Source organism: Xyrauchen texanus, chromosome 41, assembly GCF_025860055.1.
Source record: "Xyrauchen texanus isolate HMW12.3.18 chromosome 41, RBS_HiC_50CHRs, whole genome shotgun sequence".
NCBI classification, from domain to species: Eukaryota; Metazoa; Chordata; class Actinopteri; order Cypriniformes; family Catostomidae; genus Xyrauchen; species Xyrauchen texanus.
This window is the reverse complement of record NC_068316.1, coordinates 8,896,266-9,099,886: the sequence shown is the minus strand read 5'-3', so window position 1 is coordinate 9,099,886 and position 203,621 is coordinate 8,896,266. Positions and strand designations below refer to the sequence as shown.

Here is a 203,621-nt window from a genome sequence, read left to right as displayed (position 1 = left end):
GTGCGAATATGCGAATATAAAACCAACTTTACCTAAGTAATTCTGTGATCTTCGCCCGGGATAAGTGGCTCAGACCCGGTGGCCTTATATTACCATGCAAAGCGGATCTCTACATCGCTCCCATAAACGATCTAGTAGTGGAGGGCAGGTTGGATTTTTGGAGCACCGTTAAAGGACAATACGGCGTGGACATGTCATGTATGACCGATTTTGCCAGAAAGTGCATCATGAACAAAGACATCACTGTGAATCCGGTCACGGTGGAGGACGTGCTCTCTCATCCGTGCAAGTTTGCCGAGCTGGATTTGCACACGGTCACACTCGAGCAGCTCAAAGATGTTCGGGGTGTGTTCAGCTGTAAGTGTTTCGGGTCGTCTTCCATCCACGCGTTGTGCGTGTGGTTCACAGTCACTTTCCCGGCAGAGGAGAAGGCCCTGGTGCTCTCCACATCTCCCTTTAAACCGGAGACGCACTGGAAACAAGCGGTGTTGTATCTAGATGATGCTGTGGATGTGATGCAGGACACTAAACTTGAAGGAGAGATTAGTTTGTACCCCTCTGAAGAGAACTCGAGACACATATGTATCCGGGTCGACTATGTGATAGGGGAACAGAAAAAGCACTCCAAGATATTTTCTATTCCTGATCAATATTTAGAAGTTTAACAGACATTTGGACTTTTTTTTTTTATTTCACAGAATAACTTCCTTTTTGCCATGAATGGTACTGTGTGTGAAACTGTAAATGTTAAGTGTCTGGAAAAAAAAGTTCAGGTTTGAATTTTGGACAACACACAAAGTTAAATAAATAAACAGTGCCTGCCAAGCTCTCTAACTTTGTCTTTCTATACTACAGGTTCCTTTTAAACAGTTTACATCCTGTGTTTAGCAAATGTTACTCAATAGTTTAAAATCCAAACCACCTTTGCAAACATATACACCCTGCTTGCGAAGAACACAAACTCAATGTGCAAACCATTCATCCTATATTGGCCCAGTTAGCATAAGACATCAGCTACAAACATGGTAATAATCTACTCACTCGTGAAGTGACGATCTCCTCTCAGAAGGCCACTTGCAGTTTATGAATGAGGATTAGGTCCTAGGGCATTGCAGCCGTAGGGGACGTGAGGGGGTACGTCCCCCACGTTCTTTAAAAAGGTGATTTTGTCCCCCGCACTATTCCAAGCTAACCCCATAACAAGTCCAAATGGTGGATTTGTATACAGTATTCTTTCCGTTTTGTTTCTTTGGGTTGATTGAGCAACCATTCAGCCAATCATAGGTGAGCTTCATGAGCCGAAACATCCTTTACGTAATAGACCATCAGTCAGACAGTCTAATCAACGTGGCTCCTTTAATTTCTAGAAAGTTGCTTTCAATAATGTTCAATTATCCATGTTTTTTATCGGCATTGGTGTTGATTTAAATTAATAATCTATAGAGGAGGAACACACAAATGAGCGTTATCTATTGGCATATCGTTCTTGATTGGCTGGATTACATGAAATGCACTGCAGAAAAAAAACAAAGGACAATCCTTCTTTTAAGCACACATTGTAAGTGGCATTTATATCGGCGCTTGAGTCTTCATTAAGTTATGCTTTTTACATTATGTTTGGAAGGTGAAAGTTTGGATGGTGTTTTATTGGCAACTTAAACAGATTTTTAAATTTGTGTTAAATATGTAAAGCTATATATAATATCAGCTCCTGTTTCTTCCTCTTCTGTGCAGTCAACAATTTGTAGGAAAAAAAGATAGATCTGCGGTGCTCTTAGAACACATGCATTTTAATTAAGTGAATAGATGTGTAGGCACACTTTTTATACATGAAAATATACAGATGTTATTGAAACTCATAATTTTTAAGACTATTATTGTTGTCTTTTGATAAAAGTCATGCTCAGCACCTCTCAAACTGCAGGGAAATGATAGATTTTCTTTGTTCTTATAATGCTAAAAACCTCTAACAAAGCCTCTTTGTAGGTCTGTAGTAGGCCTGTCACGATTACTGAATAACCATCTGATCACATTTTAATGCCCAAATATGGGAATTTTAAGCTACTGGTAATGTACTGTATAAATGACATGAACTGTGCATTTGTGTGTCATTCAGTTGAACTGTGTGTTCGTGCATCACTGAGCCGTACCAGGAGGTCAACCAGCTCCTGTCCTGAAGAGTGCATGAAGCGCTCTGATGCGTGCTTTCAGCAGAGGCACCAAACTCCCACAAAAATATAAATTAACTTTGAAATTAGAAAGTAGAAACTTTGATAGTGAATGTAAAACGCTCCAGTTTCACTTTAAATTGTCGTGGAATGGCAAATGTTCCTGGTTCATGCATGTTAATGACACACAGTGACAAAGAGGAGGAGACGCATGCCAACTTCTGTGGAGTGATAAAATTATGAAACAAAATCTCTAATGTTTTTCTTTATGACAAATAGCGGCTTGTGGGTTTAATCAGAGCATTAAAATAATGTGCAATGGTGAAGAAATAAGGAAACAAATATTTTAGCGTTGCATAATATAATAAAAAAAACAATATAAATTGAATATATATATATATATATATATATATATATATATATATATATATATATATATATATATTATAATAAAATATGAGTTCAAAAGACATGTAAATTTAAAGTTGACCAAAAAGAGACATTTTAATTCGAACACATCATAGTCTGTAGACATAAACATTTTAAAGCATTGAAATTTTCTTTTGACCTTTGATTCAGTGACTAGAATATAATTTCACACGAGACTCATTTGTCACCTTTTGGCATCACCAGAAATGGTCACTGAATCATTAAATGGATCTGAACAAATTTTGGTGAATGTTGTCAAAACACTTGTGCCATTTGGATACATTAAAATCCCACAATGCATAAGCATAGAGAAAAAGATTTAATTTTGCACAATTGTTATTAATGTAATTGATTAAATAATGTATTGAGGACCAGCTTGTGCTCATGTGTGAAACAGAAGCAAGTGCTCCACAAGATGCTCTTAATTTATTCAGCTAATTCTGCAAAATATTGCAATTAATTTGCAATACTTGAAATTTAAAAAAAAACTACAAATATTAAAGTAAAAAAAACATATATATATATTAATATAATACTTATATCATGCTTATAAGTATATATTAGTATATACTGTAATATATTAATTCTGCACTGCAAGTGTTGGGTCTGTGCGAGCCACCTTCTGACAGCTGTGTTCCCCCCACATTTAAAATGACTGCCTACGCCCCTGGCTTTAGTACAAAGAATATACTGTATATATACTTTAACATATAAACAAGATATTTTCAATAATGTCTCTTGACAATGTAACATAATGGCTGGTTGTTTTGGACCTTTGAGGTTTCAGTCCGTTCTTAAAGGCTGATACATTTGTGGTGGTAAGTAGTAAATTGTTTGATGAGCATCCTTTTACATCTCAAGGTCTCTGAAATTCAACTGTTCAGAGCTCATTCCTCATTGTCCTTTTAGTATCTTAAGATCAATTACCTATTGACCCAATCATCACTGCTCTGTTTTATTAGCGATGATTTGGATTACCATTGAATGCAGTTGGGATACAAGAAGTTACTCATCCTCAAAAAAGGTAATTTTTCATATTTATGCAACCTAATGTTGCTATGTCATAATTAATTGGAACGATTTGTCATTAGCATGCTTTCAGAGTCACAATTATTTAAATGTATTCCATTTAATACCAGTAGATCTATGTATCTCACTATATTTAAGAATTAGTTGTGCCTAATTGAATCCTGCTATTAATAACTGTGTAGACAGTAAAGAGCAAATTAAATCAGAGCTGTGTCTCTGTCTCCTAGACAGCCCCAATAAGTTTTATTCACAAAGGCATATCATTTTATCCAATACATCCCACGGTATGCTAATGATGTTACAGTAAATATACAGAGAAAAATCATTTGCTGTTTTCCAGTTACAGTAACCAATATTTATTTTACATCTTCTGAGAAGACAAATTGGAAGCTTGTTATTGACAAATCCTAATTTAGAAGATTCCAAGGCACTAGGCGGATCTCCGTGGCCAAGTGACAATATGTCATCATTATCATTAGCAGGCCAGTTTGCTTTCAACAACAGTAAAATAAGCCACAACCCTTCCACATGGGCAATGGATTTTAATGAACAGCATCTAAAAAAACAAAAAGGGTGTTTTTATTTTGAAGTGTTATTTTACTAGAAGAGTGGAGGTTTTGATGTATTTGAGGAGATCAGAGTTTGAGGAACATCATCTGCTGCTGTGAATATTACCTTCTCATCCCAGTAAGCCTCAGTAAAGGTGAGAGCTGGCTGGAATATAATAATTCATGACTAAAGTGCTCAATAAAAAACATGTTGAAAAAGTGGCAGGCTTTGTCTTACAATGCATGTGAATCGATATTGGTCACAAAATTGTACTATTTTAGTAATTGAAATTCACTTGTGACAAATTTTGACAGTGCTCATCTTTACTTTGAAAAAAATGTATGATTATTAAATGTCTTGTTTTGCTTAAAAGTTCAAGACATTCAGAATTGATTAAATTAAAGGGATAGTTCACCCAGCAATTAAACTTTTTCATAATTTGCTTATGTTCTAAACCCACATGGCTGTCTTTCTCCCATGAAACACAAAGGCATAATGTCAATGACTGCCTCAGTAACCTTTACTTTCATTATATGAAAAAAGAGCAGTGTCAACATTCTTTAAAATGTATCCAGGTTTGTTCCACGGAACAAAGTCATATGGATTTGGAATGACAAAATATTAAGTTAATATTATAATTATTATATATTTATATTTATATAGCCATGATGCAAATCCTAAATAACTGCATTTAAGTCAAAATCATAAGACAAGGCACTAAATTTGTCCTTAACCTTGTTGGGGAAATTTCTGCCTACAAATCTTACTTTGAATCTTTTTCAATCATGTTTTTTGTTTTTTTTGGGGGGACGGACTATGGCCCCATGTATTAAACTGAACAGATGACCACCATGCTGGAAATCTGTTTTTAACTTTTGATGGTCTATGTTTTAATGTGCAAAATACATCTACCACAGTAAAGTCTTTTATAGATCAGAAGAAATTAAGCTTTAACATGACATTTGAAAATTAGACCAAATATTGGGATGTTATTGGTGTCTATAAAATAGTTAAACCATCTGTGGAAGCACCTCTCTTCACAGTGATCTCTCTTCATATTTCTTAGCATGTGACAGATATGCACTGGATGAAACAGATGAAACTCAATACTCACTTCAGTTCTGAGAGACAGTGATGAGCCACATGATAGTCAGTCATCAATTCTCAGATAACTGAAAGCTATGACAGTACGGAAGGAAACTCATCTCCGACTGGCCAATGGAGTCACATGATTGTCCAAATCAGTTGCACTGCAAGCAAGCAATTGAAGTTTCTGATAGATTTTAATATGCATGACTATGCAGGATATGAAATAGTACGCACAGAGAAAGCAATTTAAGTCAGAAGTTTACATACACTTTGTTAGCATTTTGTATCGTTGCCTTTATATTATTTAAATTGGGTCAAAACGTTTTGGGCAGCCTTTCACAAGATCCTCACAATAAGTTGCTGGGATTTTGGCCCATTCCTCCAGACAGAACTGGTGTTACTGAATCAGGTTTGTAGGCCTCCTTGCTCGCACATGCTTTTTCAGTTCTGCCCACAAATTTACTGTCAGATTGAGGTCAGAGCTTTGTGTTGGCCACTCCAATACCTTGACTTTCCTTAAGCCATTTTGTCACAACTTTGAAGGAATTCTTGGGTAATTGTCCATTTGGGAGGCCAATTTGCAACCAAACTTTAACTTCCTGGCTGACATCTTGAGAAATTGCTTCAATATATAGACATATTTTTCCTTCCTCATGATGCCATCTATTTTGTGAAGTGCACCAGTCCCTCGTGCAGCAAAGCACCCCTGCAACATGATCCTGCCACCCCCATGCTTCATGGCTGGGATGGTGTTCTTCAGCTTGCAAGCCTCACCCTTTTACCTTTAAATATAACAATGGTTGTTCTGGCCAAACAGTTACATTTTTGTTTCATTAGACCAGAGGATGTTTCTCCAAAAAGTAAGATCTTTGTCCCCATGTGCACATGCAAACTGTAGTCTGGCTTTTGTATGGCAGTTTTGGAGCATTTTCCTTGCTGACAGACTTTCATGTTATGTCGATATAGGACTCATTTTACTGTGGATATAGATACTTGTCTACCTGTTTCTCCAGCAACTTCACAAGGCCCTTTGCTGTTGTTCTGGGATTGTTTTGCACTTTTTGCATCAAACTAAATTCATCCTGAGCAGAAATTGGAATTTGGAAATTGCTCCCAATGATGAACCAGACTTGTGGGGGTCCACAATTTTTTTCTGAGGTCTTGGCTGATCTGTTGATTTCATCCACAGGTACACCTCCAATTCAGTACACCTCCTATCAAAAGCTAATTGTCTAAATGCTTGACATCATTTTCTGGAATTTTCCAAGCTGTTTAAAGGCACAGTTAACTTAGTGTATGTACATTTCTGACCCACTGGAATTGTTAAATAGTCAATTGAAAGGGAAACAATCTGTCTGTAAGCAGTTGTTGGAAAAATTACTCATATCATGCTCAAAGTAGATGTCCTAAACGACTTAGTCAAAACTATAGTTTGCTAATATTATATCTGTGTAGTCTTTAAAAAATTAGTTTTAATGACTTCAAGCTAAGTGTATGTACACTTCTGACTTCAACTGTATAAAGGATATCTATTGATTTTTTGAAAGTGTGTATATTTATGAGGCCTACAACAACTGATATGCAATGCAATATGTATTTGCATGTATAGATGGCCTATAATTTAAAATAATGTATTTTGCTCACAAAGGTCCAATATTTGTCGTAATGTACAGCTGAAAAAGACTTGTCAGTTGTTGACTTGCAGAGTGATGGTGAGCTGAACTGATTTTTTTTCACCCCAAAGGCTGTTTATTCCATACCCCATTCAGAATTCAAAGCAGTGGCCTTTAAACGAATATAGGATTCAATACAAGTCAAGCTCAATCAACAGCATTTTTGGCATAATGTTGATTACCACAAAAATACATTCCAACTTGTTGATTACAACGAGGCACTTACAATGGAACTGAATGGGGCACATTTTTAGAGGGTTTAAATACAGAAATATGAAGCTTATAATTTTATAAAAGCATATATTAATTCTTAATTAATTCTGTTAAAGATTGTTTTATTTATGGTGTAAGGTTGTTTATTTTGTTGTTTTTGCGGCAGACTACTCTTATAGGTAGATTAACTTAAGTTATAATTTTAAACAGAAAAGGTTAGTACCCAATTTTATAACACTAAAACGTTATTAACATGCACATTGTTTACATCTTGTGGTTAAACTTTTAAAACAGTGAAACTGTAATGCATGGATTTGCCCCATTCACGTCCATAGGTGCCTCACTGTAACCCAGATTTTTGCTATTTTTAAAGAAAAATAAACTGTGGAAAATTACATTATGCCAGAAATCCTGTCAACTGAGTTTAACTTGTTTTAAACATTGAATATGTATTTAATTTCTCTTGATGTACATTAAAGTGTTATGCAGTTTTCATATCAACCACTGAACTGATGACTAGTCACTTGTAGGTTAAATGGACCATGACAGAAATGTTTTTTCCTTCTTTGTCACTAATTTAGTTGCAGATGTGAATCAGAGCCAGAAAATATTGCCCATGTGCTGAAATTTCACTCATGCAAGGAAGCACTGCTGTTTTGAATTCACCATCCACGTCCTTTTTAGTCTGCGGTGTTGTACTCTATAGTTTTCAGCTTTCAGGACAACTTTAGAGGACAGACAACAGATAGGGAGAGAGAGAGTTCTTGCATCTCTGAAAGTAGAGTTTAATATGAAATTATCCACTTTTAATGAGGCTACTGGAGTAGAAAGTCTCGCTATGAGCAATGGTCTACAATCCTCAACGATGTGCATTCAGACATTTTTAGTTTTTACGTCTCAATGCACTCAAATGAATTCAAGTCTCACTGTCTTTTGGGTTCTTTTGAGTGATCATGGAACTAATCATATCAAACACTTCCGCGTTACACGGGTCATCACACCACTTTATATTAAAGGTTTGTGTATTACATAACTTAAACTGTAGAGAAAGAAGCATATTAGCATAGATCATTAGTTGTTGCGAAATGATCTTACGATAGCATTGACATAATGCAATAAAAGTAGCCTAAATTCTAAGTAAAACCAATGAACATTATGTGGTTATAGCAACTTGTATATACATTTTGATAGTTTTGATATTGTAACTATATGCTATACAACTTTTCTAGTCAAGTTGCACCCATAACCGTTCGCCACACAGAATACAATAATCCCACCTTCCAAAATCCTTTTACCTGTCACATCCATCCAAAATAAATTAGGCTTCAACAAAACGTAACACTAAGCTGGAAACGTGTTTTCCCGCCGTCGCATTTGTTTGCCGAAGTGCCATTTGTGCCTTAGATTAAACCACCATTCTCCCGGAGCCGAGGGCAGGAGTGGTCGCCTCTGAGCTCAGCTCCGCACCGCACCTGCGCGTCTCCAAGATGTCCCGATACAAACCCATCAGATTTCGGCGTGCAACATGAAATTACATCGCGCTGTTGGAGCTGAAGCTTTGGAGTGAGCCTTTGAGTGAAGGTGAGATCAGTGAGTACTTTTTATTTGAATGCATGCATGTGTACTCATGAGTACGTCTAGCCCAAACTTTTTATGCGCGTTTGGTCATTTTGATGGGTATACAAGAGCAATTTGAATTAATTATGAATTGTCGGCTTTCTTTAGGCATAATTTGCATATCATTTACTTAATACGCTTATGTAATAAGAGTCCTTAATGTTTTACTGATCTGGTTATCTAGCTATAATCTCCATTGCCTGCAGTGCGTAAATTCTTCAATCCGCCTTTTGCGCACTTGTGACTCTCTTTTCACTTGCGGACCTTTAGAGAAACGTTCTGGCTATACCATTGGACCTGGCTGGTGTGAAACTCTTTGTAGAATGTAAAATTAAAATTTTTCTCTTTAGATATTACCAGTAGGTTGAACGAGAGAACACAGTCATGTGCGCAGGATGTCACGGCTTTGGCAATAATCAAGATTATTGGTTGTTCATTAAAATTAATTTGAACTAGCAACTACATAAATGAGCAGAGCTTGAACTGTTTCTCTTTTTATGAGGTGAATAAATATCACCAGCTGTTACTTCATTAGTACCATACCTATTGAGTTGCAACATGGAATTTATTGACCATTAATAAGACATCTATTGGATATTGTATAGCCTAAGTCTACGTTTAAAAATTAAATTAGCTAATTGTATGCTTATAGGGTACCATGAACTTTTATTGGCAGAAATAAAGCTGTTGCTTGCAACAAAGAAAATAACCTTTGCTGTTTTACACCAGTTCACAGAATGGAACATCAACCTGAACAGGATGACAGGGTATATAACAATGAATCATTGCGTTATAAGCTATTCAATATAAATACATAAACAATGATGGCAGAGCCTTATCATTTCAAATAATGAAGTCATTATTTTGTAACCTCTTAATGGACTTTCTTTTTACTTGGCATACTGTGGCTTTCTTTTAACCTTATTACTACACCAGCCTCATTTATAGACACAATTCACAACCTTTCACAGCCATTTCTTGGCGTTTTTGGAAATGGAGCCATATGTCATGTTTATCCAAGCAGAGTTTTTTTTAATTATTATTTATTTAGTGTGAGATAAGACAAATTATTTATCTTTACTCACTATTCCTCGGTCTTTCAGCTCCATTCGTGTGACTAGAGTTGTATTGCTTTTTATTGGGTGAACATCATTCATAAGTAAATTAATTTCACATTAAGCAACTATCTGTTTTTATTTTTTTACATGAAATGGCTGCTCCATATTTAGATTTAAATATAATATTAGATTAGATTCTTTCAGATAATGTAAGTTTTCATTATAGCATGTATTGTGCAGTAGATAAAATACCTAATGATATCCAATACTGTTTCTAGACACCAAAGAAAGAAACTCTTTATTTGACGTAATCTTTGTATATTCAATAAGTTAAATGCTACCTTTAGGACCCAGCGGATGGCATAGCCTATTTAGTATTTTAGATATCGTTATCGAAACAAAAATCTGTTACCCAGCTTCCTCGCACCTTTGTTAAACTGCCAAAAATGGGGAACGTAGGCTATTGTTGTCCCTTTTGTGTATAAGTCCCATCTGAGTTTTAAACTACTGTAAAAGAGATAGGGGGAGAGGATGAGCAGAAAACAGTGAGGGTTGAGTGAATGTGTAAAAGCCTAGAGTGTGTGTGGACTCCTGTGGAGTGTCCAAGCGCGTAATCTTCACCAGCCATCATTTCCCGCCGAACACTCGCGGTATAAGCGCGTAAGGGAATGTGCGTGAGTAATGATCGCGTGAGCATATTCACAAAGCGCGACGGCTAATTGGTGTGATTCATGTCTCGCTCGACTGACTGACTGAAACGTCGAAGCAATTGTGAAAATACTGCAAAAGAGCTGTTTTCCCCCCTTCTTTATTCCCGCATCAAGAAGGGAGTCTTGTTTTGTTTTTTGTTTTTTTTGGATATAGGGCGTTTGAAAAAAAAAAAAAAAAAAGCCGTCAGGAGGAACACTTGACTATTTAAAGTTTTGTGAGGACGGTTTTTTGTTCGGAGGTGATTTGTCATGTCACTCGCAAAAGAAAGGACTATGAAAAGGGAGATATTGCAGGATTTATGACTTTATACTGTCTGGGACATACTCTGAGGTTGGAGTGATGCTCCTTTCGTTGGTGCTGAAAACGCTCTTTGGATAATAATCAGTTGTTTTTCATTTGAAGTTTACCTCAGAAATTCCCGCTTTGGTAACGTCTCGCGCTTGAGAGATTTGGCACGCGACTTAAGAAAAGACTGACGTGCAGCAAAACGTCTTTGTAGTCGCTGTGTTTAGTCAGCCCTTTTAGTTCGGTTGGAAGTGGGGGGGGATTCCATTTTCCTCCTAACTCATCACATTAAGATTAACACGGGCATCTTTAAGAGGATCTCTCTTTGGTCATTCATGAACTTGTTGAACACCCAGCCCTCTGCGGGACTACTGACATCGAGAGTGAATCTCAATAGCGTGAGTATTCTGCTTCCTTTCTAAATGTTGGTGGGTTTATGTGAATATCTGAGCTGCTCGGCGACCACACATTAGTTATTTATTTAATTATGGGGTCTAACAGTGTTGTTTCGGTACAGCTTTAGTAACTTTCCTCAGGATTTATTCAAATTTATTCACTATAGTTTGTGGACTATTGCCTGTCGTAACTTTCTTTTTCATTTAAAACAATTATTTACAGGCTCACTTATAACCCTAAAGACATTATATTTGTGATGTAAAAATCAAAATGTTAAGCGAACCGAAATAAGATTTCAGTACTTGGATAGTGGAAAGCAGTTAAACGGTATAGCGTTATTCCAAGGAGATAATGCGAATGGAAGCGCCCCCTTGTGGCAGTAATGCGTTTTTTGCAGGCTATGTGCAGGTTGCTTCCTTCCATGTACTGTAAACTATTTCCTACTATGCCCTAATTTGTCGTAGGGGTAAAACCTTTCCACCACCACAGGCAGCTCTCACTTGACCTGCCACTGTCACAAGACTGAATTCGGCTACTTAACCTCTCACCATCACAGGCAGCTCTCATCGCTCCATCTTTGTTATTTGCGCTCTTTAAGCCTAGTTATATCAATCCAAAATGAATGTGAAAAAATAAGGAGGAAGAGCAATCAAAATACATTTTAAAATGCTTTAGCGCACGATTTACTGGTTTATTATAGATGGAAACTTTTTATTTTGTTATTAACAAAATGTTGTTATACACTGTTCTCCAGGCTTTGTGTAAACTCAAATCTCCAAACATTTACATTTATGCATTTGGCAGATACTTTTATCCAAAGCGACTTACAGAGCCCTTATTACAGGGACAATCCCCCCGCAGCAACCTGGAGATAAGTGCCTTGCTCAAGGACACAATGGTGGTGGCTGTGGGGATCGAACCAGCAACCTTCTGATTAACAGATTATCAGTTATGTGCTTTAGACCACTACACCACCACCACCACTCAAACACAATGTGTCTTTAATGGAATTAGGTGAGTGCTGCGTTTTGTGTTGACGGATCTAGGTGAGAGCTGCCTGTGGCATTTACAGATCTAGGGGAGAGCTGCGTTTTGCGTTGGCGGATCTAGGTGAGAGCTGTGTTTTGCGTTGATGGATCTAGGTGAGAGCTGCGTTTTGTGTTGACGGATCTAGGTGAGAGCTGTGTTTTGCGTTGATGGATCTAGGTGAGAGCTGCGTTTTGCGTTGATGGATCTAGGTGAGAGCTGTGTTTTACGTTGATGGATCTAGGTGAGAGCTGCGTTTTGCGTTGATGGATCTAGGTGAGAGCTGCGTTTTACGTTGATGGATCTAGGTGAGAGCTGCATTTTGCGTTGATGGATCTAGGTGAGAGCTGCGTTTTGCGTTGATGGATCTAGGTGAGAGCTGCGTTTTGCGTTGATGGATCTAGGTGAGAGCTGCGTTTTGCGTTGACGGATCTAGGTGAGTGCTGCGTTTTGCGTTGACGGATCTAGGTGAGTGCTGCGTTTTGCGTTGACGGATCTAGGTGAGTGCTGCGTTTTGCGTTGACGGATCTAGGTGAGTGCTGCGTTTTGCGTTGACGGATCTAGGTGAGTGCTGCGTTTTGCATTGAGGGATCTAGGTGAGAGCTGCGTTTTGCATTGACGGATCTAGGTGAGAGCTGCTATTTGTGTTGACGGGCCTAGGTGAGAGCTGCGTTTTGCATTGATGGATCTAGGTGATTGCTGCGTTTTGCGTTGCCGGATCTAGGTGAGAGCTGCATTTTGCATTGATGGATCTAGGTGAGAGCTGCGTTTTGCGTTGACAGATCTAGGTGAGTGCTGCGTTTTGCATTGAGGGATCTAGGTGAGAGCTGCGTTTTGCATTGACGGATCTAGGTGAGAGCTGCTATTTGTGTTGACGGGCCTAGGTGAGAGCTGCGTTTTGCATTGATGGATCTAGGTGATTGCTGCGTTTTGCGTTGCCGGATCTAGGTGAGAGCTGCATTTTGCATTGATGGATCTAGGTGAGAGCTGCGTTTTGCGTTGACAGATCTAGGTGAGAGCTGCGTTTTGCGTTGACAGATCTAGGTGAGAGCTGCGTTTTGCGTTGATGGACTAGGTGTAGGGCTGGGATAAACGATTATTTTTTAAACGATTAATCTAGCGATTATTTTTTCGATACATCGATTAATCTAAGGATTCATTTTTTCAGTCCGATTCGATTTCGATTCGATTAATCGACTTGTGACAACGACAAAGTAGTCAGGAGAGAGAAGATTAACGTCGGTGGATTTGAATTTGAATAATGGATTGTAGGCTACTGTACTGACGTCTTTCCGCGGTTAAAACAACAGTCCTTCTGATGTAGGCTACATTCATGTTTAGCCTATTTGATGCTATAAATTAACCAAGGAAAAGATGATTGGTTCACGAGCAGCTTTAACTGAGGCAATCTGTCACGACACATTAAAGAGCCACAAAATAGTAGGCTTATTTATGGTTTAATTTTCTTTGAATGACCAAATTTGAAAGTTGAGACTTTATTAAATGTTACCTGCTTGGTCCTGTCTGTCAGCGCGTTGTCAGTGTCCTCTATGTATTTTTCACGACATTCATTGCTATAAGCGCATTATTAATAGCTATAAGCGAAAACTTTAGGTGTCGACAACGTATTATAGCTTACTCCAACATCGAGTGCAAAGTGGGGAGTTGAAAAAAAACTTACGGTGCTCTGTCATCTGCGGCTGCTCCCGGGTGGCGCTAGAATGGAAGGCCATCTCCATTTTGCAAAGATGACATATCACGGAATTTTTTCCTTTTAAATTAAATAATTCCCATACTTTAGAGGAACGAGTGCATGCCGCCTTGCACTTCTGATAGTCTGAGGAGCCACTCGTGTTGGCGCCGGCACCGCCATCTTTGTTTTGGGTCTGACAATTCGACACGCGCATATTTTGCGTCGACGTATTTTTTGAGTCGACGTCATCCCAGCCCTAGTGCTGGTGCATTGCTGTGGTGCTAGAATGGAAAGCCATCTCCATTTTGCAAAGACGACATATCACATAATTTTTTCCTTTTAAATTAAAGAATTCCCACACTTTAGATGAACGAGTGCGTGCCGCCTTGCACTTCTGGTAGTCTGAGGAGCCACTCGTTTTGCTTCTACTCTCCGGCGCCGCCATCTTTGTTTTGGTCTGATGAATCGACACGCATATTTTGCGTCGACGTATTTTTTGCGTCGACGTCATCGATTACGTCGATGCGTCGTCCCAGCCCTAACTAGGTGAGAGCTGCCTGTGGCGTTGACAGATGGTGTGTGTGAGCTGCCTGTGGCGTTGACGGATCTAGGTGAGAGCTTCCTGTGGCATTTATAGATCGCGCGTGAAAGCTGCAAGTGGCGTTTACAGATCTAGGTGAGAGCTGCATTTTGTATTGACAGATCGCATGTAAGAGCCGCTTTTTTATTGACAGATCGCGCTTGAGAGCTGCCTGTGCCATTTACAGATCGCGCGTGAGAGCTGCCTGTGGTGTTTACAGACCGCGTGTGAGAGCTGCATGTGGTTTTTAAGGATTTAGGTGAGAGTGGCATTTTGTGTTGACGGATCTAGGGGAGAGCTGCATTTTGGCAATTATGGATCTCGTGTGAGAGCTGCATGTGGCGTTGACAGATTGCTGGTGAGAGCTGCATGTGTTGTTTATGGATCTAGGTGAGAGCTGCATTTTGCGTTGACGGGCCTAGGTGAGAGCTGCCTGTGCCATTTACAGATCGCGCGTGAGAGCTGCCTGTGCCATTTACAGATCTCGCGTGAGAGATTCCTGTGGTGTTTACGGACAGTGTGTGAGAGCTGCATGTGACATTGATGGATTGCATGTGAGAGCTGCATGTGGTGTTGACGGATAGCGTGTGAGAGCTGCCTGTGGCATTTACAGATCGCATGTGAGAGCTGCATGTGGCGTTGACGGATCGCGTGTGAGAGCTGCATGTGCCGTTTTTGGATCTAGGTGAGAGCTGTGTTTTGCATTGAAGGATCTAGGTGAGAGCTGCTATTTGTGTTGACGGGCCTAGGTGAGAGCTGTGTTTTGCGTTGATGGATCTAGGTGAGAGCAGTGTTGACAGACTGTGTGTGAGAGCTGCATGTGGCTTTGACGGATCGCATGTGAGAGCTGCGTATGGCGTTGACAGATCGCGTGTGAGAGCTGCACGTGGCGTTGACGGATCGCGTGTGAGAGCTGCATGTGGCGTTGAAGGATCGTGTGAGAGAGCTGCACGTGGCGTCGACAGATTGTGTGTGAGAGTTGCATGTGGCGTTGTCAGATCGCATGTGAGAGCTGCCTGTGCCATTTACAGATCGCGCCTGAGAGATGCCTGTGGTGTTTATGGACCGTGTGTGAGAGCTGCATGTGACATTGATGGATTGCATGTGAGAGCTGTATGTGGTGTTGACGGATAGCATGTGAGAGATGCCTGTGGCGTTTACAGATCGCATGTGAGAGCTGCATGTGGCGTTGACGGATCACGAGTGAGAGCTGCATGTGGCGTTTACGGATCTAGGTGAGACCTGCGTTTTGCATTGACGGATCTAGGTGAGAGCTGTATTTTGCATTGATGGATCTAGGTGAGAGCAGTGTTGACGGATCGTCTGTGAGAACTGCATGTGACATTGAGGGATTGCATGTGAGAGCTGCATGTGGCGTATACGGATCTAGGTGAGAGCTGCGTTTTGCATTGACGGATCTAGGCGAGAGCTGCTATTTGTGTTGACGGGCCTAGGTGAGAGCTGTGTTTTGCGTTGATGGATCTAGGTGAGAGCAGTGTTGACGGATCGTGTGTGAGAGCTGCCTGTGGTGTTTACAGATTGCATGTGAGAGCTGCATGCGGCGTTTATGGATGGTGTGAGAGAGCTGCATGTGGCGTCGACAGATCGTGCGTGAGAGTTGCATGTGGCGTTGTCGGATCGCGCGTGAGAGCTGCCTATACCATTTATAGATCGCGCGTAAGAGATGCCTGTGGCATTGACGGACCGCGTGTGAGAGCTGCCTGTGGCGTTTACGGATCTAGGTGAGAGCTGCGTTTTAGGTTGACGGATCTAGGTGAGAGCTGCTATTTGTGTTGACGGGCCAAGGTGAGAGCTGTGTTTTTGATGGATCTAGGTGAGAGCAGTGTTAACGGATCATGTGTGAGAGCTGCCTGTTGTTTTTTCTGATTTCGTGTGAGCTGCATGTGACATTGATGGATTGCATGTGAGAGCTGCATGTGGCGTTGACGGATTGTGTGTGAGAGCTGCATGTAGCGTTGACGGATCGTGTGAGAGAGCTGCATGTGGCGTCAACAGATTGTGTGTGAGAGTTGCATGTGGCGTTGTCGGATCGCATGTGACAGCTGCATGTGTCATCGACAGATTGTGTTTGAGAGTTGCATGTGGCATTGTCGGATCGCGCGTGAGAGCTGCATGTGGCATTTACTGATCTAGGTGAGAGCTGCGTTTTGCGTTGACGGATCTAGCTGAGAGCTGCGTTGACTGATCGCGTGTGAGAGCTGCCTGTGGAATTTTCTGATTATGTGTGAGAGCTGCATGGGGCATGACGGATCACGTGTGAGAGCTGCATGTGGCGTTTACGGATTGCGTGAGCGCTGCATGTTGCGTTGACGGATTGTGTGAGAGAGCGGCATGTGGCGTTGACAGATTGTGTGTGAGAGCTGCATGTGGCATTTACGGATTGCGTGTGAGCACTGCATGTTGCGTTGACGGATTGTGTGAGAGAGCGGCATGTGGCGTTGACAGATTGTGTGTGAGAGCTGCATGTGGCATTTACGGATTGCGTGTGAGCACTGCATGTGGCGTTGACAGATTGTGTGCGAGAGCTACATGTGGCGTTGTCGGATCGCATGTGAGAGCTGCATGTGGCATCGACAGATTGTGTTTGAGAGTTGCATGTGGCATTGTCGGATCGTGCGTGAGAGCAGTGTGTTGCGTTGACGGAACGCATGTGAGAGCTTCCTGTGGTGTAGTCGAATCTAGGTGAGAGCTGCGTTTTGCTTTGACAGATTGTGTGTGAGAGCTGCCTGTGGTGTTTACGGATCTATGTGAAAGCTGCGTTTTGCTTTGACAGAATGCAAACGCAAGTTTCCCGGCTTGTATAACCAGTGTTGGGGAGTGTCGTGTCCTTTTTTGAGGAGACGAAGTCAAGTTTTCAAAGTAAAAATGGTATTTATTAACAAGAAAGAATAAGTACAAAAATCATTCAGCCAGCTGGGGATCTAGTCTGCTTCACCCGTAAGCTCCGCTCAAAAAGACCCCGTTTCTCCAGTATTCCCTTCTTTTCTACATTTCCAACCCAGGATGTATTCCTTTGTTCTCAGGTTTTTACTCTTTTGATTGGCTTATTTTTGCCGCCGGGGCATCTCCAATATTCTAAGAGATAAGTTTCAATCATTCCGTTGGTTCGTTTTTGCCGCGGATTACTAGTTTTGCCTCCTATTGGTTCTCTCTTATCAGATCCTTGCTTAAAGAGTTTACAACGTGTAAACTGTTTCTAGGCTCCCCCTGCCTAAAGAATTTCCAATGTAGAAACTGTTTCCAGGTTCCCCTGCCTTTAAAAGATTTCCTGTGTCAGAAATGCAGCTGCAGTTTATCACATCTTCACATTCACTTATCCTTTTAGCGTTTCTGGTTTTAACATATTTTTCAAGTTAGTTACACACATCATTCATCATTTGTTAGCAGGCATACATTGTTTAAAATTTGTCACACACATATATACTGATTAAGATTGTAACACATAACAGGAGTAACGAAAAACATGTAACAGGATTACGTATTTAAAATACAAAATACAAGTAACAGTATTCCACTACAGTTACAATTTAAATAATTGGTAATTAGAATACAGTTACATTAAAATAGTATTTTGATTTCTGAAGACACTACTTTGCATTTTATTGTCATTTGTTTCATAAAATATTTAGTCCTTTCAGATGGAAAACATTTATACATATATATGATGCTATCTGAAGTGCATTTGAATAGTGGTGAAACATTTTCTTATGATGTGTTACATTCATACGAGCAGACAGAGAAGTAAGTTTGAAGTAAGTTTGGAGCAGAAGAAATATAAATAATCCTTGTGTAAATTGTTAGCTTTACGCTAAGCTAAAATGCTATTTCTAGCCATTTTACATACACGTTATCAGGCACGATTATATATTTTTAATCAGGAAAATTCACGTTGATCATAATTTCTATTTTTCTAGTAAGGCCTTTGATATTAGGACAAAAATCATGTTCTTCTTAATAATCTTTGTATTGTATTCCTGTAAAAATATCTGAAAATCCTTAAAACAACATCACTTTGATTTAGCTTGTTTTAGAAACAACACTTGCATAAGATATTTAGGTTTTTCATGGAATGTATTTTTAACATGTGTGTTTTGTCTTACTGTACTGGCAGAGTTTTATAGTCAAAACAATCTACCAGCACTGAAGAAGTAATCCAAAGTATTTAGAATATGTTACTGACCTTGAGTAATCTAATGGAATATGTTACGAATTACATTTTACAGCATGTATTCAAAAGTAACCCTCCCTACCCTTTGTATAACTAATGCGCATGCGCATTCTAGAGTTGACTGACAGGTAATTTCTGTATCTAAAAGGAGATTGGCTGGTTTAACTGTCAGGCAGGACTTTCTTTTTACATCCGTTGACTGTTATAATGATAATACATTTAATTTATGTATTGCCTTTCCAGAGCTCAAGAACACTACAATAATAACACAATAATACACAAACAAAGAACAGTCACAAAAACACAGTTTAGATAGTACAGTCATTGAGAGTGAATACATAACACATTAAGATAAATAACACTGAGAAAACAACGTTTTAATTTGAGATTTAAACTCAGAGATAGAAGAGATGCTGCCAATAGTCAGGCGGAGTATATTCCATATATTGTGTGCTATTAAACTGAATGATCTGCAACCCATATAAGAGAGGCGAGATCTAGGGACAGAAAGCGAGCAGATCGGGTTGTATGGGAGAAGCAAACCACCAAGTTAGTGAGGTGCCAGACCATAAAATGATTTAAAAGTAAGCAGGATTGGTTTATATTTAGAATTTTGAATATATTGCAACCTAGCAATGGAGTTAGCAGGTAAACCAATGAAGAGGGCATTGCTATAGTCAAGACGAGATTATATAAATGCATGAACCAGTGTTTCTGCATCTTTGAGACTGATAAAGGGAGGAAGGCGAGCAATGCTTCAAAGGTGAAAGAAGGCAATTTTAGATATAGATTTAATATGAGCTTCAAAAGTGAGGGAGGGATCAAAGATGATAACTACAGTTTTTACAGTGTTGGATGGTTTAATGAAAGTGCCATCAATATCACAACCAAAGTCACAAGGAATTGTTTACATTATATTCATGATGTTAGCCAGAGGGGAACTGGCCCCCACAGTGAGTCTGGTTTCTCCCAAGGTTATTTTTCTCCATTAATCAACATCTTCTGGAGTTTTGTGTTCCTTGCCACAGTCGCCTTCAGCTTGCTCACTGGGGTTATTAATACAATTATTATTTAATTACTTAATTTTAACAATAACAATCGTATTTTATCTAATTACACAATGATGATTTATCGACATTATAGACATTACAGTTTTATCTTCTGTTAATGCCTGATCTTCTGTAAAGCTGCTTTGAAATGATGTGTGTTGTGAAAGGCGCTATACAATTAAAATGGACTGACTTGACTTCATAAGTGTTGGTGTTCCAATTATAATGATCTCAGTTTTATTCATGTTCAATTTTAGGAAGTTGGAGTTAAGCCATTTTTTTTATTTCATTAACCCGTGTTGATAGTGGGCCGGTCTGGAGAGAGGGAGCAGATCAACAACCTGTACATATGTTAATGTCACAGTGGTAACTGAAACTGTGGCAGTGAATGAGTTGACCCAAAGTCAATATATATATATATATATATATATATATATATATATATATATATATATATATATATATTGAATAGAACCAATCCCTGAGTGACACCTAATTTCAGGGAAACAGTAGGTGACTGATAATTTTGCATTGAAATGTAAAACTGTCTTTCCGTGATGTCTGAAGAAAGCCAGGAGAGAGCAGCACAAGTGACACCAACATCAGAGAGGCAGGAGAGAAGTAATTCATGGCAAACAGTATCAAAAGCAGAACTAAGATCATGTAATAGAAGAATGGAGAGATAATCAAGAGTCACCAGTGAGTAGTAGGTCATTGACAAGGGCAGTTTCAGTACACTGAAGTGGGCAAAAGCCAGACTGAAAGGGGTCAAATATATCATTTTGAACAAGGAAAGATTGTAATTGGGAGGCAACAACTCTTTCCAGTATTTTGGAAATTAATGGTAAGTTAGAGATAGGGTGAAAATTAGAAAGAACAGTAGGGTCCAAGTTAGGGGTTTTAAGTACTGAGATACTGTTGCAGTTTTAAGTGGTAAAGGGAGAGAAGCTGAAGCTAGAGAACTGTTTATGAAATATGAGACAGGTGCAGAGATGACAGAATGACAGTTTGAGGAGGGATGTGGGAGCAGGATCAAGTTGGCAAGATGAAGAATTGGACTTCAGTATTAAGTCACTGATAGAGGAGGGGTTTGTAGGTTTGTCTGTTGAGTGCTCAGAGCTTGGTTGAGCATTCCAATTCCTCCCATTCATTTAAAAAGAAGTGGCCCATCTCTGCTAAATAATCTCTGACAGAACAAACATTCTGAGGGACAATGACCCAAATTAGGGAAAACAAATTTAGTATATTTAAATATATACCTTATTTTGTTCATTAATGTTTTTAAGATTATGAATTCATTTTGATATACATTTTAATTTAGATTTTATAATATAATGTTTAGAATATATATTTTTGAGTGCAGAGTCTGAGTCCTATTTAGTATTGTAGGTAGCACTTTTGTTTGCAGTGATTGCCTTGATTGACACTTGATTGTAAAGTTACACTAATTTAAAACATGAACAGTAGCATACATTACATGACAATAGTTATATTTTTTCCTCCTGTAAAGTTAGGGCTATTTTGCTAAAAGCAGTTAACAACATTGAATACATTAATATTTTAAAATTCGGTTTGTATAACACATATTTATGGAATGTGGAGCTTTTTTTTTTTTTTTTTACACAAGACCCTATCTTATTTGATGTCATATTTGATTGAAATATTGAACTAATGTCAATGCTGCTTATTTGTGTGTGTTTTTTGTGTGTGTGTGTGTGTGTGTGTGAACAGTCTCTCTCTCACTCTCTCTCCCTCTCTCACACACACACACACACACACACACACACACACACACACACACACACACACACGCACACACACACATGTTGTGTTTCCATGTTTTATGGGGACTTTCCATAGACATAATGTTTTTTTATACTGTACAAACTTTATATTCTATCCCCTAAACCTAACCCTACCCCTAAACCTAACCCTCACAGAAAACGTTCTGCATTTTTACATTTTCAAAAAACATAATTTAGTATGATTTATAAGCTGTTTTCCTCATGGGGACTGACAAAATGTCCCCACAAGGTCAAAAATTTCGGGTTTTACTATCCTTATGGGGACATTTGGTCCCCACAAAGTGATAAATACACGCTCACAGACACACACTCTCTCTTAGTTCAATTCAATTTCGATAAAAATACTTTGTTGGCATCATTGTGTTTGCATACAATATTACCAAAGTGTTAATGCACAAAATAATTACAGACAAGAAAATTAAATATAATAAATAATGGCCATGATAAAATGGTAATAATAATAAAATAGGACAGAACAACAGTAAATAAAGATTAATATATATATATATATATATATATATATATATATATATATATATATATATATATATATTGTAATTCTGAAATAGTCTATCTTTTTAATAAAAAATTAACAGACACAGACATCGTGGACGCATATCATTTTCGCTGGATGATAGAGTTTTATTATACTGTAAAAAAGTTAGGCTGTACTGTCTCCCCTGAAGTGCATTTATGATCTTTTCTCTCCTGTGTGGCAGGGGATGAAACGAAGCACAGTGTCTTTTGAAACACAATTAGGCCTAACATATGACATACATGACCAGTAGAAGGATGTATTAGTACAAATAACAAGAGAACACTCCACAGAAAAACAGTACAGACAATACATACAGACGATTTTCAATTCACAGTGAGCAAGATCTATGCTAAATGTAAACTACATATATTTTACTATTTACTATTTACTGTTGTGTAAGTTGCACATCTGCATATATTGAAGCGATGTAAGCTGTACATTGTGAGGTTGGATACAGTTTTCTTGTGCAAAAGAAAAAGGCAGGATTGTAGAGGCAACAGAATATGCATATTAATGTTTAAAATATCCTAGTGTATGGAAACAGTACATACACATATGTGTATATGGTGGTGGATCGCAAGAGAGGCGCAAGTAACGGTGAAGGTAAGAGTTGGAGCTGTCTGTGACGCTGATGGATGGAGAGGGAAGAGCAGGTAACATTAATGGATAGAAGAGGAAGACACCTAAAACAGTGACAGAGCCAGTGAAATCTGGCTGCAGCAGTGGCAGAATGAGTGATAGCCGAGTGAGAGCTGCCGTTGGCAGTGCCAGGTCAAGTAAGAGCTGCCAGTGGCAGTGGCAGGTCTCTGCCACTGTAAGATTTTACCCCCTCTACTAATTTGTTTTAATCTGTCAAAGTAGGCCACTTTATCGAATAGGAAAAACTCTGAATGGTTGAATACACTCTCTAAGACTGAATTAACCAATTGTTGTTTTAGTTGTGGCTACCAAATTCTGCTGGAATCCGATGTCTATTTTTTTTTAATTCCATCTGTTACTGTAAACACAGCTGATTTTAAAATTATATAATTTGTTGATTAATTACTAATTAATAATTATAATCTTGACTCTGTTTGCGCAATTAAAATGTTTAGGCTTATTTAAGTTTCCATTCAGATTTACACTGGCGGCCAAAAGTTTGGAATAATGTACAATATTATAATAATGTACAATCTTAAAATAATATAATGTATAATGTACTCTTATGGAAAGAAATTGGTACTTTTATTCACCAAAGGTGCATTCAAATGATCACAATGTATAGTCAGGACATTAATACGTGAAAAATTACTATTACAATAAAAAAAATATTTTTTTAAATACTTCAAAGGGTTCTCATCAAATATCCTCCACATGTAGCAATGAAAGTTTTGCAGATCCTTGGCATTCTAGCTGTCAGTTTGTCCAGATACTCAAGTGATATTTCACCCCACACTTCCTGTAGCACTTGCCAAAGATGTGGCTGTCTTGTCGGGCACTTCTCACGCACCTTATAGTCTAGATGATCTCACAAAAGCTCAATGGGGTTAAGATCCATAACAGTCTTTTCCAATTATCTGTTGTCCAATGTTTTTTCATTGCCCACTCTAACATTTTCTTTTTGTTTTTGTGTTTCAAAAGTGCCATTTTCTTTGCAATTCTTCCCATAAGGCCTGCACCCCTGAGTCTTCTCTTTACTGTTGTACATGAAACTATTGTTGAGCGGGTAGAATTCAATGTAGCTGTCAGCTGAGGACATGTCAGGCGTCTATTTCTCAAACTAGAGACTATGATGTACTTATACTCTTGTTTAGTTGTACATCTTGTCTTCCACATCTCTTTCTGTTATTGTTAGAGCCAGTTGTCCTTTGTCTTTGAAGACTTTAGTATACACCTTTGTATGAAATCTTCATTGTATGGCCTTTGTTCCTCAAAACAATGATTGACTGACAAGTTTCTTTTTTTGCCATTTTTGACCTAATATTGACCTTAAGACATGCCAGTCTATTGCATACTGTGGCAACTAAAAAACAAACACAAAGACAATGCATCATTTAACAACCCAAATAACTTTCAGCAGTGTTTGATATTATGGAAATTGATTTTCTAGTACCAAATTAGCTATTTAGCATGATTACTCAAGGATAAGGTGTTGGAGTGATGGCTGCTGGCCATATATATATATATATATATATATATATATATATATATATATATATATATCAAATAGTGATGGTGCTACGTTTTTTGTAACATCAGTAATGTCCTGACTGTACTTTGTGATCAGTTTAATGTCACTTTGGTGAATTAAAGTACCAATTCCCTTTCGAAATAGCAAAATCTGTAAATTATTCAAAACTTTTGGCTGCCAGCGTAAACCAAATAAACCAGAATAACCAAATACATTTTTTAAACCACATATAGATATTAACTGATTCTGATACCAGGTAATTAGATTCTGTAATGAAACATACAGTAAATTATTTTGTAGAAACATCTTTGCAGGATGTGCAAGCTAATTTGTTTTAATAAAAAAAAAAAAACTATGTTTATAATGCATTAATTTAACTTAAAAAGAACATCTAAAGACATTCAATAGGTAGAATCTTCATTTGAATCATGTTATGTCTCGAAATGTACTTTTGGTCAGTGGAGAACTGTTCATATTGTCAGTGGGGAAATTGTGAGGTATCAATCATAATCAGGATTTTATCATAGACATAATGTCTCAAATTAAGCCTCAGCATTCATTTCAGTCTAGTAAAAGAAAAATAACATGCGGTTGAGCTGTGGGCTGTAGTTCAGTGCAAAATATTTCTCAAGATCCCAAGATAATGATTTCAAGCTTCGTTCTCCTGTGGTATATTTTGAGCAGTCTGACATATTGCGATGAAAACTGAATGCGACAGCAGTCTTTTAGGAAAAGTATATTTAATAATGCATAACATGTTCCGATGTCGCAGCAAAGTGTGTGCTTTGAGTGGAGGGAGAGAAGGTCTTTGACAACACTGTTTTTATAGGGGCTTTTGTGTGTGGAGATTGACAAAAGAACCCCTGAAACTAAGCTGCATAACACAAATGGCATTGCTAGAGTCAAGAGTAGTGTTGGGTAAGTTTCTCTAAAAAAGTTATTAATTACTAACTACTAATAACATCTTCTACAGTTTAATTTGATTAATGTACTAATTACTCTATCTGAAAACTAATTGCATTACTTATTACTACTTTCTAAAACCCTTATCAACTTGGACCAGATGAAAAATACAAGGATAGACATTAAACTGTTCTTTTAATTCTTTCAAATAAATCATATAAAATCAATTAAATTATTAATGAAATGGCTAAAGAATTTAAGGGGGCAGCTTTAAATTAGAAAATATATATTTTAACATTAGACGCTAAATTTCGATTTTAAATTCACTATTGTTTTATATAATGCAATTACATGAGATGTAACTATAATTAAATTACAAAAAAAATAAGAGTAATGCCTTACCTTACTTTTTAAATAAAAAATAATTTAAATACAGTCATTCATTACTTAGTAATGCATTACACCCATCACTGGTCAAGAGTTACCCTGTCAAGCAGCCTGTGCTTTCACACATGAACAGAAAGTGATAGAACATGCAGAGGAGAGAGAAAGGAAGTGAAAGAGAGAGTGAGGTAGAGAGAGAATATAGAGCAATGGAGGGAGAAGTCAGACTTGTCTTTGAATCTGCGCTTAGGGAGATTCTTTCTTTCTGAGGCCAGGGACCTGTCTGCTGACAACAATCAGATTGCATCATGGGTCTGCCGGGTTGAGTTGCACTCATGGAGTGTAGACAAACCTGGGCTTTGATTTTGCGGTCTACTGACAGGCTTAATTATAAGCAGGCACGCTATTGCCCAACATATCGACAAAAGAAAATCTCACACACTATTAGAAGAGGCAACAACTTGAAGTGGATGGTTCTGCCATGGATAAGTCTGGATTAGAGCAGAGATCATCAGACTCTGTGGGTTTATGTGTTTGGCTGTCATGTTTAGGGAAAACGTGCTCACTCCCTGCTGCACTGAATGTTTATTTATGAGACCTGTCATATTGGCAGGCTGTTTATGTTAGAATCACTGATCCCGTGCAGGCAGTCGCAGAAATCTTGAGATGCTGCAAGAGCACATATCTCATCGAGCTTTGCACCTCTCTCTCTATCACAGACTGAGACATGAATGACAGAGATTAAAATGTGGCAATGAGACTAGGAATAGACAGGAGATGATGAGCAAAAAAAGAGAAAAAAGTAGACATATACAGTATCTGCTCTAGCAAGTCTAGTTTTATGCCAGAGCTTTAGATACGCAGACATGCTTCAGTGGCCCAGGGGACGAGATCGAAGTGGACACTTAAGGAAAGGATGGGTGTGCTTCACAGCAAACGAGGGACAATAAAATCCAAGCACTCCCTGGTCCCCTCAAGGTCATTTGGAAACAGTTAAATATTTTTCCGTTTAAATAATAAAATATAGTGCTAGCAGCAATCATTAGGGTCCAAGCATGAATGGCCTGGACATGGCCAAAATAATGTAATATGACACAATAGATCCTGTGGAAGCTGTGAACAGGAGCATGTATTTTATTAGAGTGACAACATAATGACAATAGAAGATGAAGAAGAATTAAAAGATAAAAGAATAGATTTTGGATTGCTAGACAACAGCACATTACAAGAGCAAAAAGCTAAGTCAAAGAGGATTTTTAAGGATTTTTAGACTTGGCCCTCCATCTAGTGGAAAAAATCGGCAAAACATCCATGATTTACCATGCATAATTAGATTTTGGATTGCAGGACAATTAAATCAGGAAAAACTTGAGGAAAACTTAAACAGATTTCATTGGGCTATTCATTTGTTGGATTGTTGTTGCTATTTGTTACTGCACATATATTAAATTGCAAGAGTTTCAATTCAGAGGATTTAATGGAATTTCTTAACTTGCTGCTCCATCTAGTGGAAAAAAAAAAGTACAATTAAAAGAAGTAATATTTTTATTTGCTGTTGACAAGAGGAAATTGATCAAATTTAGCACATGTCCTCTGACTATCCTGGTTTGTGTATTTTTTTAATTTTGTCATGCTTGTGCACACAAATAAAGGCATAGTAGTAACAGTTCAAACCAAATGAATCATTGGCTTATATCTTCTAAACGATTTGACATATATACAAAAAAAATGTTGTCTGGACAGTCTCTATATGAAACGTATAAATGTTCGAGCCATTCGGGCAAACGGCCCGAATGGGTTTTCAGAAAATTCTAATTGCCGTAATATTTTTCGGGGCAGAAATAAAATCGAACATATACGTTTTGTTTGTCTTAACTCAAGGAATCAGTGGAAATAAGATTGATTTTGATTCTAGCCCTTAAAGATAAGAAGTTATTAACAAAAATGTAAATTAAATAATTATAGCGCCACCTTGTGGACGATTTTCACAAAATTTGGTATACAGCTTAATTTTGGTGACCTGTAATTGCACCATATTTTGTTACAATCAAGCATTTGCAATTGAAGTTATTAGCTGCTGAAATTTATTGGCTGCTGGCAGCCATTTTTGTCGATTTGTCTAACAGTTTTTGTAATGATATGTTAAAAATCAAATCAAATCACTTTATTGTCACAGGACCATATACACAAGTGCAACAGTAGGTGAAAGTCTTGTGTGCAGTTCCGAGCAACACAGTTTCTGTCAGCTTGAACCAGTCTAACCAATCTTTGTTGAACTCTCTCATCAACAAGGTGTTTCCATCCGCAGAACTGCAGCTCACTGGATGTTTTTTTTTGTTTTTGGCAGTAAACTCTAGAGACTCTAGTTTTGTGTGAAAATCCCAGGAGATCAGCAGTTACAAAAATACTCAAACCAGCCAGCCTGGCAACAACTATCATGCCATGGTCGAAATCACTGAGATCAGATTTTTTTCCCCATTCTGATGGTTGATGTTAACATTAACTGAAACTCGTGACATGATTTTATGCATTGCACTGCTGACACAGGTGTACAGGTGCACCTAATAAACTGCTCAGTGAGATTAACTTTACATTTAAAAGTTTAGTTCGTGATTTTATCACACTGAAATCATGTGAACCAATGCACAAATTTGGTTTGAACTTTTTTTTTTGGGAGGGGGGTTATAGTATGAAGAATGTATATGTTTCCATTGATCATGGTATAAATATTGAAGGGGTTGTACATGCTTGTTTTGATTATTGTGGGGGATCTACACCCCTGATGTTAACTGGTATTGAACCTGCAATATTCCTTTAAATATAACATATGCTAGATAAGGTAATCAGACTCTTGCCCAGCTCTGTTAAATGTATCCTGCACGCTGTGCCAGCCACCCCCCACTCACCGGAGGCAGCAGAATAATTAGAGGACTCGTATATGGATCATGGAAAGTGATAACAAGCAAGCTTGTGTGATCTTTAATGTGCCCTAGACACATATCCTCACTGTATCTTTAATGGCTCATTACACTGTCCTCTTTTCCTCCTTCTTTCCCCTGTCTGTTACTTTTCTATTCGCTATCTGTTTTTCATGCCATCCTCAGTTGCTCTTTTACTGGACCTGCCTGGTGAAGCCCTGTAGTTTACTGTGTGTCTGTCAGGAGCTGAAGTCTGCATGATAAAAGTTACCCAATTTTTACCATTTCTGATTCCCTCCACCCTTGACATTACAGCCGGTAAAAAGGGCACACCCACCATAACCCCACGCTCACTCTTCCTGTCTTACTACTCTCGCCTTATGTCTTCTTTTCTCCCTCACTGTCTCCTCACTCAGTCCTTATTACATCTGGAGGATCTAATCAGGCCCTCCATCCATAGCACTGGATAATGGTCATTGTGATGGATGTGATGAGTTTTAATAGGTAATGGTCACACTTTATGATTCATAAAAAACGGACCTTTTCTAATTCTTCCTGTATTCATTTTGATTAAGCTATATGTTAAATTTGTAAGCCAAGCAGTGCAAAAAAAAAGGCTGCATGATAAATTATGTTTTTCCATTTATTTTTTGGCATTCCTTATTGCTTTTTTAAAGGTAGAATTCAGGGTTTAATTCCAGCTAATCTGCACTTTCAATGTTTAAATACATCTCTGTTATCCCACAATATTTGGACAGATTCAATTACAAAGAACGCTTTTTGTAATATTTGCACAAAAAACTCTTTTATTATTCTTTTAAATTGGCAGTTTTGGTCAACTCACCACATTCAGAAGCTCTTTTTTTAATGGAAATTATGCTCTATTTATACACGACCCCATTCAATTACCTTATTGGTTATTTCACAGCAATTGTGCAAATTATTCCATATCCACAAAATATTGTGTGAGTTTTACAAGTCCAGGTAAAAGGAGGCCAGTCACTGAGAGACACTGCTGTGATCTGACTCACCACCCTGCTCCTTTTAGGCCACACAAGGTTAATTGATCACTGTGGTGCTTGTGACTGGATGAGTGTGGGGTCAGCGGTTGTATTGACTAGAAAGACTGATTAACAAGCACTAAAATGCTCCACACCCCCACTTTCAGAACATTTGGTAAGTCGTCGTCAATTATCTCCCTGCCAGCCTCTATCAGGAAAAACTGGCAACCTTTGCTCTCCTCATTTTGTAGCTGTGCTGTGCGGAAAACGTGCTTTTGCCAAACGCACATGGACGAATCTAACTGCTCTGTATTGATTTCTCTTGGTGGACAGCCAAAGGGTTATGAAGCGAGTAAAAAGAACAAACATTTCATAGTAGAGAAATGATCACACATTGTGTGACAGGTATATTGATTGTCTGGAAAGCTAAATCTTCTGATAGCATAACACTGACTGCTTTTACATGTACAGCAAAACACTGATAACTCAAAAATCAGCTCATTATAAAACATTTACATACAAGCTCACACTGAATAAGCTGACAGAACGGCAATAACATTTTTACATTGAAATTACATACAAATTGAAATTGGTATGACATCTATGGGCTGAAATATGTGCCACTGAATTTGAACCATTTATATTTGAATTTGAATGGCTAAACTTGAATAATTGCATTGAAAAACTGAATTTGAATCACATAATTTGACATAATTTTCACATAGTTTAATTAAAATTGAATTTATTCAAAATCTGAATCTGAATTGTATCATTTGAAGTTGAATTTATTCGTTTGGAACTGAAGTCCAATAAAATTTGATCCTCACTGAAAATTAAACTCTCTATATAGCTTCACATTCACTTCTCACAATTCAGATTCAGTTCTCAAATTCAATTTCAAGTTACTGAGACAGACATCCGGGTAGTTGGAGGATGAAGGAAGAGCAATCGAGCGCAGATCGATAGATAGCGTTCATTGGCGCACAGGACTCCTCTTGGGCCAATCAGCACCAATGTTTTGGAGCACAGTACGTTACCCGCCATGAAACTATGGAATTACGATTGTGTCAATAATAATGAATGTAACTTTATAAAACTGAACGTGACTTTATAAAACTGAACGTAACTTTTTCAGAAACTATCAAAAATATTCCATTACAAAAGAAGAAAAACACAATTAAAATGAAAAAAAAAATGAACTCAGTTGCACGAATTTAACAGGCTCTTCAAATATGCTTCATTTTTTGTTAATGTTTTTCAAAGATTCGTTTTCGCAAATCGTGGATTCTGAATACATTGCCACAGATTTCGCTTACGCTTCGCAGTTTTTCGTTTGCTGTTTTGAGACAAACCTCTCGTGGGGGTGGGCTTAACAGTGATCTACTCTGATTGGATAGTGAGCTTTTGATGGACAGGTGCTCTCTGACCCGGATGTACAGACGTCACTCAGTGGCGCGCATATTGGAAAGCTCTTGCGGTGATTTGTAGTTATGCAATACGTCGTGCTTTGTTGTATTACTTACTAACAATATGTAAATAATATTTGACCTATAATTATATAATTTAATATTATATGAGACCTTCGATCATCTAATAATCGTCTTCGATCAGTCTGTAAAGATGAGCTCTCAGGAGAGACACGGAGAGGCATCATCTTCCTCCTCTTGTTTTTTATTTTTTGTAATTTTTTTTTTGTATTATTTTTTTTAATGCAAAGAACAGGAACATACAAAAGAGAAAGCATACGTACATCACATAATATCAACCAAAACAATAAAGAAGACAAAAATAAATAGAAAAAAATAATAATAATTAAAAAAAAAAAGATAATAATAATAATAATGTATATAACAATAAAAGAAGAGGTAGGGCCATTACATCACACAAAAATGTTCACATGAAGAGATCAAATGCAGTGCAGATTCTAACAGTCCTTATGGCTTTCTTATTAATAGATACTGAAATCAAATTTAGATAATTTTCTATTTCTTTTAAGAAGACAGAGAAGATAGGTTTACAGTTTAAAAATGTGCATTTGTGAATATAGAATTTGCTTAGGAAAATAATTAAATTAATAACAAAACAGACATTTTCGTTTGTGGGGTCTGAATCAAAATACCCAAATATAATGTTTCTCATATGTATTGAGAAGCCTGGCAAAATCTTACACTTGATAAAAACATCAATATCATTCCAGAGCTTCTGAGTGTAATGACACGACCAAAATAAATGAACCACTGTTTCATCAGAATTCACACAAAAAGAGCATGTTAGCTCAATGTCAGATTTAAATCTTTGTATAAATTTCTTAACAGGATAGAACCTGTGTATCAACTTAAAGGAAATTTCTTTCACTTTATTTGTGAGAATGAATTTCTGATGTAAAGACCACATTTTTTTCCAATTAAGGTTACCAAACAAATTATTCCAAAAGGAAATAACAGGTGGAACAGAAATCAAATCCTAAAGAAATAAAGATCTTATAGTTTTTAGCTTTCGACTCTGAAAAACAGATTTGACCAACAGAAGTATCACAAGGTTTAGGAAAGGATGCAGTAGATACTGGTGTGAAGTAATTACGGTTTTTAAAAAGCATACATAAACCAGAGGGAATAGCACCCATTACTGTAGCAAATTCTTTTGGGGTTACTGGTATTTGGTATTCAGAAAGAAATTCTGAATATCGGAATAAAAGACCTTGCTTATTAAACAAATGCTCCACTCCTCCTCTTGTCCTTCAAGGCAGCTTGAAGTAAGTTCGTGTTACTGAAGTAACCAATAACATCGATAAAAGTTTTATTCATTTAACGTTACAGTGTGCAACAGTTCTGGCTTTATTTTGCACATTTATTGTTTAACCACTTCAGCTCTGCAGGATATTTTGAATTTTTTAGAGAATTAGGCATATCTGAATTTAAAAGAGCATCCTGCCCACATACATTGGAGTAAATGGATAGAAATTGTCTAATTTTACAGAAAACACTCTAAATTTCAACACAGTGGTGGAATATTGCATATATTTTATTATATTTATTCACAATGTTTTGATAAACACATATAAAATATCATATTTTTATATATTTTTTAATAATTATTTTATTGTCATTCACAAGTTTGCAATGCACTGATGTCATGTCATGATGTTATGTAGTTTGATTGTTTGCTCTTTTGCACAGTTATTATATTCAAGGACGTGTCAATGTAGACAGAGCAGATATCAAACTGGTCTTTATTCTACAGCAAGGCAGAAATCTTGGTGCAGATGCTGCATCTGCTGCTGTACATAACAACCTTGAAATTCTTAACCAGTCACTCGGGAATACCAGCACAAGGCAGGGTCAGCAGCAGTCCGTTCAGCAGTCGGGGCAGAGTCACACAGTGGACCAAGATATGGCCAGGTTTCAGTTTTGCAGTCATGACAATGACAAAACAGCAACATTTTATTTAGCATGCATTTACAATACAACAATAAATTTGCAAAATAAAGCCAGAACTGTTGCACACTGTAACGTTACATGAATAAAACTTTTATCAATGTTATTGGTTACTTCAGTAACACGAACTTACTTCAAGCTGCCTTGAAGGACAAGAGGAGGAGGAAGATGATGCCTCTCCGTGTCTCTCCTGAGAGCTCATCTTTACAGACTGATCGAAGACAATTATTAGACGATCGAAGGTCTCATATAATATTAAATTATATCATTATAGGTCAAATATTATTAACATATTGTTATTAAGTAATACAACAAAGCGCAACGTATTGCATAACTACAAATCACCGCAAGAGCTTTCCAATATGCGCGCCACTGAGTGACGTCTGTCCATCCGGGTCAGAGAGCACCTGTCCATCAAAAGCTCACTATCCAATCAGAGTAGATCACTGTTAAGCCCACCCCCACGAGAGGTTTGTCTCAAAACAGCAAACGAAAAACTGCGAAGCGTAAGCGAAATCTGTGGCAATGTATTCAGAATCCACGATTTGCGAAAACGAATCTTTGAAAAACATTAACAAAAAATGAAGCATATTTGAAGAGCCTGTTAAATTCGTGCAACTGAGTTCATTTTTTTCATTTTAATTGTGTTTTTCTTCTTTTGTAATGGAATATTTTTGATAGTTTCTGAAAAAGTTACGTTCAGTTTTATAAAGTCACGTTCAGTTTTATAAAGTTACATTCATTATTATTGACACAATCGTAATTCCATAGTTTCATGGCGGGTAACGTACTGTGCTCCAAAACATTGGTGCTGATTGGCCCAAGAGGAGTCCTGTGCGCCAATGAACGCTATCTATCGATCTGCGCTCGATTGCTCTTCCTTCATCCTCCAACTACCCGGATGTCTGTCTCAGTAACTTGAAATTGAATTTGAGAACTGAATCTGAATTGTGAGAAGTGAATGTGAAGATATATAGAGAGTTTAATTTTCAGTGAGGATCAAATTTTATTGGACTTCAGTTCCAAACGAATAAATTCAATTTCAAATGATACAATTCAGATTCAGTTTTTGAATAAATTCAAATTATGTGATTCAAATTCAGTTTTTCAATGCAATTATTCAAGTTTAGCCATTCAAATTCAAATATAAATGGTTCAAATTCAGTTTCTGGTGGCACATATTTCAGCCCATAGACATCTAGGTCTGCCAATCGGGTTTGGCTTAAAGGAATATTCTGTGTTTAATACAGGTTAAGCTCAATCAACAGCATTTGTGGGATAATATTTATTGCCACAAAGATTTATTTCAATTCATCCCTATTCTTAATAAAAAAAAAAGCTAAATCAGGATTACAGTGTGGTACTTACAATGGAAGTGAATGAGGCCTATTTGTAGACGTTAAAATACTCACTGTTTCAAAAGTATAGTCACAAGATGTAAACTATATGTGTGTCAACATGAGTGTGATAAAATTGCTCAGTAACCATTTCTGTGTAAAGTTATAGCCAATTTTACAACTTTATTGCCATGACGATGTAATGTCAACAAACTCTATAATTACTGTAAATATGACGATTTGAACAAATGAAAGTTTTCTACAAATTTCTTTACTTGTTGAAGCTTTGTATTTTCAGATTTATCTGTCAATACACCTACAAATCCCTGAGATAATGAATTGCAGGACAATTGTCAATGAATAGAGAATTTATATATGTAGTCATTACAATAGGATTACAAAAATGAAAATAACTCAAATGAAGACCTTGAGGGGATGAATTTTCCTCAAGTGTGCTTGTCACTTTAGGGATCCATCAATAATTTTATCTCCAGACCAGGTCAACTAAAAGTGAAATATTCTATCAGTCTGAAGTCAGAGAAAAGTATCACTTACTTGCTGTTGTAAAAAGTATTTTCCTGGCAGTTAATTTCTGCTTCCTTGACTATAAGTGAAATTAGTAATGTCTGTCAAAACTGTATGAATTCATGAGGTGTTTGTGATATCTATGCACAATGCATGCTGTGAAATATTTAGATGGTGAGCCTCTTGTTCATGATAACAGGGGATAAGCATTATATTGTGCAAAAGAGGTATATGACATTATGTTTAATCTCCTTACACAACCAGTACACTAGCCTCTTTTAAGGGCTCCAGAGTTACTTTAGCTTGCTGCTGAGCAGCAGATAACATTTGTTTCTATAGTAACTTTTGTGAGAGTAACCTCGTGAGTTTGCTTCCTTTTCAATCATCAGCTTTGCACTCATGCTCTGAATTCTAACCTGAACTCTATATCTCCTGTAATTTAATTTAGTGTCATACATAGCCGTCAGAATATTCAGTATCAAAAGAGTGTTTTTAGAGGAAGGTGTGGCGGAAGAAAATGGAGCCGCAGGGGAGTATGGATAATGTTAGGAGATGAATGCATAAAATCATTTAAGATCACATTTTCTTTTATGGCCTTTTAGATATCTGATCTTTCTCTGTGACACAAACCAGACACCTGACTGGCACCACCTCAGAGGAGTTGGACTTATCACATAGCGTCTGCTAATTTCCCTGTGCTGTCAAAATCTACCCCCTAGCTGATATTCACCATCACCTCTCTCATTTTTCTTTGCAGAGTGCAAATGCCAAGCTGCAACAGAGGATGACTGACAGAAGGCAAAGCTGAGACGGCTGTCAGTCAACATCCAGCCAGAGAGGCGATTCTTCAGTGTGTTAGAAGCCTTGCTCTCTCTTCAGTCTGACCGTTCACTTTGTCTTCTCTGCCACTGCTTTCCTTATCTCTGCCGGCACCATCAACTCTGCCAGCAGCCCTGCCCCTTCCCAACGGACACAATAAAGACCAGAGGGCTGAGATAGAAGCATCAAGTCTCACTCTCAGCCCTGCCATCTTTAAACTCACCAACAGGAAGCTGGCATGCTGATGTACCTCTTTTGGCCCACACTCAGTAAAAGTTGGATTATTTTGTAAAATAGCCCAGATCTTGCACTCCTTCTCCCTCTATCTCTATCGCTCCCTGTTGTGTGCTATCTCTAGCATCTTTGAGAGGAAGAGAGCAGACAGATCCTTTACATCATAGTGAATAGTCTATTAGAGGGGCGGCCCACATAAAGGAGGAAGCCATGCGTTTCCCGTTGCTGTTGACACTGCAGGCATCATGGCTGACTGTGTGTCAGACCACGCAACACTATCCCACAACTTGGGGACACTACGACTTGTGCAAATCACAGGGATACACAGACGAGGGCCTGACCTGGTATTACATGGCCTGCCAGCCCGAAGCTGCTGACATGACCAAGTATCTAAAAGTGACCCTTGACCCACCTAATATCACCTGTGGAGACCCACCTGAGACCTACTGCACCCTGGTGAGTGAATCAATAATATCAATTATTTCATCTATACTTCCCTGCAAAGGCAAAATGCAGAATTAGGGCTGATTCTACATTCTGTCCTGTGACATATGGCTTTGGCTCAACTGTGCTCAGGTTCAGAAAGCTGTGTCAGACTGCATTTTGGCCTTTCAGGGGCCATTTCATCAAATTAACTAGTTGTTTGTCCTCTAATTTAATTTCTCCAGCTTCTCACAATGGAGTTGTATCACCTGCTTGTGTACATATGCTTCCTTTTTGTACAAACACTAGCTCAGTGTGGATTTACATTTGATGTGCAAATATATTTATAATCCCACATGCACATTTTTACTGAGGTTTAATAGTTTTGAGTTTGTGGGATGGATCTGTGTTCAATCAAAAACCAAGAAGGACAGAGATGCTCACAAGCACCTGACAAAGTCAATTTAATTCAGTTATTTTCCACACATCACTTCTGACCTGTCTTCAGCATTTATGCCATTAGAAAAATTAATAAGGAATATTAAAGCTGAAATCTCTGTTAACGTCAAATTTAACCTAAATTGTGTCTACTTCCTGTGCTGGGTCACTGATGGTTTCAATTTATATGGTTATTAATTATCTTATTTCAGCTTTGGTGGAAGCCTTCATTAGATGAACAAAATGCTGTCTGTCATTAGCGGTGAAAATAGAAGTGAATAAAGTGTAAGAGATAGAGGGAAAGGGGGAGATAGGAGGAGCCATAGAGAAAGATATTGATGAAAGGAGCACTCAAAAATTAGGCTTTCTTTGAAGAGGAGAGCTGTGCATCTTTAAGAGCAATTCTAAGTGTTTAATAATAATAATTAAAAAAAAAAAACGGCATTTATGTACTGTTCCTTTGAAACTCACAGATTAGTTTATGGTTATCCATGTCACTGGATTTAGAGATGTGTGTTGTTAAAGACTCATCCATGCTTCCTCTTTTAGTACAGGTTCAGAGAGAGAGAGAGAGAGAGAGAGAGAGAGAGAGAGAGAGAGAGAGAGCAGGCCTGCTTATAGTATTTAAGGGGTAAAAATAACAAGGGGAGGGTGGCAGGCCAATAAGAGTCTGTTGAGTGACAGAGGACCTAATATCTGGCGTGCGGGGAGTAAAAAGTGAATTATTCAGTGTGTTTTGTCGCTAATGTGTTTTATTCATAGGATACATTATTCAGAGCCATATCTGGGAGGCACTTTTGAAAATGCTGACTCCCTTTGATAGATTCCCAAGGTTAGAGCAAGGGCTGTTATCCATTTTAGAGGGTCACTGTCACAATACGGCTCTGCATTCTGGTTTCCCAAGGGCCCTGAGTGCAAACATCTACACATAATTTCACCCCAGCCCATCAGTCCCATTATTATTGCAGTACTGCAGACTGACCAACAGCATTCGAGCCTTCACCGTATTCATGCCTGCCTTCATTCCAGGCTTCGTAATTGGCCTGTGGTTGTAAAATCTGGCTGCGGTGGTCATGAGAGAAATACAGTTTGCAGTTGCGACAAACTCGATTTTACAGTTGAGTACACTCTTAGGCCATGTTTACATCAAATATTTATTGTAAAAATACTTCTCTTATCATTATGTCATCTGGCCTCCACATTGTTTAGCCCCAGAAATTGCCTGTCCAGCCTTGAAACTGGCTCGGTTTTCATCCAGTGCATCGAGGCAGATCAATTTCTGAGCTGTTAGCCATGAATTGGCAGTAGGCATTACAGAGACAATGCCAATAACAGTTTTTATGATGTCTGTAATCATTCTTTTATTTCTGGCTATTGCCATTAGAGTGCTTTATGCAAAAGCTCAATCTTTGGTAATTGATTTCTACTCAGGCTGGCCATGGGCTTCTCTCTTTCCTTCTCTTCTCCTCTCACTTGCTGAGACTGCTGGGCTGTTTCCTCTGAATAGACCTGTAACAGAGGCAGACAGAGATCCTGCTTCAGGCTGGAGAGAGCCAAGCACCTGAGAGGCCTATCCCTCTCGAAATGCTTTACCATGCAATCTTAATTGCAGGGCGCTGGACAGATCCATTTGTGAAAAGCGTTTATTCTGCCATGGGGGATGACCATCTCTATGGCGAAAGCTTGACCCTCAGAAGCCTACAACACATACTGTAATAATGCCCCCTCAGCCTGGCTGACTGAAGCTTGTACCGCAGACAATGTTTTTTGTCGATTAATGTTTTGTGACTTCGGTGTCAGTATTGATGTTGGCCAATAAATGCCACTGATCGTTCTAAATTACCCTCCAATCATGTCATTAGCATACTTTATCTGCAGGGCACAATAAAACTATTATGCTTACCTGCATTGAATGCTACAATTGCAGCCTGATTTCATGAAAATTTTGTGACTGTGGCATAATATTTGCAAAATGAAAATGCATGATTTGTTACACGTGTCATGGCAGTTCAGAGGTGAAATGTCCACTTTGTGACCCCAAAAGCGAGATAAATTATCTCCCAAACATATGAGGTTTTTAAGGTTAATGCTCTATCTAGTTTTAAATCAACATAACTTACCTCCCTACTAAGACTGAACGATTTAGACAAAAACATCTAATTGCGATTATTTTGAAAAAATGTGCAATTGCGATATGATAAACATAAAACAAAAAACATGTGTGATTCCTTTTAACCAATATTAAACCATATTTTGCCATGCTTTATTGCCTTAATTAAGGGTGTTCACACTTGAGTCCTCTTAAAAAAATAATTAAAAAAATAAATAAATAAAACAGTGAAATATTTTTTTTTAGAATAATATTAAGTTAAGAAATTGTTATAGAAATGTATTATTGTATAATAATAATGATCATTATCACTATAATAATGTATTATTATTATTATGATTTAATATTAATGAATTTATTTAATAATTTCTTAACTTACTATGCAGTTCTGGTAAACCCTCAAGCCTTTATTTTGGTGGAAGCTTTTATTTAGAAAACTGAAGGGACGTTTATGTTGTTTAAAGTTGAGTTGACAACAGCCTTTTAATGCAGTGAAATACTCTCATCTGCCTTGTTGTCAATGTAAACCAGCTCTCATTGGGTTATTTTTTTATGTATATAGTAAATTGTAGCAGCCAAACATAGAGGTATGGGAAATTATGCAAATGTGCAATTAATGTAAGTCTTGGGAACTTAAAATAATGTGCTCAGTGCACTTTAGCACACCTAACTGAACTCAGAGCACATCTGTCACTCAGGGTACCAGATAGATAGAGTTTGTGTGTATGGAGCACAGAACCACTCTAAGACCACATGTGTAATACAATGATCCCATTTATATGTATTTAAGAAAGCACTAAAGAGACAAAACAGCCATGCACATAGGTGAAACTATCTATTTATTTAATTAAATCTCAGCCATCACAGATTGAGAATCGCACTGGGTCATATCGTGATTTCTATTTTATTTTGGTTAATCGTTCAGCTGTACTCCCTACCCTAAACCTAAAAAACAAGCCAGATATGTCTTATGCCATTTTCACACCTAGTTCGTTTGAGCACTCCAAGCACTCTCAGAGCAGTATAATGTGTATATGTGTACAACCCAAGTGGTCTCAGACCCCCCTAAAAGGACCCAAAAGTGAATCAGATCACCTCAGGAGGTTGTGCAGGATGCAGGCTTGATGGTTCCTCGAGTTGATGGTTTTCAAGTTGCAATCAATTTCTTCCATGTTGAATGAAGAAATTAGAATGAACTGGGGTGTTCACTGACTCTATGGTCGAGGTAGTTGCACATGGCTTGAGGTGTTGAGGCCTGCCGGCCTCGGACCGGATGGTCCCAGTCACACACGAACAGCAGCAGAGGGTCAGGGGAAAGAGCCAGGGGAAAGAGAGAGATTAAGAGGCGGGACATGTCTTCTGCTGGATGTTCCTCCTCTCGAGTCTGGCTTGACCAATGAGTAAGGTGCAATTTCCAGGCGGGAAATGTTCCTTTGTTTGGAAGCTGACTCATTTGCATGATTGGGGTTAGTTCAAGCCCCTTTATGCTCTGATTAATATAGCAAGCATTTGATGCCTGCTGTCAGAATTATATATATACCATTGTGCAGGATGTCACACAAGGATTAATTTGGTAGGAAACATGATACTATATAATTTTACATTAGCTGGTAGTCCTGTCATAAGTCATGCATAAAACAGTATACAGTACAAAAACTCGACTCTACTTTAAAAGACAGTAATGATCGAATGTCCTGGGGATACACATGTGAATTTATAGACAGTTTGTCTATAATTTAATGAAGAAAAGTCTGTTGTTCTGGGCTTTGAGTACATTTCTTAGTGGGGGAAAGATTGCCCTGGCATGCATCTGTGTCTGTGGAGTGGAATGCATGGCTGGACTGGGAAGAGAAATCGGCCCTGGATTTTACATAGCATCTTCACTGTCCTTTTCTGCAAATCGCGGTGCCGTTTTGTGGTCACTTTGGCATAACGCAGCAGCTCATTCTTTTATCGCGGCACTTTCGGCCCGTTTTGCGGCAGACTCACCGGCCCGCTCGGTTCTCCCGATGGCCAGTCGGCCCCTGATCAGCCCCAAAGTGCGTCGACCAACCGGAAAAATGCCCAGTATGCCAGTTTACCAGTCCAGCCCTGGCTCCCTCTTTGAACGATCACTGTGACTGCAAGAAAAAATTATTTCCGGTGCTATGCAACTATTTGCTCTTATAATTCTTTTTTTTCACTTTGAAGCTTATGAGATAAATAATAAGATCACTAGTTAAAAAAAAAACTTCAGAATCAATATTTTTAAGTGAATGAAATATTCTTGTCAATATTCTTGTTACCACATCAGTATCGGAAGTATCGATACTTTAGTATCAATCCTCCCATCCCTACGACCAGCCCAACGGGAAATATTGCAGTGCTCCCTATGGCGGTCCATCCATGCTTTTGGCTCACATGTCAATTTGCATGTTCGTCTGTACTCGTACCTTGGTCTATTGCATCGCAAGTGCAAGTTGGGCTACTTGATCGCACTGAAATAAGCTTGTAGATGTAGTTGCGCTATAGTAACGTTTTTTTGATGTCACAAGATAGCATTGTGTAAGGAACGAAGCGAAAAGTAATTATCGGTTTATGAACCGATAATCTGCCATTTTACCTGTGATTTGAGTGAAAGGGATTATAAATCGTTGTTGTAGTACCTCTAGTGTTTTTTCCACAATGAAACTGTCACGATACGTACAACGAGCCACGTAAAAATCATCTTGCAAAAACACTTTACCATCTTACCAGCATCTGCCATCTCCTTGAGCATATCAAAAAAGTTGGCCTTGTATTTAACCTCTTGAAATTCTCTCATGTTATACCTCAGGTCTCTACACTGACTGTCAGTAATTGCTCAAATTAATTTAAGACACTTTCAGGCATACAATTCTGCAGTGGTATTGGCCGCCACCACCTTCAGTCTTTAATCAAATCGTATATACTAGCTTTGCCACTGCTTTCAGCCATTTCTGTCACCTTGCACCCCCATCTTTCCTTGTAGGTTCACACTAATCAAAGTCTGGAATTTTTTTTCACACTTGTTCCTCATTGGTGGAATGAACTCTACCAATAGCTACTAGAACAGGCAGTTTCGAACTAAATTTTTTTTAAAGATACACAAAAGTAGTAGTGGTTTTAATAGCTTAAAATGTATATAATTGAAACGGCATATTTGCATATTCATCAGTCATGTGGCATCATAGACAGTTCAGAGAGAAGCTCTTCAGAAATATAATATCCTTTCAAGACATCTCCTTTCACCATGTAATGTAATTTGGCCAGGAATAAAATAATAGAATGAGAGACCAACTGTGTAACCATCTGGTAGCTGTGCAGTGTGTAAAGAGGCGCACTAGCGACTGGTGCAAGAAGCTGTAGAGTTTAGCCTTCTTGTTAGCATGCCCGCCTCCCATGCAGAAGATCCCGGTTCAAATTCCGCTTGGAGCAGGTCGGGCAGGACCAGTTACAGTGGTGCCATGACCCTGATGAGAGTGAGGTTTAGGGGGGTGAGTGTAACGGGCTGTGCTGTGTGTAATCATCACTCCCCTAACCTCACAAGGTAGGCTAGTGACTGATGCTAGAGACTGTAGCCTTTAGCCTCCTTGTTAGCGCAACTGCCACCCATGCTGGAGATATCGGTTCAAATCCTGCTTGGAGTGGGCCAGGCAGGACCGGTTACACTTTCTTACAAGGAGAATTCAGCAATTACACATTTGATAAATGAAAACTAGATTGTGTTTTAAACATGATAATGGCTTTAAGCTAAATATTGTCCCACTGTGGCATTACTCAAACGTTCATTATTCTATAAAGTGGTGAAGCTTTATTTGTATTTTGATATATAATTCTGACCTTTTCCTGCATATTTCTGCATGATATTGCAGAGCTCAGGGAGTGATGGAAGACATTTTGGTTCATCAGCCTTCTCTCAGAGTGGTGCCATTCCTCAAGTGGCTTTGCATTGACATTTCAGTGAGATTTGAGTGTGCTGTCAGCTACAATATGCCTCCTCTCATATTTAAATGTGCGTCTCAATGAAACCCAAGGGGAAAAGACTCCTGCCAATACAGTGTAGACTCAGACAAATGGTGACATTCGACTTTAATCAAATAGTTTATTAATGCCAAATTCATGCTGAGAGAGTGAACAAAACCAGGAAAAAGCAGCTTTTTCAAAAGTGCTGACTTTCATGAATGGACAGTGGCAAATATATTCATTTTAACACTATTGAAATATAATTACTTTTTCAGTAGAGCTGTTAAACATCTGAGGTGTTCTGCTGCATGGTTGATATATACATTATATACATTAGGGCTGTCAATCGATTAAAATATTGAAAAATATAAAATTAATTACATGGTGTCCCGATTAATTAATCACGATTAATTGCATTTAATCTCATATACAAATATTTGCTGAGAAAGCCCCACATATAACAATAATTCAATACATAATGATGAAATAATTATACATAGTTATCTTTAAATATTACACAAATTATATATATATATATATATATATATATATATATATATATATATATATATATATATATAAAAACTAGATATTCCCACATGTTTTACAAACTAATGATGCATCCAGTGTTATACACACACCAAAACATCATTTGTTAAGGATGATTGGTGATGATCAGACATTTCATATTTGAATGAGTGGTTCTTGGCAGAATAACATGATAAAATAGGCAGAAGATTAAAGCATTATAGTTTTTCACCGCTCTCAGTCAAACCTCTGCTGGTCCGGAGCTGGATCTGGCAAGCTCTGATAACCTAAGGATATGTATCCCGAGGATGAGACTAGATATGTTACTAGAATAATATTAGCATATATGCAATTCACTTTAAAGCAGAGTTACAGAATATGTGAAGTGTTTCTGGATCCGACATACCTGACTAAACAGCATAACTATGGATTAAGGGGATAAATTAGGTGTATGACTGGCTGAAGAGGTGAGTCTAAACTGAGAGAGTGTGTCTGTGTCCTGAACAATGTTAGGAAGGCTATTCAATAGTTGAGGAGCCAAATAAGAAAAATATCATATATACAGCTCAGGTCTACCACAAAAACTTATCCAATTGTCTTTAAATCCTATGCTATTCTCCGGACATCACTCAGACTCAGAAAATCATCAACTATCTATTCTACATTAAGCATTATCCAGCACTTTTAAATTTGCTCTGATGTTAGGTGCTCAGCGGCTATACTACTGAATTGGTAACCTTTTTGTGTGCTGCGGGGTCTCTATTGACAGAACCATGGAGTGCACATGGCTCGCTGCATTGGCCACAACTGAAACAGTATCTAATGGCTTCTCTTTCACTCTGACCTCCATTAGTGTTCGGATGCTTGTTTCTAACTCAGCAATCATCTCCGTCACCCTAACTAATTCCTTACATTTATCAAATGTGAATTCTTTTACAGCTGACAGTTAAAGCTATGCAAAACACGTGGCATGCAGTGCAGGTGACGATTACATGTGATATTGCTATGACTTATCACACTTTATGTTTAGTATGTGGGTTGCATGCACATTAGTCACCTTATTAATATTTATTATGTAAAATAATCTGTCAGTCTAAAGTCTTTCACATGGAAATGCCCAGGCATTTGTCCTTGTTACAGAACACACAAGATCACTTTACCCATGACTTTAAAATATGGTGAAACAATTTTTTTTTTTTTCATATTCACCTCCGACGGTCAGTCGGTGATATCTCTCCAGGTCTACATCTGCTGTTACAGGAATTAATATTTCCTTCAGTAGATTCTTCCTGTTCTATCTAAACTCCATCAGGACATGGATTAAGTGCCCACATGCTGTTACACCATGATAAAGGAAGTATTTCCCAATGATGCCATCCCATGATGTATTCTGACAACTTTTCAACAGTTTTTTTTATACCTGCCAAAAAAAGGACTAGAATGAAGAGTATAACAGAACAAGTCAGTGTAAATGTCACATTATATTATACATTAAAACTAAAGCCAATGTCACACCAACACACACAGATATTGGATCATTCTCTTTTTGTCCTGTGAATGTTGGAGGATGTTCAGGGTGTGTACGCTGGCACCTCAATGATTTTAACGTTTATCCTGATGTTTACCATCACAGAACGGCACAGAGAAAAGATGACTAGCAAAAGCTGTTCTACTCAAAAAGCATAACCTTAACCGTAGCTCAGCGAGTATTGATGCTGACTACAACCCCTGGAGTCTGGGTGTGCTGAGTGACTCCAGCAAGGTCTCCTAAGCAACCAAATTGGCCCAGTTGCTAGGGAGGGCAGAGTCACATGAGGTAAACTCTCGTGGTCGTGATTAGTATTTCTCACTCTCAGTGGGGTGCATGTTAAGTTGTGTATTTATCGCGGAGAGTAGCATGAGCCTGAACATGTGGAGTCTCCGTGGTGTCATGCACAACGAGTCACATGATAAGATTGGTGGTCTCAGAAGTGGAGGCAACAGAGACTTATTCACCACCACTGAGAATGAGGTGAGTTAATGTGCCACCACAAGGACCTACTAAATTAGTGGGAATTGGGCATTCCAAATTGGGAGAAAAGGGGATTAAAAAAAAATACATTACCTTAAATAATGGCAACATTTCGGAGGATGTCATTTTCCAATATTCTAATGCAGAATTAGAATATTGGAAAATCATATTGTCTGGTCTGTAATTTACTCTGTGAATACATCCCACTAGAGCTCTTGGTTTGCAAATAATGAGAGCACAGTCATTTGGATTCCAGTTTATATTTCTATTACACAGATAATTTTCTTTAATGTATTCTAGAGCCTGACTGATATGGGATTTTTGAGGCCGATACAATACCGATTTTAGAGGGGGGCATTTACAGATACCGATATCGTGGCCGATATAGTTCATTTTTGAGCTGGAATGAAAACAGACTTTTCTATGTGGATTTTGCACCAATATGACTATGCTAAACTTCTCAGAAGGCTGTTGAAAACCAGACTTTTAAATATATCATTTTGTAAATTCAACGACAGTTCAGTTGATGGGGGTACCAAACTGCAAATCCTGAATAAAACAGTTTGGCGAATACATGTTTACACATTTGCTTCCACTCAGCTGACAAGCAATGAAAGTAGCTATGTGATTAGCTAGTTAGCTATAAGCTCGTTGTCATGGAGAGTAAAAGATGGACGTTGTTTATTTACATTTCAGCATTGCGTCTCACCAACTAGGTAACAACGAAGTTTGAAATCAACACTCAGCAGACACAATCCACCACCGCACCGTTTTTCTGATGAGCTGCGCATATCGTAAAACATATACGCCGATACCGATATGTGTGAAGGCTAATATATATGCATGTAGGCTAATATCGGCCAACTAAAAATCGGTAGGGCACTAATGTATTCCATTTGACTAAGGGCTTCTTGACTAAGAACTAACAGCTTCTTCTAATAGCTTCTTTTCTCTCTGCCTCTCTAAAGCAAGACCAGACTAAATCACTCTCCTGGTAATGGGACTGTGGAGAGCAGGGTTGGCCGCTCGGCCCGCCCCGCTCTCCACAGGGGCTTTTGTTGGTTTCCACAGTTCACGCATGGAAAACTCTAAACCTTCTCTGTAGACGCCTTCTAAGATTAGGCAGAATTCTGTAGTAACCTATCTGAAACGGGGTTCTGGATCCATTTCTTTTTAATTGCTGCCTCTGCCTTTAGGTTACAGATCCTTCCCCTCCCTTTTTATTCATCCCTCTCGTACACCCTTTCTATCTTTCTGTATTTATTGTCAATCTCACTCTCTGTGTTAATAGCACCAGTATGCTCTCATTGGCTGCATGGACATGGTGACTTACGCAATTTGTAGAGCATCAGAAAACTGAAAACGTTGCAAAAAGGAAATTATTTAGTAAGAGCCAGCCAATAACATCTAAAGACACGTTAAATAAAGACACATGGATAAAACAGACACAAACACAAACATACACAGCAGCAAAGATACCACTGATGATTTACCAACAGTATGAATCATCCTGTGTGGAGTAGGAGGGCTTATGGCATTGCAGAATTAGATCCATGAAGGCCGGTATCATTAGTGATTTTGCACTGGTACACTGGGGTTTACAGAACCTGATACGCTACTCCACCTCTCTAGCACACGGGCCACCAATTCCAGCCACATTAACGGCCCTTTGTACTGTATGTGTTTGTGTGTGAGTGTGAAGGCATAGAGAGATTAATGAGTATGTGCAGTTTCTAGATGTCAAAGCCATTTACTTATTGGAGAAAGACAGAAAAAGCTGAGTAAATTAAGGACCTTATTGATAATTTTTATTTTATTTCATACGGTTACACTTTCTGACAGAGGTGAAAGGGATTTATTAAAAAATAAAAAGAGAAAGCACAATTTAAGTAATCGCTCTCATTTTCACTCTCTTTCATAAGGGTTGTGCAGGATGGATTAATAGGGCTATTCATTTTCAAGAAGAGGAAAGAAAAGGAAAAAGCTGTCTTTTCAAGGGATAGTGGGTGATGAGGAAAGGGCTGAGGAGGCTTTTTGCAGGCCTTGAGGGCTGGATCTCTCTTACTGAGGGCTGTTTTAAGACAGAAAGAATGAGAGAGAGGCTCTGGCCCCCAGACAAGCCTCCTCATTTCAGTGATTGACAGATCAAAAATGCAATGATCTGTTATGTCTGTCCCAGGCAGTGCCAAGAAAATTCTAAATCAATAACAATGAAATCAGAACTGGAAATCAAATGCTTAATATTTCCCTAGAGATTCTGTGCAAAATGACATTTGCTTTTTTTGATAAACTGCTAATGTGCTTCTGAGCTTATTGCTAGTAGCCTTCGGTTTACATTCAAGTGTGACACTACCACTCTGGAAGGGTACATTATTGCATATTGTGTCATTTGCACTTTATTTTAATCATATGTAATGGATATTTTCTGGCTGTAAAATACTGATTGTAAAACTAATTCTAAATTCAGTCTAAGCTCCAAATTCTAAATCTGGGTCATTTTTGAAGCCATTGTACAAGAGCTGTTATAAAAACACCTATGACCACACACTAGTTCAATAATTGTATATCAGTGCAGGAGTGGTGGTGGTGTAGTGGTCTAAGCACATAACTGGTAATCTGGTAATCAGAAGGATGCTGGTTCGAGCCCCACAGCCACCACCATTGTGTCCTTGAGCAAGGCACTTAACTCCAGATTGCTCCGGGGGGATTGTCCCTGTAATAAGTGCTCTGTAAGTCGCTTTGGATAAAAGCGTCTACCAAATGCATAAATATAAATATAAATATAATGCAGCAAGTTGCTATGTTGCATGGCAACCATAATTAGGTTACAGTTAGGCCAGACATTAACTTGGCCAAGTCAAAAAGTTACTTGTCCAGAGAGAAAAAAGGATATTTTGGTAATAGTTAAGTGCTCAAGTAAGACAATGTTTCTGTTGTATGTTTTCTAAAAATGATTTAAGATTCCCAACCTAATAGTATATCTATGTACATTAACTCAATTCTCTGCAGCATACATTTAAACTGCACTGATAAGAAGAGGAGGCTATTGTCATATGGTAATTATATTATGTTAAGTACGGTAGTTAAATAAAGAACAGACTCCTTCGCCATCATTCACATCAGGGGTGCTCACAGCAACTATGGAATGAGAGCTACTTTTTTATCATGCTGTTGCAGCTAGATTTACCAAGAAAAATGTATACAATGTCACAATACCAAAATTTCAGTAGTCAGTTGTGAAATTCATGGATTCTCGTTACCAGCTCCTGTACCACAACAAATAATAAAACAAACTGATTTGTTATTTATGTAATAATTGTTTCAAGTACTCAAGTAATTATTCAAGACTAGTAAACAGTTAGTAACAAAATAACAATAAAACAGCAATGAATAGAAATAAATGAAAAAGTCAAAAACATTGCTTTTTAACAGCTTTAAAAGTTTTCAACATCAGAGTCAAGTATTCAAGAAAACATTCAGAATGAAATGTGACATAAAACTACTGCTGGTCTTCACTGTATAATTGTAAATCATTAATACTTTAAAATCTCTAAAGTTATCCAGCCAAGAGCAGTGATTTTGTTCTCATTTTCTTGTTATGTTTGTTTGATTAATATTAAAGGGTAACTAAACACCTGCTCAGAGTCTGACTCCACCCACTAGAAATATTTGAAAATGCAAGAAAAGTGGGCAGACCCCGGCGGGGATAGAGGGAACGAACCGAGTGCGGGGCTGAGCGGAGGGGGCACCTGAGACTCGTAGTGACGGATTAATTGACAGCTGCTGTCAGACTCTATATTATTATTATTCCTCACACGGTCGCAAGACGACATGTACATGAATCTGGCGTGGTGAGCTGGAACCTGCTTACGTCAGCTGTCACCGCTTACGTCACGAAGTACCGCAACAGCCAATAGGAAAATTCAACTGCAGTAGCCACCGTTCAACCTGAAGAGGGCAGCACTCAGACGTTTTTACACCATATATTGTAGAATTAAAACACTTTATACACAAATGTCAAAAAAATTACTTGAATCAATGACCAGTACTAATAAAGCCCCATGCTTACAGATCATTAACTAAAAAAAGTTGGTTTAGGGTTTAGTTACCCTTTAACGACATTAACATTATTAGGTTAGGTTACATTTACACTAACAAGTCTGAAGTTTTTTAATACAAATCTCCTTTTTCTCCACTGTTTATGTTCACTTTAGACATAACTTACTGTGTTTTCAGGAATACCTCACCAAGACGGGCATTTTGATGGAATTTTAAAATGTATTTAAAAGTTTAGGCATGTACCTTCACCAGTAGCGTTCTCGGACAACAAGCGCATGCTCAGCGCACACATATAAGCTGCCTGTCAGTCAAAAAGAGCACAGCTATTACTAGATCGCTAGCTGGATTATTTTTCAACGGCAGATTATGAACTTCGTAAAAAAGTGAAATATAACCGGCTATATTCAAAAATGTTATTATTATTGACATTTTAATCAAGCTACTTGTCCAGTCGGGCAAGTAAAATTTACTTGCCCCTTCAAAAATCCACTTGTTCTGGACAAGTGTTAATGCTGAGTAGGGCTGCAACTAATGATTATTTTGATAATCGACTAATCTAACGATTATTAGAACAATTATTTGGCGATTACTGCAACGATTAATCATTAGCTCTTAACAGACTATTCAGCTTATGTCTAAACTTAAAAGGTTGTTAAACGTGCTTACACAAAATCATCTTTTAAAAATATGTCTAAATGACATTTACTGAATTCCAAGGAAAACATTTTTTTCATTAAGTTCAATTCAGTAAAAAATATCTGCAAAAGAAAAATCAAGAGTTTTTGTCTTGTTTTCCATTGTTTTCCACATATTCTCTAAAAGTGTAAATATCTTATATGCTGCTTTCAGGTAAATGTATCTTGTTTTAAGTTGGCTGTTTTTAGATATTTTAAACTATTTAAATATTAAATATTGTATTAAACGTTCTCCAATATTTTTTTTCTTTTCTGCAGTATAGCTACTAGTTTAAATGTATGTTGTTTTAATGGAGTTTTAGATATTATTTTTGGAAAAAAAGCCAAAAAAATACTGATTAAAAACTTTGTTGCAGTGTATAATGGGCTAAGACTACACTCTCTCACCTATATTTTCACTTCAATCCATCTTTAACTCACAGAAACAAACGCTATATTCTTAATAGAGCTGCATATCGCCGATTTATTTCACATTAAGTTACACACGTGACACATAGGCTACAATATATTAAGATTCAATACAGAAGGCATGAGCCGCTGTGCTCCTCTCTCGCATCATCATTAGAGTTTCATATGATCTCATGTTACGTGAAATGAGATCAAACGACTATTCGACAATGAAGAATTTTGTCTACAATTTTTAATTGTCGACGTTGTCGATAATAATCATTTCAGCCCTAATGTTGAGCCCTGTATTATAAGTAGTCAATTGAAAAATGTATTAAGTATTTAAATATTTATTATTTAATCAGTGTATTTTATTATATTGCTTATTATATAGACTGGGCATTGCAGGACTTTTACATGATTAAAGGGTGTAAATGTGGCTTATTGTTTCATAAGTTACACCATTAGATCTTTTAAAACTTTTTGTCCTGTTTCCACCTGGTATTAAGATGCGTCTCGGGTGATCTGATCACATGTGATCAGATGAGACACATCGCTGTTTACACCTGGTCACATAAATGCATCTCCTGTGACCACTTGTGCTCGTATTTGAAGGGGAGGGTCTCTGTTTCATGATGACATACATGTCAGTGTGTTACTGCATGATATTAAAGCACAACAAAGTCAGAAAAGAAAAAGAAAGCGTGAAAACAAAACCGGAGCGCTGTTTCTCTCAGTGATTGTGCACTGTATGTATCCACTTTTTAAAATTTTCCAGTCAGACAGTTATTTCCTTTTAAAGCCACTCGTAAACAGCAAAGTTGAAACTGTTGTTTTAGCACAGCAGTTGATTGGCAGGTGAGGGGTGGTGCTTCACTGCTGCCGAGATGCATACAGATCGAATTACTGTTTACACCTCAAATGTGATGTGGACACATGCACTTTTAACACATTTGTATGTGGTTTCTCTGACTCGATCACAAAACGTTTTAGTCCTCTGTATTAAAGCTCAGCACATGTGGTCGGATCACCACAAATGCATCTTAATACCAGGTGGAAATGGACCTTTGACATTTCATAAGCTCAGAACTCAACCCAATCATGAATAACAATCCATTTAAGACAACATCAGCAAGAAAAGATGTGTTTTTTTAATTAAGGAGACAAAACATGCAATTCTCACAAACTATATTTGATATAAATCAATATTTGCTGCACAATGAGATTGTCCTAGGTTCAATTTAGGAGAGGCCCAAGAGCTTTCATTTAATTAGTGAGACCCTGATCAGAAATAAATAAATAACAGTGTTAAATTACAGTTTCATGGAAGGGAGAGGATAGGAAGAGAAATGGACGTGCCAGTGAGCAGTTACAGAAGTGCTGTCTAGGTAGTGAGATTGTTAGCTCTTTATTGCTGCTCTCCAATCTGTAAATTGAGTCTGTTGGTGGATGGACTGCAGTGTCTGCAAGTCTGTTTCCCGCAGGCAGCCAGCACATGTCTGGCATTTAAACCTCTCCCTCTCCACTCTTTTCTCAGATTGACATCTCGTCTCACCTAAACCCCTCCCATCTGCCCACTCTTTGCTTTTTCTTAAAGGGGCATTCTGTAACTTTTGTCTTTGTGTCATCTTGGACTTACACTGACACTTAGCTGCTTGGCTACTGCATCATTTAAAATCACTTGTTTCCAGTTTCAGATGCCATTGTAGAAATTTTGTATACACAGTCAGCCATAATTTCTTTATCAATGAGTGAAAGTGTTAAAAAATATGTAATCGACTTCATTTAAGGTTGACAAACCTTGGTGTAGTTCACAATGATGTTATGAGGACAGGCCAATTTTCTGAAAACTGAATAGGTGTTGATATGAACATTCTCAAAACCACAGTATTTTTTTGTTGTTGTTGTTTTTTTGTTTTTGTTTTTAACAAGCCATTTTTGCAGCTTAGTTTTCATAAATATTCTCTATGGACTGTGATGGGAGCTGAGCTCCTTTCCTTCTTTTCCTCCTCTTTCTCATCTCTGTCTCTCCTCAATTGCCTTAACCGCAAACTACTCAGCTTTTCTACAGTGGCATCACCTTTTATTATATGCTTTTCTTTCTTGTTAATTGTTTTACAGAGGAAACTGAGTGGATTGTTCAGTGTTTTCAGTGGCTATTCACTTATATTCTACAGGGAGATGTGTCTTTTTCTATAGTGAGAGAAGACAATGTAAGGTGAGACTCTCATAACTTCTGGGGGTCGTTTTTTCAAAAGCCTTGGCTTAAAATGTATCACGTATCCTCTCACTGCACATTAGAGAGTAGAAATGAAGTGATTTAGTGACACACATTGAGCTTCAGATGTTGCTCTGGGAGTAACGGCTCATCTTGGGGCGTGTTAAGAGGCTCTTTAATGGTGTTTAATGTGTTCGTTCTCTCCCTCCTCACCAAACTTCATAGCTCAAAACGACAGCCGCCATACTACCGTGCTATTTTCTCTGATGTATGCCGGAATTTGTTGAAATCTCATTAGGGCCTGTTCTCATAGCTCCCATTGTTTCAAACTTCTCTCTTTCACGGTGAAAGCAGACTAAGAAATAGAAAAGAACAAAACCTTGCATGCATGAAGAAGAACCTCTGAGAATGTTAATCCGTATTTAGGACTAAAATGCTTAGGGAAAACTGCAGTCAGAATAGTCTTCTCTCATCCAGAAAAGATGATTACAAATTAGCATTTTTTTTTTATTCTGGTTCTCTTTCAGACATTTTCACAGTCCTCAAAGTTTTGTGCCTTTTTCTCATTTTCTCCCCCCCCCCCCCAAATCAGATCTCCATTTGATGATTATGGACGTTTTATTTTTATTTGATAATTCAGATGGGATCCAGTAGAAAAGTAAAGATGGCTCCATAAAAATCACAGGTCAGCGTTTACAGTATCTGACACAATATGTCTGGAACCTGCAGCATTCTGCGCTCATTAAGAGCTTTGGTGGCGACACCATACCCTCTTCATTAAAAATGTCTCTATTCATTGTGCCATTAATTTTTTTATAAATTTTCAGTTTAGCTTAGAAACGCCTCAGCAATTTGTTTTATTCCCTCTTGAGCAAATTACATCCTGCTAATAATCCTAATTAGTCCTCCTAATGTATTTCCCTGCAAACATTTCCTCAAGAGTGAGTCTTGAGAGCAGGAACCATTATGGCTGCCTAAAGCTGTCAGTGTAGTTTACACTTAACTGAAGGCCCTTTCCCACTGCAGGAACTAACTCCTGTATTAAAGTCTTTTTGAGGAACTACTCAATTTTCATTGCTTTTACGAAAGGAGCTACAATACCTCTTTTTTTAGCTCAATCTGGGGTATGTACATTTTGAGAGAAGAGGAACTGTGGGAGGTGCTGCAGCCTGTGATGGTCAAAAACGTATGATGTACAAGAAACGCAAAAATTCAAAAGCTGCCATGTGTAAACCGATTTGTAGCTGTTAGTTTGTTATTCATAGGATCAGCTCATGTGCCCATTATAACCTGCTCACACAATTTGTGTAAAACTGTCCTAACAAAAGCATATCCCCTGTCCTGGCGTCCTGTATCGCTGGTGTTGTTTTTCTTGTTGTTGCTATTGTATCTAACGTGAAAACAACGTCAAAAGAAAATCAGTCCACACTACATATTGTCATCACAGGGGTATTTTGTAGCTGCGAATGCAAGAGGGAATAGTCTCTTCCGGAATGTAGTTCCTCTAAAAATTTGTCCATCCTGCAATTCCCTCTTGGGGAGTACCAGAACTCTAGGTGGGAAAGGAGCTTACAACCAGCTAAATTATAAACGTTACGCTACAGAGTCTTGCAATAGGCAAACATGGTTATTTAAATGATTCACTATGAATTCTTTAGCCTAGACACTTTTATAAGAGCCTTCTACCAATTAATAGCACCATATCTTGGGTGTCAGTATAATCAGATATATTTAGAATGCCATCGTATGTGAGCCCTAAAGATCTCTAGCAGTGATTTATACTGGCAGTGAATTGCGCAGAACTTTGTTCTGCTTTCAGAGAATAGATGAAAGCAAAGGTGTGTGTCAGCATGCCATGTGTCATGGCGTCTGGGTTTATTCTGCTCGTAGATAAGAACACAGCATAAGCCGCTCTTCTCCCCAGTTGACAGGCCTTTCCACAGAATTATCTCTGTCCAAAGTTGTTTCTGCTGTCTATTTTTAATCTGGCAATTTGGAAGTCTGGGCATGTTGTCTGACATAATCATTTTGTATAAACTATTTTCAAAACAGAAATGGCTCCTATGTTTTGCACAGCATAGGCAATTGTTATTTTTTTATATTACATAAATAAAAAAAAGGATTTATTAAGGTTCATTTTAACTTAATTTGACACTTTTTAGAATTGATAGTGCATAGAAATGTGATACATTGAATGCTTTGTTTGCAATAAAAGCAATCTAAGTTGTTGTTTTAGTTTTAATGCTTGTGTTTTTGGGATCAGGGATAGGGTTGGTTTAGTAGAAATTAAATGTAGATTTTGTTTCAGTCTTCAACCATCAGTTTGGTTGTGTTGCTTTGCAAATCCAGGCTTAAACTGGAACAGGAACAGCATGGCTGTTTGAACTGGGTATGAAGTGATTTCACAAACAAAGGGATTTTTGGAGGTGGGGGAACTCTAAAATCGGGTTATGTCGCAAAATTATGACAAAATTATCTGTCTATTTGGTTAGAACCAGGTGTGGGCGGGGCTTAAACCAGAAGTGTGTCAAAACTAAATAAAACGCCCATTTTTAAGTGTTACATATGCCTTGTATTTGCCTTTTCATAATAATAACATAATAATAAGAATAATAATAATTATTATTATACAATTATTATTTTAAAGAATATTCTTTAATTTGTTTTTTTTCTTACCAGATGAAGCTGATTTTGAGGGCTACATGAACTGTGGAATATGTTGTTGTTGTGGTTTCTCCTGGCATTTCTGATTTTAACATCTGCATGAAACAGAATTTTAGTTTGACTGTGCATGTATAACAAACAGAGCTGAATACAGTGGAAACTTGCCTACAATCAACTGCTGTCTTTTGAGAGGTAACTTTGAGGAACTTCAGCAAGTGCTGTTTCATGTTAACAAAGAGCTGTTCAAGCTGAACATATTTTTGCGTCTGCTTGCATTGTTTTTCAATTGTTTTCTATGCAAACATTCACTAGATGTACAGTATGTGTTTTGACAACTGTGTCACGTTTCACTGAATACTCGAGTATTCGTTCTGCAATAATTATTTTAATAGTAAAAATAATATATTCTAATTTTGCAAAGTTTTGCTTTGCTGGCCATATATATATACAGTGAGATGCATGTTAAATCTTGACGACACAAACTAAAACTGGCAGTTATAACAGAATGCACTGGGTGGCTCTGTTAAGTGTGGACACAAGTTGATCACATTTGATAAGCAAACTGTTCTGTCAGTATGTTCAGATGGATGCCTAAAAAAACGGGTTATAGTGAGAATGTGGCTTACTGCGAGAAAGCTGGGTTCCTGTTTAAATGTACTGGATAAGCAGTGTACTCTTTACTCTCGTATATGTGCAGCTCTTCAGAAAGCAGCGGCCCTGTAACAACCTAATCCCAGTGACACTTCTGTAAACAATAAACATGGCATCCGAGAAAGACTTTGCTAGCTGAGGTAAGGGACATTCCATCATTTAAACTGGTGTGTATAAATGAGTATAGTTTACTGAGCATGTGGATATGCTTGTTTTTCTCAACAAAAAAAAACATGACACGAGATACAATATAAACATGATATCTATGTCAAGTGTTTATACTCATCCTGTATGTTAACTGCGTCAGTCTACTTCATTAGCTGTTTATTTTTCTTCGCTTTGCATGAGCATTAATGATTTCATTCTATACTTTTTTGTTTTCATGCAATGCTTGTTTAAATATTTTCAACTACAACTACACAAAAAATAAATAAACACAGGACTTGATATAAGCTTGTTTTAGATATAATTAATAGCTTGTTTTTTTAATGGTTACACGAACTTTATGACTAAAAAATATAGTTTACAAAGTCTCTTTCTCATTAATTACCTTCATTTAAATAATAGAATATTCAAATATTCTTTTTTTATGATCTTAAATATTCAAATACCAAATTATTGATGAATGCCCATCTCTAGTTTATAACATCTCTCACAGGAGTGCGCCTTTTCATTCATAAGGTTTACACTTTAAAAATATTGGCTTTACAGACTCATATGTTGTCATTTTGGATATGTTTATTTAAAATGTCGCTTTATCCTCTTGCTTTTTGGATAATCAGTCATGCAAATATGTTTTATATTATTCGGATGAATCCGTTATTAATTGTGAAGTCATTATTCATGCATTTCCGAATAAGGTATTCGGCTTCCAGCACATCCCTACATAATTACAAGGAAAATTTGGTTTAGTATTGACAACAAAAATTAAGAATGATATCATATGTACAGTATATAATTTTTTTTCTAAAAATCAGATGACTGCTAGGACAAGTTACCTTCTAAATTTATATCTAATTTAGGTCAATGTAAAGGAGGAGGTGAGAACCGGCTTGACGATAGAAATAATATTTTAATGAGAAACTTAAAAGACACAAACACACTCATGACGGACGTCCGTAAACGATCTCTCAATATGCAAAACAGTGAAATAATTTGCCGTGTGTTGGTAGAGTGGTCTTTTGTTCTCAAGTTGTAGGCCTATGATATTTTGATCTGATGACCCTTTGGGAATTCAGCTTTTTAACAAAACTAAGCAAATCACTACTGCATATCAGTGGATCTAAGAAATGTGAATTCCATAATGATTCCATATTATGCAATTTCTATGAATCAGAGATCGGACCATGGTGCATTTCAGAAGCGGAATGCACGTCTATGCATGGGCGCGTGTTCTGGTGCCTATCTTGAATATGCTGCCTGTATCAGTGTCCACAATTGACTAAGGTGAAGCATAATGAACTTTAAAAGTACACTTGCTAAAAAGAGACGGATTGTGTCAAGGAGATCAAACAAAAACCGCATCGGAGAATACAATACATGGGATGAATTGACAAACAAGCATTTTTATTTCATTTTTTTCAATCGAAGGTGCTGGAACGCCATTCCAGACAGTACCGGCTTAATTTAACCACTGGATAATGCACACCAAAGACCCTTTCTGTGCCTACAAACCCATTCCATTCTACTTTTGAACGCTGTTCTCTCTTGAATTTTTCATGGTAGTGATATTAGCTATGTTCCCCGACCTCCATCCATCCTGTGTTTCAGAGAAGAGGGCTGTTTATATGTATTATATTTCCATGAAGCTCTTGAAAGAAAAAAGTAATAGATACAGCTTTGTAATGTGTTTTGAGCAATCGCTTTGTATCATGAACACTAAACCATATGTATTATACTGTATAAATACACTATACAAATGCTGGGTTTAAACCAACCCAGATTGAGTGTTTTTTTGCCCAGGCACTGTTTAAATATGGGACAGAACACACTTTGGGCTAATCTAGTCCAAAACGATGGGTTGTTCATTTTAACCTGGCAAAATAGGTTATTTATTTAACCTTAATGCTGGTTCATTTTTACAGGAATGCTGGGCTATTTTGTCTCAAAAGTGGGTTAGTATTTTCAGGTTGTTTTAACCCTTAAAAATATTGTAAAATAAACCACACTGATAACAACTGTCTTTACAGGGGTAAAGGGGTACCTCCTTTATTTTTTATTAATAATAATACATGCAATAATTATAAATTTAAACTGATTTTACACACATTTTAAATAAAGAGCTTTTAGAACAATAAACATTTCAAATAATTTAAGAACAAACTTGTTTTAAGTTTGAATCATTCTAATAAATTTGTTCTTTCTATCCGAATTACTATTATTATAATTTTTTAAATTTTATAAAGTCGTCACTCCAATGTGCTCCCAGAGGTTCTGTGTTGAATTTTAAAATTTTAGCTTGAAAGAAGACATGTTTAAAGGGATAGTTCATCCAAGAATTATAATTCTCTCATCATTTACTCACCATCATGCGATCTCAAATTAAAAAGTTGAAGCATAAAAATAATCCATACGACTCAATTGATGTAATCTATATCTTCATAAGCGATATGATTGCTTGGGTGAGAAACAGACCAAAATTTTAATCCTTATTCACTATTAATCTTGACATCCACAACTGTTTATCAAGCGTGACAGAAGTGTGAACAGAAGAGATGGCGGATGTCAAAATTAATAGTGAAAAGAACTTTTTGGACTTTTTTCCATAATTTACAACAAAAAAGAAATGTTTCAATGTGTATCACCCAAAGTTATAGTATCACTTCAGAAGACATGGATTAAACCACTCAAGTCATATGGATAACTTTTATGCTTCCTTAATGTTCTTTTTGGAGCTTGGAAATTTTGGACCGCATTGATGTAGATTGTACAGACAAAAACATATTCTTCCTTAAAAATATCTTCATTTTTGTCACGCAGAAGAAAGAACGTCGTGAGTTTGATATGGCATGAGAGTCAGTACATGATGAGAGATATATCATTTTTGTGAGAGCTATCACTTTGAGAAGTGCTTATCAATATGTTTTCTGCTATTTTTAGTTTATGTTCACCTGATGATTTTCAAACATTTCTGTGTGATAGCACAGAACATCAGAATTTATCAATGTCATAATGCATAATTCAGAAAGCCTTCTGTCTCTCTCATGTTACATCACATTCAAATTACTGAGCTCTAATCAAAATGCATAGACAGGCTACTACTATCAAAGGAGGTCAGAAAAGAACAGCAATGCTCATTAACTTATACACAGCTAATGTTTCTGCAGCTTTTATTATGAAGCAACCCTTGGCAGACTTTTGTTTCCAGTGAGCTAAAGCTAATGAATATTCAGTGGATCATTTTGGAAGGCAGATATTTCTCTGAATGTCAGTGCCAAAACATCTTCAATTGCTTCCTTTCAGCCGTGAACCGCCCGTTGCATGACAATTACAAACTCACTCAATAATACCACTGACAGCTGTCACAAACTCAGACACCTTTAATTTATTTACTTTGTACTTTCCTTTTTTTCGATAAGTGCATCTGAATTTTATTTCATGCGTTTATTTTTCTCAGTGTGTCTTTTGGGATTGCGTGACTCATCAGAGTGTCTTGTTTACAGTTTCATGAGCAGATTGTTTTGGCTCCACTGGATTCAAAACTGTCCATCTTTGCCATCACTATGAAAACACTTTGCCCATTATTCATAACCGGTTGACAGTAATCATTTTTTAGCACCACGTTGAATAAACAAATACATTAGAACTCATTATCTCAGCATGCTCATTTCATTACCTAACATCTACATTATGACATTGCACACGGTTTAGAGACTAATGTGCTACTTGTCCATGTCATTGACAGCACTATGCTCTAATCTGAGAAAATCTGAAAAATGTGTTTTAATATCCTTAGCCAGTCAAGTGGATCCCAGGAGGTGTGTAGGGGCAGACAGGAGGCCGACTCATAGTGTCAACACATGCTGTCCCATGGTAGGTGCAAAGGACAGCCAGTTAACCATGGTCACAACCTTAGAACATTGGTCTCTCAGTGCTGACAAAGAGCTGAGAGAAGTCTGGCTCACACCAGACAGCTAAGGGGATAAATGACATTCAACCTGGGAAGTAATCAGCCCTGGAGACAAGAGGGAAAGAGAGAGAAGGCAAATGTGTGGGGGTTAATTTAGATGTGGTAGTGGCAGTAACAGGAAGTTAAGATGTGTCTAAATAGAATCCAGTCCAAATAATAAATAAAGTTTTTTAGAAACTGTGGCATGGGGTACTCTCTCTCTCTCTCTCTCTCTCTGTGCGTGCACATGCGTTGAGTGAGTGTGGAGCGTGGATGAAGAGTGTTTGAAATCTTTTTTCTTCCTTTTTCTATCTCTGTTTATTGTGTTTAGTGGTGTTTTCTTTGTTGTTTTTTTGGTAGTATCAGTAAGAGAAAAGTAGTTGTTTAAGGGTGGTTTTTTTAACTCCCAGACTGTGTACTGGGATTATGGCCGCTCCAGGTGCGGAGAGTTTAGTATTTTTGACAAGACGCCATGGGGTGAAAATGTATACTACTGCAAACGTAGAGGAGTGTGTTTTAGCGGTAAGTATAGTTTTTGAACATGAAAATGTTCTGTCAGTATCGCGGATTTAACGAACGTGCTAGTTGAGAGTGGTGTTATTTTTACATCAGTACTCCCTCTTTCTACTCTTTCAAAAGAGTAACATTGTCTAATGTGCTTCCATATATTAAGAATGAGGTTCTTGTCAGAATGCTTTCTAGGTATGGAAAAATGGTCTCTTCAATAAAGATTATTCCAATTGGAAGCAGGTCATCTTTATTAAAACATGTGGTGTCTTTCAGACGATATGTATGTATGGTCTTGAAAGAAAATGTGGACAAACTTGATCTGACCCTTAATTTCATTCATGAAGGTTTCAATTAAGTGATCTATGCTACAACAAACAATGAAATGTTTTGGATGTGGTGAAAATGGACATCTTGTTTGTGCTTGTCCAAGGAGTGCAAATAGTCAAAATAAAACTGCATTAAATGTTAATTCTGAAAATGTGGCTGAAGTGCGAAACAACATTGCCGCAAATGATGAAGAGATGCCAGGCCCAAGCAGGGTGCTGGTTGTTTAAAAAAAATTTGAAGATTAGTTCTGAGCTTCCAACAGGAAAAATGGTTGAAAAAGAAGGAAAAGTTGCGGTTGGAGTGGAAGAATTCAGAAGTGCTTTGAGAACAGAAAAAGAAGCATGTGAGTCAGGTGAGTCAGGTGAGTCAGATGAGTCAGAGAGTAGTAACAGTGAAGATGAGGCTGTGAAAAATGAGATGACGAAACCAGAAGTTGAGGGTTCTGAGTTGGGAGATAAAGAATGTTTTCTTAAAACTCCCCCAAAAAAGAAATTGATGGGATGTCACGCTGACAAACAAGCAAAAAGAATGGATGGTAATTGTTAGAACCAGATTGACATAGAGAGTGAAAATGATATGTCAGGATGCAGCATTAATGCTAGTTCACCCCAAAGTGGTTTCTCTAGCTGAACATATACTGTTGAAGAAATACAATCCTTCTTAGTGACAAACAATATGAGGAAGGTAAAAGTAGAGGAATATTTCCCTGACATAATGCAGTTTATTGAAAAGGTAAAGGTTTTCAGAAATGAAAACTGTTTCACTGATCAGGAGGATTACCGTCTTAAGAAAATTCTTACGAAGTTAAGTAATTAGTCAAGAGTTTTCTGCGATATCAACAAGAATGTATAACATAGTATATCCTTTTTGGCTTTATTGCCTCTGGTGCTCTTTAATTTTGTTTTTATTGGGGGAAATAAATCATGCTTCTTTAAATGTTAATGGAGCGAGGGATTATAAGAAGAGAGCTCAAGTATTTCAGACAATAAAGTGTACGTAAATTTGATGTGTTGTTTGTGTAGGAGACCCTTAGTGAAATATCAAATGCTACAGAATGGGCTAAAGAAATTGATGGTTTAGTAATTTTAAGTCATCATACTTCATTAAGTGGTGGAGTTGGAGTTTATTTTCTAAGAATTGTATTCCATTCTCCTAAAATATAGAAGAAGTAATTAAAGGAAGGGTATTGAAGATAAAAGCTTCATTTGAAAATAGCTATTTTGTGTTTGTCTGTGTATATGCTCCAACTATGACATTAGAAAGAATACTTTTTTGGAATACTTTGGATAATGTTTTAAATGATTGCACTGCTGATGAGTTTTTATTTGTGGGAGGGGTTTTTAATTGTACTGAAAATGGCATAGACAAAAATCATGTCAAGCCACACATGCAATCAAGAAAGAAGTTAATTCAATTGATGAAGTCTCAAAGTATTTTTGAAGAATATTTGTATTTAGAAAAAGTATCACTTTTGACTTGTCCATGTTGATTGGTAATACCCAGTTACTACAGCATTTGTTTTTTTTTTAATTTAGAGGTTTTCACAAAATTGATCTCTTAAGTAGGTGAGAGCAAAAGCAGGTCATCTGCGTTTAGAAGACATTTGAGTTCTCTGTCCTCTAGAATGAGTCCAGGGCTAGAAGATTTTTTAAGCATTTTGGCCAATTAATTGATATAAATATTAAATAAAGTTGGGCTTAGGCTGCAGCCTTGACAAACTCCCTTATTTTTGGTGAAATATTCAGTTCTTTTGTTGAGTATTTTAATGCAGCATTTGTTGTCTTTGCACATGTCCTTAATTAAATCAAAAACCTTTCATCCTATTCCACTCTGAATCAGTTTTAGGAGCAATCCATCATACCAAACTGAATCAAAGGCGTTTTTGAAATCAATAAAGCGGCCAAATATTTTTTTAATTGTTTTTTTTTGGTGGACTTGTTTGTGTATACGTGTGTCCGGCATGAATCCAATTTGACAGTTGTGTAAAGTTTTGTTTTCTTGGAAATATTGGGTTTATCTGTAATTTATAATGCAACAGAATATTTTCGTTTTTCTCTCTCTCCCGCTCTCTCTCAGTTTCAAGGTGCTTTATTGGCATGACAAATATTTGTAAATTTGTATTGCCAAAGCATTTACGGCTGAGCTGCATATACAAATAAGACTGCAAAAGAAAGACAGTGCAAAACAATGTACATTATATAATAATTATAAGATAAAAGAAAAAAGAAATATCCAATGTATACTTGACAATAAGGTAAAATGACAATTTTAATGAATAAAAACAATATACAGTACTGTGCAAAAGTGTTTCACAAAAACTTTTGTCTTAGGATGGTTTATGTTTATGATTTATATTTCAGCTTTAGTGTGTAAATAGGAAATATACATTTATACATACAGACTCCAAAACCTTCATTTTACAAATATAGAAGAACAGAAAAGAAGAACTGGGAACACTGCAACAGATGGCATGACCCAAACGGAGCCCCCCACTGAACATCGAGTCAGTCTTGTTAAGTTTACTGTACTTTGTATGACATTAATTGTTAAATTACAATTATTTATGGCATTATTTTTGAAGACATCCACACTATGCAACAGTTTTCACAAGTGCCTACAACTTTTGCACAGTACTGTATATATAAAGGAGGAAGAAAAAAAACAAAAAACTAATAAGAATAAGAAAAAGCCATAGTAAAAAATGGAGACACAGACTAAAGTCATTTCACTCACTGTTCCTCATATTGTAGGGATGGGTGATACCACTTATTTTCTTTTCGATCCGATACCAATAATTTCAAGTCCAATATCGCCAATACCAATACCGACACCGATTCTCCAGTTAATTTTTTTTTTTTTGCGATTACTTGGGATTAAATGGGTAACTAAAAATAATATTTTGTCATTACAGAAAATTATTAGACTTCTGTTTTGTTTACCCTTTCAAAAATTAACCATTTCACTACAGTAACTAAAGTTTAACAATGGAATTTAGTTAAACTATAGTTACCACACAATTAATCATGGTTACTACTAAAATATTACTTTAGTAAACAAGTGGGTTGAGCCCAAAAAAAAAAAAGAAAACGGATACTACAATATTACTTTAGCACAGATCAAGTTTTTCTGTCAAAATTATACCTCTCAAAATACAGCAAAGGCAATTGAACAAAGCTAAAAGACACTGAGTGTTTGGAAAGAGATATTTTAAATAAGAAGAGGGAAAACAGTGATCTTTTGAATAAGAAAAAAAAGACCTTGGATCTTTTTACAAGAGAAAGTGAAAAGGGCACTAATAAGGGCTAGGATTTTTACATTTGTACAAGACATGTATGCCCCAACATCGTATTTTTTTTTTATTTAAAAAAAAAAACACTGTTCAGCAAAAGCAGATGCATCACCTTCACCTTCCAAATGGAAAAGTAACTGCTGATCCTGTTGAAATGCAGGAGCTGACAGTGGATTTTTATTCTAAATTATAAAGTGCTGAGAACTGTGATTCTGAGAGTGCTAAATACTTGCTTCATGATTTAGCAAAGTTGGGGTCCGTGCAGCAAAAAACCCTCGACAAAGAATTTATATTCCAAGAGTTAACCTGTTGATACGCACCCCCTTTTTGAGCACAAACAATGAAAATGACATACCTGAACTTAAACGGTTGTATTGTCTGAACCCTTTGGAGTATGGATTCATTTGTAGTATCTTTTGAAAGAAGACACTTTGGGCATTCAGAATTAATATTTATTGTTATTTTATAAAGTTAGAGAAGCTGAAGTTTATATTAATGGAAATATTTGGTGCTGAACATGTTTTTATAATCTAAAAAAACAATAATAAAAGTGTCAAGACAACCCAGAAATACAATGTTCTCAAAGCCACAAGTCTAAAGAAATTACGTTTCAAATTTGAAGATGATCTAATAAAAAATTAGGTTCCTGCAAGCTTTTTTCTCTGAAAATCGCTTCCGGAATACAGAGTAAAATTAAGGCTCCACCTTTCAAGATGACACAAAATCGGACTGCACTGCTTGGCTATTATGAATAAAACTATGCCACATTTTTAAAAATAGACTTTGGAGACAGGCTCATTTTGTTTACAGGACTCTTAAGTTTTACAACATGAATGCTGCTCAGATTGCATAGTTTGTTGAAGAACGATGACAAAGGGAAATTCTTTCAGGCAAGATCGCATGTAAACAATGGAGAATATATAAATATTTCCCATATTGATCACTTTTATGGACAAAAAGTGCTATTGGATGTTTTTCAAAGAACGCTTGTCATGGAAAATTGACCCAATTGTGGCGAACTGGATTCACCTGGCGATCACGATTTCATAACAAAGGTATGAAGTCCCGTTTTGATATTGCATGTTTTCATTTGTACTCCTGGCACAAATAACTAAATTGGTGTTTCTGGAGCATTGCTACCATGAAACCCTTAGACCTTTGAAAAGATGTATAATTTGTTAACATTAATTACATTTATAGACTGTAAATTATATTGTCAATGTAAGCAGAGTGAAATTGCGTATCAACAGGTTAACAGATGAAGTCCACCAGTTGTTGACTGGATGTTCTCCAGGAATAGATGGACTAACATCTGAGTTCTATCAGAACTTTTGGGGAATAGTGGGAGAAGGTTTCTATGAAGTTTTATCAGAATTTTTTTTAAGATGAAATCACTTCCTATTAGTTGTCGATGTGCTGTTCTCTCCCTGTTACCAAAAAAGGGGGATTTAGGACTCTTAAAAAACTGGAGACCAATTTCTTTACTTTGTGTGGACTACAAGATATTCTCAAAATGTTTGTCAAATAGGCTTAAATGCTGTTTGGGTTTATTGATGCAGAAGGATCCTATATATAGCCTATTGTGTTCCCTTAATCAAGGATAGTACATTTTTATTTAGGTATAAATTGATTTTAGTTGTCTAACTGAATCCAATATAGCTGTAAGAAAAAGCATTTGACAGAGTAGACCATGCATATCTTTTTAAAGTCATAAAGAATTTTGGAACTGGGGACCAATGTATATCTTATATTAGATTGTTATACCATGATGCATCTGATAAGATTAAGGTTGGTGGGGGAATTAAGTGTTCCAGTACCTGTTCTAAGAGGCATTAGACAGGGTTGTCCTATTTCTGGATAATTGTATTGTCTTGTTTTTGTGTAGCTCAAGAGAGATCTTAATAGATTTACAATTCAAAATAAAGACATTTAAAACAATTCAAAACATATAAAAGTATATCTATCAGCTTATACTGATGATATAACTATTTTAATTTCTGGGTAGAAAGACATTGCAACTCTTAATTCAAGTATACATTTATGTGAGAGATCTTCCACAGCCAAAGTGAAATTAGAGAAATATGAGGGACTTATTATTGGGCAGTGGGGAAACACTGGACCTCTAAAACATACAATAATGTTGAAATGGACAAAGGAGGGCATAAATGTGCTAGGTTTATTCTTGGGAACTGAACAGATTCAAAAGAAATATTGTGAGGAAATACTTAAGAAGTTATCAGCCCGATTGTATAAATGGAAATGGCTATTACCACATGTGTCCTATAGATTGAGAGTTCTGGTAGTGAATAATATTGCAGCCTCTACATTGTGGCATAAAATAATTGTTATGGAACCACCCAGTATTGATTTGTAATAAACAAAAGTTATTTTGTTTTTTTCTGGAGTGGGTAGCATTAGACTCTGGCTGCAGGACTTTATCTATCAGTGCATGAAGGAGGTCAATGTCTGGTGGACATAAGGAGTCGTGTCTGTGCAGAAGCAGATGATATAGCATAGAAATTCCTTTATCATCATAATTTGGTATGGACACAGACTGTATGTGCGATTCTGCAGATGACAGACAGTCTTGGACAAGACAAGCATGTTGTCATCCCTAACCCTAACCTTTTTACTTAGACAGAAAGAGGTGAATCTGTCTGCACTCACCCCTTTTATCAGTCAACAATACAGACCTGGAGGAGTGTTTTAAGAGTGGACAGGGATGAGAATGAACTTGGGCCCTGGGCTCCTGAGGAACCTCTTCTGTTCAATTCATTGAGGCATGGTGTCAATAAATTGGGCAATCTTTTAGATGAGGTTAGATTGAGATTTGTTGATATCCTCAAAGACATGTGTGGTTTGCGGTCAGAAAGACTTGTTTAAAAATGACTAGATGTGATTTTAGCTGTTCTACCGAGCTGTTACAGAAAAAGCACAAGATCAGAGGGATGAACAGCAATTCCGTAAATTAAAAATTCATCCTGCCATAGGTGTAGAACAAGAAGATTAATTTTTTGGCTCTATCTTATCCTTCAAGACTCAACATCAAAGAAGGCGTTGTACTGTATTGCAATGAAAGTAATTTATATGAACTCAATTAGCAGACAGAGAGCCTCAAAGTGTCCTGAGCTATTGGAACAAGACTTGCTTGTGTGGGACAGGTGGAGGACCTTGTCTAAGCCTCCCATAGACAAGCAAACAGCTGATCTACAGTGGAGGATTATTTACAGGCAATAGCTACAGAAAGACATGTGGCACACCTGAACCTGGGTGGGCAGTATATATATATATATATATATATATATATATATATATATATATATATATATATATATATATATAATTAGTTAATTTAGTTAAGTAAATTTTTCAAAGAGCCACTTTTTCCCACGTTCATTGCAATAAAGAATACATCTTGGTTACTGTCGTAGCCTACATTCCCTGATGGAGGGACTGAGACAGTGTGTCAATGTCCATTTACCATTTACCATCTTTGAGAAAAGGCCAATAGCAATTGGCGAACAGAATTTGCATGCCCCTCTCCCGGACATACAGGTATAAAAGGAGGGAAGCGTGCATCTGTTCAGACAGGTTTTGAGCTGAGGAGCAGAGAGTAAGGTCCCGGCCATTTCAGCGGCTTAGTACAGTGTTGTGGCAATAGGGAAACAACATCTCATTCCGTCCATCAGGGAACGGAGGTCACGATAGTAACCGAGACATTCACCTTCTCTCACTCACTCGACATTGTGTCAATGTAGTGACACTAGGGGTCCCTATCTAATAATGCCACAATACTGAACTGCAAACAAGCAGCTGCATGCAAAAATTTCAGGTGCATCAGACTACACGGAACCTTCCCCAACAACCCAAAACACGTCATATAGTTCCCCACATCCCTGAGGGAGGGAAGAGATGTAACTAGCATGGGAGCAGGCAGCCCAGCTGCGGCCTTTTCTCTCTCTATGTTTTCTCTCCATAGAGTGTTAGATGCGGCTGGGGCCATATAGCGATATATCATGCATCCTGGAAGGTGTTCTTTTCCAATCCTATTCATTCAGTGGGAAAAGACCCCGCGGAGACCACATCCTTCCCACCCAGAGGGAACCTGTGGAGCACCTGTTCAAGTACAAGCAAGTCGGTGCCTGAGTTGGGTCTGGCTGTGAACTTCCTCCGCTGAATTCTGAGCCAGAGGGCTAGGGAGGATGGACACCCAGGGTCCATGACTTGTGGACTTGACTGGGGGAGTAGAGCGCATGTCTTCGCCTCAGGGGAGGGGAAAGGCACTATGCGCAAGCAATACACCCAGCCAGCTGTACTGTATCACAGAATTCTACATGTTCGGACCTGTCAAAACACGGAACGAGACCGGCTCAACCCGGAAATTGTTAAAATCTCGTGAAGGTATTGGGTGTTGCCCAGCCTGCCACTCTGCAGATGTCTGCTAGAGAGGTGCTATTGGCCAGATCCCACGAGGATGCCACACTCCATGTAGGGTGTGCTCGAACCCGCAAGGGGGCGGGCACAGCCTGGGTCTGGTAGGCCAACGCAATGGCATCCACGATCCAGTGGGCAAGTCTCTGTTTGGAGACAGCGTTCCCTTTCCGCTGTCCACCAAAGCAGAAAAGAGCTGCACAGAGTGTCTTAAGCTTTGCGTGTGATCCAAATAGGTCAAGATCCAAATCGCCTCCAGCGCCAGCCACGTCGGCCCTATACCAGTGGGTAGAAGGTGCAACGTGGGGGGCAGCTAGAGTGGCTTTCCCCCGGAAAAAGGAAAGCTGTGACTACAACGTTGTCATGATCATATTCTCGCAGTGAGCCTCAGTTACCTTCTCTTTGAGAAAAGGCCAATGACAATTGACGAACAGAATTTGACACACCGTCGAGTGAGTGACAGAAGGCGAACAGATATGATCAGTTCTGTTGTCACTGTCAAAGACACTGTCAAATTGTAAGTCCATCAGTGTTCAACATCACACTCACCTGAGATATTACATTCCAAAATAAGAGAGATATATCCACTTTTATGTCAAAAACTGCTCCAGTGAGTAGTCATAAAGATTTGTTCACCCTCTTTAGTGTTATGCGGTGAATTAACGTATATCACTAATTAGCGTTTGCGTGAAGGCATCTCAACTCCGTTATTGCAGGATAAACTATTATTTTTTCCTGTTATTACTGTTTTCATGACAAACAAAAATCTATTTTAAGCTATTCAAATGAGTTTGACAGATTCTCAGGTGAGACTGAGATTGAGCATTCTTGATTGACAGGCCACGTGTTTGCGCACATACTGTTTCTATGAACGCGCCCTCTGACGGACCACCACTCTAATTTAACATCAGCTGTGTTCAAATAATCGTTGTTGTTTATTTCATTCGTTACATCCTTTTGCAGTTTATTTCCCTCTCTAACTGAGCTGTGCTTCAGCCATTCAGAGAGCTACCATAAACCCTCTGATAAAGGAACACCTCAATTGAATTTATGCACATTTGATAGGCTATTGATAAATCTTTTTTTATGCTGAAATCATTACACGGGCCTCAAAAGATGGCATTGAGTAACGCATACAACACTATATAAAGAGACCTTGTCCAAAAAGAATGATTCATAGAATTTATGGATTATTGTGACTGGACCGCTAATAATTAACATCAGAGAAATGCAGCCTCAGCATTTAAGTTTGTATACGCAAACCTGGAGAAATTAACATGATTCGACAATAAAGATCACTGTTGCCCCAAACATCGCAATTGTAAAGTTCTGTCCTTCTAATTGGTAATTTGTACTCATGACAGAAAAGATCTCGTGACCCAGCAGACAATGACCCGCAAACCATATTTGTGTCATGACCCAATGGTTGAGAAAACCTGATGTAGGGGACTGACATCTTCAGTCATCATTAACTTTCATTGCAGTATTATGTCATACTTTTGAAAGTGGACTGATGCTGTCATTCTCCTTAAAATCTCCTTTTGTGAGAAATACATAAAGAAAAAAAAAAAGGAAGAAAGGTCGGTTTGGAACTACTTGAGTGTGAGTGCATGATAACGAAATGTAATTTTTCATTAAACATTCCTAATGAGACTAATCAATTGTCACTATCAAAATGTAGGGATTCCCTTCCTTGTACTTACTTCCCATCCTCTAGCCTCTATCTGTCTATCTCTTTTCTCTGAGACTCATATGTAAAAACAGATTTAAAATGCAGCCAATAAAGTGAGCTCTGATTCAAATCTCATTCTATTCCATTTGATGTTTTTCACATTGGTACATTAGGACTATTGATTTCTGTAGATCAATTTAGGGGGCTTTCACACTAGCACTTTTGGTGCGCACCCCGGTTCGAATGACGTCAGAGTTCGGTTCGTTTGGATGATGTGAACGCTGTCTTCCGAACTCGGGTGTGCACCCGCGAACCGTACTCGGGTCCGCTTAAAAAGGTGGTCTGGGGTACGGTTCATGTGAACTCCAGTACGGTTCGCTGCTGATATGAACACAATCGAACCAAACTGCGGAAGTGAACCGCTATTGATGACGTATAATGTGGTCGTCAGTCTCACACGCGTCACTTTCAAAATGAGCGGAAAGAGTTTACTTTCGTGCGTGTGTGCGTGTGTGTGTGTATACACTTACCTTGACGAAAAGCGGGATTGACGCACATGCACACGCACTGCAAGCAGAGAGATGATTTCTGCTTGCCTTCGCAAAAATTGTCTTCGGCGGACAGCCCGCTGTCTTTTGAACGATTTCAGTATTTTTGCGGCAGACAGACGCAAGTGTGTTTCTGTATCTTAATGTTGAAAACAAAACCAAAGGTTAAAAAAAAGAAGAACAAATGTGAACCGAGCAAGTCTAGTCATTTAATTTTGACGCCTTTTCATTTCGCGGTTATCAAGCAACACGATTACGCACCAGCTGCAGCTTGATGACGCAAGCGTACCGCGGTTCGGATACAAATATATAATGCGAACACAGTCCATCGGGGGCAGGGGGGGGGAGCAATCGAACTCGGGTTCGGAACAGGCAATCGAACCAAGTGTGAAAGCCCCCTTAGATGATCACAAAGCCTTAGCAAGCACTTTTCTTTTTTTTTTTTGTATAATGTGCAGAATAGTTTTGTGTGCTCAGTCACTTGGGAGAAACATGAAGCATGTTTCAGGTAGAGGCTATCAGCAGAAATTAGGAAACAAGTACAATCTCCATTCAAAGAATAACCTTTTCCACAAAGTGAAGAAAGATTTTGCTTTAGAGAAAATAAAAACCTGGCGAGCCAAGGAGCCTTGAGTTACATTTGTTGGAATTATTTATCTCTTACTTACTAGCAGACACTCAGGAGACAAATTAAACGTAGCACAGTGATGCATTATCTTGTGAAATCAATCAGATCAGCAAGTAATAAAAAATGTATAAGCAAACAATCATCCTTTCATTTGACTATCACAGTGGCCACATTGCGTTTTATTTTAGTGTGTTGTTGTTTGTTAGCTTGATAAAAGACAATAGAGCCTTTTAACTTCCCCAAGGGGATATTTCATTTACTTATGAAAATGTACTTATTATGTAGTTTATTATACTACATATTCTTGCTGTTATTAAGAATGGAAATTGTACTTGGTGAGGCTTTATTTCAACAGATATATTTTTTTCCATTCTATTGTGGTGGTTTATTTATTATTTAAATATGTGCAGTATATTTTTTGGATAGTTAATGGACAAAGGGTTATTGGTGATTGTACAGTCCTGATAAATGAGGTGAGTCCAAAAGGGTGTTGGTGTTATTGCCCAATCTGGCCCTGTTCATTCAACATGATCACACACAAACTCAGCATGTTGCTATCAAATGTTTCAGTACCCTGATATCGACCCCATTCTGCTGAGTTACTGACAAGCACCATCTTTACTTGGATATCTTTGCATCAATTCAAAAGTGGTTACCGTTTCCTGTGGTGCTACTCAACATTTCAAAGACACTGGCTCTGTTTCTGTGGAAACCAGGTAGTAAACACATTCAAATAAACAATAATGAGTGTGATTCAGAGGTTACATTTTCCTTTTAAGATAATTTTTTACTCCACTGATGGTTAGGTTTAGAATTGGGGTTTGGGTTAATAACATATGCATTCCTGTTGACTCTATTGTTAACTTACAACCAAAAACAACTCAACTTTTGGTGCCACTCTTTAGGCATTTCACCTGGAAAATGGGGCTCACACTTGCCCTTATGTTTAACAACATTTCCAGTTTCGACCATTGGGGCAGTGCTTTGAATTTCAGTAAGCACAGACCGACTTCAGCTAAAGAACTTTTGACCTTCTGTCGCTGAATTCACAGTGAGATAAGTCTAGTTCTGTGCATTTCCACCCAAAAAAAATGTCTGGGTTGAAGAAACTAGTCCCTTAAACTTTTCTAATGGTCTCTAATAACATTGTAACAAAGTTACAATCGGACAAAAATCCAATAGTGTTTTCTTTTCAGCAACACACACCCAGACTATGCTGCATGCATCTCTCTCTCTCTCCTCTGGTGGTTCGGACAGCCCTTTAATCCCTCCCAGGTCTTACTACAAACACAAACAGCTGTTAGACCATGAACAAAGTGAAAGCCCAGATATCGTACTTCCACAAGCCCAATTGTGCATTACTTTGGGTTTGCCTTGAGTCCCTCTTGTCTCATTGACCTCAGGTCAGCCCTCGATGCTGCAGGTGCCGCTGCCAAACATTACTGTAAATAATTATATCATCCAGATAGGCAGTGGTGTAAGCAGCGTGTGGTCTGATGAGTTTGTCCATGAACCACTGATATGTAGCTGGGGCCCTGAACAAACCGAACAGAAGCGTCAGAGATTGGTGTAATCTGAACGGTGTGGAAAATGGCATCTTTTCATGGGAGATGGAAGTTAAGGGCGAGCCGCCTCTAACCGATCGAGCAGTTCATCAATTCAAAGTATCAGATATGTATCAAATTTAGACAGTGCATTGACTTTTCTATAATCCACACAGAACTGGACTGAGCCGTCACTCTTTGGAACCAACACCACCAAGCTGGCCTAGTCACTGTGGGTTTTTCTATTAGCCCATATCCAGCATGGCCTTTAATTCTTACCGAACCACTTTTTTTGTGTTCGGGTAGTTAGCAGGGAGGACTGCATACCACTACCTCTGGGGTTGTTTCGATATGACACTATGAGATTCGTACAACCAGTAAAAGGCGAGAACATGCCGGAGAACGTGTTTCCCCAGAAACAGGAACAGGACGAGGTGAAGAGAGGGCAAGAGAGAGAGATCGAGAGAAGAAGAGGTCTCACTGGCCCCTGATTATGCCACTATATTGTCCTCAGCCAGCTGGACAACCTCATTCAGTGACGCTGGGCAGTTGCACTGGACCCACTCCACCATTCCTTTCAGTAGCCAGGCAACGAACTGTTCCAGTTTCACCAGATCGAGTATTTCCTCAGCGCCACATTCTTCAGCCAGCAGCCACCTTTGGCAGGTGTCATGGCACTGTTGGATGAAAGCAAATGGGTGGCCATGCTCGCCAAGTGTCCATGAAAGGAAGTGTTGTACTGACCTGCGGCTGACCTGTTGCAGTCAGGCTGAAGTTGAAGTCCTTGTACACCAGGAGGTTGGCCGCAGGAAGTTGTTGAGCCACGAGCTTCCTCAAACAACAGCGGCAGTGGGCGGACTGCCCACTGGGTTCTCAGCCACTTCCACACTTCAGCCATTTGCTTGAAGAGCTAGATAAAAGCCCCCAGGTAGTCCTGCGGTTCCATCTTTGTCAGCGTGATGGGCATGGCTATGGGTGTGTCCAGGGTCACGGCTGAAGACCCCTCCTGGTGTACGAAACTCCATAGCACCTGCTGGTCCTCAAGCCTGATGTCGGGCTTGGTGGATGCTGGCAAAGGTCTTGATTACTTCAGCCAGTGGCAAGGACTCCATGATGGCGATTCTTCCTCCTAATTCCCAGGTTTCTGCACCACTGTGATACATTTCTGTAACTCTCTCTGAATGAAGAAGCAGGAGCCGGAAAAAAAATCTAAGGAATTCTCTTTATTTTCACAATACTTTGCAGTATCACTCACTGTTTGCTTTTCAGCAACACACACCCCAGACTCTCTCTCGCTCTCCTCCGGTGGTTTGGACAGGCCTCTTATCCTTCTCAGCTCTCACTACAAACAGCTATTAGAGATAATTTCCCACAGGTGTCAATCCTTACCATTCTTCATCTCTTGGCCTCGCTCTCCACAGACTCGGCCACATCACCACAGTCAGTAGCCAGGAAAAGTTAGTGTCCTATAATGTAAACATTTCACTCAAAACAAGTCAGTCTGACTACAAAACAAAACTGGATCGCACCAATTTTATTAAAAAAAGCTGCTCCAGCCACTTCTTAATTATTTATTATAATAACTTCTGACTATTAAATCAAAAGACACTAAAGAAGTCAATTAAGGCATCATTCGTGTCTCAAGTCAGTGGAAACATTTGCCGGTTCTGACATAGATCTGCAGATCCTCCGGCTGAGCTTCGGCTCTCCCACCAGCACCAGAAACATTTTACTTGAAATGGGCTATGTGTGTGCACGCTATCTGCATCCTTTCTTCCCCTGGACCTGTTTTTGCTTCTTGATAAATGTGTTCTGTAGTGTTGTCTGACAGTGGACAGTTAAAACCACCCTGCAGTCTACATACAGGTCAAGCATTCTCACTTCCTTTCCTCTTGTCTGCCAGCATTAAATGAAGTATCACTTTCACTGTGTGTCAGCTAAACACAATTTAAGTAGAGAACCCAATGCATGATAAGGCCAATAATTTCTGTTTCATGAGCCATAAATGCAATTTTTTTTTTTTTTTACTTTACAAGACCAGAAGAAAAACCTAAGCAAAAGTGGCAATGGTCAGAGAAATACAACCATTCACTGTGATGTCTTGGACTCTGAGCTCTGTCATGGACCAGTCACGATCAAGACAAACACAAAATCTCTGCGTCCTCTGCAGCTGATCTTGCTAAATTATTACATTTGCCAACTTTTCTAGCTTTCCTTACACTCGTCTTATTTTGTGCAATGTTTTTTAGTTCAGTAAGTGGATTTTTGTCCAGCTACTTTGTAAGGACGTTTGCAGCTATCTGTTAAGTAAACTGTAGAATTCTCAATCAAGATGTAAACCTATATTTTAGGCTATGGGAAAAATCCAAATAGAACCTGCAAGACCAATGTAAATAACAATGTTACTGTTACAGTTTGTGGTACTTAGCTAGTCAAGCCACATTAAAAAGCATTTTCAAAATAATGTGTTGTCTCTGGCAATCTGTTAATTAATGTAATAACTTTGGATTACATTTCTCTGAATGTTTAAATACTTTTATATCCTCAAAAACAGGAGTAAAAGTTATATACAAACACTGTGATGCACCTTTTTTTTGTGGGTAGGTTAGGTAGTCACATAAAACCACCATGTAGCGATGTGACCTGTTACATAACCGTTTGGATCTCAAATCAGTGGAAAAGCGAGCCGGTTTGTGATTGGCTTCAGATTCCCCAGGCCAAGAACCAGCCAACCACAGGCTCTAGCATGAGAACTAGCACCATTTTGTGGGAAAACAGCTAAATGTGAATCTTCTGATCATACCTTTACACTGTCATTCTTGTAATTTGGGCAGTTATGCAGCTGAATGTCATCTGATTTAATTACTTTTAGCAAGCTAAATATTCCCATCAGAGGACGGAGTTAGAGAGGTGAATTGGCAAGAATATACCTCCCTCTGCCACTGGCTGGTCCCACACAGATGCTCTGCTGGAGAGAAGTGTTAATAACAGTAATTTTAATGCCTTCAGAGATTTCTACTCACATATATGTTATGTGATCGTATAAAGCTATATAAATCACATACACACACACACACACACACACACACACACACACACACACACACACACACACACACAAAACATTTTACAAAACATTATTTCAAGCTCAGTGTCTTTACAGAAAATCATTGGATTGTTTTCAGGATTTTGGGTATATTTTTTGTGGCTGTACCTGTCTGAACATGTCATTGTAGAGTGAGATGTTGTTTAGAACACCCCTAAAAATAATGGTTGATGATGTTTCCACTCAAAGGATGTTGTGTGTTGTGTAAAGACCCATTTAGACCTCACCTTGAGTCATGTAAGATGCTGCTGAGTCTGACCTTTTACCTCAGAGATATAATGTCAAGGCTTGCCATGAGCAATTTTCAAGATTCTTCTATTCCTTGACTTGCTTATTGACAACACATGTGTTGAGTTTCCTGACAGAAATGCTATACAGTTTTGATCTAGATGATATCATTTCAAGTAAATGCATTTGCCATATGATCACTATCGAGAACAGCAGATATGTCTCTTGTCACAATCTAGTTAATTTACTTAAAAAAATAATAATAAATTTAGATGATCACTGATAAGGATTTTTTGGTACTACCTTGATTTCCCAGTTGAAAAGATCAGCTTAGACCAGCATGAATTATTTTCATGTTATTCTTGCTGATTGACCAGTATAGGATACTTGCCTGGTGGGGACACAAACAAACCAGCTTCCCAAGCTTCAAAATTATCACACAGAAAGTTGTGATCATGTTTCCGAGAGTTCCAGTACCCTAGGATCGACTCACTGACAAGTGCCATCTCCTGTCTGACATTTTTTCTTGACACCAGTTCAGATCACATGTTAAAACCAGGATATAATTGCGTTCGCATAATTAGTGAAGAGTGTGATTTGGAGGTTGACTTTTCCCTTCTAACATTACATTTTTAAATTTTTACTTGAGGGTTAGGTTTAGGTTTGGGGTTTGGGTTGAAGGGTACAATGATATTCCTCTTCACTTTATTACAGCCTGTACTGCAAAAAACCAACTCGCTTTTGGCACCCCTCTGTGGACATTACAACCGGAGCTCACGTGTGCCCATATGCCGAACAACACTTATGGCTTTGGCCACTGAGGGCAGTGTTTCGAATTTTGGTAATCACAGACAGATTTTAGCTAATAAAATGTCAACCTACTGTTTCCGATTTCACTGTGAGGTCATCCTGCATGCTTGCTGGCCCATCCAAACATACAGTATGCTGGAGATCAGCTATGCAGGACATCTTTAGCAGGGTGGATATCTGATATGCATGCCAAATAAAATAAGTGTGGCCAAAAGAATTTGAAGTTTATTTTATTTCTCCCAGTTTGTTTCAAGTTTTCAGTTGCGTGTTCCAAAAGTCTTCTTTAGAATCTGGGGCATAGACATGAAATATACTGTGGCTGATAGCACAGACAGGTGATGAAGGAAAGATCACTCCATTGTATTTATGCATGTGTTTGCATGCATGTTTGTGAATAGATGCATAAGAAGCTGGTCTAGCTCACTCTTTGCCAGGCTATTACACAAGACACATGTGCATCCCTTCCATTTCTGGCCTCCAGCTCTGAGTCATCTCTAATGAAATAATTCACATACAAACCAAAGGAAACACATTTTATCTTTTTACTCTCTTTCTCAATCTCGCTCTCTCTCTCTCTCTCTCTCTCTCTCTCTCTCTCTCTCACTCTCTCTCACTCTCTTAGAAAAAGTAACATAAAGAGAGAGTGAGAGGGAAAGAAATAAAAGAGAAAGATCTTTCAATGGAGGATAGGGAGGTTTTTTTGTTGTTGTTTTTTTTGTGCCGTTTCACATCTAAAAATCACAAGCCCCCGCGCTGATTTTAAGTAGGTGCTGTCAGCTGCATCGAACTCAGGGAGAGATGTGTCAGACAGAGCTGAGAGAAGTGGCTGAGAGTCGGTGCTAAGGGGCCTGCTGCAGAAACAGATGGAATAGCAGAAAAGCAGATAGAAATAGTTTGACAATAAACATCAATAATGAAAAAAAGTTTGACAATAAACATCAGAGAAAGAGAGGGGCTGAGACACAAGAAGGAGGATAAGGTGTAACTTTAAGTCTGTAACAGAGATTTAGAAAGTAAAAAGTAAAATACACATGGACTGGGAGTGCATATAATATTTATCATGGGTTTATAAAGTAATTCATTTATCACAGATACAAAACTTAAGTTACGGTTCCAGTTCTTTCTTTTTTTAATCAAAATTCTAGTTTATTTGGGAAGCATTCTATGTAGAGCTACCTATTTAAGCAATATATCTAATTATATATATAAATATAATAATTTACACCAATCAGCCACAACATTAAAACCACCTGCCTAATATTGTGTAGGTCCCCCTCGTTCTGCCAAAACAGCACCAACCCGGATCTCAGAATAGCATTCTGAGTTTATATTCTTCTCACCACAATTGTACAGAGCGGTTATCTGAGGCTATGTTCAGACTGCAGGCAAATCTGATTTTTTTCTCAAATCTTTTTCAGAAAGACTGTCTGGACTATTAATTGCAAGTGATCAAATCAAATTTGCATGTTCAGATATTTACATTTACATTTATGCATTTGGCAGACGCTTTTATCCAAAGGGACTTACAGTGCACTTATTACAGGGACAAACCCCCCGGAGCAACCTGGAGTTAAGTGCCTTGCTCAAGGACACAATGGTGGTGGCTGTGGGGATCGAACCAGTGACTTTCTGATTACCAGATTACCAGTAATGTGCTTTAGACCACTACACCATCACCACACCACACAGATATAACTAACCTATCTGCATGAGTTGCTTTGGTAACGACGTAGGCGTACCCACATGATGATGCTTTCAAAACAGATACGGGAAAAATGGAGGTCCATCATCTCGCTCTCCAAATAAGCACCGTGTCCAGTCGAGGTGCAGAACTCATTCGTCGCACAAGAAAAACTCAGTGATGGAGGAGACTGGTAAATATTGTGATGTTCCATGCTGCAGTCACCAATTTTTGACGTCATCGCTGTGTTTTGCTTTAGGAGTGATGCAAAAGTCCATTTGAAATCCGAATTGACCAGAGCATCTGAATAAATCTGATTTAAATCACATTTGAAACCAGCTCCCAATGTGCTTTGAATCAATTTCGTAAAAATCTGATATCATGTGTTTTTTCTTTATCATCTGGATACAATCTGGATATGCAAAAAATCTGATTTTTATTGGCAGTCTGAACAAGGCCTGAGTTTCCGTAGACTTTGTCAGTTCAATCCAGTCTGGCCATTCTCTGTTGACTTCTCTCATCAACAAGGCGTTTCCATCCACAGAACTGCTGCTCACTGGATGTTTTTGTTTTTGGCACCATTTTAATTAAATTCTGTAGACTGTTGTGTGTGAAAGTGCCAGGAAATCAGCATTTACAGAAATACTCAAACCTTCCCGTCTCGCACCAACAAACATCCATGCAATTGTCTAATCAGCCAATTGTGTGGCAGCAGTGTAGTGTATAAAATCATTCAGATACTTGTCAGGAGCTTCCGTTAATGTTCACATCAACTATCTGGATGAGTAAAAAATTTGGTCTAAGTGATTTGGACCATGGCATAATCGTTGATACCAGATGGGCTGGTTTGAGTATTTCTGTAACTGCTGATCTCCTGAGATTTTCAAATAAATTGCACAGAACGTCTTGTAAAGGTGTAAATCAAGTTGCAAGCATAAGAAACAAAAATTTGCAATACTTTAATGCTTTGCATAAGTGTAATTTATGTGTTTAATATAATTAAATAAACTATAATTGGGTATTAACACAAAGTAAATTTGGTGTGCATTCTTCGGACTTACACTTTTGGCACTGTTTTTGCACCTAAACATGGCCAAAAACATAAAAAAATATGCAATTAGCGATATGCAAGCAAAGAAAGGGAGTCATGAACAGCTAAATGGATTGACCGCATAGAATCAGTCTATACGTGTTCAATAAACTACTCCAAACATGTAAATGACTTGTGTTTGTGGCATAAATATTTTCTAGAAACAATCCAATATACACTGTTCCATTTTCCATTTATTGCGTTCACACTTTTGACACAAATTTCTCACTGAATAGAGTTTTGCAAGTGGGAGAGGGAAGGTGGGTCTACCTGCTTCTAGTAACCAATCAAATGAGGTTTTCCTTGACCAGTTTACTCTGACCTGATTGGTTTAATAAGTTCTGTGATACCAGCTAATACAATCTATTGACCAAAATGCCTTGTTAAGTTGTGAATGTATTAATATTTCAGTTTAATATTTAAGAGTGGAGAGATACCCAGAGGAATGGAAATAGCCATATGAAGAAGAAGCTGTCTGTCACGTTATTAAACAGGTCAGAGTAGGGATGAAACGGTTACTGATTTCACTGTAAACCACAATAAAATTCCCAGATGGTTAGTATTACCGTGTCACATTTAATTATCATTAAAACCACGCACGAATATTGTGATTTGTAAAACTCACGGTAAATGCTGTCCACATACACCCAGCATGAGTCTGACGCATGGGCACAGCAGGTGTTATTGTTGTTTTTTTTAGCGTGAAAACATGGAAGGCAATGACAGCGCTCAGGAGAATTTCCAACCTTCCAAGAAGACCAAATCAGAAGTGTGGTCATATTTTGGATTTTATAAGAATGCTGAGGGGAAATTAGTAGAAGATGGTAACTCTGTCTGCAGAGTTTGCCAGAGGAAATTCGCTGCAAAACGGGGCAACGCGTCCAATCTGGCGAGTCATCATCATGACAACCATGCATCACTTTATAGTGCATGCAAGTAAGTTCACTTTTAGCTCAGTGCATGACTTTGGGAAAAGTATGAGGAAAAGTAAATAGTTGGACATAATAATTAATTGGGTTGAAATCATTTCTTATCTCACTTGTAATAAATGCAAGCTTCCGCAAAGAAAAAGTTCCTAGCAAGTGCATCGCTTTGAGCCAAGACAAACAACAAGAAAACAAGACAGTAATACAATTCATACCACTAATACATGGGTTTCCAAATAATTATGGAAACATGAAATAGTGATTTGAGATGAATGTTTTAAAATGTTACCTATACTTGATTTTATAATCCGTTGCAGTCTACAAAACAATCGTCCAATAGAAATACTGAAGTCCTCTGATTTCATTTTCAATACAATCGATAAGACGCATGATGGCACTAGTTGTGTTTGTAAGTAAAAGAGAGAGTGAGAAAGAAGCAGGAGTTTCAGGATGAGCGAACAGAATCAAGAAATTCAGAGAGCTATGTAATAACATGTTGTGTAGTTTAGTCACCCAACCAACATATTTTAAAATGTGTGTGTAAGTTAATAATGATAATAATAATGTAACTACACCTACAATAATAATAATAATAATAATTTAATTGCATTTGCTATTCCCTTGTTTACTAAGTTTATTTGTTGTTTGTTGATTTTCACATATAAAACCTGTTTAAATGATTTCAGTGTGTGTATCAGTACCTGTAGTACATTTTCATCACATTTTAACAATACCGTGATAATACTGATAACCAAGATAGTTTTGGTCACAATAATCGTGATATAAAATTTTCATACCATTACATCACTAGGTCAGAGTAAACTGCTCAAGGAAAACCTAATTTGATTGGTTACTAGAAGCAGGTAGACCCGCCTTCCCCCTTGCTTTTGCAAAACTCTATTCAGTGATAAATTCAGGCCAAAAGTGTGAGCGCAATAAAGGGAACACAGAACAGTGTATATCTAATTATTTCTTGAAAATATTTATACCACAAACACAAGTCATTTACGCGTTTGCCGTAGTTTATTTTACCAATCATTTTAGCTGTTCATGACACCCTTTCTTTGCTCGCATATCGCTGATTGCAGATTTGCAATGTTTTTGCCATGTTTAGGTGAAAAACAGTGCCAAAAGTGAAAGCGCAAAAAAGAAAAGGATGTCAGAAGAATACACAACAAATTTACTTCGTGTTAATACGCAATTACAGATTCACAACACATTAATTATACTTATGCAAAGCATGAAAGTATTGCTAAAATGTGTTTCTTACGATTGCATCTTGATTTACACTTTTACAAATAGTTCTGTGCATACGTACGCGATTCATTTTTATGCTTGCAATTTTGATTTACGCTTTCACAAATCTTACTATGTGCATCCAAATAATTTAGGGACTATCATACCTTCCTTATTGATGAGAGAGCTCAACAGAGAATGGCCAGACTGGTTCAAAATGATAATGTCTACGGTATCTCAGATGACCGCTCTCTATAATTGTGGTGAGAAGAAAAGCATCTTAGAATGCTACAAAACATTAGGCAGGTGGTTTTGATGTTGTGGCTGATCGGTGTATATGTTTATTCAGATTGAGAAATTCTAGACCGTCTTATTTTCCAAAAAGAACTTTCACAGAAACTCATTCAGTGGGTGGTGCTCTTCAAACAAAATCACTGAGAAAAACAACAGTCTTAAAAAGTATCTAACTGCATCCTTTAGAAGAAAATAACTATAAAAATAACTATTTCTTCATACTGTAGTTCTTTGTACTGAACTGTGAAAAAACAACCTCCAAAATGAATATTATTGGAATTACACATGTGGTTCTTAGTGTTCTAAATTGTATGTCATTATCTCTGTGAAATCATATGATTAGGAGTCTATCCTATCTGTCTAACACTTTGAACCCCCCACATACTTGATTTTACCCCTACATATCCCATGCTGAGACCTGATATGTGTGGAATGAGTTTTAGGGCTTTTCCTGCTATTTTCTGGATTGTCTCATTGGATTAGCCTCTAGACTTAATTAGTCACTTTAAAAGTGTTATTAGCAGTTTGTTTGGAGGCAAAGGAGTCAGTCTTGACTGAATGACCTGCTGGTCTAATTACACATTGGTCTAATCAGCATTTACAATTGTAACAGAGTAACAAGGCTGTGCTCTTTCTCCACTAACTTTGTGTCTCACCTTCTGTCTTTTTCTCTTTGCAAACACAATGGATGTTTGTGTGTGTATGTGTGCACACATGAATAAGTCTCTTAGAGTACAGAGAATTGCGATCTGGTCTCTAAAGTCATCTGTCAATCATATTTCATATTCACCGGTAAAAAGAGAAATAATCCCTGGTGGATAGGCCAAAGAGGCTTCAGTGATATGCAGGGGTGGTAGGAGCAGAATATAAAGACCACTAAAGCAGCCTTCCTCACACAAAATACATTCACAGTCATATTGAGTTTAATTCAGCCCTCAGACAAATGTGCAAAATACAGGCACAAAAACTTGTTACATCCAAGAATGGAGAGGGTGACAAACAGGAACATTAAACTGAATTATTTTGACATCCTCAACAGTCAAACCTCTATTGCATTCCTAAGATTGTCAGACTTGCTAAATGTAATACAAATTGAACACAAAGGGAGAACTTGCACAGCCAACAGTAATTAATATAAGATTCAATGTCTGCACAGTGAATCCTAATTAAGTGGAATGGAAATGACACAAAACATTTAAACTACATCATGCAGCCTAGTTGGACGGCATGAGATTTCACGGGAAGTTTTCTTGTGCCAGGGAACAACTTCCCTGTCAGATAGATACAAACACCACAATGTTGTTATGAAATTATTCTGAATTAAACCCTCAGGCTGCTATTTACAGAGATTTACCAACAACATGGCTGAGAAATGACTTTGAAAATGCTATTTTCAAAGCGATTTCAAAAGTTATAGCTGGCAGGGACAAAACAGGACCACATCTCTGAATTTTACAAGGCATTATGAATTGCATCAATGTGATGTGCAGATCTTAAAGCTGAATCTTGTCATTACATTGTTATGGATGGATGGATGGATGGATGGATAGATAGATCGATTTTTTTATTCTTTTTAAATGCAGCAAAATTGAACACTTTGCTATAGAAATCTGAGGGAATTATTTTTCAGAGGGTGTGGTCAGTACTGAGATGCTTGTTCATTCAGCTGTACAGCTTTTGCTCTAAAGCATATGTACAGAATATATTTCTGACTGTAGGTGGAAGATAAAGAGGGTAAAAGAATGAGACAAAGGCTGGATTATCAGGGCTAAGGCACTGAGGATAGCCTCAGCCTCCATAACTTTTGCTGCCATAGTAACCCGCACAGTGGGCCTGGTCAAAAAATGTGTGACTGATGCTTCGTTAAGAGCCGAGAGACTCATGATGTGGATAATCCCAGTGGGTGGTTAGATGAGAGAGTGTGTAAATAATTATATAAATTCAAGTAAATTCACTTAATTTCCCTTCTCAACTATTCCAGTCCTGTTACCTTTTCTATTAAATGTTTATTAAATATTATATATCATATAATATAAAAAAAGTATGTTTGTAAAAATCTTTTTACGTCCATTAACAATATTAGTCAAGTTTCTTAGACTATATAATAGGATGAATTTGATTAATTTTATATGCCAATTTTTCCACCTTTTTGCTACTGTACCTTTAAGAGTTCTATATGTAATGTAAACAATTATTTGCTAACCTCCTGTGTTACACAAAAGTTAGTTGTGTTGAGGATATAAAGTCTGTTTTAATTCAACGACACTTCGTGTAATAAGACACAAAGCAAATTCCAGCGAAATCACACAATCAAGTATTATTATCATTATGACTACCATCGAGAATATTTACAATAACTTCGACTGAGCTTGGGAATATACATTCATTCATCTGGTTTAAGGTATAATTTTCACTTTAAACTTTAGTCTCATCACATTACATTGCAATCTTCAAAACACATAAACTATCTCTCAAGCTTTAGCTTAAAAGCCACAATCATCTTATTTGCCATTAAAAAATAAACATATTCTATTGTGCAAAAACAGCATGCAAGGTATAACCATTCATATTTTATTTGAAAGATATTCATGAAAATAATGCAGCAAACATAATTCGGGTAACAACAAATGTTAGATGTACTGTAGATAAACTATATAATTATATGAAATATTAAAGAAATATAAAATGTAACCTAATTCCCTTACACTTGCATGTGAAATTAGTAACAATGCTTACTTGAGAATTCTGAGACTACTAGTGACAATATATTTCGCTTTATTTCATTTTCATTTTTCCCAAAACAATTTGAGTGAAAAGATTTATTTAACATTTTTAATAAATTGCAGATTGTTATTATTATTAATGTAATTGACTATTTGGTATGTGTCCCCATTGCTTTAATGACAGTGTGCTTGCTCTGAAGCTGACATGAACTCCACAAGTTTGTGCAAAACCTGATGATCCATGATATTCACATTGTGATTTGAGAATATACAAAAGAGCATCTTGTGTGCTTTCAATGGAAGCAAGAAAATCTGACCTTTTGTAAAAGGAACAGGTTCATGGACATTGCTAACATGGTCAATGTCACAAATTTGCTTATTTGATTCGTGACCTAGACATAGTGCAGATTAATTGTGCGTCATAACGTTGCTTTGTTAAACGTGGATGGTCAAATGTTAATATGCTCATGATTGTGAAGTCAATACCCTGATATTTTCTAAACAAACAATTTTTGCAGCTTAGTTACATAAATGGTCTGGGAGGACTGATGAGAGTACCCTGTATTATGGCCATTAGAGTATGTTTAAAAAAATCCATTTTCCATTATATGACCAATTTTTATAGCTTTTTTTTTTTTCTTATTTCTTTTTTCTTTTTTTTGTGTGTGTGCCAAAGTTTAGTGTTAGGTATTTTTGATTTTTTTTGGACTGTAGAAGGGGAAAGTGTGTGCATGTGTGGTAAGTCGCTGTGTTCTGTGGTAATATCACTGATTAGTTCAGGCAGATCAAAAGAAGCAATAACTGTGTGAGGCGGGTCATCAGACTACTTTGTGTGGTTATTTTCTGATCTTTTGTCATTTCTAATGAGATCAGCTAAGAGTGCTTCCCTGCATGTAATGGCTGCTTCATTTTATGATGAAAAGAAAGGGAGACTCTCTATGTCATTGAAAAAGGAAATAATTACCACCACTTGAATTTCTCTGTATCTTCACTCAGAAGATTAGGGGTGGAGTGTCTAATTTTGTCCTAACTTCATTTCTATGTTTCAAGCAATCAAAGCAGGTCTGAAGCTCTGGCCCTCATAATGCTGACCCGTCACAACAAACAGACACATCTGAAGACTGGGGAGAGTTCTCATTTCACAACTCATCAGCTTAAGATCTGATATGTAATCTCTCTACACGCTAAATATTAGCAGAAAGCTATCGATAAATACAGCTGTGTTTAGCCTTTGATAAACAGCTGATGTAAAAATGAGGATTCATCTTCAAAGCTCCACTCTCATAACTGGAGTCATTCTTCAAGTCCATTGTGTAAAGGTACAAGCAGTCCATTCGCTCCTCATCCCTTAAGTATTCACCTTGACACATTGGAAGTTAATGGGTGTGATCTGCATCTGTGAATACAGCCTTTTAAGTGGTGTTTTTGAATTGTGACCTTTTGTCCCATTCTCACCATGTGTCCATTGGGAAGTTGTCCAGGGCACCTAAAATGAAATTATGTTGTTGTGACTTTTTTTACAAAACACAGACGGCTATAACATATTTGCAACAGATGTTTTAGTCTATTGATGAAACTCATTTCATTTTCATTCACCTCTTGAGTTAGAGCAATGGTCACCATTGTATATACTATTTGGCATACAGTTACTATGGTAACATACAAAGTAACAGATATGTTAATTTGTAAAGCATTAGTTTATAGTCAATTGGCAAATGATTTATTGTTGTTTAATTACAGTAGTTCATGTATAGGCAGTTTGATAATTTTTTTTAACATAAACAATACATTAGTTCATAGTAAATAAAGAAATTCTATATGTAATTCATTGGATTTACATTTAAACATAATTAATGCATTTGTTACTGTTTAGTAACAGATACTATTAAAGCAATTATTACTTAATATATAGGTCATAATAAAGCATTGACTAATTGCTAACTAAGCATTTTGCGTGACCTAATCTGTGAGAACAGTTTATGCCTAATTATACATTTGTTAATTATCCATTACTCTGAAAACTTGGCCCTGAAATAACCATCTCCACAGCATCTTAATCAAAAAGGCTCAAAATAGACACTAAAGCTTTAAAAACAAAAAACAGATACAACACAAAAGTGCAGAAATTATTGTGAGAGAGGAAATTCCACAGTTTATTAAAAGAGATCCTCTAATTACTCAAAAGGCACTTTAGCATTTTCCATCCTATTAAGCTTTATGAGCAGAATTGGTCTCATTATTGCCAATTAAAATGACTGTTTAATTCAGTTTCACCAGTGGACCTACTATAAATATTTCATAAAATTTTGTCCGATTCCAGAAGGAAAGCTACATTCTGTGTGCCTGCACTGGAAACAGCCAGCACGTCATCACGGTCACATGTGAAAACAAAAACAAAATTGAAATAGGAAAGAGCATGTATCATTATATTATTGACTTTATTATATTTAATTTTCATTATTTCATTTATTATATTAAACTTCATTAGTGAAAATGTCCTTATGACTTAAAGCTTCCTTTATGCTTCTGAAGTGTACAAGCGACGTTGTCATGCAATACATGTTACTTTTCTCAGCACTGGGCCGGATGGAACAATAACATTATTTTGTGGTTACTGAATAGGGCATTTGAAATTTTGAAATTGCGCATAAGAAATCCTTAATGGAAATGCTTGATATGCGAATAAACTTTCTAAATTCATTTAAAATTGAATGCGCTAGGAGGAGGTGGATTTTCTAGATTTTCGCGTTAGGTGATGGAAATGGTTTATTCGCAAAATGATGACAAGTTTTGATCATCCGTGCATGTGTTATGAGTGTGCGAAAAGCTTGATGTGACCGAAAGGTCTGACCTTGGCACACCATTCTTTGAACATAGAGCTTGTCATTCGGAAGTGTTTAACCCACAGCTGGTCGATAAAGTGTGTCCTCACAATCTGCCAGAACAGATTTGAGAGCGGGTGCTCCCAGGTATTCTGAGACTGTCGTTGTGTATGCATTGCAGCTATTTTAGCCGCCATTATATCAGATATTACGTTTATTCTGCGGTGTCTCGTGAATGCATTTAATAAAATGAGATACTTTCTCCAATCTTTCAAATAAAACTTTCCCTAAAGCAGGGAGAGGTCATTCAGCTGCTCCATCATGACGAGGCAGCTCCCTCATGATAATGCGCATTATAGTGGATGGAAATGTACAACTATTCGTATTTTCATGTGCTTAAAAATTCTAAACATTATGGATGGAAACCCAGCAACAGAAAGCAATATTCAGCCAAATCACCGCTTTGATGACAAGTTTCAATGAGCAAAATGAGATATTCAACACATAAACAATGTTTATTACTTTAAAGAAAGTGCAAATGATTAAGTTTGCAAGGCATAAAAAAATAGGACCCGATGAAATATATGTTTGTTTGTTTTTCACATTTTGCTTTGTTTTCCCAAATTCTGTTTTCTATCTATTGAAATCTATTGAAACATACATTTTCTAAAATAAAATTATTCCTGATGTAATAGTAATAATAATTATTATTATTAGTCTGGAATGTGCTGCACGCTTCGCATTAAATTAGCATCTCGCTTTTTGTAATCTAATACACAGATTACAGAAGTCATAATGTGATGTTTTTCAACGCCTTCACTTTGAAGCATGCAACACAAGAGAACTGGATATTAAATGAAATCGAAGGTTGCTGAGGTTTAGAAATTAGACTCGGATGCATGTGACAATGCAGTACTGGCCCGAAAGGGTGAAACTCTCACACTGGCCTGGGGCCAGCTGGCCATACATACTGTTGAACCATATTAATAAATGTTTATTTAGGCATATATAGTTCTCACTTTAGATTATGTCATGCAAAATGCTTAGCTAGCCATTAGTAAGTGCTTTATTACAACCTTTATTTAGCATTAATTGTTTTAATAGTAAGTGATCCTAAAACATTAATATACAAATGAATTAAGCCAAAATGAGTGTCAAAGTCATTACATTTTTAATATATTTACTAACTATGAATTCATGCTTTCTTAATGTTGCAACAGCTATAATGCACCAGTTAGGTATGATTAACAAGTTGTTTACTAAGGATAAAAAAACATTATCAATCTGCCTATATATTAACTTATTAAACAATAATAAATAATTTGCTAAAGTGAATAGAAACAAATAACATACTATTTATATATAGCATATTATTGTATTAATAATGTAGAAATAATAATTTATATATGATCAATTAACTACAAACTAATGCTTTACAAATACTTTATACCGTGTAGTTATTTTAAAGTGTTACTGTCTGTTCTTAAGCCCTGGGGTATGGCAGTATGGGTACAATGTATGTGCATAAGTGTGCTGATGGTGTCTAGGGAATCCAATGAATTTGGCAGGTGGGGATCAGGCTGGCTTCCCATTTTTGTCTGCTATCTCGTCCCATTGACCTCTGGTTTGAAAATGCGACTGTAATTCTTGCCGGGATTTATCCCTGGGTCTATTACACATAGTAATCTGCTCTTCCTGTATTCAAGCAGCGTGGAGGTGAACCCAAGTATTTTTGCGTGTGTTCAGCAGGCAAGCTCAAAGGGGCTTGTGAGAGCAAAAAAGGCAGATTGAAAAGGAGTGGGAGCTTCAATCAAGCCAAGGGCCTTGGAGAAATCTATCCCTCCACCAAGGTCTCATTTATGCACAAGTGATGATTTATTTGCAGTCTGGAGAAAGAGAGGGAGAGATAAACAGAAAGAGGGTGAGAGAGAGTGGGAAATTATATGCCCAAATTCTTATGTTTGTTTGTAACACCTACTACAATCGCTTGCAAAATCAAATTTGCTCCTTTGTAATTTAATGGCTAATCTTGTGTCTTACGAACATGTTTGATTAAAATTGTATGTATGCACCAGGAAAAGACAGATGCAATTAGCTTGACCTAAAGTTGCACGTGATCTGGCAAAACTGAACAAAATTAACATTTGAAATGATCGAGGAGAAATCACTCTTCACAATTCACACTGCTCTCCTTTAGCTGAGACAATTATACAGTAGATTTTACAATGTGAGCACTAATCTCAGTGTTGCCTGTGCATAGTATTTTCATTTTCAATGAATAGATATTGATCTATTTGTCATTTCTGAAGTGCTCAAAACAGCCACAATTGAATATGTGAAGCGCATTGCAAGAGAGTGATGGAATAGACAATAAACTAGCTAAGTTATGATGTATATGTCTGTGTGGGAATGTTTGAGAGTGTGAGTGTGTTTGTGTGTGCACATATGATAGAGAGAGAGAGATGCAACATGAAGGCCTTAAAACCAGTCCCCTTTGTCAGCTGGTTCTGAAACTCACAAACCCACTAACAACTAACAAACTCATGAACTCATAAAAGAAAGCAAAAATTCACATTTGGACCAAAGCAAATTGGAATATAATCGGATCCTAAACAGAAAGTATAATATGGCAGATTATCTCCACTCTGTAAGAGATCCAAAACAGAGATGGATCCTCACCAAATACAGGCTCAGCAATCACAGTCTGTCCATAGAAAAAGGCAGACACAGACAAACATGTCTTCCAAAGGAAGAACGAGTCTGTGCTCACTGCGACACTGGTGAGATCGAGACAGAGACACACTTTCTCCTTCACTGTGAGAAATTTACAGAGGTGAAAGAGAAATACTTTGACAAACTCTCAAATCTCATGCCACAGTTTTCCAGTTCAGCAGAAACAGATCAAATGCAGGTGTTACTGGGGGAGGACAATCATGCATCAGTTGCAGCAAAATTCATTTTTGAAGTGCACACCCTCAGAAACCATCCATCCATCCATCCATCCATCGTCAACTGCTTATCCTGTGTACAGGGTCGCGGGGGGCTGGAGCCTATCCCAGCTAACATTGGGCGAAAGGCGGGGGACACCCTGGACAGGTCGCCAGTCCATCGCAGGGCCCCTCAGAAACCAATTACTTTAAAATTTTAAATTGAAGAATTGAGAGAGAGAGAGAGACAGAAAGAGAGAGAGAGAGCAATCTGTGATCTGGGTTACGTGTCACAAACATCTGTCACACAAAAAGGATTTGTTTGATTTGTTGGTCCTATATATCTCAGTCTGTAGTATCTCAGACAGTAAATTTGTTCTCTGTCACATTGGGGATCTGGTAATCTGAAGCCTTGCCTGCCAGTGGGACAGTCATATCTCATTCACGTCTGCCCTCGACATGAAATTCCCACCTGCGTAATACGTTTTGATGTGGCTTGGTCAGGTTGGGTCTCTTTTATATTTTATATAGTGTATCTTTTCTGCTTTTAAGGCCCTTTTACATGTGCCAGGGCTTCAGCACACCTCTCTACCCAATCATCATGCAACACTTTGTCTTTGACAGGAAAAGTGTTTCACGTGTACAGAGTCACAGAAGGGAGATTTCTACGCTAGATTTCTTGCTAGAAGGCAATAAATCGGGAAGTGTAAATATTAAATTCAAACTAGGAACAAAGAAAAAGGTAATATGTGACCTTCAGCAATGTATCTCCTTTTTCCCTGAAAGTCATAATATTCCCTTGACATTTGATTTTTGTGATCCAAGGGCAGATTCCCTTTTGTTTGTTTGATTACAGATTTTGCAGATTGTTAGAGATTATCGGCTAGAAAATAATAGTCATTACATAGTGTAAGTAAATATACTATATTCTAGCTGTGAAGAACTCATAGCATAACATTTATTTGCTCTCTTCAGATCAAGACAAATTATTGCATTGATAATATATCTTTATTCCAAAGCTGTGTGCAATCAGCCGTGAGAAAAACGCTCAGACTGGAGCTGAGCAAACAAACAGAATTTTTTTAGGACAGATGGTTGGTGAGGCTGCGTTTTGGAAGCAGGTGAGAGGTGATTCATAACGACTATGTGTGTTTGTGTGTGTGTGTGTGTGTGTGTGTGTGTGTGTGTGTGTGTGTGTGTGTGTGTGTGTGTGTGTGTGTGTGTTTGTTGGTGTGAAATTACCCAGAACACATTTAATGGGGACAACAAGCTCGGATTAGAACCAAGTAGCGGACTGCATGCACAGCATATCTCTTTTTCTATTTTTCTTTCTTTCTTTCTCTCTCTCTCTCTTTCTCTCTCTCTCTCTCTCTCTCTCTCGCTCTTTCTCTAAATCTCTGGCCCTTTTTCTTGTTCATCAGACCTCATCAAGCTCTATGTTGAAGGGATTTACCTTACATGGTTTGGAGACTCACACTGTCATTAGCACCAATTCACAGAAAGCTGAGAAACCTCGCATTTCCACATATACCTAGCCATCAAAATCCACAACGCTGGTCCAGGTGTCCTGATCAGATTAGGATTAAAAGAAACATCTTTAGTAATTACAGATTTTGTCTGTGTGGCTGCTATGTCAAACCATGTCACCTATTGTGAGTCAAACTATTAATCCTTACATAAGGCTCTCAGTGGCATGAAATTACTAGAAACGTTTGTAATTGATTTTCGTTGGCTGCATTTCAAGGTGATATCTCTCTCCTTCAATATATGGGAGGTTTGCAGTGACTTTTTTTACATGATTAATTTTTATAAGTTTTGTAGCCTAATACTTTTTGATAGAAATCTAAGGCTGGTTTCTTAAAATACATTACAATGCAGTTTGTCTTTGTCTGACTCTCTCTTAGAAATTACTTTTTCTTAGAACAATCTTCGGAACTATGTCCTAAGCAGATGCAAATTGATAATGCAACAATCACATCTCTTCCATGGTAATTTATTTTGTTATTTTTGACCTAACAAGCCTTGATATCTTATTGTCATTTTATAGTACTTTATGTTGGCCTTGTATTTTAATCTATTTGCCAGTGGGTTAAGAAAAATAAACTACATTTAAAGGGAATTCGAGGGAAGGAACGAGACGTTGTGTCGAATGAAGTGACACAAGGGCTCTTCCTGGGAAGCCAAACGTACCTCTGAACCTGAGAAAAGGCCAATGTCAAATTGGCAAACAGAATTTGCATACCCCACCCCGGACATACAGGTTTAAAGGGAATGAGTAGTGAGTGCCAGTCAGGATTTTGCACTGAGGAGCCGAAAATAAGGTACGGACGTTTACAGTGGTAGGTCTAGTGCTTTGGCAGGAGGGACACAACGTGTCATTGCTTCCCACGGGGAACGGAGGTTACAACAGTAACCATGACGTTCCCCTTCTGTCACTCACTCGACGTTTTGTCGAATTAAGTGACACAAGGGGTCCCGTCTAAAAACGCCACGCACTGACCATGTTACGTGAACTGTCGAGACAGGTGCAAGCAGGCTACTGCATGCTAGAGACAACTGTGTCGGCTGCACGTAGCCCTCCCCAACGCCCCGAAAGAGATGCTACATACACATCTTAGGTTCCCCGCACCCCTGAGGGGGGGAACAGGTGCTACATGACTAGCATGGGAGCAAGCCCGGCAGCCGCGGCCTTCTCTCTCACTATGTCTCTCACATAGGACGTGAAGAATCTTAACGCTATAAAATGCGTCAGGGAAGGCGGTCTTTTTCCCGGTCCTATTCTTTCAGGGGGAAAAGACCCTGCGGAGGCCATAACCTGCCCAGTCTAGGGGGAGTTAACATGTTGTTGTGAAGCCGTACGTGGGAAATAGCGTGGTTGTAGGTCCAGCCTAATTAGGGGGGGCAAGATTGGTCGCAACACGCCACCTTTTTGGTTACAATGAAGTAAGGGCGGTAGAGACCCTTCTTCATCTCGGCTGGAGGGACAGGCTCTATTGCGTCCTTGAGAACAGAGTCGTGATCTCTGCCCATAAAGCGCTGGCTTTTTCGCCGCGTACGGAAGTGGGAGACGCGTAGCCTAGTCAGATGGTCCTGGCCAACCAGCACGATGGGTTGGGCAGCGAAAGCTGGGCGTCCAAACTCCGCATGAGGGGCACTAATAGGACGATCGCTTTTGACGTACCGGGCGGGGCTTCACGGCGGCGAGGTTGCAGTTAATAGCGCGTCAGGAGGCAGAAGAGTGTCCCAATTCCGGGGGCTCAAGGGAGAATGCCGGCTGGCCGCGAGGCGAGCTGCACTGATCCCGAGCTCGGACTTTTCTCTTTTGCCATGAGAAAAGAAAGCCATGACCGCAATGTTGCCATGGCTATGTTCTCGCACTGAGAACATGAACCATTCACAAAACACTGCCTACGTGTAATCGCAGCCCAGGCACGCGAGGCAGCTTTTATGACCGTCAGAAGTGGAGAGAAATCAACCACATCCAGGAACTACACAGAGGTGGAAAGACATCTTTAAAAAGACGCGCCCTGAAAAGGACGTTCAACGCCTGCTGTGTATTGCTGTTTTATGAATGGAAACCCAAACTCTTTTAGAGGAAATAAACTCTTTTTAGGAGGAGAAACACTCTTTCAGGCAATGAATGCGCTGTCGAAGTGCCCAGGGGCATGGTCTGCACAGCGTGCAGAGAGAGAGAACGCCAGCTGGAAATGCGCCGTAGATCCAACAGCAGTGCTTCTTGCCAACAGAGGTGAGTGAAATAGTGGTGAACTCAGCTTTGCTGTTGCACAACCGTTCGGCTCCGAAGAAAAATTCTGACTGGCACTCGCTGCCCCGCTTCCCTTTATACCCGTATGTCCGGGGCGGGGCATGCAAATTCTGTCTGCCAACTTGACATTGGCTTTTTCTCAGGATCAGAGGTACGTTTGGCATCCCAGGAAGTCCCCTTGTGTCACTTAATTCGACACAACTTCAAGTGAGTGACAGAAGGGGAACTAGACAGAAATACTGATTAAGAAAATAAATTTAGCAGTGTGCTTAGGGTTGTTTTTTTATTTATTCTTAATAATAATAATACTTATTATTATTATTATAACTTTTATTTGTATAGCACTGTTTAGCAATTTAGCACAAAGTGGTTCACAATATAAAATAAAATAAAATACATGAAATACATCATAATAAAACACATTCACATAGTAGGATTACAAGCAAGTTTTTACAAATGTTTTTTAAATGAACCTTAAAGACAGACACATAATCAGCAGATTTAATAACACGGGCAGGCTGTTCCATAATCGTGGGAGCTTCACTACAAATGCTCTATCACCTTTAGTTTTACATCTGGATTTTGGAACAGCCAACAGTTCACAACAGGAAGAAGCACATATAAGATTCCCTGTATCCCAAAAACTCAAGACATGTCTCATCTTGGAAATGTTCCTTATAAAAGGATAAAAACAAGGCTGAACTTACTGCTTGACATGGTATTTGAATTTTACATTTGTGTAAAAATAGACACTCACATTTCTGACCACCTGCTGAATATTTGGAACAACCTAAATAGGTGCTGACTCAATCTGAATGTTTTATAACCATGACCAATTATCACAACCTCTGTTTTAACAGCATTTAGCTGAAGAAAATGTTGTGCCAACCAGTCTTTTACTATATACATGCTTAAAGAAAATGTTAATTACTCAGCTAATTGGGATTTAAAGAGAAATACAATTGTAGATCATCTGCATAGCAATGAAAATTAATGTTGTGTTGTTTAATAACATAACCAAGACGTATAATATAAAGAGAAAATAAAACTGGCCCTAACAGGCAACCTTGCGGAACTCCACAATTAATTGTAGAAGCTTATTTAATACATTTAATAAACAATCTTCATTGTAAATAAATGTGAGCAATAGTAATTTTGATGCGTTCCTTAGGCAAGTACCACTAAATATAGACACCAATCAATTATTCTTCACCAAGAGGTGCTAGTGACTAAAGCACACACTCCTTATCATGCTGAGATAGAATATCATGAATGAATAGCACTGGCCGGTCCATGCTTGTGGACTCTACTATCAGGCCTGATCATTTTCCAAGTTTACTTTCATGGCTGTAGAATATTGGCTATAGAGCATACTGTGTTTATACCCCTTTGTCAGTATTAAGATGTTAAATGACTGTCAGGGCTTCATTGTCACGTCATCTGGAGTACAAGCAAAGAGGAAAAGCCTATTAGCAAAAAACACTCCATTTTCTCTCCTCTATTCTTCTCTGCCACTATCGTTCATTTTCTTCTCGGCAGTCTTCTTATATGGGTAGAGACCCATGCTTTATCACTGCACACTTCCCCCAGTGTCCAGGCCTGCGGATTCCTGCAGCGAGACAGACATCTTCCACTTAATCAGCTCCTGTGTTTCTTGTTCAGATAAATTGGAGCTTGTTCCTCCTGAGAGTTCTTTCCTGGAGGACGCAACTGCCACCTGACAGTGTCGCATCCCTGTGAGCCCCATCTCAGCGTACGTCTCTGTGTGGCACAACAGAACATACTGGTGCACTGATTAGTGTGAATGTTTGAGAGAAAGCTATGGGGTAAGGTAGGGTGGTTGACATTAAGTGACACTCCTCCATTAGTGTGAGGAACTTCGTGGACAGCCAGTGGAAGAAGATGGCACTCTCATTACTGACTTTGAATTGCAGAACCCTGGTACATTTTTCACCTGTCAGCGATGGATGTAACAAAAGTGCACCTCTGGGTGTCCTTACCTCAGGGTGCAGATCAAGGTAGCCGTTATACAAAAGAATGACTGGTGGAGAGTGTATTATTCACAATTTGGCAGTCTGACCTTCATTTTTTTTTTCTCTTTTTTAATGATTATTTAAACATGTATCTCTGTACTTTCTTAACACTTCAGAGACTCTTGTTCTTTATAATCATGGAGTGGCAGAACTTTAAAAGGGGAATTATCTTCTCATAAATTATGTGCTGATTAAGACTTGTTTTACTTGTTGTCTGTGTGTGGGAACTTAACTTAAATTACTATAAAATATATAAGTCTTTGGGCATTTAATGGCCAGGTCTTATCGGGATTCATCCAACAGCTAAAGAACAGATCCGGCCACTGCTTCAATTACACTCCCTTAGCACATTATTAGGGACAAAATGGTCCTAATAAAATGCCAGACATGGTCTTCTGCTGTCGTGGCCCATCCACCTTAAGGTTTGATGTGTTGTGCATTCTGAGATACTGTTCTGCTCACTACAATATTACAAAGGTGTTATCTGAGTTACCATAGCCTTTCTTTCAGCTTGAAATTGTCTGGCCATTCTCCGTTGATCTCTCTCATCAACAAGGCGTTTTCGTCAGCAGAACTGAAACTCACTGGATGTTTTTTTGTATTTGGCACCATTCTGAGCAAACTCTAAAGACTGTTGTGTGTGAAAATTCCAGGAGATCAGCAGTTTCAGAAATACTCAAACCACACCATCTAGCACCAACAATCATGCTGGAGTAAAAATCAATGAGATCAAATTGGTTTTCCCCATTCTGATGGTTGAGGTGAACATTAACTGAAGCTCCTGACCTGTATATATGCATGATTTAATGCACAACACTGCTGCCACAATGATTAGATAATTGCATGAATAAGTAGGTGTACAGGTGTTCCTAATAAAGTGCTCTATCCATAATAACACTGATGTAGCCATAAAATGTCCTGCTTGTCCATTTGAATAAACTCATTGTCATTAGCCTACATCACAGATAACCCTCACATGCACACATATTACAGCTAATCCTTATAAAAAATTTTTTAAAAATGCCACCTTTCTTGTTCTGATTTAACTATTGTTTTTTGCTTTACCTTTCTGTTTAGGAAAATCCCTACATGTGCAACAATGAGTGTGATGCAGCCACAGATGAGCTGGCTCACCCCCCTGAGCTCATGTTTGATTTTGAGGGTCGCAACCCCACCACCTTTTGGCAATCCACCTCCTGGAAGAAATACCCCAAACCTCTGGCAGTAAATTTAACCCTATCTTGGAACAAGACCATTGAGCTAACCGACGACATCGTCATCACCTTTGAGTCAGGCCGACCTGAGCAGATGGTTCTGGAGAAGTCTCTGGACTATGGACGTACCTGGCAACCTTACCAGTTCTACGCTACTGACTGCCTTGATGCTTTCACTATGGAGCCCAAGACAATGAGGGACATTACCCAACACACACTGTTGGACATTATCTGCACCGAGGAATATTCCAGAGGTTATGTGTGGAAGAATGACAAGACTGTACGCTTCGAAATCAAAGACCGTTTTGCACTATTTGCTGGGCCCAAGCTGCACAATATGGCCTCATTGTATGGACAATTAGACACCACCAAGAACCTAAGAGACTTTTTCACCATTACTGACCTGCGTATACGTCTTCTCAGACCTGCCACGGGTGCCACTATGGTGGATGAGAACAACCTTTCCAGATACTTCTACGCCATCTCTGACATTAAAGTACATGGCAGGTAAGCCATTATACTTCTTTCCATTTCCCATTTACAGCTGAAGTCAGATTTTGGCTGAGGATTCTTGCCCTGGGCTCTTTTTCTTTCCTTTTTCCTAACAAATCATATCTCATTCTGCAGTTCTGCGTATTGGGAGGCAGGGTAGATGCACTTCCCTTTATATTTTTAGGGGTATATTTTATGCATATGCTTGATTTATTTAAACAATTGACAGAACTGCAGTGTATCACACTTTTCTGTCTTACAGTTATTTTTGTAACACTAAATAAAAAATAAAAAAGGATTAACACATCTTGGAGAAAACAATTAATGGCAGTGAAAATGTGTAGCCAGAGCTCTTGAACTAGCAAACTCAACATTGTAAACTACCATCTTCATAACTCATCACAATGTGTGTTTTAATGTCAGAATGAAAACCTTTTTGAACCCAAATTTTCTGCAGCTTTAAAATAAAAATCCATCCTAATTTGATGCCCTGTGATCAATCTCAAATCTGTGAAATTCACTGTTCTGACCCTGTCTATAAACAGGAGTTCATTTCTAGTTAAACAAATCTGCAACATCTCACCTCTTACCTTTTACATGCTCATCTTTTCTGGTCTTAACAGAGATATGAGATGAAGTTCACCATCTGTCCATCTCATTAGTGTCTGAGGTAAAAAAAAAAAAAAAAGCGAATTCATTCAAAGAAATTATTAATTGTTAAGCATCTAATGAAGGCGAAAAGTTCGACAAACAAGCACGATGCTATGTTACCCCCACAAATTATGTTCACATGCAAATAAGCTTTGCGGAAAATTGTCCATTGTTACCAAAGGCTTACCGGAGGTTCAGAACTACCGGTGAGGAACTGCAAACTTCTGGCAAACATTTGCGGCGAATCACTAAACAAGCAGCAAATTTGCGGTGAGTTTAGTTTTTGTAAGGGTGAGAATCTTCACATTGGTGTTATAGAGGAATTATAAAACCACAATTTTTTGTTTTTATAAACTTAATCCAATATTTTAGATCTAAGGGCACTTTCAAAGTACAGTAGAGCTTTTAGTGCAGATCTGAGTCTGTTGAAGTGGTGGTCTGGGATATGCTCATGTGGACTCCAGAACTGTTCACAACTGGTTAGAACATAATCCAGTATACCTTGCAGAAGTGAACAGTATAATTTGTTTAATTTGCAGATTATATTAGACCTCTTATGCATTTTGTATTCCTCCTTGTATAAACAGAAATTGCCTTTTAGCTGCTTTTATTCTTTGCATCTCTTGCAATACATCCATGGCAGACAGACAAAAGTGCCATTTTGTGTGTGTTATGGTTTGGTAGTAAAACCAAAGGGACAAACTCATGAATAAAACAATGAGCAATCGAACAACATGTCAAAAAAGTCTAAAAGGGGAATTTGAATCCAGTTTATCTACAGAAAATAGGGAGAGAAAGACAAATCTGAGGCAGTGTGTGTGTGTGTGTGTGTGAGCGTGTATTTATCACTTTGTGGGGACCAAATGTCCCCATAAGGATAGTAAAACCCGAAATTTTTGACCTTGTGGGGACATTTTGTCGGTCCCCATGAGGAAAACAGCTTATAAATCATACTAAATTATGTTTTTTGAAAATGTAAAAATGCAGAAAGTTTTCTGTGAGGGTTAGGTTTAGGGGTAGGGTTAGGTTTAGGGGATAGAATATAAAGTTTGTACAGTATAAAAACCATTATGTCTATGGAAAGTCCCCATAAAACATGGAAACACAACATGTGTGTGTGTGAGTGTGTGTGTGTTGCTCTTACTGGGTGTAGCTTTTGTGTTGAGAGAATGACATATCTGATGATGACGGCTTATCACAGTAGGTTGTAAATTTTAAAACTCCCTCAAGGCTGTGTTCTCATTAATAGGACATGCCGATGATTGGAGAGTGTCATCTCTGACGGATATTTATGAGAGCAGTGACTTGGCGTCTTGTTTCTAAAAAGGTAATCCAGAGTTCAGATGTGGGTTTTTCTCTGAGCCTCCCTGTCATGGAGAATCATCTCCCTCCACATCATCACAGGAAGTGTACGCTTCTGCACCCCCTGAAATGTGTTTCTGCCTGATGGTGCATGAGCCACTAGACTCTGGCAGGAGGCAGATGACCCCAAGCACAGGACTTTCTGATCTCGGAAGAGATTAGTTCTATATTGGTATGAAACAAAGGAGCCGAGATGCAGTGCTAGAGCTAAGAAGGTCATCCAAATGAAAAAAAAATAAATAAAAAAATGAGCGGAGAACATACACCTTGACCTGCGTTGCATGCTTAAAGTTTGTTGTGTGGAAATGCTATAGACTATTAATAGTCATTCCATTATATTGAACCTTTTCATGAGTACAGTCTAAATTCTTCTGCAGTGCCCCCTGGAGTGAGTTATTTTTGCAGGTGACACTGTACATGAGGGGGGCAGAGTGTAAATGAGTATTTTTTTTTTTTTTATAATTGACATTTTTGATTTCTTGTCATAAAAAAATACTGTATATAATATAGTATACTTATGAACAAATTGATTACATCTGCTGTATTGTTTTGTTTTATTTTTTTAGCGTTAAAAAACGAATGAACAAATGATATCAGCAGTCTGGTTTGCCTATGCAGTGTGTGTGTGTGTGTGTGTGTGTGTGTGTGTGTACATGTTTAAGCTACACTGTGGGGACCAAATGGATAGTAAAACCTGAGATCACCTACATTGTGGGGCCCAGCCAGGGAAATGGATTATTAAGCATACTAAACAATGGGGTTTTTTTTATGTAAAAATGCAAAAAGGTTTCTGTGAGGGTTAGGTTTAGGGGTAGGGTTAAGGAATATAAATTATTGTCAGATCTGTATAAAATCCATAAAATGCATGGTCATCTATGAAGCTATAAAAACAAGTTTGTGTGTGTGTTTGTTGCCTGAAAACCACATCTGCACCTAAGCAAACGTGACTGTGTGCATGGGAAGATAGTATTTAGATATTGCGGGTGTGCATATACAAGCTGTGAACTGTTATCATGGTACTTTGGTGACAATTTGGCTGTTTGATACATAAAATGAACATATTATGTGCTTGAAAAACTCTTTGAGTAGCTGTTTGTTTGACGAATTATAACCGCTACTAATATAAACTAATGGCTGCATGCAGCATTTGAGCTAATATAACAAACAGACGCTTGACCAGTGCAGCCTGGGTGAATCTCACTACTCTGCGGGGCCCAGTTATTAACAATCACATACAGTACGTGTGACAGTACGTATGAAAGGGTTGATTATGAATTTAAAATAAGACAAAAGCATTAGAAAAGTGGATCGATATCTGACATTGTGGATAAAAAATTGAGCAATGGCATATTGATTGTGTGGGTTGAAACTGTTGAAATAGAAAAATGGGCTTGTGCCTTTTTTATCTCAAGTGGCTCAGTAGTGTGGAAAAGTCCTCATGGTGCCAATCTGAATCACATCATATTATATAATTGTCTATCTGTTTCTCTCCCTTTCTCTCCCTCTCAGTCTGAAAACTTCACACAGCACACAACATTTATTTCTCTCTCGTTCTTGTCTTTCTTTTTCATTCTTTCTCTCCATCCCTCATTCCCCCCTCCATCTGTGTTTGATCAATATAGTGTAATTAAAGGAGGGATGAAGCAGGCTCCTTGAGGAACAGCGTGAGTCTGACTCTGTCTCCTCTGACACACTGCTGGCCCTCACTCATTCTGATGCATGATGTAAAGAGTATGCATAATTCAAAGAGTGTAAATATTTGATTGAACAGCCATGTGTGATAGACAATCTTAATTAATTAATCATATCTGTCATGCTGATTTTTAGATGATTGATGATTCTTTGTCTACTAGATGATAAACAATATAGGACATAAATCTAACAGATCAGCATTAACTTATTTGTTACAGTAAATTAATTATAGGCCTACACTGCAAAATAAATTAATTAGTATTTAAGAATATCTAATTATTCTTTAACCCTCTGGGGTCTGAGGGTGTTTGGGCCCTGGAGAAGTTTTGACATACCTTGACATTTGTGCTTTTTTCAGTTGCTTAAAAACACATTAATGGCTTAAGTCTGATAACACTGTATTCAGCACAAACTGGGCTACAATAATATGTGAGCAACATGTGTGTACATGTTTGTAATTTTGAGAAAATAATGTTTATGCATGCTTTTTGAAAAAAACAAACTTTTAAAGTAATTACAGTAAAAACAGTGATATTTTGAAATATTTTTACAAATTAAAAGAACAGTTTTCTATTTAAATATATTGTAAAAATGCTATTTGTGATCAAAGCTGAATTTTCAGCATCATTACTGCAGTCTTCAGTATCACATGATCCTTCAGAAATCAAAATAATATGCTGATTTTCTAATATGGGCATATTTAAAGTGCGTTTTACTCATTTAACTTGAACACATATTTGCAAGTACAAACATGGTTGATGATAACGAGGCAGCATAAACACTAGTTAAAATATAATCTAAACATTCATATTATTTTTATATCATATTGATATCATACAGCATACAATTTAAATACCTGCTTTAGCCGAAACAGCATTTAAATGTAACTAAAACTTGCTTATTAGGAGTTATATTTCAAATTTCAATACTCTGAATCCTGGCTGGCAAGTCTGGAAACATTCCCACTAGTAACATATGTACATGTTTATATAAAATAGCATGTCAACTAATTAAAACTAAATGACTTACTCGTCCGAAATTGTATCTTCGGCTGGATAAAATCTCTCTTCAAAATACAAACGTTCAACGGAGTTCCACTCTTCTTCTGAGGAAAATTGTAACTCTTTGTCACTATCCAGGAGTTTTCTCACTTGTGTATCGTGCTGTCTTCCAAACGTGCAGATAAGTGAATGAACTTTATGTTTTCAAGGCACAGTTGGGGGCGTTTACCATTTGATTTGATCATCTCAGCACATTACCGTATGAATAGCGCCCTCTGCCCGTGGGTGTGATCACATTAGAGATAATTAGCTGAGCCAGGAGAATATGTACAGTGCTTTGTTTCATATACACTCACCTAAAGGATTATTAGGAACACCTGTTCAATTTCTCATTAATGCAATTATCTAATCAACCAATCACATGGCAGTTGCTTCAATGCATTTAGGGGTGTGGTCCTGGTCAAGACAATCTCCTGAACTCCAAACTGAATGTCAGAATGGGAAAGAAAGGTGATTTAAGCAATTTTGAGCGTGGCATGGTTGTTGGTGCCAGACGGGCCGGTCTGAGTATTTCACAATCTGCTCAGTTACTGGGATGTTCACGCACAACCATTTCTAGGGTTTACAAAGAATGGTGTGAAAAGGGAAAAACATCCAGTATCGCGGCAGTCCTGTGGGCTGAAAATGCCATGTTGATGCTAGAGGTCAGAGGAGAATGGGCCGACTGATTCAAGCTGATAGAAGAGCAACTTTGCCTGAAATAATCACTCGTTACAACCGAGGTATGCAGCAAAGCATTTGTGAAGCCACAACACGCACAACCTTGAGGCGGATGGGCTACAACAGCAGAAGACCCCACCGGGTACCACTCATCTCCACTACAAATAGGAAAAAGAGGCTACAATTTGCAAGAGCTCACCAAAATTGGACAGTTGAAGACTGGAAAAATGTTGCCTGGTCTGATGAGTCTCGATTTCTGTTGAGACATTCAGGTGGTAGAGTCAGAATTTGGCGTAAACAGAATGAGAACATGGATCCATCATGCCTTGTTACCACTGTGCAGGCTGGTGGTGGTGGTGTAATGGTGTGGGGGATGTTTTCTTGGCACACTTTAGGCCCCTTAGTGCCAATTGGTCATCGTTTAAATGCCACGGCCTACCTGAGCATTGTTTCTGACCATGTCCATCCCTTTATGGCCACCATGTAGCCATCCTCTGTTGGCTACTTCCAGCAGGATAATGCACCATGTCACAAAGCTCGAATCATTTCAAATTGGTTTCTTGAACATGACAATGAGTTCACTGTACTAAAATGGCCCCCACAGTCACAAGATCTCAACCCAATAGAGCATCTTTGGGATGTGGTGGAGCAGAGCTTAGTGCCCTGGATGTGCATCCCACAAATCTCCATCAACTGCAAGATGCTATCCTAGCAATATGGGCCAACATTTCTAAAGAATGCTTTCAGCACCTTGTTGAATCAATGCCACGTAGAATTAAGGCAGTTCTGAAGGCGAAAGGGGGTCAAACACAGTATTAGTATGGCGTTCCTAATAATCCTTTAGGTGAGTGTAGATTACATTGCAGGAGAATATTTGTTTTAAATTTGAATTGTTTTATTTAAAAGTACACATTTTAAACTTCTTTAGACATATGTTTCATGTTTGTGTGATAAGTATCCACGGAGTTTCAGTTCATTTTAGTGACGTGTTTCTGAAATATGCTCGTGAACACAGAGACTGCTGACAGCTCACCCTTTTGATTTTCTTTATTTTACAAAAGCACAAGGTTTTTTTGTTAATGAGAGTGTACACAAATAAAAGTAGACCCTTTATAGTCTCTAATGATGCCTTACACTTATCTGTATGCCCCAAAATGACAGAGAATTTTATGTTGTTTCCGCCTTAATGACGAAAAAATCCAGCAGGACGCACCGGCGCGTCCGTCGACCCCAGAGGGTTAAACAAGATATATTTACTAGCAAAATGGCATAAGATATTATGTCTTAGTTTTAGGGAAATCTGACAAGATGTAGTAATCTTTATGCTTAAAACAAGAAGAAAAAAAAAATCCTATAAAAATAAAGCCATTTCCTTTTGAAATAGTAATTTTTTCTTACCCTATTACAAATAGTTATTTTTTAAAGCATAAACCTCACAAAATTTTGTTTGATTTCTGTGAAAATAAGAATATCTGTAACCTTATGCCATTTTTCTTGTCTAATACTAATTAAGAAAAATATTTTTTTGCAGTGTACAGATAGGGGGTCAAAGCCGTGAGTATCTTTAATGGAGTGACTAATTGCACAAGGTGATAATAGCACCTGCCACACAGCATGGCTGTTTGGACTCCAATAGTCGAAGCATCACCTTGTGTAGCTGAAATGGTGTTGTGGGAAATGTTGGAATAACTTTTTTTTTTCTGTGTGGATGACCTGGGTTCTAAAGCTGGAATGCCCACTCTCATTCAGAATTTTTCTTCTGAGCCGAGCGGTTGTGTATCCCACTGCTGTTCCATTCACCTCTAAAAGAAGCATATGCTGTTGGTTATATTGCGCATTCCACCGACTTTCTCTCCTTCTGCATAATTAGTGCAGATTACACCCCTGGGCACTTCTACAGCGCTACTAAAAGAGTATATATTTTCATCTTCGGGTCTGCCTGCCCAGTCTGAGGCTGATACAGAGCTGACCGTTATGTTTTCCCAGGCCGCCGCGAGTTTCGTGTTGGACTGGAACCCTCCGTCCTCGCTTGAGCCCTCGCGGCTAGATGATTAGTTCCTGGCCTGCTCCCCCTGCCACGAGGCCCCACCCCCAGGTACATCAGATGCAATTGTCCCCTTAGTGCCACTCGTCTGGAGCTTGGACGAGTGGCTAGCGCTTTCCAACCCGTCGCAGTGGCAGGCCAGGACAATCTGACTTGTCTAAGTGATTAAATTTGCCTGGCGCCCACCCCGGTGTCCACTTCACCTCGGTGCAGGGTGAAAATGCTGCCACTGCGTCTCGTTCCCTCCATCAGGGAACGGAGGTTACTATAGTAACCAAGACGTTTTTATTAAATTAACCATGGTGTTCCTAAAGTTATATAGTGTTAATGTACAGTATTAACCACCTTTAATGTTGTGGTTACTATGATTTTACTACAGAATAGAGTACCATGGTGATACTATGGTAACTGAAGGAAAACCATGGTTAATTTTTATAAGAGAAAGTAAGGTTTAGGGGTAGGGTTTGGTATAGGGTGTCTGTGGGATTCTAAATAAACACAATAAACACACTGCAGTGATCCCCCTATACCGTTTGTTAGTATTTAATTAGGAATGTAAATAGCATCTAACACTAGAAGAAGATGCTTTTTGTTGCTATTTACACTAAGATTAAAGTCTGTTTAGTCTTTTTTTCTATTGAATGTAACAGGGTCACTGCACATGGACCTAATCACAAATAATAACCCATTTATAAGTTATGTTTGAATATATTGGCCTTTGCCATTGTATAGATTGTGAAAGTTAAGACATGACAGGGTATTATGGGAGAACAGGTTTAGGTCACCTGGACGGGAACCCTGTCTCAATATGTTTAGAGCACATCTGCTAACTGGTAGGCCACAGCTCCTACGAGACAATTCTTTTTCAGAATTAGTTAAATGAAGAACTATCTTTGGATAAAACCTTTACCTTATTTCCATCATTTCAAAGACCGTTTCCTTACATTATATTCAGAAAATACACAATCATTTTAAGAATACTAACCAATTTTTAAAAGATGAAGTAGTCATATTAAAACACATTTATCTCCTTATCAAATGCTTTTCTGTTATCCGTGCAGCACAGTTGCATTTTTAGTTAGGCCCGGATACAGTTGTCTCCTTCCAGGATCGATGATATGGTGATTGATCGTTTAATTGCGGTCCTCCTTGTCTGCTTGTACAGGCAGTCTTGCGCTGAGAAGTCAATGTGTTTTTCTCTTTTTCTTTTTTCCGGCCTGCTTGGCCTGTGCTGAGGCCAGGAACCGTAGACAGATAATCTATTTGTTCTAATTTCAAGATTCACCCCACACCCATCCCTCCCCTTCCTGAATAAGTCATTCTGCTCTGTATCTTCTTCTTGCCATCTCATGTGCTGTGCTCGGCACTTCAGCTCTTCCACATCAGCACATTTCATTGGTCCGGTCATCTGATGTTTCAGCAGTCTTCTGTTCTACATGCTCTTTCACCACAAAATTTAATCTAATCGTGTTATAACCTTCCGGCCTCAGATGATTGCAATCCAATTTGCATTTATGTGATATGATTTCAAGCATTTGATTGTATGGTATTATAACAAAGAAGGAATCATTCCAGTGCATGTTTTCAGGAGTTGATATGGACACCGATTTCTGTGTATTCTATTTGACCTCTCCATACCATTGACAATCTGCAGGATGCAGCTCATCTGAGATGGTGTGTGTGTGTGTGTGTGTGTGTGTGTGTGTGTGTGTGTGTGTGTGTGTGCGTGTGTGTGTGTGTGTGTGTGTGTGTGTGTGTGTGTATGTGTGTGTGAAGTGCTGATGAGGGGCAGTGGTCTGGCAGAACACAGGCCCAACTCCAGGTTAGCATTTGGGCAGATGTGGACACAGATAAGCAGACGCAGAGAACAGATCAACTAAATGTGCTCATCAATCATTGAGAGAGAAGCGTTTCTCCCAGGAGTTGCAGGAATTAACACTTTACCTGCATTCAGTTTAATTCAAAAGTCTTTTGGGGAGGCAAATCAGCTAATGTATACTTCGGAATGAGTGGGACATGAAGAAAGCAAACGTGTTATTGGGGTGAAATGAAAGAGACAACTCCTAATTTTGCTGGTGGATTCTGGGATGGCAAGAACATGAGCTGGCAATTTTCTCGATTTGGATCAAGACATCGTGCAGTAACAATAGCTATGTTTCTGTTTGGTCAAGCATGTATTTTTACACATTACATTGTTTTCTTAGCTAAGCTGACTCCTGGAAACTGCATTTATTACTAACATGATGACTGGATGATGAACGAGGTGCCAGAAACAATTGGGTGTGTAATTACACTTCATCATTTGGATCTCTGTGCTCTGATTCTGTTTCTCAAAGTAGAAACGCACACACACACACACACACACACACACACACACACACACACACACACACATTTACTATACTAAGGGTTTTCATTTAAGTGTTATAGCTTATTGTTGCTAGGAATATTTTTCTGAATAAGCTTTTACATTTTCCTAATGATAAATTATATAATATACATAAGTTTATGTTTAGGTAAATTTTGAGTCAGAAATTGTTTATTTGACTAATTTAAATAGTTTCTATTTTTCTCTTAAACATTAAATAGTGGTTGTTGTTGTTTTGTTTTTTAATTCAAGACAAGATGACAGATATATATGGTTTAGAAATGGTTTAAAATAAGCATAGATATGGTTATAGAATATGTTTATTCTTGTTAGATTTGTAAATAATGATGATGATGATGATGATGATATTAAGATAATAATACTGTTACGTCTGAATAATGAGGCTGACGAAGAGATGCGGATCCAAACGCAGTTAGAGTTTATTTGATAACAAAACACTAAATGAGCAAAAGAACAACCCACGATGGGGAAAAGAAACATAAACTAGATAAGGTAATCACGGAAGAGACAAACAGGGAACAAGGGAGCGACGCAAACATCAGGCAAACATCAACCGACGATCGACGAAGACTGAACAGAGACACAGGGTATAAATACACAGACAGGGAAAAAAGGGACCAATGAAAGAACAGAACTCAAACAAGATAACAATGTGATTAACAGAAACCAAAGGCAAATTAACAAGGGCAGGTGAAAACAATGAACAGAGGAAAACACGAACGCTAACAAAGAGACTATGGAATTACATAAGGGACTAAAGTGAAAACTAAGAAATGCAAAAGTGACAACAAATGATAAACAATAGGGCAACAGAGAAACAAGACAGGGTAATCGTTACATAGCCCCCCCTTTAAAGATCGGATTCCAGACGATCCTAAAAAACACACAACAAAAGACAAAAGTCCATAAGAACAACATGAGGGCACCAGGGGCAAACAGACAGTACAAGTGGGCACATAGGTAGACAGGCAGACCAGGGGGAACACTGGGCAGGCAGGAAATCTGGGGCAGACAGGCAGACCAGGGGGGCACGAGAACAAGGAGGCAGTCCAAGGGGCACAGAGGGCAGGCAGGAAGTCTGGGGGCCACGAGGGGAAATGAGACAGTCCACGGGGCGAAAGGGAGATGCGACAGTCCACGGGGGCACAAAGGGAGATGAGACAGTCCACGGGGCACAAGGGACAACCAGGCAGTCCATGGGGGCACAAAGGGACAGGTTTGGGAGGCCGGGGTGGTATCGACCGGGTGGGGACAGGTTTCAGTGGTCTGGGAGCTGGCCACAGGGCAAGGACAGGTTTGGGGGACCAGGGAGGAGGCCAATGGACAGGGACTGGGTCAGGAGGCCTGGGGGAAGGCCTCAGGACGGGAACAGGGTCAGGAGGCCTGGGTGGAGGCCACCGGACAGGGACTGGGTCAGGGGGCCTGGGAGGAGGCCACGGGACTGAGGCTGGCAGAGCCGTGTGAGGCGGAGCCATAGAAGACTTAGGAGGTGGAGCCAAAGGAGGCTTAGGCAGGGCCATGGCAGACTCAGGTGGTAAGGCCTTGGGCAGGTCAGGAGGCGGAACAGTGTTGGGCGGAGCCAAGGGAGGCGATGGTGTAGAAGGCTCAAAAGGCGGAGCCACTGGAGGTGGAGCCGAAGGTGGCGAGGGCGAAGAAAGCTCTGAAGAAGGAGCCAATGGAGGCTTCGGAGGCGGGGCCGGGAGAGGCTCGGGAGGCCCCGGAGGAGGAATTGAAGGAGGTTCAGGAGGCGGAGCCGAGGAGGCGGGGGCCGATGAAGGCTCTGAAGAAGGAGCCAATGGAGGCTTCGGAGGCGGAGCCGGGAGAGGCTCGGGAGGCTCAGGAGGTGGAGCTGAAAGAGGCTCAGGAGGCGGAGCCGAGGTAGGCGGCAACGTGGGAGGCTCTAGGAGCGGAGACCAGGAAGACTCTGGAGTCTCTGGGGGTAGAGATGTAGGAGGCTCTGAGGGTGGAGTCGCCAAAGGCTTGAGTGGCAGTACCGGAGGAGGCTCGGGAGGCGGAGCCATAGGAGGCTCTGAGGGCGGAGCCGTCGAAGGCTTGAGTGGCTCGAGCGGCGGAGCCGTAGGAGGCTCGGGAGGCGGTGCCATCGAAGGCTTGAGTGGCTCGAGAGACGAAGCCGGAGGAGTCTCGGGAGGCGGAGCCATAGGAGGCTCGGGAGGCTCTGAGGGCGGAGCCGTCGAAGGCTTGAGTGGCTCGAGAGGCGGAGCCGTAGGAGGCTCAAGAGGCTCTGGGGGCGGAGCCGTCAAAGGCTTGAGTGGATCGAGAGGCGGAGCAATCGGAGGCTCTGGAGGCGGAGCCGTAGGAGGCCCCGTAGGCGGAGCTGCAGGAGGCTCGAGAGGCTCTGGGGGCGGAGCCGTAGGAGGCTCAAGAGGCTCTGGGGGCGGAGCCGTAGGAGACTCGGGGGCGGAGCCCTGGAAGGCTCGAGAGGTTCAGGAGGCGGAGCCCTGGGAGGCTTGCGGGGCGGAGCCCTGGCAGGCTCGAGAGGCGGAGTTCTGGAAAGCTTGGGAGGCTTGAGAGAAGGAGTCCTGGAAGACTCGAGAGACTTGAGGGGCGGAGCCCTGGTAGGCTCAAGAGGGTTGAGAGGCGGAGCCCTGGAAGGCTCGAAAGGCTCGAGAGGCGGGGCTCTGGGAAGCTCGGAGGGCGGAGCTCTGGAAAGCTCAGGAGGCTTGAGAGGCGGAGCTCTGGAAAGCTCGGGAGGCGGAGCTCTGGAAAGCTCGGGAGGCGGAGCTCTGGAAAGCTCGGGAGGCGGAGCTCTGGAAAGCTCGGGAGGCGGAGCTCTGGAGAGCTCGGGAAACTCGGAAGGCGGAGCTCTGGAAAGCTCGGGAAACTCGGAAGGCGGAGCTCTGGAAAGCTCGGAAAACTCGGAAGGCGGAGCTCTGGAAAGCTCGGAAAACTCGGAAGGCGGAGCTCTGGAATGCTCGGGAAACTCGGATGGCTGAGCTCTGGAAAGCTCGGGAAACTCGGATGGCTGAGCTCTGGAAAGCTCGGGAAACTCGGATGGCTGAGCTCTGGAAAGCTCGGGAGGAGGAGCCCTAGAAGGCTCGAGAGGTGCTGGCTCTAAGATGGGCACGACCACTGGCGTTGGCTCTTGGACGGTCATGGCTACTGGCGTTGGCTCTTGGACAGTCATGGCTACTGGCGTTGGCTCTTGGACAGTCATGGCTACTGGCACTGGCTCAGGGACGGTCGAGGCTACAGGCGCTGGCTCAGGGACGGTCGAGGCTACAGGCGCTGGCTCAGGGACGGTCGAGGCTACAGGCGCTGGCTCAGGGACGGTCGAGGCTACAGGCGCTGGCTCAGGGACGGTCGAGGCTACAGGCGCTGGCTCAGGGACGGTCCGAGGCTACAGGCGCTGGCTCAGGGACGGTCGAGGCTACAGGCGCTGGCTCAGGGACGGTCGAGGCTACAGGCGCTGGCTCAGGGACGGTCGAGGCTACAGGCGCTGGCTCAGGGACGGTCGAGGCTACAGGCGCTGGCTCAGGGACGGTCGAGGCTACAGGCGCTGGCTCGGGGACGGTCGAGGGCTCAGGCTCGCTCACAGTGACATGCGTGGGCTTTAGCTCGCTCACCGTGACATATGTGGGCTCTGGCTCGCAGACCGGGGCTGGCGCGGGCCGGGAGGCGGAAGCCCGTCTTCTCTCCCTCCTCCAGGCAGACGCAGTGGGCCGCGCTGGCTCATGGAAGGCGACTGGCGTGGGGACGGGCTCGCTGACAGGTGGGGCTGGTGCGACAGGAAGCGCCAAGGACGATTGGGGAGTCACCACAGTGGGAGGAGAGGTGGAATCCTCCTCGGCGAAGACCACGGTGTAGGGTGAGCCGCAGACCAGTAAGGTCGCCTCCAGGAAGTCGTGGAGAGTCCAACCCAGCGCTGCCGGGCGCAAACGCCCCTGAGCTGAACCGTGTAAAGTGTCCCTGAAGAAGACCACCAGGGCTGAGTCCGAGAAGTCTGTGAACTTCGCCAGCGCGAGGAAGTCGCTGATGTGGTCTTCAACAGGGCGGCCCTCTTGTTTGAGGTTGAGCAACCGGCAGTTGGCCCGTATAACTGCTGGATCCATAGTGGTTCGATCGTTCTGTTACGTCTGAATAATGAGGCTGACGAAGAGATGCGGATCCAAACGCAGTTAGAGTTTATTTGATAACAAAACACTAAATGAGCAAAAGAACAACCCACGATGGGGAAAAGAAACATAAACTAGATAAGGTAATCACGGAAGAGACAAACAGGGAACAAGGGAGCGACGCAAACATCAGGCAAACATCAGGCAAACATCAGGCAAACATCAGGCAAACATCAGGCAAACATCAGGCAAACATCAGGCAAACATCAGGCAAACATCAGGCAAACATCAGGCAAACATCAGGCAAACATCAGGCAAACATCAGGCAAACATCAGGCAAACATCAGGCAAACATCAGGCAAACATCAACCGACGATCGACGAAGACTGAACAGAGACACAGGGTATAAATACACAGACAGGGAAAAAAGGGACCAATGAAAGAACAGAACTCAAACAAGATAACAATGTGATTAACAGAAACCAAAGGCAAATTAACAAGGGCAGGTGAAAACAATGAACAGAGGAAAACACGAACGCTAACAAAGAGACTATGGAATTACATAAGGGACTAAAGTGAAAACTAAGAAATGCAAAAGTGACAACAAATGGTAAACAAAAGGGCAACAGAGAAACAAGACAGGGTAATCGTTACAAATACATTCAATACAGCTCAAATAAAGATTGAAAAATAAAGTGCTGCATAGGTCAGAATATAAAAAATAAAAAAAAAGAAAGAATAAAAAATACTTGAAACTTATTTTTTAATATATTTTTTATTTTAATTTTTTGGGCAAATTGAGAGTTTTAAAAGCAGGAAAAAATGTTACTTCCTATGAGGTCTTCTTTTGTAATGGATTCTGTCATCTTTTTAAATTCATGTGGTTTTTGATTTTGTTATTTTCATGCTTTATTGTGTTCTTTTCTTGTATTTTAGTTCTTGTAAGTCATAGACATGATAGACTTGAGGATGAGCCATGATTTAACATGCAGTACTCATCAAGAAGGAGCATAGAACATATTCAATACATGACAATGAACAGAGCAAACAAGAGGGCTTAAAATATGCAGCGACTAAAGATTGAAAACTAACAAGACAAGAGACACATCAATGGGATAATAAAATACAGGACATCAATATGATCAATATAAAATCATCAACAAAACAACACATGAAATTATGTACCACAAACATGTAACATTCAAAAAAGCCATTACACATTAGTAAATACTGTCGCTTGACAAAAAGTATTTCATCAACATTCCGTAACTGTTTTACATAAGATATAATATATATAATAAATATGACCTCTCTCATCAACAAGGCATTTCCCTCCACAGAACTGTCCCTCACTGGATGTTTTTTATTTTTTGTACTATTCTAAATTCTAGAGACTGTTGTGTGTGAAAATGGACCGTGGCATGATTGTTGGTGCCAGATCGGCTGGTTTGAGTATTTCTGTAACTGCTGATCTTCTGGGATTTTCACACACAACCGTTTCTAGAATTCTCTCAGAATGATGCCAAAAACAAAAAACATTCAGTGACCAGCAGTTGTGTGAATGAAAATGCCTTGTTGATAAGAGAGGTCAGCAGAGAATGGCCTGACTGGTTTTAACTGACAAAGTCTACAGTAACTCTGTACAATTGTGGTGAGAAGAAAATAATCTCAGAATGCTATTCTGAAATGTGGGTTGGCGCTGTTTGGTGGCATGAGGGGGACCTACACAATATTATGCTGGTGGTTTTAATGTTGTGGCTGATCAGTATATATGTGTATATATATGTATATATTTAAACAATATCGCATGAGCAAGAGTGCGATATGGCCCTACCTCAGCACTGCTGTGATTCTGCCGCAGGTAGATAAACACAGCAGTGCTGATTTAGGGCCATACAACACGATTGTGAGTGTGATATTGCTTATATACATTAAGTAAATTTGAAGAAAATTTGAAAAACTAAGTACGGATAATAAAAAAAAAATGTCACTTCAGAAATAGTTTCACGGCTTGGGCTGTTTCGAACAAGTATTGGATAAACAAGGATGAATTAACGTGTGTGTGTAAGAGAGAGAGAGAGAGAGAAAGAGAGAGATGGAGCGTGTGCGATCATCTGTCACCACACCCAAGCAAAGATTTTGTCAGCTTTCTGAAGATCAGCTTTCTCAGCGGTAAAATAGCCATACAAGCGGGGGTATTCCTCACTATTTCGCAGTAGCTGGTGCACTAGAGTCATTCCCTATAGAAACCGTAATGTCCTCTGCCATTTTAAACAGTATGTATCCAATGTGGAAACTTTGGTAAGAGGTGAGCAGCTTGAGTTTATGTAATCAATCAGTCTGTTGTGCCTCTCGGCTGTGATGAGCCTTAATGTTGAAGTTGTTAGTTTTAAGTGGTTTAAAGCTATTTCCTAGCTTTAGTAGTAGTAATACAAGTGATCACGGAGCACTGTTCTATGTTAACAATGACTAATGGATTCACTTTACGTCATCAACTGGCTCTTATTACACACAAAATTTCTCTTTTGCCACCACCTGCTGGCTAACATATGTAATGTAAAAAATAATAGATGTAAAAATAGACACATAGCCTACAGTAGATCTTAACACATATGCACTTCTCTTACACTTTAGTTAAAGATACCGAACACAAGCGGAGTGATACACACAGTGAAGTGTCCGAGTGATGATGGTGTCAGACCATCAGTGCTCATGGAACGTCTCTCGTCCAATCAGATTTGATGACCGGAACTAACTGTTGAATATATATACTTTACTGTATATATCCTGTTTCATCGAGTCACAATTCCGGTAGAGTGAATGCTGGCGTGTTTGTCTGCCGCTGCTCTCCGGGTTCTTTTCATTGTTTTTAATTACTTTTCTTTTAGTGGCTTTTTGTATGAGCGACCTCAGAAAATCGAGTTTTCACATATTTTTTATGGACAATCTTCTGGAGTAGTGACTATACGTTTGTTTGAAATCTATGCTTTACCTCACATCTGATTGGATTACTTCAAAGAAATTAACATCACTGCACTCACCGACTGCTACGTGCAGTCTTATATAGGCTGCTTGATTCCTGGTCCATCATCGATGTACAGTGGGGCTAGCACATGGAGTTTATTTCAAGTCGTGTTGGATGCATTGAAGATGTTCTACCTTTTGTTGCACATCTTGGCCTACTGGAGTTTTACTGTTTGCCCTCTCCAGTTTCAGCAGATAGCTCACTGCTTGTATGCAAGTCCATCCAATCATCTTTCTTCTGATATGGTCAACCAAAAGTTTTGTTCAAAACTATTTATTCTGTTTTGAACCCAACTAAAAATGCTTTTCTGGATGCCACTCAAGAGAACTGTGAAACATTTTTACACTTCTTTACTCACAAAAGCAGATTAAAGGTGCGATTTCACCTTCACAATTTGATCAGCCACTAATACCTTCCCCGTCCAGCTCCCTGACTAACTTTCAACCAGTTACATCAGCACAGTTAGCAGATGTAGTCTCCAAAATGAAGTGTGCCAGTTACAAGCTGGATATTATTTCTCCACACCTTCTTAAATAAGTTTTCATGACTATCAGTTCCAGTATGACAGCTATAATTAACAGCTCATTAGCAAGTGGAGTTGTTCCAAGTAGTTTTAAACATGCAATTCTACATTTTTATTGCCACATCCAACTTTTTTGGATATGGCAATACACAACAATTACAGACCAATCTCCAAACTGCCTTTTGGTTCCAAGCTTTTGGAGAGAGTTGTTTATTCGCAGCTCTACTCCTATCTAAATACATTTAACATTTTAGATAAATTTCAGTCTAGTTTCAGACCCTTGCACAGCACTGAATCTGCATTGTTGAATGTCACTAATTATATTTTACTCTCCATGGATTCAGGTTCAACTGTTGTCTTAGTTTTATTAGATCTCGGTGCCGCGTTCGACACAATCGACCATAATATTCTCCTCAATCATCTAGAATGTATGGTTGGCATCCAGGGATTGACCCTCCAGTGGTTTTCCTCCTACTTAAAAGAAAGGACGTTCTCTGTGAATTTAGGTATTTTTTCTTCTACCTCAGCTCAAATACAGTGTGGTGTCCCTCAAGGGTCAATCTTAGGACCCTTGTTATTTTCACAGTATATGCTTCCTCTGAGCTCTTTTTTTTTTGAGAAGTGCAACATATCTTATCACTGTTATACTGACGATTCCCAATTTTATTTCCCAGAGAGTGTAGACAAGAATTGTTCATCTGAGAAAACCCTAAATTGCTTCAAAGATATTAAAAATTGGCTGGCAAGCGTTTCCTTACAATTAAATTAAAGCAAATCCGAAGTTCTGATTTTAGGTTCCTCCATATCCTCCTTACCTGGCCTTGTTGCCCAGTTAGGTACTCAGTCGTCGAATGTACAAGATCATGTGAGGAGTCTTGGAGTAATTTTAGATTCATCATTACTTTTCAATAAGCAGATCAGTGCTGTTGTCAAGGATAGCTTTTTCCACCTTAGATCTATCGCTAAAATAAAAAAATGTATTTCCCATAAAGACTTGGAAATTGTGACCACTCACTTATTTCATCAAGGTTAGACTATTGCAACTCATTGTACATTGGTCTGCCCCAAACTGCTTTTAACTGCTTTAGGCTTTTAACTGGGTCAAGAAAGATGGATAACATTTCCCTGGTTTTATCATCTCTACAGTGGCTACCAGTGAAATTGAGGGCTGATTATAAAATTCTGATTTTTGTCAACAAGGCACTATCTGGTCTTGCGCCCCAATATATCAGTGAATATAATAATATAAAATAATATAATATAAATATAATATCAGCCCATATAATAATTCATATAATAATAATGGAGTAGAATAGTGACGTCACGGCTGGATAATCGTAATTATCCATGTGCACACACCTCACCTTCACCCGATTATTTGTATTCAGTGCCCCATTTTGAACCAAGCATTGATGAATAGAGGTTTGGTTGCAACCTGAATCCACAAAGGCTTGGTATGTACTCTGATATATATATATAAATATATATAGTGTATATATATATATATATATATATATATATATATATATATATATATATATATATATATATATATTATATCAGAGCCAAGTTGATAATGGGTAATTTTGGTTTGCACAAACATACTTAAAGAGTATCTTTTTCTGACTCATCTTCTCTGTTGTTCTCGAGCATGCAGAAGTAGTTCTCAGAATTAATGAACGGAAGACAAATAGCATCACTCAAAGAAATGGAAGGTGACACCTGCCTAGTCAGCCTTGTTACCATTAGACTTGCAGAAGTTCGTTTAAAGCATCTTAAGTCACCAACAGAGACACGGACACTCCCGCAGTCCAGAATATTTCTTGATGCATCTATTTATCTTTCTTTGTAATTTCTTTTTCCCTGTCTCTGCCCGACTTGTGCACTCTATTTAACTTATTTACAGATAACAGATTTGCTTGTTATTGTTTCAATGCCTGTGATATTCACCAACTTTAATACAAAAAACTTCATATATATCCCAGCACTTCCTATCTGAGCTCATGGGGCTCACTTTTCTGTCTCTCCCTACAATCAGCTCTCCATAATAAGATAGCCACTGCTTTGAGAGATCCTAATGCATTGCACCTGCACACTGTGGAGGTAGAAAAATTAATAAAGGGGAGAGAGAGAAAGAGTGAGGGTCATGCTGCAAAACAGAAGCGGAATGCTCTGTATCTGGGTAGCCCACCTGCCAGGTCCCAGATGCTTGTGTGTGTGTGTGTGTGTGTGTGTGTATCCTGCTGGGCTGATGCGAGACTGCCATGCTTGGTCAGGATTAAAAGGGGGAGGGCTAATATCTCTCTGTTCCATGTGAATCATTCTGCAGTTCATGTTTAATTGGCTCTCGTTAGACAAAAATAAGCTGGTGTGCTGTTTGTTTGATAAGGGAATTGATTTGAGAAATTATAAAGGAGCAATTTATGATTGCAAAATGCAGACGTTTCCTTCCACCCTGAAGGAAATGTCCATCAAGTACATAACACTATATAGATGCAAAATGTAAGAACTTCAAAGAGCAGTCATCTGAAATTTTACATGAATTTATAAAATGTATTTATGTAATGTGAAACATTCTCCCAACATCTAAGGCCACATTCACACTAATTTGTTTCCCCTTGAAAATGTATTTATTGTTTCCAAAGTATGCTGTAATAGAGAGTTCTTTCGAAACACTCCATATTCTGTGAAGGAAACAGTTCTATTGTGGATGAGAGGCTTAAACGTAGAGAAATTAATGTGTTTTCAAACAAAAATCTATTAGTGTTGACATGGTCTGTGTTCTGTTCTAAACCAATTTTGAACATATTCACTGTCCAACCAGATCTCATGACAGCTCGTACATATTGAAAGGACATGCTTATTAATATTATGCCCTTACCAAACCCCTAATCTAAACCTTATCAATCAGTAGAGTGTGTAAACATGATAGGAAGCTGTTGTGTGTGTGACAGAACCAAGTAATTGTCACGTACCAAGTAAACTCACTGGCTCACTGCCCTGGGTGAAGGGGTTGAGGCTCGAGGCTTGACCTGAGTGCAAATTCCACCACCCCCCAAACGGGACAGCAAGCTGTTGTCTATGGACCCTTGTATTTGAGATGAGACAAATTATTTATGACACCTCTTGTACCCCCAAAAGTAGCTTGGAGCGTTGAATTTAGTTTGGGGATGGGGGAGCTTGCTGAGCCCTGTGAGAGGTGGGCTGAGGTGCCAAAGTATGAACGAATGAGTGGGAGCTAGTGGAGGCAGCTTCACACTAGTGTCTGCTCAGGGGTTAAGAAGATAGGAGGTAAGAATAGGTAAAGATGGAGAATGAAAATTAGGCAGTAACACTGAAGAGACAGTGGCCGTTACAGCCACATATAAATGAGCTCCACGAGAGCTGAAAAGTGCTGGAGGGATCGTTACGCCCGGACAGAGGCGAGAATCCTAGCCGCCTGGACCAACCTTAAGTCTCCCTCCAAGCTAGGTGAGTTTGACAGATGGGCCCATGCCATGAACGGGTGAAACCTAAGATAAGGGGCCCTGTGGCCGCTGGAGCATGCTGGCCCAACCTGGCCCAACCTGCAATCAAACAGGGGCTCTCACTGCATTCGACCGGGAGAGTCCTCCGAGCTTCGAATAGGAATGCCCACGATACAAATAAACATGAATAGCTCACTCAGCATTCAGAACGGGAGAACCCTCCCTGCAGTTTGGATGGGAGAGCACTTGTGGAATGAGCTGGGGGAATCAGGCCTGCCCGAGCGGAGTCATGAATCCTAGCCGCTAGGGCAGGTCACCCAGAGTATAGTAGTGGATCCTAGGTGCTCAGGACGACCTGGGGCCAAGGTTCTGAATTCTGAATGAGAAAATGAGAGAGGGAGTCATTCATCTGTTTTGTTTTTATTTTATTTATATATTTTGAGCCTGGAATGTGCTTGGTTTTAATAATAAATTGGTTATGGATGGAAATCTAGGTTAGGTGCCTAAGAAGGGATGACAATTCTGGAGAATTGGATCTGCCTATATTAATCCACTGGAGAGTGGCTTAGTTATTGCAGTAGACTAGGATGCTTTTAAGCGTACATTCTGATCTGCTACCACTATGGGATTTTTTGTTTGGCTAATGCAGGAATCATGACAGGAGTACTAAGGTATTTTCTAAGTTTTTTTGTTTATTGATTATTTTTTGATGGGGCAAATGGATTGCAGATGTGCAGGAAGTAGCATAGTGATGTGTGGCATCCAAAGTCATTTAAATGAATACATATTTGTTTACCTGCTGAATATCTTACTGATCTGCCATGGTAGTCTTTGATGGAAGAATTTAACGGGTTGCTGCTGGGTTGGGGAACATAGTTAGTGGATTTAATGTCCGTGGTGGTGGGTTGATGGGGTGTAATTGAAGAGCAAGGTGTTTTGGTGTTCAGTTGACCTACAGAGAGTCATGAGATTCTCTTGCATCCCAGGAACACTCTCTTAAGTAAGTCTAAATCTAGCACTCCCCTATACTGACACTAGTTCCATTGTGCTACTCTAGTTGCACATTTAGCTGAAAATAGTTAGTGGTGTATGAAGAAGTGACTGCCTCCTGATAGTCCAGTGATGATAGATAATCGTTGAGGTCACACTCTCACTATTAGAACGTGGAGAATATAACTTCTGTATAACATGCATGTGGTATAAGGCATATAAAGGTGAGCATGTGGGAAACGCTGCAGGAGGGATTTTTAAGGTTAACAGAGAACTTTCCGCAGAGAAGAGGTCTCTGAGCGTGAGGTATAATTTGTCGTTGGAGGGGAACAGGTTGAGTTCCTGAGACATCTTCAAGTATGGGTGGTAATGCCGGAAAACTTGACGCCATGTAGAGGTAAGCGGCTGTTTATATACGCTCACTCAGGCGATGTGATTTATCGGATTAAATTACCTTGCTCCTTCCAAAACTTGTTTATATAACTCCAACTAATGGTGCAATACTCAAAAAAGTTGGTGATAAAATAATGTATCTCAGTGAATTAGATTATTTAGATGTAAAGTATTTTTGATTCTTGACAGTATTGAATAAAAGGTACAGTAAGTGCCTGTGTGCAGTGTTTATAGTTGAGTATTTCTCGTTTTATTTTCTTTGAGCGTGTTGCTGTGCATTCTGTAATTGTCATGGAATTTAGCCAAAAAAGGATTATTTCAGAAGGCAGTGTAATGTTACTGTCTGTGGAGGGTGCCTGTGTGCCTCAAAATTCTGTTTAGGTAAAAATGCTGTTTCATTATGTTTTTGAACAGAGCTGTAATCTAATTTAATTATCTTTAACCCTCTGGGGTCTGAGGGTGTTTTGGGCCCTGGAGAAGTTTTGAAATGCCTTGACATTTGTGCTTTTTTCAGTTGCTTAAAAACACATTAATGGCTTAAGTCTGATAACACTGTATTCAGCACAAACTGGGCTACAATTATATGTGAGCAACATGTGTGTACATGTTTGTATTTTTGAGAAAATAACGTTTATGCATGGTTTTTGAAAACAAAATTGAAATACGGCCATATAACACATACTAAACGTTTGTCCACAAGCCTTTTGAGATTTGGATCTTGTAGCCTAGAGTTTTTGCTACAAAATGATGTGAAAACCATCCTGATCACTCATTCATACAAAACAATATAGTAATTGAACTTTTGTAAGACACTTTTAGTGTTAGAAAAGTCATATGCGAGGAGGCGTAAACTATAATGAATATTGATTGTAATTCACACCTGAGGAGACAAAAGACCCCTGCCCTGATCCTATCAATGAGGAATGTGACAGAAAGAGAATGAATGTGAGGATTTAAGTTAAAAGAAGTAATCTGAGTTTACATAAAGACTTTACTTAATTTTAGACCTATATTACCGTTTAAAATAAGTCTCTTCTGCTCACCAAGACTGCATATATTTGATCCAAAATACAGTAAAAACAGTGATATTTAGATTTTTTTTTACAATTTTAAAGAAAAGTTTTCTATTTGAACATATTGTAAAATGCAATTTGTTATCAAATCTCAAGCATATTTCAAATTTCAATACTCTGAATCCTGGCTGGCAAGTCTGGAAACATTCCCACTAGTAAAATATGTACATTTTTATATAAAATAGCATGTCAACTAATTAAAACTAAATGACTTACTCGTCCGAAATTGTTTCCTCGGCTGGATAAAGTCTATCTTCAAAATATAAACGTTCATCGGAGTTCCACTCTTCTTCTGAGGAAAATTGTAACTCTTTGTCACTATCCAGGAGTTTTCTCACTTGTGTATCGTGCTGTCTTCCAAACGTGCAGATAAGTGAATGAACTATATATTTTCAAGGCACAGTTGGGGGCGTTTACCATTTGATTTGATCGTCTCAACACATATTGTAATTTTATTTTATTTATTATCACAGCTATAGTAAGGGGGGGCCCATCCACCTCAATCTCTATGAAATGTCATATGTCTTCATTCGTTTAGTAGCTTTGCACAGCGATTGTTGTGGTTTTTGAGTAAATCAAGTCATTGGTTTGCTTGGAAACAAATCGAGTTCTTCAAATACAGTATTCATGGAAATGCTGAATTTGATCATTAAAAACAAATCTGATCATTCCTTTACCATGAAATTCTGTATCTAGCGATTGTTGAGGTTATTGTTGCGCTAAGCAGTTCTCTAATAAAGGTAATTTAGAAACAACATGAAATGTAGACAGTCTCAGGAAAGATTGTTGATATGAGAGACAATATTAATCTGTCCTTAACTCTAGAAGTCTGTTCGCTTGAATTCTGACATTTGTTTTTAGTAAAGCAGTAATAATATAGTAGTAGTAATAAATAACTTTAGAAATAACGTCTTTCTAGAGAACTGCTGAATGCCCCTTTAAATCTTTGCTGTATTTGTGGTGTGTGTGTGTGCGTGGGCAGGTTTAAGTGGTTTACGCAGACTTTTTTTTAAGGTTACAAACTGGTAATTACAAGTGTATTATGCTATAAATGTGGTTTATGAGGACATTTCTAGTGTCCCCATAATTTAAATAGTTTAATCATTATGTTGGGTATGTTTAGAGGATATAATCTATAGTTCATACAGTATAAAAATCATTATGTCTATGGAGAGTCCTCATAATGATAGCTGCACCAACGTGTGTGTGTGTGTGTGTGTGCGTGCATGTGCATGTGGTTTACGTGGACAATTATTTAGGTTACAAACTTGTAATTACAAGTGTATTATGCTATAAATGTGGTTTATGATCCATTTCTAGTGTCCCAATAATTTAAATAGCTTAAAAAACATATTAAACAATGTTTTATTTAAAAAGTAAAAATGCAGAAAGTTTTTTGTGAGGGTTAGGTTTAGGGGTAGGGTTAGGTTTAGGGGATAGAATCTATAGTTTGTACAGTATAAAAATCATTATGTCTATGGAAAGTCCTCATAATGATAGGTAGTGTGTGTGTGTGTGTGTGTGTGTGTGTGTGTGTGTGTGTGTGTGTGTGTGTGTGTGTGTGTGTGTTGTGTTGTGTTTCTCCTTCACTTGTCTAACAGGAGGTGAGTTTATGTGTGAGTAAACAGACAAGCACACACATAGCTTTAAAATATTTCATTTAAATCTGCCAATAAAGAAACCAAGCTCAAGAGGCTAAACGTTCTCCTCATTAAAACATGAAAATGCTATTTCTTCCACTCCACAATATCTCATGGTTGCATTCCTGTAACAACATTTTACGAAAAACAAACTTCTCCAGTTGTGTCAGAGTAATCAGCGAGCTAAGTAAACATTGCTGATAATTATTTCACCTGTTTGACAAGGAGAATGGTCGAACCACTCAGATTTATCAATAATGTAGCAGTCAAGCAGAGACTGGTAAGTGCAGTGCTTTTCTGTGAACAGAATGTGGTGTCTTTTGGGACTTTGCTGACTGTCTGAGCACTGTGTTAATGATAACATGCTGAACGTTTGGATGCCTCGAGACACCCATACTGATTACCAGAAGACTGCCTGATCCAGCACATTCAGTCACAGAAGAGACAGACATGAGGGTGTGAGCAAACCACTCTGCCTGTATTGCTAAAAAATCTTTGACCCTTCAGAGGCATTATACCTTGAAGACTGAAGACAGCAAATTATTTTAAAGAGTCCATTTCATGGAATGTGTCTTGCTAATTAGAAATAAAATAGTACTATCTAGATATAATGTTGAACACAAAGCTCTCTTCTCAGTCCACCCAGATCCTTTATGGAAGCTATTATAAGTAGCAAAAAATGTGTCATTCATGATTCACCACAGTGTTGACATCAAAACTATGAGCATATTATTAACATGACTACCAAGTTTTATTTGTCAAATCCATATTTAAATATTTGGTATTAAAGGGATAGTTCACCCAAAAATTAAAATTCTCTCATCATTTACTCACCATCATGCCATCCCAGATGTGTATGACTTTCTTTCTTCTGCTGAACACGAATAAAGATTTAGAATATGATTTCAGCTCTGTAGATCCACACAATGCAAGTGAATGGGTACCAACATTTTGAATCTCCAAAAGAACATTAAGGCAGCATAAAACTAATCCATATGACTCCAGAAGCAATATGATATGAATCCAGAAGCAATATGATAAGTGTGGGTGAAAAACAGATCAATATTTAAGTAAGTTTTTACTATAAATTGCCACTTTCACATTCTTCTTCTTTTGTTTTTGGCGATTCGCATCATTCATCATATCACCACCTATTGGGCAGGGAGGAGAATCTATGGTAAAAAAGGTCTTAAAATGTCTCACCCACACCTGTCATATCGCTTCTAAAGATTTGGATTTAACCACGGAGTCTCATGAATTACTTTTTCCTGCGTCTATATGCATTTTGGAGCTTGGAGCTTTTGGTACCCATACACTTACTTTGTATGGACCTACAATGCTGAAATATTCTTCAAAAAATCTTTGTTTGTGTTCAGCAGCAAAAATGAATGCACAGATGGGATGGCATTAGGGTGAGTAAATGATGAGAGAATAAAATGTGTGGGGGGAACTATCCCTTTAAGCAACTTGGCCCAATCTAAAGAACAACAGATTTAATCTGGTAAATCTGAATATAGGCTGTTTTCCAAACAATTCCAAAAACGTCATGGCAAGGACATTGTCATTCATTTGACAATGTCACAATCAAAGAGGTTAACTAATCATAACAGAGGCCATTCTGTACAATAGCAACAACAGCATGTTTAATGTCAAAGAGAGGGTGGGAAATGGTTATTTAAATCTCCATTGTTACTGTTTTGTGCATGAAACCTTGACTAAAGTTATAAGAGGACTTCAGAGAAAAAATAAATGCTACAAAAGTGTAGAATGTGTCTCCTTCAGAATCAAGAGGGTGATCAGTTTTGCAGTTTCCATAATAAAAATGTGCTTCTAATGTTTGGTTTAAAAAGAGTTGTAAAGGAGAATTATTATTATTATAGTAATATATTAAATATTAAAATTAGTAGATAGTATGTTTCAGTGTTTACCAAAAATTTTTGAGGGCCTGCATGTTTACAAGCAAAAATGAAGCACATATCAACTTTCAAATCCATCATTTCATGCTAACATTAAATGCAGCCAATGTGACCAGTGATTCTTTCATATTTTGTACAAGTACTATTGGGAGTTAATGTGCCAATTTCGTGTCTGGATCTCTGTTTAAAGGCACATTTCTATCACACTGTCACGAAGACTCCTTCCTCCTGAGCTGAGCTGATTTGCATTCCACTCACTCATAACACTCTCTCTCTCTTTATCTCTCTCTGACCTGATCACTCACAAAAGGAACAACCCTGTTTCTGTTCCTCCTTTACAGGATGCTCTGCAAAGGAACATGTTGCAACACAACACAAATGGATTAATTATATGTTTCAGGGTAGAGAACACATATTGTAAATTTGTCATTGAATTCTTTGTAAAGGCAACCTCAGTGTGAACAACAACACATACAGATGCTGTAATTGAGTTTTGATGCTTAGGGTGAGGAATCTGTGTGCCCTGAATGAAGATGTCCCCTGACACAGACATGGGCAAGAAAATACATATGCATGAATAACAACACGTACATGAATACACAGCTAAGCACTATAAGCTGTGCTGAGGTGATGGAGGGATTTCGACAGCGCAAAACCACACTTGTACCCCAGAAAAGGCTGATCCCATTTAGAGGTTCCAACAAAATCCCCATCCCATTCAAAGTCATTGACTGGAATAAAGCTATAAATTCCCTCCAGATTAGCACTGTAAAGCAAGAATTATTATCTAAATGTGTCAACTGCAGAGATTACTTTATGTCATTTCATGCTAAAGAGAAAAGTTTGGGACAAAATGAGCTAGCTTGGTCCATACGAGGTCCTCCTTTTTAAACGTTAAGGCACTTGATTGCTTCCATTGTATTCACTGGGACTTCAAGAAAGGGACCAGCTGTGTTCTGAAATTATTTTCACCTATTTTACATTCTTTAATTTTAGTCGACAGCACATATTCTGCATTCATGGGAATGACCCATTTAATTATTAAGTAAGGGAGGGCAACTGGTTGCTTATATTATTATTTTTGCCTGTTGACAGATATCTTTGTGTAATCCCCTCATTGACCTCACCTTCACTCAATATCCCTGCCTCCTGAAAATTCTGCCCCTTATCCACACCCTAAACATCTGATGTTAGAGCCACTTCTGAGTCTGACATGTTTGTATTACATATCACCCTGCTTCGTGATCACAAAGAAATTAAATTTCTTTCAATCAGCTTTACGTAGTGTAGGATTATCCACAAACAAAGCCATCAAATGAACACAACATCACATTCCACAGATCAGAGAAATCCCCCATTGAGCCATTAGGGAGTCATAAAAATGAATCTATGGCACCTAAATTGCTGAAGTAGACTGTCTCTCCTATGCCTGCTTAAATTCAAACTAGGGTTTGTAATGACAGAGCTGTAAAGAAATAAAGAAGATCATTCTTTGTTCCACAAACTTAAACCCTCAGCATGACCTTCTGAACTTCCTCACACAGTTTTCTTTGAAAGGTTTCCTTGTGAGATCCTCATGGTAAATGGTCTGCACTTATATAGCGCCTTTTTAACCTTAGCGGTATTCAAAGCGCTTTACACTGCGTCTCATTCACCCATTCACACACCAATGACAGCAGAGCTGTCATGCAAGGCACTAGTCTGCCATTGGGGGAAACTTGGGGTGTCTTGCCCAAGGACAGTTCGGCATGTGGAGTTGTGTGGTCCGGGACTCGAACCACCAACCCTGCGATAAGTGGACAACCCGCTCTACTACCTGAGCCACAGCCGCCCCTCATGAGATCCTCATCCCAGTATAACACCATACCTAGCCTTGCTAGATAATTCTGAAAACGTCTCTATGACCTCTGATTACTTGTATAACTGACAAATTAATGATTATAGCCGATGTACCTTTTAAAATATGTGTATTGTTTGGTAATCACTTATAACTTACAAATCGATGATTGTAATATTTAATCTGGTATGATTAATCTCATTCTACTAAAAATGGTAAATGTTCAACTGGATATTATACCCCGACAATCAGATTTCTCTTAACGTGTAATGTTTTATCCATGTTGTAAAACCAACGAATTAACCAGTATGATTTGTAACCAGGGATTACATTTTTTTGTTAATTACACACATAATATTCATGAAAGAATGTCATATTTAGTATGTAAATGATTGCTTGTTTATATAGAGAATGTTGATGACAATGAATGTCATGTCTCTTGTACTGTTGTCAAGATATAAAAGTTCATGATTAAACATGCACTATTTTTGAGCGTGAGTTTGTAAGAATCCTCCACAAAGGATTGTAAATCAACTTTGGGAAATGGACTGACCAGTCAACCATGTGACTCTAAAGCCACTTCTGATTGGCTCAGGACACCTTTGGGGTGTGGCCAATTTCTGTTCAAATCTTTCCTACCCAAGGAAGAACCCCTCTTGCAAATGCTCTCGTTTGAACCATAGCTTGGTCTCTCCTCTTCGGCTATATGGCTGCTTCCAGATCCTCCGTTTAGAGTCCAAGGAAAAATCAGGACACACAAAGTCCAGAGGAAGCCTCTTACTCTCTGCTCTACGGTTCACACACCCAACGGGAGTTGCGAGCAGTTTCCTCCTTGCAGAAGGCCTCGCTTCAAACAGACAATAACTATCCACGATCATCCAAGACATCGACGGAACAAACTTTCTACAAACGGCAAGCAACACAAGGAAACGCAATGCAAAGAAACTCAATGACACGCAAGTACCTCTCCAGGCTTTTGCTCAAACTGCTGGTGTATTAATTGAATAATTTGGGTAATCTGATCTTAATATTCATAATAAATGTAACTTAAGGCATTGTGAACAGACTCCATAAAATTTCACTGTATTGATCATTCTGTCACTTTACTCACCAACCTGTTTTATGTGTTTTTTTTAAAAAAAACATTTGTCTGTATTCAAAGATATTTGGACTATGTGTAATATTATTTTCAGTAAGCCATGAGAATAATATTAATCCAATAATTGAATTAATCATAATTCCCTTCTTAAAGCAATTCCTTAAAATAGAGATTGTGACCTGAAACAACAAGATGTTGTATTATGATTTTAATGGTGTAGAATTTTTTTAAGACAAATAAACTAGTTATTTGTCATTTATCTCATTTATATCGGTTGTCGAACATGACTAATTCCATTATAAATTTCCTTAAATAATAATGTGGAATAAGGACAATTTAATTTAATGTAATTTCTAACATATAATGGTGGGGGTACGTGTGCACTTTAATCCATCCCGTGTACATTTATACTACCTAATTTGCTACATATAATAGTGGAGGTACGCTTGCACTTTGATCCGTCTACATCAACCAAATTTCCTACAGTAGGAAACTTTTACGTATGTTATAAATGTCTATCATCACATTCTGTCTCATGATGCTTTAGGTAAAAAATTATGAGGTGCTTAGATCTAATATTTCTCTCCTCACTCTGAGCCTGTCGTACTGGACTGATGAAGAAGCAAAGCGCTGTAGGATTCCGATCGTGAACTGACCTCTGACCCAGAGCACATCTGTGCCATTCAGACTGTCTCTGATGATGGATTAAGAGTCTTTAATCACAGCGTCTGGGGAGAACGTGGCAATCTAAGCCAGGCCAATTCACCAGCCCCATGCAGCCTTGCATCATTACAGCACAGATATCCTCAGACCTTACCTCTCCCCGTCTGCCTCAGACCAGACACATTTAGATTTGAATATATCCCTCATCCGGATATTTTTTGCCTATTTTGCCAGAATGATAATACTGAAACACAAGCTGTTAGCTGCAGTAGTGTGGAAGGGGTGAAAAATAAAACAACAGATTGACTGTGTAAAGCCAGATTTGTGATTTTTTTTTTAAGAGAAATTCGCACAGAGATTCTCCATCAGAGAGATCTGTGTTTTCTGTATGGTCATGTGAGGCATGTGGTGAGCTTAGCTGTCAGGCTTATAGGGGCCTTTCTAAGACTTGCACTGTGAGATGCTTTGCAAACCGGAGTGGAGCTTTGCAGATCAATTGAATTTCAAAAATGTCCTCTTTACGCCATGTAACAGTTGCATTGTGAATGTATTTTCTTTTCCAGCAAGAGTAAAGTTGTCAAAGTGTGTAAATATTTGAAGAGCACCCATTTCTGTCAGACTAGTAGGGCAATTTTACCCTTCGTTGGTATGCTATGTGATGGGATGCATGCATCATCATCGTTAATTTAGCTTGGAAGTATTGTGTCTGGTGCATGTACAGATAATGCATTTCATTTGTTTAAGCTTCTCCACTTTTCAATCTGATTTTATGTCTGATATTTGATATCTTAAAAAATAAAAAACATTTTGGTATTCATAAATATACAGCCTACATACAGAGACAGCTCCACAGGCAATATTGTATATTCTTATTTCATTTTAGCACAATCTCCTTGACATTTATCTCACAACCTTCTCCTGACTCCACCTTTATTATTACCAATACAATACACAAGCACATCAGATTTATACAGTAGCCTATTTATTTATCTATCAATTTACTGAATCTCTACCTGAAAATCTAAATGTGATGTTCTCCGAATAAAGAAATAAATATGAAAATAAAATGACAAGATGGCATTTGTTTTGAGTTGAACATTTCAGTTGATCAGACACACCTGTCTTTGAAATGTTTACTAAATAGATTGTATTCGTATGTTGGAATACTGACTTATTGTTGCATTTTATTTGCTTAAACGTTAACAGTTCATTATTATATTCATCATAACATTAATTATATACACAAAGTCTGAGATATATATTTCCAAGGCAGTCTGACAGTCTGAGCATTTTATTGCACTTTTTATAATGAAAAGTTGGAAATTCCAACTTTGAAGTTGAGTGAAACTCTTCATTAGCAATGAATACCTCTTAGCCATGCCAGTTTTTTTAATAACTTGTGATTAACTCCTTAAATAATAAAAATGTCTTGTGGCTTACATTCACAGTCAGAACAACTCAAAGTTCTTTAGATTGTTAAATTAATATTAGATTTTTTTGTCATTTCAATGGCAATGTTTGGCTTCAATGTCATTCAAATTTATCACAGATTCTGGCATCATCTAGCTAATATTCTTATTCAGCAAATGTTAAGACGTCTGATAATTGTGGGTCTATAGCCCTAGACATTGTCCACAGTCTTCTGTTTAGAGTACATAATATCCATTAAATATCCACAGAGGCCACTTGAATTGTCATGTTTGTTGCTCATTAGCGATTGAGAGAGAGGGTTAACATGGTGCAGATTGTTATCGACAGTTTTCAGTGAGTGTTGTGACTCTGGTTAGCCTCAGAGTAGTTTGTCGATATCAAAACTTGTTGCTTTCACAGATGACTCTCTTGCTGCTCATCTTTAGTTCCCTAAGGCATTAAGCTGTCCCTGAATCTAACTTCTCAGCCTGTCCTTTCCATGCTGTTTAACAAAAGGCAATAGATTCAGAGATCTGTCTCAGAGAGATTGCAGCCGCTTCTCACTTCCTGTGCTGCACTGCAGAGCAGTTGTCTGTGTTTGTCAGGAGGCAATTAGAGTCAGCACACAAGATCCTATGTGTAATTTAACTCAGATTCTGACTGAGGTTCGAAACTGAGGGCTCTCCTTGTCAGTCTATGACATGCTGTTGCTCCCAGCCGACCATAAAGAGTAAGAACTGGCTAGTAATGGTACAAGGGATGATGCAATCCATGACAAAATGGGCATATGAGTTTTTGTATTATAGAGAGAATGAAACTAGGGCTGTGCAAGAAAGGCAGGTCTACAGACGTGGTGGCTGCATATTTTGTCATACCAAACTTGGAAGAAAGTACATTGTACATTGTACATTCACAAACGTTAGAAACTCAAAGAAGATATGTGTCAGTGAACAAATGGCAGAGCTCATGAGGCACAATTAAAAATGTTAGCAATATTTGGAAAATTATTTTTGGGCCAACTGCAAATCTATGAAAGTTACAAAAAAGGAAACATACCAACCTGGAACCCCCTTTACCAAAAACCCCATACCACCCCGTCAACCAAACACATTGGTCAAAATTCAAGCAATTTCATCAGATGGAAAAAATTCTAGATGCAACTAAAATAAATTACTCACTGTCAGGCTCACCTGAGACCATTTCACTACTGTAAACATTTTTAAAACATAGATAAAGGACAGAAATCTCCCCCCTGTACCCGTTAACACCTTATCTTAGGATGCGTTATAGGCCATTCTTATGAAACGGAATAATGCCAAAGACAGGTGTAAACTGGTCCCAAAAAATGTAAAGATGTGTCCCCTTCATTCACAATAAGAGTTGGTAGAAAACACATAAAATCACATGAAAGTCCCGTTCAAGGCAAGTCAGTCCACTTGGAAGACATATTTGGAATGCTCTCTGGCAGGCTGGACAGCTATTTTCTATGTAAACAAGTGGCATAAATGTATAGCTCCTATCTACTTAAATGGGGAAAGACTGAAATGTCCAAAATGGTGTGTCAAGATTACGATCAAAGAACATTTAAAACAAGCAGTAAAATCTGACAACAATGGTATCATAAATTGTTCTTCTTTAGTTCTGATCATGTCAAAAATCACTATATTTCAGGCTGGATCAGATAATGTGCATGTCCGTTCTTAAGTTGACTTACAGGTTATGTTTGTATCTAAAAGGTAATTGGTTCCTTTACCCATAAGGCGAGACTTCCGTTTCCACATCCATTGGCCGTTTTCCAATTTCTCACATTAATTTTGATACCAATGGTTCATTTTAGGCGAAATAGTCCACATTGGGCTCATAGTATAAATGCTCATCCATTTGAATGTTTTTGAATGGCAGTGAAACACTGCCTACTTAACTGTCAATCAACTGCTGTGCTAAAACAAACGTTTGAACTTTGCTTGTTACATATGGCTTTAAATTAAAATCACCATCCGGTCGAGAAAATTTGAAAACATGCATAAAAAAACATGCTTAAGACTTAAGACTTTTTGCTTAATATAATTAGTATATAGTGCACTGAGTTTTTCTGCACTTTCTTTTCTTGTACGTTTTTCCACTTTATTGTCATGCAGTAACACACTGACACAGTGATTGATGTATGTTGTCATGAAAACTGACACCCTTCCATAAAATAAATCTGAAAACAAGTGGTCATGAGAGACGTATATTTTGACCTGATGTTAATGGTTGTGTCTCGCCTGTCCAGTGTCCACTAGTGTTTTAATACCAGGTGTAAACAGGCCTTAATTTTATAATGCTGAAAATGAAAACTTTAGACACTGGATAACTGGAGCATCCCACCCCTCCAATTTCTTTACACAAATGACTGCATTTTCAAGGACCTCTGGAAAAATCCCTTACATTTGTAGATGACAGTGCTTGTAGGATTCATAAGAAAACAATAATCAGCCAACAGACTAGAGCCAAAATCCCATCTGACGCAACAAGTAGATTCTGCATTCTCGTTAGTGCATGCCTCCTCGTCTCTTTTGTTGATGCGTACAATGTTTTTTATACGTGACATGAGCAAACAGTTATTTCAACGAGAGTTTTGACCTTGTTCTCTTAATTTCAAACACCTGCAAATTTAATTTAATATAATTGCTGCACTTATTTAGCTCACTCACAGGCCATGCTGTCTTCACTCAGCCTGTTTTGGTTGGATCAGCACGCTTAGCCGTGCATGTGTGAGCTTCTTTTGGAGATAATTGCTAATAATTATCCACTGATAGGTTGGTACACTGCTAGGCATCTTGAGAGTTTTGCTGTCAGTTTACAAAACTGTCATTAGTGCAGATAAAATATGAAAGATGGGCTCTTTTTTCATGAGGTCAGTTGAAAGGATTGTTTAAGTAGAAATACTAAAGATTTGTCTGTCATTATCGATCTGACTTCCATTAGTTTTGGAGGTCACAGCATATCTCCTGCCTTTCAAAGAGGGCATTCAGCCTTTTTTGTTAGATTCAATGCCAATTGAACAAACATCTTCGTTATTGTGAAGCATAGCTTTTTTCCCCTCTGTAACACATAACACAACTGTGGTCTTTTTAATTTGACCACAAACCCTCATTAGAATTATATATTTATATATACACCATGACTAGCACATTATTTTAAAACAATAGTTCACAAAAAATAAAGAAATAAATGTGACAGGTGTCTTGTATGTCGTGAAGGAGGAAGCAGGTAAACAGTCAACATAAATCTTTTATTCACAAGCTTTTCAGCCTCTACACAAATGTTGGCTTTTCAGCACAATAAATAAACACGCTGGAATACTGCTGCGTCTCTCTCTTCCCCCTCTGTCAGTCTGGACTTCTCTTTTATCCCTCCCAGCTCTAACTGCAAACACAAACAGTTGTTAGAGATAATATTCCACAGGTATCAATCCTTACCGTTCTTCCTCTCTCAGCCTTGCTCTCCGAACAGAGGGTGAAAGAACGCCCGGATAGTATCGGAGGGTGAGTCAGATCTTTTAGTCACATCAGTCAACGGGCTAGTGACGGTCGAATAATTAGGCACAAACCTACAATAATATCCAGCCAGCCCCAGGAACTGTCTCACCTCCTTCTTGGTCTTAGGCCTCGGGCAGGCTGCAATCGCTGTGGTTTTATCAATTTGGGGCCGCACATGTGATCCAACTGGAAGCTCAGAGACTGTAATTCCATCTGCCCAATTGGGTACCCACTTCTTTGGGTTTTCTGTGAGTCCAGCTCATCTCAAAGACCTCAGAACAGCCCTCAGATGCTGCAGGTGCCGCTGCCAATAATGAATAATGATATCATCCAGATAGGCAGCGGCACAAGCAGCGTGCGGTCTGAGGATTTGGTCCAGAAGCCGCTGAAACGTATCTGCGGCCCAAACAAACCAATCAGAAGTGTCATGAATTAGTGTTATCTGAACATGTGCCATCTTTTCACGGGACATGGGAGTTAAGGGGATCTGCCAATATTCCTTTGTTAAATCCACTTGAATAAAAGTGAGCCATGCCTAAGCTATAGAGCAGTTCATCACTCCGAGGCATTGGGTATGCATGAAATTTAGATACCACACTGACTTTTCTATAATCCACACAGAACCGGACCGAACCGTCGCTCTTCGGAACCAGTACCACTAGGCTGGCCCAGTCACTGTGGGATTCTTCTATTACCCCCATATCTAGCATGGCCTTTAAGTCTTCTCAAACCACTTTTATTTTGTGTTCGTATAATCAGTAGCGACAACTGCGTGCCATTAACCCTGGGGTCATTTTGCTATGGTGCTCTATGAGATTTGTACGACTGGGAAGAGGTGAGAACACGTCATAGAATTATTTTTGCAACCTGGAAACTCCATAACTTGTGATGGTGAGATGTGGTCTCTGCAAGTGACCGGGGTGACTTGATCGGTGGCTTTTAAAGTTCACCTCTGTCAGAGCTCCTCAATCTCCACCAAATTCACAAAGACCGCCTCTCTCCATGGTTATAGGAGGTTGAGGTGGTCAATTTGACATGCTCTGCCTCTATCCATTCATTCCACGTCATAATCGTTTTCTCCAACTCAAAGGGTCCTTGCCACTTGGCTAGAAATTTAGAGCTCAATGTGGGGAGCAATACAAGGACTTTATCTCCCTGTGCAAATTCCCATAGCCAAGTACCCCTATTATGCAGCCGGCTTTGACGTTCTTGAGCCTGGAACAAATTATCTTCCTCTCTCGGACTCGCTCTCCACAGACGTCACTCGGCCATGCCCAGATCACCACAATAAATAATTAAATATATAAATTCTGTAATTTACTTATCATGTTGTTTGAAATTATTTTCTTTCTGACACACTATGATCAGTCACAAGAGACATGGCTTGAAGTGTCTTGATGTGCCATATTTGATTGAGTTGTGGGAAAAGTGCAGTTTGGACATTCTGCAAATGTTTGGAATGACATAAGGACGAGTACGTGATGGCAGAATTTTTGTTTACACTGTTGACATCTTGGAAACACACACACGCACACACACACACACACACACAATTTGCATTCATTACAGATTCCCTAACTTAATCCTTTATCAGAGCAAGTCAGTACTTGTGAATATGGCATAGTCTGCAATAAATTAACCAGACCGTTTCTATGGTGGACCACAGGAGCGCAGCTTTGGCATTAAAGTCTAATTAAATGTACGCTTTTCCTTGAGGCAGCTATTGTGCCCCGTCTCCCCCAGTGACCAGACTGGAAGGAGAATGTTTAATTTCTGTTAGCGATGCTACCATGCCTACGGCAAAGAGACCCGGAGGGTTCTCGATGTATCCCCTTCATTACATCAGCAGCACTGCTCTGTGTTGTATCAACACCATGAATAAAATGTTACAGGTGATAAAAAGAGATGAATGTCAAGCTACAGAACATGCAATGTGGAATCTGACACCTCCATCCAAAATAGGTACAAACACAGAGGACACATCTGGATGCCATGCATGCCAATAACTTATTGCAGGTTAACAGCTTTGTTTTGTTTGGTCGCTGGGCTTACCTTGTTAGTTAGGACTGGCAGGCTATTTTTACCAGCTTAGATAAGTACCAAATTGTCAACATGTAGAGTGTCACAGTAAAACAACCCTTTTTTATGGATCTTACTTGTGTAGTTTAATTTGTCTCAGAAGTCTATTACTTGCTGTTTATGTGCAGTTTAATGGCCCACCATAATATAGGCGACTAATTTGCATCATATGTCATTATTTGGTGGGAGATTTTATGTACGCAAGCTTGCTGACATTTCATAGAAGCAACAGATTCATGCTTGGGTGACAGGTGCCAGTTTTAAAGAGGATGTCCTATAAGTTGAATAGGATATTAAGATTTGACATTCCCTTCTACTAAATGATATATATATATATATATAGATAGATAGATAATGAGATGCAAATCAGGGTGTCTGGAGAATAATGCATAATCATTTATTCTTCCCATGTATACCTGCAGGGACCCAGCAGTCATTTGTCACTTTGAAACATGATTCGGTGGATCACATTTATCAGCCCCTGCACGCACATCTCTTCGGACACAGCACTTTAATGGTTTTAATAATGATCCTCCATACTCAAACACAGGGCTGTACACAGACATTTTAAGGGGCAGTGGCATCCCCCAGATTTACGCTTTTATGTGTTTATTGTTATATAGAATTGTATTGTCTACATTTGGGCCCACTCAAGCAATATTGAATACTAATGCACATTTTTGACGCATTTGAACACGCTCAACTCTCAAGCGGCCCGCCCCCTGTTGCTCCTTATCCGCTGCCCTGCAAAACAAGAGACACGACACAACAGCCGAAGATGGTCATCTAGCACATATTTATATTAAAAAAACAATAGAAAAATTACACATATAAATTGTATTAATACATGTATTAATTGCTTTGGCACTGTGGATAAAAAAGCATTTGTAATATGAATATTTACAAATAAAATTACTTTCTCCAGAGTGGCACCTCAGCCAAATAAGGCAAAGGGTTAGTGGCTTGGGCCATGGAGCCACCCCCTTGTGCACATCCCTGCTCAAAAAAATCATGCACATGCGTGAAAAAAAGAGACAGCAGAGAACAAGAGTGTTTATGTATTGGTCCATTTGAATTCCATTGTAAGTGCCTCACTGTTACCTGGATTTTTGCTTTTTTTAAAGAAAAGGAGGGACGAGTTGAAATAATTTTTTGTGGTAATCAACATTATCCCATAAATGCTGTCGATTTAGCTTAACATGTAATGAACTCTGAAAATTCCTTTAAGGTCTATGGACAGCATCTAGTAACTTTTGATGAAGTTGATGAATTTCTGGTAATGCATTACTTGCTAAGTTTCTCCATGCAATCAAAGTTATGTATAGTCACATCACGTCTGAGAGCATTTTCTCACTATTTCATGTCAGCTTCCCATTTAATATCTCTGCACTTTCTATCAGAAACTAGAAACAATGTTTATGCTTGGAATTACATAAAACTTCCAACCTGATTTAAAGTTTAGATGTGAGCAAATTTTGATCCTTTTAATTTACTGTCTATATTAAGCCTCAAGAATCGCAGCTGCACAGAAACATATACACACACATAAACACAAGTGTACTGTAAGTTAAGTTACTCTATTCTTTCCTTGCAGAAGAGTTTTACATAACACCATCACAATTTATTTATGTCAGGACAACATCTGTGCAACAGAAACATCCATCTTTTGCCTTTCTTATAGAAAATATATTTGTCTGTTTAGAAAATGAACTGGGGAAAGAAAAACCTCCCTGTCAAGTGTGGATGTGCTTGCGTGGTGTTTCTTGTCCTCATTGGCTATAGGCAATGTACGTATAACCATATTAAGTGCAAAGAACATTTAAACATATTTTTCCCTGAGGGATAAACGCATTCACAAGTGCTTTGTCATTTATTGGTGTGCTATAGAATAGTAATATACAGTATATACAGTATAGTAGAAAAACTTCACAATCTCAGAGAAAATGTATTTGCCTATGCTGGCATGATAAGTGTTGTAATAAATAAATGTGCAACAGTGTCTATCTTTTTGCATAATCCTTATTTTCCTGTGATTAATGTTCTAATTTCTGCTATACCCATTTAGCTTACAGTAAATGTATCCAATGCTCTTATAGTTGTTCGGTGCCTTTTTATTACTGAAGACTCAACTTACAACACACTATATTCATTGTCTCTTCACATTTGTATTTTTTTATTTAATTTTTTAGATTATTCCCAAAAATATATATTTCTCTTATTTTTCTTTCATTGACAGTTTGACCTGTATTTCATTATTTCTTCTCCAGTGGGACAATTATAAATAACCTATCTTTAGAGAGAGAAAAAAATAATAAAACAGGGAAAAATAATGATGTGGATTTTGCTGAATCTTTGACACCATGTGCAGGTTTTTCAAATCACTTTCAGGATGCTTTCAGAATACCTCCAAATGCAGATACACTTTTACATGAAATGCAAATGATTTACAAGGTCACTCTGGTCTCTAAGAACTGGTCCTAATTTTTTATCTTCCTCAAGTGTAATTTAACTCTTCGATTGGAATCTCTTAAGGGCAGATCTTTTATTTCCTCTTTTTTCTTCCCTTTTCTATGACAGGTGTAAGTGCAACCTTCACGCCAACAGCTGCATCTTTGACAAAGAGAAACTGGTTTGCGAGTGTGAGCACAACACCACAGGCCCTGACTGCGGACGCTGTAAGAGGAATTATCAGGCCAGAGCTTGGAGCACTGGATCATATCTCCCTATCCCCAAGGGCACAGCAAATATCTGTGAGTACACACACTCTCACCTACACACACACACACACACACACACACACACACACACACACACACACCCTTTTCTGGAAAGAACAATATGGGCTCTATATGCAGATAACAAGGCACACATGTCCTTTTATTCTGACCATAAACCATCTCTCTTGCTGTTGTCCTACCTTTCACAATGCACTAAATGTTGTCTTCCCAGAAGCCATTACCCTACTTCCACTTTAAAACCAGGTTCCTCGTCTGTCGCTCACTTCGACGTTGTGTCGAAGAAGCGATACTAGGTGTCTCTCTTGAGAGCCTCGCGCATCTCTGAACTTGAGAAAAGGCCAGAATTAGCATGTTCCTCCCCCGGACATATGGGTATAAAGGGAGGGAATCATGCGTCTGTCCATTAAAAAAATTTATTCAGAGCCGAGTGGTTGTGTGTTCAGCGAGCTGCAGTCACTTACTGTTCCACTCATCTCTATAGAGTGTATGCTGTTGGATCTACGGCGCATATCAGCGGCTGTCTCCTTATCTGCACGGCAGTGCAGCTTTGACACTGGGCACTTCGACAGTGCTTCTAAAAGAGAATATTTCTTAAAAGACCTGTGTCCCGAGAACGGCACAATCTGGCGGGATCGCCCGGTGCTCCCCTCCAAGGCCTGTAGGATGACGTCATCACTGACCTCCATAGCCTACAGCACCGTTGGACAGGCCACGTCCACCCTGAATGCCATGGCCTTCCTGCAAGTTCACCAGGCCAAGGCACTCAAAGATCTGCACTTGGGTAGTCCTGACCCCGACGTGTTGCAGGAACTGCGCTCAGCGACTGACCTCGCCCTCAGGGCCACAAAGGTCACAGCGTGGACAATCGGGCAGGTGATGACCACCCTCGTTGTCCAGGAACGTCATCTTTGGCTGAACCTGGTCGAGACGTGGACAAAACACGCTTCCTGAACACCCCAGTCTCCCAGTTTGGTCGGCGACACCATGGAGGACTTCACCCAGCAGTTCTCAGCGGTGAAGAAACAGACAGGGGCCATTTCCCACATCATGCCCTACCGCTGCACCAGCGCGGGCCATGCTCTGTCTGCTCGCCGAGGGCATCCTCCTGTGGCTTCCAGACTACAGGCAGCTCTGCCCCAAACTGTGCTCAGCTCTCAGCCGCAATGTCGAGTGTCCCACAGGTAGCGCCCCCGTCTCCCGAATGTCCTCGAAGACCCGGAAATCTCCCATGCGTTCCTGAGACGGACGACCCAGGGAACGAGACGTTTGCTCTGGAGCTGGTAGACAGACCAATCCATCCCCAGCTGGAGGAGAATGTTCAGTTCAAGGTATTTTCTTTTCTGCACCCCCTACGGGACACTTTGCTGCTGTACCCACATTTTCCATAAGAGAGTAATTTCCTCTTTTCCTGGGTCACCTGGCCCGCAAATGCCATTCTCACGGCAATTCACACTGAGTGCCACAATTCAGCAGCCCTGGCAACCTAGACGTGGACCTCTCACCTCCGAACCCACGACTGCTAAAGGAAAGTGGGAAGTGGGCATCCGCATACTCAATTACCTCACCAAGAATGTACGCAGTCAGTGCTGAAATGCCTCACCTTGTCCTCTAAAACAATTCCAGAGGCTCCTGGGGCATATGGCATCCTCTGCGGCAGTCGCGACTCTGGGGTTGATGCATATGAGACCGCTTCAGCACTGGCTCCAGACTCGAGTCCCGAGATGGGCATGGCGCCGCGGCACGCAAAGTGTGTTCATCACCCCCGTCTGCTGCCAGACTTTCAACCCCTGGACAGACCTCTGTTTTCTACAGACAGGAGTCCCCCTACAGCAGGTGTTCCGACGTGTTGGACAGCGGAATGGGAACGCTGTCTCCAAACAGAGGCTTTCCCACTGGGTTGTTGATGCCATCGCATTTGCCTATCACACCCAGGCCGTGCCCGCCCCCTTGCGGGTTCGAGCACACTCGACAAGAAGTGTGGCATCCTAGTGGGCACTGGCCCTAGGAGCCTCCTTAGCAGACATATGCAGAGCAGCGGGCTGGGCAACACCCAATACCTTTTTGAGATTTTACAATCTCAGGGTTGAGTTAGTCTTGTCCCGTGGTTTCTCAGGTCCGAGCCGGTAGAACTCGGTAACGTGGAACAACTGACCGGGTGTACCTCTTGCACCTAGCGCCTTTCCCCACCACTGAAGTGATCATGTGCGCACTTATCCCAGGAGATCCCACTAACTCGGCTCCCTGGATGACTCCTCCCTAGCGCTCTGGTCTGCAAATTCAGCGAAGGAATTCCCCGACCAGACCATCTACGGGTACTAAAACTACTCTGTACTGGAATAGGTGCTCCACAGGATGGGCCCTTGTGTGGATTAATTCCCTTGTGCATATTTTCTGCTGTACGGTCCCCCTATGGGCAGACTCGTGTCTCCCTTGGTTAGTCCCCACTGCCCCCTGTTCGCCATGTTTGTAGCAACTCCTCCCTTGCAGCAGGTAGTATCTACCACCGCCCCATTCCCACATCTGGACTGAAAACCCTTTTGACGTATTCCTCCACTTTTTACCTCCCCCCATCCTGGGCAGGTGGTGCTCTCCGCGGGGTCTTTTCCCCTTGAAAGAATAGGAGTTGGGAAAAAACACCTTCCCTGATGTGTGTGATGGCATTAAGATGGCCCCAGCCGCTTAGACTCTATGCGAGAAACATATAGAGAGAGAAGACACGGCTGGCGCAGCCTGCTCCTATGCTTGGCGCGTCGCTTTGTTCCCCCCTTCAGGGTGCTGGGAACCTAAAAAGTTTATGACGATTTTATGGGGCATTGGGGAAGGGTACATGCAGTCTGACACAGCTTTGTGTCACTTTGGCACACAACTGCCTGCCCGCACCTGCATCAGGAGGTTCAGCACATGCACGCCATGTGACACTAGGGGTCCCAGTTGAATTGGGACCCCTAGTGTCACTTCTTCGACACAACGTTGAAGTGAGCGACAGACAGGGTGCATCTAGGTTACTGTTGTAGAGTCTAGAACGTCTTGTTCCCTCCATCAGGGAACGGAGGTTACAACAGTAACCTAGATGTTCTCACTGGGACACCAAATGGTGAAAACAGTGATTTCTCAACTTCAACAATTGTTATCCAACATTCTACGGGGACCTTGATCAATGGAAGGGGGGTGCATTGGCAGTCTTGGGGTGGCCACCGGATTCAACAGCTGACATCCACGGCATGCCACACACCACCTGCGAACATCCCTGTGAATGCCCGGCCAATAGAAATGGGCCATTATGGAACAGGAACAGGATGAGGGGAAGGGGGAGGAGTATCAGCATTCTGAAAGATTGTGTTGTGTTCAATTGTGTTGAATTAGAAACTAAATACTCTTTACAGCACAGATGTAGTGAACAAGTACAAAAAGTTTGGTGTGTCAGTGGTCGGATAATGTTGTCAGATGTTAATACCATAGTACTTTGATATATCATTGGTATTGTAATATTACCCTATTACATTTATTAGGTGTGTACAGCGAAGCCATTATATGTATCTGCATCTGTTGTAATGGCAAAATGATCTGTGTCTGTATTCGAATAAAAACAGATGTGGGCAGGGCTTAAACCTGAAGTGTGTCAACTAAACGAAGAGCCTATTTTTAACTCTATTCTATTTATTGTTTCCATAAAGTAAATATGCTTTATAAAACTCATAAAAAGTTTTATTCTTTTATTATTTTTATATATTATTATTATTATTACTAATACTACTACTACTACTACTACTCCTACTACTATTTATTATTTTTACGCATGCAGAATATTGCACTGTTTACTCTGAAGAGCACGTAGACCATGTAGGCTATTCATTTAATTTTATCACAGCTTTTTGAGGTTTAATAATCACATATGACTATGTCACTATTTTTAAGTTATTTTGATAATCAGGGAAGCCCTAAAGGATCGTGAAATTAGGCTAATCATGTGCTCTTTAGAAAATTGCTAAATAAAATCAAGGATATTCTAACGGATATTGTTTCTGTTATTTTGTAGAATTCCTTAATCGTTTTGAACTCATTATTCATAACTTTCTGAAAAAGGTATTTGGCTTCAGGCACATCCCCAGTATTTACATTGTACTGCAAGGTACTTCAGAGAATACCATCATGACAGTGTCCCAAAAAACATGGTAATGCCATGACTTTTTTTTTTGTACTCTGTTTTACCCTTCAGAGAGATGCAGAATATTAATAGGACTATTTTTTTTTTTTTTTTACAGAAAGCAGCAGTCACATATGTCAAATGTTAGAAAAAGAACAGAAGGACAGTTAGCCTTTAGAAAGCAAGTGCTGTCTGTAATTACAGCCTGGGGACTACACCACTGCGTTTTAATTCAAATGGCAGGAGACAGACCTTTCAATCCAACACACAGATTGTTTGCCCAAAAGTAAGCTAACACTACTAAACATTCACCATATGTTTCCAGCACATACAGGTTGGATGTAATTTTACATAGCACATGACATGCAAAGAAACTAGGTGCGTGTAACTTTTCATGTCTTGAGCAGGTTTGAAGGTGTGTGTGTGTGTGTGTGTGTGTGTGTGTGTGTGTGTGTGTGTGTGTGTGTGTGTGTGTGTGTGTGTGTGTGTGTGTGTGTGTGTGCGTGCGTGCGTGCATGCGAGTGGAGCGACATATTCCTCCTGGCAGCTGTTGTACCTCATGACTCTCTAGGAGCCTGTGAAGTGTTCTGAAGGACTGAGATGACAGTGCATTATTAAAAAAAAAAAAAAAACAGACTCTGATCCCACTATAAAAACTCTCCCTCACCTTAAAGCCTATTATTATAGTCCTGTGTGATGAGAGTAAGAAATCCATAATGTAATAATGCTGCAGATGACAGGATCTAAGATTGTTCCCTTTGGATTAAAAATAATTGGATTAAAAACAATAACATTTCTGGCATAAGAAAGGCAGTCTGTCATTTTACAATCAATTGGAGATCATTTTAAAATACTTTGCTCTTGTGCTTTACACAGCCACCATGTGTTAAGGTAATGGAGACAAGTTAGACCATGTTGGGGTGTAATTAACTAAAACTAGGGACACTACTAACTCGGTTAAGATTGTTTATGTAGATGAATCAGTTCAAAAAAATTATTCATAAAACATTTGTCCATGTGCAGCATTTTATGTCTATTTGTTTGTAGTAAAATATTTTGTTAAATGCTGGTGTTAGTAAATCATTATGTATTTTACTTGTACATTGTGCTTTTTTCTAGTTTTATTGGTTCTATTTAGTGTTCATTGTTCTGTTTAAATGTTGTTTAATAATTCTAGTTTTTGTGCCAGATAAATACTGCTCTCAATTACAAAACAAATAAATTGCCTTCTTAAATAAATGAGCTTTAATGCAGTTTACAGCTTACTTTTTGTTAGTAGCTTGTAATGTAGCTAACAACTTTTTAAAAGGTGTTTCCTGAAGTTTTACTCTTTATTAATGGCTTGTAGTTTACCAAACAGTTTTAAAGTAGCTTCCCCAACCCTGTTGGTAAAAATACATTAAATTAAAAGTTTGGTGTTTTATGGTATACAGAAAATTGTCAAGTGAGGTACAAGGTGGATGAGTTTTTCTGGGTGATGTTGTGTCACCTTTTCTGTTCTGTGTCTTTGTGATTCCTGTTAGCCCGAGTGGGTTAGAAAAAAAAAAGAGAAGTATATATCGCTCTTTGTCACAGCAAACTCTACCTTCTGGGAAGTGGCTGGGTTCTTGCTTCACATCGGAACAGCGAGTTGCAGAGCGATCAGTTCGTGAATTAGCCATGACAGACTATTTCTGCTATCCCGGAGAGGGGAAGTGATGAGGTCGCCCCCATTTTCTCCCTCCTGGAAAAGGCAGCAACCGAACCCATACACAATGTTCTCATGCTGATCTGAATCTAAAACTTGACTAATGTTTGTGTGTTTTATGGGTTGTCAGGATGATATAGGGTTTCTTGACACTAAGTCAAAACAAGGTCTGATCTACACATTGCCACAATTTTCTAAAGGCAGCAACTATAGGGTAGTTTGTGGAGTACGGAGTCTGAAAACATAAGACCAACGAGCACTCACTAATGTTTAAAAATCTGATGTAGGGATTAGCGAGCAATGCTAATTGTTTTCTAACCACTCTCTTGGATGAACACACTGGGTAATGCTTTGTGGTTTAAGACAGCAGTTCTTAACAGAGAACTGACTAATTCCTCTTGTCCTGGCAGGATTAAACTGTGCAAATGAAACTTCAAATCAAACTGGTCTGCCCTTCTAAATTACTTGCGATCAAAGCACTTAAAGAGAAACATGTCCCGACTTGGTTTCAGTAAAGGTTTTTATCGCTCATCATTGACCTCAGCTTCAGTCGAGGGATAAAAGCCAAACATGATATACACTTTTATAGGACTTATTGATTTTACAGCTTTTAAACATTTAATTATTCGGACACAAAATCCCACTCAGCAAACAGCACAGGAGCCATGAAAATCACGCTCCAGTAAGATCCACCTATGGAGGGGATTCATAATGCCTCATTTACTTCCGTTCAGCCTAGCTGGCTAAGATAGCCCAACACATCTGGAGATGACAGTTGCAATGAGAGTAAATTATTATCAGTGGTGCCGTTATGTACAATGGCTGGTTTTGTTTTTTAATTAGTGTACATAAGTATAGGGCTGCCAGATGCCAATGTGTTTCCCTGGCATTGTTCGGCGTCCTTGAATCAATCGGCTTGTTCCAGTCCTGAAACTATAACAGCTGTACCCTTCCCAACCCCACCCTCCCTCCACCTGCCATTCTCACACATGTAAAGAGAGAGAGGGAGATATTGTAAGGGAGAGAGAATGTCAATTCCAGTTTTCGAAACTGCTCCACCCTGAACTCGCAGAAGATGTTTGCCTTTCTTGTTTTATAACATGAACAATCTTGAAGTGTAATTAAGCGTGTCCTCAATCCTTGTTTCAGTGTGATACGGATGCTCTAATTAGTGCTATCTGAAGGGCCAGGTGGCCATCTTGTCTTCTCCCTGAAGAGGAGAGTTATTTGTACCGTTTATGTTATCTAATTATTCATTTTAACATCTCCACCCTGGACTGCATATCCTTCACACACCCCACCATTTCCATGTACATACTGACTCTCGTAGTGTCAGTTCTGAAAATGATATGCTTTCTCTTTCCCTCTTTCTTTGTTTTGTGTGATGTTCTACTTATTCCCCCATGAGACCTGGTTTGTTTACTTTACCTTTTCCACATCTCTACCGTTGCTGCTGCAACGGTAATCTCTCTTTCAAATATTTGTTTCTTCCATCACAGGATATTACACCATGCGTTGCATTACCAGAATCTTAATTGTGACTGTGACTCACCATAGGCAATTTTTGTACTTGCCATCTACTATACTAATCTATTCACTCACCTCTGTAAGACATTGAATTGGAACTTACTGTAGAAGAGTTTGGGTGAGAGGTTCCACCAAATCACTTTGGCTTGGTCCATGGTGCAGATTGTCACATTCCTTCCATTTTAAGCCACACACGGTTACTTGTGCTTGTCACGGCACACGTCTGGGTGGAAAACAGATGATGGATAGCCAGGAGATGTAAGTGGCCAGGGAAAGTAATTACCAACTTTGCCTAAGGTTGAAATTTTGTCCACAGAATGGCCAGGTGGACTGAAAAAGCAAACAGATGAGACTCGGTGAAGGTCAGGATGTTGTTCTACCAGAACAACAATAATGAGGCCACCAGCAATTCAACTACTTCCGTTTCAAAAGACAGAGGAAAAACATTGTGAAAGAAAGCATCACAGAGGTTTTTGGCAAAGGTGTGTTTTTATTGGCCAAGGAAATTGGTAGTTTAGGAACAGATTGGCTTTCAATTGGGGAAAAAGGAAAGCCGTCACAATGTTCATGCCATCCAGTGGGAATCCCTCAAGCTTGATGCATTGGCAGGAAAGTGAGTGTGGTACGTAGGGTAGGACAGATCTGGTATCTTGCCCAGGTTGGGTTAATTATGTCCTGTCAACCTCTGGGAGGAAGCCTGAAAAACTGTCAGTATAACATGTGTTTAGGTGTGTCTGGGGGTATTTTATTTTCCCAGAAGACTTTCTATTCTTAATCATTCTGTGCAGATTCTTTTATGAAGGTAAATCTGTTGCAAAACTCGAGAGCTCGTAGATTTGAAATTGAGAAAGTATACAGTAAATATTTGTACTTGTAAGTTGAAATTTACACTCAAAGCCCGATGTGAAAACTTGTCAAATAAAAATAGTTGAAAGCTGCAATCTGCCCTCATTGACAATAATCCAAAACCTGTGTTTTGAATTCAAAGTTTAAAGTAAACTCGAATCTGCCACTGCAACTTCAAATCTTCCCGCCTTGACTTTTGCAACAACTTTTGCAAAAAACCTGTAGCAAAATTAACTTGTGCACTTGTAAATCAAATGGGAGAGAACAGACAACCAGTGCTGGGTGGGGGCAGGGCCAATGAAGTCGTGACAATCACAAGAGCTGGAACAACTGAGGCCAGACCAATAAAAACGGATCAAAGTACTTGCTTGATTGCTATCTACTTTGCATAGAAAAATAAGTTATAATGAATCTTTATTCCCGCTGCACCTGAATTAGAGATATAGAAATGTGCAATTTCTGGTGTTTTTAGGTTTTTCACAATTCCCTTATTTAAATGTCAATATGTGATTTAAATTTAAGTGCACATGCCCTTGGTAATCTCAAATAATCTTGATTAAATCAAGTCATCATGTTCAGGCAATAATATATCTTAATAAGATTTAAATTATATTTCATATTCTGAAGGCATCAAGGTGTATTTTCTTGATTTTAAGGAGTGATCAGCATGAATGGGTTGATACAACAGTTACCTTTAACAACAAATAAGAAATGAATTACTGTCATGTTAAATAAATAAAAAATGTCCTGAGCCCTATTCTGAATGGATAAATATACAAACAGAGTCTCATTTCAAACAAGTATGCACTCTGCACACTATTATCTTTATGTGAGTTTTACCATAATTACAGTTACATTGCAATTCATATAAGCTACTTACTATATGAGTAAGTATATGACTTACTATATGACTTCTTTAGATTTAACATTTGCTTGCTAATTTGCAACATTGAAATTGGAAATATAAGGGAAATGGCAAATTGAAATAATAATAATGAAATTATGGAGAAGGCATAGTTTTTAATCTTCCATAGATTGTTAGCAAGCGTGATTAATCCATTGATGTGAAAATGAGGAGAATCTTTGGAAAGAATAACACTCAAGTTGTTCTGTGTTTTACATTAAACATGTTGCTGCACTATGACAATTTAAGGATTTACCAGCTATCCTCTAGTGTTATCAATAATTCACTGTTTAACTGTTGGAGCAGTTCTCTGATGATAATTGAGATTTTCTTACTTCACTCTTATATCTATTGATACCTAACCTCTATTTTATGTTTTCATGGAAATATGGAACTTGTGACATTTGACAGCTGGCTGGATTGTAGTATCCCATGTAGTTCTACTGAATGCAAACATCCTGCAGAAACATTCCTTCAGAGAATTTTCTCATTACCATCCTTAGACAGTAAATGTGCGGTCAGTCGGCGCCAAATTCTGCACTGATCAATGTGATAAAATTGTCTCATTTGATTTGTTACATGATAAATTCACTCTTAATCATTTAATTGTCAAGTTATTTTACTCATCCTGCCACTGCATCAGCCAGCCACTGCTGAACTTGTTTTGCTTTAAAAAAAAAAAATGGCACTGACGCTGTAGCATGACCTCATCACATTCTAAAGAGAGAGAATGTAGAGTACTACCACCAAAAGAGATGATCCAGTTTGGTACGAACCAGGTCTCAGGAAAATAAGGGATGTGAGCATCAGAATTGATATGAAATTGCAATACCTCTGGCATGGTTGTGTGAAGCTTTTGCGATGGGAAAGCAGTTTTTTTTTTCTTCTCCTCGAGTTTGATTTCGTCCCTGTGCTTTTTGTCCTCGACTGTGATTTTGGACACTCCGTAGAGGGCCCCTGGTTGTGCAGAATCTTCGCATTAGGTCGGCGTTGCTGTGCAGTACCTTTGTTGAAAGACATTTGATTTGAAAACCCTCCAATGAGGGAAAAGTTGTTTGTGGTATCTTTGCCGAAGGTGGACAACGTGTGTAAAGCCATACAATAAATGCCGACATTGCGTGCAGTCCCCTTCGTTGAAAGACATTTGATATGAAAACCCTCCAGTGAGGGAAAAGTTGTTTGAGGTATCTTTGCCGAAGGGGACAATGTGTGTAGAGCCATACGATAATGGCGACGTTGCGTGCAATCCCTTTGTTGAAAGAAAACATTTGATATGAAAACCCTCCGACGAGGGAAAAATAGTTTAATGGTTATCTTTGCCAAAGTGAACAGCATACATAACGCCATATGATAATGGTGATGTTGTCACGCAATACCTTGTTGAAAGATATCTCGTTATGGTGCGAGCATAGTTATGCGCTATCCTTGCGAACAATGGGCTTGCTTGAATTGAATCATTGTGTAGGTAAGGATGAGCTGGGAAAGAGCCACCAACCACCACCAGATATGCATGAGAACTTATGGCTGATGGGGAGTTGAGCTTGTTTGATGATTTAGGTCAAGTTGACTATTTCAGGTACGATTGGGGAGAGCAGCGGCCGAGCATCTTCATTGTAGATTCCAGTATACCTTGAAGGGTGCCCATAGAAGCTGGTCTGTGGAACTCCTGCGAAGCGAGGGAGGGGGTCAGAGACTACGTTGAAAAACCCAGGAATGTGTCTGGCTGGGATGATGAAGTTACAGGAAATGCTCTGCCATGTCAGACGTCTCATAGGGGACATGATGGTTCGAGGAGGGCCAGCCTTTATTGATTGTAGGGACGACTGTGGAATTGTCGCATGACTACGTTGCGTTTGCGTTTCTGGAGGGAACCCATATGACGCTGGCCGTGACGATGGGTGTGGAATAAGAAAGGTCTCTTTTAAACTTCTCTTGTAGATGTAGCTTGCAGTGACATCGCAAAACGAGGCTGCAGTGGTTCTGGGAATGTATTTCCTATTTCTGTACTCAAACATATATTTTACCCCATATAGGGTAAAGAACTATTTCATTGGAGGGTAGAGGGGAAGGTTGTTTGCTGGACCATATGATGAAGTGCTGTACGAATGGCGTGGAAGGATTTGAAGCTTGGGTCTCGGTGTCATTTCTTTCTTCCCTCCGCTGAGCCGCATCGAGATGGGGATTGTAGATCGAGAACATTTATTAAATACATTAAATTATGAAATATCTAACAATGGGATTACTTTCGAGGCAAGCGTCTGGAGCGTAGGAAGCTATATTGAAGAAAGTATAATTCTGGCCATTCCCCTGTGAACCATGGTTCTAGATGGCAACCCCTGAATCCTATGGAGGAAGCCATGTCTGAGAATAGGGGCGTGTTGTCTGGAGATTCTCGGCAGCCATCGTCGATTGGTGGGTAGGAGAGGCTGTCTATGGAATGAGCAATTGTGAGGAGGTGGGAAACGAGGGAGTGGCCTTGAGGAATGATAAGCATGGCAAAATTGAGGTGGCCTGATAGGGCTGGAGATTGCATTAGGAGACCCAAATTGACCAGAGAACGACGTGCAAATAGACCTGATCCTGTCATGTTTCTTTAGGGGGGAAGCTTGCATGGTTAGAGAATAGTGTGTGATGTCTAGAAATTCTAGAGACGTGCTCGTTGTGTTTTTTTTTTTTTTGCTTTGTGAATGTGTGTTAATATGAATCGGGATCTTCGAGAATGTGATTCTCAAGCATGGATCAGTTCCAACTGTTCATGTCCCACCTTTACGACCTGAAGATGCAGTATCGCACTTTATATTTTGTGAATATTTGCAAATCTCCTTCCGAATGTGCTTGATAGCTGATTCGACGGCTGATGTGCCAAGTTACCATTGTCGCTGACAGTATTCCGGAGACCAGATACACACACACACGCCTATACATGTATGGCTGAATTCCAGCATTTATGCTATCAATATATTGGTTCTGATTAGTTGTTGCTGTAGTGGTCTGACCACGATGAGTGAATGATTTGTGAAGACATGCCAACGAATTTCTGCACTTTGATGATGCCTGAATGATAATAAAATATAAGTATGCCATGAGATGGGAATTACGCACTGTATATTCTGATCATAGCGAAATGCCTTCCGCTGGTGATAGATAATCTGATGAATAAGGGGAAGCGGTGCGGAGCCTACCGCTAGGTGTCAGAGGCGCACTGCAACAGTGGTGCTAGCAATGAGAACATGGAAGTACGTCTGGAGTAAGAAAATGCTGCGTTTTATGGATTGCATAAATGCGCCCTTGGAGGCGCTCTGGGAACCTCATTCGAAATGTTGTACCGAACGAAATAAATTCTTTCACAAGGCTTTGATGAAGGCTATATTAACCCGTTGATACCTATTTGTTCGCACTCAGGAGTGACGTCACTCTGCTTACGTTTAATATAATTGCATTCTGATAAATACATGCATGTATATGAAATTAATGTTAACAGATTATACGTCTTTTCGAAGGTCTAAGTGTTCGACATTGGTATCCGATCTCTGTTGCATGATGGCAATCCTCCAGAAACAGCAATTTGTTTATTTGTGCCGGAAGTGGCAACATGCAATGTCATTATCATACCTTATTATGAAATCGTGATCGCCAGATGAATCCAGTTCAGCCTGCTTGGGTCAATTGTCCGTGACATAGTTCATTCTATGACGTCCAGTAGCACTTTTGTACATAATTATAAATCTTGATATGTTCTCCATAGTTTACATGAGATCTCGCCTGGAAGAATTACACTTCATCGTCGTTCTTGGACAGACTATGTTGAGCAGCTTTCCTGTTGTAAAACTGTATATTATCTTATATATTGAAGTCTTCTAAGCAGAATGAGCCTATCTCAAAGTCAATTTTTTTTTAAATTTTTTTTTAAATAGAGTGTAGTTTTCTAGCTTTAAAAATAACAATGTATATTAATTCTGAAACTTGGGAAATAAAGCCCAAAGTGTCTTTCAAAAGATACTGTAACTGTGTCCATACTCTAAGGGGGCCAGTGAATACAGCCATTTAATTTGGGTATGTCATTTGCATGGTTTGTGCTAAAAAAAGGGGGGGGGCGCCCATCAACGGGTTAAGCTATGATGTCAAGCTCCCTCGGAATGCTCACGTCATGGACTCAGTCTTCCTAGTGAGTAGGGCATAGGGATGATGAATTGAAAAGCACTCATTACGGGATTTGGGCGAAGGTGACCGGCAAAACGGGGGTATCTTTCTGAATGGAGTAATGAGAGCCCGTACGATAAGCATTGACTGTACATGATGATATGCCTGAATAATTATCTTAATTCCCCGATGGGGAACACTCGGGCATGCAGATGGTAAATGACAAGTGATTGAACCTTGACCGAGCTGCCCTCATGAGATTATGCGATTGCCTGCCATTACATTGAGAGTGAATGTGCTGTTGATGTGAAATACTGGCTTTTGATATTGATGCGGAAGCGTTATGATGAACAGGCAGCGTTGCAACTTTGTAATGAATAGGTAGCATGGCAACGGAAGGCCTAGACCCATGACTAAATCGGAGTGAATTTGATGGATATGATAATGACTTTGCCGAATTCGATGATTTTGCCGAATTCGCTTGGAGCACGCTCCTTCCACGCCAGGTCGTGCAATCCGATTGAGAGAGATCTCCTAAATGAATGAGATATGGGTGAAGATCCGGGTTTGCTGGTTGTTTACTTCCCATGAGTTTGATGTAGGCTGAAGTTGAGATGAAGTGACGACGTCGTTGGAAAGGCAAGGCGGGCTTCCAGAGATGTTATTTGCCTGATTCTCCTGTGGCCTGGAGAGGTTGAAACGTGTCTATGTGCCTGTGTTAGCACACTGATACAGCAATGTGATAGATTGTGAGCAGACTTATCAAGCAATGGCTTACATGCGATTGGCTAGGAATTACCCAGCTAATGATGTGATGATGTACAGCTGTTAGTCTTCCCGCTAGAACTACGCTGCGCTTCCATTTACTGTACAAGTACTCAAATTAAAATCTACAAGCTCTCAATTGTTGCAACAGATTTTCCTTCAAAGTATTTTGACAACATAATTGCTTGATTGTGGGAAATGGGTATTATTAATTTATGGAAAGGTCAGGGTTTCCACATGTCCTGGAAAACCTGGAATTTTGCAAAACAGTTTTCCAGTCATGGAAAAGCCATGGATAATTGAAAAATACATAAATGTCCTGGAAAAATAATGATTTGTCAAGGACAATATGAATATAACCATTTGACTGTTGCTAGCAAGGTTTCCGTTACAAGCACAAAAAAATGGAACGGAATTGGAATAGGAGTCAAATACACACATCTATATAGTTTTTTCACTGCTGGCGGCTGCTCATTGTGAAACAACATCAGCTGTTAATTGCGCTTACCCCATCATGATTGATTACATCAGCAGCCAATCGTGAGTATGGCAATTGTTGTGCAACCAAGGCAGATCTATTTATTGGTTACAGCTATTACCAATCACGTGCTTTGCTTTAGTGGAGCATGCTAAGTAAGGAGCAGCATTCGTGAAACTTCTCATTCATAAACAATCTGAATGACCTGCTACATGTACCGACCAACTGAAAGAGAGGGGCATGTTGTTTGTTTACTTCAGCATCGACATGTGAGTCTACCTTGTTCATCATGGAGAGAAAAGGGCGGAAGAGCTATTCATGTGTAAAAGTGACTGATGTTTCTGCATGTTGAGGGGATGTCACATGACTTGTGTCAGTGTTGCTGAATACATTGAAGTCTATGAAGTGACACGTCAGCACAACCTCGGCTCCAACATCACATAAAAGTGTTTTTCACACAAATGATGTCTTTGAGAGTACAAAGCCACATAAACAAATTTAAATGGTTGAAATTTATGAAGCGATGTTGAACGTCTCATAATTTCCCGCTTCATCCTTCCGACGTAAAATCCCCTTTGAAATCAGTGCATTCGTAGCATTCTCTGACAAAGCATAAATATATTTATACTAAAGTAATACAAAAATGACTACAAAGATAATCGAGATTTACGATTATAATGTAAATCACTTTCACGAATCAGCTCCCAAATGTAGTCTCCCATCATGTTCTCATTATACTGTCCTTGGTAACAGCATTCAAAATCCAATATATCCTGGTGGAAGCGCTCACCTTGCTCCTCCGAGTACGCTCCCATGTTCTCCTTGAATTTATCAAGATGAGCATCAAGGATATGGACATTGAGGGACATCCCACAGCCCACTGTGCCCCAAACCACTGCAACAAAACTGTTCCAAGCCACTTTCTCCTTACTAGTGAGCTTCTTGGGGAATTCATTGCACTCAGGATCTTCTGTATCTGTGGTTTGACAAAGATACCGGCTTTGCCCTTTGCCTCAGACAGCTTAGGGAAGAAGTCTTGAAGGTACTTGAAGGCTGCCGACTCCTTATCTAGAGCTCTGACATATTGTTTCATAAGGCCCAATTTTATGTGCTGTGGTGGCATCGGCACCTTCCGGGGGTCCAACAGTGGCCCCCACTTGACATTGTTCCTACCCACAGAGAACTCAGTCCGTTGTGGCCAGTCCCAATTTTGGAAGTGCGCCTTGGAGACCCATCAGGAATGCCACCATTTCTCTGACCTCCCAGCTGTACTCATCATACTTCAAGGCATCCAGCAAGGTCTTGATATGTATCCACTTAGGCAGCTGGATCTAAACTGAACTGGGGCACTTAAGGCCCTTGTATTTGTACTATTATTTATATTACTGTAAAGATCTAAAAAGTTCTATAAGTTACTCCAAGCTTACTCAGCACTGAATCTATCTGGAATGTTCTGGAAAATAGGTAAATTTCTTGGTCAAAAAAGCAAAGTTTGTGGGAAATTCTTGGCACAAGCAATTAGGAAAAAGCACTTACTAACCAGGAACCAAAAAAATTGCAAAAAACTCATTGTTACACAGTGTTATTGAATCTGAACATATTTGTAAAATATAAGCAAGCCACACCAAAATACCCTTCATTTTTACAGCTAATTCTACACAATTGTGCAGATAATTTTCTATACTTGAATCATTAAAATAGCTTAAGTTGGTGCTTTTAACTTATTCTTTAAAAAACAAAAATAACCCCAGAAAACATGGATTAGTGATTGTCTCAACATTGTCCGTGGATTAGTGATTCAACATTTTGGACCCTCATGAGTTTGCAACCCTGTGAGTTATAAACTTTAGATGATGACAGTTGGACCACTGATTTAAAAAAATATATATATATATTATTCACACTGGGTTTGTAGCTTGATGATTCGGCCTTAACATCTCGGAATGTTAATTAATTTTCAATAATTCAACGATTCAGCTTATTCCGTGGTTACAACATGTAGTATGCAGAAAACATGGAATATAGTCATAAAAATGCCATTAGCAATAAACCGCAGAATGTCATGGAATATGACATATTGTATTTGGACGAAATTTTATTTTTGAATGTACATTTACATTTTAATATGTCCTAGTGTGATAATTATTCTAAAAAAGTGTCTTTAATTTAATAAATAAATAATCTGCAAGTGACGCACACTTCAAAATGAAGGTGTAGAGCCGGCCGCTCATACACTGAAAACACCTCATCATGATCATCAATTGTGTGGGAACCCTGAAGGTGTTTTTACACAAAGTCAAGGGAAGTATTTGTTTAGAATACGGATAGTGAGAATAGAATAAGTGCTGCATACTGCTGTAATTTTTTAAAATATTTATTCTAACGGTAATGTTTCATGATCTTCTTCAGGCATTTTAAAGGGTTAGTTCAATCAGAATTTTACAATTCTGGCATCATACACACTCTTATGTTATCCCAAACCTATTTGACTTTCTTTTTTGCGTAAAACACAAACGACATTTTGTGTTCATGCTGTTCTTGTCCATATTATGAGCGTGTAGTTAATATCAAGCTCCAAAATGAGGCAAAAGTAAAGAGAATAAGATCATCTAGGAAGGACAGATGGATGGACAAGTGTTTGCTTTCACACACACCCTAGTCAGTTGATCTCAGAGATTCAAGTGACCCCAGTGTCTAGAAGTTCAAATGGTAAAAATCAATAGAGTGTGCAATAAACATAAGCAGCCTAATGCGTTTCTACATCAGGCTTCACAATTCGATTCCTTCTTTCCGACATAATGGAGAGTTCCAGCAGGTAAAGGGGGCTGGATACCACTGTGATTGAAAGTTAATCTAATGACGTGACACATGATATTTTGTGTCCGTCTCAATGCGGATAACTGTCCAGCTAGTAGAAAGGAGAGATGAATGAATAAATAAATAAATAAAAAATGAGGTTGTATTGCACTTACATGAATTGTGAGGGTGAATACAAACAAAGACTAAAAGCCTGCCTGTATTTAAAGTAAATGTGCTAAGTGGGGCAGTGCTGTATTACACAATAGATGCTGTTTAGTGCATGTATAGAGATGCTTGTAGGGTTGCACGATTTCTACAAAAAGTTATATTGCGATTATTTCGAAAAATATTGCGATTGCGATTTGAACTGCGATTATGATGGTAATGTTTTCCACATGTTCAACTGCAAAAAGGCTACTGGGGTTTTCACATTTGAGCCCTCTTAAAAAGAGCCAAACTGAGACCTTTTTTCAGTTCAACCACAAACAAATAAATACATAAATTATCCATGGAAACAAAGTCTTCTTCATATCCAAATGTTACCATCCACCATGTTTGTGTTTTTGTCCATTTTGTGACAGGATCTCAGCCCACTGATCATCAACATTAGTTTTTGAAACAGTCAACTTGAATATTAGGGATGCTCAAATTAGGATTTTAACATCCGACACCAATCTCCAATTTTCATCTCATCAATCGATGCTGATCATTTAATTTTTATCAGCAGCTCTGTCAAAACTGGTTATATGTAAGCTTTCTCAATGTCACTGTTAACTAAATTTCACTGTTGGTAAAACCATAGTTGTTGCTGTCAAAAATAATGTTGATTGATTGAATAATTCAGTATAGACAAAATATAAATGTTACGCTTTATTCTAGGCCTTAAAAACTAGTAGGCTTATACAAATTATTCTTTACTGTATAGTATAGTCCTATAGAATGAGGCTTAATGTCAAACTGAAGTTGAACTTATAACCCATTGGTGTAATTAAATTTAAAGTGAAAACTTTGGTTAGTTTGTCACCATTTAATTTAGTTATTTTTTATTCATTATTTTATTATATTTAATTTAGCAATGCATTATATAATAGTAACTAAATATTTGATATAGATTTATTATAAGTATATTCCTTCCTTTACATTTTGTTGGATGTTGATAATATTAGTTCCGTTTTCACTTGTTTCCGCGGGGAGTGTAATAAGGGCGACACGCTCTCTTGAGGTAAACAAATGAAAGGAGAATGAGGAGCGCATGTTTCTGGACTCTACAGGTGATACTGTTAATACTGTTTGCCCAGCAATCTTTTAATAAAGATGTTTGAATTTTTCCCCATCTTGTATTCTGCGATATTATTATGATACCTGTTTCTTGCGGAGACTGAGATGCTGCTACTGCAGATAATAATAAAAAAATGCTTCACCAGGACGCGCCAGTTTAGTGTAAATAAAGCGTTTAGCGCACGTAAGCAAAAGAAACCGAACTCGGAGCACTTCTGTTACTCTAAGCATGAGAGGGAAAACACTGTAACAATACGCTAATTTAATATAGACTGGACTGAGCAGTGCAATTAAACTTTGAAGGGAGCAGACTAGTTATTTATTTAATTAAATCGCAGCCTTTGCAATTTAATAATCGCAAAAGGTCATATCGCGGTTTCGATTTCATTTCGATTAATTGTGCAGCCCTAGATGCTTGTATATGTTTCTGTTTTTTCAGATTTTCTCATTGCAACAGACTTTCAGGTAATGATGAAAGAAGACGGAATGCTTTTAAATGTTGGATATTTAATTAGTGGTCTTGCTAAGGTGAGCCTAATTTTTACTATTGCTCATAACCCTAATCCTAACCCCGGCAACAAAAATTTTAAAAGCTACTAACATTTTGGCCAAATAGAGATAATGGGCTCTATTTTAAGAACACTATGCCTTAAGCGCAGCACTATGTGATACGTGATATGTGCAAAGTCAGTGGGTATGGCCATAAAGCTTTTATATTTGTGTGCAAGTGTGCACTAAGTCTAGGAGCAAGTGGGTTAGCGAAATCACACGTGAAAAGCGCTAAAGGTCTGGCTCAAGTGCAATTGAGTTCTATAGTTCTTCTCCGGTTATTGTACCGTCTATTATATTTTCCATTTCCTATCAAGCTACATTGATATAAATGAAGACAGCTCATTCATAATGATTTGGTAGTGTAAATTAGCTGTATAAAAATAAAAATAAACATATTTGTATCAAGGTTCAATGGTAAGGAGGTGGTGGGAACCGGACGATGCGTCAAAGTAATGTTTTAATAAACTCAAACACATAAACGCATACAGGGCAGCTGCCTGTATCTCTCTCTCTCTCTCTCTCTCTCTCTCTCTCTCTCTCTCTCTCTCTCTCTCTCTCTCTCCCGAACTGCCGCATCTCATTGTACTTATCCCTCTCCTCGGCTGACTACCCTGATTGGGGGCCGGGCATGCATAGTCACGGCAAGGCCTTGCCCTCCTCCTTTTCACAATATTATTTTATTATTATTAGTAGTAGTAGTAGTAGTAGTAGTAGTAGTATTAATAGTTATAATAAACATATTGATCTACTGACACACAATTCATAATTAGTATTACAAGTGATTGTTATTACTTTGATATCATCTGCTGGTGGAATCCCCAAGCTGCAAATGCAGGAACTGAGTTTAGACTTTGCGCCTTGACAGTAACCTATTTCTCAGGAAAATAGCAAATTGTGCTTTGTGCCACTTTATTAACATACAATAAACCCACAGTTTGCACACACACACCCATAGATAACACAAACACTCCCACCTACACCCACTTGCGCTTTGAGCTGGCATGGAAAATTTGCTTTGAATTAGCATTCTCAGGAAAATTTAATAAGACATAGCTCACAGTCGTTGCACATAGCACTGCCCAAAACGTCCCATGTGCTATATTTTCCTTTTGTGTACAGGTGAGTTAAGCTTGCACAAAGCCTTCAAAATTAAATTCTGAAAGATTTAAAAAGTTTTGAAACTTTCAGAACTTGTTTTCGTCCATGCAGGACACTCTTTGGTGTTGGCACAATAGGACATGAATACCAGGACATGATAGTAGATTTTATACTGCCTTATGCAGTTTGTCTGCTATACACTCTTCTCTCTTCCTCGCTCAATCATGTACAAATTTGGCTCTTAACTGTCAATGGGAAGCAGAGATCAGGGAGACAGATTAGATGGCACATACTGGATCGATGTCACATGGCAGGGGCATGAGTTCAGCTCCTTTACCACCACCAGAGCATCGTCTGCAAGAGCACTCCAGCGTTCAGAGGAAATCCTGCATTCGTTGCTTTCCAAATGGGCAAGCACATCGACTGACTCGTCTGTTTTATGAAGAAACATGGCACTGAACATTATACTGTTTTCTGTTTATTTTTTATTTATTAGGGATGCTGGTAGAATACCAGAACATGGTCCTACATTTAGATTAATTTGTTTCGATGTGTGTGTTTTTTAATGTGTGTTGTCTAAAAGAAGATCTCTGCTGGCATCAAATGTTTGAAATGGTAGTCAAGATTTATTTCTGTTTTTAATTGCTTAATGTCTTTTTTATTATTCAAGAAGACATTGTTATAATTGTAAAATTATTTCAGTGTTGCTAATTTATATTTCAGAAGTCTGATTGTTTGTGATAAAATCTCTTTTCTCATCTCTCTTCCAGGTTTGCCAAATAGCGTTGGTCCAGTTAGTAAGTAAATAAACTCATAGCTCTAAATCAACAGGAAGTACGAGATGCACAGCTTTACTTCTCACTTCCCCTCACATCCACTTCTGGTTTAACTTCCATTTCTTATTGACACCACCTGATATAAATTGCAACCACACATGATTATCTTGAAAGTTAATTACAACAGTGTCAGTTAAGCTGCTTCTGGAAAACGACAATATTGCTTTGGGCAATATTAAGGGTTGTGGGAGGACTAATTCAAATGCTGAACCTGACATCAAAGGCGGATGCTTCACTTGCACACAGAATATATATTTTTTCTTAATATGTATTATATACTGATCAGCCACAACATTAAAACGACTGACAGGTGAAGTGAATAACATTTATTAGCTTGTTGCAATGTACTTGTCAAGTGATGGATATATTAGGTAGCAAGTGAACAGTCAGTTCTTGAATTTCATGTGTTGAAAGCAGGAAAAATGGGCAAGCGCAAGGATCTAAGTGACTTTGACAAGGGCCAAATTGTGATGGCTAGATGACTTGGTCAGAGCATCTCCAAAACGTAGCCGCAGACCGGTCAGAGTGCCCATGTTGACCCCTGTCCACCACCGAAAGCATCTACAATGGGCATGTCAGAACTGGGCCATTGAGCAATGGAAGAAGGTGGTCTGGTCTGATGAATCACGTTTTCTTTTAGATCATGTGGACGACCATGTGCATGTGCATCATTTACCTGGGGAAGATATGGGAAACCTTGGGTCCTGGCATGCATGTGGATGTTACTTTGACACATATCACCTACCTAAAGATTGTTGCAGACCACGTACCCCTTCTTGGCAATGGTGTTCCCTAATAGCAGTTGCCTCATTGAGCAGGATAATGAGCCCTGCCACACTGCAAAAAATGTTCAGGAATGGTTTGAGGAACATGACAAAGAGTTCTTGGTGTTGACTTGGCCTCCAAAGTCCCCAGACCTCAATCCGATTGAGCATCTATGGGATGTGCTGGACCAACAAGTCCGATACATGGAGGCCCACCTCAGAACTTACAGAACTTAAAGTATCTGCTGCTATTTTCTTGCTAGATACCACAGGACACCTTCAGAGGTCTTGTGGAACCAATGCCTTGATGGGTCAGGGCTGTTCTGGAGGCACGAGGGGGACCTACATGATATTAGGCAGGTGGTTTTAATGTTGTGGCTGATCAGTGTATATAAATGGTCCATTGGCATATTGAAGTTCAGGACCTCTCCAGAAGAGGAAAATATAGTTTTATTATTAGAAATGCAGGTCTATCTATTATTATCTGGTCATGCCAGAGGCCCTGTGAGCCAGCAGACAGATGGAGTTACTGGAGCTGGGAGTGTGAATAGAAAAACTGGAGCCACAGAGATATTGAACAAGACAGCATGCACGTAGAACCCTGAATATTTTTCCACATGCATCACTTTTCCTGGGCCAGGACAAATATACACCTTTCCTGTTTGGATAGTTCATAGGAACTGTGTAACATATATCATAGGCCTATGCAATAACACTCCACAAATCAAATACTCAATAATCAACATTTAAATTGATGGTTGATTTAGTCAGATTGACATCTGTTAAACTCTTTTGAAAAGTAATTAGTAGTCCCACAGGTATTAAATATTACTAAAAGTCACACATTTAATCAGAAATGAACGTCAGACCAAGTGGACACCTCCCACTCCTCTCCTAAAGTGTGTTTTGTGTTTGGCTGTATAGCATGCCCTGTGCCGCACCATTTCTGCATGTGCTCACTCCATTGTCTCTTATGCAGGTGTCAAACCACCCTCCAACATGCTACTGTACCATGAACATTCATTCATTCACTCATGGTAAATGTATTCCTCCTCCATACAGAAAGACACAAAGAGTAGACACTCACAATGTCGCCAGGGTCCCGAATAGCTTTTCTGAGATGTTTCTTTAACACCAAAACAGAGATGAATCTATAAAAACTGTCCTCTGACCATGACTATAACAATTACAAATATTGTACTCTCCCCTTTCACAATAACTAGAGAGAGAGAGAGAGAGAGAGAGCAAGAGAGAGAGGGACTGTAAAAGTGTCCTTGAGGATGGAGATGTCATACCATGCCTGAAAAAGAAAACACTGCAGAGTTGCTTGAGGGTAATTGAATTCTTTATTGACTTTTCCCAATTCTATTTCAAGTTTATTAAGCCTGCCAGAATTGCCCTAATGCAGGCATTAGAGCAAAATTAATATTTTAAGATGGGATTTTGTCTGTACAGGATTGCATTTCATTACTGGGATGGCATTGATTAAAATCTGTCACTTCTCATTTATCTAATTTTTATCGGAATGTTCACTAACTCACACATTAATGAAGAGCAGATGCGGTGAGCATCATGCCTAATCACTTGTTTATATGGAACACATTTTATATCAATAATAAAGCTCTCATTGTGGTCCTGTGAGTAGCACGATGCTGGCTTTTGCTTATGTTTGTGTCATGTAATATAACAAGAGAGGACAGCTGAATTTGCCCATCATTCTAAGGGTAGATCTTTTTCAGGCAGATCACTGGTTGCTTATTGTTGAATGCCCACTTTCTGTGTCTCACTAGATAAAAAAATTAAAATAAGAAAATGTCCATGAAAAGGGTTGTGAAAAATGAAACAGTGTTTCTCTGATTATTAGATTAGTTTGATGAACAGATGGATCCAGATTGTGCACTTTATGCATGCTTTGGCACTTTTACAGTATTTGTATTTGTTTTGAAGAATTTATTAATTTACAAACTAAATCTAAAGTACAATCACTATTTAAAATAATAGTGAAAATATGATATTTTGTTGGTTTTTAACAAGATTTATTGACAAAATCAACAACTTAATATTCTTCAACTGATTAAGTAAAAGGAAGTAACTAATCTATAGAAAGAGAAACACATTACCCTTAATAATTTTGACACATCCACAGCTCACATCATCTGATTAATCTTACAAAAATAATTGTTTTAAACATATTTCTTTGTCATCTTTAATTTCTGTCACAAAATATTATCGGAGCTTGAACTGAAAACTCATAGTAATGTTTATGGAATTCTGGAAATCACATGGAAAAAGAGTTATTTCTCCCAATGTGATTGGACATTAAGGCCATTTCATAATGGGTTCTTAAGATGGGTTTCCTTTTTGTCAGTATCTTGCGTGTGCATGCAGTCCCCCAACCACCTCGTAAAAAAGGAAATTTTTATCAAATGTATAAACGTGTCCTCGCTGGAATTCCTGCACCCTGTCCTCGTTTCATATTCCCACACACTTGAGGTCAACCATGAAGCAGCACACAAGGGGCACAATCATAGATGTTTTGGACAGAAGGAGCATTTGGTTTTGTCCACTCGCTATAGTGCTGCCTCTGAGATTGACATGAGACTGCTCTATTCCCAGCCATAATATTTCCACCAAAGGAAATAATTAATTGTATGTAATTTTGAGGGTAGTCTCATCAATTCATCACTTACATTCTCAGTTTCTGACATGATTATTTGCTATTCCCACAGCCAGAAACATACTTTAATTAGTGACTTAAAATCAATATTGCAACCAATATTACATGTGTGCACAGACTGCACTGCACAGTCCAGTGTTACGTTACTTCCAATAGACTGACATGATTTCCTTTCATCTCTGTCAGCCGTCATTTCCATTTTATATAGAGTAAGCCACAAAACACGACTCAATTACATACAATCTCTGGAGAAGATCTGTGATTGGTTGCTTGTTCTCGTTGAGTCTATCAGCTCAACTTTATGAATGACCTATCTGGAGATGTGTGTAGCTGTTTATGTGTCTATGAGTCCAATCTGGACCTGTCCTAGTGCATCTGATATCCGACTGCCAGTGCATTCAATTAACTCCTGATTTCTCCTGCTTGCATACAGTTCGGCAGAACATTTCATCCCTAGGTGTCGCTAACCGAAATCAAGGTAGGGTACATTTTCAACTTGGATACAATTTCCTTTGATCTGACTCACAAAATATTTTCAGGCTGCTATTAGGGTGAAGCAAAATTTGGATGGCATCCATAGTAATTTTTTAAACATTGCTGTGTTATCAGAGTCTGATACATTCCAGATAGAAAAACTTCTTCCTGCTTTTTTCTCATTAACTTACAAGGTTCCGACAATGTTCTGAAAGCAGTGAGATCCTTGAGTAATCGTCCTTCCTAAAATCAATACTGAAGAAACAATCTGTCTTGCAAGCTGAACAGCCATAAAGACACATACAAATGCAAATTACTTACATAAGTATACCCTCTATTTTTATTAGGCTTGGCACTCTCTCTGGCCCTCTTAAACTTCAGCTAGATGTCTTCACAAGTCCAAAAATGTGTGCCCAAACGGACCCGTAAATTTACATTTATGCATTTGGCAGATGCTTTTATCCAAAACGACTTACAGTGCACTTATTACTGGGACAATCCCCCCTGGAGCAAACTGGAGTTAAGTGCCTTGCTCAAGAACACAATGGTGGTGGCTGTGGGGATCGAACATGCCAACCTTCTGATTACCAGTTCTGTGCTTTAGCCTACTACGCCACCACCAGAAATGCCGGACTCGAACAGGACCCATCTATTATTTGAAAGCTGAGACCCGGCCGGGAGACACAGACCCAGTCGAAATCGATTTCACAACTGATTGCTATTAACAAGTTAATTTCAAGTTGTGAAAACAAAACTTTGTGTCTTACCTAATGTAACGTTAGTAGCCTTCTCCCCTGTGCCTGGCCGTGATGCATATAATCCATCCTCCTTGCCAAGAAAGTTGGTAAAATACATCCAGGTTTTCTGTGATTCATCTCTTGCTGATTGAAACAGCATAGATAATCCACTCATTATTTCAGCTTCAAAAGTCCACTTGCTGTCACAGTAACAGATAACAAACGGGTTACAGTATTTTTTTGTATCTCGCATTAAGATAACTTCGACTGTTTGCCCTTTTGAACTATAATAATGATTGCTCGTTTATTGCCACGGCTGCTAACGTTAGCATTGCTAATCTGCTATCATGTGCCTTAACTCCGCTCTGCCTCTGACGTCTCTCAGGTCATTGTGGCTCTGCTCTGTTTTTCACCTTATTACTCGCCCACACTTTCTAATCCTAATTTTACAATGTTGCAAGTCACAACACAGACACACAGCACCACCATCATCAGCATTGTCTGGTCATGGCCGGGTCTTTTTGGATTGACTTAGGTATTACACATAATGTTAAACTATACCCGGGACCCGCGGCAATAGAATGGGACCCGAACCGGGTGACCGTATAAAATGTGGATCCAAAACCGTATAGGTCACGGGTCAGGTCTCAGGTCCTTGGGTTAGGGTGGACCCGTGAAGACCTCTAGCCTCAGCCCTGCTGGGGAGAACTTGGAAGTTTTCAGGTAGACTGATTCAAGGCAATATAAAGTTAACCCATTACACAGATGAGAAAAGGCATGAATAAAGAGGGGTGCAAGTATACAGGGTTGGTTGACAGAGTTCATGGGTGTTAGGGTGGGTATTGAGGGTTGGAGGTTGGTGAAGGACATTGTGCTCATTGCCCTTCGAATTGTTTTGTGAATGCATGATGAGCTGATAACTTTGTGATTGTCCTGAGCCGAGTCGTTCTGCTGTTGTATTTGACTGGCAGCTGGAATTAGGGATATATATGCTTGACAAGCTCTCACACATGAAGCCTGGGAAGCTTAACTGAACTAATGCCAGCTGAGCAGTTTCTGCCAGCAATGCAATATTTTCATTTAAAAAAAACACAGCTTTTTGAAAAAATAATGAACTGACACAGAAACAGGATTAAAACAGAATTCTTGTCAGTCGCCAAAGACTATTTGTTTTATAATTAATTAGTAACACACTTTGTAAAAACTCTGTGAATTCAAATGCAGAATCCAGAAATAATAATAGCCACAATATGTAGAAGGGCTGGCACTCCTAAGAACACATAATATAAAATCGTTATTCTTTCTCGATCTCACAATAATGAGGAAAAAATGCCATAAACGGACGTAAAAGTTGTGAAAGCTGCACATACCTATTGGCTACACGATGAGGGAAACCATCTAAAAACCTTAAAAGGCTGCGCTTTAAAATATAGTCTGCATTCAGCGCTTCAGTCAGGGCTTAAGTCAGTAAAAGTAAAAAAAATTATTTTAAACATCATGTTATCACATTTAGTTCATTTTTGTATCTTTTTATCATATATTTATTTTCCTCTCATTAAAATGTCATCCTGTGTTCAAGAAATCCAATCCATGTTCTATGGAAATTATATATTTTTAGAACAGAAAAAAAGCTTTTCTACTTTGTAAAATTGTAAAGCATAATTCCTTAGTATAGCAGTGATCTGATGACAAATGGTAAGTGGCAAAATATCAGTATACCTATCATTTTTTGTTAATATCGTTATCAGTCAAAAATGTTCATATCACCATCATTTAGAATTTATTTTTGAATAAATAGTCATGTTTTTATTTGATTTATTTAGTTTGTTTTTTGTGTTTTATTTTGTCCAGTTGCTCCTCAAGTTGCTTTGTCAACCGTTCCTTCTGTACAAGTTGCAAACAGTAAGAGAGGTAGGAGGACTATGATTCATATACTCTTAATACTGTGTCAGTGTATGTCATTCAAATTACAACCCCTCAACACTACTCTTCCCTAAATGAATCCAGAATAAGCACTGTATTTCCAGTACTTTCAGAACACCTATCCTTGTCCCGTCCCATTCCAAGAGTCCAATCCTCCCTCTCCATTTGCATTGTGCCTTTTGGTCTTCATTGTTTTATGATTACCTCCTTCCTGAATTGGTATGTAAACTCTGTCCCATTTACTGATGTGCCAAATGCTTTAGGGACACTTGTCTTTAAAATCGTGGAGACTCAACTTGATGATTCAGAGGGGGAAGCATCATGTTCCCTATGTTGGATTAATGCATTGTATACAGTCAATCTTGGTGATCCAGGTTTGGATGAGAACATTGAATCTGATATAATTCCACAGTGGCTTATATACAAGAAGCCCTGTCTCTTTTATTGTTGAAGCAAGCCCTCTAAAACATTTTCCAGACAGAAAGATTGACATATCCAGTTAGCTTTAGAGATCGCTTTACAGGAGATATGTCTGTCTCACTCCTCCACTCAGAGAGCAGGGGAAAAGGCTGCCGAGAAGGCCTGACCTCAATCCAGATCTTGTCCCGAAAGCCTGAGCATCAACTCTGAAGGGAAAGACATGGAGGCTTTATGAGCACTGCATCCTGCCCATGACATGTGGAGGACATTGCTGGAGAAGATTTGCCAGACCTGTTTGGTTGGGGGCACTGGGAAGTTGCTTGACCGAGACTCTGGGAGTCTGGGTAAGCACATCAGTGTGTTATGCCAAGAGCAGTGTCTGAGCATTGAGATTAAACTTCACTTTGAAACTAGGACAGACTCTTGTTGGTCCTGGATAAAAGTTGTTTGGATTATTTGAAGACTATTGGGAAATAGATACGAAGTTATTTCTGTTTGGTTGTGCTATTTTTCATTTTGGAGCTAACAGAATCAATACTGGAAAAAAAATGCTTTGTCTTTCATTTTATTGCAGTTATTCTATGGAGAGAATGCAGTTTGTGTACCCATTTTCGAACTGAGGTTTTGTTATTTTGGGGGATATAGAAAATATAAGCCATTGTTTTATTCTCTTGTTTCAAAGTTCCAGCTCCTTCAATGCACCTTTCCATCATTTATTTGAGACAACTCACCATGAGCAATGCAATATAAATACATGTGGATGTAAATTTCAAACCTCATATGCACTCGCACTCTGCCGAGGTTGAAAATTACATCTGCCCGTGTTTTATTTGTACCCCGTCGTTTCCATGTAACATTTCTGTTCTTTTTTTTCTCTCCATCACTGTGGTGTGCTCGAGGCTAACTCTCTAATATCAACACCGCTTCTCCATTCATCTTAAGGTGGTCTTACATCTAACACTGCTGGCTGCATCCATGGCAGTGCCTGCCACGCTTCTGCTGTTTCAGACAATCCAAACCTTGCATGCCATGGTGCCCCACTTCTGCAGTGCCGCCGAAACTCGCACACACTTACCCTAAACACAGCCCATCTCTCTCCCCTTTTTGCAAGACTGTGAATGCTTCAGTCACTCAAATCGCTGCAGTTACATCGAGGTGCTAAACACCGTCATTTGCGTGAGCTGTAAGCACAACACTAGAGGGCAGCACTGCCAGCTGTGCAAGCTTGGATACTACCGCAATGCCTCAGCAGATCTGGATGATGAGAATGTTTGCATAGGTCAGTCCTCCAGCACTCTCATCAACAAACATGGCTTATCACACATCACACACTCCCCAAATCAGCCATCTGGCCTTCCCTTCTATTGCTCCATCAACCTCCATCCCTTCACTCCCTTCTGTGTGTTTGTCTATTCCTCTGTCGTCACTCAAGTCTTATCACACATAATTTTGTGCATTAGCAATATCCCAATTTACATCTCTCCTATTTTGGGGCAAATAAACAACCACTAAAATTGCATTTCAGAAATATAGCATGTGATCCACGGCAGATGATGACAGAAGACACTGTAGATGCACCATCTTAATTAGTTTTTCTTTATGTTTGATTTTACAAAGCTACAGCTTTACACCGCTACAGGCAATAGCAAAGACATAAGTTACTAGACATTAAAGACTTTAGTTTCTAGAAAGAAAGAAAGAAAGAAAGAAAGAATAAAAATACAGAGCAAAAATAAAAAAGACAGACAAGAATTCAGACAGGTTTCACAGTGAGGCTGTGATGTCTGCCATTACACTTCTATAGTGAGGTGTCTATGAGTACTATCCCCTATGGAAAAAGGTGCCGCATGCTTTAGACTCTGGGAAAGAGAAAGCAAGTGACAAGGAACAGAGCAAGAGAGACGTCTTGAAGCAGGTCATGGCTTTGTGACTTCCACACACATCTTTAGGTGTTACAGGTCACAGACTCTGACCTCTTCCTCAACCCTGCAATATCTGTAGTCACAGAAGTGCCACCGAACTGTCAAAATATGTGGAAAGTACATTGTGGGTGAGGTTTATGTTGGTGTTTTAGCAAAACATTAATAATTAATAAGCATTAATGTATTTAGCTTTGAAATGAAACATTTTAAAAGCACCAGCTCTTAAGCAAAGCCTAAATGCTGAATTTGCATGTATAGAGAGTTCTTCTCAGCAGATGTGGCTGTCTGAAATAGTGCTTGCGTTTATTTTGAAGAGCAGAAGGAGCATTGCAAAATGAATGATTAGTGTTTCTCATTAAAACAATTTGGTATATGAACAGCATAATGAAATCAGAAATGCCATTCCACAAGAGTTTCATGCTACACGTCCAAGTTCTTCAGAGAAAGAACAAAGAATTAATTATATTTATTTATTGTAAATTAATATAATAAAAACTTAAATACATAGTACCTCTCAGTAGCTCAAAATCTGAAGAAATCTTTTGTCTTTTCTCTGTAGACATCCCAGAGATCCAGATTTGTAATGGCCCTTTGGAAGCACCATCAGAGTAACCAGACCCTGACTAAGGATCTGGTTTATCTGGCAAAAATCAAATTAGGTCAAACGCTGGTTTTGTCACTGACATCGCCTAACAATTAATGTCAACATGAAGTCAAAATTAACCACATTTTCTTATAATACAAATTGTGCAGAATTCATTCATGCATGTTATTCCAAAGGAAAATATAAGGATTTAGCAATAATAACAAATAATGCTAGATTTGAAAAAGAAGTGTTATAATTGGAATGCGTCACAGTGCTCTTGATGGTAAACTTGAGCTTAATTCAGCCTCCACGTCCTGGTCAAAAAGCCTTCTCAGAAGTAGATGTTGGTTGTTTTTCAGAATTCAATCAATTCATGATGCATAAAATCTTCTGCCCTGGTTTGGGTCAACAAAATGTTGAAAATTTTAATTTAGATTTTTGCAGATAAAAGCTATTTTTTTAACATCTTGACATTATTTTTATTCATGAAGGACAACTTGACTGTTGTTCTTTATTTTATTATTTTATTTTGTTTAACGAATGAAGCAAGGCTTGTAACACCAGTGACAAATTCTCTTAAAATGTGCATTTTCTAAAATAGTGTCAATAGCATCACAAAACATACACCACTGATCAGACTAAAATCAATAAATCCTACTATTAAATAATTATATATATATATACACAAATCTTTCACACAAACATTAAATAATGTAACACCAATGACATATTTAAATTAACTTTTGTAAACAATTAACTTTGTCAACATGGTGGGAAAATCTCTGCATGCACATTTGAACAGCCTCTTCTTCCTCTGAACTTTGACCTTTAAAGTTATTTTCCACAAGTATTTGTTATTTCAAAACACAACTTTTTTACATTAACAACACCAGTGACATAAAGTCAAGGGACAAACATTCTTTTTGAATTATTTAAGTTATTTATTACTTAATCTGTTTAGCTTTTTTGTATAGTTGTTAGGCCTTGCCCTAATACTTGACCTGAGAAAACAAAAATGAGTAAAAATAAATAACTGTAAATGTCACAACAGATGAAGTGGACAAGGGTTTTTTCATGCAGTTGACTAATTTAAATAAATAAAAAAAAGAAAATATATTTTATAATAAATATAATATATTATATATATATAAATGTGTAAAACAAACCATTTCATATTATTTTTAAAAGGTTGGGTTATACAACGATTCCTTTTAAATTGGGTTTCTTTCTTTTTCATCTTTTACATGTTTGTCATCATATTTTGATAATGACCCATTTATTTCTTTTTAAAAATCCTTTCATTTGTAAGTATTTAACATACGATAAATAAAATGTGTTGCAATCTCCATTTCATTTCTCTGTGAGATGAGATATTTCTCAATTGAGAATGATCAGTACTCAACTTTAATGCACTTTTGGATTGCAAATGGACTGGAAAATTTGGAACACTCCACCATGTTTTTGTCTTGATTTTGTAATTTGTGTGTTCCCTTCATGCCACAAATTTTTATATATACTGTATACACTCACCTATAGGATTATTAGGAACACCATACTAATACTGTGTTTGACCCCCTTTTGCCTTCAGAACTGCCTTAATTCTACGTGGCATTGATTCAACAAGGTGCTGAAAGCATTCTTTAGAAATGTTGGCCCATATTGATAGGATAGCATCTTGCAGTTGATGGAGATTTGTGGGATGCACATCCAGGGCACGAAGCTCCCGTTCCACCACATCCCAAAGATGCTCTATTGGGTTGAGATCTTGTGACTGTGGGGGCCGTTTTAGTACAGTGAACTCATTGTCATCTTCAAGAAACCAATTTGAAATGATTCGAGCTTTGTGACATGGTGCATTATCCTGCTGGAAGTAGCCATCAGAGGATGGGTACATGGTGGCCATAAAGGGATGGACATGGTCAGAAACAATGCTCAGGTAGGCCGTGGCATTTAAACGATGACCAATTGGCACTAAGGGGCCTAAAGTGTGCCAAGAAAACATCCCCCACACCATTACACCACCACCACCAGCCTGCACAGTGGTAACAAGGCATGATGGATCCATGTTCTCATTCTGTTTACGCAAAATTCTGACTCTACCATCTGAATGTCTCAACAGAAATCAAGACTCATCAGACCAGGCAACATTTTTCCAGTCTTCAACTGTCCAATTTTGGTGAGCTCTTGCAAATTGTAGCCTCTTTTTCCTATTTGTAGTGGAGATGAGTGGTACCCGGTGGGGTCTTCTGCTGTTGTAGCCCATCCGCCTCAAGGTTGTGCGTGTTGTGGCTTCACAAATGCTTTGCTGCATACCTCGGTTGTAACGAGTGGTTATTTCAGGCAAAGTTGCTCTTCTATCAGCTTGAATCAGTCGGCCATTCTCCTCTGACCTCTAGCATCAACAAGGCATTTTCGCCCACAGGACTGCCGCATACTGGATGTTTTTCCCTTTTCACACCATTCTTTGTAAACCCTAGAAATGGTTGCGCATGAAAATCCCAGTAACTGAGCAGATTGTGAAATACTCAGACCGGCCCGTCTGGCACCAACAACCATGCCACGCTCAAAATTGCTTAAATCACCTTTCTTTCCCATTCTGACATTCAGTTTGGAGTTCAGGAGATTGCCTTGACCAGGACCACACCCCTAAATGCATTGAAGCAACTGCCATGTGATTGGTTGATTAGATAATTGCATTAATGAGAAATTGAACAGGTGTTCCTAATATTCCTTTAGGTGAGTGTATATATAAAGATATATTTATTATTTTATAAGAACATGAGTATTCATTGCAACATTCAGTTAAAGGTTTGCATAACCCTGCATTTTTGCATTATAGGACTTCCAAGTTAAACATTCTCAAGCTTATGATTTCCATGCTTAAGTAAATGCCATTGTCTCCATGTCCACTCTTACTCACCTTCCCCAGCTAAGGCTTCCCATCCTTTGAAATGGTAGATGTGAGGTAAATATTCAGTTAAACCGTGGTTTTATATCTGTCTTCTGTAGTCTAGTAATTTGCATGAGGGTGGCAGCAAAGGCCCATTTTGAGCCGAAAACGCTGTTTGTGTAGAAAACAGAGGGATATTATTCATGAGCTGATCTGAGAGGTTGAAGACCGCAGACCCCGTCTCTCCACTGTGTGTATGTGTTTGTCTTGTTTCTACAGACTGTAATTGTAATCCCTTTGGCTCAGACTCTGATCGCTGTAATGGCACAGGATATTGTAAATGTAAGGAGGGAGCGACAGGGGCTAAGTGCCACGAATGTCTGCCAGGATATTTGTGGGACAATGGCTGCAAATGTAAGTAGAACGTCCACCCAATCTGCAGCTTTGGTCCCTTGCTTTCTCTCTTTCTCTCTCTCTCTCTCACCCTCCCTCTCTGTTTGCTGCTGCTTTTCGGCCTACCCAGAAATGAGCAGCTTGGTTTGCCTAAAGCCCTTGGAAAATAACTTGGGACTGACTTCCATCAGTGGCTTAGTCACACCTGTTATACTGCCTTGTTAGATGTTAAATTGCATCTCTAATTTTTGGAGGGTATTATCATCATAACATTTTATTATGAATGATATTAGTAATAATATTTGTATTATTAGTATATATATATATATATTTATTTTTTTTGGTGCTAAAACATGTAAACAAATCTTGGCAGGATTCCATGCATGTGCAATTGAGTGGATTCTAACCCAGGACCTGCGTGAATGTGCACAGATGAATGCAGACAGCTGAGCTAATATTTGGAGTTAGCAGAACGGTTGACACCTGTGCTACTGCTACGCTGTGTTTTCTGGCTGTTTGATGTTTTGGTCACACTGTGATGGCTGGTGCTTCGCTCTTGGCTCCAAGCATTGCGGTTGAAATGATGATCCACATATCAAGCATTGATTTGTATTCTCTGGTATGAGCTTCCATGGGCTTCCAGCATCAAAGGTCAACATTTGCCAGTGTCTCAGATGACACAAAGGGACGTTGAGTCAGAATGAATAGGAAGTTGCACGTAATAATGTGAGATTCTGTAAATATGTATATATTGAGTCCACTGCTACTTTGAATACAACAGCATGAGGCTGATTAATGCCATCTATGCTTGTGTGAGAAGAAACTGACACCCTCACATATGTTATTAGATAAAAGTAATCCACAAGGTTTGGTGCAAATGGTGACATGTGGCAAATAGTCAGAGATGCATTTAAAAGTTAAATTAAGAAAGATGTTAATGACTCACACCAATTTTTCATATAAACATCCATCTCCCACCAGCATTCAGAAGATGCAAGCATTACCATGTGTTTTAGTCAATGGTATGCAAGATGGCAAAGCACCATAACCATTTTAATTTGATGTTGTCATCAACTCAACAGTATTATGTTATATGTTCTAGACAAGGAATAGAAGCTCGCATTTGTCTCATGATTGAAGGAAGTCCCAAAAGCCAAGACATCTGTGAAAAAGCACGAAATCTTTGGCTCTTTTTCCAGATTTTAGTGTGTTCAAATCTTTCGTTAAATAAACCTTTCTTCCCACCTCACCAATGCAATCACTGCTGTTCTCGATAAATATCATCCCTCTTATCATAAGCAAACCCAATATGTTGCTCAATTTATTCTCTTATTAGGGTTTTTTCCATTTGGGCAAATTGTAAACATGCAGGATTGAAAGCGATCCATACACGTTTCTCCTGCTTGTGAGGCAAAAATAGTGCACACGCTTGAAACTTTCTTTGTTTTATGGAGCCTCCAATAGCATTGAAAGCACCTTTTGTTGCTCTCTTAAAATAGGTGCTCAAATTTATTAGATGAAAATGTATTCCTGAGTATAGACTCTAGAGAGTGTGGTGAAGGCTATAGAGGTTAAACTGTTTGTTGGAATTGAGCATTGTGTTTTCAACCAACTGCAGAGTAAGGAGAGTAAATTGTTTCCATGCCCCCTCTATTGGAAAGTAAAGGTGTTTGTTAGCACCCATAAAAGCCATAAATCACTGACAGGGCTTTTCACGCCTGAGCACATTTTTGTGGTCATCAGAGGGACATCAAACTGAGGAGACAGAAAGAGCTGAACACACAGGATGAACCAAAAATACCTAAACTCTTGAAAGATGCATTACCACCAAAATTGTGCTTCTTAAAATCTTTCTTCAGATGAGGCACAAGAACACACTTGACAAAGGCCACAGTTGTGGTAAAGGTAATCGCTATTCGGTCACTTTTCCTCAAAAGAGGAGTTGTTCTAAAACTCCTTCCAGAGACACAATTCACTCATTACTGTCCCTGGTACCTCTTTATCTCTTTATCTCTTTGATCAATCTCCTTTTCATGGAGAGTTTGTAACAGGCAACATTGATGTTTCAATTCCAAACAATCGATATGTCCTTAACTCGAGTTTAAAAAGAATCAATTAACTTCTAATTGGAAACATCTAACCTATAAATTAACATCTCTGCAACAGGGAGATTTAGGGGCACGAAAAACTTAAATCCAGAAGCATTAAATAAGTGAAGCCCTTTTCTAAACATTATAGAAATTTTTCATCTTTTGATTCATTAATTCTTTATTATTTCTTAAAGGGCAGGATAGACAGGGTAAAAATGTGCTTGCAGAAAGTCATTTAATTGTCTAATTAATAACGTCTTCAATTTTATGATTACATCTGAGCCCCTGGAGTAAAACATGCCAGTCTAATTGAATTCTTTGATTACTTTAACCTGCTTACCACCAGATAACATGTTAAAGATTTTTAATATGGGAAGCGAGAGAGCGGTAGAAAAAAGTAAATCACATGATTCCCCCTCAACCGACTAAATTGTGTTTGATACATTTAAAATCTATATATTTTATTATTAGTATTATTGATTTACAGTATACTGTATATAGGTGCTGATGACTAATGATTGATGTGATTGATGACTCCTACCCTAATATACTCTCAGGTGTATATCTTTATGCAAGAGCTAGATGGTAACTAGCCTAATGGCAATAACGAAAACATGTTTAAACCAAAACATTCTGATTGTAATCCATTCATAATATTTTTTAACACATTTTATACAGAAGATAAACTACATTCATTGCTGTTAAGACAGAAAAATCTGCGTTGAATGTTTTGAAGTAATTATATGGCATCACTGCTGCCATCAGGGCCATATGGCAGAATACAGTTTTAAAGCCAATACAAAATATGACCATACACATTTAATGCCATGGCTGGCATGCCAAAAAAAATCTGTCATTCCTTTAAGTTGTCCATAGTTGTCTTTAAAGATCACTTTTTGTGATGACTTATTACATTTCTCCACATCTAGCTGCAAACATTTAATTCCTTTGTGGGGCATTTTTCTCCGCACAAATATTTGGGGCCTTTCACATCGAATGCATTTTTGCGTCTGTGCGCACTGTTTTTCAATTGCTTTTCTATGTAAACATGCACTAGATGGACATCATTGACCGTTGTGCTGTGTCTCTCTGTTTTTCAGCATCTCATGCATGAGAAATGTAAGCGCAGCGTAGTTTTAGCGGGAAGACTAGCATCTGTACGTCATCGCACCATTAGCTGTGTAATTCCTAAGCTGTTGCTTTATAAGTCTGATCACAATCTATCACATTGCTGTTTCAGTGTGCTAACATGGCAACCTCCACCACCCCACCACCACCAGTTGAGTCCCGTCCTGCACGGGGGTAGGCTCCTCATCCTTGCCTCCTATCTCCGGCAGGATATGGCGGTTCCAAGTACAACTTCTTCGGACCGCCAGACGGGGCTTACGCCAAAGAGAGACATTACATTTCTGTTTTATATTCATAGAATAAATGTCATCTTAAATCTCACTCAAGTCTGCAAGTCTTCCTGATAGAAATGCATGTTTTAGTCACTGTGTCTAAAAAGAACTTAAATTGTTAAAAACATTTCTCAAGACACCTGCTTTCTCCTCTCTTCGTGGCACTGTGTCTACCTTTTTTAGCGCAAGTATGTGTTTGGTGTGAAAGGCCCCTTTCTTTTTCCTTGGACCAACAACTTTAAACATTCAGGAATAAAGCATTATGTGGTTGTTTTCTATTTTCAAAATTACATTTATTGTACAATATTAATATTATATTTTAAAGGTGATTTATTTGTTTATTTGGCTGCATTTCTTTTTTAAATCATACTGCACGTTAGACTTCTTGCAGCCTACTGACCCATCGGAAAAAGTCCTGATTCTCCTAATGGACAATCCGACTGGTAGTGTCTGTGCAAACATATAGAAATGAGTGTGTGCTGAAACTACATTCTACGTGTGATTACCTACAAATACTAATGTGATCATGTTCTATAATCATGAATGTTAATCACTGTTAGTCCAAATAGCTTGTTTGTCTTGAACGTACAATGAGTCTTGTTTTGTGGTACGAGTGTGGGTTTTCACCAGGGAACGATTGATCTGAATCGTAAAAAGACTCGGCAGTGATGAACATGGGGAATTATGGACACAAGCAGGGGCTCATTTTTCCCTGACTCAACCATAAAGCCTGTGTCCACACAGGATATGGAGAGAGCGGCTCGACACCATGTAGTTCTGCCAGCTACCTAATCAGCCTGTTATGACTGGGATAGTTACACCACCTCTCTCTGTTATTCAGCTCTTCCTGTCAGCTCAGTCCATCTAATAATAGCTTTGCTACGGTCATTAAACAGATGTTGTAATGTACAAAGCCTCTATGAACCGTTGCACAGCAGCTGATGGGGGTCAGAGTTTGTTACTTAACTAATTATTTTCTATTGAGCAGGTATACAATGTTTTTCCTGCTTAGACAAAGACTTGAGGGGCATGGATTGTTTATCAGTTTTTATTTGTCTCTCTTGGTCTGTTAGTTTGCATTGCACTTGTTTGCCTTCAGCTTACTCAATAGCTTGTATCCAAAGGGAGCAGGTATGGCCGAGATGTCCCTGTAGTTAAATGTTCTGATGCTCGATAGGCTGATACACCTGAGGGGCGCAGTGGCCAGTTACGCTGTCACTGGAGGTGAAACGCAAGTCATTGACAGGTTTTTGTAGAAATCATAATGTGTTAATGGTTTTGGGTTAATGGAAGTGCTGAGGTTGCTTGAGATGGAAATTGTCTTTTTTTTTCAACATAGTCTTAAGACTACTTGTATTAATTTGTATGAAATGGTGAAATCGTAAGATGTACAACAGCTCTTACGAAAATAAACAAAGATTTATTAACACAGAGACCAACCAATCAACAAACAGAATTTAATTTTGATTCAATACATTATGCAATTTTAGCTAGCCTCCTATCTAACTTTGTTTTTAAGAATGGAAACACCAGTGAGCAAATTTGGTTAAACATTCCATATTCATGCAAAACAAATGACTAATGTATGTCAATAACTTGTAACTCATTCCTAGCGGCAGTGTTTTGTTTTTTGTTTTTTCTATTAAAGGAATATTCCGGATTCAATGCAAGTTAAACTCAATCGACAGCATTTGTGGCATAATGTTGACTACCACAAAAAAATATATATATATTTTGACTTGTCCTTTTCTTAAAAAAAAGCAAACATCCAGGTTACAGTGAGGCACTTACAATGGAAATGAATGGGGCCAATTTCTGTAGGGTTTAAAGAGATGTATTGTTTGAGATGTGAAATTATTTAAATTGACATTTTACAGTTGTTTTAGAGTTTGTTAACGTTGCATTGTCTTAGCAAAGAAGTTGTAAATTTAGTTATAACTTTACACAGAAAAGGTTAGTAAGAAATTTGATCACACTAAAATCATGTTAATACTTAAACTGTTTTGTCTTGAGGCTATGCTTTTGGAAAAAAAATATTTTAATGTTTATGGATTGGCCCCATTCACTTCCACTGTAAGTGGAAAGGAGGGACAAATCTAAATTATTTTTAGTCAATATGCCAAAAATGCTGTCAATTGAGCTTAACTTGTATTGAACCTGGAATATTACTTTAAAATCATGTTTAAGTTTAGGTTTTGTATTAGGGGTTAAAAATATTTCATCTATGTGATTAAAACTCAATTTCCCCTTCTGTCACTCACTCGAAGTTGTGTGGATGTACTGACACAAGGGGTTGCTCTTGGTAGCCCCAAAACACCTTCAAATCTTTGAGAAAAGGCCAATGAAAATTGGCGAGTGGAATTTGCATGCCACTCCCTCAGACATACAGGCATACAAGGGAGCTGGAATGCAGGATTCGTTCAGATTTTTTCGTCGGAGCCGAGCGGTTCTGTATCAGCGAGCTGAATCCACCAATTCACCTCTAAAGAAGCAGCTGCTGTTGGGTATATGGCGCATTCTAGTGGCTTTCTCTCCATCTGCACGTTTAGTGCAGAGCAATGCCCCTGGGTGCTTCGAAAGCACTAAAAGTGTGTATTTCTCCTCTAAAGAGTATATTTCCTCTATTAGCGCAAACACATTGACGTGAACGTCTTTTTAAAGATGCCTCTCTGTCTCTGTGTAGTTCCTGGGTGCGGTCGTTACCTCTTCACCTCTGACGCCCCGATCACTGCATTACGTGTCAGGGCTGTAATCATGTTGTGGAAGCGTTCTTGGATGGTTCATGTTCTCACTGCGAGAACATGACATGACAACTTTGTGGTCACGGCTATCCTTCTTCTGGGGGAAAGCCACTTCAGCTGTCCCCTCCGCTGGTCCTTCTACCTAAAGGTATGAGGCCACCCCGATGGAAGCTGAAGGTGATTCGGGGGCTTCTATGGGTTTGGTTCCGCTGAGTAGTCCCCTATGGACCGCTCATTCCCCAGTACGCTCGTTTGCTCCCGTCTAGTTCTGGGATGAGACAGGCAGATTGCCTCAGTGCCAGCCTAATGTCTCTTTTGGAGCTCGCGTGTTGCATGAGATGTCGATCGCTGTATCGGAGAGTGCCTTGGAGATATCACACACCAAGGATTCCACCGGGCTGGCGCCTCCGGGTGTACCGGCCCAGTCTGAGGCTGATGCGGAGCTGACCGCCATGCTTGCCTGGGCCGCTGCGAGTGTTGGGCTGGACTGGATACCCTCCACCCTCGTGGCTTAATGATTGGTTATTGGGAGCGCTGTTTAGCCGTTTGGGTAAACTAGGAAAAGAGCAAGCTCTCCCCGGTTCAGAGCATTCAGAGTTAGACTAAGTCTCAATGTCAGCACGCCTCACAATCGAGCATGTGCAGTCTGTGCTGAACTGCCTGAACTTATTTAGGCAGAGATTGGTGATCCCACTAAAATTGATGCTCGGGTTGATGCATATGAGACTGCTACAGGACTGGCTCCAGACTCGAGTCCTCAGGTACGCATGGCGCTGCGGCACATATTGCGTGGCTTTCACGCTGGCCTGCCGCCACTTTTTCAGCCCTTGGACAGACCTTGCATTTCTGCGGGCCAGAGTCCCCATACAGCACGTGTCCAGGAATGTCGTGGTCATGACAGATGCCTCTAAGTCAGGCTGGGGCGGCGCATGGTTTGGATGGACAACACGGCAACAGTGGCTTATATAAACTGCCAAGGCGGTTTACGCTCTCGTCGTATGTCGCAACTCACCCGACATCTCCTCCTCTGAAGTCAGGTTGCTGCAGACCACTCATATCCCCAGCAACCTCAACATCACAGTGGACACATTATCACGGCAGGTGATGCTCAGTGGAGAGTGGAGACTCCACCCCCAGGTGGTCCAGCTGATTTGGAGTCAGTTCAACAAAGCACAGGTAAACCTATTCGCTTCCCGAGAATCCTCACACTGCCCGCTCTGGTATGCCCTGTCGAGAACTCCACTTGGAACAGACGTGCTGGCACACAGTTGGCCCCGGGGGGCCACGCAAATACGCGTTCCCCCAGTAAGCCTACTTGCACAGACCTTGTGCAAGGTCAGGGAGAATGAGGAACAAGTCACCCTCATGGTGCCATATTGGCGCACCCAGACTTGGTTCACAGATCTCACGCTCCTCGCAACAGCACCTCAATGGCAAATTCCCCTGAGAAAGGACCTTCTTGCTCAGGGACGGAGAACCATCTCCACGTCTGGTCACTGGACAGGATGCAGAAGACTTAAGTGGTAAACACGATCACTCAGGCCAGGGCTCCTTCTACAAGGTAGCTGTATACCCTGAAGTGGCATGTGTTTGCTAAGTGGTGTTCTTTCTAATGCTAAGACCCCCAGAGTTGCAGTTGGATCAGTACTTTCGCACCACGATACAGTAGACAGTAAGTTTTTAGGGAAGCATGACTTGATCATCAGGTACGAGGAGGTTGAATCCTCCTAAGCCATACCTCTTCCCTCATGGGACCTCTCATTGGTCCTCTGGACCTTTTGGAGGGCCCCGTTCGAGCCCTAGAGTCAGTAGAGTTAAAGGCTGTCTCACTAAAGACCGCCCTCCTGACAACACTCACTTCCATCAAGAGGGTTGGGGACCTGCAAGCATTCTCTATCAGCGAAATGTACCTGGAGTTCAGTCCAGAAGACTCTCACGTGATCCTGAGACCCCGACCGAGCTATGAACAGGTAAGCTTCGTAATGCGTTGCAGCTGGCCAGGTGTACCACTTGCATATAGCGCCTTTCCCCTTCAGAAGTTGAAGCCGTGCACTCTTCTCTCCCATGCGAGTTCACAAATCGTGAACCATGGATGTCTTGCCTCCCTAGCCCTCTGGCTCGCGAATTCGGCAGAGGAATTCATAGTCGGACGCAATACGTGTGCTAATGTGCCCTGATTTGGGGTAAGTGCTCCACAGGTGTTGGTTTACCCTGGTAACCTCCTGTGATGTATCTTCCGCAGCACGGTGTCCCTTCAGTAGACACACGTCTCCCTTGGGCAGAGCCCTCTCTACCCCGGTTGCTGTGTTTATAGAGCTCCTCCCCTTCGAAGGGCAGGACCTATCGCCATGCCACTTCCATGTGCAGCCCTGAGCCCATGTGAGGTATTTGCGACATGTTAACCACCTCTTCGGGGCAGAGTGTGGTGTCCGTGGGGTCTACATCAACACATCGTCGAGTGAGTGACAGAAGGGGAACGTCTCGGTTACTGTTGCTAAAATTTTTGGGACTTTGTCTCGGCTCCTCAGCACAAAACCTGAATGAATCCTGCATTTCAGCTCCCATTTATACACGTATGTCCAGGGGAGTGGCATGCAAATTCCACCTTTTCTCAAAGATTTGAAGGTGTTTTGGGGCTCCCAAGAGTGACCCCTAATGTCACTACATTGACACAACGTCTCGTTCCCTCCATCAGTGAAAGGAGGTTACGACAGAAAATAAGATGTTCTTATGATTTTGCCATCTTGTACTATTATTACTAATTATCAGGAGACCGGGTTGTAAGGAACACTTTCAAAGCCCAGAAATGTTTTGTTTTTTTATTAGGATTAGTATTAGTATTATTAGTATTAGAATTAGTATTATACCATTTAGAAATAAATCGTACTTTATTAATAGAAAGGGAAAATAAAAAGATGACCAAGGAGCAGTGATGCCAAGTAAAGAGTTTAAATTATGTGTTTATTCAAAGCTTTCAAAACAAAGAGTTCAATTATCTATACAAATAATTTTCAATCAATATTTTTCACTTGTGAATTTCTATAAATAATGATATTAAGTTTTCTACTTGTGCTTCATTTCAATCAATACTTTGCCTGCTCTTTGTATTGACTATTTATGTCTATTTTCAGCAATAGGAGAATATGTGATATCTTCATAGAGCGCTATGTAATCATAGAAATGTTCATACTTGTTTAGGTGTGTGTGTTTTCTGCTTACCCTCTCCTTCTTAATGCCACAGCCCGGGTGTGTGACAACGAGCTTCTGCGTTGCCAAAACGGAGGTGTATGCATGAACAACATCCGTTGTCAGTGTCCTCCTTCATACAGTGGCCTGCTGTGTGAGAAACCCTGGTGTGAGAACGAGCCAGGTGGTTGTGGCGGGTCAGACTCGGGCCAGGCCTTTCACCGCCCCCCTGCGTTGATGCTGCTATTGCTGCTGTCTGCCTTGGGTCCTGTATTCCTTGTAGAGATCTGCTGGATGGCAGTCCTTTGAGAGGCGGATATCCAAATATCCAGCTTCTTCTGTATAAGCAGCGCACCAGACCCACAACACTCGGCCGGCCATGTGGAATGTGCCCAAATATCATAGCAAAATTTGAGAGAATGACAGACGAAATACAATAAATAAATATGTCAATAAAAATAGTATTTATAAAATTTATTACATGTTAAAGTCTAAAAGTAAAAAAAATTAAGTTATTTATACAATTTACCTGAGCATACGCTTCATGAAGCAAATGAGAGGAAGTAGAGATGTGAACTTAGCCATAATAGATACTCACTCCCCTAAAGAGCGACAGGGAGCAAAGCGGACAGATTCATCACTTTCCTCCTTGTATCGCCACTGCAACGGGAGCTGCGTTCTGCCAGCGGCATGTACAAGTAAAGCCAGCTGCTGCCCCTCACCTGAGCCGTTCTGGGTATCATGTTGTCAAGACTGCTTTCGGCTATTTCGAAAAGGAGCAATGGGGAAACTGTCTGGATTGTGTTAACTGGCAATTCCGAAAAAATTAAAACAACATAAAAATAAAGATAGCAGTAATAATGCTGAGAAAGACTCATAACAAGAAACATAAGCATTCTTTGCTGTCAGTGCATTGTGGATATAAGGAAATATATTCAGACAGTCACATTTGACCTGCTTTCAAATTGAGATTGTCCCACCAACACCCACCCCACCTCGAACCCAACCAAGGAAAAAAAAACATTAGAGTGTCCTTTGTGTCAAGAGCCCTGTCTCTCTTCCACTCTGTGCTTTTGTAAATGTTATTCTGTAACCCTTGTTGGTTGAATTATATTCTTTTATAATTTTAGATTTTTTTTTCTTCTTTTTAGTCTGTGTGATGTTAGTCACACTCATGTGGTACACCCCCACACCCCCAATTCCCGTACCCCCAAAAATATTATAAAAAAAAACCCATAATGTTTAAAATGTGATGAACTGTGTGCTGAGGCCACGTTCAAAAATGTATGTTTCACCCAAACAGATGAAGTGCTTAGACAGTCATCAGTGTATTTAATTTTTGTATTAATACAGAAGTTATTTTCTTGACAGAGTAAAAATAATGTAGAACATATACTTTTTTGTATTATTGCTGAAATGTGTTTAAAGGCAACATTTTAGTGCATTCAATCAAGGTGCAAAACTGACATAAATATTTAGTTATGTTCATCTGAAGCTTTATTTCCTTTTTTTGTCTTTTTCATTTTTCATTGAGTTGGATTGTAAAGTTTTCCTAAAGTATACTGGCAACATGCTGGCATCAAAGAATATCAGTTTACATACAGTCTATATACTGAAGTGTAAAAAAAGAAAATCACACCAAAGGACATTCTAAATGTTTTCTTGTTGCTTTAACACTGAAAAATTTAAGTGAATAAACTTTAAAAATACTTTATGAAACTGTGTTGTACTGTTCTGTGTTTTTTATTTTAAAATTGTTGTGCAGCTAAACAAGAAGTTTGTTCCTGCATTGAAAACACAAAATGTCTAACACATGCATATAAATTGCATACTTTGCAGAACAGTGGAAAATGCTTTAAGCTTCAAAATTTTCTGCACACCATTTATCTGGAATTCAATACAGTAATGATTTGTTTCAGTGAAACGCATTATCGGATGGGCAAAATTAAATATTAACAGCTATTGATGTCTCTTTGAGAGCCTGTTTTATGGAGTTGGTCTTGCCTGTGAGTAAACTGCCCATCTACTGCTCACGCTTGTTTTCAACAGAAACTTTTATAGCCGTTTTCACGATTATAGACAGTTGTCTGACAACAAAGGCCTGTTAAATGATTCATTTTCTGAGGAGATGCCTCTCCTCTGCAACAGTTAATTAGTAACTGGACACTGATTTATGAATCCATATATTCCTTCTCAGTGTGTTTGCTTATGAAAAAATAAAATGTTGTTTTAGTGATGTTGGTCATATATGTTATATTTTTTAAACCACAATTCTATTTAATATTTAATCTGGAAATGGGGCATTGGTGACCAAATAACCAGTAACCAGGCTGGTTTATATTAGGATGCCACTTTTGCAAATAGAATTGAGAATTGTCTGCTAGTTATAGAAAACAAAATAATTTGTCCTCTTCAGTCTGACGCATGGATATGAATAGCCAATTTTGAGCTCTGCATCTCCCTTGCCTGTTGTTCAGTGTGTTCTTAGCCAGAGGAGATCAGCGGCTCCCTAATTAGGACTTGATGAGCAGATGTCAGCTTGGTACATGTTGTGCTGTGATGAGGAGATGGGAACAGGGCATACGGGTCAGGGCCTTTGGCAAAGGGGAAGATTTCTCAGTATGGCTCTAGTAAAGCTCTGACGAGCAGCCTGCAGACAAACGATTTTCATCTATATGACAGAGAAATTGTTGGCCCCATATACGATTTTTATCTGGGCTCTGACCCTCTCATTCATGCAGCAAGGCGGAGGAACCCTCCAGGCTCTGCAGTACAAATGGTTTACACTGTTTCAGGCTAATATTCTCTTTAGAGCATAACAGTGCCCGCCCACTTTTTTAGCCATCTTGATTCTGGAAGTACAGTATTTGTCCCATACATTTTCTCCAAAGGGATTTCATAAAAACCTTAATGAAAGAGTTCTAAGCCAGGAACCTCACCAACCAGCTCAGAGGTTAATCACAGCATTACAAAAGTTGATTTGAAGAGAAACATTATTTGAAAATTGGACTTAAAGATGATGCACAAGACTGTGTACTTAACGTCTTTCATTAAGGAATTCATTTCAGTCATTGTTTTGGCAGATTGACTCCATTGCGTAATTCACAGTGTGTAGTGGATGATCGCTGCAGAGCTTTTTTGCCCAAATTTATTTCAGCATCGTGGTAGGGTAGTTCTCACCAGGAATAGAACGATTAAAAAAAATAAAAAATAATGCGGACTGATGGCTTCAACTTCAACAGAAGCATACATTGCATATAACCATGCTTTTAACCTTGGACTTTACCGCAGGTCTGTATTTAAATTTTAATATGTTATTGTTAAACATGAATTAGTCTATGGAGAAAATGAATGATATTTTTACTTCCGGAACCATCAAGGCGATATGGCCCTACAGTAACACTGACTAGAAATTACATGACACACTGTGCCCCATTTTAGATGTAAGAAAGTATGTTGAATCATAGTTTTAGAAAGGATTATTTTGTGCTTGTTTTCATAATTGCAATTAGTTTTAAATTGTTTGAAATTGCTTTCAAAGAATAAATGGGTGACTGACAGAAAATTTCAAGCAGTGACAACAATGCCCTGCAGTGTGACATGCTATACTCAGTGTTGGGTAACTTACTCAAAATAAGTAATCCACCACAAAAATGACTAAATACTTCTTAAGATTTCTAAGTTCATTTAACTAAAATGAATCACATTACTAATTATTTGACTTTTAAGTTATTTTGTAAATCCTTTTCCTAGAACAGTTTTTTCTTTTCTGCTCAAATTCAAAATGTCTATATTTCCTAATTTATTGTCGCACACATTTCAGCTGTCACAGAAATGCAAACAGACATATATATTAATTTATATTTTACATGTATTATACATATTAATTTAGCGCAAGTAATGTACTTAAAAGTTATTACTTTAATTGACAGTCAGTAAATGTAATCTGATTGAAAGAATTTAATATGTAATGTATTACATTACTTATTTTTTAATGAAAAAAGTAATTGGATTACAGTAACTAATTACTTTGTTATCGTATACACTCAACACTGGCTATTATCCATAATTTTATTTTATTTTTTTCTAATTCTTATTATCATGCAAACAGTTTGTGTTCTCATAATAATTGAGTGACTATATGGAATATTTGTTCTTTTGAAAATGTATTTGCCACAATGTATGTCTATTAAATTATTGTACCTACAATACACACTTTATCTTACACACACACACACAAACACACACACATACACACATTTATATATATCAGTGGTGGGCCATGCATTAAAAGTCTAGGACTTCAGTGTGATTCATGCCATTAAGAAAACACAGTTTCACAATGAATAAGATGCCCTATTCCATTGTCGCAGCTAACTAATAATACCAATTGACATTTCAAAATCACATCCACGGACGAAAGCCAAAACTTGAAAAGTCACTTAATGCTCAAGCAAGCCTAATTTTACCTGCAGCATGACTGTTTTGTGAAATGAACGCCTCCCAAACAGACATTCAAAAATAATAATTTTTCATATGAATCTACTAAGGAGGTCTATTATACCTGGAAAAATCGATCTAATAATATTTGCACTTAAAATGTTGCTTGCAATAAATTTCATTTTGTCAGGGTACACAGTTATGCTGCGTTCCATTCAAGTTGGATTTGAGATATTCCTATTTGATATCTCCGAACATTAAAGCATTCCATTCCCTGATATTCGGAAGATGACGCTTAAGAAACTGCAAAACTCCCGTTAGCTTAGCAGGGGTTTGACTCTCATTAGTGATGTCTCCTAGCAACTCAACTGATAAACAATGCTGCAGCGTTACCATTTGTGCTTCAGGTGTACGATTATCAAAAGAGATTATAATGTTTTATACACCTACTTTGAATGTTTATCACTTACTTTGTACACCTCCCTGAGTATCGACATGTTTGTGTGACATCATGCACCTGCATCTCAGCAAAATCAGAGTTGAGAAATTGTTCACGAGCCTACAAGTTGAAATTCTGACTTCAAGATGCATTCCAGTGCACTTTTCATAGTAAGAAGTTGTAAAATCGCAAATGCATACTTCTGTTTTCTACTTATATTTGCTTCCTGGCCAACTAACCGGAAGAACATTTTTACATTTGTGCTATATTGGTTCAGAGCTTCAACCTTGTCTTTATCAAGGCAGACATATGCAACATAGACAAAGAGGAAAAAACTATTTAGTGTATATATTCTGCAAATCCGCTGTGTATTCAACAAAATCTATGAATCAAGCCAACAGCAGACTCAGCCAAAATCAGCTGCATTGTTTCCATCGTGCACTCATGTTTATTGATGGAAAGGATATTACTGATTATTTTCTAACAAAATCTTTGCCAGTAAAAGTTTTTCTCTCCTTTTGTTTTCTTCTTTTTCTTCTTAAAACAATGTGTCAAAATATGTCTTGCATCTGGAGTTAATACTGCCCTTGAACAAGGCAGTCTAGTGATTTTTAAATCAGCTTTTCCAATTGATAAGAAGATCAGCTTCAGTACACATGATGGTTTTTACTTCAGGCACATCAGCTTTTACATTGATAATGCAAATGAAAAACTGAGGATTTATTTAATGTTAACTGATCTCCATAGCTTAGGGTTTGATTACTGAATGTAACTATTAAAAGTTTTGCATATATTTTCAGGGGAAATGTATCTGTTATTGTTTGATGTACTGTTGACATGTATACATTATAATAACTGTATTTCACCAAGAAAGGATTCTGAATGACACACAACAATCATGTTGACAGCCACAGAAGACTATGTTTTCGGACCGACCCCTTTGATGTGATAATGTCACAAAACAGCAACACAGAGGAAAAGTGAACCAAGGTTACCCGCAGTAGAGTAAATAACTGCCTGAACACAGACAACTGACAGGCATTGGTAAGATCATTATCCACCATTCAGAGTCTCTCTTTTATTCCCACAACAAAAGCCCGACTTTGGCTGTGCATCTAAGCCCTTTTCCTGGAGGAGTAATGGTGATATTGTTCCCTGTGCCATTAATGGGAATATCTTTGCAAAAACACTGGCAACCATTACAACCATGTGCAATTAATAGGGAGAATACAGTGCATTTGGTATTTGGCTGCATGAGGATGTTCATTAGTCAGATTCAATGGAATAGAGCATCTCAGTCTAAGAGCTTCTATAGCACAAAGGTAGAATACATCTTCAATGTAGTGTAGCACCTGACATCATGTATGGAACATGCGTCAATGGTACAGCATTGGAGAATCCTGAAGGTCACACCATTGTGGAGATGTTAAAGGTGTTTGAGATTGTATAGGATGCAATTCACTCTGATAACAAGCAAAAGTTGCACGAAGAATAGAATCTGAGTTACAGTATATCAGAGAATTATATTCAAATACAGAAAAAATTATTAAAACCATTCAACATTTCACCGCCTCGATCATTTTGGGTTACTTCGTCTTGGAATAATTTATTTTTACTATTATTATTATTATTTTTTTTTTTTTCATGCACTAAAGGAAAGCATTCAAATAAGAGGTGCCAAACTCATTTTAGGTCATGGGCCGGATTGGACTGTGGCAAATTCTGTATGTTAATATAGAAAAAATGAAAAGAAAATATGTACACGAAATAAAGGATTTCACTAATTGAATGTATTATTTTAATCCTGTGTTGCAAAAGTGTTTCATTAACTTGGCCTATACGTTATCATAAAACAAAATATAAAGTATAACATAACAAAAAGTGAAAATAAAAAAAACACTGGAAAAAGTTTGACTGAATATAAAGACTTGCTGTTGCAGTGAGTTCATGCAGTGAAGGTTTTGTCAGACTCAGACAGATTGAAACTAATAAATCTTGAATTGACATGTCGTTTGGAGTGATTCATTAAAAACACACTATTGTTAAGTGCAGCCAGCTAACACAACACAACAGACAGACATGTTGTTTTTGCTGTTATTTCATGGTACACACTCTTTATATGTTGTCACATTCAATTCAGGTCACAACTTGGGTAAAATATTTTTTTAAATATCCACTTTGAGTGGGAAAAAAATTACTATGTGCACCCTTTAAGAGTATTTAAATGGTAATCTATCATAATGATACATTTCTGCTATGGTGTGATAGGATAGTTTAATTATTTATATTGCTTTCATTACTGAAGAATTGTTGGTGGAACAGCCTGGAATGCTGCACATTTTCTACCCTTAATGAGTTGCCTATAGCCTAGATTACTCCACCACAACTTCATTAAACAAGTGAGCTTCATGTGACAAATGCATACAAATAAAAATACAAATATTCCCTAGCACAGACCTGTCCCTGGGTCAGAGGCAGGTGTATGGCTGAAGATTATTCTTACCATTTTCCAAGTTAGTTTCTACACCTTTCCAGAATACAAAACACAGTCACAAAGATCCAAAAATACAATGTATAAAATATACATTTCTGTGTATCTCTCTCTCTCTCTCTCTCTCTCTCTCTCTCTCTCTCTCTCTCTCTCTCTCTCTCTCTCTCTCTCTCAGAGGCATACACACACAGACACATTCAGTAGCATTGCAAGCATATTTTTTCTGGCAGTGGAGAAATAGACTTCTTTTGCAGCATGGCCAAGATAAACTAAAGATGTAATGCATTATTTAGACATACGGCATGCCCTTTCCAGCACTAGATAAGCAAGGAGTGTGTACACCAGACACGGTGAATGTAATTTCAATGGCTAGACGTGCACGCACACACACACACACTCATAGTTTTGAATAGCAATGTAGTTCCCTTACGAGGGAACTCGCGATGCGTCGATGATGCTTTGGGAACGCCTTTGCCTGAACACCCCTGAAGCACGTATGTCAACTAGTCCAATGGAATGAATGAACGCCACGGGCGGGTGACGTCATGACCAGGAAAGGATATAAGCACATCCGTTGCGTTACTCGTGTTAGCTTTTGTGCCTCAGCAAAGCGCTCTGTGTCAAAACTGTCTGTCTTATTTATTGTTGTCTGTCTCTCTTTATATTGATCAATATTATGGCGAAACAACTATTTAAAGCCTGTGCTTCTCCTTGCCCTCGTTATATCACGGGTGGAGATACACATGAGCTTTGTGTAGTTTGTTTGGGAGTGGAGCATGCAATGTCAGCTTTCGAAGGGGCTGACTGTCACCATTGTGAGCGTCTGCCGCTCTGCATGCTCCGCTCCCGTCTGTCCGCATTTGAGGATGATGGACAGGCTCGCGAGCCTCAGGGTTCTGGACCCGCGGCTGCCGAGGCAGCTCGGAGAAGGCTCTCTTGGGGTTCGCAAATGGATCTCTCTGCGGGGTTGGAGACGGGCTCTGCCTTATCTCCTCCTTTACCCGAGGGATCCATTGCTCTCTTGCCGGTGTCGGAAGCCCGCGCTGCGGCTTCTTCCGCCCGGGAAGAGAGCCCGATGCTTCGGTGCTCTAGCTCTGAGGAGGTAGAGTTAATGAGCATTCATGAGAGTGACACAAACACTAACACAATAAGGGGAGAGGATTCGCCATCCCTCTCCCCAGCATATGAGGAGCTTATTGAGGTGATAACTCGTGCTGTTGGTAAATTAAATATTGACTGGCCAGCAGAAAAAAGAGATACTCGTCCTAAAAGCAAATTAGACGAGCGTTTTCTAGAAGCACCTAATCTTTCATCTCAATCACGGGCCCTTCCATTTTTTCCTGATCTACATAGTGAGCTATGTAGATCATGGAATAAACCATATTCGTCACGTCTTTTTAGTCCCCTTGTTCACACATATTCAAATATTAAGGGGCTGAAAGATTTTGGTTATGGGTCAATGCCCCCAGTGGAACAGACGCTCGTGAGCTATCTGTCTCCTGGGTCAGCATCGTCCCTGAAGGATCCCGTGTTGCCGAATAAACCACTAAAAACCACATCCAATTTAGTGGGTAAGGCTTATACGGCAGCAGGTCAAGCTGGAGCCTGTCTGCACACGATGGCAGTGCTCCAAGCCTATCAAGCAGATCTGCTGGGGGATATCGATAGGAGTGAGGAAATTCGAGAACTTCGTCGGGCTACAGATCTTTCTCTCAGAGCTACGAAGGAGACCGCCTGTGCTATTGGGCAGTCTATGGCAGCCCTTGTAGCTACTGAGAGACATCTTTGGTTAAATCTTGCAGAGATTAAAGATAAAGAGCGGGCTTTTCTTTTAGATGCCCCTGTGTCTCCCTCTGGTCTCTTCGGTGACTCGGTGAATACGGTTGTTGAAAGATTTCTAGAAAACAGAAAACAATCTGAGGCTTTTAAAAAATTCCTTCCTCGCCGAGTCCATCCCCCTGGGGATGCTGGGCGTGAGCATCCCCAGCCAAGCTCTTCGCACCGTGTGCAACAGAAAATAAGTGTTGCGTCTCGTGCTCCCCCGAAATCTTGGGGACCGAGCCAACACTCTCAGCCGAAGTCGGCTAAGTCTAAGCCGGATCTGAGGACTGTACTTACGGCTAAGAAGGCTTCGGCTCAGAAAAAAAGGTCCTGATGCTATGCACATCAGACCATCGAGGACAGCCCCAACTGAGGTGGAGCGGTGTACACCTCAGAATACGGTGCCCGCTCCACTTCGGGGTCCTCATGGGACCAGTCTGCCAACCCCGCCACCCTTGGTGCTTCAGGGCGCAGTGGTATCCAGCGAGAGTTCGGCGCAATGTCGACTCGACATTGCGTCGGACGTGAGCCCTCTGAGGGGGTTCAAAAACAGTCAGTTTGGTTGTTTCCTGCCAATATGCTTCAGGTCACCAAAGGGGCTGTTCCTTTAACAGGGTGGAGCGGTGTACACCTCAGAATACGGTGCCCGCTCCACTTCGGGGTCCTCATGGGACCAGTCTGCCAACCCCGCCACCCTTGGTGCTTCGGGGCGCAGTGGTATCCAGCGAAAGTTCAGCGCAATGTCGACTCGACGTTGCATCGGACGTGAGCCCTCTGAGGGGGTTCAAGAACAGTCAGTTCGGTTGTTTCCTGCCAATATGCTTCAGGTCGCCGAAGTGGCTGTTCCTTTAACAGGGTGGAGCGGTGTACACCTCAGAATATGGTGCCCGCTCCACTTCGGGGTCCTCATGGGACCAGTCTGACAACCCCGCCACACTTGGTGCTTCGGGGCGCAGTGGTATCCAGCGAGAGTTCGGCGCAATGTCGACTCGACGTTGCGTCGGACGTGAGCCCTCTGAGGGGGGTTCAAAAACAGTCAGTTTGGTTGTTTCCTGCCAATATGCTTCAGCTCGCCGAAGTGGCTGTTCCTTTAACACCAGAGGCCAGTCTCGAGAGACTGGTACCCTTAGTACGGTCTAGCTCTGTCACCCCGCACGTTCACGAAGTGCGTAGATGCAGCTCTGGCCCCGCTCAGGCTGCAGTGCGTACGCATTCTGAACTACATCGACGACTGGCTGATTCTGGTGGAATCAGAGCAGTCAGTGGTTCGGCATCGAGATGTCGTTCTCGCTCATACGAAGAAATTGGGGTTGAGACTCAATGCCAAGAAGAGTGTGCTTTCTCCATTACAGAGAACCACTTTCCTTGGTGTGGTATGGGATTCAGTCACGATGCGGGCCACACTATCGCCCGTTCGTGTAGCTGCTATCATCACAGCCACAAAAGAGTTGAAGCTAGGCCAGTCACGCACTGTGAAACAGTTCGAGAGACTGTTAGGCCTCACGGCAGCAGCGTCCAATGTGATCCCCTTTGGCCTGCTGTACATGAGACCTTTGCAGTGGTGGCTCAGGACCAGAGGATTCTCCCCGAGGGGGAACCCACTTCGTATGTTCAAGATCACGCGGCGGTGCATCCGCGCCTTGATTATATGGAGGAAACATTGGTTCCTGTCCCAGGGTCCGGTGCTGGGAGCTCTTTGCCATTGAGTTGCTATCTCGACAGACGCTTCTCTCACCGGCTGGGGAGCAGTAATGGAAGGCCGCTTAGCTCAGGGTCTGTGGAGGAACCATCATCTCTCTTGGATTGCCTGGAGATGATGGCGTCTTCAATGCGTTGAGACATTTCCTCCCAGATCTGAGGGGCCATCATGTGCTTGTCCGTACAGACAACACATCGGTGGTCTCTTATTTAAATCGACAGGGGGGTCTGCGCTCGCGTCCACTCTGCAAACTGGCGCACCAGATCCTCTTGTGGTCCCTGGGTAAAATACTCTCCCTGAGGGCAGTGTATATCCCAGGGTACCAGAAAATAGGAGCAGACACCCTGTCGAGGCAGGTGCTGACATGGGAATGGAGACTCCACCCCGAGGCGGTGGAGCTCATTTGGGAATTTTACGGCCAAGCAGAAGTGGATCTGTTTGCGTCTCAACTTACGACGCACTGTCCACTTTGGTTCTCCCTCACGCAACCAGCCCCTTGGGGTTGGACGCTATGGTACAGACGTGGCCGAGGCTACGTCTGTACGCATTTCCCCCTGTTGCTCTGCTCCCAGGAGTTCTGGAGAGAGTCCGCCAGGACGGAGTAAGCCTATTATTAGTAGCTCCACGCTGGCCGAGTCGAATTTGGTTTGCGGACCTAATTCATCTCCTCGACGGCCCTCTTTTCGAGGTACCCGTCAGGAGAGACCTGGCAGGCAGGGTGCACAATATTTCACCCCCGACCGGAGATTTGGAACCTATGGGTTTGGCCTCTGAGGGGGCCCAACTTTTAGAGAGTGGTCTCTCGACTGAGGTCGGTGAGACCATTCTTAGCTCCAGAGCTCCAGCCACAAGGACATTATATACACTTAAGTGGAAAGTTTTTCACATCTTGGTGTCACCAGCATCAGCGAGATCCAGTTAACTGTTTAGTCAACACAGTACTTGAGTTTCTCCAGTATCGTTTTACATCAGGTTCATGTCCTTCTACCTTAAAGGTTTACGTGGCAGCCATTGCGGCCTTCCACGCCCCTGTGGGTAGGACATCTTTGGGTCGAGACCCCCTGATTATTCGTTTCCTTCGTGGCACCTTGAGGCTGAGGCCTGTGGTTCGAACTAGGGTGCCAACCAATATTCCAAGGCCTATTGTACTGCAGGCATTCTGTCCTCCTCCGTTTACATGTTCGGACCAGGAAAAACTGAATCTCTTGTGTCCAGTGCGAGCACTGGACATTTATGTCCACAGGGCTGCCCCGCGGAGAAGATCTAATCAGTAAGTGGATAGCTGAGGCTATTTCTCTTGCATATGAGTCCTCTGGCCAGCCGTGCCCTTCGGTGGTCAGAGCTCACTCTACTCGAAGTATGGCGGCCTCTAAAGCCCTCGTATCAGGAGTTTCCCTTCAGGAGGTTTCTGATGCGGCAGGTTGGTCCTCGCCACTAACTTTTGTGGGGTTTTATAGTCTGGACCTGGAAGTTGCCCCAGGATCCCAGGTGCTTTTTACTGATTTGCCGACAGTTTTTATCATCTGGCATTTTGTAATTATGGCGTATTGGGTATTATCGTTCCCAAAGCGTCATCGACGCATCGCGAGTTCCCTCGTAAGGGAACGTCTCAGGTTACGACTGTAACCCTAGTTCCCTGAGAAGGGAACGAGACGATGCGTCGCCCTGCCATACTTCCTGCATCCCTGCGATCGACTTTGCTTCGGCTCTAAAAGCTAACGCGAGTAACGCAACGGATGTGCTTATATCCTTTCCTGGTAATGACGTCACCCGCCCGTGGTGTTCATTCATTCCATTGGACTAGTTGACATACGTGCTTCAGGGGTGTTCACGCAAAGGTGTTCCCAAAGCGTCATCGACGCATCGTCTCGTTCCCTTCTCCGGGAACTAGGGTTACAGTCGTAACCTGAGACGTTTCCTTATGCTGGGCTCAGGGTTAGAACAATGTAATACTCTTTTCAGACAAAAACTACCCATCTCATTAGAGTGACTGCATTAATACTCAATCTGGCAGCCATATTTAAAGAACAAGCTATACCATTTCTCCCACTTTAAAAAAAACATGCTTGGCAAGTTGACATAGATGCCTCTGTGTTATGTGTTTTGAATAGCCTTCTGCCGTGGCTTGGTTGATGACGGCAATAAAAGACATTCATATTTGCAATCCAAGTTCCATCAATGTCTTTATGCCTTTCAGCTTTGCTGCAACACATCGCTGTAGAAACATCACTGTAAACTTATTTGAAACAGTACAATATTCTGGTTATTCCTCTTTATTTCAATTCTCTGTATAAGAATGTGCTGAAACATGATTTTGCTTGATTACACCAAGCTGCATGAAAAGAAAAAAAATTAAATAACATGGGATGATTCACTCTATACAAATTATTTGTGGATGCGTTTCTCACCCACAGTAAGTTAGGATTTGCTTCTGTAATATGAATTTGTGAAAAATCCTAACTTGACTAATCAGATCTTAACTTAAGAATTAAGATAGGACATTTTCTGTAATACACCCCCAGATATTTAATTAAAAAACAGCCATAACAGGAATGGACTGTCCATTGGGACCACTTGGAATTTTCCTGGATGGATTGGATTTTTCCAGGGCCTATTTTTACTCCCTGTCCATTCCGACCCTTATTCTGGTGACCAAATAAAAGGAAATATTATTCTGTAATAGCTTTTGTCCTAAATGAGTTGTACTAACTGAACTTGCCATGGTTACCAAACAGATAACATAAGATTCTAAAGTTAGGATATTAGAAAACTGACCCAAACCTACCCTAAAACCCAGCAGTTTGTCAGGTTCTGTCGGTCTTGGGTCTGGTAGCAGACCTCTAACCCCTACCCTAATAACCCTTATCAAAAACTAACCCCTAAACCCAAACTAACCCTAAGAAACTTGTTATACACTGTTTGTGCAACAGACATGAATTATACCTCATTAGAAAGGTGTGCTATTACTTTTTTTAATTTCATCTGACAGACTTACATTGAAGAAGGGATCCAGCCAAATCTAGGGTCTAATATATCAAAGAGACTAGGGGATGGACTCTTTAGACTTGGGCTGGTAAGTAACACCCAGGACTTCCTAGAAACCACACAGCAACAAGTTAAAAAAGCACTTAGAATACTTTAACATAGCAAAACCCTGTCAACCATCCACAACACCCTAGCATTGTGCCAGGGAGTTTTGCATGGGCAAACACCAATTTTATATATATATAGATATTATTTTTTATTTTTTTTTCACTGATAATTATTATTATTAGTTGTACCTAACCGTATGATTTTAGAACCTTTCTGCAGGTTTCAGTTGGGGAGAACTACAAGTCCCTGTTCATGCATAGAAATAAATGGCTTAAAGTATCCAAGATTTCCCTCCATTAGACTTTTCAAATCAGACTGGATTTTCACAGTGAGATGCATTCGTGAAGCTGAACTAAATGTCTAAAGTAACTCAAAATGTAAATTTCCTGTGTGTTGCACAAGTACACAAATCCCCTTTTTAATCAGAGGTCATCTGAGATCAGGGTCCTCTCTGCCTTCTATCAATCCTTCCCTCTGATCATCAGTTCTAAGATGTCCCACTACAAGCATCCAATCAGCTAATGAATGTCTTACCGCTGTTCCTAAAGCTTCTCGCCTCTGCTTTATCTCTTTGTTAATTTGACCAAAGTTGGATGTCTACAAAGTGAAAAATGACATTCCGGGTCGAGGACTTCAAGGATGGTCAAGTTAATGAGTGGCCACCAGATGTCCGTTATTAGGCTAATGCAGTCCTCCTTGCCTCTCCGGAGTCTCTCAGGGGGCATGCCAGCCCTCACTGGTGGAGCATGGTCAGAGATAAGACTAAATCTATTCAAGACGCACAAACCTGCAAAAACCTCTAGCCCAAATTGAATCTTACTAATATGCACTTCACTACAGTGCACACCAACACTTTCCAATGTTTTTGAAACAACAGATCTGGATGCTGTACCCCAAACATGGAGGTCTGCCCTATCACCTCCATTAGAATGACATGAAGTGACATAAACAGAGGTGCCAAGCCATTAAATTAGGAGAGTCACTATTTGCTGCACTGGTATCAAGTGCATCAGTTTGTGCAGGAATTCACCTTTCTTTTCATTAATATTTCGTTATGAGCCATCATTAGAACTGGAAATGCATTTAATGAATCTTAATAAGCACCAAGGATAGAGTTGCCAGAGAAACTCAAAAGGTAAAAAAAAAGAAAGAATACTAACATTGGCCTTCAAAAAAAGTAGAAAAGATACAGATCTTACCTGCCTTCAGTCACTATTGGCAATGTCGAGTCGTTGGCTGACAAAATAGCTCTTGCAGCAGTATACGTGCCACAGGGAATACAAATACTGCAGTCTTTCATGTGTTTTACACACAGAAAATTGTCTGACAGCCAACACTCCGACTGTGCAGTTGTTTTTAATGGATTTTGTATTGTGCAAAGATATTCAAAAGTGGCAATAAAATAAGAAGTGGGCTTGTTGTTTTTGTGAACAACATATGGGTCAATCTGGGAAAGAAGAAATGTCATGTCCCTTTTTGAATCAATATGGAACACGATACATACTGTATTTTTATACACATTTTTTAATACACTTGGCCAAGGTTGAAGATAATAAGCTGATTTTGATCTTAACCCCATAAAGGAAAACTGTGTTTACATGATCTTAAACATTGTTGGCTTATCAAGCACAATCAGTGTATGATTGTGCATGTAAGAACTCTCATTGACTAAACATACTTAAACATAAACACAGAAAAGTTTGATAGACCTAATGTAAAAAATTGCTCAGTGAAACTTGATGAAGAGGAACCCAAGTACAATTTATACAAAAATGGCAAAAGTAACAAATGGAAAAAGACAACAGGAAAACTTGTGGGTATTTATACACTTATGCTCATTGACAACACAATTAAAGACTAACCACTTCATTACATGAGAAGTGTTTTGAAATCAAAATAGGGGTTATATATGTTTGTTCATTTCTGCAACAAGGCACAACAACTGCTAATCAATTTAGAAGGCAGGGTACAGTGATCAGTCTGAGGTGGCAATAAGGAGGGCACGTGGGGGGGGGGGCCCAGCTCCTGTCAAGGAGGGGCCTCTGCCCCCCCTGGCCTCCCCTATAGAAACGCCCCTGCATGGGGAGCTTTAATCAGAGCACAATCAAGTGCTTCTTCATAGCCAAAATCCTCCATACACAAAATGCAAGAAAATAATAATGTGGTTGAAATGTAAACCCATTTAACATGAGATTTATTATATAGTATTCAATAAATAAAAATGCCTACCCAGTACATAATGAGTTCACCCTTGTCCAGACGTGATAGGTGGAATTGTATTATTATGCATTGTTATGAAAACCTCCCTCTACGGAGAGGGAGAGAATAGCTGAAGCATCACATTTCTGGATGACAAATGAATGTGGAATATACCTAGAGGCATTATAGAAGAGCGCAAGGGATTTGACACAGCCAGATCAGTTGGTTTCAAGGAACACTCATTCTTTAGGAACCAAATAGAAACAAGCATCTCTCCCATCTCTAGTGTAATTCACCTGCTATGCATAGAACAACCTGCTTTCTAGGGATCCCTCAGAGATGGGACCACAGCCTCAGGGTTTAGATCATATATAGTACTGGACTTATACTGTAGTTCCATAGCGAGAGTGGTGGTGGCGTAGTGCACATAACTGTTAATAAGAAGGTCGCTGGTTCGATCCCCATGGCCACCACCATTGTGTCCTTGAGCAAGGCACTTAACTCCAGGTTGCTCCAGGGGGATTGTCCCTGTAATGAGTGCACTGTAAGTCACTTTGAATAAAAGTATCTGCCAAATGCATAAATGTAAATGTAATGTTTAAAGGCCAATGAACAGGGATGTGACCCATTTATTTCCATAATGTGATATACAGTTGTGGCCAAACATATTGGCTTTATTGTTTATCCTTTTTATCTTTTATTCAAAATATTCACAAAATATATCCTCTGAGACCATTCCTCCATACAGAATCTCTCACACTGGTGGGCTCTCCGAACAAGATGTCCAGGACCTCTGGCTGAAAACAGCCCCACAACATTAAATATCCATCACCATATTTAACCGTAGGCATAAGGTAATATTCCATATGGCTACCTCTCTGTGCGTGCCAAACCCATCTCTGGTGTTTTCTGCCAAAAAGCTCCGGTCCCATTTGAACTTCCAGTAGTATCTGGCAAACTGAAGACACTTGTTGGATGAGGGCAGAAGCTTTTTTTCTTGTTGTTATGTGGGTGATGTCTGATTGTAGTTTTGAAGACTTTCTGACCCCAAACCCAACTAATTTCTGCAATTCCCCAGCTGTGATCCTTGGAGAATATTTGGCCACTTAAACCGTCCTCACCATGTGTGGAAATATTATAGACACGTCCTCTTCCAGGTCAATTCTTAACATCTCCAGTTGATTGAAACTTCTTAATTATTGCCCTATTGGTAGAATTGGGTATTTTCAATGTTTTAGCTATTTTCTCATAGACATTTTCCATTTCAAGTCAAGTCAAGTCAAGTGGTTTTTATTGTCGTTTCAACCATATACAGTTAGTACAGTACACAGCAAAATGAGACAACGTTCCTCCAGGACCATGGTGCTACATAAAAACAACAAAGGACCAACACAGGACCACATGAGACAACACAACAAAATAAAATACCTATATAAAAAACCTATATATACCTATATAAAGTGCACGTGCAACCATGTGCAAAAAGTACGGGACAGTACAACAAATTACTGACAATGAACAGAACAATAGACAGTGCAGCGCCGACCAGTACTCAGTAGTGCAAAAAGATGACAGTTTCTAAAAATTTAAACATAACATACTATGATATAGTGTTCTATGCACATAGCAGTTATTGAGGTAGCAGACAGTTATAAAGTGACAGTAATTAAAGTGCAACTCAGGACACGTGTGTGTCAAACCAGTCTCTGAGTATTGAGGAGTCTGATGGCTTGGGGGAAGAAGCTGTTACACAGTCTGGCCGTGAGGGCCCGAATGCTTCGGTACCTCTTGCCAGACGGGAGGAGGGTAAAGAGTTTGTGTGAGGGGTGTGTGGGGTCGTCCACAATGCTGGTTGCTTTGCGGATACAGTGTTTTTGTAAATGTCTTTGATGGAGGGAAGAGAGACCCCAATGATCTTCTCAGCTGTCCTCACTATCCTCTGCAGGGCTTTGCGGTCCGAAACGGTGCAAGTCCCAAACCAGGCAGTGATGCAGCTGCTCAGGATGCTCTCAATAGTCCCTCTATAGAATATAGTGAGGATGGGGGGTGGGAGATGTGCTTTCCTCAGCCTTCGAGGAAAGTAGAGACGCTGCTGGGCTTTCTTCGTGATAGAGCTGGTGTTGAGGGACCAGGTGAGGTTCTCCGCCAAGTGAACACCAAGGAATATGGTGCTTTTGACGATCTCCACAGAGGAGCCGTCAATGTTCAGCGGAGTGTGTTCACCTTGTGCTCTCCTAAATTCAACAACCATCTCTTTTGTTTTGTTGACATTCAGGGACAGGTTGTTGGCTCTACACCAGTTCGTCAGCCGCTGCACCTCCTCTCTGTATGCTGACTCGTTGTTCTTGCTGATGAGACCCACCACGGTCGTGTCATCGGCGAACTTGATGATGTGATTCGAGCTGTGCATTGCTGCACAGTCGTGAGTCAGCAGAGTGAACAGCAGTGGACTGAGCACACAGCCCTGGGGGGCCCCAGTGCTCAGTGTGGTGGTAGTGGAGATGCTGTTCCCGATCCGGACTGACTGAGGTCTCCCAGTCAGGAAGTCCAGGATCCAGTTGCAGAGGGAGGTGTCCAGGCCCAGCAGGTTCAGCTTTCCAATCAGGTGCTGGGGAATGATTGTGTTGAATGCTGAGCTGAAATCTATGAACAGCATTCGAACGTATGAGTCCTTATTGTCTAGGTGGGTGAGGGCCAGATGGAGGGTTGTGGTGATGGCATCGTCCGTTGAACGGTTTGAACGATACGCAAACTGCAGTGGGTCTAGTGAGGGGGGCAGCTGGGTCTTAATCTGCCTCATGACGAGCCTCTCGAAGCACTTCATGATGATGGGTGTAAGTGCGAAGGGATGGTAGTCATTGAGGCAGGACACTGAAGACATCTTTGGCATGGGGATGATGGTGGTGGCCTTGAAGTACGTTGAAACGACGGCGCTGCTCAGAGAGATGTTGAAGATGTCGGTAAGAACATCTGCTAGCTGGTCTGCACATCCTCTGAGAACTCTGCCAGGAATGTTGTCTGGTCCAGCAGCCTTCCGTGGGTTGACTCTACGTAGAGTTTTCCTCACATCTGCTGTGGTAAGACAGAGCACCTGTTCGTTGGGAGGAGGGGTGGACTTCCTCGCCATCACGTCGTTCTGCACTTCAAACCGAGCGTAGAAGTCATTCAGCGCATCTGGAAGGGAGGCATCTTTGTCACAGGCAACTGATGTTGTCCTGTAGTTGGTGATGGCCTGGATGCCCTGCCACATGCGCCTCTCTGATTGCCCGTGACAGTTTGGCCCTAGCTGTTCTTAGGGCTGCCTTATCGCCTGCTCTGAAGGCGGAGTCTCGGGACCTCAGCAGCGTGCGCACCTCCGCACTCATCCACGGCTTCTGGTTGGAGCGTGTGGTGATGGTCTTGCAGAAAGTGACATCATCAATGCACTTGCTGATGTAGCTGGTCACTGATGCTGTGTATTCCTCCAAGTTGGTAGAATCGCCATATGTTGCAGCCTCCCTGAACATGTGCCAGTCAGTACACTGGCTCCGCCCGGTACGCACCTGGGACTCAGTTTTGTGAAGCTCAACAACCTTTTGCCACACATCATAACTTTATTATTTGGTCTTCCCTATCTGTCACTCACTCGACATTTTGTCGATGTAGTAAATGTGAATAGGTGAATGGAATTTGCATGGCACTCCCCCAGACATTCGGGTATAAAAGGAGTTGGCTCGCAACCACTCATTTAGATTTTTTCTTCGGAGCCAAGTGGTGTTGAGCAGTGAGTTCCACTGCCATTCCATTCACCTCACTACGAGAAGCTTTTGCTGTTGGATATATGGTGCATTTCAGTGGCTTTCTCCCCATCTAAGTGGTTTCCTCACTCCCTGGATCACACAACTGGACACCAAATACTCACGGCCAGGGCACTACGAATGTGGGCCCCATGCCTTCACGCACCTGGCCCATTCTCGAGACCTGTTGGACATTCTCACCTCAGCCTGTTGGGGCCAACTTGGAAAAGAGTAAAATCTTCCTGGTGCAGAGCATCTTTTTTCTCAGGATCAAGAACAACAGTCCTACTGAAATGGTTTCAGAGGCTCCTGGGGCATATGGCGTCCTCGGTGGCGGACACAGCTCAGTTTGATGCATATGAGACCGCTCCAGCACTGGCTTCAGACTGGAGTCCCAAGATGGGCATGGTGCCGTGGCACACATCGTGTGGCCATAACGGCGATCTGCCGCTGCACGTTCAGCCCTTGGATAGACCTTGTGCAGCAGGGGCACCCTTACAGCAAGTGTCCAGGTGTTGGGCACCATGTGCAATGGGCACACAGCCGCTGGCTCCTGGACAGGGCTGCGTTGACATATCAACTGCCTCGAGTTGCAGTATTGCTGGCCCTGCGGAGGCTTGGGCCGTTAATCCAGGGGAAGCACGTGTTGGTCCGGACGGACAACACTGTGATGGTAGTGTATATAAACCACCAGGCAGCTTATACTTGTGTTACATGTCACATTTCGCCGCTGTCTCCTCCTCTGGAGTCATTACAGGCCACTCACATCCCAGGCGATCTCAACTGTACAGCAGACGTGCTGTCATGGCAGGTGTCTCTCAGGGGAGAGTGGAGACTCCACCCTAGGTGGTCCAAATTATTTGGAGTCGATTCGGCAAAGCACAGGTAGACCTGTTTGCTTCCTGGGAATCCTCCCACTTCCCGCTCTAGTTCTGTATTCTGGCACACAGCTGGCCCCGGGGGCTGTGCAAGTATGCGTTCCCCCCAGTGAGCCTGCTTCCACAGACCTTGTGCAAGGTCAGGGAGGATAAGGAACAGGTCATCCTCATGGCGCCATACTGGCCCACCCAGACTTGGTCTCAGAACTCACACTCCTCGTGACAGCCCCTCCCTGGCAAGTTCCCCCGAGGGAGGACCTCCTCTCTCAGGGACGGGGAACCATCTGGCACCTGCGCCCAGACCTCTGGAATCTACAAGTCTGGCCCCTGGACAGGACGTGGAAGATCTAAGTGGCCTACCACCGGCAGTGGTAGACACGATCAATCAGGCCAGGGCAGGGTTCCCTCTACAAGGTAGCCCGCTCTGCCCTGCCTTATCATTGCTGTGTTGGGTGCACATCTACTTGGATCACACGCAAAGCGGGGAGGCTACGTGCAGACCGGATACACCTGCTATTAGGCACACAGCGGCTTGCTTGCACCTGCACCAGCAGTCCATGTAACACAGTTCAGCTAGTTGTGGCGTTTCATATAGGGACCCCTAGTGTCACTACATCGACACATCGTCGAGTGAGAGACAGACAGGGAACATCTTGCTTACTGTTGTAACCTCCATTCCTTGATGGAGGGAACAAGACGTCGTGTCCCTCTTGCCACAACGCTGCATTGAAATGGCCGGGACCCTGTCTCGGCTCCTCAGCGCAAAACCTGAATGAGTGGTTGCGAGCCAGCTCCATTTATAACCATATGTCCAGGTACTGGCATGCATATTCCACTCACCAATTCAC

The 203,621-nt window shown here is 39.5% G+C and overlaps 2 protein-coding genes across 4 annotated transcripts in view; both read left to right on the top strand.

The window, feature by feature from the left end:
* prmt6 (protein arginine methyltransferase 6) overlaps nucleotides 1–817 on the top strand; it is a 1,579-nt gene extending 762 nt beyond the window's left edge. Inside the window, exon 2 of the mRNA XM_052113516.1 lies at nucleotides 40–817. Coding sequence (XP_051969476.1) covers nucleotides 40–665 — 626 coding nt within the window. The 3' untranslated portion in view covers nucleotides 666–817. The remainder of the gene's footprint in view (nucleotides 1–39) is intronic.
* Nucleotides 818–8,593: 7,776 nt separating this feature from the next.
* On the top strand, nucleotides 8,594–183,560 carry ntng1a (netrin g1a). 3 transcript variants are annotated; one of them, XM_052114048.1, is made up of 8 exons: nucleotides 10,930–11,219; nucleotides 35,527–36,278; nucleotides 97,746–98,389; nucleotides 138,520–138,692; nucleotides 159,669–159,695; nucleotides 167,841–168,008; nucleotides 172,407–172,541; nucleotides 181,993–183,560. In XM_052114048.1, exons 2-8 carry the CDS (start codon nucleotides 36,033–36,035, stop codon nucleotides 182,244–182,246), a joined length of 1,647 nt encoding a protein of 548 aa, XP_051970008.1. In that variant the 5' UTR covers nucleotides 10,930–11,219; nucleotides 35,527–36,032; the 3' UTR covers nucleotides 182,247–183,560. The 3 variants fall into 3 exon arrangements, with proteins under 3 accessions (XP_051970007.1, XP_051970008.1, XP_051970006.1); XM_052114047.1 differs by lacking the exons at nucleotides 10,930–11,219; nucleotides 167,841–168,008; nucleotides 172,407–172,541 and adding exons at nucleotides 8,594–8,731; nucleotides 163,609–163,653; XM_052114046.1 differs by lacking the exons at nucleotides 167,841–168,008; nucleotides 172,407–172,541 and adding an exon at nucleotides 163,609–163,653.
* Nucleotides 183,561–203,621: the final 20,061 nt, after the last annotated feature.

What these genes read in the sequence shown, in the direction of transcription:
- ntng1a (XM_052114048.1), top strand. Translation starts at nt 36,033, where the DNA reads ATGCGTTTCCCGTTGCTGTTGACACTGCAGGCATCATGGCTGACTGTG. An exon ending in CAAGGGCACAGCAAATATCT is followed by an intron (nt 138,693 to 159,668) that starts GTGAGTACACAC and finishes TCTCTCTTCCAG; the next exon opens with GTTTGCCAAATAGCGTTGGT. An exon ending in AAATAGCGTTGGTCCAGTTA is followed by an intron (nt 159,696 to 167,840) that starts GTAAGTAAATAA and finishes CCTTTTTGCAAG; the next exon opens with ACTGTGAATGCTTCAGTCAC.